General features: G+C 41.1%; 2 protein-coding genes and 1 long non-coding RNA gene across 5 annotated transcripts; all 3 read right to left on the bottom strand.

Annotated features, from left to right (window-relative positions):
• Nucleotides 1-18,385: 18,385 nt before the first annotated feature.
• On the bottom strand, nt 18,386-19,712 carry LOC141016750 (uncharacterized). 3 transcript variants are annotated; one of them, XR_012180613.1, is made up of 3 exons: nt 19,503-19,712; nt 19,275-19,426; nt 18,386-19,196 (listed from the first exon to the last, which is right to left on the bottom strand). It is a non-coding gene; the product is annotated as an uncharacterized lncRNA (long non-coding RNA). The 3 variants fall into 3 exon arrangements; XR_012180614.1 differs by having other exon boundaries at nt 18,386-19,043; nt 19,123-19,196; nt 19,275-19,712; XR_012180612.1 differs by having other exon boundaries at nt 19,275-19,712.
• Nucleotides 19,713-47,666: 27,954 nt separating this feature from the next.
• Nucleotides 47,667-206,172, bottom strand: ngef (neuronal guanine nucleotide exchange factor). The gene is made up of 15 exons (XM_073483788.1): nt 205,959-206,172; nt 181,651-181,756; nt 124,381-124,719; nt 123,901-123,965; nt 117,161-117,411; nt 103,467-103,627; nt 101,294-101,446; nt 80,633-80,762; nt 80,388-80,462; nt 79,455-79,544; nt 56,616-56,779; nt 56,111-56,269; nt 50,974-51,053; nt 50,780-50,884; nt 47,667-50,643 (listed from the first exon to the last, which is right to left on the bottom strand). Exons 1-15 carry the CDS (start codon nt 206,170-206,172, stop codon nt 50,384-50,386), a joined length of 2,352 nt encoding a protein of 783 aa, XP_073339889.1. The 3' UTR covers nt 47,667-50,383.
• LOC141010708 (uncharacterized) lies at nt 130,678-133,029 on the bottom strand. The gene is made up of 3 exons (XM_073483799.1): nt 131,353-133,029; nt 131,051-131,242; nt 130,678-130,960 (listed from the first exon to the last, which is right to left on the bottom strand). The coding sequence occupies exons 1-3, from the start codon at nt 132,219-132,221 to the stop codon at nt 130,753-130,755; spliced, it is 1,269 nt and encodes a 422-aa protein (XP_073339900.1). The 5' UTR covers nt 132,222-133,029; the 3' UTR covers nt 130,678-130,752.
• Nucleotides 206,173-219,469: the final 13,297 nt, after the last annotated feature.

A 219,469-nucleotide genomic window follows, 5' to 3' on the forward strand; every position in this document is an offset into this window, starting at 1 on the left:
CCACTGGTTTAATGGAAAAGGGACAATACAAGGTGGTACCATAAATAACTTTAACATAACAAATAATTACGAGACATTATTATATAAAATGAACAAGTCAATGTATTGTGACTTCACCTCCATTCAAAGTTTTAGGAGGCTTCATGGCCTTCTTCATAACTCCATAAAACTGGACCTTTGAATAGAAGGTTTTCCATCTGTTCTGCATCTCTGATATGTACTGGGAGTTGGTCGGTTGGATGATTCGCTGCAGCTCATCCAGCACCTGAAAAATAGATTCAGATAAAGAAAAAAAAACTGAAAAAAAGTACATTCTGATGACTTCTTCAAAAAAAAAAAACCAACAACATTACTTACATGATCCAGTTCTCTGAAACAAGGGTAAGCCTCTAGAATCTTTGTTGCTCTGTCTTGCTCCTTTAAAACATCAGAGGTGATGAAGCGTCTTCGAGACTCAAATTCCATGTTCAGCAAATGAGTTACCGCAGCTTTGTTTGGCTTTTTGGACTTGTACATTTCTTGGAGGGTCTTGTAGTGTCTTGCTTGGATTTTCTGGCTGTCCATGATGTCAACTGAACAAGCTGAAGACATTACAGGAACGTTATGGTGGAAAGGGGACATGAGATTTCCAAACTAACAAGTAAAACTGACAAATTAAATGTAATAAGATACATACATTCTTCATCACTGCTGTTCCGGTTCTGCGCTGGGGTGCTGGTTCTAGGTGACAGATCTACTGGGATGCCCATGGGACTAACAGGTGACCGTTCCAGAATAATGGTGGATGTACTGGAATCTCCATCATAGTCAGTAGTTGCAACGTCTGAACTGACTTCTTGTCGTGGTTTCTTGGAAGGAGGACCTTTGGCCTTCTTTGGACTTCTGACATTTGAGAGTCTCTTCATGAGCTTTTTGGCAACATGCTCCTGCGAGGCATACATAGTTAACATAAAAAAAAATGACAATAGGCTCAAACTTTCTTATATTCTAATTATATCTTTCGGCAATGTCTTGCTCCATTTGAACTTTCTGTCACGATTTAGCACTGTATGAACAGAAATCTCAGTATTAACATCATACCAGCAACAAGCAAAAGTGACAAAATCTACTCACCCACTCATTGTTTGATGACCTGTCTTTTATCATTGGATAGTAATCCACCAGTCGCTTTGCCATGGCATTCACCTCATGTTTGGTGGGGTATCTGGAGTCCTCTGTGGCTCTTGCGATGGAGATCATGTTAGTCATAGTGTTTCTTATGAGTCGGCAGAAGAGCTCCTTGGATAGGGTCACATTGTGCTCGGTCCCCAGCCGTTTCTGTTCAAAGTAGGAGCGTCGCACCTGTTCAAGCTCACTGTCTGTGAAGACTATGTATTCTGGGTTTGATGGTCACAAATTTAGAAGTATTGGCCTCCTCTTTTGTAAGGTCACCGCCTCCAGTGGGGGGTGATTGCTGAATTTCGGGAGCAGTATCCACCTAAAACACATTGACACAAACATTTATTGAGTAACTTTGTCATAGTATGTTCTTACTTGTTAGTTCAAGCATTATCATTTTGGGGATTAAAAAAGCACTTTTTTATTTTATATCCACTGTTGAAATGGACTCAAAGCAGAAATGTCTAAACTAATGACATATTTATGTATATGAACCAGATTTAAACTGTGATATTGGAAAAATGTTGTACTGTTAAACAGTTCTGTTGTACTGTGAAAGACAAACCTGACCTTTTCATCTTTATTTACAACAAGCCACATAGCCCGCCGCCTCAAGAAATTTTCAGGACCAGGAAAGAGGTCTTTGATGTCGTCTCGGGAAAGCGAGTGGAGTAAGTCTTCTCCAATATTAGCAGCTGGAATATAGAACAGTTACAGTCAGGGCCAAGAAACAAAGGTTATCATTGAATTCCCTCAGATTTTAACATAGCAGGTGAGGACATTTTGCCAACACCCCTTGTACAATAAGCACTGTTTGGACATTTTACAAATTTTTCCTATTTTTACTTCAAGAGCAGTGAGTGAATTTGACAGCATTTATAAATTGCCGGTACATACAGTCGTCCTCAAAATTATTCATACCCTTGCTAATTTTTGTGATTTTCTATTTTTGTGATGAAATGACTGCATTTTTTCAAGTTTGTTTATGAGTTATACGTGACCAACAAGTGAAAGAATGACAACAATACACAATTCAAGAAATTCTTCATTTCAGGGGTATTTTATTCAAGGATTCCCAAAAAATGCCAGGTTCAAAATTATTCATACCCTAGTCCAATGTCTTTCTTTAATAGTCAATAGCATAGCCTTTGTTTTTTATGACTGCTTTGAGACGATTCTTGTATGTGTCCACAAGCTTCCTGCATGTCTCCTGTGGGATGTTTGCCCATTCCTCCTTTGCGAAAGCCTCAAGCTGGGTCAGGTTGGTCGGTTTCCTAGCCATCACTCTGGTCTTCAAGTGATGCCACAAGTTCTCGATGGGATTCAGGTCAGGACTCTGACTTGGCCATTCTAGGACGTTGACATCATTGTCCTTGAACCATTTCTTCACTACCTTGGCAGTGTGTTTGGGATCATTGTCTTGCTGGTACGTCCAGTTGTGGCCAAGCTGTAGTTTCTCAGCAGATTCCTTCACGTTTTCATCAAGGATCCTGATGTAATCTTCCTTTTTCATTATTCCTTGGACCTTGACTAGGTTCCCTGTGCCACTGGAAGAGAAGCATCCCCATAGCATTATGCTTCCACCACCGTACTTGACTGTGGGCACAGTGTTCTTTGGTTTATATGCTTCGCCTTTCTTCCTCCAGACATATTGAGCATCCATATGGCCAAATAACTCCAACTTGGTCTCATCAGACCACAGGATGGTTGACCAAAAGCTGGGATCTTGCTTCAAATGACCTCTAGCAAAGGCCAGGCGAGCCTGCACATGTTTCCTCCTGAGCAGCGGCGTCTTCCGAGGCCTATGTCCATGGAGACCTCCTCTGTGCAAGACTCGCTCAATGGTGGACCGTGAGACCTTTGTCCCTGCCTGGTCAAGCGTTTCAATTAGGGCCTTGGTTGTGGTCTGGGGGTTGTTGTTGACCTCTCGGCATATTTTCCTGGCAAGTTTGGGAGACACCTTACGCTTCCTGCCACGCCCGCTGAGGTTTTCAACAGTATTGAATTTCTTGTACTTGTTAATTATGCTCTGGACGGTTGCCACAGGGACATCATACTGCTTTGAAATGGCCTTGTAACCCTTTCCTTCACTGTGGGCACGCACAAGACGTCGACGTAGGTCTTCACTGAGCTCCTTCTTCTTGACCATGATGACCAGAAATTGAGAATGATCAGAACACTTTTCCTCTATTTATACTTTTCTGGAAAGATGCTATTTTTTTTAAATCAGTGTTTAACATTTGTTCAACAATGTTAATGGTATTTATTCCATTGTAACATTTTGGAATAACCACAGGACAAAGATTTTTGTAGAGACATTGTCAGGGGTATGAATAATTTTGAACATGGCACTTTTTGGGAATCCATGAATAAAATACCCCTGAAATGAAGAATTTCTTGAATTGTGTATTGTTGTCATTCTTTCACTTGTTGGTCACGTATACCTCATAAACAAACTTGAAAAAATGCAGTCATTTCATCACAAAAATAGAAAATCACAAAAATTAGCAAGGGTATGAATAATTTTGAGGACGACTGTATATTGAAGCCATGCAAACTACAGTAAGAGTGACAATAGAGCCTTGCTAGATAAAATGCATTCACATTTCATGTCAGTTAATATTGTAAAGCTTGATAGACAATTGGCACCACAAATGGCACCTTTAAACAAATGCGTTAGCATACAGATTAAACTCAGGCGCCTTGTACTTATTGTGCGGGGGGAGGGGGGAGGGGGTTGCCAAGGTAACAAACACGGAGTCAGTGGCAAGACTTGAACCGGGGTCCTGTGCGCGCAAAAGAGCTCCAACGGCTCCGGCTCCTGCCTGGGCATGTGCACTGCTTAATCAATTAACCCTTAACATTTTACAACCAGGCGTTTTTTCAGCATTTACAGCCCCTAATATTAACAACATGGACCCAAAGCTTAATTAGACTTAACCTATTTCTAGATGGGAATCATAATGCAACACCAGCCGGTTTTTTTTATGTAGATTAGCTGCTAAACTTTAGCCCATTAGCAAATCCTCAAATCGTTAAGATAGGTAAACAACGCCAGCACAACATAAAAGTAACCCCTGTAGCATACCTCTGAGTGTGGCAATTGCAACCTCGTCCAGTTTGTCCATCTTTTGACTCTGATATCCACAATCGACGTTTGAGAATAATAAATTTCGAGCAGCAGCAGGTGACCTCCGGAATAGCCGCTGTGTAGGCCTAATTCAAATTGCAACGGACTCCAAGCTGAGAAAAAAAGAAAAAAGAAAAGCGCGACAGGGTGGATTGTTCCATCTTCCAAGAGGGAGCGGGGGTGGGCACTCAGCCTAAAGGAGTTTATTTTGCATTTATACAAATTATATTCATCTAAATAAGTTTATATTACTTTATAATTATTAAAATCGAGTCACACTCATGTGATAATTGATAAATGGCAAGTCGTTTCTGCCGTCATAAGACACTGAATTATGGTACGTACCTTTATCACGTGACGTATCACCAGGTCATGGTTCAGACGGTTCAGACAGAGCAGGGGCAAACGCAGGTCGGACTCCAGCTAGTTAACTCAGGCTAAAAACGGGGGAAATGATTTCTTGAAGGCATTGCTCCATTAGAAATAAAGTGTGTGTTAAAACAGTTAGTTCTTTTAGGTCAACTAGACTTGGATGTTCTCAATACTGCATTAACTGGATTTCCCTACTCTCCACTTGATGTCAAAGACAAACCAAGCCCTATAGCTTACAGCACATTAGCTTCAAGTGATAATAAATTGAAGCAATCCTCAGGCCAAATGATTGTTCTACTAAAGATATTGCCATTTCTTATTGATACAGCTAAAGATACTGAATACTACAAAATAATTCTTGAACTCATAGAAATTGTTAAAATTTTGTTTGCTCCTGTCATTGGTCTACAGACAATTAGCAAGTTGAAAAGACTAATTGAACAGCATTTAAAACATATGAAAAGTATTTTCCCTGATAACAACATTACCCCAAAAATGCATTATTTGATTCATGCTCCATCGCAGATAAAACTCCTGGGACCAATGGTCCGTCACATGTGCATGAGATTTGAATCAAAACATTGTTTTTTCAAACAGTGTGCCTCAAAACAAAATTTTCGAAACGTTTGCAAGTCTTTAATAAGGCATAATCAAATGTATGAATGTTGTCAAAATGTAAGTTATTCTGAACACCCAATTTTTTTTAACGAGTGTGCGTTGGGACCAACTTCAGAAATACGCAACATGTCGTATTTGAAAGAAAAAACAAGGGCTTTCCTTGGAACTGATGACATAGACAATGCAGTGTCTGTTAAATGGATTAATCTAAATGGTAATAAATATATACGGGAGAAGACATTACTTGTAACTGCTGTTAATTCCAATGATTTACCTGAGTTTGGACTTGTGAGCAATCTATGTAATTAACTCATCATTATATTGTTTTGAGTTGCAGCAGCATACTACTGTTCGCTATGATGGAAATTACATGGCATATACAATAGAGATTCCAAACATGGCACAAGCAACTGAACTCATAGCATCTGATAATCTGGTAGATTTCACTCCATATTATAGTTATACTCACAAGGATGTGACATATGTCCCTACAAAATATTATCTGGGAGATGTGCTTGGGCTACACAGAGCCTCATCTGATGGACTGTGAAAGGCGCACTGTTTAATGTGTTTGCCACAAACTGTGCTTCTTGACCGTCAATTTTGTTGTTTCATGATTCTTTCTTCTTCAGATGAACAATCAATTAGCAGTCAGATGCTGATGCTGCAGGATACTGCATGTTCTTTTGTGATTCAGGATGCAATTGAGTCAAGGGTCATATCATTTTGGCTATTTTTTCATTTTGTTTTGTTTATGGGCCATGCAGTTTTCATTCAGCATGGTTATTTGTATTATGTTGTGTGTTGTATAGACCAGTCTGCTGTCATCTTAATATGTTAGATATGAAGCAGCAGGTTCTGCCCTGCAATGAAAATAATAATAATAATAATAATAATAATAATAACAATAATAAACCTTTAATTGTCCTTGTTTCATGGCATTCTTAAATTGAGAAGTTGTGCAAATGGTCTTACTCTTAAAATAAGGCAAATAATCTTGTCACTGCACTGGGTTTTATTGTAAAACATTTTTATACTCTGTTTCTGGTTCATTCTAGCTCAAAATTAGCTGGTATATCTTAACAAGAAAAAGTAGGGCATACTTTCTTAAAATTAGATAATTTTTCTAATCAAACCATGCTTGACAAGATTAATATTCTTTTTGGGCAAAAAAATAAGACTTATTTTCTTGATAAAAGGCTTTTTTTACTTTCTTGAAATTCCTTTTTTGCAGTGCAAGCAGTTGATGTGGTCAGAGACTTGACAGCACTGTGTGAGAGTGGAGGATTTCATCTTACAAAATGGATGAGTAATAGCAGGACTGTTCTAGCCTCCATTCCTGAGTCAGAAAGAGCAAAAGAGGTTAAAGATTTGGACCTTGAACATGATGCATTACCTGACGGAAGAGTCCTTGGAGTGAACTGGTGTACAGAGTCAGATGTTTTCAAGGTCAGAATTAATGCAAAGAATACACCATAAACTAGACGTGGCATCCTGTCATTTGTAAGTGCTGTATATGACCTGTTAGGGTTTTTGTCACCTGTCATCCTTCCAGCTAAAATGATCCTGCAGGAGCTGTGTGGCAGGAAAGTCTCCTGGGATTAAGATATCCCTGCTGACCTGGCTCAAAAGTCACAAAAGTGGATTTTGGATCTTGCAAAACTTCATGGTTTCTCATTGGACAGATGTCTAAAACCAGCTGGTTTTGGAAAAGTCACATCTGCACAAATGCACCACTTTGCGGACGTGAGTGAGAAAGGTTATGGAGTTGTCACCTACCTTCTCATTAAAAACAAAAAGGGTTCAGTTCACTGTTCATTCATCATTGGTAAGTCCAGAGTGTCTCCATTAAAACAAACAACAATTCCGAGACTGGAATTGACAGCTGCTGCTGTCGCTGTAAAAATGGACAGGCTTATGACAAAAGAGCTGCAAATGCCACTGGAAGAATCCATGTTTTGGTCTGACAGTACCACTGTGTTGAGATATATTGCTAGTGAGAATTTTAGATTTAAAACCTTTGTAGCAAACAGAGTGTCACTTATCACAGACAACACTAAGCCAAGTCAGTGGATGTATGTGAACTCTGAGCTGAATCCAGCCGACCATGCATCCAGAGGCATGAATGCAGACACATTCATAAAGTGTCAGGACTGGACTGGTGGGCCAGATTTTTTGAAGAAAGATGAGAAACACTGGCCAGTTTCACCTGATATCAAAGAGATACAAAAAGATGTTGTTGAAGTTAAAGCTGCAGTGAGTGCGAATGCTACAAATGCATATGAGAATACACTTAACAAGCTCATTTGTCATTATTCAGAATGGCACAGATTAACAAGAGCAGTTTCCTGGATGATGAAGTTGAAACAACTGCTCCACAAACTGAGTGTACATGGCAAATTACTCACATTACAAGCAAGTGGGAGACTGAGTCATGAAAGGAAAACTGAGATTGTTGCAAACCAGATGCAAAAGTTCAAAACAACTATCAGTGGATCTTTGCTCACTACTGAAAATATTGCACTGGGAGAGATTGAAATTGTCAAACTGTATCAAATGCAAGGCTTATGTGATGAACTGATGACTCTTTAGAAAGGTGACAAGCTGAAGAGAAGAAGTCACATCATCAAGCTTGATCCTGTCGTGCAGGATCAAGAAAGATATCAGCAAAACCTGGTGAACAGAGAATGGCAAATCTGCCACAAGATCGCCTGATACCAGACAATCCTCCGTTCACTAGTGTAGGAATAGACTATTTCGGACCCTTTGAGGTCAAGTGTGGGAGGAGTATGGTCAAGAGGTATGGGGTCTTGTTCACATGTCTCACAGTCAGAGCAATTCATATAGAAGTTGCTAATTCTCTCGAAACTGATTCCTTTGGACGATTTATAGCCAGGAGAGGCCAGGTGTCTATAATGAGGTCAGATAATGGCACGAATCTGGTGGGTGCAGAGAAAGATATGCGTGAAGCAATCAAAGGCTGGAATCAGTCAAAAATCTCAAATATGCTCATGCAGAAAGGAATCACTTGGATATTCAACCCACCAGCAGGTTCACATTTTGGAGGCATCTGGGAGAGGCAGATTCGTTCTGTGAGGAGAATTCTTAACCAGATACTGAAACAGCAGCCTCTTGATGATGAACGTCTCCACACATTGTTCTGTGAAGTCGAGGCTATTGTAAATGGCAGACCTATAACAAGAGTGTCAAATGATCCACATGACATTGAGGCTCTCACAACTAACCATTTACTTCTTCTGAAAAGCCAACCAGTGCTGCCTCCTGGAGTGTTTCAGAAAGAGGACTTGTATGCCAGGAAGAGGTGGAAACAGGTACAATACCTGTCTGACATCTTCTGGAAACGCTGGACCAGGGTACCTGCCGCTTCTGCAGGAGAGGCAGAAGTGGACTGAAATCAGGAAAAATCTGAAGGGAGGACATGTCGTTCTTATAGTGGACGACGGTGCACCAAGAAGTTCACGGGTGATGGGAAAAGTTGAAAAGGCAGTTTCTGATGCAAAAGGTCTTGTTAGATGTGCTTTTGTGAAAACTAAAACTAGTGTTTTGGAAAGACCAATAGATAAGTTATGTTTATTGCTTGAAATGGATGAATAAGTTCTTATTCCGTGTGTGATACACTTGTGTTTAAAGCATGTGATTTATGCTCCACACTAAACTTGAGTGATTGTTGAATTAAGATAATGTTAGATAAATGTGTACTTGAAGTACTGTTTATGTGGAGAAATTTATATTGGTTCATGTAAACAATAAGAAACAAAAGTTCACTATATAGTCAGTGTTTCAGATTAAACGCTTTAATGTGTAGAAATGTAATTGTTATGCCCCAGCAGTAACAATTAGGGGCCGGAATGTAAGCGCCATTTATTATTGTTTAGTTATTTGCGAGTGCCAGTGGCACAACTTACCCCCAGGGGCAGAGCTTCGGGAGGGGCTGGGAGGGTCGGAGCGGGGACCTGGGGGAGTCGGGGGAGCCGGGCCCCTCCCCCGGCTCCGGGCTGGGGAGGGCGGGCCTCTCCCACGGCTTGGGCCCGGAGGAGCTCAGATCATGCAAACAGTTTTTTTCTAATCACCACTATCAAGAGAGCTGGACGTATGTGGGCTTATATAGGTTGCCCCAGTCAGGATGAGTCATGGTTGCTAAAAACTTTACAAGACTGACTTTAGTGATGTAGTAGGTGTAAAATATTGAATAAAATGTTGTGCTGTATGACTTTATTTTCACTCTCACATTTCACTTTACGATGTGCAAATTTACAAGTGGATCGCCGATATTGTCTCCAAGTGTATTTTGGGCAAAATTGTCATCAACCGTCCACCAACGTCATCAGTCACTTGTCAACAGAGTGCAAGCTAGGTGGAGCATTTTTACTACGAAGTTAACATGAGTGGCAGTTCATATAAACATAAAAGTGGAGCGGGCAAAGTGCAAAGAAAAGGAAAAAAGAGAGCAAGGAAAAGCCAAATTACAAAAACTGGACACATATTTTGTTCGTCCCCCTGGAGATGAACCCAACATTGTTGTTGGCAGCGATTCAGGCCCGCCAATACTGCCAGCACAGTCAGGGAGCCAGATTTACAGGTAGCAATTCTAACAATCACTACACTATACACATTGGGTCTCATTCATGAAACGTTAGTAAATTTGTGCGTAGATTTGCACATAAAAGCCTACGCTACTAAAAACCTACTCCGGATTCATGAACACCGCGGGAAACTCAGATCTGATCGTAAACACGTGTGTATGATCGTGAATGCCAATCCATCGTAAAGTGACAGCGCGCTCCCGGTAATCAGCTATTAGCATAAATCCCCGCCCATGAATTGCCAATGAACACCATATAAGGAGGTGTAGATGCATCCAGTCGACCTGTCAGTCATGGCGCAAACGAAGAAAGGGAGAGAAAGAAAAAAGAACTTTGCGGAAGCGGAGATAGAAATACTTTTGGGTGAAGTGGAATTAAGAAAAAAAAAAGTATTTTCATCTGTTAGCAGTGGTGTGACAGGGACAGGCAAAGCGAAGGCCTGGAGGGAGGTGACAGATGCCGTCAATATTGTCTCTGTAGTCCAAAGAACCATGTCCGAGGTGAAGCGTAAATGGTTTGACATGAAACTGGAGGCAAAGAAACGCATAACCTCACACAAAAGAAATATATCAGCCACAGGTGGAGGAGGCTCACAGTCGCAGCTATCAACTGCAGACGAGCGCATCGCGGGGATAACTGGGGAGACCTCTCTGTCAGGAATTATACCTGGCGGAGACAGCGACATGCCTCCACTGAAGCCTATATTTTTATTATCATCATTCAACATGTAGAAAGAACGTGTAATCTATTGAGTCGATTTACATAGATAATTCACAATCATGAACCTAATCTGGATCTTAAACCTGCCAATTGCCAACTACTTTAACTAAATGTGTTATATTTTTATCATATGTTTAGGCTATATCACGTGTTTCAAAGGCATCTGCGTATTGTGTACATAACAGAGCGCAATATGAATTTAAATTGTAATTTCCAATAGTGACAAGCATTATTTATGTGCATTCTTAAATTTACACAAGCACTACGCGTGGTCAGCAGCATGTGGAGATTTTGTTAGTAGCTACGAAAAGATCGGAGCTACTAAAATATTGATGAATGCGAGATGCACGTAAATTTCCGTCTGCGAACAGTTTACACACAAATTCGTTCTGCTCACGTTTCATGAATGAGACCCAATGTGTGAGTTAGTTGTAAACTGTTGATGGTTGTTATTGTAGTAGCCCAGCCGCCTAGCTTAAATCCCCTTCTTTCTCTCTCGGCTGTATAGCGGTGATGTTAGGGACTCAGCAGTTGCTAGCTGCTCCAGGGTAGAGCCAGACCTGGTACCTGACCAGCAGCCTCCCTCCTCACCCGCACTGGACACTGGAAATGAAAGCAGCAGGTCTCCTCATGCTACAGGTGACACGCAGACCGTGGATGATGAAAACCCTCCTCTGGAGTGTTTTCTGACTGATTGGGCCAATTTTGCTGAAAACATCCAGGACGCCAACATTAAAAGATATATCCTTAAGATGGGCCCATACAGACCCAAAGGTCCATTTCCCACTGATAACGACAATCGGTGTTTTTCGGAAAGTTATTACACCTCTACCACTAAAGTTGGGATGAAACTTCCCCGCAGCTGGATGTACTATTCCCCCAAATTAGACTGCTGTTACTGTGAGCCTTGCTGTCTTTTTGCCAACTGAAATGCCCCGTATTACAACAATGCATGGGTAAACGGAATAAGAGATTGGAAACATCTTTCTGCCAAAGTTGAGAAGCATGAATCCACGTAAATACATCTTGCTGCATGCATAGTCTACGAGCAGTGGAAACTCAACAACACAATAGACGAAATGGAGAGGAATGTACGAAATGCAGCCTTGTTTTGGAGACAGGTCGTGGAGTGCATTGTAAATGTAACTCTTACTCTGGCTTCATGCAACCTGGCATTCAGGGGGCACAGGGAAGTTCTAGGTCAGGGAAATGCTGGCAACTTTTTGTCAATAATCGAGTTATTAGCTCGCTACGACCCTGTTTTGAACGAGCTAATCAACCGACCAGAAGGGTCAGCGAAATACCTAAGTCACCAGATTCAAGATGAGATTATTTACATATTATCTCAACGCGTGAAAGCTGACATAATTAATGAAATAAATGAAGCCCCGTTTTATTCGATTATCATGGACACAACGCAAGATGTGTCAAAGATAGACCAGCTGAGCCAGGTGTACAGTTATGTAACTGTTGTTAAGAATGACATGGATATTGCAACAGATATACAGATCAATGAAGTGTTTTTGGGTTTTGAGGCGACTGTGGGCTCATCAGCATCAGAGCTTGAAAACCAAATCCTGGGCTCTATAGAGAAAAACGGAATAGATCTGACAAAATGCCGCGGACAGGGCTATGATGGGGCCGTGAATATGAGTGGTGCGTATTCAGATGATTCAAAGATGAGCGTGGTGAAGCAAGTGCGCTCAAGAATGCCATAAGCAAATTTTCTTTCATATTTTTAGTCAACATGCAAACCAAGATTCTTGAATGTATAAACGCTGCCTCACAGTTACTGCAAGCTAAGGACGCGGATATTCTGAAAGCATCTACTCTTCTGCAAAACGCCATCAGTGTTTTGATGGAGTTTAGGGAGCAATTTGATGAGGCTAAGTCTGCCACTCTTGCTCTAGCTACAAAATGGGGAAGTCAAACGCAGTTTGAAGCAACCAGGGCCAGAAAAGTTAGGCGTCACTTTGATGAACTTTCTGAAGACAGTCGCCTCACTGACGCAGAGAGCAACTTTCGGGTGAATGTTTTCAATGCTTGTCTTGATATTATCATCCAGCAACTGCCCCAAAGATTGACCAGTTTAAATAGAACTGTGAATATGTGGTGAGTAGGCCTATAGTACTTCATATTGAAATTGTGTTTGTACGTGAAAATGTGGGCCGCTGAGCCAGTTTTACTAAACTTTATAGCTATTGATATAGGCTAGTAGCCTACTGTGCTCTCATTAGTTGAAATACTTAAAGTGGGTGTCAAAATGATGTGGTCGCTATCCGTGGTGCTGAACTGCTTTGAATTTGTGTTGTTTTATTATTAGGGGCCATGTAGCCTAATGTTTTTGTTGTTCTCTTGGTTTGTTATACTTCATGTCCGTTTGATGGACTTCAAAATGACATAGTTGCTCTCCGTGGTGCTGAAGCTTGTAAGCCCCGCTGTTGCGGGCATGTGTATGTTGTAAAATGATGTTATGATGAGCTTTATTATTTGGGTTTAAAGGGCCCGGTCATGTGCCCTGCCCCCGGCCCGGCTCTGATTTGTTCCGCCGGTGCTTACCCCAACTTATGATTATTTACTATATATTACTTTATTGTATTTTATTGTTATTGTACATTGTATTCTTACATTTGATCACTAAATCTATGTGACATTTTTAATTTTAGACCAAAATCCATCATGCCACACAAATACAAACGGAAGACAGACAGGGTTTCTGGTTACTCCTCTTGAGGAGTTGGAAAGAGCAGTGAAAGAGGTGCAACAGAGGAAGACCATACGTCAGGTTGGAAAGGAGATGAAGATCTGTAGGATGAAAATAAAAAGATATATGGATAAGAAAAAAAAATAGGAGAAGTAACTAAACCAGGCTATGAAAGAACAGCGGTCGCCAAACAAGTCTTCAATGAGAACATGGAGAAAGAGCTAGCTGACCATGTCTTCTGATGTCGTAAACTATCTTTAAGTAAACCACCCACACCACAAAACTTGGTGGTACAGCCAGAAGGGAGCAGAAGTTCATATTTCCCTGCAGTATTGACAAGTAGGATGTTAAGTTGTAAGCCTAGTAGGCTGGATCTGTGAAGAGTAAGAGTCAATTAAGTGTTCATGTGATGGTATAGGCCTTGTTATAGAAAAGTGGCGTTTGATGTTGTTAAAACTATAAATAAATGTTAAATAAGTAATTTTGTATTGAATTTGTCTTGCTTTTATATAGAATTATCGTTTGTGAGATTAAAATGATCTGTTTTACTTCAATTATCAATGGCACAATTTACCCCAGTGTAAAGGGGGCAGGTTGTGCCACAAAAACACTTTTTTTTCTAAAGCTATATTTCTCAAACAGTTTATTTAAGATCCAAAGTGACTGTTCCCAAGGATGCACAACATCCTAAACTATATGTACATATTTTAGTTGGAGGCATTACTGTAATCCCCTTGATTTAAAGGCACTTTAAGTAAAAATTGGCACTACTTACCCCACTCTCCCCTACAGGCCAACGCCAACTCATTCAAGGATTAGTTGTCTATAAACACACTCTGTGGCATCACAACTGGGCACTATGAAGTTGAGCTGCTAATAGAAGTCACTACTGAAGCTAACAACGCTAACGTGATTAATGCTAATGACGCTAATATAGTTAGCGCAATAGTCGCGGCGCTAATGCTAATGTTGCTAAGCTAGCGGGAAAGCCGCGTAGCTATTTTTTTTTTTTTTTTTTACACACACAAACCGAAATCACACACTAGCATCTCAGTCAACTCACCAAGAATTTTTCTTTGGCTAATGGCAGCAGAATTGTGACCACCACAGGTCTTTTGGATGAGTAATGGATCGGTTATCTGGCTTTTACTAGCACGTAGCTGATGCCTTCACTGTCCAGACACACGTCCGTCTCTTTAGCTGCCCAGGTAGAAAAAGGACGTGAGGACATAATGAAAATTTCTTACCATACATTGGGCAAGTTCAAGTGTTTGGCTTTATTGACGTTACCCACGTCTATTAAAGTCAAATCTCAAGCTATATTATCACATTCCCAGAGTCTCAAATATGTATATATATAGAGAGAGAAATAAATGGATATATATGTTGTTTTATAATTTCTGTTCATAGTGTCAACAATAACCAGAGGTTATATTGTTTATCCATCAGTAGACCCTATCTTCTCATATTGGTCACCCATTTGGCTATAATAGGATTTTAGTAACTGGTGGTTACACACATTACACAGTACATACTAGAAATACACAGTAGAAGTACACAGAAAACAGTAGAAATACACTGTAGAAATACACAGCACAGAGTAGAAATACACAGTACACAGTACAATACACTGTAGAAATACACATCACACAGGAGTAATACATTAGAAATACACATCGCACATTAGAAATACACAGCACAGTACACATACACTTGAAATATAGAGCACACAGTAGAAATACACATCACACAACAGAAATAAACAGTAGAAATACACATCACAGCAGAAATACACAGTAGAAATACACATCACAGCAGAAATACACAGTAGAAATACACAGCACACAGCAGACATACACAGTAGAAATACACAGCACACAGCAGACATACACAGTAGAAATACACAGCACACAATAGAAATACACATCGCACAGCAGAAATACACAGTAGAAATACACAGCACACAGCAGAAATACACAGTAGAAATACACAGCACACAGCAGAAATACACAGTAGAAATACACAGCACACAATAGAAATACACAGTTGAAATGAACAGTAGAAAACACAGCACACAGTTGAAATACACAGTAGAAATACAAAGCACACAGTAGAAATACACAGTAAAAATGAACAGCACAGTACAGTACACATACACTTGAAATATAGAGCACACAGTAGAAATACACATCACACAGCAGAAATACACAGTAGAAATACACAGCACACAGCAGAAATACACAGTAGAAATACACAGCACACAATAGAAATACACAGTTGAAATGAACAGTAGAAAACACAGCACACAGTTGAAATACACAGTAGAAATACAAAGCACACAGTAGAAATACACAGTAAAAATGAACAGCACACAGTGGAAAAACACATTAGAAATACACAGTAGATATACACAGTAGAAATGAACACAAAGTAGAAATACACAGTAAAAATACACACAACACATCGTAGAAATACACAGTAGAAACACACAGTACACCGTAGAAATACACAGTAGAAACACACAGCACACCGTAGAAATACACAGTAGAAACACACAGTAGAAATACACAGCACACAGTAGAAGTACACATTAGAAACACGCAGCACACCGTAGAAATACACAGTAGAAATACACAGCACACAGTAGAAATACACATCAGAAATAGACATTAGAAATACACAACACACAGTAGAAATACACAGTTGAAATGAACAGTAGAAACGCACAGCACACAGTTGAAATACACAGCACACAGTTGAAATACACAGCACACAGTCGAAATACACAGTAGAAATACACAGCACACAGCAGAAATATACATCAGAAATACACATTAGAAATACAGTCGAAATACACAACACACAGGAATACACAATTGAAATGAACAGGAGAAACACACAGCACACAGTAGAAATACAAAGCACACAGTAGAAATGCACAGTAGAAATAAACAGCACACAGTGGAAACACAGTAGAAATACACAGTAGAAATGCACAGCAAACAGTAGAAATACACAGTAAAAATACACATCACAGTAGAAATACACAGTAGAAACACACAGCAAACCCTAGAAATACACAGTAGAAACACACAACACATAGTAGAAATACACAGTAGAAATACAGAGCACACACTCGAAATACACTGCAGAAATACACATCACAGTAGAAATACACTGTAGAAATACACTGTAGAAATACACATCACAGTAGAAATACACAGCACACTATAGAAATACAGAGCACACAATAGAAATGCACAATGGAAATACACATCACAGTGGAAATACACTGTAGAAATACACATCACAGTGGAAATACACTGTAGAAATACACCTCACACAGTAGAAATACACTGTAGAAATACACAGAACACAGTAGAAATAAACATGACAGTTGAAATACTCAGTAGAAGCACAGTAAAAATACAGTGGAAAACAAACAACACAAAGTAGAAATACACAACACACAGTAGAAATACACAGCATAAATACACAGTAGAAACACACAGTAGACATACAAATCACACAGTAGAAATACACAGCCCACAGTAGAAATACACAACACACAGTAGAAATACACTGTAGAAAAACACAGCAGACAGTAGAAATACACAGCAGAAATACACAGCACACAGTAGAAATACACAGTAGAAATAAACAGCACACAGTGGAAACACAGTAAAAATACACAGCACACAGAAGAAATACATAGTAGAAATACACAGTAGGGGCGCCGTTTGGCTCAGTTGGTGGAGCGGACGTCCCATGTGCAGAGGCTTTGTCCTCGCTGCAGCGGCCCTGTGTCCTGTCAATTCTTGAGCTGTTTTATCAATAAAGCCATACAAATGCCAAAAAAAATACTTAACGAAAAGAAAAAGAAACACACAGTAGAAATAAACAACACAAAGTAGAAATACACAGTAGAAACGCACAGCAGTCGAAATACACAGTAGAAATAAACAGCACACAGCAGAAACACACATCAGAAACACAGTAGAAATACGCATTAGAAATACATAGCACACAGTTGAAATACACAGTAGAAATACACAACACAGTAGAAATACACAATAGAAATACACAGCACACAGCAGAAATACACAGCAGAAAAACACATCAGAAACACAGTAGAAATACACATTAGAAATACACAACACACAATTGAAATACACAGTAGAAATACACAACACAGTAGAAATACACAGTAGAAATAAACAGCACAGAGTAGAAATACACTGTAGAAATACACAGTACATAGTAGAAATACACTGTAGAAATACACAGCACAGAGTAGAAATACACATCGCACAGTAGAAATACAGAGCACATAGTAGAAATATACAGTAGAAGTACACAGCACACAGTAGAAAAACAGTAGGAATAGACATCACACAGTCAAAATACACAGTCAAAATACACAGTCAAAATACACAGTCAAAATACACAGCAGAAACACACATCAGAGACACACAGTTGAAATACACAGTAGAAATACACAGTAGAAATAAACAGCACACAGCAGAAATACACAGCAGAAACACACATCAGAGACACACAGTAGAAATACACAAAAGAAATACACAGCACACAGTTGAAATACACAGTAGAAATACACAGTTGAAATGAACAGTAGAAATGCACAGCACACAGTCAAAATACACAGTCGAAATAAACAGCACACAGTAGAAACACACAGTAGAAACACACAGTAGAAATACACAGTACACAGCAAAATCGTGAGTGTTAATTCAACTCACACAGTGTTAAATTTAACATTTTGAAATAAAGGAATAGCTGAATGTGGCTATCCTCTCTTGACTGTTGCCGGTTTGGGGAAACGAACCCACCATAGATGATCGTTCAGAATCATGAGGAGTCAGTAGTTCAGGTTTAATTAAAGTTCTTTATTGATGCTTGTGATTGAAAGCATATGTGATGAGGTGGAGTGATGAGTAGTGGTGAGTGGTTGCCAACAACGCCACCTGGGGAGTTTCGCCCCAGGAAATAGTTACTGTTCTTTTATAAAAATGAAAAAGGTCACGCAGGCTCGAATCACCACAGGGGAGAGTTCAGGTATCGAAAAAATAAATATTTATTGTCACAATATTGTTTCTATAAAACTTCAATAGTTGCCAAAATATTTCACATTCACTAAAAGACTGGGCCAAAGAAAGGGGAATGGACAGGGCTGGGCCAGCCACGGCGACCCTAAACCAAACCAAGGGGAAGGAGAAACAAACCAAGAAAATAATATCACCCGTGGCACTGCACACACACGCAATGGAAACGTGAAGAAGCCACCACCAGGGATTGGGCCGCCGCGCTGGACTACAGCACCTGTCCACAGGGAGAAAGGGAAAATTAGGATGGCCGCAGTCTAGCTGACCTCACATACACCAAAAACAATTAATTATTTATAATACAAAACCAAATTAAACATAATAAGGTCTTCTTAAAATATTCAAATACAAATTAGAGGAAAACAATTAAACAATTATCAAACCCGCCCCCCCACAAAAAAAGAAAAAAAAAAGGAAAACAAGAAAAAAAGAAATAAATTGTTAAATGTCTCCGAGGTCACTATCGTCGGCAACAACACTCATTTAATCAAAACCATGTAATCGAGCCAAACAAAACAGCAGCAAACATCGTGGTGGCCGATGACCGAAACACACCAGGACGCAGGATAGTGTGCAGAACTAGGAGAGTGGGGGCCGCTGGTTACAGCGCCCCGCTGTAAAGCAAGAGAGAGACAGTGTCACAACTAGCGCAGTGACGTAAAACTGCAACAGCAGACAATTAGAGCAGCCTACCTCTGAGCCCTACTGCACCCAACACGCGCCCACCAGAACCGCTCGCTCCCTCCGGCTCACCGCCGCTCCGAGCACTGCAACGGAGCGGGAGGATGAAGCCCCAGGGCCAATAAAAGTAAAACACCAAACAATAACTAACACGGCATGCTTACCTTAGTGATATGACGGGGAGACTCGGGCATGCACGCCAGCCCGCTCACCGAACGCGCCGCACAGCAGAGGCAGAGAGGGGGAACAGCGACCAAACACACCTGTCCCAATCACACACACAGCGCCGCTCCACCAGCTCGCCGTTGCTCCAACACTGCAACGGAGCGAAAGGATGAGGTCTCAGGCCCAATAACAGCAAACACAAACCAGCAAATACGCAGAATTCCTACCTTAATGATACGACAGGAAGACACAAACAAGCACGCTGGCCAGCTCACCGGACGCACCGCACAGCAGGAGCAGAGAGGGAAAATGTCGACCAACACAGCTGTTTTAATCACCTAACAGTGCCGTCCCCCCATTAACCTGCGCCAGGCTGCCACAGCGCCATGCAGTGATCAGGGGGGAGATGACTCACCCGGTCACACATAATAGGTGTGTGGTTTCTATAAAGGATATAAACAAATAATGATTACCAAATTCAGGCTGGAAACTTCGACAGAAACTTCATAATTGTAAAAATATATTTCTCACTATAAACAAAGTGCTCGTTAGAAAACCACCGTGAATGCATCATAAGTGACAGTCAAACATAAATCATCAAACCCGTAGAGCACCCAGTGAACCAACATCCCAACATATGTGATCAAACAAACCCAACACCAGCTCCCATAATGTGTACAATCCTATAGCAAATATCACATCAAGAACACCAATTCATGACGTTACTCACATAGATAAGTACGCACACCGTGCTGAGGGACAAAAGGACTGGCTGTGTGGGAAAGTGACTATGACTATATAGGGGATGACAGGTGTGCTAATTAGGTGCACTGCAGGTTTCACTGGCCCATCCCGAGGAATGTACCATTGCTGTGGGGGAGTGTGATTATCTTTTGTACACACTTTTTCCGAGTTTATATAATTCTCACGGATTCTGAGTCAAAATTACACTTTGAACAGTGTTAATATTTTAACTCTATTAGTTTTAAATATTTGACACCCTTGGTGTTGTTTTATGACATCACATAAGTGCTCTTTCAACTAGAAATTGTTATTCCCTTTCACTGTGAGTGTTAACTTTTAACATACAGTGTTATTTGATGGCACATTAAAGTGTATTTTTATCCCCTAAAATCGTATTATCTCCTTTCACTCGTGTGTTAATTAACATTCATTGTTTTGTTTTACGATACATTAAAAGTGTAATTGTGTGTTTACTAGCCTAACATACACCAAATCTGAACATTCTTCAGTCACCTGGAAGGCTACAGAAAGTTAACATACAAAACACACACTCTTTACTGTTACATCATTAGTTCAAATGTGTTGACCAGCAACAGTGATCAAGTAATAAAATCATTCAAACAAACATTTTATCTTTTTTTTTATTCAAAAAATTACTTACTTCCCAGCACCATATGAATTAGCACAATTAGTCTGCTTTAACAACATCTTTGTCATTACTTTCAAATACTTTGTAAGCACGAAAATGTTCACTGAAATGGTCAACCACAAGCGTGTTCACAAGGAAGCAGATAACAGTGTCAACAACATTATTTTTTCTATTCTGCAAAACACAGTTCAATCTCACTGCAAATTATTAATCCTGTCCTGTATTCTGTCCCACTGATTGTAACCCAGTTAGTTGCATGGATGTCTTGCGATACAGATTCAACATGCAAAGCTCGAGCCAACACATCACTATAGTCCTCATTGTCCACATTAATAGATTTCATAGGTCCATACTTAATACATTTTGAATGTGATGTCTCCCAATGACATGCAATAGACATTTGATGTTTTTTTGCAAGAGATTTTGTGATGTGTTTGAAGTTTTTAAGAGTGTTTTTGAAAATCCTGTGTTTTGCCTCAAATCTCATTCTCCACATATGTATTAGTGGTCCAATTTTCGGATACAAGATGGATAGTGTATCATAAAGTGATGTTTCGGGATCAGGTTTCTATCGGGATACAGCTCTTTGAACAACTCATGGTGTTCCATTACCAAATGCTTAAGAAGTACAGTCATGCCAAGTGTAACAGATGGAGAAAATATAATGTTAATTATCTGCAGTAAAAGCAGCAGCAAAAACCAGTTTCGGTTTCCTTCTGGCACAATGTCACCAAAAAGCAGAGGAATGTTTCTGACAAGACAAAGAGCCTAAATGGAATTGAGCCCTATATTATTGCCACTACTGTCCAAGTTAATCCTTGCAGGTCGATTTTTGCGCTCCACATACCCATAGTCAAAGGCATAAATTCTAGACAACAGATTAGGTTTCGATAAAACATTTTCCAAGAGATATTCCAACAGTAACTTCAGCTCATACTGAGCCACCCCTTCAAGAATGTCATGCACAATGTCCAAAGAAAAGGGGGTCAAAAACAGATAGGGGTCATCCTCATTGTAAACATTCTGGGCATCATCTTTTTCTATCAAACGACAAAAATAACTCGACTGAAAGATTCTGTAAATCCCAGAATTGCGTGCATCCTAGATAGGGCTGGGGCGACGTGTCAACGCCATCGATCACGTCGATGCAAAAACTGTACGTCGATGCGTCGTCTGACCAAAACAAAAAATGGCAGCAGCGAGTAGCAGCAGCAGCAACGCCAGTGAGTCAGCTGACGCTGAACTCAGCGAATAAAGAACACGTATTTCGAAGGTATGGGACTATTTTACAGTAAAAGGGAGCAACTCTGTTTGTCAGCTTTGTAAAATGGAAACGATGTATCATAAAAGCACGACGGCTATGCACCAGCATCTCAAAAGGCGTCATCAAGGAGCAGCTTGTGCAGATGAAAAAACACTAAGTTTTCAACTTTTCTTTTCTTGTTTGCTTTGTTGTACGTATTATATTACGCAATGAGTCGTCACATTTTAATACCGTATTATAACATTAAACATCATAACGTACCCTGTCATTCATCCAAACACCCCCACGTACACATGCTCACTCACTCACTCTGAGTATTCTTAAGGGAAAAGTGGCAGAGTGTATGTTAAGAGCACCCTTTTTGCAGAAAGCAAAGTAAATGTTATATTTTGTTGGTTCAAGTAGGACACCACTGCTGCTGCTGTTTATATTTTATTTATTTATTGTTGATAACATTTTGATTCAGATTGTGTTTGTTTGCACTAGGGATGCAACGGTAGCGTTTTCCCACAGTTCGGTATGCATCACAGTTTTTGGGCCACGGTAATGGTACGGTTTCGATATCTTAATATAAAACTACTCACACTAGCAAAGGCAATATTGCATGTAAAAATAATTAAAAGCAGATAGTCAAACCACAAACCTTATTATAAAAATTTAACACTTATCTTAATTGCCTTCCATAAAAAACATATGCAGTATCCAATCAAGTTAAACAGCAAACATTATTGTAGTATTGTACTGTATTGTATTGTCTGCCTTTGTGTATTGAACGGTTCTATAAAATATTGAATATTGTTGCATCCCTAGTTTGCACAACAGTTTTATTTATTGAAAGACAGTATTTTATTTATTTTATTTTTTGTTAAATGCTACCTCTGGCATCAGATTGCAGTACTGTATTCATTACTTGAATTTTATTTTGGAATTTGGTAATTAAGAGCAATAAAAATGTATTGGAATGAAGAAATTTGTGTTTTTTCATTGAGATACATAAATTAGCATATTTAAATTGCTATATAGGTCAAATTATGGGGAAATAATCGCTAATCGAATCGAAATTGAATCGAAAAATTAATCGTTAGAATAATCGATGCATCGAAAAAACATTTGCTAGATTACAATCGATTACAAAAATAATTGTTTTGCCCAGCCCTAATCCTAGAACAACTGGATTTGTAAAGAATTATGGTGTTTAGAGAACAATGGATGTGTCTTAGAATAACTTCCATCACAAAAGTCTTCGTATCTGTCAGGTCTTGATATACAAGTTTCCCCAAGCAGTTTACAAATATCAACATTTCAGCACATTAATTTTATCGTTTCTAAAATTGGTATGTAAACAAATCCACTAGCAAGTTCTTCCAAATCACCAACAACTGATGAAACAACACTATTTGCTATGCCACTTCCTTCCTAGTTTAGCAATAATTGAAGCACAAATATTTTCTGTATTTTCTTTGTTCCTTTGACCTGATCCATTGTCCTCAAAACACTCGGACTCTGGGTTCTGCATGGCACTTGTTCCAGCAATTTCTGAGGTATCTTGGAGCATGTGGAAATTAGTATGAAATGACTCTGGCCTTGCTGCATCTCCACTTTGACAAGAATCCTTTTCATGAGAACAAATTAAATGTTTTTTGAAACCTGAATATGTTGAAAACTGGCGCCTACAACGATCTTGTGCACAAACTAAATTAAACCTGGTGCTAGGATAAAAACTGTGATCAAGTCTTAGATGAGAGATCAAGGACTGGCAGGGAACATGCACAGCTTGACAAATGAAACACTTAAACATTTAAGTACTTTAGTTGAAGACTAGCACAAAACTCACGAACTCTGGGAGACTCATTTGTTGTTATTACATCAATATTGAAAACTGTTATTTGCACGAAGGTGAAGAGCTGGCCCAGGTACTCATCCGTACGACAGGCTGAACACGTAGTGGGATTTAAACAGTTTGTCAAATGCACCCAACGAGCTAGTGGCTTGGTTGAGCTGTTTGTCCACAACAATGTAGAAAGTGTCAATCCTGTTCCTGGTTCGACCAACAGCAAGGATGTATGGTTGTCTACCATCTCTTCTCCGAAGGTGTTCATCCAAGCTGCAGCATGACTAAAAACAGAACGGTAACATCAACACCTTACACTATCAAGTTTTCAACTGCTCACTTGGGTCTGTACACCAGAAAAGTTGAGTTGTTAAACAAGCCATGACAAACTGGGTGTGTGTGTCTGTGTGTGTGTGTCTGTGTCCCAATTCAGGGGCTGCATCCTTTAAGGACGCGGCCTTTGCGGCCCACGAAGGCCGGGTCCTTCGGAGAGAACTTGAAGGCCACTTCCACCGTTGTTAAATGGGACGGTCTAGCCTTCGGAGTATTTCCTGGTTGCGTCACCAGATGTTCATGCATTAAAGTCTGTTTTGGTTCAAATCTATCAAACGTGTACATTTATTTGAGTGTGTACAATGTGTCAAATCTAAATTGAATTATCAACATTACAAAATAAACCTTAACCCATTGGTGAATAACAACTATATTTACCATAGCATTACCAGCATCACGTATTTTAACTGAAAGTTAAAATTTGGAGGTTTTATAGTCCCTTTAAGTTTAACATATCTGCCGTTGGATGTTCAAATGAGTAAAAAGAAGAAGAAGTCCTCGCTGTTGAGGAATTGTAGCCAACGTGAAGACGTTCAGTTTAGTCCTTTTGTTTGACTATGCCTTTCCAGGTCATTTTTAAATTGAGTTAATACATATAAAATACTGGCTAATTGGATTAAAAAAAAGACATGCATACCTTGTGAAAGTGCAACATTTTGTCCACTGCATCACTGGGGCTTATCTTGGTTCCTCTTCAGCTGTGGGTGGCAGGAGATGGAGAAGGAGCAGCAGAGAAGCCATGTCACTGTACCAGGCTATCAGGAGGATAATGAGGTGAAACAAGCCATAAGTATCAAGTTGGAATGCACAAAGTAACCAGCACTTGCTGTTAGGAATAAAAATCAATCATGGCGATTAACTTACTGGTGTCATCGTTCTCTGTCAGGTGTCTGGCCTCATTGATAACCTTGGGCCTGAAAGTTGTGTCCCACTTCTCAAGCATCTTGGAGGCTGTTTCAGCTCCAAACAGCAGAAGGAAGTCTTGATTCAGCTGTTGATCACATAAGCATATAACAGGGTTTCTGCAGGTTTGAACAAGTCAAATTTAAGACTTTTTAAGACCTTTTTGAACTAAATTTAAGACCTACACGAAGTACGAAACAGTAAGGAAAAATAAAGTCCCAGAATTACTTTCAAAAACAACTAAATTCATTGCCATTCACAGAGCAACTCAAACAATGAAGAATGGAGTGAGTGTGTGTCAAGGTTATTATAGTTTTTAAATTTCATTAGTTTTTAGTTTTAATTAATTGAAGAAGTGATTAATAGTTTTAGTTTAGTTTTTATCTAGGAATTTAACCTAATTCAGTTAAATCTAATAACCCACACTTTTAAAAAAAAAAAACTGCACACACTGTTATGTCCGGGCCTATAGGGATGATCGTTTTCTCTCTTTCTCTCTCTCTCTCTCATCCAGATTTCAAACCAGTTCTAATTAACCATTATACCAGGATCTCACCTTCTTGTTTTTAACAAATTGGGAAACAGTAAAAGAAGTTCTTATCACTGATTTTTTTGCATTTCTCTGGGATGAAATTTGGCTGAGAACAAGTTTGTGTGTTGAATGTGCCTTGTGTTCGGTGGAACCACAGCACCTCCTGACGGTGAGTCCTGGTACAATTGGACAGGCTGTGAAAGAAATCTTTTGTTTAATATGTTCATTTTCTTTTTTTAGTAAATGTCTCTGATATGTCTTTTTAAACAAGTATTAAACTAGAACTAGAAGAAATATGTATAAGTGATCAATTCTATCAATTCTACTGTATATTCAAGTGTGTTTTATGTTTTGATCCAGTTTTAATTCCTTTTGAATGTTCAGTGATTTTAATCATGTCATATTATTTCATTGTTAGACAACGTCCACCTATTTAGCCATAGTTAAGTTCTGGGAAAGGTGAAGCACGATCTCGAAACATTAAAAACGATAGTTTAAGTTGAATTAAGTTTCGTGAGTTTAGACTTATAATATCGTCTAAAGTGTGAACGCTAATTAAGAAATTAATAGTATAATCATAGACTTATGCCAGCAGTTTTTTTCGTACCCCATCGATTTGGCCAATTTTAAATGACGATTATGTTCTAATGAATATCAAAGTAAATTACTACTCACTTTTCACTGATGGTGACTTAACCAATATCTGATTTTTTAACAATTTATGGATAACAGAGAAATGTACCTACCTGCATCAGGAATTCTGTCACTTACTGTCAGGCATAAATCCGGACTGGTCTCTATCAGTTCAGAAAAGATGTCTTCCTCAACTACTTTGTTGGTTTCATCAAAAGCATCAAGTTCAGTAGCATCAGGAAGCCCACACTTGTATTTGACTGTAGGAAGATAATCATGAAAACAGATTAAAAAATACATGATGCTGATCTTAAGGTGCAGTAAGTGATTTGCATTTGTGAATGTAAGTGTTGAATAGCTCTACTTTCCGACAGCCGTCAGTGCTTTAGGGTGTTTGTCAGTAACATGGATCTCCCAGTATCTCTGCTCTGCAGTAAACAGAAAATAAGTTCCTACTAGTTCTCTCCAGATTTGCTGGAAAGAGGGTGTAGGATACCAGAAAATGTCTGACAATTTCTGACAAAACACTCTAAGCTAGCTGTCACAATGTAGACCACAATGCTAACACTTTTTGGGGGGATAGATGCAATTACTTACACCACCTTTAAACTGCACTTTAAGGATGCCTGATCAAACTTTTCTCTTTAAACATCTCTGAAAGTACATAATGCTTTCACTTGTGCAGTAACCGTAGCGTCAGAATGTTGCATTTTGGTCATTACCAACACAAGTGTGTACAATACAAAAAGCTTTTTTTTTGCAAATTGATACCCAAATTGAAAACCAAAAGTGCCATCCTAAATACATAAATCCTTGTCTTTATTTGGTGTGAGTAGGGATGTCCCGATCAGGTTTTTTTTACCCCGATCCCGATCTGAGTCATTTAATATTTAGTATCTGCCGATACCAAATCCCGATCCGATAATTAGCCCTAATATTTTCTTAGATAATACAGCTGCATTAAGAAAAAAATCACCTGCATTTCTGCTGTTCTTAAAAGCTGTTCTTAATAGCTTTTTTTATTTTGTTGAAACAAAGTAAATACTTTCATATGGCTCTTTCTTATTCTGCATATCCTATTGCAACATTGGTTTTCATTAGTTTTTTTTTATTTATTTTTTTTAACAAAAACAACCAAGTAAACAAAGTCAGTAACTAAACCCTGATCCTCTACCACAGAGGTGGGATGGTTATCCAGAGCGATGAATTCAATGACCTTCTCTGTAATATTTGTGGCCATGTCGCTGACTCGAGGATACTTATCTTTCCTTTTGAAAGTATCCACGAGTGTTTGTTGCTTCGGTGCCTTTGCCTGTATTGCTTGAGTGAACTCATGTTTTTGTTTATGTGCCATATCAAACTTGTAGTATTAAATGCAGCTCTTTTGTTACCAGCTCGCGAAACGGTCGTATTGCAGATGTTACGTGTTGCCGTTGGACTGCTTTCGCTTTCTAATTTGAAGTATTTCCACACTGCAGACATTTTATCCACAGGTTCTCCAGACTAACATTACGAGCACAACTGCATTCTGCCACAAATTGTGCTCCGTTGACCACAGCTGACATAAAAATAATCGGGCTTGGGTCCACGTTCAAAATTGCCATTCCCGATCAGTGAAAAAATGTCCATATCAGCCCCGATCCCGCAATCGGGATCGGGACATCCCTAGTTGTGAGGGCAACTATGAGATGGCTACTCACCTTGAGCGATGAAATCCAAAAAGGTGAACCCTGACAGTAATCGGATGTACTTCTTGGTATTCTGGTACTTCACCTTGAGCAACATTGCCACATCTTTAGACTGCACCTTGTAGAATAAGTGGAGAAATGTGGCTGTTAAACTTCATCAGGTGCAAGGAATTAATTTTTGAGACTAAGATGGAACCAATGTGGTCCCTGTAGGAAAGTGATGCAACAAACAGCACTCAAGCAGAAAAAACTGAGTCTCTTCTGTTGTGATAGACTACTCACGACGACGATAAGTTTCAAAAATAATTAACACTCTCCTGTTCATTTAGTACATATATGAAAATATTTCCAAACATGGCAATAGAACATTTTTAAATAAATGTGACTTATTCTTTCAAGAATTTTTTTTTTTTTTTTTTTTTTTAAAACACAAGTCAAATTCAATTTTCATTCAAAATGCAATATTCAGTTTTTACAGCAACATGACATACATTTTTTTTTTTCATAAGAAACTTATAAGTCAAAGGCTTTCCTTGGCTTAATCACACGGCCATATCTGGTACGATAAGGCCCAGAGTGATCTGGCTCGCTCACAGACACAGGTTGTTGCTGGTCATTTTCTGTGTCTCATCCAGCGTCGTTCTCACTGATCTCTGGCTGTTGTATGACAGGTGTGTGGTTGCTGATCAGATGACGTCGGTTGCGCCTGAAAGTCTGTCCATCGCCAGTTCTGATGTGGTAGCTACGTGGTGTTTCAGCTGGTTGGATGACTGTTGCTGGTTTCCATATGCCATTTCCTTGCTGGAAACGGATGGGTGCCCTGGTTTTGTAGATCTGCTGTAGTGCTCTTTTTGGCGCTGTTGGCAGTTCTCTCTCCTTGCTCGTACAGTGTCCTGGGGGGTTACCTGAGGTCGTAGTTGTAGAGTTGTGTTGGGCAGGATGGAGCGCAGCCTGCGACTCATCAGGATTTGAGCTGGTGATTTGAGTCCATCAACTGGAGTGTTTCTGTACTCCAGCAGGCTGAGGTACGGGTCTCTCTTGTCCTCCTTGGCCTTGGTGAAGATCCGCTTTGCAGTCTGAACTGTCTTTTCTGCAAGGCCGTTGCTCTGCGGATAATGTGGGCTTGAGGTGACATGCTGGAATCCCCACGAGTCTGCAAAGTGTTTAAACTCATGTGAGCGGTAGCATGGCCCGTTGTCACTAACCACTGTATTTTGGGATGCCTGCCTTGCAAATACTGCTTTCATTCTGTGAATGACAGCAGTGGTGGTGATGTGTTGCAGACGTTCCACCTCAAAGTACCTGCTGAGGTAGTCACAGATAACAATATAGTTCTCTGAGTTCCATGAAAATAGGTCTGTTCCTACAGTCTCCCACGGGTTCTCTGGGATCTCATGTAATAGCATGGGCTCCTTTGTGTTGGCACTGCGATGTGTTTGGCAGATGTCACATTGTTTAACCATTTCCTCTATCAGCTGACTCATGCCTGGCCAAAACACAACGTCCCGTGCTCTGTGCTTACTTTTCTCCACTCCAAAGTGTCCAGTGTGTATGCAGTGTAGCATATGAGGTCTGAGGCTGTGTGGAATGATTATCTTCTCACCTTTTAGAAGGATGCCATCAGCCTCAGTGATTTCATCACGGGGGTTCCAATATTCACTAACGTGTGCGTGACACTTTTTTCTTGTCTCCGGCCAGCCTGACCAGATGACCTGCTTGAGAGTGGACAGTTGCTCATCTTGAGCAGTTGCTGTTCTAATGTCGTTCATCCTGTCTGCGCTTACAGGTGCTGCACTGATCACTGTGTGTATCTGAGTCTCCATAGCTTCAGATAGTGAGCTGTCCTCATCATCTATGGACTTCCTGGACAATGTGTCGGCCACCGGGATTTCCTTGCCCGGCTTGTGGATGAGAGTGATGCTGTATTTCTGCAGTGCCAGTATCATGTGCTGTAAACGTGGTGGTGCAAGGGCTAGTGGTTTTCGGAGTATGGCCTCCAGTGGTTTGCGGTCTGACTCCACAGTAAAATTTCGCCCATAGAGGTACTCATGAAACCTCCTACACCCAAATAAGACTGCATACAGTTCCTTCTCTATTTGGGCGTAATTTGGCTCTGTCTTATTAAGCAGTTTTGATGCATATGTAACGCGCCTGCCATCCTGCATGATGGTTGCACCCATTTTTTGATGCATCTACTTGCAGTATCACTTCTTTTTCAGGATCAAAGTAGGCCAACACTGGCCCTGGCTCCGCTGTGATGTTCTCCTTCATCTGCTGAAATGCACTCTTGTGTGTGTTGTTCCACTTGAATTCTGTGTCCTTCTTTAGTAGCCGTCTTAGTGGTGCTGTTACCTCAGATAGATTGGGAGCAAACCTAGCTAGGTAAGCAGGGTCCGAAATTAACTTTTTGACTCACCAGCCAAGTGGACTGGTAGATGAAAAAATCCACAATAATAATAAATTGCCTTTTTGTGTTACATAACCATTCATTACCATACATTTCATTGAGATAAAGTATTATGTTGAATACAAACTTAAAGAAGAGGCCAGAGCAAAGTTGAAGTGTAATTATTTTTAATATATTGATGAATGTATTTGTCAACAGGCGTTAAAACAAGATCAACAAGAATTAAAGCAAGAAAATCATTCTATCCTATCTCAGTTGTTCTATGTCTGAAATTAGGCATGGCTCCTGAGAACGTTAAGCCCTAAACATAACATTGGATGCTTAATTATTTAATATACACCCTCCTCATCAGACTCCTCACTTTCAACCACAGTCATCACCCTCTTCTTTGCACAGTCCATGAAGTCTGGTCTCCTGCTCCTGACAGAGTCCTGATGCCACAACACCACGGCTTTTGTGGGATCATACTCACTGATCTCTGGAGAGGACAGCTGGACCATAAGGAGATCTGACGGTGTATCTGAGTGTAGGTTGGACCGCCAATCAGTTTTCACCTGTTTCATGGTATTAAAACCTCTTTCACATTCTGCTGTGGAGGCAGGAAAGGACAGGACCAGGTCAACCAGTGCCAGCAAATCAGGGCAGGAATGCTTATGGCTCCTGTTAACACTGAACCACGACATCTTCTGTAGGGACTGGGGCTCTTGGTACATCAGTGCCTTCAGGACAGTCCACTGGTCAGGGATCCTTTCAACATCGATTCCAGCGGTCTCAAGGACAGGCTTGAAGTGGTCCACCAGGAGTTCCAGTTCACGTTCACCAAAATCTAGATTAGAATAATTGTACACATTACATAGAAAAAACCTAATGCTGTTTTAATTCTCAAACTACCAAAATATGATCATGAACCTGAAACTAACCTGCCTCTGCATCTTCTGACTCTGGCCAGTTAGTGAAGCTGACCAGCTTAGTGGCACACAGGACCCCTACACTGGCATCCTGGAACCTGTCTGTCATACTCTCAACTAGCCTGGCAAGCATTTTCTCCTTTGAGCTGACAAGGATCTTGCTGTCACCAATGGTCAGTGAAATTCCCTGATAGCTGTTGCTGTTGGCAATTGTGGCTTTCATCATGGGCCCTTGTCTGATAATAAAATAATCATAATGATCATTATTTCAGAATTTATCTTTACAAAAAAACTCTCTCTCTCTCTCTATCTATCTATCTCTCTTTTTACACAGTCATTTCTCTTAATTCTCTTAAGGTAAGTATATTTTATGGCAGCTTAAATAAACATACCTGGTTTTGTACTTCTTAAGTACTGCCTGTGCTGAGGACAAGGATCTGTGGGCCTCTGCTATGGCCATTGTGGACCTCTGCAGACCAGCAGACAGGCTGCTCAGGTGTGTGAGTGTGTCATGCAGGAAGCCGCAGAAGTGGACAACAACAGCCTCCCTGGCAACACTGTAGTATTTCCTGGCCTTGGCCTGCTGGACACCTCGGACATTTTGGGCATCAGTATCTGAAATACATAAAGAACAAAGACATACAAATAGATTAATTGCTGCCCAAAAAAAACTATAGTTTTTATAGAGTACTTAGCATACAAATCTAGAGTCACTACCTGTTCCAGATGCTGGACAAGCCCCTGGTAACCGCGCAGGAAGTGGTCCAGGGCGCGCAATAGGTGTCCTACCCATCTGGTACCACCGATTCTGGTGGGTACCAGTGGTGTGTGCCCAAGAGCCTGGAAGCTGTTTACCAGGTTTGCCCTGTTCAGTGGACTGGTGTGGTAGAAGGCGTAGAGCCCACTGAGGAGGTCTTCTACTTTCTGGAACATCACATTAGACCGAATGGCATCAGAAAAAGTCAATTCAAGGCGGTGTGCCATACAATGGATGCCGATGATGTAGTCCCTGTCCCCCTTCAGCCGGCTGACCACACCATTCTTGGCTCCAGTCATCACAGCAGCTCCATCTGTTGCTACAGCGACCAACTTGCTTTCCCACTCATCACATACTCCCTTCATGATGGCACTGATGGCTTTGCTTATATGCACTGCATCTGCCTTCTTCACCGACTTGATGCCAACAAACTTCGAAGCAATTGTGCCCTCGTGGCAGAATCTGACATAAACTAATTCCTCCTCTTTCACAGAACTGTCTGTGGAGCCATCTGACATGATGGAAAGAAATTTGGCGTTTTTCAGATTCTCTCTGATGTTGTTCCTCTCCACCTCTGCAATGTGGTGCATGAACTCTTTGGCCTGCTTTTCATTTCTATATGTTGAGCCCACAGTGAGTCCTTTCTTTTCATCCAAACTGCAAAAGTAAAAAAAACAGGTTATTTCATTAAAAATTAACTTATGATCATGTTATTCAATATAGCTGTTACTTCTCTAATTTTCTGTATGTAACATTACTTTATACACAGCAGAAAATCAGTGAATGTTCTAAGTAAAATAATTGTAAAAGGTGGTCATTGATTATTGAATTTTCATTATGATACAAATGATACTTAAGTGGAAAATTTAAACGCTATTGTGGGATTGCATTTTCATTTTAAAACATTAAACAACTAACAGGTTACAAAAGACAGTGACACTAATTTCAGAGAAGCAAAGTTTTCACTTACTCGCACATCCACTCAAAGTCAGAGAGCGGTCTTGCCCTCTTTCCAATGGCATGTACATTACGAAACAGTATCTTCATCTTCGCGCTGGTCTGCTCCGACATTGACACAAGCGCCGTCACAGTGGGTGTCGAGAGGAGAGGCTCAGCTTGAGCCCGAGACACAGACATACAGGAATGGTGACACTTGCTACGCTCATGATCGCGGATGTTCTCCAGCTTCATCGTTCTGTTTCCGATAACAAACGAGTTGTGTCGGCTTTTTTCTTTGGCATACTGGCGACACACCGAACAGCTCATCACCAGAGCCTCAGCATCATACTGTAACCAGTCTCTGGGAACCCCTCGATCTCCAAACCTCCACGTTTCGCAAAACTTTCTCCTTGAATGTGTGTCTCCATCCTCTTTTTCGTCGCGTTCGTGTTTTCGTTTCAAAGGTCTCTTGACTCCGTCCAAATACCGCCACATACTTAAAATTACTACTAAAATTTGCTTACGGTAATTAGCAGCTGTCCGGCGTAAATTGATAATCACCCTCTTATTCCTACTCTGCCTCTGATTGGCTGGTGTTCGTTGCTGCCCAAAATGTCAGGGTCAGAGGCCCAATCAGAGACCAAATGTCGTCTTCAAGCTAGTTGTGGCATCCATGACGTCTTGAATGCTAGGTGGACTGGTACTAGCTTTGCCGCCTCACTCGCTAGCATCGTGGTCTGCTCTGAATTGTTCGGCACCCTCCGTCGCCGTTTTCTCACTTTTCTTCGGTTTATTCGGCATTGTTGTTGAGTTGGCTTTCCGCTTTGTAGCTTCGGATGCCTCAAACGCAAAGATATGGGACTCTATTTAGATAATTATTGATAAAATTGTTGGGGTTGAGTGGAGCTCTTCGAAAACCCGCTTACTCCATGCCTGCCGGAACCGGAAGTCCTCATCTAGTATGTTAACCTGCGACACTGGAATAACTGTTTGCAAAATCTTAAAGTTTTTCCACCGACCAATAACTCGTTCTACATGGATCCTCACGTGAGAAAGTTGTCTAGATGTGTCCACTTCCTGTGCAGAAAGCTGCTTCTTTCCTTTTGTGAAATGAGGGATACAAAGGGTTGCACCATAGGCTGCAGGCTCGTCTCTGATGAGAAATCCTCTGTCTGCTAAAACCTCATCCCTAGGCTCCAAAAGTTTGAGGAAACCTGACTCCTTAGTGATCTGCTTGTCTGAAACCTGTCCACCCCACCCAGGAGACAGAAATGAAATTGCACCAGCTAGAGTAATGCCGATCAAATATTTAATGGTGTTGTTGTGTTTATAGTTTGACCATGTCTGGGCCCTGGAAGTCAGATTACTGGGTCTAGCTATGAAAATTTCTGTGCAATCTATTATGCACCGGCATCTTTTAAAGTTGCGCTTGAATATTTTTGGCATATTTATAAGTATTGCACCCTTACTTGGCCATTTAATGAGTGGCTTGAGGACCAAGGCCATAGCAGGGACCCAGCTCTGCAAAATATTTGATATGGTGGTTTTTGATACCTGAAATCTGTAAGCCAAGTCAGTATTACATAGGCCCAACCTTAATTTCATAAATATAATCAATAGGTGGTCCTCTACTGTAAGTTTGTTGTGAATTCTTTCTACGCTGCCCATTATTTTTGTAATCAGCCACTCAAAGACCACAGAGGTCAGTCCTGTGAGAAAAATCAATTGTCCAATGTTGAACTTAACAGTGGTGTAGGAGAATGTAGATTTTTGCAGCTTCTCTTTCAGCTTTACATTTTCTGCTCATAGTGTGTCAAACTCCTGTCGCAGGTTGACATAGTCCTCCTGAAGTTGACTGTATCTCAGGTTCAGATCATCGTACTCTCTCTTTGGAACTGGGATTCAGCTTTAATATAGAACAGTGAAAAAATAGCATGTGCTGCATCCAATGCAAACAAGTTCACAATCCAGGGGTTCTCACACATTTTTACCAATGAATTTTCAAAACTTTTCCATGACAGAAGAGAAGATACATTATTGATCCCAGGGGGAGATTTTTCCTCTGCATTTGACCCATCCAGGGGCCAGTGTACACGTCACACACAGATCTACTTTGTGCTCTGTATTTCTACTGTGTGCTGTATATTTCTACTGTGTGATGTGTGTAACCCCCGTTTACTAAAACCCTATATGACACACACCTATATGTAGAAATACAGAACACACATTAGAAATACACATCACACAGTAGAAATGCACTGTAGAAATACACATCGCACAGCAGAAATACACTGTAGAAATACAGAGCACACAGCAGAAATACACAGTAGAAATACACATCACACAGTAGAAATACACTGTAGAAATACACAGTAGAAATACACAGTAGCAATACACAGCACAAAGTAGAAACACAGTTTTTGGAGGACTGTGCTGAGGTTCTGGTCATGTTTAGCAGAGGTGCTGCTGTAGACAATGATGTCATCCAGATAATTTTGGACACCAGGGAGGCCTTTGAGGATGTCAGCCATCATTTTCTGAAAAGCTGAAGGTGCAGATGCAAGGCCACAGGGAACCCTACAGAATATTCTGAAGAGACTATTGTATGTGATAAATGCTGTAATGTCTCTGCTATCTTCATGGAGAGGCAGCTGGTAGTATGCATTAGCCAGATCGATTGTAAAAAAAATCTTTGCGCATTGTATGTTTGCAAATAGTTCGTCCATACGAGGCAAGGGGTAGCAGTCTGTGATCACAGCTTTGTTTGGTTCACGGAGGTCTGTGCACTTCTGTATTCTGTTTTCCGGCCTGTGACCACAATAGGTGAAACCCAGGGTGATGCATCTATTCTTTCAATAATGCCAGCTTTCAGCAGGTGGTCCAATTCTTTTCACCTTATGCACAAAGTTCTGTGCACAGCCAATAGCAGGAGCAGCAGGCAGGCAGGAAGCAGGTGCAGAGTTTGTGGTCAACACAGGAGCAGGTGAAGCAGTAGGTGGCGATAGAACAGTATTGCCTTTAATGCAGATTTTTAAGGCAGCCATGAGATCTCTCCCCAGGAGTGGTGTGCCTTTATTCACTTTGAAGAACGTGGCTGAGGCTGTTAAATCCCCTCTACTCACTGTGGTATGTAGGCAGCCAAGCACAGGGATTCTTCTACGTGTGTAGGTCACTAGCTGACGAACAGGTGGGAGTAGTGGTGTGTCACTGAAGTACTGAGTGTAGATGTGGTGTGGCAAAATCGATACTGCAGAGCCTGTATCCACAACTAGAGTGTGGTCAGTTGCAAGGGAAGCAGGTGTATTAATTGTGCACTGCAGTGTGTCTGGTGCATGACAAGGGTCTCTTAAGTATAGCACTGGCTGCAGGGCACTGAGGAAAGTTAGCCATGTGTTTGTCAGAAACACATGTGAAGCAGCTCCGAGAGGATGTAGTGATGGCGGAGGGAGGCTTATTTGGACGGTTGTCCTATCTGTGTTTCTTTTTGGGGAACTGTGTACAAGGGTGTACAGCTTGCACTGGAGCACTTCCATCTGCTGCAATTGTTTTAGCTTGTCGAACAGCAGATTCCAGTTGTGTTGCGATTGTAACTGATTTGTCCAGTGTCAGATCTGATTTAAGCAAAAGTCTTCCCTATTGCTGGGGTTGGTCACATGTCAAATTAGCTGGTCACGGATCATTCCATCTGTCTTATCCTCAAATCCACATTTTGAAGCAAAATCACGCAATGCCGCCACATACTGTGCAATAGTTTCATGAGGTACTTGTGTTCGCTTTCTGAAGGCATGCCGTTCCACAACAACATTAACTTTGGGTGTAAAGTGTTTCTCCAAAGCGGCAACAGCAGAGGCAAAAGTGTCACATGTATCTGGCAATGAGTAGAAGATCCGTTGTCCCTCGGCTACGAGGCAATGGAGTAAAGTAGCGCTCTTGCGAGCTTCAGGCCAGGCATTTCCAGTTGCATTAATAACCAGCAAGTAGTTGTCGAACATCTGCTTCCACATGTTGAAAGGCATCTGCGGCTCTCCCGGCAAGGCAAAAACGTCGGCGGCGGAGGTACGTGTCCAGCCATGTTGAGTCAGAAACAGGGAAAAAGAACAAAACGTAGATCCACTCGTCGCCAAAATGTGGTGTTAACTCATCAATGATGAGACGCTGGAATCATGAACAAGTGCCGTTTACTTCAACAACTTATAATGTAACTTCTCAGTAGCTGCGCAGTATCATATCGTACATAGTAGTTGCCATCTTGTTGCACTCTGACCGCTCTATGTACAGTGTGTTAACTACGACCTGCCTTATACAACAGTGCCCCCTTGTGGTATAAAGTAGCAATAGTATATCTGGTGTATATGATAACAGAACACTACACCTGTTTTCAGTGAAATACAGCTTAATCTACTTCACAGTGCAAAAAGACGCTTCTCTCATTCCTGGGTTGTTTTTATTCAACTTCAAACATCTCTGGGAAGAAAACTTCCTTGAAAAAACTTTTTCGCTTCTCTTGGATTAATATTATGGCAAACATGGTTTCATACTGTTTACCCAACTTCAACCATTCCACAGTAGGAAGCTTACTTGAATAAACATTTTTCAGTGAAATACAGCTTAATCTTCTCACTGTGCAAAAAGAATCAGAATCAGAAATTCCTTTATTAGTCCCGCAAACGGGGAAATTTATGCGTCACAGCAGCCAAAGGACAGTTCAATATAACAATAAACAATAATAATAGTAGAAAATAAACAATATAATAAAAAGGTAAGAAGAAGGGCTAGAGCAGAAATAGAAATAGAATCATATATACATAATATGTACAAATATAAACAGTGTAATTATAAACAGTGTGGGCAGTGTATTGTTATTAATAAATAATAAATGAGCATGAAAATTGCCTAGTTAGTGAAAACCAAAATGAGAAATTAGTTATGTATACAGGTTTTATTTCAAAGTGCACAGTGAGGTCTACTGGGAGCAGTGCTGATTGTAGAGTCTGACAGTAGCAGGAAGGAAGGACCTGCCATACCTCTCCTTCACACACTTGGGGTGTATCAGTCTATCACTGAAGGAGCTGCCCAGTGCTGTGATAGTGTCCTGCAGGGGGTGGGACTCCTTCGCCAGCAGCGATGACAGCGTATCCATCATCCTGCTCTCTCCCACCAACTGCCATAGGTCAAGAGGATGGAGCTGGCCTTCTTGATAAGTTTATCAAGTCTCTTCCTATCTGCTGCCGAGATGCTGCTGCTCCAGCAGACTACTCCATAGAAAATGGCTGATGCCACCACAGAGTCATAGAAAGTCCTCAGGAATGCCCCCTGCACTCCAAAGGACCTGAGCTTCCTCAGCAGATGGAGTCTGCTCTGACCTTTCTTATAGGTTGATGCAGTGTGATCAGTCCAGTCCAGTTTATTGTTCAGGTTAAAAAGACGCTTATTTAACGGATAAGAGCTTGAATTTGCTATAAGTGAGTTTTGACCAAAAATGAATTAAAGAACAACTGAAACCGTGTTTGCCATAATATTTATCCAACTTCTGACTCAGATTCCTTGACCAATTCTTTTCAAGTTATACACATTCTGTATACATTTTAAAAGCACTTTCAGTGAATGCACCATCCAGCTCTTTTGATTATCTCTTTTCTGCTTTTCATTTAACTTATCAAAATTCAATTTGAACATATACTGAACCCCCTAGCCTTTTACAGGCTTAGGTGCTCATGGCTGAATTGCAGCAGTTTCTTTATGATCTTGTCAAACACAGTCATGGTTAAAGTAACTTCAGCACTTACCCGCTGTTTTTCTTTTGAGCATTAAATATTGTAGGCTTAAAAGACAGTTGTTAATGAGTAGTTTGTTCTTTGACAGAGAACGGAACAGAATGGAAGGTAGAAAAAATAACTTTTTACTAAACTAATATTCACAATATTATTATACAATATCAATCTGTTGTTGCGAGTACCATCTTCTTCGCAAACTCATGAGGCAGGGTCTGTTGTTGGCTCTAAGCTTGACACCCTGGAGGAGATGGCGGAGGACAGGATGCTGGCAAAACTGCTGGCAATCATGGACAATGTCTCTCACCCCCTCCACAAAAATCTGGACAAGCTTAAGAGCAGCTTCAGCACCAGACTCATTCAACCCCGCTGCCTAAAGGAACAGCACAGGAACTCACTCTTACCTGGTGCCATCAGACTTTATAATGCTCACTCTAAAACACACAAATAATGTGCTTGTATATATACACCTTGTATGGTGTTCGGGTCTGTGGGACCTGTTTTCATTTTTTATCAAAAGAAAAATGATACAATTATTATTTTTTTCAAACTCAGACTCATTGGCCTTGGCTCATTTTCTGTGAAGAACATATATCAGAACACATTTTCAATGACCACACACTGTACACCCCCCCTACACATTTACATTACATACAGGATGTTCGGTTCCACTGGACCCAGGGCGCGCGCCGGCGCGTGTGTGTGTGTGTTTGTGTGTGAGTGTGTTGTGTTTCTGCCCCTGCCATTCCGGCACAAGGTTGCAACACTGTTGCAAAATTCCAGCACCAACACTGTCTGCTCTCACATTCCCGCACATTTTACCCTCTGTCTTGCGGGAACCAATCTTTATTTAAAACGAGTAGCACTTCATAAATGTGATCTAACAAAGGTAAAGGGCAAATATTAACCATATATGCTGTTTATATTGCTTGTAATTGGGATGAAGTAAACATCTGTTGAGTATTTTAACATAAAATTGTTTGATTGTTGTTACATCCTCATAAATAATCCAAGGTCCACATGTGAATGGTGTTTCCAAAGGTTTTTTACTGAACCACTTGCAGTATACCACATGAACAACTCTCTGGCTAAGTGACATCTTTAGTCTACTTCTTCTGCATCATAACATGAACCTTGGCAACTCAAATGGTCTCAGTCCGCCCTCTACTGGACTCTTAGGTACTACAACATATCACCCAAGGACTAATGATGATCTCTGCAGGGAGTATCACTGTACCATGTCAATAGGTAAGTATACAAACATCAATTGATTATCTACGATACCACATCTCCTCCCCCTCAAGTTAACAACTTATACTTGTCAAACATCTGAATATCTCTTTTTTTTTTTCTTTTTTTTTTTTATATAACTGTCCTTTCCTTTATAACCTAACTGGGAAGGTACATCCTTCCCATGAGATCCAGAGCGCATTGTTGCTCTATTCCTGGGAAGATCTCACTCTATCTAACAAAGTCCTGGAGACGCACAGGTGAACATCTCTCTCTCTGTGAACGTTGCACCACTGGTGCAACTGGTGATTCTGGTTGAGCTGGAGTGTGTGGAGCAGGCTGCAGCTCTTGTGGCTCATCTGGCGGAGGTTGCGGTGTTGTTTCCATCATTGAAGGCAAGCAGCCCTCTAAGCCCGCTTCCTTGTCAGGCAGCAACTTCAGCTCTGTGTCAGGTCCACGGGGAACATTGTCCGTCAATCTGGCTCTAACCTGATCCACATGCCGCTTCACGGTTTGACCACTTCCGATAGTGACGGTGTACGACACTGGACCTGATGAGCTCGCAATAACAGCTGGGATCCACTTTGGACTGTAGGAGTAGTTCCTGATGAACACATTGTCCCCTGGTGCGAATCTTCTCAGTCTTTTCTTTGTGTCATGATTCTCTTTCTGTTTCAGTTGTTTTTGCTGCACTCTTGTTTCCACATTAGGCATGAGCAAGTCAAAAGCTGATCGAAGTCTCCGTGACATCATCAGTTCTGCAGGTGACAAGCCTGTTGTGGCATGCGTTGTGATTCGATAAATGAACAGAAATCTCGACAGTCTGGTTTGCAGAGTGTCCCCTTTTACCTTCTTCATCCCCTCCTTGAAAGTCTGCACCACCCTCTCTGCCAGACCGTTGGAGGATGGGTGGAAAGGTGCTGATCTGACATGATCAATGCCATTTTGTTTTTCTTAAATGTCTCAAAATCAGCACTTGTGAAACATGTTCCGTTGTCTGACATCAACATCTTCGGCAGACCGAACACACTGAAACTCTGTCACAGTTTCTCGATGGTGACTTGTGATGTAGCTGATTTCACCTGGTAAATGTCCATCCACTTGGAATGAGCATCCCCGATGAGCAGAAACATCTCACCAAGGAAAGGCCCTGCATAGCCCACGTGTATCCTGGACCACGGCGACTCTGGCCATTCCCAGGGGTGTAATGGTGCGGTGGGTGGTGACTTATGGTGTTTTTGACATTCTTCACACAACTGCACTTCCTTCCTTTTCAATGTTCTCATCCATACCTGGCCACCATACATATGACCTTGCCAGACCTTTCATCTTTGACATGCCCGTATGAGTCTGGTGCAGTAGCTTCAGTATTTTGTCTCTGCCTTTGGTGGGGATGACTACTCTGGTTTCCCAGAGCACACATCCATCCCTCACACTCATTTCCATCTTTCTTTGTTGATATGGCTTGAAACGAGCATCTGTTTGTGCAGGCCAGCCTTTTAAGGTGTACTCATGGACTTGGGACAAGATAACACCATTAGCTGTCCAGCGTTTGATTTGTGTGGTGTCAATTAGTGTGTCGTCCAGTACATCCATCATCAAGACTTGTTCGGTCATCTCCTTTTCAGGCGCTGTTTCTGGCACAGGCAATCTGCTGAGCGCATCTGCATTTGCATGGTGTTTGCCAGGCTTGTACACGATGTTGTACTCATAAGTAGGGATGTCCCGATACGACTTTTTCACTTCCGATACGATACCGATATTGTAGCCTTGAGTATTGGCCGATACCGATATCAATACGATACGATATAGGCACGAATCATACATATATTTATTCCTTATTTTGTTGTGTGGAATGTTAGAAAAGGCTTGATAAAGTGATGTTACTGTTACTGTTACTGATGTTGTAGTGATATAACAGAAAACAATAGTCAGCAACAGTAGGTATAGGAAAAACTGACCCATTTATTATTAACCAATTGGTTACATAAATTTTAACCTTCAACATAACAGTATTACCTCAACAAATCCAATAAAAACAAAATGTTATATTTAAAGTGCAAAATAACCACTGGTTACCAACATCATTATACAATTGAATAGAATAAATTAAATTTTAAAGTGCAAACAATTCAAGTTCACTCCAGTTATTTTTTTACTGTCAGCATATGTTGGAAACAACTGTGGGCAGGGACAAAAACAACAACAACAACACAATATTGTCCACTGTCCAACTGCTCTAAGTTAAGAGTTCACACAGCTCCAGTTTCACTGACTGACTGTGCCCAAAACAATGTAGTAATTACTCTTAGTCTTCACTGAAGAATAGAGTGTAAACACAATAAACATATCACTCTAATAACAAGAGCATAAAACAAATAATAATCAGTCAGTGCTGACTACCCTTACTACTCCTCCTCCTCCTCCACTTTCTGCAGTCCGAGCATAATGTGGAGATTTTTTTTTAAGAAGATAAGCATTTCAGCATGCTGTGCTGTCAGCCTGCTCCTGTGCTCCTCAATGATAATTGACGCTGTGCTGAAGAGCCTTTCACTCTCCACACTCGTGCAGGGAGCACAGAGGAATTTAGCTGCTGTTGCTGCCATGGTGGGGAGTCGAGCTTGGTTTAGGCTCCAGTAGTGTAATGGGTTGCTCTTCCGTTCAATCGGAGCCTCACAGAAGTAGCTCTCCATTTCACAGATTGCCCCTGTGGTGATCTGGTCAGACGGACCTGCTGCTGTGCTGCTCTCCTCCAGTATTTCGTCAAAGATGCTGCCAAGGCTGCTGCTTGCACCCGCCATCCGTGGAGTCTTGTCCACTGGCTCATCACTACACCTTGCTGCAGGCACACACGTTGTCGTTGTTGTGATCACGTGGGCTGTGCATGCTGGATCAGAGACGCTCTTCTTCCGCGGCCGGCACCAACGTTAATTAAGGGGCATTACCGCCACCTACTGTGTTGGAGTGTGATCAAACCAGAGTCACCTATTATAGAAGTGCTGGAGCGGTAAATGGACAGCTTATATCGGAGCGTTTATATCGGAGTTTTTAGATTCAGTCCGATAAAATCCGATATTCACTTTTTTGGCTGATATCGGACTGATTTCCGATATCAATATCGGATCGGGACATCCCTACTCATAAGCGCTCAATGTCACAGCCCATCTTTGCACTCTCAGTGAGCCCATCTGAGGTATCGGCTTCTTCATGTTGAAAAGAGAAATCAGTGGCTTATGGTCTGTATAAATAGTGAAAACTCGGCCGTACAAGTACTTGTGGAATTTCTTGAGGCCAAACATTACAGCTAAGCCTTCTTTGTCAAGCTGAGAGTACCTCTTTTCAGCAGGAGTGTACATGACATGAACCCCAGCGGTTTCTCACTGCCATCGTCCATCCTGTGTGACAGTACGGCTCCCACACCGTATGGTGACGCATCGCATGAGAGAAGTAACTCTCGGTCGGCTGAGTAGTGAATTAACACATCAGCTGAGTTCAGCAGCATCTTTGATTTCTGAAATGCTCCTTCTTGTTTCTTTTGCCATGACCAGTTTACATTCTGTCTTAAAAGTTCATGCAGGGGGGCCAACAGGGTTGCCAGGTTGGGGAGGAATTTGTTGTAATAATTTAACAAACCCAAGTATGCTTTGAGTTCTGTGATGTTCGTGGTAGCAGGAGCATCCATGATGGCTTTAACTTTCTTCTCCACCGGGTGGAGCCCCTGTGCATCCACTCTGTGCCCTAGTACTCCACTTCTTTTTGCATGAAGGCGCACTTGCTTCTTTTCAGCTGCAGACCAGCCTCCTCCAACCTGCTCAACACCTTGGCTAAGTTCTTCAGGTGGTCTGCCTCGTCCTCCCCGCTCACCAAGATGTCGTCTAAATACACAACCACCAAAGGTATCCCTTTCAAAAGGCCTTCCATCGTCCTCTGGAATATGGCTGGCGTAGACGCCACTCCAAAAGGCAGGCTGTTGTACGTGACTAGCCCTCGGTGCGTGTTCACTGTCATATACTTCTTGGATTCCTCATCCAGGAGTATTTGTTGGTAAGCGTGACTCATGTCTAGTTTAGAGAACTGCTTTCCTCCAGAAAGTGCTGTGAGTATTGGATACTGTTCCAGGGAAGCCACTGTATTTACCGGAAGTTTGTAGTCGCCGCACAGTCTTACAGTCCCTATAGGCTTCAGAATTGGCACCACCGGCGCCGCCCATTCAGCGTATTTCACTGGTGAGATGATGTTTTCTTTCAACAGTCAGTCGATTTCCTCATCTACTTTTGCTCGCATGGCAAATGGAACAGACCGTGGGCAGAAGAAACGTGGGGTGGCATCCTGTTTTACACGAATGGTAGCTTTGGTGCCTTTTAGTGTTCCCAACTCTTCTTTGAACACGTCCTCGTGCTTGTTTAACACTTGCTGTAGTGTGTTTTCTGTTGTCTTAACCTGGTGGATTTTTTTAGCTTTGCGTCTGTTTTTTATTTCTCTCCAGTCCACATATATGTCCTCCAGCCAGCCTCGTCCTAGCAAGCTGGGCCCGTCCCCTTTAACCACGATCAGGGGCAGTTTCTTTGTCTGCTGCTGGTATCGGACTCTGACACGTGTGGCACCAATCACCTTAACAGGATCCCCTGTATAAGTTTCCAGTTTAATTGTGATGGGCCTCAGACTAGGGAGTTGGTGTGTCTCCACGTCTCTTTAAATGTCTCTTCACTCATGACTGTTAGGCCACATCTAGTGTCAATTTCAAAGGTTACATCTTTCTCATTGAGTTTCAAGTCCACAGTGTAGGGGTCTACTTTTCGCAGGTCCCCTGCGCTCTGACGCCCTAATTTGTACAGTTGGCCCTGCTGCTCTTGTCTAGTCTTGATGCAGTTCAATGTGAAGGAGTCATGTTCAGAGCTATCACTTTTACTTTCATCTTCTGTTTCAAGTACTTTGAAAGAATTTCTTTTCATTTGCAAGTTCATGTTTTTTCTGGTTCAGTTTAGCTTTGCTTCTACAAGCTCTTGCTATATGTACAACTTTACCACAAGCATGACATTTATCTTGTTTGTACTTACAGTCTACTGCGGTGTGCCTGGTCCCTTTGCACCGGTAGCAGTCTCTGCTGTCTCCTTTAAAGGTGCGACGTTCCTGCTGTCCATTGTTGATGCTGAAACATTTTGCCAATGTACCGGTCTGCAGGTCCTGTGCATTTTTATTTACCGTCTCATGTGATACAGCGATTGACAGGGCTTTTTCAAAAGTGAGGTCTGTTTCTGATAGGAATCAGGAGTACAAGCTCTTGGAAGGACTTATCTTTCGGCTTGTCCGGGCTGAGCAGGTTGCGCATCAGGCTGTAGGTCGACGCTCCTACGACACCTATCAGTATAGCTTTTTGCCTGTCTGCATTGTCAATTTCATTGGCCGCAAAAAACTGCTCGAGTATTTCAGTATACTCATCCCAGGTCTGATTCTTGAGGTCAAACGCTGGTAGCATGCCAATTGTAGCCATACCTCTCTTCTTAGCCGGAGGCAAACCGCAGTCACTCGTTAGCTCCGAACCTGTGCCGGACTCCCTTGTGTTTTTTCTTTTTAAGTCCCTCCGACGGCTGTCCTCCCCCAGACTAGTCCTCGTCACCAAAAAGATGTTACATCCTCATAAATAATCCAAGGTCCACACGTGAACGGTGTTTCCAAAGGTTTTTTACTGAACCACTTGCAGCATACCACATGAACAACTCTCTGGCTAAGTGACATCTTTAGTCTACTTCTTCTGCATCATAACATGAACCTTGGCAACTTAAACGGTCTCAGTCCGCCCTCTGCTGGACTCTCAGGTACTACAACATAACACCCAAGGACTAATGATGATCTCTGCAGGGAGTATCACTGTACAATGTCAATAGGTAAGTATACAAACATCAACTGATTATCTACGATACCACAATTGTGTTGAATTAAAAACCCAAAAATGCAGTGGGTCCACCAGACCTACGAACACTGGCTGAATAATAAAAATATGAACACCACACAAGGGTTAAATTAACTATCTATCTATGTATCTATCTATCCATCTTATTATGACTGAAATGTGCTTTATTTGGAAGCAATTCGTGATGTGATTGACTTTAGCCTACTAATTGCATTAGTTGTGCACTATTAGATGAATCCCCTGTTTAACCGCTCCCCCGCACCAGTAGGGAGAGCTGAGGTCCAGAGGTGAACCTATCCTAGCAATTTTGTTAGTGTAGCTGAAAACTATTGTGCAATAACATTGGCCTGGAAAAAAACACATTTTCTTTATGATCTTGTAAAACAGTCATGGTTAAAGTAACTTCAGCACTTACCTGCTGTTTTTTTTTCAGATCCTTGTTTTTGACGCAAAATCTGTGATGGAAATTCTGTAGAGCGGGTGGGCTTGTGGTTATGAAGAAGATGCCAGGAGACTCGATGTCTTAAGAAGCAGCTTTATTGACAGTCTTGATCAAGGAGAATAAGAGCGACCAGTACAGTCTGCCAACCACTACCATTCTGACGAGCATTCCGATCAGTAGTATATTTAACCCGTCGCTGGATGCCCAGGTTTAAGAGTGACCTGGGTCAAACTATATGCTATATACGCTATCTTTGCATTCTGTACTCAGACAGAATTATCAGTCTAGCCTGAGATGTGCTTCTTAGTGAGGGACAAATGTATCCAAGGACTGATAGAGGGGTTTGTTTACTTCAGTCTTATCAAAGGCAGCTGCACTCAGCTGACAGACACAGAATAGAAGGTCACTAACTTCTTTCAGAGGCATATGCCAACAAATGTAACCCTGCTTGTATCTATGCTCAGATGGGATGTAGCTTGGAACGTTCCTGTCACCCTAAATCACTGTTACACAGCATGTTATCTCCCTGGTGGAGATAACATGCTGTGTAACAGTGATTTGCTGGCAGTGAATGCAGGATAATTAGACTAGTGCAGTTATCCTTTTAAGGGCTGGAAATAAAAACACTTGCCCAGATCTTTGCCCTCTTGAACTCCAATGCAGCCCAAAATTGAAGTCCAAAAGCGTCTGATTCACAGTTACTTCATGTAGCCTACCCCTGTGGCTCTGGGTCTGTTGCTCAGGCTCTTTGCTCAACATTGCCAAGTCTTTAGGCACACTCTGCTGTAAACCTGACAGATTTTTCTGTCATGTTTGTGTGTATATGAGATCACATGTCTGACTGTGCCTTACAATCAAACTAATAAAATAATGCCGGAATAGCATGCCCAATGTTGGAGATGTTCAAATCAGACCACTGTTCCAAAGAGTGCACACAGTTCAATATCAAACCACAAAATAATTATTGTTCACTGACACTGACAAGCAGAAGAGAGGAAGTTCTCTTTCTTACAGCTAAGTTGGCTTTTGTGTGCAGGGAGAAATGAACAGTTGTTACAACTGGAGTTTGTTGCTGTTTTTTTTGGTATTTGCAAGTTTGGTTCAGCTGAATTCTGTTGCTTTCCCCTAACTGTGATAAAATAGGGAATACTCCCCATATGTTGACACCCTCCATGTCACATAATGAAGCCATGTCTCCTTCAGTTGTTGCCCCACACTCTCATAACTCTTGTTTTAGTGCAGTCCCTCAGAATGTGAATGTAAATATTGCAGTTGGTGATGACCATTAACCTATGTGTGAAGCTTCCTGCTAGCATTTGTGACAGGCTGCATGTATGTTTGCTCTATCTCAAACACTGGAGTTAAGAGGGAAAAGAACAGCTTTGGTTATGAATTATGTGAGAGAAAATGATTAAAATAATTAAACAGTTAAATAATTAGCAAGTCGGGCACATTTGATATTTGCTTTTAATGAGCAATAATTTACATCTTTCAAAATGAAATGACAGTTGCTGAGAAATGAATGGTTTAAACATTGAATGTCTGCATTACTATACATCGTATTTAAAGATACACAGGCTTTACAATCGGGCTTACTCACAGTTGATCATAGTGTTGATACATTATGACATACTGCTATTTGGAATTAAATTGCTATTACATGATTTATCCCTTGTGTATGTGTGTATATGCATGTGTACTCCTTAAATTGCCAATTTTTAAGTGTCATTTCACACCAAATATATATTTTGAGCATTAAACATTGTACGCTTAAAAGACAGTTGTTAATGAGTAGTTTGTTCATTGACAGAGAACAGAACCTGTAGGCTTGAGTTCATGGCAGGTAGAAAAAAAGCTCTTTGTTTGGACTGTTGGACTGTGACAATTGTGGTTGTCCAGTATTTCCAAGAGTGCGCCTTTTGTCTGCCATTCAGTAAATGTAGATCTCATCATTCACTAGGAAAAAAAGGATCATCCGGAATCATCCGGAGGATCCTGATTTGAAGAAGTTTTAAAATGTGAAGTATTGATCCGAAATTATCTACTGACTTTTATTTTTCTTCTTTTTTTTTTTAGTGACGTAAGGACTGTTCAATGACTTATTGTTTTTCTGTATCAGAAATACAGTCTGGTCATTTTGAGTGTGATAAAAAAACTATTTTAGCTGGAATGACAGATTTTCAATGGAATATCTGCATAGGTGTACAGAGGACCATTTTCAGATTTTATCATATTAAAAGGCTAACTGGTCATTAGAAAAACCTTTAGCAATTTTGTTAGTGCAGCTGAAAACTGTTGTGCTGGTTAAAGAAGCAATAACATTGGCCTTCCTTGGGCTAGTTGAGTATCTGCAGCATCAACATAGCCTCACAATGGGCAGAAAATAACTTTCTTCTGAAAACTCCTTAGTCCATTCTTGTTCTGAGAAATGAATGCTTTTCCATTAGAGAAGTCTCCAAAAACCCGAAGATTTCAAAAGATAGTGTGTACTACTACCTTCAAAGAACACTGCAAACTGGCTCTCACCAGATTAGAAAGAAAAGTGGGAGGCCTTGGTGCACAACTGAGCAAGAGAACGAGTACATCAGCTATTGAGAAAGGGATGCCTCACAGTTCCTTAACCGGCAGCTTCAGTAATTGATACCTGTGAAACACCAGTCTCAACATCAACAGTGAAGAGCCAACTCCAGGATGCTGGCCTTCTAGGCAGAGTCGCAGAGAAAAAGCCATACCTAAGACTGGCTAATGAAAGGAAAAGATTAAGATGGGCAAAAGAACACAGACAGAGGAAGACTGGGAAAAAAGTGTTAGAGGTTGTTGGATCTTTGGATGTTAGGATCCCATAGAAGAACATTAGTGAGATGTAGAACAAATGAAAAGATGCTGGAGGAGTACCTGACTCCATCTGTCAAAATGCTGGAGGAAATACGATGGTCTGGGGGGCTTTAGTGCTGGAAAATTGGGAGTTTTCTACAGGGTTAAATGGATCATGAATCCGGAAGGCTATTACTCCATTTTGCAACACTCTGCCATACCCTGTGGATGGAGCCTTCCACAGTTGGAGCCACTTTATCCTACAACAGGATAGCACGGCTCCAAACCATGCAAGAACTCTTTAAGGAATAAGCAGTCAGCTGGCATTCTGTTTATAATAGAGTGGCCAATGGTTTCACCATTGAGCTGTTTTTAGAGATGCTTGACTGTATGGTATGTACGAAGTACCCATTGAGCCGATCCAACGAGTTACCTCAGGAAGCATGGAGTAAAAAAGTATAAATTTTACCTCAACAAATTAATAGCTAGAATGTTAAAGGTCTGCAGGCTGTGCGAGTTTGCCTGACTGTGTCTGTATTTTAAGGTGAATAAGGTCCATTTATCACTTGCTGATTTCTGTGCGACCACATCCCTAAACTTTTGTAGCCATTGTGAAAGAATGTCACTGCTGGACTTCATGGTTGTAACTGTAGCCAATCTGACTACTGCCGCTGCTTTCCATAATAGAACTACCTTTTTACAACTAGTATGAAAGTCTGGCTATAGTCAGAATTTAACACTCATAGGATATGTTTGGGGAGGAATATGACTTTATCTGACTGGGTTATTTAAACATCCATACACATTTTTTCAATAATCATTATTGACTGTCATAAAATAATATTTTGTGTATTTCACAGATCACCAATCACAGGTACTTGACTTGCTTGTGTTGTAGGTTTGAGGAATAGTAAGTGTTGAAAGTATTTTCAATATTTGCGATAAAACAAACACATTAAAAGTTTGACTTGCCCATACAGCTGAGGGAACTTTACACTACCTTTACAATAGCTTTTTTGGTTCTTGCCATGCACACAGCTCCTAACCGAACCAGAGATTTGCTGCATGCATTACACACAACAGTATGTGGGCCTACAAAACACCTTGAGCACATGTTTATATTAGACATGCAGCATTGGTTGTACAAGGTTATGAACTTATTTTAATAATTTGTCCCAGATTACTGAGACCAAAACTGGGAATTTCTAAAACCACCACATATCCATTCTGAGGTGAAAATCAAAGTGACAAGATATCATAGTATGGGAATTGAGTCATTCTACTGAGTTATTCTGATTATTTTGCTTAAAGTGCCTATGGCTCTGAATGGTTACATTCATCTTGTTTTTGACTCACTGCTTTTCTTCACTGCTCTCTCCCATTTGATCAATCCAATGACTGGAGAAGTTAGAGACCTTTGGGGTTCGTCTCCCTACCCTTAAACCAACCCTGGCCCCAGTTGGTGGGCCTCCTCCGCCTTCCTGTGTCTGCTGAATCCTAAAAGCCTCTCTCAGGTTCTGAACTCGGACCTCCTTGCTCTGAATGTCCTCTACTACTCGACTAGGGAACCAGCCCCTTTCGCCATCATGGAGTCTTTCGCCCATCATCCAGCCTGAAATACAGAAGCGACAGTAAGACCAGAGGTGAAATGAAGATGAAGGGAAAAAAAATACAAAGCAATATAAAAACTAAATGTCAGCTAGAAAAGAGATGTGTTTTTTCCCAAGGGGATATAGAAGCAGATTCACCATCATCTGTTCTCTCTAGTAGGTTCAAAACATCGGCCATCTCAATTGAGAGTTCATCTGGCTCCTGAGATGAGTATGACTGTATACACTGCACCTGTGGAGAGTCTGAAATAAATCACAGATAGTTTAAATTTATATCTCCATGTCTGCATATTGAGGGAAGGACTCAGTGTTGGTTTGATATTCTGTCTCACCTGGTTGGTGGGCACTAGTTGACATAAAACGTGTGCGCCGGTTAGGAGTGAGAGCACACATCCATCGCAGTTTATCACTCCTGTCCACAGGGATGCCATTGATTAGTAATCAGCTAAACATAAATTAATTGTTTGGTATGTTCATCATTCTTCCCTATTTAGATTAACAGGTTGTATTTTTGCTTGTTGTCTCCAATAGTATATTATGATTTGACAAATAAATCAGCAAATCGTGTGCATATGCACACGATTTGTATATCCAAGATAACACTGCCGCGCGAATGTGGTGACGACACGTTACCAAGCTCTGTTCATTCAATATATTCAACGTTTCATTCGATATATTCAACGTTTCATTCAATATATTCAAGAATTCATTCAATATATTCAAGGTTCATTCAATATATTCAAGGTTCATTCAATATAGTCAAGGTTCATTCCATATATTCAAGGACTCATTCAATATATTCAAGGTTCACTCCATATTTTCAAGGATTCATTCAATATATTCAAAGATTAATTTCCTGAACGGCATGCCATAATATATTTATATATATGTATATATGTATGTATATATGTATATGTGTATATTTATGTATATGTATGCTATGTGGCTGCTCCAATGGCAATGGTGCATGTTGACAGAATCCATCATTACCATGCCTCAAATTCATTTTCTATTTAAGCAGCCATGCGATGCATTTTGCATTTCGAGGGGAGGGGTGGCACAGTTCCCATTCCTTATTTGCATAAAGTTGAGGTCTCTTTGTCCAAATCTGGGGTGTCCATGATTTGCTACTCCTGAAAACTCATAAAAAACAATAAAGATGAGCCATTGCAGAGTTAATATGAAGAAAGCAATTGCATGGCTTATTTCTTGCCTTAAAAGTTTCCCCATCATCACCGTTTAAGTCTCCCAGAAGAACTATAGAGTCTCCAGGTGGAGCCTCTTGCAGAACACAACCCAAAGACTCCAAGAAAGCCGGCTAATCTGAGCTGCTGTTTGGTGCATACGCACAAACAACAGTCGGAGCTTTCCCCCAGTGACCTGCAATTGCTTTGAGGTGACCCTCTCATCCCTCGGCGAGAACTCCAACACGGCGGTGCCCAACCGGGGGCTTGTGAGTGTCCCCACACCCCCCTCTGACCCTTAGTCAGGTTCACTATATAATTTTGTGGGAATTTTTGGGGGATTTGCTAAACTATACATTTTTGGAAACGTTATTGTATAAGGAGTCAGTCAGTCAATTTTTAAAAATGGCTGCCGTAAAACTTTAATTTGTAATATCTCGGCTTCTGAATAAGCTGTTGTGTTGATTTTAACTGCTAAACCCACATTTTCAGGGTCAGGGAATCCAATGGTGCTAGTTACAAAGCTACAAAACTTTACCACATTAACCCATAGATGCATAAGTGGGTCAAAAATGACCTGGTGTGGTTGTTTTCTTGCAATATCATTGTAATGAAAAGTTGTTTGCATTTAATATTCCATGTTCCTCAAAAAACATGTTTTTTTTATCATCCCATTGAAATACATCCACATTATAGGTAAAAAAAACTACACATCACAAGCAGTTGATCAGATAACTCAGAGTTGTTTTTATTGAAGAGTTTTTTCTTTGAGTTTAAAATTAGCTAATGTAAAACTTGTCTTCTTTTGTCAGCTTCTCAAGTAAATGGATTAACTTGGACTTGTCATGGAATGGCAGAATTGTTCCATCAGGAGATGACACATAATGACACTGACACATACTATACAGTAATGTAGCGACCTGTTAGCAGCAGTCATAAATGTATATGTTGTTGAAATATAACATTCTGAGGTAAAAATTAAGATAATAGGCTACTTACTATACATGTACCAGATGCTCTGTAAAACAATGTTTTTGAAGGATGACACAGCTGATATAGTATGTTGTGTGTTCCACAACAACTATCCCAGTATATCAGAAGTCTGAGGAGCATAAGTCATATATGACACACACTATACAGTAATATTAGCTAGCTTAGTTAGCTGTAGTCATAAATGTATAAATATGTTGTTCAAATATATAACATATTTTCTGAGGTAAAATGAAGATAATACTTACTATACATGTGTTACATGCTCTGTAAAACAATGTTCTTAAGGGATGACACTTCTGATATAGCAAGTCTGAGGAAGAGCCATTGGCACGAAACATCACTGCAAATAAAATCTTTCAACAGGAACTACTTTGAGTGTGGATCACTCTCAGCACCCATTCTAGTAGGTTTGCAATGTGCATGTCTTTGTAATCATTCCCACAATAAATATTAAATGTTTTAATGAGTGATATAAAAAATGTTTATTTTTTGAAGAACAGCTGGAATATGAAATGATAACTTTTCATTACACAGATATTGCAAGAAAACAACCACACCGGGTCATTTTTTACCTACTCATGCATCGAAGGGTTAATATGGTAAAGTGTAACTAGCACCATTGGATTCCTTGACCCTTACAGTGTGGGTTTAGCAGTAAAAATCAACATTCCAGCTTATTCAGAAGTCGAGATATTACAATTTTAAATTTTACGGCGGCCATTTTTTAAACTTCAATATGGCCGCCATATAGACATCTGAGCAAATGCAAACATTGATTTTCTGACTCCTTATACAATAACCTTTCCAAAAATGTATAGTTTAGCAAATCCCCCCAAAAATCCCACAAAGGTTAAAATCTAAATATAATGAACCTGACTAACTGGGCAACTCTGAAAAAAGAGGGAGTCCAGCCACTCTCAAGGAGTTTGAATCCAGAGCTGCCACTGGGCGTAGAGGTGAGGCCAACTATATCTAGTTGGTACCACTCTACCTCCCAAATCACCTCCAGCTGACATTCCACGTAACAAAGGCCAGTCTTCGAAGCCAGGGGTCAGGACGCCCAGGTCCATGCCCTCACCTGCCGCCTGATACACAATTCACCCGACCCTATCTCTCTCCCCTGCGGGTGGTGAGCCCACAGGAGGGAGGCCCCATGTCGCCATTTCGGGCTGAACCTGACCGGGCCCCATGGGCCAGGGCCAGGGCCTGACCACCAGACACTCACCGGCGAGCTCCCCCTTGGGTCTGGCTCCACTGGTGTCCCTGTACCAGGCAAGGAACACTGTCCCCGTGTTCGCCGAATCAAAGGGTCTTTTTGAATTTGCCTTGGAAAACCCGACCAGGAGCTAATGCCTCCGACAACATAGCTCCCAGGATCACAGGGACACACAAACCCCTCCAACATGTTTTTTTTTTTATTTTGTAATACAAGAGATTGTTTCCAAATGAGCCGCCATGTTGGTTTGAAACATTACAAACAGGGTTTAAATTCCATTGTAGACAGCCCAGGAGTGGCGTTCCTCTAATCATGTGTAGTTTGTAGGGTTGTAGGAGGGTGTAGCCATACGTGGAAATTACAGAGGTGACAGGGTTGCCCAGACCCTAGCCGTTTTCATACTGGACAGCAAGCCGCCAATCTGGCTGTCCTTTTTGCGGCTAGGTCCGCGAATTTAGACAGGGCGCGGCATATTGGGGGTCTGTTTTGGTCCGCCAATATGACGCCTCGGAGGGTACACTTTTTGGCGCCTCCATTGCTATGTAAATCCAAGGCGTCGATGTGCCGGCAATTGCGTGACATGGGCGGAGGTGTCGATGAGGTGTGCACTGTTGTGCGACCCACAGCCGGGAGTTTTAAAAGCAGGAAACAGCTGATCACAGCTGTCAGTTCATCACTTCATCCGCGGACGTCAAGATGAGCAACTGGAAAGCTGCTGAGATCTGGGAGATGCTAACCATCACAGCCGAGAGAATCATTAACAACCAGATTACGGGGACTGTGAAAGATGGTATTTCGCTGTGAGAAAAAGCAGTTGTTTTACGTCACTGTTCACGCCCAACTTTGTGCTTCACGTCACGTCACATGTTTACACCTACCCCAGTGGCGGCTTTTTTGCAAAGGAGGAATATTACACCTCCGTTTCACATAGACAAGGCGGCAGATTGCAGACTTTACCTGGCTGCAAATGTGGCGCATTTTCTATCTAAAAGGGGCTACTGTATCACTGTAAACATAATTTTAAATGATATAGTTGTATGCATTAAAAACATTTGTGTTAAAGACCAGTGTGTTTTAAGTTTTTAAAGATTGGGTGCCCTCTTTATATGCCTCAGAGTAGTTTGTTTCACTATACCAACCCGCGTCTCCACATACATTAGCACTAGGAGTGTTTGTGGAGCAGAGTCTGGAAGTGTTTTGGTAATGCTTGGTGATAGCTAGTAAGTAGCTACTTTACAAAAGTTAACTTTAAACATAAAAAGGTGCATCTGACAATTTTATTTACGTTTACCATTCAATAGATTGAAACACATTTACAGTTGTAACCAGACTGCACTTTGTTTAGACCAATACGTCAAGGTGGAATCTGCACATGTAAGATAAGGAATATGATCTGTATCAGCCTCTGCCTTACTGCCCAGGAGACCATGAATGTTACAGCTTTGTAACTGTCTTTGTAGGGTGTTAGCAGACTAACTGTTGAGCACTAATCGAAGTTACACACAGTTACCAAGCAAAAGATTTCCTGTGATTTCACCTTTTTACACGTACCTATATACAGTATCTCCAGGGCATGTCTGTAAATTATAGCGCATATAGTACACAAAATCAAAACCTTGAAATCATAATGAAATGGTGTGATCTCATTTTAATATTGTTCTCTTACATTAGTTATCAAACCAAACAGCCACTTAAAAGTTCATGGTCAGCATTTAGAGTGACAAACCAAAAGAGAAGAAATATCAGCCACTGTCACACCTCCAAAAAAAGTCAAAAGTCAACTTCTCGAGCAAGTGTGGACTCTGCAGGCAAGCAAAAATGGAGCACTCCACTCCTGCTGAGTTTTGCATTACTTATCCACAGATAAGTACTCCCTCACAGCTGCGTGCTCGCAGGTCATATACATACATACATAATACATGTAGTGTCACAAAATACTGTGGTTAGGCAGTTTGCTTTTACAAACAATCCCATCCAGAGTTTCTCTCTCTTCATTTTTGTCTCATTACCCTTACCCATATCTCACAATACAAGCACTCAGTGGAATCCTAAGCTAATTAGGCTACAGATACTTACATACTGGAGGTCTTGAGCATGTAGCTGATTGGCCGCTCCTCTTGGTTCTCCAGCAGCTTAAGATTAAAGACACTGGCCAGTAGCTGGCCCTGGTCTTCAAGATCTTCAGTCCTCAACATGGCCCGTGTGCAAGAGTCAAGGACCTGGAACTTGTCCCCACTGATAACAAGTTGACTGAATTAATATTCCTTGGTTTCAGGTTTCAGTGTAACAAAAGCCTTTTTCTGTCCACAACCCTTTATATTGATGAGGGTAGGCTAGATCACTAGGCTAGCAGCACAAACTACATCCTCCACAGTGATCAAAATCTTAAATAAAAATCTTTTAAACAAAAACTAAACATTATAACTATGCTGAAGAAAGGAATTATGTCAGGAACTTCAAATTAAACAACATAGGATGTAACTAGGTTTACCTAATAAACTGGCAACTGAGCGTAAAGAGACAAAAAATCATGTGGTAAACTCAATGATTTCACAGTGAGAATTCCTTACCAAATGCTTACCTAGAACTGCGCTTAGTGACCAGCAGTAGATTGTTAAAAAGGAACAAGTAGAGGGGTTGGTAGAGCTTACGACTTCGCATGGTCCTAGTGCTCTTAGGTCCAGCCATTAGCTGCACTTCACCCTTCTTTAGCAACCAGCGTGAGTGGGAAATGATGGGCACAGACTACAGGGGTTAACAGAGAGTATAAAGTAAGGTTTACAGTAATTTTTCCAAATTTACAACACAAACTGTATTTTATTCCTTGGCTGGCAATTTTTACTGTTGACTTGGAAAACAGTTCAATCACAGAGAGCCAAATGTTACTGATCCCATTTTAGTTTGAAAACCATTTCATGTACGAGGATCTGCAATTGTCTGGTTCAAATGAAATAATATGCACAGCATGAGTTGCTCAGGATTGTATGACATGCAGCCAGTCTAGTATGATTGCCAAACGCCTGCCATCTTTAGATTCTCACATGAGAACAATGAGAATAAATACAACAAACCACCCTCTACCTGGATACATTTGACACTAATTTACCTCCTATGTCATCCCTAATAACACAGCACTTGATGGCTCCATCACCAAGGCTCTCTCCAAACTAGAAACCCTAGGTGTTGAACTAAAATGATGGTGGACAAAATATTAGGAAAATGGAAACCTGTGATTTTATCTGTCCTTACGGGATTCGTGGTAATTCTAGTTGTTTTTGCTGTGCTTGGTTGTTATATTATTACTTGTATCAGGAGCCTTATTGTTAGGGCAATCGACAAATCGGTCACATCTCAGATGATTTCCTTTGCTAGGGAATGGTACGGATGACTCACCTGACTCATTTCCGACACCTAACTAGATCCCCCCTTTTATAATGATGATTGTGATACTTGTATTGTGATTACATGTTTAGGGTTACACTCCAGTCCCCTAGCTTGCCATGGCACTCCAGGATGTCTATATCCTCCAAAAACAGCTGATTTCTGTTTATCAATTAATGATGTGTTTACTTAAAGGTGCATTTTGTAAGATCGACATAATTTTAGTTTCAAACATTTAAAAAATCAACTAACCCTATCAACAGAGTGTGATGAAGTAACAGATCTTGCATTATGTCCAAGATGCCTATGTACTGTATTGCAGAAAAATCCACTGCTAAGCAAAATACTAAAAAAACATGTGCACTTGTATGTTCTTAGCACTTAAATCATAGCACTTATGTACTTAAGGTATTCTTGATAAATAGCAGCTACTATGTTCAGATGAGGGCTGAAAATTGTGTCTATTTTATCAATGGTGATATTTTGTGGTTTCTTTCTTGTGACAAATGTACTTATTGTAAGTCGCTTTGGACAAAAGCTGCTAAATGCCCTAAATGTAAATGTAAATGTAATTTGCAGTAAACACAAAGATGCGGAAGCTCCATAAAAATGACTTTTTATCATCATCTCAAACAACAGCTCCTGAAAAGACACCACGTCCACAGCAGAGAAAAGAAGCAACATAAAAAGAAGCTAAACAGGAGTACATTTTGTTGGGACTTTCTGACACTGGAGACAGCTGTGGACGAGTTAAAAGATGAACTCACAACGTTTCTTCAGACCGTAAAGTAACATCTAATACTGTCTGTTTACTGAAACATATCTTTAGTTAGCTTATGACAACACAAACTGTAACAGTCGGGGTGATGTCACTGTTTTCTAAGTACTGTGGCATTGCTAAACCTGAGCTAAGTCAGTTGTAGTGTAAACGTACTGTATACACAAACGCTACACGTGAAGATAATAAGACAGCAGTCTTATTTTGACCGGCTATATTCTTGCTCTGCTGTCAGTTATTAGTTGCCTTTATTTATAACAGCTGAATGAAAATTGCGATTGTATGGACCCAGTAGTAGACTGAATATTGTCTTTCAATTCATTATATTGTAACAACATGGCATTACGGTTACGAGACTGTAACTTCACTATACATTTTTGAGGACAGTACAAGGTATAATCCACGTGTCTAATTGTGGCAATGACACTGTTAGATATTGCGTACAGCTAGTAAATCATGAACTTCTTGCTCCAGGAAAGAACAAGGAGCAGCTCCAGGCCGGTTTGACCAACGACCCACAAGTGGCCCTAACGACTCTGTAAGAACACAGAGTTTAAAAGCCAGCCAACTCCTCTCCAGTAAGTTAGAACTGAAAAAGCCTCTTGGATGAGAGGTGAAACGTCTTCAAGAAACTGAAACAAGTCCAGTTGCCTACAATACAGCACCTACATTTACCATGACCTGGATGACCTTCATAAACATGTATTATGAGTACTGACATCATCAGAGTAAAATAATGATTCTCCTGTCTGTCTGTAATATTAAAATTAAAGATCTTACTAATCATATCTTACATGTACAGAAGGCGTTACAAAAAAACATTAAAAACACTACAGTGTTCACAGGGTGTATATCTTAGCCTGATCATATCACACTGTCAGTGGACGTCTGTTTCTATACACTACATCAGCTGACATCTTTGACCATCATCCCATGACATATATTCTCCACACTAAGTTATTGCACATTCCATGATGAGGAGGTTTGCATAAAACTGTACAGCTTTGTGAGTCTAATACAGATACTTGCTATAGTATCTGTTATAGTATTTCCTTTTATTTTTATTGTAATTTTTGTGTTCTATATTAATGTTCTTGACTGTTGCAGTAATTAGCCTCATTTTTTTATGCACCAGACACCAAGGCAAATTCCTTCCTCTGAAAAAGGAGTGCCATTTTAGTGTCCACTATTGCACTGATTTTTTTGTAAATTTTGTAAACTTTGTAATAAATGGCAAAACGTCAAGGGCTTTTTGTGTTGACAATAACTAAAATGAAACATTCAAACCTGCTGGAAAGGTTTTTGTGCCAGCTTCGCTACAGCTTTGCTGTAGTTGTTTAGTATGCCTGCTTCCATGGACCTGTGTTTCTTACACCAATAGAATGAGTTTCTCTCAGAATTTAGTATCATTGTAAGTTTTATTTAGCACTTCACAATTGCTCAGTTGAATTCTTTTGTTACATAATAAGTACATAAATACAAACATAGTAGTAATTATTTTGGTCTTTACAATTTTAACAATGTGCAATAATGTATTTGCATAGAAACAAATGAATTATATATGATAAATGGCAAAAAGGGTTTGAAGAGAAAGGGGGGAATACTGCCCCCTATTTGTTTGATGCAGGTGGCTGGTAATTACAAATAGCTCCTTTAAACCATGAAGGACTGTATTCACTGATGTTATGATAAATTTGTATGTACTTTAATATGGCCATTTTATGGCCATTTAAAGGAACTTGGGGCAGGATTTGTGAAAAAATATGCATTTTAAGTTTTTTAATGCTAATGGGTGATGAAGCGTTCAAAACCAAAAAGAATGAGCCCACCCACGTATCTCTCCATTGCCTTGAACAGGCTGTGTGCTGCATAATGTACTGCAATTCGGTGTCCGAATTTCCCACGCAGTCCTGCAGACGTGATGTCCGATGACGCTGAATGCGCGTCCTTGGATACGGGAAGAAGACAAGCACGGTGGACCCAAACTAGTGTTTGGGTAGTAATGGATTCTGTTACGGCCAGCAAACGACCCACCACCACACAAAGTCCACTAAAAAGTCATACCAAGAAGAAAACGAAGGTTTTATCAGCGGCATGTCGTGAGTCAAAATGAAATTATGACCAAAGCCGGGCTGGCACCCGAATATACATCGGATATGCGTTCAGCTCATGGAGGCAGCTTCAACTTGATTCGGGACTGAAAACAGATGCTGACATGGCTCATTTCCTAGTAACCAGGTAAGAAAACATTACAGGTCATGTTTAGAGCTTGATTTGAAAATCATATGAGATCACCGAGGACTCGGAGTCACCTAACGTGCAAAGTAGCGTTAGCTGCAAACATGTAACTTAGTCCACCGCTATGTAACACTGCAGTTACCCTAACGGCCGCAACGGCCGTCGTGTCACTATTGAGTCTTATTTCTTGATACTGCTCCAAGTCCCTTTAAGTTAGTAATGTCCATTTTCGGCTTTTCTCTCTGAAATAAGGCAAGTTTTCCCCCTTATTATAGTTTAAGCTGTACTTCAGTGAGAGAAGCTTTTACAAGCAAGTTTCCTGCTAAGAAACCTGTAATGTATGGTAAATATGATGGCAAACATGGTTCAAATTGAGCTCCACTTCATATTTTGTGTCCAATTCACTTATGTCAATTTTGGGTTTCTCGTGTCGAAATAATGGTATTTTTTCCCCCTTATTTTACATGCAGCTGTATTTCAGTGAACAAAAGCTTTTTCAAGCAAGTTTCCTACCTTGAAACCTATAACGTATGGTAAATTCTGACTGGTTTTCTGACCCACCCCCCCAGACCCCCCCAATAAAGCAAAACTGCACATTTCAGAGTGGCCTTTTATTGTGGCCAGCCTAAGGCACACCTGTGCAATATTCATGCTGTCTAATCAGCATCTTGATATGAGATCAGGAACAGGTGGAGTGAGGAGGGAAGAGGAACAGGTGAGGAAACGAGTGGAAAAGCACTGGGAAGGAAAACACATAGGAGGAACTGAAAAGCAAGAAGAGACACACAAGGGTAAAACTTCAAAGTAAAACAGGAAACAGAAACAAAGAGACACAGAACCATGACAATGATGACAGTAAAATCCTGATCCTAGTTATTGAATTTGGTGTAGACAGCCCTGTACAGTCGCTTGTCCACAGATTGCAGCGCCGGAGGTTTGATTTACAAAACACATAGCACACTATTCTATCACTCTTCCATATGTTTTTAAAAATGTTTGAACTCCTTCAAACTTTGTGCTACAGAAACCATTCAAATATCAAAATGTTCAGTTCTTTAAGGACATTTATGCTATGCATTTTCTTGTTTCTACATTTTATGTATTTACTGAATTTTTTATTCAGTAGATTAGTCAGCCTTGCACACAATTATTACTGTTTTTGTCTGTATTTTCACGTCTCTACTGTACCTGCTATTCAAGCTCACCACAGAGGAATGTCACTAGAATGGCTTTAAAAAGAAAAGATAACAAAACACCCAATTTGTAGTGTTACAAAGGCTCTTGCTCTTAGTGTGACAATGCACCTTGTAGGGGCTGGAAGACCTGTTGGACGATGGCCCATTAAGTGGACAAAAAGGTCCACTGTAATGCTAATTAGGTGTTGTACTGTAAAATTAGCAGCAGATATTTGTGAGCACACCATTTAACAAAGTGCAGCTGGAGACCCGTGGGGCTACCCTCCGGCAACAATAATCCATATAACGAGCGTCAATTGTGCCCGAGAGGAAAAGATCCATAAAACTACACAAAAACTTTGTAATATTCCTCCATACTGCTCGTCCGCTGCAATCCAAGTGTCCTGAAGTGGCAACATCCAGAGTTTACTCGAAACAACGTCATTTAGTACATTTTTCTAGCCTAAACAGTCACTATGCTATATCTGCCTGGAGGCACACTCCACATTCATGCGAGTCTCCCTCACAGCGTTTGCACTACGGAAGCCGCGCCAGACAAGATCAATGAGACTCGCGATAGATACACACCGGTATTTACATCCAGCTGCAAGTGTCAAAGTTTCAAATCACTAGTGCAGGCAGATCCCTCTTGTGTTTGTGTGTCGCTCGGTCATTCAAAGCAGCTCCAGCTGCACTTTGAGGAATAAGAAACTACACTGGACTTATCATCAGCATGTGGGTGAGTCGATAATGACAGTCGATATTCCTTTAAGGACACGTGTGAGCTCTGAGTTTCAGAGTCGTTAGGGCCACTTGTGGGTCGTTGGTGAAACCGGCCTTCATGTGTGTTGCTGAGGTTAGGTGAGCCCAGGTGTGAATGGTTGTTAAGCTGTCTGGGGAGAGAACTCAGTACAGCATTGTAGGTGGGTGAAGTACAGTCTACAGCTACTCAATGAAAGAGTGCGACAGATTAATTTCACCATCGATGCACTCACTTCTAAGACTGACCAGACATTCAAGGAACTAACATCACTACTACCAAGCAATGTCCTGGAAAACATCTCCAAGTTTGTTGAGAAGGCACAAGCATCACAACACACTAAAGGTTAGGAACAGCAGACACGAAAATTCCAAACTTTACAGGCACGTCAGAGCAACTCACAAAGAACAGAAGGTCTCACCTGGAGAAATAAGGACATTAACAACACAGCACATCCGTACATACAAGAGAAGTGGGTGAAAAACTTGTCCAACGGAGAGCACACCCAACCAGAGAAGAATGTCCTTGCCAAAGGACTGAACTTTGCAGTAGCTCCAGAGCAGATACCAGTAGTATATCTCCTCACAGCAACAGAGTCAGCCATCAGAACCAACAAACCGGCAGACACAGAGGCAGAACAGCTACGGTTGAAGGTATCAGCTGCTCTTGCTAATGCAAAAGCACCCCCCTCCAACCTCACTACTGAGGAAAGGAAGGCCCTGGCATCACTCAAAAGAGACCGAAACATCACCATCTTGCCGGCAGACAAAGGGAGATGCACTGTTGTGCTAAACACAGCAGACTACCACTCCAAAGTCATGGATCTGCTTAGTGATACTAACACCTATGAGACTCTGAGGTGAGATCCTACCAATAGCTACAAAAAGAAGGTTATAGAATATCTACAAAAACAGGAAAAGGACAAAGACACTGACAAGGAAGGAGCACCACTCAGACCCATCATCAGTAGCATTAACTCAGTTACATATAACATATCCAAGCACTTAACCAGTATCCTAGATCCTTTGGTCGGTAACACTCAAAGGAAACATTCTTGTACAGTGGGCTCCCTGGTCCAGTCGATTGACATAGGCCATGTGGACCTGGGAAAATTTTCCAGCAATGTTAGATTTTTTGAGAAACCTGTTTTTCGCCTCCATCGGCACATATTTCATCCAATCTTCACCAAATGTGGTAAATAGAATATTTAGATGAGCTGAAAAACAAATCTTGTGGACTTTTTGATATCACTTACCGTTTGTCCATAATGTCTTATCAAATGTTTGAGGGCGTGGCCTGATGCAATTGAAAGGCCATAACTCTTCAATGCTTAATCTGATTTTCACCAAGTCTGGGAATGTTGTACGTACAGCCACACTGCATCAGTCTGTAAAATTTCATACTGTTCTACCCCAAGGGGTAGCTACATTCACATAATGTGATATTCCTGTAATTCTGTTGCCTTTAAGAAGATGGAACTTGGTGCACAAGTTCTCCATGACCATGTGCATGTTGGTACCATGCTGTTGTTGGTACAGCATGGTACCAACACTGCCACCTTGTGGCCATTTAAAAATGCAGCCATATCTCTTTAAATCATGATTCACTCAGAACCTATTTTGGGTTGTACCATCAGACATCAGTTGCCAACATTGCTGTATAATGTGATCAATTCTACCCCAACGGGACATTACAGTAACAATGTGAAACAACATGATACTCCTGCAATTCTGTTGCCCTTAAGAAGATGACACTTGTTACAGTTCTCCATGAGCATGTGCATGACAAATTAAAGTGTGGTACAGCACCACCTTGTAGTCATTAAAAATCTAGGTATATCTTTTTAACTTGTGAATGAGTATTAGTGGTATTGGTGGTAGCAGTAGTAAAATATTTTGTGTTCTTAGTAAACAATTTAATCTTAATTTTTTTATTTAAAAAAGAAAAAGAAAATGTAGAAACAAGAAAATGCATAGCATAAATGTCCTTAAAGAACTGAACATTTTGATATTTGAATGGTTTCTGTGACACAAAGTTTGAAGGAGTTTAAACGTTTTTAAAAACATATGGAAGAGTGATGGAATAGTGTGCTATGTGTTTTGCAAATTGTTTTTCTGAAAATACATTCCAGAAAAACAATTTGATTCACCAGTAGAAAATCAGCAAACATTTCTGCAGCAATCCCACAATAACAGAATAACAGTGTTTGCTGCCCACAGTCCCACAATAAGAAATAATGCAACATCATAAACTGCAGCAATCCCACAATTAATAGTTAGAAGAATAAAAGACAGCTAGCTAGCGGCTAGCTAACACCCAGTGATGATACGGTTCATACACAATTGCTTTTTTTGGTCAAATCACATAGGCATAAAAAAAGAGGGGGGCACGACACCTCCACGCACATTCCTTCAAAGTTGAAAAATTTAGGAGCTCTTTTCAAAAGTATATTCAAGCACTTTCCAAGCAATTTCAAAGTGAATTTCCAAGCTTTTTCAGCACCTCAAAGTTTTGGCAAATTGCATATTATATACAGACAAAGTAACCTGACTGAACCTTAAATACCTAACCGTAACCTTAAAGGGGACATATTATGCAAAACTCACTTTTTCCTTGCTTTAGTATGTATATTTGCGTATCCGGAGTGCCTACCCACCCCTTAAGCATGATTTTTTGACAACTAAGTCAATATTTAGTATCTGCCGGAGTCAGGGATTGGGTCTCTAAACGAGCCGTTTGGATTTCGACCGGATTGTGACGTCACAATCCGGTCTTTTGCATATTCCAGTCCTGGCGCTGGCTATCTCCTCCCACACTACGCCAGCTACCTGGACGAGGATCCGCCATTTTCTCGTTCTCGCTTAACTTGTACGCGACAGCCTGACCGCTACCATGTACAACCCGAAAGCCGAGCACTGCTGCTCTGTCGTCGGATGCACGGATCCTCCTGTTTCGCTACATCGCCTCCCTACCAAAGAGGATATCAGAGCTAAGTGGCTACATTTTATTTATCAGGGAAACGTCCCAGCTTCAGTGAGTAAAAGCGTTACGTCTGTGCCAGTCACTTCACGCCGGACTGCTTCAGCAACCAGGGTCAGGACTGGAAGCTGGACTGGCAACAAGATTGTCCCTTAAAAGATGGATCCATACCCACTGTCAATGATGGAACTGTAAATATTTAAAAAACAGTGTAGTTTGTGTTACTTTGGCCGTTTAGCACATGAGCTAACGCTAACGCTAACGCTAACGCTAACCGTCGATGTAAATATGAGGCTGAACTAACGTGAAGTTATCAACGTTGGGCTTACTGGCCGTAGTATTCACGATAATGTTAATGTTACCAAACGTTAATTTGTCATATCAGCACTCTTTTAAAACATGACAGTGAATTGAGAAAATGAATTAGGATATTGAGATTTTATCGCTTCTAACCGGCCGGTGAATCACTGCTCGGCTGTGAACAAGCAGTGGAGAGGGGTGAAATGTCTCGGTTGTTAGCGGACGGTGAGCTGCTGTTCCTCCGTGAACACGCAGAGGAGACAGGGTGAAATGTCTCGGTTGTTAGCGGACGGTGTTAGAATAAAATGTCTTTGTATTTGTAATCTGTATACTGTGACCTGTCAGTTGTTTTATAAACTCATCACTGTAGTTTCTATAGATCCATAGAGCAGAAGGCCACCTCTGATTATCAGTTGATTGAAACAGGATCCGTAGGACAGAGGGCTACTTTGATTATCAGCTGGTTGAAAACAGAGGGACAAGATATCGTCAGGGTCAAAAGTCAAACCCCCTAAAGTTCAGTATGCAGTTAGTCATGTGAGGCATACTGTAAGATAGAGGTCTCAGATCGCTGAGTTGGTACAATTGAATATTGAAGGAGGAGTCTAGGGTTTAGGTTTTCCTCCCCTTTAGGATGCTGGCTGAAGACGGTTGGAGCAGCTAAGTGCCAAGAGGCTGGGACCAGCCTGTGCACCAACAAGGGAGAGCCAAGTTTAAACCAGGGCCGCTCCCCAACAGTTTTTGGACCAATTAGATAGGAACATATACTATATAACTTTGTGTAAATTCTAAGTAAGGCACTCTCTTTTGGGAAGTTGGTTGCAGCTAACTGCTTGCAGACTGCGATTGGCTGAATAAAAGGGGTCCATGTACATGTAACATTTTGGTGTCCTGATGCTAAAATAAATACTTGTACTAAGGAACAATTCGGCTATAGAGTTCTTCTATGCAAATCAACGAACGCGCTGACAAAATTGGTGACCCCGACGTGATTTGTTTGGAGGAGAAAATTTGGAGGGTTCAAGTCTGAAGATTTTCAGCAGGACCTGTCCTGGACCCCGGACCCCTTGCCACTCACGAGACCGGTCAACATTAAAAGGTAAGCAGACGCCTGTTGTTCTATGAACCAAAGTTCTGTATATTGGCATACTACTAAATTTTGTGAGTGATGAGGAGGTAAGGAGGTTCAAGACGTAAAAATTATTTTGAATATAAAAGTGTTGGAAGTGCACATTGCAAAATTGATTTATGAAAGCATTGGGAGATCAAAATTCTGATACTATAGTGTGTGAAAGGCCTGAGAATGATGAAGATATAAGAGAAGTGTGAACGTGAAACTGCCCTCACAGACAATAGGTTGTGGAGTAAGATAGTCGAAAAGGGGACTTATTGACTCGTCTGCCTTTCTATATGTGTTTAGTTTAGGTGGGACACATTAAGGAGACGTTTAGTTTGGAAAGCGTAAAAAGGTCTCCATAAGTCCAGGACAAGCTAAAACTGAACCAGAACATTAGAACCAGATCCTGCTCTTGAAGCATATAACTGAGTATCTGTGAGAAGGGCATGATCGTGTGATTGTGGTATTAGTATCCACTCGGGGTTGACGTGGTCTGTTGTATCAATGTTAAATATTAGGTTTTAAGTACTCAAACTGTGAGACGTTGCAGAAGAGAGTCTGCAGTGTTGCTGGTGTGAGCTGATACGTGTGTGCCTTGTATTCGCCCAATTTGGGTCATTTTATTCTGGTGTTAACTAAAAAGTTCGAGGGAGGTCCGAGCAGGTAGAGCCTGTTGCTGGGTAAGAGAACCTAACCGTTCCGCCCCGTGTAGGCGAGCCCTGTGCTGAGAAGAGGGTCAATTGCGACTCCGCCCCGCAAAGAGGGCTTTTCTTTTCTTTTAAAGAAAATTAAGCTGTAATGGAGATGCATTACACAATACAAGGCCACAAAATTAAAATTCTAAATTTGTAAGTTTTTGCTCGGGGAAGTCTCTGTAAATGCCTGGGTGTTACTAGAATTAACAGACCGTTGAGTGATAAGTAACACTGCAGAGTTGAGACTCCGTGCACGTTGGCAGAAATAAAATAAAGTATTGAAAGCATGCAAAATTCTTAGTGTGATACCAGTGAGGTGAACTGAGCGAAAGTCGTGGTGAATTGCCTAAAATTAGGATAGACTGACCACTTGAAAAAAAAAAAAAAAAAAGGGTTTTAGTAATAGTAGTAAAGAAACAAGAATTGAATGTGTTGGTTACATTGACATGAGTGACTGGGAAGAGGTGTCTTACATGGTCAGCCGTTACCAAAAATTTGTCTTATGAGGAAGCTGAGATTGCAATAGAAGTTGAAGGAGAATTATCCCTTACTTATTTGAATGTACTGTGAGTTTAAGACAGGCTTATAAGATTAGGAAACAGACAAGAGAAGCTGATTCTGAAGTAGGAAATTGTTACTGTCCAAAGTGCTCTGCAGGGTGTGTTAACTGTTGTAAATTGGGGTTTAACATGAATTTGAGGGAACTAAAAGAGCTGGTGCTTGGGAAAATGGAAGAAAACACATTGGAGAAGAACAGAATCAAAGCAAGAAGGGGAGCAGAGAAATTATGGACTGAATGGGTGGATCAAGGTCTCCTCGCCAATGACCCAGAGGCACCTATCCCCACTGCTTCAATCATTATGAGCATTAACACGACAGCTGCAGCGGCTAAAAGGGGAGCCACATCAAAGTGGGAAAAGACAGGACAGAAAAGCTGGGGACCAGCTTATGGGAGAATGATAAGAGCAAGAGATAGAGATGTTCTGACTAAGGCAATGTGCGTGATAATGTTGTCAGTAGGAAAATACCAGGAGAAACAGAAGATCAGGAAGCCTGAGAAGCAGCTGAAGGATGAAGCCCCTGTTCAGCCAACGGCGCCCTCTGTGGAACAACATGCATCAATCTATCCTTCTTTACCTAAGGCCCCACCTCCATATGCCCTTCCCAGAGGAGAGAAATGCCATATTCAGGCTCCATTAATCAATGTAAATGGAGGTATTTTAGATCTGGACCTGCCATCAAATCCAAATGACATTCAACTTAAACAGGAGATGGCTTCATTAGCAGGCGCCGTGTCCCGGCTGATGAAGACGGCTCAGCAAAGAGTAGATATTCTGGAAAATACAGTGACTGATCTGTCACAGCGGCAACAGGGAGAGGTGAGCCAGAACCCGCACACTCACACTAACAGCTCCAGATCAATATCATCAGTTATGTCACAGGCATCACGTGCTAGCTCCCGAAATAATGAAGGATCTAGGAAAACCAGGGCCTCGACCAGCGGACGTGGCATCCCCTCAATTGGAGAGCCACTGACCGCAATGGCAACCCCACACGGAGAGACTGGAGGGGCATCAGAAAGTGATGAGGAACCAGGCCCACGACAACCTTGGCAGCTCGATAGGGACCCTGATGGGTGGGTCCAACAACTAGGATCTGATCACTGTCAGGAATGGGAAGGCAAACTGGTTGGACGCTTTAAAGGAGTGTTGCATACATCTACTCCAGTCCATAGAGAAGAAGACGAAGAAGACGAAGAAGATGAAGAGGAAGAAGAGGTCCTGACACCTCATGAACCAGTTCGGCCTTCCCAAAGGGTCACTAGGTCCCAAACTGCGAAGCAAGCAGCCTTATCTCTGCCATTAAGGGTGGCCCCTGGAGGAGCACCTGCCTATGTGCCCTTTGCTCATCGAGACATGGAGGGTCTGCTCTCCAAGTTGCCCCCATTAGCTGGAGGAGCGTCTGAGTGGATAACAACGTTAGAAAATCAAACCATGGGAGAAGCTTTCTGCGCTGGAGACATGAGAGCCTTGCTGGGAAAACTGGAAGGAAAAGAAGTGACCAAAAGATTGCTAAAACAAGCTGGAGTGAACTCAGTGACGGGAGATGATGTGCCCCTGAACCGATTTAGGAACACGTTGTGGGAAGTTCTACGTAGAACTTATCCAACGGAGAGAAATGTAACTGAAGTGGGAGATATAAAAGTAAAAGATGGAGAAGGAATGTTAGAGTATTTGAAGAGAGCAGCAAACTTGTGGGCTAAACATACGGGACTTCGACATGACTCCAGCACTGCAACCCTGGCTCTCTGGAGAGTACAGTGTGTTAAGGGACTTCCAGCCTCCGTACAGAGTGCCCTATCAGAAGTGGTAGGATTGGCAAAGATGTCTGACTCTATGTGGAAAGAGCACCTGGACCACCACTATCGCAGACACACCAGTAAACAGGAACAAGAGGCTGAAGAAATTAAATCACTCTCTAAGAGGCTGCTGAAGCATCAAGTTACCTCAAAAGATGATGAAGTCCTCCATCTTGCTACATAGCAAGCCAGTGAACGTACAACAAATGCTGGCCTTCCTGGGACTCACTGGATACAGCAGAAACCATGTGCCAGGATATGTGGAGCTTACACAACCATTGAGAGAAATGGTGGCTGAAGTAGGAAATAGAAAACTTACAGCATCTCTAACATGGACACCAGCTGCAGAAGAAGCATTCATCCTCACAAAACAAGCATTGGCTAATGCAGCAGCCCTATCAACACCTGACTATACCAAAACATTCTATCTTGATGTTTCTGGAAAAGCAGGGGTGGTGAGTGCAGTGCTTTTTCAGAAAAAGGAGGGAGAAAGAAGAGTGTTGATGTATCACAGCTCGAAACTTGACAATATGGAAATAGGACAAGCTGGATGTACAAGACACCTAGCTGCTTTAGCAAAAGCCATCACAAAAACAAGTCATCTGGTAATGTGTTATGAACTCAAAGTAAATACTGACCATGGGGTTCCTAAAACCATCAGATCCGATAATGGTTCACATTTCAGCAACAAAGAGTTGGCTGAAGTGGAGAAAGCATTAGGGATTACACACAGGTTTGGAGCAGTATATCACCCTGCATCACAAGGGCTGGTTGAGAGAGCAAACCAGACACTGAAAAGAAAAATTAGTAAAATTTGCCATGGAACGAAGTTGACATGGTTGGATGCACTTCCTCTGGCTCTCATGTCAATGAGAACCTCACCAGGTGCTAAAACACATCTGACACCTCATGAGTTGCTGACAGGCAGGCCAATGCCAGGCCCACCCCGAGAGGGAGGTCATATGCCCTCTCTGGATGTTTGGCAGGTAAATTGTGATGAATATATGACTGCACTGACTAACTTGACTCGAGTTTTGTCTAAACAGGTGCAGTTGGCCGAGCCCGAAGCAACCACCCCGGAGACTCCAGGGATACAGGTAGGAGACTGGGTGCGTGTGAAAGTCCAAAAGAGAAAGTGGCTTGATCCCAGGTGGACTGGACCCTATGAAGTCACTGAAGTGACCTCTCATGCTGTCCAGGTAAAAGGTAAAGCTGGAGCAAATTGGCACCACCTGACACATTGTGCACCTGCTCCTCCACCCTCTCGTACTTCCGCAGAGGTTAGAACTGATTTGAATAATAGTGGTGAAGGCTCCAAAGAAGTAGAAAACTAATTTGGCACCAACAAAAGAGTAAAAAGCCTGACCACAATTATGTTAGAGAATCACTCTTGGCACTCTTTCCGCCTTCCAGGCTTTTGTGGCCTGCGAGGTTCATTATGCTCTATGCTAATAATATCACTTATAATAGTGCTTCCCATAATATGGTGGGAGGGCCAACAGTTGAAAACAAATACTACTGAAACTGTTCTGTCTCGCCCAAAAAGGTCTCTCAGAGTCGCTACCCCTCTCCTCCACATTCAGTTCACTGAAGGTGTGGATGAGACTGTGAAATTCGACCTCTGTACGGTAGTACACTGTAAGGCTCAGGAAGCTAGCCACCAATCGTCAGATAAGTATGTGTGTATAATTGTAGGAACTTGTGAGACGTTCAAGGATATATGGGGACAACAACATAATCCGTGGGGTTGTAGTTGTGAACAGTGGAAGTGGGTAGCAGCCAATACTGGGCCTATAGATTGGGGCTATACAGGAGCGGGGGAATTAAAGAACCGCCTGGCCCTTGTTAAAGGAAGCCAACAGTCAAATTGTAATAAAAATAAATGCAACCCTCTGTACCTGACCCTGAAAACCCCAAAAGTTAGGGATACAGGAATATATGTTTTAGGAAGCTACGAGCCCGGCGATTACCCTTTAGGTCGATTTAGAATCACAGTTAAGAAGAACATTAGTATTGAACAGAACCACATGTCTGTTTCACTACTTACTGAAGCTCCCCCGACTGATACATATTTAGGACCATCCATTACATACCTCACCAATGTTACATATGAAAGTAAGCTTGCTATTGAAACTGGCTATGATGATAAAAATATGTGGCTTGAATGGGTTCGTTATACTGCCACAAGTACAAATAGAAGTGATTGTGTTGCATGTGCTAAAGCTAGACCCGTGTTAGGGACAGCTCCCTTCCGTCTGTCTAATCGAACTGACCCCAAGGGCTTAAATTGTACTATTAACCTGTTCAGTTCTGCTTCCATCCCCATAGAACAAACATGCAAGACCGTGGCGTTGATTTATCCATCTGTGTTTAGGGCTGATGTTCCTCCATCCATAGTTGTTTATCCTGGTAATTACACCTGTTTCACTAGGTCCGGAGGAGGGATTAAAGTGAGTATGTTGTCTAATAAATACTGCCAAGAGATTATAAATATCACATCTGACACTGATGGGTACTTAGCTTCCTCCTTCCTCAATCAGAATGTGTCCAGAGCTGATCTCTGGTGGCTCTGTGGTGACAGTAAGCTCCGCTCATACCTCCCCTCTTTTTGGGAAGGTACTTGTACCTTAACTCAACTGCTAATGCCATTCCGGATTCTGTCCCTAGGGGCTGACGGCTTGACTAAGCAGTTACCGCAGTATCACCATCTGCACCGGAGTAAGAGGTCTATATCTTCTCAACCTGGAGGCTCCTTTGACCCCAATATTTATATAGATGTAATTGGATGTCCCCAGGGGTGTACCAGATGAGTATAAGGCTTGAAACCAAGTTGCTGCAGGGTTTGAGTCTTTATTTTTCTGGGTGACAACAAACAAAAATGTTGATTGGATTAATTACATCTATTATAACCAACAGAGATTTGTCAACTACACCAGAGATGCTGTCAAAGGTATTGCAGAGCAATTAGGTCCAACTTCTCTGATGGCATGGCAGAATAGGATGGCTCTTGATATGTTATTGGCAGAAAAAGGAGGGGTATGTAAAATGTTTGGAGACTTCTGTTGCACCTATATCCCTAATAACACAGCGCCCGATGGAAGTATTACAAAGGCTCTTGCAGGACTCACCTCACTGGCCAATGAGCTGGCTGAGAATTCTGGTATTGATGATCCCTTTGGAGGTTGGTTTGACAGACAGTTCGGAAGGTATAAGACTATTATTGTATCATTATTTATTTCAATAGGGTGTTTTTAAGCTATATTAGTTATTTGTGGGTGTTGTTGTATTCCCTGTCTCAGAACGTTGATAAATCGATTAATTATAACTGCTCTCTCCAAAGAAAAAGACCCTCCACCGTACCAGATGCCTCTTTTAGCTGAGGAAGGAAAGTCAGATGAGGATGAGGATCAAACTCAGGGAGAGGTAGACTTACAGGTACCAATCTGGCTGGACCTAGATGAGGAGGAAGACGAGGATGAGCTAGCGTGGAGTGAGGGGGAGAGAGACAGTGCAGTTTAAGAGTATTTTGTCTTAATGAGAAAGTTACAAGGATGCAGGCCACAGCGGTTGGCCTGAACATAGGAGAGGATATAGATATCTAAACTGTGAAACGTTCCTGAAAATGTGATTTACACCTAGAAGGTGTAAAAGGAGGGATTTGTTAGAATAAAATGTCTTTGTATTTGTAATCTGTATACTGTGACCTGTCAGTTGTTTTATAAACTCATCACTGTAGTTTCTATAGATCCATAGAGCAGAAGGCCACCTCTGATTATCAGTTGATTGAAACAGGATCCGTAGGACAGAGGGCTACTTTGATTATCAGCTGGTTGAAAACAGAGGGACAAGATATCGTCAGGGTCAAAAGTCAAACCCCCTAAAGTTCAGTATGCAGTTAGTCATGTGAGGCATACTGTAAGATAGAGGTCTCAGATCGCTGAGTTGGTACAATTGAATATTGAAGGAGGAGTCTAGGGTTTAGGTTTTCCTCCCCTTTAGGATGCTGGCTGAAGACGGTTGGAGCAGCTAAGTGCCAAGAGGCTGGGACCAGCCTGTGCACCAACAAGGGAGAGCCAAGTTTAAACCAGGGCCGCTCCCCAACAGTTTTTGGACCAATTAGATAGGAACATATACTATATAACTTTGTGTAAATTCTAAGTAAGGCACTCTCTTTTGGGAAGTTGGTTGCAGCTAACTGCTTGCAGACTGCGATTGGCTGAATAAAAGGGGTCCATGTACATGTAACATTTTGGTGTCCTGATGCTAAAATAAATACTTGTACTAAGGAACAATTCGGCTATAGAGTTCTTCTATGCAAATCAACGAACGCGCTGACAACGGTGAGCTGCTGTTCCTCCGTGAACACGCAGAGGAGACGGGGTGAAATGTCTCGGTTGTTAGCGGACGGTGAGCTACTGTTCCGCCGTGAACACGCAGAGGAGAAGGGGTGAAATGTCTTGGTTGTTCGCGGACGGTGAGCTACTGTTCCGCCATGAACACGCAGAGGAGGCGGGGTGAAATGTCTCAGTTGTTAGCGGACGGTGAGCTACGTTAATTCATTAGCATGTTGTGCTAAAGGACAGTGACCTGCACGTTACCTGCAGTAAAGCAATCACTACTTTGTTTTGGAGCCGGAGACAGGGGTTACCTGCTACATGTCTGCTGTGCTACTATCGGTTATATGCAGGCATGGACACAGAAAAGTTGCTTCGCAAATGTGTATAGCTCGTTGCCATGGTCACGCCATGCAGTCCTCACGTCTTCCGCCCGGCAGGAAGAGGTGGGCGGCGCACGCAGTAGCTCATTAGCATTAAAGGGAAAGGCACTCAAACCGGCCGCTTAAAACAGGGCTGTGAAACTGGCGTGTAAACACCCCTGCTGTGCTCAATCCTTCGGTTTTTTCGACCAAAGCATGTTACTATCATTCCATTTAGACATCAAGGAACCATGTCAACAAGCAGAAATGAGCATAATATGTCACCTTTAAAATAAACAATCAAATAAGAAATGTATTTAAAAAATCATGAATTTGCTATTTCAACTAGTTTCAACTGCAATTTTATCCAACATGTTTTCTTAGCCATTGCCATTTCTGTGCCATTGCATTAGGACAAATGAAATACCTTGATACTGTGATGTGCCGTTTACTCACTGTCACCTCACTGTCGTACCTGTAGTCTCTTGCCACACAGCTTAAACGGCACATCACAGTATCAAGGTATTTCATTTGTCCTAATGCAATGCAGGATTGCACAACAAATGAAAGTTGCAGTCCTTTGTGCTACACACGTAGAATATACAATATATACAGACAGCTAGATTTATAATAGAATGGGATAATATATTGGGCAGCTGTAGCTCAGAAGGTAAAGCGTGTCGGCTAGTAATCAGAAGGACACTGGTTTGAATCCCCGGCTCCACCCGCTGCACGTCAAAGTGTCCTCGAGCAAGATACTGAATGCCAAATTTTTCCTGATGAGCAGCTAGCACCAGTGTGTGAATGGGTGAATGTGACAAGTGTTGTAAAGCGCTTTTAGCCGTCAAAAATCCAGTCCATTTATATATAATGTATTCACCAGTTGAGTGCAATAGTTTGATCTGTGATGTTATAGTGGAGCTAGGTCGCTGTAGAGATGTGTGCACAACAGTCTTGGCCTGCCTGATTCCCATCATGTCCATTCCATTTGTCTACTACTGGAAATTAGCCAGCCTTAAGTCGAAGCTGGTTTAGTATGGCTCTCATCCCGTCTCTCCACCACCCACAGCAGCCTTTGGCCTGGCTGTTGTTGTGGTCGGAACATGCTGTGGACAGTAATCATCTGAATGAAATTTCAACAGTTGCTCTAGTTCAATCAATTTTGGGTGGAAATGTTTTTCATCACACCTAACAGTTAACTGTGTGAATGGTTTCTATGTCTGTCAAGAATCAGAAGGATCCTTAAGAGGGTCTGGGCATGCACACAAATTAGTAGCACATTTATTTTCTTAGTTATAAATGCAATGCATGAATGGACTTGCATTTTTATAGCATTTTTCCAGTCTACTGACTGCTCAAAGCACTTTAGTTACTTTCACTCATTCACACACTTTCAAGGATTCAAGGATACTTCGACATGCAGCCAGGGGAGCTGGAACCAGCGACCTTCCGATTGCTTGACAACCTGCTCTACCTCCTGACCTACAGCTGCCCTAAGTCATTTACTGCAGGACTCAAGCAATACTGTATATGGTATGGATGGAAACCTTTTCACAACGAGCGATATAATTATAATAATTCAGGCCTAACATCAGCCTAGGCCAATCGCCACATTCACTCCTTTACACAAACACTCACTGCATTGTGTTATATTATTTTTAAGATTACTATTCATGCAAGGAAAATATATTTTAGTTTGAGTTTAAAAATAACATTCAAACACACACAAAAAAAACACATGTCTCAGAGTTAGTCAAATGCACTTCAAGAATTAAAGCAATAAATAATCAAATATATCCTTATTGTTTTCAACTGGCATTTCCTTCAGAGCTCTGACTGTACATGAATTTACCATCAAGATACTATGGTAGCTGATGCTTCCATCTGACAGAGAGAGAATAGGCTGTCCGGGTTATTTTCCACATTATTTCCATGTGTATGCATCTTCTGCATGATTAAGTTTTTACATCACAAAATAAACTTGGGAAATTTAGTTGTGATATGACGTGCTGAGGGCAGCCCTCTGATGATTTTTTTTTCCTTTTTCTTTTTTTTTTGGTGCTTGTGAACCTATCTCTTATTTTACATCTTTTAGCAGCACTTTGATTCGTGGCTTTTCTCCTTTTGATGTGCTCTTTCCTAGTGCTTTTTTTTGTCTCTTTCTCTCGTTCCCCCATGAAAAAAAATCGACATCACAGGAGAGCTGTGATGTCGATTTTCTTGCCACAAAACACCCATGCACACTCCACACACTGACTCAAGGTTGTGTTGATGTGAATGTGAATGTGAATGTGAATGTGAATGTGAATGTGAATGTGCATGTGCATGCGACCACTCCCATGTGATGACGGGAAGAGATCATACATCAATCATAGGGCAGCGTGGCAGAATTGAAAGATGTCTTTGATCATGAACTCAGCTCACTTCCACCATCACTCATTAACAAATTTGGTTGCTTGAGAAAAGGCTGTAAAGGATGTACTTGTACAGAAATTGGGGGTGTGTGATAAAAATGCTCCACTTCCCAATTTTGTTCAAGTTGATGCAATTCAGCTGCTCTACCACATTGTCTGGTCTGAGGCAGGTAAGATCAGGGACATTGCCTCCAGCAAAATGCACACCTCACCAAAGCCTATACTGCAGCTTGAGCTGATGAGACCCTCGTCATCTTTGGCATACAATGATGAGCCCAGATGAAGAGCACTTCAAACAAGACTATCATGCCTTCTGTGCACATATGACCTCACCACCAATAGGATCCTGCTTGTGAACCACATGGACTGTATCGTCAAGCAAGGCTGACGTCACCATTATTAGTTACATGCTATAAGCAGCTAGAGCAGGGGCAACCACATTGCATATCGTGAGTGATAAAACTGACAAATTTGTCCTGTTATTGTACTGGGCTTGGAAGGCCAATCAACAGTGCAATTGGAAAAGTGGGATGGCACCATCCTGGACATCAGGGCATTGAGTGACAAATGTCAGGGTCTCCTGGGGATGCATGCACTGTCAGGATGTGACACCGTCTCCTACCCTTGTGGAAAGGGAAAATTGTAATCTAAAAGTATCTCAGAAAAGTACCATACCTGGTCTCAATACAGTGCTTGGAAAAACTGATTTGACCTAAAAGATACTGGAACTGAGTTCTTCCTTGCACTGTATGGGCAGAAGAAGGCCAAATCCATAATAAACGCTAGCTACAAGATCTACAGTCAGAGGAAAAAGCAGCTGAACCTAAAAATGCTTCCTCCAACTGATGATGCTACACATGCAGTGTGATCATCTCCAGGTTATGTTGTGGAAGGCTGCAGATCCTGGACTGCCACCTGCAGAGGCCAGAGACATCACTAAATTTGGGTGGGAGGTTGCTGAAGGATGGGCTGTCATGCCCACTGTTTAAACCCATGAGGCGGCTCCAGTTAATTTCTTTGATGTCACCAGCTGCAGCTGCAGCACATTTTAGGCCTGTAGCCAAAAAAACTGCAGCTGTCATTCTGCAAGTCTTAGTTGTACTGATAATTACAAGTGTCAAGAAGATTAAGTCCGCTGCTGCAACTCATTCAAAACACATGAAGACAAGGAAGAAGAGGAGGCTGAAAGGAATAAGGAGAGAAATAATGAAGAGAGTGAAAGCAATTGAGTGCTCACAACCAATTGCGCTGTGGTTGTTAATTGGAATTTATTGCTGTTTCCTGTATGCAGGGATTTTATTTGCCAACTATCAAATTATGTAAATGGTAAATCTACACGTTTACCTTTCAAATGTGCTAACTTTTAAAAATATTTTTGAATTTTCATTTTTTTTCATTAAATATGGTGTTGTAAAAAATGATTATGCTAATGAGGACATGGCAATGGGGCTAGAAATCTTTTCTTATATTTTACTGTATGCAGTATGCAGTTTGTTACCATTAACATAAACTTATACTGAGAAGTCTTGGACAATGTTTGATTTTCTTCTTTATTTTACCAGAGATGAGCTAATTATTCTAATTACACTAGTTGAGTTTCATCCACTAAAACCTATAGATGACATTTCAATCATAAAAGTTCAGAGGAAACACCCTTTCTGGGTCCAAGAAATTTCTAGTAAACTATAATTGGTACATACCAGCCAGATTTTTTGGCTAGTGTCATGTTAACAGTAAACAGCTGTTTTCTCGAGTTAATTTTACCATTAACACAAGAACATTTTTTTTTTGCTTTTTGAGATTACTAGGTAATACACTTGTGAACAACAGATTACTGCAACAATTATTTTGGCTTCCATATATAAAACCCTATTATACAGTAGTTCTGAATGCAAATACCACAAAAATATGATATGATCATGCTCTACTTCCCATCTTCAACTTTTCATTGGAAAAATATGTAAAGTCAGCTGCCTTTTTTTGACAGTTCAGCAGACAAATCTTCATCAATTCTTCCTGCGAAATGACTTTTTTGTTCACTCATGAGACAGACCAGTGAACAAGTCAACTCGAGACCTATTGTCCAATCGAAATGTAGACAGCACCCTCTGTTTATCAAGCTAAATAGCAATGCAGATTCACTATAGTTGTAAGCCTCAAGATTCATTAAGATGCTGCCTCTCATTGATTTTTTGGGGATTGCTTTATTATTGATTATTATTAATTATTAATTCATTATTATTGTTTTGAGGACTTGGCGGGCCAGATTGGGTTGGTCCGCAGGCCAGAACCAGTTCCTGGGCTGTATTTTGCCCATGTGTGCCTTAATCCATAACACTATAATAACATTGTGAGATTTTCCTGACCCTCTTCCCTAATTTTTTTTTATAGCCACATCAGCAAGTCTTTCTATTATGAAATATACCTCAAAAGTGTGCTACCTCAAAAATATTATGGACACAATGCCCCAATTTCTGTAATATGCCATCATGAAAGCGTAAAATGCGAGATGAAAAGACTTTGTTTACCTTGGTTTTAAACTCCAGGGTTTTCTCAATGCAGATAAGCTCCTCTGTGCGACTCATTTTTCGCACCCCCTCGTTACACTCTTTTACAATCTAAGGAAGACATAAAAATGGCATCAGTCCATAACCTCAGAACATCATATTATTTTCTCTTCTTTTTAAATGTTGCTTGCGTAGATACAAGCTTCATGGATACCATACAGAGAGCTGATTACTCAACGATAGAAAACAAAACAACAAACAACAAAGCAAATATGATATTATGATCAGCTACTCTTTTGTTACTATTTTTTTTTTCTATTAATTTCTGAGTGGAAGGATGTCCTGACTGAGTCTTCATACAAGAGAAAGGTCAATCCTGTTTGTTATAAACTCTCCTCAACAGTGTGCTCTGCATGAGCACATAAGTTTATTAAGTTTATTTATTTCTTCACAAAAACATTTAAAAAAGGAAGTTTAACTAGGACACCAAATTCGTATCAAATCTGTACCTAAAAGGGGCAGGGAGCTTTTGTTCGTACAGTGCTTTGCAAAACAAAGTTACAAAGTGTTTATATATAAGATCAAACTAAGAAAATGATGTATTGATGCAAATAAGAACAAGCAATTAAAAAACAAAAAGTAATAACCCCCCCAACAACAATAAAAATACAGAGATACATCCTCATAATAACAGAATAACAACTATGTTGACAATGGGATGTGTGCTACAGTTAATAAAAGCCTTTTGTGAAAAAATGCGTTTTGAGGAGTGATTCTATAGGTGCTGCTACAGGCCTCAGATCCTCAGGGATGGAGAACCAGGGCTGAAGGACCTTGACTGCAAAAGCCCAGTCACCACATTGGTCTAATCCTCATCATTTCAATACCAGCCTTACAACTGCCTTACTGCCTGTTTTAGCCCAACCTGGGCATAGCCCCCTGACTGATGCTCACCTGTTCCAGTTGCTGGTGTGCTTTTATAGCATTTGCTTCCCTCTCTGAGTTTTCCTCTGCTTTTTTCAGGATATTCTGTCAAATGAAGAAATTAAGTCAAGTTAAAATAACAAAAAGCCTTGTTATTACATTAGCAATAAATCCCCATTCATCACTGCAACTTATTCTAAGTATATCAAACACTGTTGCATCTTGCCATGTACATTATCCATTTGTGTCAATTTAGTTTTAGTTGGCACACTCACTTGTACTAGCAGCTTGAGCCTTGTGATTCTCTGGAAAGGAAGGATTAGGAATGAGGTGAAGGACAAGCCCCTGACACGCGGATGGTTCTCCAGTACAGCCATGGCCTCTCGAAATGCCTGATTTCCCTCTCTGCATAGTCATGTTGAGACAAAACAATGCTTAGTTTATTATGACTGTCTCTCTCTGTCTCTCTGTCTCTCTCTCTCTCATTCAATGCAGTGATGACACAGAAAAAGAAAAAACACTGACCTAACTTCATTAGGTTTCTGCTGGTCATACATGGTTACAGATCACAGTGTCTGGGTTGGGGGCTCTAGAGTTTCATTTTATTAAGGTTACAATTAAAGAGGTCATATTATGCAAATTTTATTGCAATTATTTATCTTATCTTTTATTTGGGGGACCTAATAGAATAGGTTTACAAACTAATTTTCAAAAAACAAATTTTTCTCATGTGGTGCATTGCTGCAGCATCCCTTTTCACACTGTGTCTTGAACAATCAGTTTTAGCTACGGAGTGAGACATCTGACCTCCGTTCAATCTTCGTTGAAAGTTGCACATGTGCATTACTTAATGGGCAGGATGTATCCAATCAGAGGCAGAGTAGGGTGGGTCATGCCGAACAAGGTAGTGTGGTCCAAAATAACACCACTACAGCTGGTAACCATGGCTGCTACAGCTGCACGTTCGTGCCCGAGTCTGATACCGAAACACAGGCAGAACAAATCAAACCACCTTCGCAACCAAGACTGGACTTATATAACACCTGTTAGACGCACATAAGTTACAGAAGAAAAGGCTTGACTTCAAACAAGGCATTTCAGGCAGCGCAGGAGCAGTGGTTTCCGTTGAAGAGAGTAATTTCCTTTGGCATGGACTTGGCGTGGCAAGAATCCCAAAAGCATAATATGACCTCTTTAAGTTCACTCAACTAGAAAATGCATTTCCTGCTGAAAATGCAGTATGAATGCTGACATTCTGAGAGGGGAAATTCTGGCCTTTTCATGGCTTTTGTTGTGATGAGCCAAGAAAGAGTGATAGGAAATAGGAAGAGAGCGAGAGTGGGGATGACATGCAGCCAAGAACCACAGGGTGGATTCAAAGCCTGGGCCACTGTGTAAAGAACATATTGTTTGTATGGTTCACACAATCTACCAATTGAGCTACTGGGACAATTCTAAGTGTGGAATATTTCAACATCTGATGTCTGTCAAACTAGCACAGAGATTTTGACAGTTTCATCGTTTTTCCGGCAATTGACTTGTCACCAGTACTCTAACTACTTGATGAGGGACAACCCTGGCACAAGTTGAGGTATTACATCTATAAAGCAAAGAGATTCTGATTGTTCATCATATTTGAAAAACATTCAGACACTAATACACGTGTGATCAATCATCCAAACATCCATCCATCTGTATGTATGTATGTATGAAATTTGGAAATAAGTAAAAAAAAAAAAAAATCATTGAAGGGTAAGGAATTGAACCCCTGATCATGGGATCATGAACCATTTGCTTTACCCCCCACAGATCAGTAGTTTAACATTGTAGTTGCAGTCACCTTGAATTTACCCTCCCCACCAAAAGCCTGTCAGCTGAATTCCAGCCTTTTCTCTGTCAATTTCCAGCCACTTGGAGTCCCCATGATGGTGCCACCCTCACAAAAACATATACAGGATATATACCCTGTAAACCTAAACCTTATTCTTCTACTCTGGACCAATAAACACTCCCGCTGATGAATGACGTACTACAGGTTGTTCGGGGCTTGACTTTATGTTTAGAAACAGGAAACAGTAACCATTGTACTACAGCTAAACAGTCCACTACACAATATTTATGACATTTTAGGAGAGAAATAGATAATGAACAGAATCATGGTTCAGATTTGCTCATCACTGCCTTGTTCTATAGTTTGGTCAGATTTTTTTGTTTCCATTTTCACAGTACATAAACAATATGGCAGGGACTCCTGGTTCATGATCTTTCTCTGTTGTAGCTAACTTGTACACTAAAATGTGTTTTTTACTGCACCTCAGACAAGAAATGGGCAGTGTAGCAACCAAATCTTGGTTTGTATTTTATCAGCAATGTTGTGACAGTTTTTATTAGGGAGCACGCACAGTGACTCTCCCTCTCAAGATCTGTCTCTGCTCTTTGTGTCTGTGAGCACAGGCTTTCGTAATGTGGAACAACAATCTGCAGTTGATAAAACAGCCCTACAGTTGCCAGATGACCAGATGATTAACTTTTACTGACATTAAAGTGGGGGGCTCTGGGTGCAGGTAACATGGAGAGAAGTTTTTTTTTTTTGTTTTTTTTTTAATTGTTTTTCTACCAATAAACAAACATACACAAGACAGGACCAAAGAAAAACAAAAACAAGCTGGGAATAACAACATAAAAAACCAAAAACCCGAACAGAAAGATCAGTTCCAGGTAAATGTGACAGGTACATTATACAGCACGGGGTGAAATACAATGGGAGCTTGAAAAAGAAATATATATATATAAATATATATATAAATAACACAGTTGTTTTTTTTTTGTTGTTGTTGTTTTGTTTTTTTAATACAAATGCTCTGGTCATTATAGCAGAAAGATTTACATTAATATAATCAAGGAATGGTTTCCATATTCTTTCAAAGGCATTCGTTTTGTAGTGCAGGAGACAGGTCAGAAAGTCCAGAGGTATATATTCCATTATTGTCCTGTGCCATCCCACAACTGAGGGGGCTTTATCTGAGATCCAGTGCTGAAGAATATTTTTCTTGGCACAAAATGTCATAACAGTTTTTTCTAATATATATGTTACACGGCCACTGGGAAGACCCAGAAGGAGGGAAACCGGGTCGAGTTCAAGCTCCTTCTTCAGAACCTTTCGTATTTCAAATAAGACATCACTCCAAAACTTTTGTATTTTAACACAGGACCAGAAACAGTGAGTAAGATCACCAATTCCTGTCTTACATTTAAGACAAAATGGAGAGACATCCTTTCTGTATTTGGAGAGACGGTTTGGGGCAACATGTGCTCTATGCAGTATCTTAAGTTGCATCACTCTTGTCCGATTACAAACTGTTATTTTCCTTGCATTATCCCAGATGTCATCCCACATCTCCTCAGTTATGACAACACCCAACTCCCTCTCCCAGATCACTCCCAGCGCCCGATCACCGAGATTTGAGCAATCTCTCAGACCGGCATAAAAGGTTCTAATGGAAGCATCCCCCTTAGAGAGAAGCACTTGTTTCTCTATCTGTGTGACATTTACATCAGCAAACAGCGATGTATCTTTTAAAATAAAATCTCTGACCTGAAAATAATGAAAAAGATCATTTCTTGATATGCCATATTTTTCCATAACTTGATTGAAAGTCATGAGGGTAGGACCATCAAAAAGATCACCCAAGGAAGAAATTCCCTTAGCTGTCCAGCATTTGAAAGCCGTGTCCAAGGTCCCTGGGAGAAAGTCAGGGTTATCAGTAATCGGGGTGAAAACCGATGTAAGCCCTGATCTGCCTTCCATATGCTGTGTGATCCTCCATGCTCTAATAGTATTAATTGTAACAGGGTTCCTGCAAAGCTTTTTAATACATTTCAGTTTATCAATAAAAAGTAGATTTTTAAGAGGACAGTTGGATAGGGACTTCTCGATATCAAGCCATATTGAGGAAGCATCGTTTTCAATCCAATCAGCTACATATCTTAGATAGGCACTCAATTGATATCTTTTAATATCTGGGAGATCCAGCCCACCCATAGCACTTGGTAACTGTAACACCAACATCCTGATCCGTGGTCTTCGCTTACACCAGATAAAAGAACTAAACCAACCATTCAGTTTTTTCACTATTTTATGATTGAATAAGATGGGAATCATTTGTATTGGATAGAGCAAACGTGGAAGGATATTCATTTTCAGAAGTGAGATTCGGCCCAGCCATGATATGGGAAGATTGTTCCATCTCTCCATATCTTGTTTGATTTTATCTAATAGTGGGTTAAAGTTGGCTTGAAACATCTGATTAAATTTTGGTGTAATATATATACCCAAATATATGAAACCTGCAGGGGACCACTTGAATGGTAAAGGATTAGGGTTATTTGGCGGTTGTCGCAAATTACCCAGAGGCATCGCCTCTGATTTGGAGAAATTAACTTTGTATCCAGAAAAGGCAGCAAACCGGGCAAAAATCTGAATAAGAGGAGGGACTGATACAGAGGGGTTTGACATGAACAACAACACATCATCTGCATATAATGTGATTTTATGTGCTTTTTCGCCCACATCCAATCCAGCCATTAAAGGGTCTCGTCTGATAGCTTCCGCTAGAGGTTCAATTGCCACTGCAAACAAAAGTGGTGATAAAGGACAGCCCTGTCTGCTACCCCTCTGGACCATAAAATTTGGTCCATTGGTTATGACTGCAGCCATTGGTTGGGTATACAGGACCTTCACCCATCTAACAAAGCTATCACCTAAGCCAAACCGTTCAAGTGTAAAAAATAAATAAGACCATTTGACGCGGTCAAAAGCTTTTTCCACATCTAGGGAAATCACAAGCCCATCCACTGACTGCTGTTCAGATAGTTGAATAATATTTAGCAATCTTCTAATGTTGTTGTAGGAATTACGGCCCTTAATAAAGCCAGTTTGATCCTCCTTCACTATAATTGGTAGAAGGCCTTCTAAGCGTCTTGCTAAGACTTTGGAAAGACTTTTTAAATCTACATTCAGCAGCGAGATCGGCCTATACGAGGCGCAATCCTCAGGGCATTTCCCTTTTTTAAGAATCAGAGAAATATTGGCTTCTCTTAATGATGGTGGGAGGGTGCCACATTCAAAGGAGTGGTTGAACATATTCATCATGGGCTTTAATAAAAGACTTTCCTTATAGAACTCGCTACCGAGACCATCACTGCCTGGTGCTTTGCCTGTTCGAAGGAGTTGAATGGCCTCATGCAGTTCAGCCGCTGAGATCAGGGCATTTAATTTAGATTCCTGATCTTGTGATATAGTTGGGAGATCAAGTTCGGAGAAGAAAGCTTCCATTAATGTTTTGGCATTGCTAGCTTGCTCCGACTGATATAATTTTGTATATAAATTTCTAAAAGTGTCATTAATTAGTTTAGAATCAGAAGAGCAAGTCCCTGACCCATCTAAAATTGACTCAATAATTTGAGAGGCCCTTCGTTTTTTTGTTAAATTGGATTAATATCTTCCTGGTTTGTCCCCATGTTCAAATAACCTTTGTTTTGCATATCCTAATTTTTCCCCGCCTTCTTTGTTAACAAGGAGTCTAATGTAGAGCGAATAGCAGTTATTTCCTTCAGTTTAGCTGCTGTAGGTTTCTTGACATATTCCCTCTCTGATATACTTAACCTTTTTTCTAATAAAGCTTGTTGTTCCATATTTTTACGTCTTTTGGTAGCAGTATAGGATATGATTAACCCCCTGGCATAGGCCTTGGAGGTCTCCCAAAGCAGAGATGAATTGTTAGCAGAAGGGGAGTTAGTGGAGAGGAAATGCCTAAATTCTGTAGTGAAATATGATGTGAATTTGTGATCTTTTAGAATTGTGTCCATTCTCCAGCTTGGGGGTTTTTTGGAAAGTTTTTTTTAAATGTAATGTTCATATACACTGCCGCATGGTCTGATATTATAATGTTTCCAATTGAACAGGAGACAACAGATTCTATAAACTGTTTGGGGGCAAAAAAGTAATCAATTCTTGTGTAACAATTGTAAGGATTAGAAAAAAAAGGTGAATTCTTTATCTGCAGGGTGAAGTGTCCTCCAAATGTCCACATATCCAAAGTCCTCACAGAGACCAATGATTTGTTTTGACTGTTTTGATAGGGGTGAGGCACCTAAAGGAAACCTGTCCATCAAAGGATTCATAAGACAATTAAAGTCACCTCCTACAAAAGTTCTATCCACCGCAAGATCAGATAACTTGGCAAATGTCTCCATCAAAAAATTAAGGGGATGGCATGGAGGACAGTAAACATTTAAGAGAGCAAAATCCTCCCCATGTAAGGAGGCTGAAATAAGTACAAACCGTCCATATTTATCTTTGATACATTTTGACACTTTAACTGGTACATTTTTCCTAATGAGTATTGCCACCCCTCTGCTTTTGGTGGTGAAAGATGAGAAATAGACTTGATCAAAACCGCACTGCTGCAACTTTAAATGCTCCTCATCATTCAGGTGTGTTTCTTGCAACATAGTGATGTCAATCTTTTCCTTTTTTAAAGATAGCAATATTTTTTGCTATCTTTTAGAATTGAGGTGTCCATTCTCCAGCTTGGGGTTTTTTTGGAAAGTTTTTTAAATGTAATGTTCACATACACTGCCGCATGGTCTGATATTATAATGTTTCCAATTGAACAGGAGACAACAGATTCTATAAACTGTTTGGGGGCAAAAAAGTAATCAATTCTTGTGTAACAATTGTGAGGATTAGAAAAAAGGTGAATTCTTTATCTGCAGGGTGAAGTGTCCTCCAAATGTCCACATATCCAAAGTCCTCACAGAGACCAATGATTTGTTTTGACTGTTTTGATAGGGGTGAGGCACCTAAAGGAAACCTGTCCATCAAAGGATTCATAAGACAATTAAAGTCACCTCCTACAAAAGTTCTATCCACCGCAAGATCAGATAACTTGGCAAATGTCTCCATCAAAAAATTAAGGGGATGGCATGGAGGACAGTAAACATTTAAGAGAGCAAAATCCTCCCCATGTAAGGAGGCTGAAATAAGTACAAACCATCCATATTTATCTTTGATACATTTTGACACTTTAACTGGTAAATTTTTCCTAATGAGTATTGCCACCCCTCTGCTTTTGGTGGTGAAAGATGAGAAATAGACTTGATCAAAACCGCACTGCTGCGACTTTAAATGCTCCTCATCATTCAGGTGTGTTTCTTGCAACATAGCGATGTCAATCTTTTCCTTTTTTAAAGATAGCAATATTTTTTTCCTTTTGATGGGCGAGTGGCTTCCCCTAATATTCCAAGTGCACAGTCTCAATGTGTCACAGGTCATAACATTTTTTACTGAAAAGATTTAAGCTCCCAAATGTATTGAAATCTCTATGTTGATTCTGTACCTGATTGTAACCCAGCTGAGAAACAAAAAACAGACAACACACATTACAAATAACAGATGTGCCAACAGCACTGTTGGAGGAACCTTCCCCACGCAATAACCAGGGGATTACCATAACCTTCTTCATAACTGGACACTAACTTGACTAACTTCTCTTACAGCTCCAGATCAGATTACACCACCAGAATGATAATGATATCCACCCTTAAACAAGGATGAACAGACCAATAAAACAGAGAAGAAAAAAAAAAAAAAAGGTCTCCATGCCCCCACAAAAAACAAATTAAAATACTCTCAGTATTATTGGTTTACATATCATGTTATCAGCCACCCAAAAACAAAGGCTAGTAGGGCAAAGGTTGACATTTGAAATTGCTCAGTTTAGCTTTATGAGTCAGCATCATTATTCAAATAGATATATGATCTGCCCATAAACAAACTTAGTTCAAAACAACGTTTTCATCCAGATAGTTAACCTGCCCATAAACATAAACAGATCGGCTGGTGACTCACGTGTAGTTCACCTGAGAGTGTCAACAAAAGCCATGGCTTTAGCAGGGGAGTCGGAGCTCCTGGCTTCCCCACCGTGGATTATTTTCAGAGTAGCCGGGTAGAGCATCATGTATTTAGCTCCAATGTACCGCAGCCGCTTCTTGACATCATCAAACCCTTTTCGTTTGCGCAGAACCGCGGCTGACAGAACCTGAAAAAACATGATGCTCGACTCCTGGTACCTCACGGTCCCGCTGCGCCTTGCGGCGTCCAACACCCTCTGTTTGTCAGCGAAGTTGTGAAACCTGATTTGGACGGGTCGAGGTCGCTGGTTGGGCCCCGGCTTTGGAGCTAGTGTGTGGTGAGCTCTTTCAATTTTCACCCGGCCGGCTTTCGTCTCCAGCCCGAGCAGGCTGGGTATCCAGCCCTCGAAAAACTTTGTTGGGTTACTACCCTCCACGTCTTCAGGTAAGTCAATAACCCGTACGTTTTTTCTCCTGCCTCTGTTCTCGAGATCATCGAGGCGCAGCATGCAACGTGCGCTTGTTATGTAGTGAAGAAGACATGGCGGAGGGAGGACGTGATAGTAGCGACCCTCAAGGCATTTTTCCGCCTTCAAAGAGAACCAAATCTGAAGTCTGGGCGTATTTTGGTTATTATAAGAATGCTCAGGGACAGCTGGTCGAGGATGGCTGCCCTATCTGCAGGAGCTGCAAGAAGAAAGTTGTTGCGAGGGGCGGCAACACATCCAATTTACTTACTTATTTGCGCAACCATCGCCCTCAACTGTTAAGTGAATGCAAGGTAAATTAACCTTAAGCTCAGGTGAATGATGTGTGTATGTCGAGTTTTCTCTGTCTAATGTGCTGTCACTAATGCAAACTGACCAGATAGTGGTATAACTGAACGAAGTTGATCCGTGATTTGGCACGTTATCTGAACTGCTTATTAATTGTAGATTTCACTTTTTAAAGTCGACCTAATAATTCCCCAAATATTGATGCAGAGCTGCAGGGAAGAGGATTTGAGACAAACACGTACTGGGTGGACTGAGTTAATGAATGCAAACTGACTGAGATGACTGACTTTCATCTCAGCTCCGTTCACCGGAGCAACGTCTACCTGTGGCTCAGCAGCCATTTGACCAGTCAGATTGACCGAGTCCATTGACAACAGACGAGCAAGCAGACAGAGACAGACAGCCAATATATATTTAAGTAATATCAGAAATATATAATACTTGTGGATTATTTGTAGAATAGACTATATATAAAGAATAATATAAAATGGTGAATATAACAAGTGTCTAGATAGAGATAAGAGCCAAAATAAAGCGTTCATAATTAATTTCACAATAATCCTTTTTGTTTTGATCTAAAAAATTATCCAACCTGTTTCTCACAAAAGTGATATGATCTAGATTGTGAGTTTTGTGATCTGTTGGTTGCACCCTTAGTATTAAGTAACAATGACAGTAATAATTAATAATGACATTTTCTATTAATTTTTTTCACAGAGAGGGTCTGCTGGCCAATCGAGTGCTACTGCCAGTACATCTCATTCTACCTCTGTAACACAGACATTAAAGGACACATTTCAAAAACAGGCTGCTTATACCCTAACCCTTTTAATATATAATAAATCTATTTAAATATAAATCTTGGTGAAATTATTTCAATTTATCAGTGTATCAGTGTTTTTTCAACATTTTGAAGACATTTTAAAAATACCGCGGTATACCGATAACCGTGATAATTTTGGTCACTATTACTGTGGTGTGAAATTTTCATACCGTTACATCCCTATTGCTACCTATAGGTGAAAGACCTCACATTTGACTGCTGTGTTGGCAACTGGTGTCTGATGGCTCAACCCAAAATAGGTGCTAGGTGAATCATTTTCTGAAGAGGTATCGCTGCATTTTTAAATGGCCAAAAGTTGGCGCTGTGCACATGTTCATAGAGAACTTGTGTGTCAAGTTTCATCTTTTTAAAGGCAACAGAATTGCAGAAAATCATGTTTTGTTGTTACTGCTGTGCCCCCCAGGGGTAGATTTGTATGATATTTTACACACTCGTGCAGGTGCCTCAACGTACGACATTCCAAATTTGGTTCTAATCAGTTGAAGTGCATCAGGCCGCCCTCACTAGTTTGATAACCAATAACAGATAAACTGTAAGCGAAATCAATAAAAGAATACACAAGTTTAGCGAAATCAATAAAAGAATACACAAGTTTTGTTTGGGCTCATCTAAATATAGTACATACCAATATAGGTGAAAATTGGATGAATTATGTACCAATAGAGCCAAAATAATCTAAAAAAAAATCAATTTACGAATTTATCAAAGTTGATTTGCCTATATCAACTGACTCAGTCTCATCCAGGGAACTGATGAAGAAATGTCTTGTGATAAACAAGTGACATCTACGAACTTCCACCTCTGTACTGGTGTGAATCATGGTCTTGTAACCAAATCTTAGGGCCTTCAACCTTCTGGTTCATGCAAACCATGTGTCACTTCCCTTTCTTGCCCCCTCCTAATCTGACTCCTTGATCCTGTCATCCTGTATGTCTGAATGCAAATGCCCCATCCTGTCTTTTGCATTTACATTTAGGGCATTTAGCAGACACTTTTGTCCAAAGCGACTTACAGTAATTCATACATACATTCATACACTGATGGAGGTGGTGGTGCCGACCAGCACATCAGGAGCAGTTTGGGGTTTAGTATCTCGGCCAAGGACGCTTCGACATGCAGACCAGGGGAATCAAACCAGCGACCTTCTGATAACAAGACACTGGCTCTACCCCCAGCCCCACAACAACAACTGCTTCTTGTTGATTTCCTTAGTCTGATCAAGTAGATGTCCCTTCCTGCCTTTGTCTCCCTTTTGCTTGGTTCCTTTTATTTAGCATTACCTGCCTTACTGTATACCAATGCTTGTATTTTATTTGCTCAGGGTCAGTTCACAGAAACAGACTGCTTCGTCTGTCAGTTCACCAGCTTGCCAACAGACTTCAGTAAAGCTCACACCACTACAGCAAATCCTGAACTGGATTTTTCTTCTACAGAACCCACTGTAAAGGAATGTTATTAGCCAAAACAGTATGGAGAAGAAGTGCTTCGCTGTCCGCAATCCCACAACAAGAAAAATTGTATTTCCTCCAAAAATACAGTGTGAATGCTGACAGCTGAAGTGATTTTAGGAAATAGAGGAGGAGGAGGAGGAGGAGTAGAAGGAGGAGGAAGAGGAGGATGATGAGTAGAGGTGCTAGTTGTGAAGGAATTTTCCTTCTTAGTTAGTGACCTTGTTCTATTCTGTGTTAGGTTAATTCTGTACTTATAGTGACCAACACCATATTTGGATTTGACCCTTAAGACAATGACCTAAGGCATTGTCCAGTATGTGGCCCTGATCTACATACAGCAGGAGAGCCTGCATAGTTTATACTGTGTCTCTCAGCTCAGTGCAGCTGTCCTTGATAAGACTGAAGCAAGGTTTCTGTGAAAACCAAGGTTGGGGTAAGATAGAGAGACAGTTGTGCAGCAACTTGTATCTCACTAAAGGAGTCTATCAGTCCTTGGATACAATTGTCTCCTTACTAAGCAGCACATCTCAGGTTAGATTGATTATTCTGTCTATGTACAGAATGCATCTGCATCAATCCAAAGATAGAGTATAGCATATGGTTTGACCAAGTTCACTCTTAAGTAAGAAAGTTTGTAAAACACGCAAAGTCGGCAGTTGTTTTGCACTGCATTTTACATCAACAGGCACTGTGCAGCAAATGCTTGAAATTTGAATATTTCATGTCTGTTGTCCTGAAATGTACATCAGGTCCAGGAATTTACAGCACCGCCACTTCTGATGTGGAGAATGTCCTAAGTGTGTTGTAGATAGAACTTATTGACTTGCATTGCAACAGTGAGCTAAAAACTAAATTCAGAGGGAAAAGCAGACATGACTGGATAATTTCTGAGAGAACTCCCTCTATCCTCCCCAGAGCGCTCCAAAGTGGTGAGTCGGGTAATGTGCCTTTTTGGAAGCACGTATCTGTGTAAGAAACTGTTCTCGACTATGAACTTTAATTAATGCAAGTACAGGTCCAGACTTACTGATGCCCATCTTGAAGCTGTACATAAGGTTTCAACTGTGACTTCCATCACTGCAAATGTGGCTCAGCTGTGTGAGCAGAGGTGCTGCCAAGTGTCTGGCAGGAAATAACGTACAAATCTATTCAGGGATTTCATTTGTTAGTTCAGTGCAAGGTTTAAATAAGTTATTTAATAGGGAAAAAAGATTTGCACTAACATTTAAAAACTGTTTTAAAAAAAAACAATGGATAGAAACTGTTGTTACAGACACAAAATTTTCAGAAATATTGCACTTTCTTGTGGTAATGGTAGAAGTGTGAAGTGGCCATCCTATGAGATAACAATACTAGCAGTGGCCCCCAGCTCATTTGAGTTTGTGGCCCCTGGTCTAAGGCTTGAAACTGCTGTCATAGAGAAATAGGGAGAGAGTTTAAAAAAGGTCCACTTAAAGAAAGCAGGAAAATGGCTGCTATTTTTACTGCTATTGCGTATATTTTTACATCATGAGTGAGAGGACAAGTAGCCCTAAGCCTATTTTATCGTTGTAGAGTCTTCCAGAAATGTAGGCTCAAAATTAATATTGGGTTTATGAGGGAGTCAGCTGGAGTACTTGTCACTTGAAAGCCTCCACAGCCAAAAGTGTAAGTCCTATTGCTGAGAAATCCCCATTAGCTGAAAGAATAGACAATTTTAAATTTTTTTGTGTTTAATTTCTATATTAGAAGTGAAAATGATGGAACAAAAAGTTCAAAAAAATAACTGAAAAAATCAAGAAGGCAGAAGAGCTGCAGTGTGCAGCATCACAGGTGCTCTGACTCACCTGAACACCGATTCCTCCCCACTTAACCACCACAAAACTATCACATTAATGATACCCAGACTGGGGAGGTTGCAGACAAGACAAAGACAAGCTTTTAACACCTCAAACTGATTTACAATAGAGGCCTGGTGAGATTATCAGGGCCAAAAGGACAAGTAACACTCCCACAGGATGGAGATGGGGTCTGTTCTATAGTTTGGGAGCAATCAGTCTCCATCTTCAATTGGTATTGACTGGTTGCATCAATGGCTTTGGGTGACATCAAAAGGACTGCAAAATAATACTACAGTATGAAATTCCCTCTCCTGTAGTGGACCTAACACACACGGAATCCTGAAAAGCCCCTGCCCGGCAGATAACACACAGGATCAGAAATCTGCATGCATACCAAGTTGACTGGACATCAAATGCTTCTACTTTTGCAGCACACGTTGAAGTCATTATAAATTGTAACTGTTTTAGTCATTTGCCATCTTGTTCATCACATTCAGTCAAAATTCTTATTCATGGTAAAGAAGTGACAATACTGCCATCTACTGATCATGTGTGGTTAATTGTTTCTATTTTAATATGTATTGAGATTGAGTTACAAGGCAATACCTTATTACAATTAGCAAAGAAAAAAACTTTTACTGTAACAGTGATGAACAGTGAATGAGGGTTAGGGTTAAGTTTCTGCCTGATAAATTGCCTAAAAAGCAGAAACCACTAATTAATTTATTTGTTCCTTTTCTTTTACACTGTGAGTATAACATATTGATATTCTAATATTTTAATGGACCTGGTGGATGGCATATATGTGATTGTAGCATGTAAAACCTGTTTTAATTATTTAAAGTTTCGAAGTTACAGTCTCAAACAAAGAAAGGACAGGAAAAGTCCTGATTGGTTGAACGACCGTAAACACACCCTGAATCCTCCATAGAAATGTAGGTTTTGCTCTCTTCTTATCTTGCTCTTATTGTATTCACTACTCTTAGCTTTTACTTGTTTATTCCATACTATCTTATGTTTGTTCGTCGCTCACGTTCATATATTTCTTTGCTCTTTTTACTTTTGTGTGTGAGTTTTTATTCTTATTTTTGTAGCCAAGCAGTGGCGAGGCTAGCCCTTTTTTGGGGGGGCTCAAGCCCATCCAAAACTTGCCTTAGCCCATCCTATCGTTTAGTCCTCAAATTTTTCACAAACCTGTTTTGTTTGCTGTGGAGGAAAATGGTAACAGGTTCAAATGGGCCAGTAAAATCAAGCACAACCTCCCTGCATGAATCTCTTGCCTCTGATTGGTGGGTGGGCGCCTCCTGTTTTACAAAACAAAAAATGCAGCCCGAGCACACCAAACGTGGTTCCTAGAGGCAGCGCGGAATCAGACAACTTACGGTGCAGCTACCATACGAAATCGACAGTGTGTTGAACACAAATGACCAGGTAATGCTTCATTATAGATCCTTGACATAATCTGTCAGATGTCTATTAAATGGCAGTTGACCACAAGTAGATTTTTTTGCCTCTTCTTGAATTGCGTTACGTTTAAGTTTGCAGAATAGGCTTGTAATGATGCGTAGCATGATAAGCTAGGGTGCTAGGAGCTAGCACTAGCTATTCCATTGCAAAGAGTTAACTTGTTGCCCAGTGGCAAGATATGCAAGATATGAAATGTTACTGTGAAGCTATATCTTATGCCAAGTTAGAAAGTCTATCAGTAAGTAAATGTGGCACAAAATAAGCTATAGCCTAGTCTCTAGTCAGGTTGGTGAAGCATCGTGGCAATAGGAGTAGCAGCTATAGTGCTAGTAGACTTAACATAGTGCTAGCGTTTGAATGACATGAATCTTCTTTTTTTTTACACTACATAAGCCTGCTTTTCATACTGGCTGTTGATAGAAAGAGGATACAGGTCGCTATACTGTAGGATAGTGCTACCATCTTAAACACTGGAATATTAAACCCTTTGCAAATGTCTGCTTTTCCATAGATGGACATACATTCTTTTTTTAAAAGAAAACAGCCAGGCGCAGGTGAGAGAATGTAAATCCATGCCATTGAGTAGTATCGCAACAAAGTATTTAATAGATGAATACATGTTAATGAGTTAGCATTTATTTCTTTGTTGTATAGTTGTTATACTGTATTACTTTGTCTTTTTGGTGGACAGTACAAAGAGAGGGAGATGAGGATAGAGAGAGAGAAAAGGAGAGAGAGCAAGATGAAACAGGTGAGAACATGAACAGGTAGTCAAGAAGACCATAACAATAAGCATCTTTTTGGCCACATTAATTGCATTTGCCCATATTTATTTACTCAATCTTTTAAAACTGCTCTGTCCCACTGCACATTGACAGGTTATAATGTAGGCCTACATTTGCTGTATTTACCTCAGAAATTGGCCCACTGGGCTTGTTTGCTTTATGTATTATTTTAAAGGTTTATAACTACTTCCTTACAAAACGTTTGTATGTATGTAAAGAGTGAGAGAGGAGGATGGAGAGAGGACACAGAGAGTGCAAGACCTGGAAGAAGCAGGTGAGAAAAGGGCATTGATTGTTATAGGGGCAAACCACCTCACTAATTACATATAAAAAGAAAGTACATTATATTTAGAGTAATTTCATGGATGACTTTTTAATCTCCCTTTAAATATTTATATATTTTTTCTGAAAATGTAAGTTTATACAAACAATATTACAATATCAATAAAACAATTTGTTTTGAAGTTCATATTTTACTTTGTCTTCAAATTTTTACCATCCATTTTCCATTTTTACCATGTGTATTTTACATTGAAAACCAATGTGTTTCAGTACTGTGTAAATATAATACAGAAATACTGTACTGTCCATGGCATGGAGGAAGGTGGTTCATGTCTCAATGCATATTAAATCCCATTTAGAGGGCATAGGCTTTTAAAAATAGCCCAAAATAGGCTATAGTTCAAGATGATCTTTTATCCCTTAATAGGCCAAAAAAGCTGAGACACAATGTTATGCACAGACAGCTGTGGTCAATTGAGCCTTCTCTTCAGTTTACATTAACTAATTTTTTGGAGAAAAGTTGATCATTGTTTATCCTTAATCATTACTGTTATCATAGGTTTAGGAAGATATTAGACTCTCATCCGGTGAAATGACTGATTTAGTGGGGGGAATGTATGTCAGTGGAACATGTACATAGATCATGGTTGGATAATCAAAGATTCTTGCTTTCATGAAAAATCTTAGCCTTTTCTAAGAAATGTAAAAACTGGATTAAATTCGGTAGCCTCATAATTCGTCGTCAAGAGCGGATGTCAGCTGCTTCCTGGGGGCTGACCCCCACCAAAGGTTAGATCCTAGAATCGCCCCAGTAGCAAAGTTTTTATGCCAACTGATCCTATTATAACTTTATTACAAGTTTTATACACCTTCCCTTTTTTTCCTGAAGACTTCAGTTTTTTGTCATTTAAACAGCGGCAAGTCTTTCTAAGGTATCAGCAAAACCAATAACTATAAAATAGCATTTGAGCAATCCTACACAACCACCACTAAGCTGCTTCTAGTGGAAAAGTCTGCTGGCAGAAGTCTTTGCTGGGAAGAAGTTTCAAACCACTGCATCCAGTGATGTGGATTCCAACCAAGCTCATCTCCTGCATGGCCTTCGCAGCCCAAAGTAGGCACGAACCATCTTCTTTAACTGCTCATGACTGGGTTGATGTCGATATAATATAATAACATATTAATTTTGCTAGTAATTCAACCTCCAACTTTTGCATCCTCATTCAATATTAGTTACTAGAATCCTTATTGAACAGATTATTTCTTCCACCATTCCCCATTCATCATTCCAATTCATTATCATCATCTTGATTGTTTGTATAAGTTAAATGTTCATGTTCACAATCATTTAATTTAAGTCATTAGTTAGTATTTAGTCAATTAATAAATATTTTTCATTTAGACCCAGTTGTTGTTCTGTGTATTCCTTTGGAATGGAGAATGGGGATCAATTTAATCAAGAAGTCATATCTTTGGATAATTGACTGACAACTTGATGAATTATTGATTTGATTCGTTTTCCTCTGATGGTGCCCCCAATTGAGGCCAAGTTCACTGAAATTCAACTACACATCATGTTTTATCATCATAGAAGGCACAACATCTCAGCTGAGCGAGCACACACACATTGAGAGCCTATGGCGGCAAGACTGAAACAGGCACGGCACTTTTCCCCGCAGGTGCTTGTGGGCTCTCAGTAATATAAGCTACAAATGGTGAAAGAAAACAAGGACATGAAAAAAACTAGGCAGCATAAGAGACAATCTGTTTGTTTTTTCTCAGAACAAACACATGATGATAACCCAGAACAGCTGATTAAGGACTTTATGACCACTCACTTCAAAATCTCCCTGGACACAGTTAAGGATATTACATTCCACAATGTACACTGCGCTGGGCCCAAAAACCCAGCAAAAAATACCCATGTCCCATTGTGGCAACATTCGACCATTACAAACAAAAGCAGTACAGTGTCACGGCAGACATCTGAAAGGCACAGACTACATCCCTTAACAACCAGAGCCCCCGAGAAATCTTGGACAGACCAAAAGACAACTCCCAATCAGAAAACATGCAGGAAGGAAAAAAAGTTGAGTTGTTGAGTTGAGTAGGTTGTTCACTGATGATAAACAATGAACCCCCTGGCTATTCTAGTACTCCACAACATACTCTCTTTCTATTCTGCTTCTAGGCCTCCTTAACCCTCTATAATCATTCAGCAATGCTGACTTGTAATTCATAAAATTGCACTTTAGGCACCTTAGCAGAAGTTGAAGTTTACATATCTGTATTTGATGTTTTCTCACATGCACAAACACACAGAGGCACATGCACATGTGCCCATACATACTCATATGAAGTTAAACCAAACACAAAAAAAATAGACACTCACATCTTGTTATCATGAACTCACTTAAATATGTAAGTTGAAACATTTATTTGCAGATATGTATGACTCCTACAAGAAACTCATACATTCACATCTGACCATCATAAATTAAGAGCCCCTCAATTTAATTAAATCTTCTCTGTCTTCTCAAGTCTTTTAAAGTCTTCTAGCCTTCTAAAATTTTGTTCAACTCAGTCGAGCTCTGTGTGTGCAGCAGTATTAAATATCGTGCTGTAATCTGCCTTGTGTGTACAATATTTTTTGTTTTATCTAATTTTTATTCTACTTTTACCGAAATGTTTGACAATATACTTGAGACCAGCAGAATGAGTTATTTTTATCAATTTCTTTCAGAATTTCAATATTCACACTTGAATTGTGAAGATTGTGAGTTTTTGTTTAAGAGCATGGCCACAGCCGTGTGGCGAAGGTCAATGATTCAACTTGAAACAGGACTCCCATATACATGGTTCAATCTGCGCTAAACTTTTCATGCCTCAACACATTAATATGCCAAAATTTGATTACAGTCAACAGCAAACGAGTGGCAACAGGAAATAACGTTCTCAAAATTTCATGTTTGAACAGAGTCCCAGCCAAAACACTTCTACATGCTAAATAGGAGGTATAGTCATTGCACCACCTACTGCAACAGTAGTAGAAATAGGACAATCATTATTCAGTTACATAAAAGTTTAATGGTGCGGTCTATCCTTGACATTCTTAAAAATAATGTGTAATTAGTCTTTTCTCACTGGTACCACATAGTGGAGAAAGTTACATTGATGATGATGATGATGATGATGTTGTTTAATCTACAGCAACACATCATATTCTGCTACTTGACAGGAAAAAGGAAAGTAACATGGCAAATGTGACTAAAAGAGTGAGACAGGAAGGAAAGAGTGAAATGAACTAAACAAAAGGGTACCAAGAGTAAGGGTACCAAGAAAGGGAGGAGCTTAAGCTGTAAGCTTTTATTATTTAGAATTTATTATTATTATCTTCACATCTTTGAACTGTTACTGGTTGCTACCATTACATTAGTGGATACAACTGGGCACCTGATAACTTTATGAGGTTAGGAAATGTATTCAATAAAGAACAGCAAAAAGCACCAACCCCCTTAAGTAATTGTTGGTGATTAATTGTGTTACATATGTGTTTTTAGCCCCCCAAAAAATCTAAATATAATGGGCCTGTGCCAAAAAGATATTATAAATTGTTCATCAAATTATTGTACTTTTATCTTTTTAATAACCTAAAATATGTAACCTGGATTCATTTACAAATATACCCATAATTGCTCTCATGCTAGTTTATCCGGATAAAAGCGACAAACCACCTGTTCAAAGGAACCAGAATACAGGAAATTACATCAACTGCTGTTAAAAATGTTCTCACCAACATTGGATTGTCTCACCCACATTTTGCTTCCTACAGCCATGGAACATACCATTGTATTTTATGATATATCTTCAAGCATTAAAGTTAGAGCTAAAAATGACAACAGGCAAAAATATGTTTGCAGAATTTCCCATGTCCGCAATGCAAACCAGCTGCCAGCTGTCTACCTGAAACTGACAGATGTTGTTTGCGCAACGTCACAGTGATTTGATCTAATGAGGTTCAAATTATATACAAACCAAGAACAAAAGTAGAAACAACAAGGCATAGGTTGCTATGGAAATGCATGGAAGATGGCCCTTGCATAAAACTGGGCTGTCTACGCAGTAGAAAGGAAGAAAACATTTTAGGAGAGAAATGGTGATTCGATAGGTTCATATTTGATCATGGCTGCTTTTTTTTTTTTTTTTTTTTTTTTACAGTTGGACAATATGGTGGTCACTTCCAGGCGATCAGACTATACCCTTTGTTTATATCTATTGTTGATAGAACTCGCCAGATGACACATTTTGTGTAAATTGGCAGATTTTTGCTGGCAAAAGAGTGGGGGGGTCCGAACGCAGGCAAAATGGAGAGAAGTTCACCATTGTTCATTTGCAAATACTGCTAACATAGTAGCAATACAAAGCTGTTTAGAAATCGGCAAAGTTCCCAAATAAGATTGTTAACAGCTTGTGCATTACATACACCAAATTGATTCAGCATCCTTGTGAATAATAAAACAGACTGTATATCGTTGTGTGTACCCTAAGTACATCAGAGAGAGAAGCAGAGAGATATGTTGTTGAAGGTTACACATCCGGCTCAAAGCTACAGCTGTAACATGCATGTTGGTATTGTCTTAACATACTACTATTTACTCATGTCAATCCCACATCGAAGGTAATGAAAAACTGTTCCTTATTTTGACAATTATTTCTCTTTGAGGAAAGATTGCCAAACTGTATAATAAACTGCATCTGGACCAAAAAATTAAGATAATAAAGTGGACAAACCAAACAAACAAACAAACTCCCAAATATAACTGACATTTAACATTGTAGTTCAGCCACTGATGTGATTGTAAGTGACAAGATATTCGGCTTGGAACTCCCAACACCTTTATGAGTGTGATCAGACTGCTAAAGCAAACTTTTTGAAAGACTTTGCATAATATAATCTACATCTACACAACAGACAATTGAATATGAAACATGGACTTTGTGCTGCATCTCCGAATGTTTGTTGATAAACTAGTCACTGGCATGCAATTTTCAGAACACATTTTATATTTAATTTTGAAACTACCAACAGGTCTCAGAGGTCCCCAGAGGTAGGATTTTCTACCATTGGAGGTACCTGCTCTCTGGAACGTGTGGGTATGTCACATTCTCACTCAGGCATGTGGTATGCATTATATTCATAGTTAACCACACCTTACTGTCACATGTCATGATCAACAAACCTGTTCTCTACTGGAAAGAGACAGGCTGACAATGTCCACAGGCATAAAAACAGCATTGTGTTAGAGATGACGCCTATTATTTTTTGTTCACAATTCCTCTCTCTCCAAGCATGTAATTATCATCAGTAATAAAGCAGGCCACAAAACTGTTCTGAGCAGAGACAATGTATTATTTACTGATTTTTAAAAGACAAAAATTATGTCCAATATCCAAAATGACTGTTTATTTGATACATTTTGATACATTTTCTTTCTTCAACAAGAAATAGCTGCTTGAGTCATACACCACTCCACACACTTCACCAGTGTATGAAGAAATCCACATTATGACAGATGTATTAAGAAATAGGTACTCACAAAATGCGTCTGTAGTTTTTCTCCTGGTACACCTGGTTAATGACATATTTGATGAAGACATTGAAGTGTTCCACAGCGTGGTAGTGGACAATGTCACACACATCAGAAATCAAAATAGACTTCTCAATTCGGTGCTCAAGATCCATCAGGAACCTAAAAATATGAAGAGACTATTACTATTTTCCTGCTTTATGTGTTGCAGGCATCAAATTGATAATGAGCATTTATTTACATAAAAACAATACATTTACGAGTTTGAACCATAAATATATAAATATAAAGATTTGAAATCATAGGCTAATCCAACTTCTGTGAATTGTATCTGGTAACTCATGATGTGACATAATATGGCCCCTGCATGCCTGCATGCACTCTCTACAATGTCTGGGCCTGCTCCTGATGAGTTGGCAGATGGTGTCCTGGGGGATCTTTTCCCAGACTGGATGAGGGCATCAGTGAACTCCTGGACAGTCTGTGGCAGTCAGATGCACCGATACATAATGTCTCGTCGGTGCTGAATTGGATTTAGGTCACGGTTACGAGAGGGCCAGTCAATGGCATCTATGCCTTCGCCATCTAGAAACTGCCAACACACTCTGGCCACATGAGGCCAGCCATTGTCCTGCACCAGGAGGAACCCCAGGGCCACTGTACCAAAGAAGGTCTGACATCTGCTCTTAGGATTTCATCCTGGTACCTACCAGCAGTCAGGGTACCGCTGGCTATGACATGAAGGTCTGTGCGACCCTCCAAGGATAGGCCTCCCCAGACCATCACTGACCCACTGCCAAACCAGTCATGCTGGATGATTTTACATGCAGCATAACGTTCCCCTTGGCATCTCCATACTCTTTCACTCTCCTCTATCACAGCGGTGGATAGGAGGTTGTGTGGCTCGGGTACCACTTGGCGATGCCTAGGCCTACTCAGTCATGTCCTGGATTGACACACTTTACATATACTATAATTTGTATCAGATTGTCTGTCAATGCAACTTGTAAACTGTGATTTTGTTGCTCTTTTCTGTACATGCGACATTTATTGCATGTCTGTCCGTCCTGGAAGAGGGATCCCTCCTCTGTGGCTCTTCCTGAGGTTTCTTCCATCTTCTTCCCTCCCATTTTTTTTTTCCTCAACATGACAAGTTTTTCCTCACTCGAATCGAGGGTCTAAGGACAGAAGATGTTGTTTACTTCACGGATTGTAAAGCCCATTGAGGCAATGTGATTGTGATTTTGGGCTATATTAATAAAACTGATTTGATTTCATGCCTGTCATATGTGCTCAGTGTGAACCTGCTGTCATCTGTGAAGAGAACGTGGGGCACCAATGGCGTACCTGCTAATTGTGGTGTTCTCTAGTGTATGCCAATCGAGCTGCAGGTGTGTGCTGTGAGAACAGGTCCCACTAGAGGACGTCCCGCCCACATGCAAGCCTCATGGAGTCTGTTTCTGACAGTTTGGTCAGAAACGTGCACACAAGTAGCCTGCTGGAGGTCATTTTGTAGGGCTCTGGCAGTGCTCCTCCTGTTCCTCCTCACACAAAGGAGCAGATACTGGTCCTGCTGCTGGGTTGATGCCTTCGAGGGCCCTGTCCAGCTTTCCTTGTGTTACGACCGCTCTCCTGGTATCTCCTCCGTGCTCTTGAGACTGTGCTTGGAGGCACAGCAAACCTTCTTGTGACAGCACATATCGATGTGCCATCCCAGAGAAGCTGGACTACCAGATCATATATGTATATATGTACATATATACATATATATGTATATTTATACATACCACATGTTGGGCTTTGGTCTACATACAGGCCCCTCTATTGTTAGAACCATGTTGTTAGATATGCTAATTCTGATTGATGTCAGCACCATTTTTAGAACAACTTGTGACCATGGCAACAAAAGACTGGAACAGTTGTTTGAATGCTCAGAAAACACCTGTTTGGAACATCCAGCCCGGACACTGGGTCATTAGCAACAGGTGATGGGGGAAAGGTTCATTCATTTGTGAAACACATGATTGTACAATGCATATTACTTCATGGGATAGGTAAACACAGTTTGTTTGCAAAATACTGAATTCTGTTTTTATTTTTTACGTTTTCCATAATGTCTTAACGTTGATGGAATTAGAGTTGTATAATGAACTGATTTGTGTTAATCAAGACCTTGTCCTACCTTTCACTGGCTTTCATGACTTCCTCGATGTTGGAGAACAGAAAATGCATGTCCGATTGGCTCAGAGTGTTGATTAAAACAGGGTTACGCAGGAAGTGAGTCTCTAAAATTTCCAAACTCTTGTAGTAGGATGCTTCGGAGGTAACAAGCTCAAACATGGCCTAGAAAGAAAAGCAAATCATGAGGCCACATTAATACTGCACATCCCTACACCATGTGAGCAGAGGATATGATGAAATTTTGATGAAGTTTGATGTCTTGCTGGTGAGGTGTCTGTGTCACTACACATTCTGAGCTATGATTTAATTGTGACATGTTACTTCTGGTTGTGGGGGTTAAGGAAGGTGTCAGATGGCGAGGACATCTGTTAGGTGATCTCAGAGTAATTAGTCAGTTCTATGTGTGTTTTGGAGGGCAGCTGGAGGACAAGATAATAAACTGAGTTTAACTGTTATGCCAAATGGTCGGAGCCGGCTCAACTATACATTTCCCTATAAGGACAGAGAGACAGTCAGGTCAGTTTTAGGGCGCAAGTCCCAAAGAAGGACATCACCAGAGTAGGCAATCATAGAAGAGGAGATATTCCATAGGAGTCGGAGGCTGGTCAACTCCTCTTTCGCCTATTGGATAGAGGAACCCTCAATCTACCAAAGTCACCAATTAGAAGAAGTAGGTAGGTGCGGGCGAAAGTACTTCAAAAAGACCTGCGCAGACAGAGAAGGTTAGGTGGGTACTTGTAGATTTCCTAGATCGGAGAGGATTTCTGGTAGAGCAGAGGGCAAAGCTTTAGGCAGAACTTTGTCAGATATTGGGAACAGCGGTTGTGGCCGCACTGGTTCGGACGCAGGCTTGAAATCTGTTTCGATAAAGATTGCTCTATCCATTTCACCTAGCCTCGCCTCCGCAGATTCTTTTATCATCAAACTACACACCGACACCGTTTGATGAAGACAGCCCAGAAACAACACTGGCATAGCCGTCAAAGGCGCATACAGTATAAAGCCTTTTAATTGCAACTGACTTCTTTCTGTACTGGTTTTGTTAGATCTTAGTGCTGGATTTGACACCATTGACTATCACATCCTCTTACAAAGACTGGAACATTGGCATTAAAGAGGCTGCATTGCATTGAGCAGTTTCTACAGGTTAACAGTAAATTCTCGATGCATACAAAATTTGGTTCCACAAGATCCGGTGCTTGGACCAATACTAATTACTCTATATAGTATATATTCATAGTGCGCATGCGCCACCGTGCATGCAGCCTGTTGCGGTCGCTCCTGTTTGTTTTTATACTTTACTACTTTTTAGCTTCTTATTTAATATATTGTTTTGACTTTTTTGTATTAGCTCTTACTTAAACCATGCCCTCTCCAAACATGCTGGTGGAGAGAGTTTTGGCCTTTCTTTTTGCTGTGAAAGTACTTCCTTCACTCAGCCGAGCCATTGTTGCACAGCAACTACACAGCTGCATTGTTTACATGAGGGATCAGCTGTTCGCTATTCAATTCAATTCAATTCAATTCAAAAACTTTATTTGTCCCTGGGGGGCAATTCAAGGCAAGGCACGTGGAGCAGTTATACACAACACAACACTTAACAGATATATAACACAACACAGAACAGTCAGCTAGTTTAAAAATAAAACATAAAAATATGTAAAAAAATAAATAAATAAAAAATAAAATAAAAATAAGATTACAATAGAGAAATATAAAGCTATAAATCGAATAAAAAGAATAAAAAGAGCTATGAAGCCGGACGGCATGGCGTCCAGATCAGCAGACACCCCCGAAGAGATCTGGAGAAGGACACACAGAGGCTGCAGGGGAGGAATAAAGCAGCGGAATCCAAGAGCAAGGTAGAGACAACGGAGACTTATGGACAAGAGGAGTTATAAGCCGTGTCTTCCTTCTCTCATCATGGGCAATGTGAGATCGCTGGCTAATAAGATGGAGGAGCTAACGGCGCTAGCCAGGAGTCAGAGGGAGACCCGGGAGTGTAGTTTAATGTGCTTTATGGAGGCATGGCTGCATGAGGACATTCCTGACGACAACGTTTCCATCGAGGGCTATGAGACTGTTCGGGCTGACAGGGACTGACATTGTTCTGTTTGCCATTGGACTCCGACCATATTATCTGCCTCGAGAGTTTTCACATGTTGTTGTGGTGACTATTTACATTCCTCCCTCTGCCAACCCGACGTCGGCATGTAACGTCATCCACTCCGCCATAGCCCGGTTACAGACTCAACACCCGAGTGCATTCATTGCTATCTCGGGTGACTTCAACCACGTCACCATGGATACAGCACTGCTCAACTTCACACAGTATGTGAGCTGTCCTACCAGTGAGGAGAGGACCCTGGACTTGCTGTATGCTAACATGAAGGATGCATTATTCTAGTAGAATGTACATTTCTTTGTTCCGTTTTTGTTGTTCTTGCTTATATATAGTTTGCTGTATTATTATTGTTGTTGATTATTATTTTTTATTTTTATTTGTTTCTGCATATTTCTGGACTTCGAATGGGAGCAGCTGCAATGCAAGCAATTTCCCCTCGGGGATCAATAAAGTATTTCTGATTATGCTTCTTTAAGGAAATACTATTTGGAAACAACTTTCACTGTTACGCAAATGATACATAATTAAATTCTATCAAGCAAGATGACACTAATCAGTTGACTAAATTACAGGCATGTCTAAAGGACATATAAACCTGGATGAACTGTAATTTACTGCTAATAAAATGGATACAAAAATATGTTATTTTGCTGGGCCTATAACATTTTAGAAACACATCAGCAGAGCACATACCTCCTTCAAGGTCCAACAGTCCCCTTTAATTCAATCAAACGTAGTCCAATATCAAACTTGATAGCCCTGTATCAGTCTAAATCTCAAACCACTCACAACTGCTTAACCATAATTTAAGTGCACAAGAACTAGGATCCGCAGCAAATTATATTCATTCATAGATACAAGCCACCCAAAAATACATGCCATCTTTCATCAAGATCCATGCATTATTCCCCAAGAAATTAATGATAATGTTGGAAAACATGAAAGTGACAAATAATTCCTGGATCTGTCCCATTATCCAAAAGTTTATGGAGTCTAATCTGGGCCAAGACCCATCCTCCATCCACGTTTTGTAGAAATCCATTCAGTAATTTATGTGTAATCCTGCTGACAAAACTACTAACCAAACAACCAGCCAACAAACAAACAAACAAACAGAAAGGGACAAAGCAATATAACCTAGGGTGACCATATTTTGATTACCAAAAACCAGGACACTCGGCCCAGCAACGAGATATGATACTCAAAATTTATTCAAAGATGCCTTAAAATTAACATACATTTAAACTTTAAATGTATGTTGTATGAATGTATGTATGAGTGTTGTGAAAAGTTAGCCCTCTTTTCCCCCAACTCGCCTGACATTCCCTGCACCATTTAAACGGACTACTGTCTATTACACGCCCACACACACACTTACACGCACACACACACACGGAGCTTCGGGCGTTTGCAATTACACGCGGTGCCGGCAACCGCGGCGTAATTCATTCATGCGCAATCACTATTTTACACAATCTTTCAGTTACTCACCAAACTTCTGCCAACATCATAGCGGACGACGCGGTACCCGTCGATTCGTCTCCATAACTCATTCCATTCCGTTTGTCCATACATTGTGCACGCAAACACCAACATTACAGTGATAACTTTCACTTTCACTTCCTGGTCCCGCATCACTGTGCTTCCCCAATGAACACGAGCCCCCGACTAAGACGAATTTATTCCCGGTTTGGGACAGGGGAAAGGGTTGATTTGAGCGGGGGAAGCTATGGGTGCATAGACTATAATGAAATGTAAATATTATTTAATTATATTCATTAATAATAATAATAATAATAATAATAATTAATATATTAATATTATTATTAGTAGTATTGGAGCAGCTGTGTGTGATGGGTAAAATATCAGCTGAATGTCTGTACCCAAAAAAATACCCAGTCACGTTGGTTTCTTCCAATTAGAGGAACTGAAGGGCTATTTAAAGCCAGGGTTTTCTGCCTCAGAGTGGGGGAGTCTGGAGAGAGCAACTTGCTGAGAGGTTGTATTGAGTCAGAGAATTGTGCTAGTGCCTTTAAAGTTGAGGAACTGGTGGGTTCATTTTTTTGTTTGTTTGTTTGTTTGTTTTGTTTTTGAAGTTTTCTTTTGTTGCCATTGGGCTGGAACACCTATTTTTTTGCACTGTAAATAAATCTGCACTTTTCACCCTCATCCACGTTTGCCGTTGCTGTGTTTTCACCTCATCACCACCAAACCTCAGTGTGTCTTGTCGCCACCATCCTGTGTGGACGTGGGCTGCAAAGTCCATTCTTCACAAGTGTAGTTACAACACTCACCTTGCACACTTTTTTTTACGTTTTTCGGTGTCCATGTGGGCTTTGAGATCCCTGGCACCCCCATTGGACACCGAAACATATGTACCGGGTTTGCACACGGTGCACGAAGCCTCCCACTTGTCCCGACCTGGACGGTAAGTGGGGAATTTCTTTTGTAGCTCTTAGTTACATGTGCATTTACGCTTCGGCATGATGATGCAGGCAAGAGTGCTATGGCTGTCTGCTCGCTCGTTGTGAGTGTAAATGTAGCAGCCTCTCAGGGATTACGTCACATGCAGCGTCAATTTAATGGCCCAATGAAAAACAATGAAAATTAAAGCTGCAAGCTTTTTCGGGGCGTGCTGCTGTCGCTACATGCTGCTGTTGTGGCTTGTTCATGCAATAACTTCCGTTGAGAAATGAAAAGGAAAGGCAGTCAAGGTGTTCTTTAGTAATTTGGCAATAAAAGCGCCACCTATTGGCCGATTTGCACAGAATTTTGCAGAAACTGTCATCGGGCCATGGAACACAATTAACGAAAGGTTTGTGGTGATGGGACTGTATTTGGCAAAGATATGCAAGACTGTCTGTTTGACCACAAAGTGCAGGAAATTGTTGTTGTATATTTTGGCCATTGTTTGGACTATCACAATGATTTTAATAACTTTTTGTTGGGACGGTCCAGAGATGCTGTGTGCAAAGTTTGGTGCAAATCGGAGAAATTGCCTTGGAGGAGTTGGAAAAAGTAGGTTTGCAACATTTTGCGAGTGTAGTGTCTGAGTGTTTCTTATACCTCCTGAGCTCTGAGTGATAGGACAGGATGGGACAGGACCAGATGCTTCCCTTTAAGTATATGTGGGAAGGGGACAAGGTAGAGGTCTCATGTCCAGGAGAACAACATATTAGTCCTGTAGTGTGCGTCAGAGAATAGCTAAAGGAAGAGGCCCACACTTAGGACTGACCAGTTCAGAGGTTCAAGATTGATTCGATGTATACATTTTCATCTAAGTATAGAGAGACTAGCAGGTCAACTTTAGATAACATCAATATAGTCACATACACACCTTCACGTACACATATTCCATTGAGAGATATTCTCTAGAGGTGTTATGCAGACCTATTCTTTTCCCACAGGATAGAGGGGCTCTCAGTGTCCCAAAAGTAAACAATTAGAGGAAACAGGCGGGCATGAGCAAATGAACTCTAAAAAGGACCTGCACACTAGAGAACGGGGGTGATTTTGGTTGATCTCCTGAGACTGAGGGTCGGAGAGGAGTTCTGATAGAGCAGAGGGCAAAGCATTTTGGGCATCACTTTGCCGAGATTTGAGAATACCAGGGAGTGGCCACACTCTGGTTCGGACGCTGGCTTGAGATCTGTTTCAATAAAGATTGCTCTGTCAAATACACCCAGCCTTGCCTCCGTAGAATCTTTTATCAACATACTACACGCCGACACCTTTTGAGGACGACAGCCCATACACTTCACGAGCTAGCGAAAAAAAACGGTAGGCGGAAATGGGCGTCGTCTATATCAGGAGAATCAGCAGCATTCACTGAACGCAGTGATATAAGGTTTTTGAATGTGCGACAAAGTATGTGGGAGTTATAAGCCAAAACGCACTTTCCTTGATTGTAGCGCCACCTAGTGGTGTAAATTCACAACGACAACAGATTATAAAATTTTTCGCCAGGTGTGACGTATATTCCAAGTTTGGTGAGTTTTGGGGTATGTTCAGGCAGTGAAAAGTGCGATCATTTGCGACAAAGAAAAACAAATAACTATAAAAAAAAATCACTACAAAAACAATAGGGTCCTTGCAGTTTCACTGCTCGGGCCCTAATAAATAAATAATTATCACTACAAAAACAATAGGGACCTCGCAGGTTTCCTGCTCGGGCCCTAACCAGGACATTTCACCACTTTATAAAAAACTCCCGGGACGGCCAGGACAGGACGTGAAAACAGGACATGTCCTGGGAAAACAGGACGTTTGGTCACCCTAATATAACCTCCGTGGCAGAGGTAATGATATAGCTGCATTACTCTGTAGTGGTATTACTCTGGTGCATTGGGGCATTTGAGAGCTTTAATATGCTCAAAAATCTCAGTCCCCTATACATGGGCAGCCCCAAACTTCATACATCATGTAAGAACACTTTACATGGCAATATTCAGTTATAATCATAGTGTCTCCTCATGGGTGCAGGAAATGTCTTATTCTAAACAGTGATGTACTCCTCCTAGCCAGACGACCTGATCCGAGTCAAAAATGGTGAGTTAATAATTCACGACTAACATGGTGAGTTAACACAAGCTTCGCCACATCCCTGTAGCCTGTAGCCTCTGGTGTGCCTCAGGAGAATATGAAGAAGTGGAGCCTGCTAGAGGGAAACACCGCAAAGAAGTTGGAACAGCCTCAGCAAATTATTCAGTAAAAACAATGATGCAGAGGCTCCAGAAAAACAACTTTTATCATCAGCTCAAACAACAGCGCCTGAAAGACACGACGTCTGTGGCAGAGAAAAGAAGCAATGTAAAAAGAAGCTAAACAGGAGTACTTATTTTTGGGGCTTTCGAACACTGGAGACAGCTGTGAACGAGTAAAGATCTGAACTCGCAACGTTTCTTTAGACCACAAAGTAACATCTAACGTCTGTTTACTGAAACATATCTTTAGTTAACTAAGGACAACACAAACTGTAACAGTCAGGGTGATGTGACTGTTTTCCAGGTACTGTGGCGGTGCTAAAGCTGAGCTAAGTCAGCTTTAATGTAATCATAAGATAGAAGTCTTAGTTTGACCGGCTGTATTCTTGCTCTGCTTTCAGTTGCCTTTATTTATAACAGCTGACTGTAAGTTGCGATTGTATGGACCCAGTAGTAGTCTAAATACTGTCATTCAATTCTGAATACTGTAACAACTTGGCATTACGGTTATGAGACTGTTATGTAACTTTGATATTCATTTTTGAGGACAGTACAAGGTTTATTACATGTGTCTCACTGTAGCAGTGACACTGAGATATTGTATACAGTCAGTAAATCATGAACTTCTTGCTCCAGGAAAGAACAAGGAGCAGCTCTGGCTTCTACTCCCATGAAGAAATGACCAGTCCTGCAGAGCTGGAAGATCCTGCTGTATCAAGTATTGGACCGAGTGAAAGCGACAAGTAAGTCTAAAGTGGCTGAAGATCTCTGAAGATGGTTGTATTTTGTAAACTTTGTGTTATAATATATATAGTGTACAATATGTATACAATATCTTAGCTGGATCACATCACTGTTCACACTGTATAATAAACACAGTACAGACATGTTCTAATAAAAACAATGTGTCTAAACTAAACTAACTGCCCTGACACACCTTTGTCTTTTTAGGAGCAGAAATCCAGTCCAGCCACCCCTAGCGATGAATTACCACCCTGCCCTTTATTCTCATCTGCAGCTGGTCTCATCAACAAGTCCGCCCAGTGGACTTCTGTCTATACATTACATCAGCTGACATCTTTGACCATCATCCCATATCTCTATACTGTAAACTTTTGCACATCCCATGAAGAGGTTTGCACAAAACTGTACACCTTTGTGAGTCTAAAACATACGCTTGCTATAGTATTTTTTATTGTAATTTTTGTATTCTATATTTATGTTCTTGACTGTTGCAGTAATTAGCCATAATTTATTATGCACCAGACACCAAGGAACATTTCTTCCTCTCAAAAAAGAGTGGCATTTTAGTGTCCACTATTGCACTGATATTTTTGTAAATTTTGTAAATTTTGTAATAAATGGTAAAACATGAAAGGCTGCTTGTGTTGACAATAATTAAAATGAAACATTCAAACCTGCTGGAAAGGCTTGGAACTAAACCTTGAGAAAGGCGGAAATACTGTCCGTATTCATTTGAAGCAGGTGGCTGTTAATTACAAATAGGTCCTTTAAAGAACTCCTAGAGCTTTAACCTGATTGACTTCTAAATTTCAATGGCCAATCTTAACACTTTTGCAATGAAAAGTCTTTGTTTAACAGTGTGGCCGTGGCGGAATGGCGAATATCGATCATTTGCCATGACACAAAGTTGCTGTAACCCAGCTCAAATCTGAACAAAACTTCCCATGTTTAGGGGTTAGGGGTCTGACAATCTTTATTTAATTTACATAAAAGTCATGGTGCAGTCTATCCTTGCCATCCTTAAACGTAATGTGTAATTTTCTCTAGTACCAATGCAAGAAATTATTATACTTTCTATGCCAAAGTAAATCACATTTTGAGGGGCTAAACATGCTTTAAAACTCATAAAACTTTGCACAAAATTCAAACATGGTGGAAAGTTTAGTATTTTATGGGTTTCAGTGATGGGCAGGGCACCCTGAACAAATGTACATGTCAATATTCAGTTATAATCACAGCATCCCCCACTGACAGAAGGAAATTTCCCACCTGACGGTTCAGGCGGGGCATTGCCACTGAGCGATCATGTGAAATGGCACGGTGTGACATACAATGTTTGATGTTCCCTTTCTTGTTCAGTCAGCGATTCAGCTAGCTCCCACAGTCATACAATAAAAATCCTGCGATATTTAAATACCAAAAGAGGTCTGATGGTACCATCATAACGCTGAGATCTGTGGGTTTTTTATGCATTTCCCCCTGATTTCTACCTGTAAATTTAAAAATGTATCTGCTGACTGTTTATAATCATATGGATGCTGTTTTATTGTGTTGTGATTGAGATCCTGACCCACCATGCATCGTGGAAAGTGACAAAGTTTTTTGCTCGAAAAAATCACGTCACATAATCACCACCAGTCAACTGTGGGAGCCGCCTGGTTCTCGCTGCTGAGTACAGACCAGCTACCACATTACTGTTGTTTGGTCTTGTAGCATTGTTTTGAGGGTTGCAGTGTGTAACACTTCTTTTATTTGATGAGTGAAGGATCTGTTTTCAGACTGTGAACAACATTAGATGATCACAGCCCTGTCCCTGGCTGCTGTTTTACCTTTTCACACAGATGTTATCTCGCCTCTGTAACGTTCACACAGATGATGAGGCGGAAAATCAGCGCAAGATTCCGGCCTTGAAAAAGCAGTGTGAATGGGGCTATTGATTGCTAAGCATCTAACAACACTGCTGGGATTGTGGAAGCAATAAAAAAAGGACTGGAGACGTGTGGACTTCCCGATTGTTGCCCAGAGTTACAATGATGGTCAAGTTTCTGGAATGTAACAGCGCATGAAAAAGACCCACCCATATGCAACGTACATACACTGCTTAGCACACAGATGCAATCTGGTGCTTGTGGAGTGTTGTACTGTCAACCGCAGTGAAAACAATCCTGAACGTCATCAGTAAATTGTACTCTGTATTTGCAGAGCCTTCAAACCATCATTGGTTCATTGAAATCCAGAAATCAGATAATATGAAACAAAGTGAAATAGCGCAGCACAGTGAGACAAGATGGCCGTGCAAGTGGCAATCTGAGAATGCAGTTAAAACTCACTACTCTGCAATCACAGGGTGCCGAAGAGAAATAAGTAACAGAAGACAAGTGGTCTGTGGAGGCCAGAGGTCTTTATGACCATATGACCAGGATTTAATTCATTACATGTCTCATTGTGTTTGAAGAAATACTGTGTGTGCTTCAGAAAGAAGGCAGATATGTGGAGTGATGTGCTGACATCAGTGAAACAATTATGCCAGGACAACAACATGCTTTGACCTGGGGATGTAGAAGACCATTAGTACCCTTGCACCCAAAAGAAAACGGACCACAAACCACCCCACTATCCTTGGCAGTTTCCTGATTACAACTACTTTGGGTCAAAGAGAAACTGGCCCACAATTATCACAGAGTGAGACACCTGGATTTCAACAGCACCTGTACCTCCCCGATACCCTCATCAACAAACTGGAAAGACGATTCATGGGAGAGTCTATGCTGGCATGTGCTGCAGTGTTCAGATGTGACAAAAATGGAATTTAACTTATCATTCAGAAAAACGCACAACTGCTGAAAATACACCCTCTCCTTGTTGGAGCAGAGATGGACATTCTTAAAACGTCTGCTGCCACACCTGTTTCACCTGAGCATTTTCAGAAAGCTGTTAAAATGAACCGCTATAGAAATCCACCTCTGAGAGAACTTTTTCTGCAATGAGGAGAATTTGGAATTGGCTGCGGTCATCGATGGGAGAAATAAGGTTTTCATCACTGACAGTTCTTCACATTGAGGACGACATAACAGCAAAGCTATCAACTGAGAAAATAGTGGACATATAGGAGAGCAAAAAAGGCATTTACTCCTACACTAGGTAAGACACTGGTCATATAGGCTATTTTACAAGCCTACTTTAACAACAGGCAACACTGTTGCTGAACATGTTCTAATTGTGAGTGTGTGCACACGATAAATTTAATACGTGTGAGTATAAGTGTCAGTTTTCAAATACACACACAATTAGTTAATGTGTACACCTATACTAAAAAAATTAAAATGGTACAGGGAAATGAAAGCTGAACAACTTTATGGTTGCCAGTGAACTTCAGTTGTGTGCGCTCATGTGTTAAAGACAGATAGCCTATCCTACGCAAGCCTATGTGTGATATAGTACAAGGTGGTCAGAAAGAAAATGTATGTCCTGTTGTCTGACAGTATGGCAAGCTTGGCTCTACTGTCTTCTGTTATTTTATGCATAAAAAGGCACGCAATGGTTGAACTGAGTGTACTCATGTCAGCTTGCCCCCCTAGCGCAAATGTCAAAATCTGCCTATGACAATGACGTTCTCCTCCATTGTATATAGTCGAATCTGGCCAAAACTTCACATGTTGTATTAGAGTCCCAGCTTGAAGACATTGAGATGCCAATATTCTGTTACAGTCATAGTGCCACCTGGTGGCAACAGGAAATTTAATTTTTTTTTTCTTCTTTTAGCAGCCGCTGCAGCTAGTTTGACCTACATATATGAAATTTGGTACACGTGTATCGCACTTACAACATAGTCTCTTGGTACCATGACCTAAACCCAACAGGAAGTCAGCCATTTTGAATTTAGTGCTAATTTTTTGGCAATGTGGATGTGTTGTACTTTAACAATCTCCTCCTACAGCTTTAAGCCCATTTACTTGAAATTTCATCAGGGCAATCTTAACATCTTTACGATGAAAAGCATTAAATGCTTGAGTTTTCGCTGAATGGTGCCGCAGTTTCACTTTAAAACATTAAGTGCATGTAACTCCATTATACATGGTCGAATCTTCCCCAAACTTTACTCTTTTGATAAGGGTCCCAGCCACATTAACATCTCAAATGTAGTTAGCAGTCGTAGTGCAACCTTGTGGCAACAGGTAATAACATGTTTGTTTGTTTTTTACTTCCATTTACTCCTGCTAGTAGGTTGACCTAATTCACCTCAAATTTAGTCAGAGAATCCTGAAGGCCTTCATGATGGTATATGGTGAAGATTCTGAGTGCTCATTGGACACTGATATAGTAGCAAGAATTTTTTCCCAATGAAAGAGGAAATTCTTAGAACTTCTTTGTAAATGGTCCAATCTTTCCAAAATGTTACATGTTTAATCAGAGTCCCACCCAAAACACTTCTACATGTCAATTAGGAGGTATAGTCATTGTGCAACCTGCTGGCAACAGGAAATATACCTTGTCTGACTATCATTATTTAATTTACATGAAATTTTCATGGTACGGTTTATGCTTCAAATCAAGGATGTTCAGTTAAACATCGTTCATCACTGCTTGCAGTTTTAACTATATTTAATTTCATATATTTCCATTTCACCAAAATGTTGTCATTGTACTCCAAAATATTTTTTTCACTATTATTATTTTCCAAACTCAGAATGCATTTTTCAGGGGCTAAAGGTGATGGAAAACTCATGAAACCTTGCAAAGTCGTCACCGTTCATGAAAATTTAAATTTTCAAAAGTTTTTCAAAACCAAAGCCTCCACTGTACTAGTTCAAACTGTCCCAAACTTTACATGTTTGATAACTGCCTCGGCCAGCGCCACCTATTAGCAACAGGAATGGAGATGTTTTATACTTTGGTGTACTTTGTCCCCGGTTTGCCCACATTGACCTCAACTTTGATCACAAAAGCCTGAAGACCTTGATGATGCATTGTACCAAAAGCTGTGCGTTTTTGTTGAATGACTTGGGCATGGCAGCATGGCAATTTTGAGATCACCATGAAACAGGAAGTTGTTGTTTCTCACACATACTTTATCCAATCTGCCCCAAACTTTACGTGCTTGATAAGAGTAATGTCCCAAAGACATCTACATGCTATTTTTTTGGCATAGTTTTAGTGCCACCTGACGGCAAAGTTACAGGTCATATACTCTTACCAGTAACTTCAAGCAGATTAACCAGCAACACCTGAAATTTGATCAATAAAGGCTCAAGACTTAATGATGCTTAAATCCTTTGTGGGTTTTTATCAAAGAGCACTGGCATGGCGACTATTTGCCATGAAACAAGAAGTTGTTGCTGAGGGGCAATGCTTGAAAACTTACAAATGGATCCTTTAATCCCATCCATCTCAAACTTGGTCGGCCTATACAATACACCTTACCGATGAAACATTATGAAAAGGTTGTGCATAAGTTGAACAGTATGGATGTGGCAATGAGTCAAATTATGTCATTTTGCCAACAAACAGGAAGTTGTTCTAACTTGCGTGTACATGGTTCAGCCTTCCCCAAATGTCATATGCTTGATCAGAATCAAGGCCTGATGAATTTCAGAATTAGGTTTGGCAAAAGAGCATGATAGCACCCCTTGGTTTAATTCTTGTGAAATTTGAAAAGTTTTTTATCGTCTCTGTCTGCCTTCATTTACTGTCATTTTAATGGTTGGGGGAGGAGCCTTGACGTTGCCTTTAATATTACACTAACATTATTCTACACCCTAGCCTGCAAAGGATAACCAATTCTGCCGTTTGTCACAGTTTATGACCTCAGTCATCTTGTCTGCAGCCAGGTCCTCCTCCCATTTATTGCAGGGTTGTTTTATTAGTCTGGCAAGGTTTGCCAGTGCAAATCAACTGGCTGGCAGTTGAGTGTATTACAGTGTATCACATTGTGTTTTAAAATTAAACATCTGTGTTGCCAGTCGACTCGTAATATTTTATGTTTTTCTCCTGTCTGGTGTAGCTTAGATGACAATGAACGGTGAAACCTATCAGGTAATGCTTACTTCTTGAATGCAATATTCTATCACTAATGTTTATATACTGTATATCCAAATCACATTTCACCCTCACAAAACCACTTACCTCTTGCATTATGATTTCTTTCTGCGGTAACTGGGTGAGCAGGCCACTGGCCTGCACAGCTTCCAGATTCTGCCACAAGCTCAGTGAGCGAGCACTGTTCCTCAGTTGCAGCTGTAACACTGGCGGGGACATGACTCTGGTCCCTGACAACACTGTCCCTGCTGTGACCACAGGTGAAAGGGTTTCACGTTGCCGCCGTAGCTCGATCTCCTGCAGCTTGGAGGTGTCTCGATATTCCTGGTATAGGAAGGCTGTGGCGGTCACACACACACACAAACTGATGATATCATAACACAAGTTTTCTAAGTGTCCATTTAAAAGGTGAGATAGATAGATAGATAGATAGATAGATAGATAGATAGATAGATAGATAGACAGATAGATAGATAGATAGATAGATAGATAGATAGATAGATAGATAGATAGATAGATAGATAGACTGCTCAAAAGGGAACACTTTAATCACACATCAGATCCTGATGAACCAATTATTCAAGCTGAAAATCTTTACTGATTGTATAATTTGTTGAGAACAAAATGACGTAACAACAATCAACGGAAACCAAAATCATCAACCCATTAAGGGCTGGATTCAAAAGTAAAAATTTGAAATCACAGGCTCATCTGACTTGCATAAATTTAATCAAAACCAACTAATGTGACTCAGTAGTGTGTATGTCCCCCTGTGTGCCTGTGTGCACTCCCTCCTGTGAGCTCCTGGACAGTCTGTAGCGGTATTTGGTGGGGTCTGATTCACAGATACATAACATCCCATAGGTGCTCAATCAGATTTAGGTCAGGGAAACGAGAGGGCCAGTAAATGACCAGGAACTTCCTGCACACTCTGGCCACATGAGGCCAGGCATTGTCCTGCACCAGGAGGAACCAAGGGCCCACTGCACCAGTGTACGGTCTAACAATTAGAGGGATTTCATCCCGGTACAGCAGTCAGGGTACCGTTGACTATGACATGGAGGTCTGTGCAAACCTCCAAGGATGTGCCTCCCTTCCTTTTTTTGGCAAATACCAATCAAGCTGCATGGTGCTGGGCTGTGAGCAAAGGTCCCACTAGAGGACGTCGGGCCCTCATGCCACCTTCATGGAGTCTGTTTCTGACAGTTTGGTCAGGAAACATGCACACCAGTAGCCTTCTACAGGTCATTTTGTAGGGGCTCTGGCAGTGCTCCTCCTGTTCCTCCTCGCACGAAGGAGTAAATACCGGCACTGCTGCTGGATTGATGCCCTTCTATGTCCCTGTCCAGCTCTCCTCTTGTAACGGCCAGGCTCAAGACTCACTTGAGACTCTGCTGGAAGACACAGCAAACCCATTGTGACCACACATATGGATGTGCCATCCTGGAGGAGCTGGACTACCTGTGCAACCTGATTGGGCTACTGCCTCTACCAGTAGTGACAAGGACACTAGCAGAACACAAAACTAGAGAAGAACCAGTCAGGAAGGATACGGCAATTGTCTGTGGCCACCACATGCAAAAACATTCCCTATCTGGGGCTTGTCTTGCTTTTGGCCTCTCCATTGCACCTGTTGTCACTTTCATTTGCACCAGTTGGGACCTCACCACATGGTGCTAACATTAGAGGGGCCTACATGTAAACCAAAACCTACCATGCGGCCTCCAAGCACAAACAAAGCCTCAAAACAATGCGAAAAGTGTGCCAAACCCAGTGTCCTGTAAGTGGCACCTAGTTGCTACATTTTGCCAGGTTTGAAACTCCCCTTTCCCATTGACTGGAAGTGCACCTGAACGCACCTCCAGTTCTGGCGCAACAGCCTGATGCACAGAGATGCCACAACTCACGACAGACCCATCATAACACGTTGCTGAAAGCAGTAGTTTTAAACGCCAACGCCATTCATCCACGCCCAGGAAACGAGCTGGATTACCAAGGCTGACAGATAGGCTTGGGCGATTGGACGAATATATCGCCAATCGGCGAGTCCATCAAGGTTGGTTTCATTTTTGGCGATTTTTTGGGGCGAATTTTGTCATTTTATTTTGCTTAATTAATGGTCTGCCTCCACAGAATCCAACATGGTACATATAGTTCATAATTACTGTGATGAAGCACCCGCTCCCTCACTGTTTGTTTAACCCTTTTTTCTTTGTGCAAGAAGGTTGACATACTCCCACACAGTTTTCTGTTTTCTTTATTTAAATTATGTTCCAAAACATTCCTGAGAAATACAAAGGATTGTACTCAACATTATAGTTGGAGAAGGGAAGAAGTTTATTCCTCAAATTATATAAAAAAAAAACATGCTATAATCAAGACAATAACCTGCAAGAGTTTGGGTCCTTTGTGGAGGCCATCTTGTGCTGATGAGGAAAGAGGAGGCGCGCCTCAAGAGAAGCCCTTTTATATGGTGTATGAGTAGGCGTATGCTCATGTCTGATTGGATAGTGGATGTGTGAAGAAATTTCAGATAATTGAGATAAAATACTAAGTGATGTACATTTGATTTATTTGTTTTGAATATACAGTAATTCTCTTAACATGTGCAAGAATAAGTTAGATCTTGCTGGTAGGTGTAAAGTTTAGAAAACTATGTATATTTGTTATTTCACCTTGACAACTCTCCTTTTTAGAGATCTGCCCTGATAGGCCAGTTTGAACTGGAAAGGCGGACTCACCTGCTATATATGTGAGTCAAAGGGGAGAGAGCTGGTTGTTTTTTTTTCCCTTTAAGAGAAGCACCAGAGCGGTGTGAAGGAGGTTTTCTTTGTAATATGTTTGTTTGAGACTGTTAATAAAAGTCTGACAATTTTTCCTTCAAAACTCCCTGCCAGCGTGATGTTTTATCTTCCACCAGGCTATCCTGCACCTCACCTCACAACAATTACTATGTAGAGCAAAATTCAAAGTGTGCGCATATTGGAACTGGCAGCTTCACACATGATTTCCGACGAGTCTTTCACAAAATGGCGGAGCTGAAAGTAACGTTAATTCATAAACCATATTTGAGAATTACATCAAAAAAAGATGTGCAGTTGTGCACCCCGATCGTTATAATAGGACAGGTATGTTATCCTGATCTCCCACCTGTTTGCTCATTTAGAGGCTGTGAGCGAATGTGTCCTTCTGCAGCCTCGCCCCCTGCGCCCACAAAGCACGCTAAACTTTTTTGCTGCATTCATGTGGTGTCAGAAGATTCGAGTTGCTGAGTTGTTTTTCTGACATGAGGTGTCGTTCATGTGAATTATCCCATTCTGAAAGTCATTTTTAGATTTTTTCCGACATCACTTGAATGCAACATCCCCCCTCTTTTTTTTTTCTCCGCCACACACACAACTGCCGAATATATCGGCAACCACCAGTTGATGGGCTGACGGTGGCCAGTTGGAAATTTTTTACATATCGCCCAACCCTACTGACAGACACACACTAACTGCCATGAGAGTGGTCACAAGTGAGACTTATTAAGCGTCTGGACAGATACTAGAGATTTATAGCATGTATCGTATGCTTTTAAGCTACATTGTTTGTGAGTTTGTGGACTGCTGAGTCCGATTTGTTGCTGTTTGTGCTTGCTGTTTGCTTTTCTATGTGCTCATCAGGAGCTGATTTGAGCCTTTGCAATTTGTGGACATAAGTGTTAGCTTTGCCGTCATGTGATTGACGATAAGTCGCATTTCTATCAGGGAACAAGGACCAGCGGAAGGTGATTCGAGCCTGAGGTGGTTCACCTGCTAGGGCTGTCAAAGTTAACGCGATAGCAACAAATTAAGGCAAGTAACGCTGTTTTAATTTTTTGACACGTGATCAACATACATACAATATGGCCTTAGCCCGGAAATCAGGAAGCGATGCAGCAGTAATGTTGTGGATGGCAAGCAGAAACAAACCTCCTTAAGCAAAAATGGATAAAGGGGTCTTCTTAATGGCAAGATCAGCTTTAAAGCCCTGCCAGATGGTTCTCTTGACAAGAACAAATGTATTTGTATTTACTCTTGATGTGAATTGAGTTGCCACCGGAGTATGTCGAGTCTCAAATACCACTTGCTGGCCAAGCACACAGCTGATACAGAGAGCCCTCGTCCTTGTAAAAGGCAGACCACACAGGATAATTTGCAATGGAGACACCTGGACAACTCTACATGAAACAAAAAAAATTTCAACAGTGATAGCTAAATGGGTGGCTACAGCTTGCAGGCCGATTAACATTGTTTAGTTAACCTTTAGTTAACTGGACCAACACCAGTTTGCCTATCGACCGAACAGGTCAACAGAGGATGCTGTCAACACAGCAGTCCACACAGCCCTTACACACCTGGATCAGCCCAACACGTATGTAAGAGTGCTGTTTGTGGACTTCAGCTCAGCATTCAACACGGTCATCCCCCACAAACTAATCCACAGACTAAGCAACCTGGGCTTAGGCAGTTCACTGTGCACATGGATACTGGACTTTCTCAGCGACAGACCACAACACGTCAGGATGGGAGGCCGCACATCACCCACTCTCATCCTGAACACTGGCACACCGCAGGGGTGTGTCCTCAGCCCCCTCCTCTACTCCCTCTTCACCCATGACTGCTCCCCCACCCATCCCACCAACACCATTGTTAAATTTGCTGATGAAACGACCATAGCAGGCCTGATAACAAATAACAACGAGTCAGCCTACAGGGAGGAGATTCAGCATCTGACAGAATGGTGTTCGGACAATAACCTGGACTTAAACACCTCGAAAACCAAGGAATTCTCTCTGCCCTCTACATGCACGGGGAGAAGGTAGAGAGGGTAGAGAGCTTTAAGTTCCTTGGGGTTCACATCTTGGCTGACCTCACCTGGACCACGCACATCTCTCATCAGGTGGGGAAGGTCCAACAGAGACTCTACTTCCTCAGGAAGCTAAAGCACGCTCACCTCCCTCACCACCTGCTGACCAACTTCTATCGGTCAGCGATAGAAAGCCTCCTGACCTACTGCTGCACGGTGTGGTTCTCCAGCTGCACAACACAGGACAGGAAGGACCTGCAGCAGTGCGTGTCATCGGGACGACACCCCCCCCCCCTCACAGACATTTACACTGGCCGACTCCAAAAGAAGGCCAGCTGTATTGTTAAGGACCCCACTCACATCAGACATTACCTGTTCTCCCCCCTGCCCTCTGGGAAGAGATATAGATCTATCAGATCTAAAACAAACAGACTGAAGAACAGTTTCTTCCCACAAGCAGTGAAATGCACCCCCCCCCCACCCCTCACTCTCTAAAAACTGAAGTACAATAACCCCTCCACTACCACCTCATTTAAATAATTACCTGTGTAAATATCCACTTGAACCTTGTGTTATTTATCTTGTTGTATATATTTTAATACTATTTGTATCTATTAATTTTATACTTGTTTATATTTTATATTGATTTGTCAACCAAAGAGCTGCCATCTATGTTTCATTGTTTTTGAAACAATGACAATAAATTTTTAAAAAAAATCTACATCTAATCTAATCTATTCTATTACAAGTGTAAAGTTGGACACTACATTGTGTTATTATTACTAAGGAATGTTACATTCAGGTCATTATGCCCCTCTGTTGTTGCTTGTTGGGCTTGAGTTTGCCATGTAATGCTTTCAGCATATTTTCTGAGCAGGTACTGCATGCTTTGGGGTTATTCCTGGAGAATATTCTGGACAGTATTTGTCATTGTTCTGGATTGTTGCACTAATAATAAATATACATGCATTAAGCAAGCATATTTGTCCACTCCCAATCGTGATTCAATATTTTAATCAATTGACAGCCATAATATATATACATATATACATACATACACTCTCTCTCTCTCTCTCTCTCTCATGTGTGTATATATATATATATATATATACATATATATACATATGTGATATATATGTGATAGTGCAGTTGGGTGAGAAGTAATATTTTTTTTTCATATTTATAATTCAGCTTTCAGTCCAACAATGCAAAGTTTTTAAATGTCAGTGCTCTCGCTATTTTTCACTGTAGACACTAATGCTAATGTACAGCTACAACAAACCATGAGCTAATTGAGCTAGTTGTAAGCTGGTTAGTAGTATATATCCATATTTGAGAAATTATAGTCGGCTGTTTGAGTGAATCAGGACAGACGCTTTTTTACTCATATTCACTAATCAGCAATAGCAGCCCAGAGCTAAGAACCAAACTGGAAATGGAATAAATGAAAAAGGTGTGAGCTGCTTAAGATCAATGATGTTACTAGCCTTGCATCTGAGGTAGAAGAGAATACATTTGATAATAAACATATATGCAACAAGTAATTGACTGGTTTACTTTTGCTGATCAGAACTGATGTCTTCTTTCTCAGAATGTTGGCTATGTTTACATCCAGAAGGATGGGTGACTTTGAACAACAGGTGCTTGTTGCATAATCTCCCTCATATACTGCAGAATGCTTTGGTGGGTGTAGAACTAGACTGAGAATTACATAACAATGAGTGAAACACACATGCACACACAGCTAAAGAAATGCAAAGAGAGATAAAACAGTACCTGTACAGTGCAAACCACAGACAATATTGTTGCATTTTTATAAGTTTTTCTGCTTTCTGTTAAGTTTTTTGTTTACCATATTAATTTATGGTAATAATTTATGGTTAATAAATTGTTCTTAATGACTATGTGTTACCAACGAGCCGTCCTATTCATATAATATATTCACAAGTAAGAGATGCTTTTGTAGCAAAAGCACCGTTTGACAAGTTTTTTCTCACCAATGTTTTTGATGATGTTGAGGCTGTGAGAGATTTTCTTTGAGCTATTTTCATTGCTCAGCAACCTGGAAAGTAAAAGGAAATTTTTGTTTAGGTGGGTGAATATATACATTTCTTTGCTTCATTGAATTAACATTCAAAAATTATACAGCAAAAATGATGACTTCTCCATGCTGCCCTTTCATCAAAATCAGAGTGAACCCAAGCAGGGAAATTACTCTTTGCAGTATTTGATGGAAACATAAAAACATCACACTTACTCTTTAAGCACAGAATGTGTACCTCTTAAATCATTCTAATTACACCATCACCTTCTCATAATTTACAGTGCCCACAATCAAATGTACTAAAATCATTAATCATTGATATTTACCTGTTTTACATCGACCATTTACTTTTAGCAGAAACCAAAGTTTAAGCTTTATAAAACAATAATGTTTTTTAATTTATATCCTTTACTTCTCTGTAATTTGGTCTGACCTGAGGTTGACATTATCCTGGTCTTCTCCACCAGAACTGGGCTGTTGTGAGCTCATGGTTTTCCCTCTGGCCTCCTGTACAGTGCAAGCTGCAGCCGTTTGCTCAGACAACATTTTAATGTCGCCAGTATGAATGCTGTGAGTGCGGTAAGGGATCATGTCAGCTGAAAAATCTCTATGCTGGCTGTTGGAGGCAGCGGATATGTCCACACTCCTCCCTCCTCCCACTTCTCTTGTCCTATCCGCAGCATCACTGTTGAACAGAGCATGTCTGCTGCTGGTCTCACCATTGCTTGGCAACACCGTTCTGGAATGATGGAGCTGTGGTGAAAGCTGAGGGCTACATTTGAAAGCAAAAAAAAACAAAACATTTTATAATAACATCTATATCAACTATCTTCATCTTTACCTTGGAACTGAAATTCTTCAATTGCTGAAAGGCATTTTGCAGTGTGATTTTTACAGATGTACATTTATTTCTTTAAAGTTAATAGCATTCTATGCTTTTGTTCAGCAATAGCCTTCATTTGACATGCTGTTTGCTTTTACTATTCTAATTGTGTCGACATAACAAATGCATCTTTTATAGTCCTCAGAGTCCCACAATTTAGGGTGAACCTTTAAACGTGAACATCAGACCTAAACTGTTCACAGCAACACCTGGGAAGGATCCAGGTCATCGACCAGGACATTCACAACCAATAAGATTACAATCTTTGAACACAGACTGTATGCCCAGTACAGTATACTGTATCTGATAACCAGTTACCGCATGAACAAAGTTCCGCAGTGAGTTGACATAGTTACTATTAAGCCAGCTCTATTTGCTGATTGAAGACCATGATAGGTAGTTTATTGAATTTTGAGCTTAGATTTTTTTTTTTGTTAAATTATTTTTTTTCCTCAAGGTGAAGAATAACTTCCATGGTCACCTGTACATTGTATAAACAGGCATTTAGGTTTTCATGTACCACTTTTTAGAAAATATGCCTTGACTTTTGTTAATGTGAGAAGTGTATATAATGTAGATCAGTGGTTCTTAACACCTGTAGCAGTGTCTTACGGTGGCCGGGAGGTGCAAACCAAGATTACAAAATGTGAAACACTTTTACAAAGCTTGAGACAAATTTACATTTTAGAAAACATTTTTACATATCATAAAACAAAATTACATTACCATAACACATTTACAAGTCCCGAAACAAATTTACATTTCAGAAAACAAATAAACAAGACACGAAACACTTTTACAAACGGCAAAACAAATTTACAAGCGGCGAAACACTTTTACAAGTCCCGAAACAAATTTACATTTCAGAAAACAAATTAACAAGACACGAAACACTTTTACAAACGGCAAAACAAATTTACAAGCGGCAAAACACTTTTACAAGTCCCAAAACAAATTTACAAATATCAACCATCAACCGGAAAGGGAATGTGCCAACTCCGGGGCTGAACCGGAAGTGATAACGGGGAACAGCCAATACGAGTTTTCCGATAGAATTCATGGACAGCCTAGATGGACAGCCATCCAGTGATGTTTTTTTGTGGCAAACACATGAGCTGCTTAACGCGGTTTTGTTTTTCGTGTGGTCGGTCTCTCTCGTTTTTAAATGACATGGACCAGACGGACAGACCAGACTCACAGGGGACATCTCAACAGCCGGATAGTGCTAAACAAAGTAAGTGCAGCATAACGCTAGCTATCTGAAGTATGTGAATGAACGTGAATAGCGCTATTGGTTAGCGGCTGCTAACTTTCTTTTTTTAAACGGAGCTTTGTTCATTTCAGCAAAAAACCCTTGCCCATCATATAAGCAGTTCCTGGAGTACAGAAGCTCCAAGTCAAAAGAGCGCCAGTCTTTTAACTACGGGCCGAGAGGAAAACATCGGGCTAAAGAACGCAAACATGTCCAAGTAGGTTGTAACTGTCTTGGTTTATCAATACCCAACTGCCTGACTCGAGGTGACTCAGAAATGGATCTGTATCATGTTAGATTTCTTGTACAGATTGAATTCAGTTAAAAAGAAAAAATAATATCTTTGATGCAGGCATATGTGCGTAGATTTTAGAGTATATAGCGCTCCAGGCAGGATAACAGCAGCTCTTGTGCAAGACGAGATGCTGTGCTAAAACAACTGGGCATAACGGTGTAACGATTTGGAGTGTAGTTTATAGTCATATCTGGCTCACTATGAAACTGTGGTGGCACAAATTAGACCATGGAGGAACACCACATTCTCCAGAATTAATGGGAAACACTGATGTATGTATAATCTTTTATATTACCTATGTTTAATACCTGAAAATAACCCTATCTTTCCCATTTTTTTAGATAAACATTGGATTGATGGTGCCAAATAGAACTGGTGGAACGGATTTAAAACCTCTAAGAGGGAAAACACTCCCGTTATTTGTTACACAGAGGTAGAAGCACCTGATGAACTGAAACAAGCTGTCCAGAAAATGAGAACATTTAACAAGGACATGCAAGAAGGACCGTATGTCCTTTTGTATCCTGACTGCTCAGAGGTGGTCCATGTGCCTGGGTCAGAAAGGCCATTCAAATTGTCTGAATATAAAAAGGAACTAGGGAGGCCATATTGCAGGATCACCTTTTTCATTTGCCTAGAAACACATTTTAAAGGAGGTTAGTGCATCTCATGATTCAGTATTATTATATTTTAGATACTCTACTGAAGAATACATCTACAGTATCTACATGATCTACTGAATTTTTTTGTTTTTACAGCAGCGGATGGTACCTCAGACTCTGATTCTGAAATAGTCATTGCATCAACGAACACAGCTGAATTCAATCGAGCTGACACTGTGACACCAATTATTTATTTATTTTTTCTATCAGTTTATGTATGAATATATTTATTGATTTATGTATGACAACACTGACAACATTTCACCACTGATATATACTGCACTGCGAATGATTTGGTTCTTACCAAGATAAAAAAAAACTTAGATTTAGAAGTGTTAGATAATTTATCTTGTTTTAAGAGTTAATTTCCTATTTTAAGCATTCAACTTTACACTATTATCTTAAATCAAGAAATCTTGTCAAGTGAAATTAGCTTGCTGCATGGACAGATAATTTCACTTGTTTTGAGTACCTTTTTCCTCAGATTTAGTGTTTTTATCCTGTTTTTAGACACCCCCTTTTTGCAGTGAATGAATTTATCAACAATTTGTAATAGCTTCCATAACTGTTGCCTTACCATATGTATATGGTAAGGCAACAGTTATGGAAGCTATTACAAATTGTTGATAAATTCATGTGTTTCCTCTCAGGTTTTTGAACCACAAAACCAAAGTACTCCCAAACACAAACCTGAATATGAAAGGTCAGTACATTTTGGCATCTAGCATTTGTCAGGGAGTTAAACAGATTTAATGAGAGGTCCTTTCTAGTGGTAATCAACCAATAGGAATCTTGGCTGTACAGTATATGTTAACATTCTTAGATGACTATTGTAGACCTGAAGGACAGTAATAATTAATGTAATAATTTTATCATTTTTATCATGTTTCAGAGATGCACCAGGACATTCAGCAACAATTCAGCCTGGACAGGTAATAGGGCAGACTATGGCAGCCTGACGTTTCTTACTTTCAGTGTTGTTGTTTCAGACATTTTAATCTGTTTTTCAGATAGTAATATCTGATGCCGAGGATATGGATCACCCTGAAACAAACCCAGCCAAGACTTCTTGCTACCGGTAAGTAAAAATGATAGTGACTCATGTAGTTTCAGTTTAATTAATCTGGAAGAAATTTGTGTTTTGTAAGATGTTTTAACATGGAAATTGTAATTCCCAACAGTAAATACACGGACCTGTATGCACCAGGTGTTGAGGAGGAGGACGAGGAGCTGGTTGCAGTTAGTGTGGAGAATTTCCAACATACAGCAGTGTAAAATGAACTTCTGACTATGGCATTCCAGTTTTTTTTTATTGTGCAATAGTGCTGGTATCTAGAATATTCATTAATTAGATCACTTTTTTTGTCATTTCAGGGAGGAGATGAACATTACACTACCTGACATTGTGGCAAACCTGTCGCTTCCTATTGATCACAAAAGGGTCAGCAGGTTCAACATCTCAAGGGCTAATGTTTGGGATGGAGCAGTCCGAGGTTTCAAGCGTACAACATATTCTGAAACCTCTGACATGCTGGTCAGATTTACTGATGATGCTGGTGTTTTTGAGGAGGGAATCGACACAGGTGGTCCACGACGAGAATTCTTAACTCTGCTAATGCAACACCTGAAAGACCGGCCCATTTTTAATGGACCAGAAGGACATCGGTTCTTGGTCTACAATGCAAACGGTATGCATAGGGTTAGATGTGTACTATACTAATGGCTGGTTAATGATAATTAATATATCACATGGCATATGCTTTTTTCCTCAATATCCTAAAGTATATAATGTATGTTTTAATTTTGCAATATGAATTCATTCACAGCTGTTAGGGAGGATGAATACTTCCTTGCAGGAAAGATGATCGCAGTGTCAGTTGTACATGGAGGTCCAGGACCCCATTTCCTGTCAGAAGATCTTGTACATTATCTTGCTGGCCAGCCTTCATTCAAAGCAACACTTAATTCAATAACTGATGAAGAAATAGGGAAAGCTTTGCGAGAGGTGAGAATAGCATAAAGCTACAGTGTTGTCGGACGGAGTTTTACATAGTTCCTGTAGTGTTTTAGGACAATTTTTACTTTCTATATTTCATACACAGAATTGACTTCATTTATTACTTTTTGATAGGATAGGGTTACACCATGCTATGTATGTCACTGGATGAAGTATGCAAGTATATACAGTACATACAGTTATTTACTGGGGTGTCGATGCTTCTTTTTATGTCTTTCAGATTGAAAATGCTGCTTCATTGGATGCTCTGCAAGAATGTATCATGAGACACAGCACAATGTTACAGACAGCAGGCTGTCTGAGACGCGTGGCTTCTGTGGAAGAAAAGAAAGAAATCGTGGCAGACTACCTCCGATGGTATATTATTGACCGCAACTCATCTGTAATTGACAGGTAAGATCATATTTTTAATGATAAGATTTTCTTCCTATGAAATTTTTGTTTGAAATGCCTCATGGCATGTATATTTGTTATCAGTTAGTCACTGATAGACAGTCACAACTGATAGCCTATGTGATGTCTGTCTCTTCATTCCGTGCCTTGTGCCAAGTACTCATACAACCCTGCCCTCTGCGTCATTCCTCCATGTGACTGTGTTTCTGTGTAATTCGTGCATTTTGTAACACTTACCTTGCCATGTGCAAATCATAAGAACTTTTTTTAAGTAACACACAGGGGTGTTTTTTGTTGTAGTTTTTGGGAAGAGAACCTCTAACAGTTTTCTTTCGATAATTTAAATGCAGTTGGCATTACACAGCAGTGAAACAGTGTTTGTGTTCACTTTTCACTAGATTCAAAGATGGTCTTTCAGCCCTTCAGTTTCTTACTGCACTACAGCAACACCCTGCCTTGCTGACCCCTGTTCTGTGCCACTCTGAAAAGCGACTCACTGGCTTTGAACTTGAGAGACTCTTCCAACCTGACCTCAGCCCTTCAGGGAGTAACAGGAGACAAAAATAAATTCAAACTGTGGCCTACTGGGCAGACTATCTCCTTGACTGTGAAGGTTTGTATGTTTTTTTTGTAACTACTTGTAAAACCCATTACACATTACAATGGTATATTTGAACTTTTTTTTTCTTTGTAGAAGGTGAGGCTGCTGTGTCTGTGGAGGATGTTTTGATGTTTGCAACTGGGCTGACTTCACTTCCCCCTTCTGGCTTGGAACCATTGCCACAAATAGAGTTCCTGGATGACTCTCCATTCCCAATGGCAAATACATGTTCAAACCTGTTGAAATTACCACTCCTAGATTCATACAGTGTGTTTAAGTCACAAATGGACTTTGGAATTCAAAATAGTCCAGGGTTTGGCTGTTTTTAAGCCATATGACTGGATGATCCCTGGAGCTCGGACTCTAAAAATGTTGTTTGTTCTTTGTTGCTGTTGTCATTGGTGCACCTAAATGTGCAGTTGCTTTTGTTAAAGAGGTTTTTATAATGTTATGGTATGAGAGCTTGTGTTCTCAGACAATTGTTTTAGATCCACGATTCTCAAACTGTGGTCGGTTTATGAATCATGAAAAAACAAGAGAAATCGAGATTTTGTTCTTTATAATACAAAAATGTAATAAATACTTGTTACTTTGCTTCATATTTTATTCATATATTTCCCACTTTGAAATAATGAAGCTGTGTGGGACAAATCCAGACACTTTGTGTACATGTTTCACTATTACAATAAACCTCTCTTCCATTCATAGCTGAGCAATTTCTTTTAGTTTTAGATACAGTTCAGTTGCAGACTGCCAGTACTCTGGCTTCTGTAAATGATTGCTCTCCATGGCTAAGTCCAAGTACTCCTGCATGTTTGTGTCCCCACATGGAGCTCTTGTCAGGCGAGCCTCAGGAAAGGCATTCAGTTCAGCAAGTTCAATTTTAAATCCACAGTCTCTGGAACCAAACCTATGTTAAACAGAAGAAATAATTACATTTACTTAAATTTAAGATAGAAGGAAAACAAATACAAACATCAATCTATCACCAAAGTATTACCTGTGTGGTAAGTAGTAGAGCTCATTGGGCACTCCTCCTGGACATGATGCTGTTCTGGAGGGGCGAATCCTGTGACTGTTCCACAATCTCACATCACCAAAGCAAAATCTCAGTAGACACTGATGCTCATGACTCCCATTGAAGTATCCAGCATCTTTAAGGTCTGCAAATAGCTCCATCCAGAACTGAGCCCTATAGAAATAGATAAAATAATAAGTTATAGTTTTAAGCATATTATGTTTGATTGAATGAATTAAATCGAAGGTTACACATAATTAAATGACTTAATGAAGACTACTTACCTTCCCTTTCTGAATATGGACCACCAGGACTCAATCCTCTGGTTGTTTGTGGATGAGCCATACATGTGGCTGGACGCTCCAGAGTAGTGGTCATTGTGGTGGTGGCGTAGGGTGCACTGAATTGCGGCCATGGTCCCGTTTTCCGTCCCGCAGTCAGTCCTCAGTCTCATGGGAATGACACCGAGGTTTCGCACACATGACAAAAAATAGTGAGCGATCACACTTGGGTCATTATTTGTTGATCCACATGCAAGCCACAGCACTTTACGTGAAAATCCATCGATACAGCCTGAAAGAGCCAAACCGAATGGCTTAAGTTTATCATAACCATCCGCGTGACACATATAGTTCGGTCCCATGGAGTGGTATGTTCTTCTGATAAACCTTCTGCGTGCTCTCCTCTCGCACCCTTGATGATTGAGCTCCCGGAGCAAATTCATCACTTGATCCCTCCTCACTCGCAGGTTGTACTTTTGTTTAAGTACCTGCCACATCGTGCGGTAGCCAAACAGTTGTCCAGGTCCACGAAGTTCCAGTCGGATGGCCCTGGTTATGGCGTTTGTAGAGGAGTAATCCTTTCTGTGATATAACCCGGCTTCATTCAGTTTGGTTTTCAGAGACCTCAAGCTGATGTGAACACCGTGTAAAGTGGACATCATATCCACGATGACAGCGTACGAGTGTCCCTCATTAAAATACTGTATGCACTGCTGCAGCATATCTGGTCCGTCCGTGTGGTCCATGCCCCATAAAAACTCTAAAGACCGACCACACGAAAAACAATCTACGTTAAACGGCTCAAACGTTGTCCACAAAACGGGCAAAACATCACTGGATGGCTGTCCATCTAGGCTGTCCATGAACTCCATCGGAAAACTCGTATTGGCTGTTCCCCGTTATCACTTCCGGTTCAACCCCGGAGTTGGCACATTCCCTTTCCGGTTGATGGTTGATATTTGTAAATTTGTTTTGGGACTTGTAAAAGTGTTTCGCCGCTTGTAAATTTGTTTTGCCGTTTGTAAAAGTGTTTCGTGTCTTGTTAATTTGTTTTCTGAAATGTAAATTTGTTTCGGGACTTGTAAATGTGTTATGGTAATGTAATTTTGTTTTATGATATGTAAAAATGTTTTCTAAAATGTAAATTTGTCTCAAGCTTTGTAAAAGTGTTTCACATTTTGTAATCTTGGTTTGCACCTCCCGGCCACCGTAGTGTCTGAATGTTTGTAAGTATGTTGTACATGTTGAACCTTTCTCTGTTGTAAATGTTAAATGGCTTCAGCTGTGCCATGATTGTTCCTAGTCAGGTCCTTTGAGCAAGGTCACAAGTTAACCACAGAAAAAAATACTGTAAGAATCTCTATGTCTATGTCTTAAAATTAGGGGTGTCACGATTCTCCAAATCCTCAATTCGATTAAATTTTCGATTCTAAGGTCATGGTTCGATTCGATTCTCGATTTTTACATTTTTTTTTTTTTTGCAATGTAATATCTGAACTTTGTTCGCATTGTACCACACTACATTGTCAAATGTAAAACATTTATTAACAACATAATGTAACAATAACTTATATCTTCAGTCAATTGGAAACTTAAACAAAATATCCTGCCATTTAGTTACTCTTTTGTAACTGCTGTCTTCTTCACAGAAGATGACATTCAAGTTCACAACAAAACAAACAAAAAAATAAAACAGCCATGTCCATAGTCTTCTCTGAACAATTAAGTGTCAAACAGTTGAACATATACAAGGTGCGTAAGGTGTGAGTGGGCAAGCAAGAGTGAGAGAGCGTGCGTACGTGCAGACAGTTAATGAATGGGAGGGGAAGGAGAAGCAAAAGGAGTAGCAGTAGTAGCGACAGCAATAATGTGTACAATATAGTTCAGTTCAGTTCAGTTCAGTTCACTTTATTAGTACCCGTAGGTAGATTTGTTGTGCAGTGTCGGGAGAGAGAGAGGGCATCTCACAAACATTGATGACAGGACAAGTTAACACAGTACGGGACAGACAAGACATGAGTAGAGCCGTTCACTAAAAGAACATAAGATAAAATACAATGCAATACAAGGGACAATAAATATATTTTAAAAAACGTACCAAATAAATTGGTCAGAATAAATAAATAAATAAAATAAACCTCAAGGTGCATTAGGACTGATTGAAGAGGGAAACAGCAGCAGGGACAAAGCTGTTCCTGTAGCGTGTGGTCCTGGATCTTGAGACTGTGAATCTTCGTCCAGATGGCAGGAGCTGGAATTCACACGCAAGTGGATGGGAGACGTCGTTGGGGATGGAGCTGGCCAGTCGCCGCAACTGATTGGTATACAGCGACTCCAAGCTCAGCTGTGTCTCTCCAATCAGCCGACCAGACCATTTAATGATCTGGTTAAGTGAGTTCCTTTCTCTTAAAGGAAAGGAACTCACTCACTTAGGCTGCAGTTTGGCTGTGAATAAAGGCGACGGCTCCTCAAGATACAGCAAAGCTCCTGGGTATTATTTCCCGACCAGCTTAACACATGAAAGGGGGTTCACCCCGAAGGTAAACATAAACTTCGGCCCTGGAGAAAATCATCTCCCCTGCTTCCCGACCACGGCCCGGGAGCCGAACAGGAATGGTGTAACACCATGCTATCGTTTGACTGGCTGCAGCTAATAGCTACTGGCTTAGCTAGTAGCTAAGTTAGAGGAGGTTGACTTGCAGCACTTTAACACGTGTTTTTTCCCCTTGGCAAGCCGACCGGACGTGACATGGGGGAAAGGCAGCATCGACAATTCCATTTTTTAATTCGAAGTTCGAGATTGTGACTTAATTTTTAACCCTTACTTAAAATACACCTCATGTTCGGATTGCTCCAGTGGCTCAATTAGTAGAGCATGTGCCTCATGCACAGAGACGGTGTCCTCGCCAGAGGCCCAGGGTTGAATCCACCATGTGGCTCTTTGCTGCATCTCATCCCCACTCACTCTCACCCTATTTCCTTCCACTTTGTCTTGTCTTATCATAATAAAGCCATGGAACAGCCAAAAATAATCTTAGAACATATTCCACATCCCTCATACACTACGACTTTTATTTAACTTTTGTACATAAAAACTGACATACACATTAACATTGCTGTCTGGCTCAGTGGCCAAGAGGTTTGAGCACAGAAGTCAGGTCCATGCACTGGACTACAAGATCACTGGTTTGAATCTTGACTTTTGGTAAGGCAATTTCAGCATTCACCCTGCATTTTCAGCATGAGATGCATTTTCTAGTTATTCTAATCTTAATTAAAGCTGCAAGCAGCGATGAACGGGCCCTCGCAGTCCACGCGGGTCGGGGCGTGCTGCTGGCGGGGCGTGCTCCTTACCCGGACACATTGCCCCGTTATTGTGCGCGCATGTCTTAACTGATAGGCAAAAACGGTTTTGTGTTGATAATAGCGCCACCTGCTGGTGATTTTTGGTGTGTGAGTTACAGATGCCAGTGTATACCACCCCAATCAGTTTCATGTCCATAAGTGTTATGGTGTGGGCACAGTGCCAATGATAAAATGAAACTGCCACCAGAGCGCCACCTAGTGTTAGATCGGTAAGATCTTGGTCAGTTATCCTCAGGAGGCCATTGGCAATGAGTGTACCAAGTTTAGTGTTAATCCGACCAACCAACGTTGAGATATAAAATAGTTCAATTTAAACAGCGCCACCTAGGGGTCATCAGCCGACATTTAGCACAGAGCCTAAGGGGCTCATGTGGAATTAGTATCCTGAGTTTCATGTCATTTGGACACACCAATGTGGAGATATGCAACACTTCCTGTTTTGACTGTAATCTACAGGAAGTTGTTATTTAATAACTTGAGTATTCTTTGGAATATCAAAATTCTTTTAATAACTTTTTGTCAGAAGGGTCCACAGATGCTGCGTGCAAAGTTTTGTGCAAATTGGTGAAATTGCCTGGGAGGAGTTCGAAAAAGTAGGTTTGCGACATTTGGCGCATTTGCAAATTGAGTTCTGGCGAGAAAGTGGGCGTGGCCTACATCACACAGTCCAGCTGAATTCAGGGAGCACGTAGATATAAGGTTTAACAATGTGCACCATATTATGTGGGAGTTATTAGGCAAAAACTGTTTGTGTTGATGATAGCGCCACCTGCTGGTCATTTTTGGTGCGTTAGTTACAGGGGCCGGTCTATACCACCCCTGTCAATTTCATATCCATAAGTGTTATGGTGTGGGCACAGTGCCAAATATAAAAAGAAACTGCCACCAAAGCGCCACCTAGTGTCAGATCGGTAACACCTTTGTCAGCTGTCTTCAGGAGGCCATTGGCAATGAGTGTACCAAGTTTTGTGTTAATCCGACCAACCGATGTCGAGATACAAAATAGTTCAATTTAAAGAGCGCCACCTAGTGGTCATCAACCAAAATTTAGCACAGAGCCTTAGGGCCTCATGAGGAAGTAGGATCCTGAGTTTGACATCATTTGGACAAACCAATGTAAAGATATGCAACACTTCCTGTTTGGAACGAAATCTGCAGGAAGTTGTTATTTAATAACTTGAGTATTTCTTGGAATATCAAAATTCTTTTGATAACTTTTTGTCAGAAGGGTCCACAGATGCTGCGTGCAAAGTTTGGTGCAAATTGGTGAAATTGCCTGGGAGGAGTTCGAAAAAGTAGGTTTGCGACATTTCGCGAGCTAGTGAAAAAAAACGCCAGGCAGAAATGGGCGTGGCCTATATCAGGAGATTCAGCACAATTCACTGAACGCGAGGATATCAGGTTTTTGAATGTACGACAAAGTGTGTGGGAGTTATTAGCCAAAACGCACTTTCCTTGATAATAGCGCCACCTAGTGGTGCACGTTCACAACAACAACAGATTATAAAATTTTTCGCCAAGCCTAATGACTTTGCCAAATAAAATCGAGTTTTCATTCACATTCAGGCAGTGAAAAATGCGATCATTTTGGACGAAGGAATAAAATAATAATTAAAGCTGCAAGCAGCGATGAACGGGCCCTCGCAGTCCACGCGGGTCGGGGCGTGCTGCTGTCGGGGCATGCTGCCGTCGTTACATGCTGCTGTTCGGGCATGCTGCTGTCGAGGCTTGTTCATGCAACAACTTCTGTAGAGGAACAAAACTGAAGGCAGTGAAGCTGTCATTTCGTCATTTAGCAATAAAAGCGCCACCTATTGGTCGATTTGCACGAAATTTTGTAGAAATGCTCATCGTGCCATGGAACACAATTGCCAAAAGTTTTGTGTTCATCGGACTGTATTTCATCAAGATACACAAGAATGTCTGTTTGACCACAATGCGCAGGAAATTGTTGTTGTATATTTTGGCCGTTCTGTGGACTAGCACATTTCTTTTAATAACTTTTTGTCAAAAGGGTCCAGAGATGCTGCGTGCAAAGTTTGGTGCAAATTTGAAAAATTGCCTGGGAGGAGTTCGAAAAAGTAGGTTTGCGACATTTGGCGAATTTGCAAATGGAAATTCAGTGCGAACGTGGGCGTGGCCTACATCACACGGTTCGGCTGTATTCAGGGAACATATAGATATAATGTTAACAATGTCTGACAAATTATGTGGGAGTTATTAGTCAAAAACTGCTTTGTGTTGATAATAGCGCCACCTGTTGGTCATTTTTGGTGTGTGAGTTACAGGGGCAAGTCTATACCACCCCTATGAATTTCATATCCATAAGTGTTATGGTGTGGGCACAGTGCCAAATCTAAAAAGAAACTGCCACCAGAGCGCCACCTAGTGTCAGATCGGTAACCCCTTTGTCAGCTATCCTCAGGAGGGCATTGGCAATGAGTGTACCAAGTTTTGTGCTAATCCGACCAACCGATGTTGAGATATAAATTACTTCAATTTAAAGAGCGCCACCTAGTGGTCATCGGCTAATATTTTGCACAGAGCCTTAGGGGCTCATGTGGAAGTAGTGTCCTGAGTTTCACGTCATTCGGACAAACCAATGTGGAGATATGCAACACTTCCTGTTTGGAACGAAATCTGCAGGAAGTAGTTATTTAATAACTTGAGTATTGTTTGGCGTATCAAAATTCTTTTAATAACTTTTTGTCAGAAGGGTCCACAGATGCTGTGTGCAAAGTTTGGTGCAAATCGGTGAAATTGCCCGGGAGGAGTTTGAAAAAGTAGGTTTTCGACATTTCACGAGCTAGCGAAAAAAAACGGTAGGCGGAAATGGGCGTGGCCTAAGTCAGGAGATTCAGCACCATTCACTGAACGCGTGGATATAAGGTTTTTGAAGGTGCGACAAAGTATGTGGGAGTTATTAGCCAAAACACACTTTCCTTGATTATAGCGCCACCTAGTGGTGAAAGTTCACAACGACAGCAGATTATAAAATTTTTCGCCAGGCCTAATGTGTTTGCCAAATAAAATCGCGTTTTCATACACGTTCAGGCAGTGAAAAATGCGATCATTTTGGCAGAAAAAAAAAAATAATAATAATTAAAGCTGCAAGCAGCAATGAACGGGCCCTCGCAGTCCACGCGGGTCGGGGCGTGCTGCTGTCGGGCGTGCTGCTGTCGGGGCATGCTGCTGTCGGGGCATGCTGCTGTCGTGACATGCTGCTGTCGGGGCTTGTTCATGCAACAACTTCCATGGAGGAAATGAAAGTGAAGGCAGTGAAGCTGTCATTTCGTCATTTAGCAATAAAAGCGCCACCTATTGGTCGATTTGCACGAAATTTTGTAGAAATGCTCATCGTGCCATGGAACACAATTGCCAAAAGTTTTGTGTTCATCGGACTGTATTTCATCAAGATACACAAGAATGTCTGTTTGACCACAATGCGCAGGAAATTGTTGTTGTATATTTTGGGCCTTCTGCGGACTAGCACATTTCTTTTAATAACTTTTTGTCAGGAGGGTCCACAGATGCTGCGTGCAAAGTTTGGTGCAAATTGGAAAAATTGCCTGGGAGGAGTTCGAAAAAGTACGTTTGCGACATTTGGCGAATTTGCAAATGGAAATTCAGTGCGAACGTGGGCGTGGCCTACTCACACGGTTCGGCTGTATTCAGGGAACATATAGACATAATGTTTAACAATGTGCACCATATTATGTGGGAGTAATTAGCAAAAAACGTTTTTTCTTGATAATAGCGCCACCTGCTGGTCATTTTTGGTGTGTGAGTTACAGGGGCTGGTCTATACCACCCCTATGAATTTCATATCCATAAGTGTTATGGTGTGGGCACAGTGCCAATTATAAAATGAAACTGCCACCAGAGCGCCACCTAGTGTCAGATCGGTAACCCCTTTGTCAGCTGTCCTCAGGAGGGCAGTGGCAATGAGTGTACCAAGTTTTGTGTTAATCCGACCCACCAATGTGGAGATATAAAATACTTCAATTTAAAGAGCGCCACCTATTGGTCATCCACCAAAATTTAGCACAGAGCCTTATGGGCTCATGGGGAAGTAGTATCCTGAGTTTCATGTCATTTGGACACACTAATGTGGAGATATGCAACACTTCCTGTTGTGACCCGAATCCACAGGAAGTTGTTATTTAATAACTTGAGTATTCTTTGGCGTATCAAAATTCTTTTAATAACTTTTTGTCAGAAGGGTCCACAGATGCTGTGTGCAAAGTTTCGTGCAAATTGGTGAAATAGCCTGGGAGGAGTTCGAAAAAGTAGGTTTTCCACATTTCGCGAGCTAGCGAAAAAAAACGGTAGGCGGAAATGGGCGTGGCCTATATCAGGAGATTCAGCACAATTCACTGAACGCGTGGATGTAAGGTTTTTGAATGTGCGACAAAGTATGTGGGACTTATTAGCCAAAACGCACTTTCCTTGATTATAGCGCCACCTAGTGGTGGAAATTCACCAGAGCAACAGATTATAAAATTTTTCGCCAAGCCTAATGACTTTGCCAAATAAAATCGCGTTTTCATTCACATTCAGGCAGTGAAAAATGCAATCATTTGGGACAAAGAAAAATAAAAAAAATAATAATAATTAAAGCTGCAAGCAGCGATGAACGGGCCCTCGCAGTCCACGCGGGTCGGGGCGTGCTGCCGTCGGGGCGTGCTCCTTACCCGGACCCAATGCCCCGTTATTGTGCGCGCATGTCTTAACTGATAGCCGTCGTTACATGCTGCTGTTGTTACATGCTGCTGTCGGGGCTTGTTCATGCAACAACTTCCGTTGAGGAATCAAAAGTGAAGGCAGTCAAGCTGTTATGTAGTCATTTAGCAATAAAAGCGCCCCCTATTGGCCGATTTGCACCAAATTTGTCAGAAATCGTCATGTGGTCATGGAACACAACTGGGAAAAGTTTTGTGTTAATCGGACTGTGTTTCATCAAGATACACAAGAATGTCTGTTTGACCACAATGTGCAGGAAATTGTTGTTTTATATTTTGGGCGTTCTGTGGACTAGCACATTTCTTTTAATAACTTTTTGTCAGGAGGGTCCACATATGCTGCGTGCAAAGTTTGGTGCAAATCGGAGAAATTGCCTGGGAGGAGTTCGAAAAAGTAGGTCTGCAATATTTGGCGAATTTGCGAATGGAAATTCAGTGCGAACGTGGGCGTGGCCTACATCACACGGTTCGGCTGTATTCAGGGAACATATAGATATAATGTTTAACAATGTGCACCATATTATGTGGGAGTAATTAGCAAAAAACGTTTTTTCTTGATAATAGCGCCACCTGCTGGTGATTTTTGGTGTGTGAGTTACAGATGCCAGTCTATACCACCCCTATGAATTTCATATCCATAAGTGTTATGGTGTGGGCACAGTGCCAAATCTAAAAAGAAACTGCCACCAGAGCGCCACCTAGTGTCAGACCGGTAACCCCTTTGTCAGCTATCCTCAGGATGGCATTGGCAATGAGTGTACCAAGTTTTGTGTTAATCTGACCAACCGATGTTGAGATATAAAATACTTCAATTTAAAGAGCGCCACCTAGTGGTCATCCACCAAAATTTTGCACAGAGCCTAAGGGGCTCATGTGGAAGTAGTATCCTGAGTTTCACGTCATTTGGACACACCAATGTGGAGATATGCAACACTTCCTGTTGTGACCCGAATCCACAGGAAGTTGTTATTTAATAACTTGAGTATTCTTTGGTGTATCAAAATTCTTTTAATAACTTTTTGTCAGAAGGGTCCCCAGATGCTGTGTGCAAAGTTTCGTGCAAATCGGTGAAATTGCCTGGGAGGAGTTCGAAAAAGTAGGTTTGCGACATTTCGCGAGCTAGCGAAAAAAAACGGTAGGCGGAAATGGGCGTGGCCTATATCAGGAGATTCAGCAAGATTCACTGAACGCGTGGATGTAAGGTTTTTGAATGTGGGACAAAGTATGTGGGAGTTATTAGCCAAAAAGCACTTTCCTTGATTGTAGCGCCACCTAGTGGTGAAAATTCACAACGACAACAGATTATAAAAATTTTCGCCAGGCCTAATGTGTTTGCCAAATAAAATCGCGTTTTCATACATGTTCAGGCAGTGAAAAATGCGATCATTTTGGCCTAAAAATAATAATAATAATTAAAGCTGCAAGCAGCGATGAACGGGCCCTCGCAGTCCACGCACGTCGGGGCGTGCTGCTGTCGTGACATGCTGCTGTCGTTACATGCTGCTGTCGGGGCTTGTTCATGCAACAACTTCCATAGAGGAATCAAAACTGAAGGCAGTGAAGCTGTCATTTCGTCATTTAGCAATAAAAGCGCCACCTATTGGTCGATTTGCACGAAATTTTGTAGAAATGCTCATCGTGCCATGGAACACAATTGCCAAAAGTTTTGTGTTCATCGGACTGTGTTTCATCAAGATACACAAGAATGTCTGTTTGACCACAGTGTGCAGGAAATTGTTGTTTTATATTTTGGGCGTTCTGTGGACTAGCACATTTCTTTTAATAACTTTTTGTCAGGAGGGTCCACATATGCTGCGTGCAAAGTTTGGTGCAAATCGGAGAAATTGCCTGGGAGGAGTTCGAAAAAGTAGGTCTGCAATATTTGGCGAATTTGCGAATGGAAATTCAGTGCGAACGTGGGCGTGGCCTACATCACACGGTTCGGCTGTATTCAGGGAACATATAGATATAATGTTTAACAATGTGCACCATATTATGTGGGAGTAATTAGCAAAAAACGTTTTTTCTTGATAATAGCGCCACCTGCTGGTCATTTTTGGTGTGTGAGTTACAGGGGCCAGTCTGTACCACCCCTATGAATTTCATATCCATAAGTGTTATGGTGTGGGCACAGTGCCAAATATAAAATGAAACTGCCACCACAGCGCCACCTAGTGTCAGATCGGTAACCCCTTTGTCAGCTTTCCTCAGGAGGCCATTGGCAATCAGTGTACCAAGTTTTGTGTTAATCAGACCAACCAATGTCGAGATATAAAATACTTCAATTTAAATAGCGCCACCTAGTGGTCATGGGCCAAGATTTTGCACAGAGCCTTAGCGGCTCATGGGGAAGTACTATCCTGAGTTTCACGTCATTTGGACACACCAATGTGGAGATATGCAACACTTCCTGTTGTGACCCGAATCCACAGGAAGTTGTTATTTAATAACTTGAGTATTCTTTGGCGTATCAAAATTCTTTTAATAACTTTTTGTCAGAAGGGTCCCCAGATGCTGTGTGCAAAGTTTGGTGAAAATCGGTGAAATTGCCTGGGAGGAGTTCAAAAAAGTAGGTTTGCGACATTTTGCGAGCTAGCGAAAAAAAACGGTAGGCGGAAATGGGCGTGGCCTATATCAGGAGATTCAGCAGGATTCACTGAACGCGTGAATATAAGGTTTTTGAATGTGTGACAAAGTATGTGGGAGTTATTAGCCAAAACGCACTTTCCTTGATTATAGCGCCACCTAGTGGTGAAAATTCACCATGACAACAGATTATAAAATTTTTCGCCAGGTCTGATCTATATTCCAAGTTTGATGCGTTTTGGGGTATGTTCAGGCAGTGAAAAATGCGATCATTTGGGACGAAGGAAAACTAAAAATAATTAAAGCTGCAAGCAGCGATGAACGGGCCCTCGCAGTCCACGCGGGTCGGGGCGTGCTGCTGTCGGGGCGTGCTCCTTTCCCGGACCCATTGCCCCGTTATTGTGCGCGCATGTCTTAACTGGTGAAAGTTCACAATGACAACAGATTATAAAATTTTTCGCCAGGTCTGATCTATATTCCAAGACAGGGGGAATATTAATTGTGTGTCTCTGTTGGCCCAGTTGATCTCGGTTGCTACGGCGATGGTTGTCGGAACTCCCTAGCAATGGCCTGTGACCACAGCTGCTGTCTGTGACAGAGCTGATCTGAGAGTGACTTTTGGCTCAGAAGTAGGACTTCAAACTACTGCTATATCTTCAAAACCAAACATGATATCGGCAAAATTTCTTCACCGTCAAGCCAGAAAGGCCTTAAAGAACACAGCCATAATTTTTTGTGGTCCTAGCTTCTAAAATGTGGTAATAGGAGCGAGTTCAAAACAGGTGCAGTTTGGAAAATCCTGGAAAATCCTCCTCCCGATTAACATTGGAGTAAATGGAGCAGTTGAGAGCTACTCTTGTCGGTTAGGGGCAGATAAATCAAAAACCGTAAATCCTACTGATAAAGAAGACACATTGGGAGAAAGAAGACAAGTGTGGCTACAACTCTGTGAAAAAATCACATTTCTACTGTGTAATTTGTGGCTGGGGTCGTCAGAGAAAGAGAGAATTTCTGAGAGTTTTTTTGAGTCTCCCACACTCTGGCAGTTGGTTCTGCACGAACATTCCGCAATACACAATCATTGAAAAAACTAAAATTCTTTAAAATTCACTCAGCATCATTAAAGGGTCACAGTTCAAAAACGAAACATTGTGGGAAAAAAGTTCAAATACGAATTAAATAGACAAGACCCGTGCCTACATTTTAAAGTTTGAATGGTGTTTCTAGGTGAACGTAGGCCAGAGCAGGAGATGTTTGAAAAACGTCGAAGAAATGCTCATCGTGCCATGGAACATTTTTGGTGTGTGAGTTACAGGGGCCAGTCTATACCACGCCTATGAATTTCATGTCCATAAGTGTTATGGTGTGGGCACAGTGCCAAATATAAAAAGAAACTGCCACCAGAGCGCCATCTAGTGTCAGATCGGTAACCCCTTTGTCAGCTATCCTCAGGAGGGCATTGGCAATGAGTGTACCAAGTTTTGTGTTAATTCGACCCACCGATGTGGAGATATAAAATACTTCAATTTAAAGAGCGCCACCTAGTGGTCATCCACCAAAATTTTGCACAGAGCCTTATGGGCTCATGGGGAAGTAGTATCCTGAGTTTCATGTCATTTGGACACACCAATGTGGATATATGCAACACTTCCTGTTTGGAACGAAATCTGCAGGAAGTTGTTATGTAATAACTTGAGTATTACTTGAAATTCCAAAATTCTTTTAATAACTTTTTGTCAGAAGGGTCCACAGATGTTGTGTGCAAAGTTTCATGCAAATCGGTGAAATTTCCTGGGAGGAGTTCTAAAAAGTAGGTTTTCGACATTTTGCGAATTTGCGGAAAAAAAACCTGGGGCGGAAATGGGCGTGGCCTATATCAGAAGACTCAGCAGAATTCACTGAATGCGTGGATGTAAGGTTTTTGAATGTGCGACAAAGTATATGGGAGTTATTAGCCAAAACGCACTGTCCTTGATTATAGCGCCACCTAGTGGTGAAAATTCACAACGACAACAGATTATAAAATTTTTCGCCAGGTCTGATCTATATTCCAAGTTTGGTGAGTTTTGGGGTATGTTGCGGCCGCCAAATATGCGATCCTTTGTGAGGAAGAAGGAGAATAATAATAATTAAAGCTGCAAGCAGCGATGAACGGGCCCTCGCAGTCCACGCGCGTCGGGGCGTGCTGCTGTCGTGACATGCTGCTGTCGGGGCATGCTGCTGTCGTTACATGCTGCTGTCGGGGCATGCTGCTGTCGAGGCTTGTTCATGCAACAACTTCCATAGAGGAATCTAAACTGAAGGCAGTGAAGCTGTCATTTCGTCATTTAGCAATAACAGCGCCACCTATTGGTCGATTTGCACGAAATTTTGTAGAAATGCTCATCGTGCCATGGAACACAATTGCCAAAAGTTTTGTGTTCATCAGACTGTATTTCATCAAGATACACAAGAATGTCTTTTTGACCACAATGCGCAGGAAATTGTTGTTGTATATTTTGGGCGATCTGTGGACTAGCACATTTCTTTTAATAACTTTTTGTCAGGAGGGTCCACAGATGCTGCGTGCAAAGTTTGGTGTAAATTCGAAAAATTGCCTGGGAGGAGTTCGAAAAAGTAGGTTTGCGACATTTGGCGAATTTGCAAATGGAAATTCAGTGCGAACGTGGGCGTGGCCTACATCACACGGTTCAGCTGTATTCAGGGAACACGTAGATATAATGTTTAACAATGTGCACCATATTATGTGGGAGTAATTAGCAAAAAACGTTTTTTCTTGATAATAGCGCCACCTGCTGGTCATTTTTGGTGTGTGAGTTACAGGGGCCAGTCTTTACCACCCCTATGAATTTCATATCCATAAGTGTTATGGTGTGGGCACAGTGCCAAATATAAAATGAAACTGCCACCAGAGTGCCACCTAGTGTCAGATCGGTAACCCCTTTGTCAGCTGTCCTCAGGAGGGCAGTGGCAATGAGTGTACCAAGTTTTGTGTTAATCCCACCAACCGATGTGGAGATATAAAATACTTCATTTTAAATAGCGCCACCTAGTGGTCATGGGCGAAGATTTTGCACACAGCCTTAGGGGCTCATGGGGAAGTGGTATCCTGAGTTTCACGTCATTCGGACACAGCAATGTGGAGATATGCAACACTTCCTGTTTTGACCCGAATCCACAGGAAGTTGTTATTTAATAACTTGAGTATTGTTTGGAATATCAAAACTCTTTTAATAACTTTTTGTCAGGAGGGTCCACAGATGCTGTATGCAAAGTTTGGTGCAAATTGGTGAAATTGCCTGGGAGGAGTTCGAAAAAGTAGGTTTGCAACATTTCGCGAGCTAGCAAAAAAAAACGGTAGGCGGAAATGGGCGTGGCCTATATCAGGAGATTCAGCACAATTCACTGAACGTGTGGATATAAGGTTTTTGAATGTGCGACAAAGTATGTGGGAGTTATTAGCCAAAACACACTTTCCTTGATTATAGCGCCACCTAGTGGTGAAAATTCACAACGACAACAGATTATAAAATTTTTCGCCAGGTCTGATCTATATTCCAAGTTTGATGAGTTTTGGGGTATGTTCAGGCAGTGAAAAATGCGATCATTTTGGCAGAAGAAAAATAACAAAAAATAAATAATAATAATAATAATCATTCGAAAAACAATAGGGTCCTCGCAGTTTCACTGCTCGGGCCCTAATTAAAGCTGCAAGCAGCGATGAACGGGCCCTCGCAGTCCACGCGGGTCGGGGCGTGCTGCTGTCGGGACGTGCTGCCGTCGGGGCATGCTGCTGTCGTTACATGGTGCTGTCGGGGCATGCTGCTGTCGAGGCTTGTTCATGCAACAACTTCCATAGAGGAATCAAAACTGAAGGCAGTGAAGCTGTCATTTCGTCATTTAGCAATAAAAGCGCCACCTATTGGTCGATTTGCACGAAATTTAGTAGAAATGCTCATCGTGCCATGGAACACAAGTGCCAAAAGTTTTGTGTTCATCGGACTGTATTTCATCAAGATACACAAGAATGTCTGTTTGACCACAATGCGCAGGAAATTGTTGTTTTATATTTTGGCCGTTCTGTGGACTAGCACATTTCTTTTAATAACTTTTTGTCAGGAAGGACCAGGGATGCTGCGTGCAAAGTTTGGTGCAAATTGGAGAAAGTGCCTGGGAGGAGTTCGAAAAAGTAGGTTTGCGACATTTGGCGAATTTGCGAATGGAAATTCAGTACGAACGTGGGCGTGGCCTACATCACACGGTTCGGCTGTATTCAGGGAACATATAGATATAATGTTTAACAATGTCCACCATATTATGTGGGAGTAATTAGCAAAAAACGTTTTTTCTTGATAATAGCGCCACCTGCTGGTCATTTTTGGTGTGTGAGTTACAGGGGCCAGTCTATATCACCCCTATGAATTTCATATCCATAAGTGTTATGGTGTGGGCACAGTGCCAAATATAAAATGAAACTGCCACCAGAGCGCCACCTAGTGTCAGATCGGTAACCCCTTTGTCAGCTGTCCTCAGGAGGCCATTGGCAATGAGTGTACCAAGTTTTGTGTTAATCCAACCAACCAATGTCGAGATATAAAATACTTCAATATAAATAGCGCCACCTAGTGGTCATGGGCCAAGATTTTGCACAGAGCCTTAGGGGCTCATGTGGAAGGAGTATCCTGAGGTTCACATCATTTGGACACACCAATGTTGAGATATGCAACACTTCCTGTTGTGACCCGAATCCACAGGAAGTTGTTATTTAATAACTTGAGTATTCTTTGGCGTATTAAAATTCTTTTAATAACTTTTTGTCAGGAGGGACCACAGATGCGGTGTGCAAAGTTTCGTGCAAATCGGTGAAATTGCCTGGGAGGAGTTCGAAAAAGTAGGTTTTCGACATTTTGCGAGCTAGCGAAAAAAAACGGTAGGCGGAAATGGGCGTGGCCTACATCAGGAGATTCAGCACAATTCACTGAACGCGTGGATATAAGGTTTTTGAATGTGCGATAAAGTATGTGGGAGTTATTAGCCAAAACACACTTTCCTTGATTATAGCGCCGCCTAGTGGTGAAAGTTCACAACGACAACAGATTATAAAATTTTTCGCCAGGTCTGATCTATATTCCAAGTTTGGTGAGTTTTGGGGTATGTTCAGGCAGTGAAAAATGCGATCATTTTGGCAGGAAAAAAAAAAAAAAAACAAATAATAATAATCACTACAAAAACAATAGGGTCCTCGCAGTTTCACTGCTCGGGCCCTAATTAAAGCTGCAAGCAGCGATGAACGGGCCCTCGCAGTCCACGCGGGTCGGGGCGTGCTGCTGTCGGGACATGCTGCTGTCGGGGCATGCTGCTGTCGTGACATGCTGCTGTCGGGGCTTGTTCATGCAACAACTTCCATAGAGGAATCAAAACTGAAGGCAGTGAAGCTGTCATTTCGTCATGTAGCAATAAAAGCGCCACCTATTGGTCGATTTGCACGAAATTTTGTAGAAATGCTCATCATGCCATGGAACACAATTGCCAAAAGTTTTGTGTTGATCGGACTGTATTTCATCAAGATACACAAGAATGTCTGTTTGACCACAATGCGCAGGAAATTGTTGTTTTATATTTTGGCCGTTCTGTGGACTAGCACATTTCTTTTAATAACTTTTTGTCAGGAGTGTCCAGAGATGCTGCGTGCAAAGTTTGGTGCAAATTGGAAAAATTGCCTGGGAGGAGTTCGAAAAAGTAGGTTTGCGACATTTGGCGAATTTGCAAATGGAAATTCAGTGCGAACGTGGGCGTGGTCTACATCACACTGTTCGGCTGTATTCAGGGAACATATAGAGATAATGTTTAACAATGTGCACCGTATTATGTGGGAGTAATTAGCAAAAAACGTTTTTTCTTGATAATAGCGCCACCTGCTGGTCGTTTTTGGTGTGTGAGTTACAGGGGCCAGTCTGTACCACCCCTATGAATTTCATATCCATAAGTGTTATGGTGTGGGCACAGTGCCAAATATAAAATGAAACTGCCACCAGAGCGCCACCTAGTGTCAGATCGGTGACCCCTTTGTCAGCTGTCCTCAGGAGGGCAGTGGCAATGAGTGTACCAAGTTTTGTCTTCATCCGACCAACCGATGTTGAGATATAAAATACTTCAATTTAAATAGCGCCACCTAGTGGTCATCGACCAAGATTTTGCACAGAGCCTTAGGGGCTCATGGGGAAGTAGTATCTTGAGTTTTACGTCATTCGGACACACCAATGTGGAGATGTGCAACACTTCCTGTTGTGACCCAAATCCACAGGAAGTTGTTATTTGATAACTTGAGTATTCTTTGGCATATCAATATTCTTTTAATAACTTTTTGTCAGAAGGGTCCACAGATGCTGTGTGCAAGGTTTGGTGCAAATCGGTGAAATTGCCTGGGAGGAGTTCGAAAAAGTAGGTTTTCGACATTTCGCGAGCTAGCGAAAAAAAACGGTAGGCGGAAATGGGCGTGGCCTATATCAGGAGATTCAGCACAGTTCACTGAACGCGTGGATGTAAGGTTTTTGAATGTGCGACAAAGTATGTGGACGTTATTAGCCAAAACACACTTGCCTTGATTGTAGCGCCACCTAGTGGTGAAAATTCAGAATGACAACAGATTATAAAATTTTTCACCAGGTCTGATCTATATTCCAAGTTTGATGAGTTTTGGGGTATGTTCAGGCAGTGAAAAATGCGATCATTTCGTCAGAAGAAAAAAAATAACAAAAAATAATAACCATTAGAAAAACAATAGGGTCCTCGCAGTTTCACTGCTCGGGCCCTAATAAGAATCACGAGAAAAACAATAGGGACCTCGCAGGTTCCCTGCTCGGGCCCTAATTAAAGCTGCAAGCAGCGATGAACGGGCCCTCGCAGTCCACGCGCGTCGGGGTCTGCAGCTGTCGGGGCATGCTGCTTACCCAGTCCCATTGTCCCATTATTGTGCTCGCATGTTTTAACTGACTGTGTTTGGGTAGGCTGCTCCTGCACGTAGTATATAATGTATGCTGAAGTTGGAACATCTCCCTGCAATCTACATGAAGAACAAATAATGAGACAACTACACTGCGTGACACTGCAGACCCTTAAAGACAGGTTTGTATCCATGAGGAAGGCAGCACTGCCGTCTGTTGGAGAAAGCTTGAATTAGCAATCAAAAGTGAAGGCAGTCAAGATGTTCTTTAGTCATTTAGCAATAAAAGCGCCACCTATTGGTGGATATGCACCAAATTTGGAACAAACCCTCATGTGGGCATGGAAGACAAATCAAAAAAGTTTTGTGTTAATCAGACTGTATTTCATCAAGATATGCAGGACTGTGTGGTTTACCACAACGTGCAGGAAATTGTTGTTTTATATTTTGGTCGTTCTTTAGACTATGACAATTCTTTTAATAACTTTTTGTCAGGAGAGTCCACAGATGCTGTGTGCAAAGTTTGGTCCAAATTGGAAAAATTGCCTGGGAGGAGTTCGAAAAAGTAGGTTTGCGACATTTGGCGAATTTGCGAATGGAAGTTCAGTGCGAACGTGGGCGTGGCCTACATCACAGGGTTCGGCTGTATTCAGGGAACATATAGATATAATGTTTCACAATGTGCACCATATTATGTGGGAGTAATTTGCAAAAAACATTTTTTCTTGATAATAGCGCCACCTGCTGGTCATTTTTGGTGTGTGAGTTACAGGGGCCAGTCTATACCACCCCTATGAATTTCATATCCATAAGTGTTATGGTGTGGGCACAGTGCCAAATATAAAAAGAAACTGCCACCAGAGCGCCACCTAGTGTCAGATCGGTAACCCCTTTGTCAGCTGTCCTCAGGAGGGCATTGGCAATGAGTGTACCAAGTTTTTTGTTAATCCGACCAACCGATGTTGAGATATAAAATACTTCAATTTAAATAGCGCCACCTAGTGGTCATGGGCCAAGATTTTGCACACAGACTTAGGGGCTCATGGGGAAGTAGTGTCCTGAGTTTCACGTCATTTGGACACACCAATGTGGAGATATGCAACACTTCCTGTTGTGACCCGATTCCACAGGAAGTTGTTATTTAATAACTTGAGTATTCTTTGGTGTATCAAAATTCTTTTAATAACTTTTTGTCAGAAGGGTCCACAGATGCTGTGTGCAAAGTTTCGTGCAAATCGGTGAAATTGCCTGGGAGGAGTTCGAAAAAGTAGGTTTGCGACATTTCGCGCGCTAGCGAAAAAAAACGGTAGGCGGAAATGGGCGTGGCCTATATCAGGAGATTCAGCAAGATTCACTGAACGCGTGGATATAAGGATTTTGAATGTGCGATAAAGTATGTGGGAGTTATTAGCCAAAACACACTTTCCTTGATTATAGCGCCACCTAGTGCTGAAAATTCACAACGACAAGAGATTATAAAATTTTTCGCCAGGTCTGATCTATATTCCAAGTTTGATGAGTTTTGGGGTATGTTCAGGCAGTGAAAAATGCGATCATTTTGGCCTAAAAATAATAATAATAATAAGAATCACGAGAAAAACAATAGGGACCTCGCAGGTTCCCTGCTCGGGCCCTAATTAAAGCTGCAAGCAGCGATGAACGGGCCCTCGCAGTCCACGCGGGTCGGGGCGTGCTGCTGTCGGGGCGTGCTCCTTACCCGGACCCATTGCCCCGTTATTGTGCGCGCATGTCTTAACTGATAGCCAAAAACGGTTTTGTGTTGATAATAGCGCCACCTGCTGGTGGTTTTTGGTGTGTGAGTTACAGATGCCAGTCTATACCACCCCAATCAGTTTCATATCCATAAGTGTTATGGTGTGGGCACAGTGCCACTTATGAAATGAAACTGCCACCAGAGCGCCACCTATTGTGAGATCGGTAACACCTTCGTCAGCTGTCCTCAGGAGGCCATTGGCAATGAGTGTACCAAGTTTTGTGTTAATCCGACCAACCAATGTCGAGATATAAAATACTTCAATTTAAATAGCGCCACCTAGTGGTCATGGGCCAAGATTTTGCACAGAGCCTTAGAGGCTCATGGGGAAGTAGTATCCTGAGATTCACATCATTTGGACACACCAATGTGGAGATATGCAACACTTCCTGTTTTGACTCGAATCCACAGGAAGTTGTTATTTAATAACTTGAGTATTCTTTGGCATATCAAAATTCTTTTAATAACTTTTTGTCCAAAGGGTCCACAGATGCTGTGTGCAAAGTTTTGTGCAAATTGGTGAAATTGCCTGGGAGGAGTTCGAAAAAGTAGGTTTGCGACATTTCGCGAGCTAGCGAAAAAAAACGCCAGCGCAAATGGGCGTGGCCTCTATCAGGAGATTCAGCAGAATTCACAGAACGCGTGGATATAAGGTTTTTGAATGTGCGACAAAGTATATGGGAGTTATTAGCCAAAACACACTTTCCTTGATTGTAGCGCCACCTAGTGGTGAAAATTCTGAACGACAACAGATTATAAAATTTTTCGCCAGGTCTGATCTATATTCCAAGTTTGGTGACTTTTGGGGTATGTTCAGGCAGTGAAAAATGCGATCATTACGGACAAAGGAAAATAATAATAATAATAATAATAATAATAATAATAATAATAATAATCATTACAATTACAATAGGGTCCTCGCAGTTTCACTGCTCGGGCCCTAATAATAATAATCATTCGAAAAACAATAGGGTCCTCGCAGGTTCCCTGCTCGGGCCCTAATAATCATTCGAAAAACAATAGGGTCCTCGCAGTTTCACTGCTCGGGCCCTAATAATAATCATTACAATTACAATAGGTCCTTGCAGTTTCACTGCTCGGGCCCTAATTAAAGCTGCAAGCAGCGATGAACGGGCCCTCGCAGGCCACGCGGGTCGGGCCGTGCTGCTGTCGGGGCGTGCTCCTTACCCGGACCCATTGCCCCGTTATTGTGCGCGCATGTCTTAACTGATAGCCAAAAAGTGGTTTTGTGTTGATAATAGCGCCACCTGCTGGTGATATTTGGTGTGTGAGTTACAGATGCCAGTCTATACCGGCCCAATCAGTTTCATATCCATAAGTGTTATGGTGTGGGCACAGTGCCAATTATAAAATGAAACTGCCACCAGAGCGCCACCTAGTGTCAGATCGGTAACACCTTCGTCAGCTGTCCTCAGGAGGCCATTGGCAATCAGTGTACCAAGTTTCGTGTTAATCTGACCAACCGATGTCGAGATATAAAATACTTCAATTTAAATAGCGCCACCTAGTGGTCATGGGCCAAGATTTTGCACAGAGTCTTAGGGGCTCATGGGGAAGTAGTATACAGAGTTTCATGTCATTTGGACACACCAATGTGGAGATATGCAACACTTCCTCTTTTGACTCGAGTCCACAGGAAGTTCTTATTTAATAACTTGAGTGTTCTTTGGCGTATCAAAATTCTTTTAAGAACTTTTTGTCAGAAGGGTCCACTGATGCTGTGTGCAAAGTTTGGTGAAAATCGGTGAAATTGCCTGGGAGGAGTTCGAAAAAGTAGGTTTGCGACATTTCGCGAGCTAGCGAAAAAAAACGCTAGGCGCAAATGGGCGTGGCCTATATCAGGAGATTCAGCAAGATTCACTGAACGCGTGGATATAAGGTTTTTGAATGTGCGACAAAGTATATGGGAGTTATTAGGCAAAAACAGTTTGTGTTGATGATAGCGCCACCTGCTGGTCATTTTTGGTGTGTGAGTTACAGGGGCCGGTCTATACCACCCCTGTCAATTTGATATCCATAAGTGTTATGGTGTGGGCACAGTGCCAAATATAAAAAGAAACTGCCACCAAAGCGCCACCTAGTGTCAGATCGGTCACCCCTTTGTCAGCTATCCTCAGGAGGGCAGTGGCAATGAGTGTACCAAGTTTTGTGTTAATCTGACCAACCGATGTCGAGATATAAAATAGTTCAATTTAAAGAGCGCCACCTAGTGGTCATCAACCAAAATTTAGCACAGAGCCTTAGGACCTCATGAGGAAGTAGGATCCTGAGTTTGACGTCATTTGGACAAACCAATGTGGAGATATGCAACACTTCCTGTTTTGACTGTAATCTACAGGAAGTTGTTATTTAATAACTTGAGTATTCTTTGGAATATCAAAATTCTTTTAATAACTTTTTGTCAGGAGGGTCCACAGATGCTGTGTGCAAAGTTTGGTGCAAATTGGTGAAATTGCCTGGGAGGAGTTCGAAAATGTAGGTTTGCGACATTTCGCGAGCTAGCGAAAAAACACGATAGGCAAAAATGGGCCTGCCCTATATCAGGAGATTCAGCACAATTCACTGAACGCGTGGATATAAGGTTTTTGAAGGTGCGACAAAGTATGTGGGAGTTATTAGCCAAAACGTACTTTCCTTGATAATAGCGCCACCTAGTGGTGCACGTTCACAACAACAACAGATTATAAAATTTTTCGCCAAGCCTAATGACTTTGCCAAATAAAATCGACTTTTCATTCACATTCAGGCAGTGAAAAATGCGATCATTTTGGACGAAGGAATAAAATAATAATAATAATAATAATTAAAGCTGCAAGCAGCGATGAACGGGCCCTCGCAGTCCACGCGCGTCGGGGCGTGCTACCGTCGTTACATGCTGCCGTCGTTACATGCTGCTGTCGTTACGTGCTGCTGTCGGGGCTTGTTCATGCATCAACTTCCGTTGAGGAATCACAAGTGAAGGCAGTCAAGCTGTTATTTAGTCATTTAGCAATAAAAGCGCCCCCTATTGGCCGATTTGCACCAAATTTGTCAGAAATCGTCATGTGGCCATGGAACCCAACTGGGAAAAGTTTTGTGTTAATCGGACTTATTTCATCAAGATACACAAGAATATCTGTTTGATTGCAATGTGCAGGAAATTGTTGTTTTATATTTTGGGCGTTGTGTGGACTAGCACATTTCTTTTAATAACTTTTTGTCAGGAGAGTCCACAGATGCTGCGTGCAAAGTTTGGTGCAAATCGGAAAAATTGCCTGGGAGGAGTTCGAAAAAGTAGGTTTGCGACATTTAGCGAATTTGCGAATGGAAATTCAGTGCGAACGTGGGCGTGGCCTACATCACACGGTTCGGCTGTATTCAGGGAAAATATAGATATAATGTTTAACAATGTGCACCATATTACGTGGGAGTAATTAGCAAAAAACGTTTTTTCTTTATAATAGCGCCACCTGCTGGTGATTTTTGGTGTGTGAGTTACAGGGGCCAGTCTATACCACCCCTATGAATTTCATGTCCATAAGTGTTATGGTGTGGGCACAGTGCCAAATATAAAATGAAACTGCCACCAGAGCGCCACCTAGTGTCAGATCGGTAACACCTTCGTCAGTTGTCCTCAGGAGGCCATTGGCAATCAGTGTACCAAGTTTTGTGTTAATCCGACCAACCAATGTGGAGATATAAAATACTTCAATTTAAATAGCGCCACCTAGTGGTCATGGGCCAAGATTTTGCACAGAGCCTTAGGGGCTCATGGGGAAGTAGTGTCCTGAGTTTCATGTCATTTGGACACACCAATGTGGAGCTGTGCAACACTTCCTGTTTTGACCCAAATCTACAGGAAGTTGTTCTTTAATAACTTGAGTATTGTTTGGAATAGCAAAATTCTTTTAATAACTTTTTGTCAGGAGGGTCCACAGATGCTGTGTGCAAAGTTTGGTGCAAATTGGTGAAATTGCCTGGGAGGAGTTCGAAAAAGTAGGTTTGCGACATTTCGCGCGCTAGCGAAAAAAAACGGTAGGCGGAAATGGGCGTGGCCTATATCAGGAGATTCAGCAAGATTCACTGAAAGCGTGGATATAAAGTTTTTGAATGTGCGACAAAGTATGTGGGAGTTATTAGCCAAAACGCACTTTCCTTGATTATAGCGCCACCTAGTGCTGAAAATTCACAACGACAACAGATTATAAAATTTTTCGCCAGGTCTGATCTATATTCCAAGTTTGATGAGTTTTGGGGTATGTTCAGGCAGTGAAAAATGCGATCATTTGGGAACAAGAAAAATAATAATAAGAATCACGAGAAAAACAATAGGGACCTCGCAGTTTCACTGCTCGGGCCCTAATAATTAAAGCTGCAAGCAGCGATGAACGGGCCCTCGCAGTCCACGCGCGTCAGGGCGTGCTGCCGTCGGGTCATGCTGTTGTCGTTACATGCTGCTGTCGAGGCTTGTTCATGCAACAACTTCCATAGAGGAAACAGAACTGAAGGCAGTGAAGCTGCTGTTTCGTCATTTAGCAATAAAAGCGCCACCTATTGGTCGATTTGCACGAAATTTTGTAGAAATGCTCATCTTGCCATGGAACACAACTGGGAAACGTTTTGTGTTAATCGGACTGTATTTCATCAAGATACACAAGAATGTCTGTTTGACGACAGTGTGCAGGAAATTGTTGTTTTATATTTTGGGCGTTCTGTGGACTAGCACATTTCTTTTAATAACTTTTTGTCAGGAGGGTCCACAGGTGCTGCGTGCAAAGTTTGGTGCAAATTGGAAAAATTGCCTGGGAGGAGTTCGAAAAAGTAGGTTTGCGACATTTGGCGAATTTGCGAATGGAAATTCAGTGCGAATGTGGGCGTAGCCTACATCACACGGTTCGGCTGTGTTCAGGGAACATATAGATATAATGTTTAACGATGTGCACCATATTATGTGGGAGTAATTAGCAAAAAACGTTTTTTCTTGATAATAGCGCCACCTGCTGGTGATTTTTGGTGTGTGAGTTACAGATGCCAGTCTATACCACCCCAATCAGTTTCATGTCCATAAGTGTTATGGTGTGGGCACAGTGCCAATTATAAAATGAAACTGCCACCAGAGCGCCACCTAGTGTCAGATCGGTAACCCCTTTGTCAGCTATCCTCAGGAGGGCATTGGCAATGAGTGTACCAAGTTTTGTGTTCATCCGACCAACCAATGTTGAGATATAAAATACTTCAATTTAAATAGCGCCACCTAGTGGTCGTCGGCCAAAATTTCGCACAAAGCCTTTGGGGCTCATGCGCAAGTAGTATCCTGAGTTTCACGTCATTTGGACGCACCAATGTGGAGATATGCAACACTTCCTGTTGTGACCCGATTCCACAGGAAGTTGTTATTTAATAACTTGAGTATTCTTTGGAATATCAAAATTCTTTTAATAACTTTTTGTCAGAAGGGTCCACAGATGCTGTGTGCAAAGTTTGGGGCAAATCGGTGAAATTGCCTGGGAGGAGTTCGAAAAAGTAGGTTTTTGACATTTCGCGAGCTAACGAAAAAAAACGATAGGCGGAAATGGGCGTGGCCTATATCAGGAGATTCAGCACAATTCACTGAACGTGTGGATATAAGGTTTTTGAATGTGCGACAAAGTATGTGGGAGTTATTAGCCAAAACGCACTTTCCTTGATTGTAGCGCCACCTAGTGGTGAAAATTCACAACGACAACAGATTATAAAATTTTTCGCCAGGTCTGATCTATATTCCAAGTTTGATGAGTTTTGGGGTATGTTCAGGCAGTGAAAAATGCGATCATTTGGGAAGAAGAAAAATAACAAAAAATTAAAGCTGCAAGCAGCGATGAACGGGCCCTCGCAGTCCACGCGGGTCGGGGCGTGCTGCTGTCGGGGCGTGCTCCTTACCCGGACCCATTGCCCCGTTATTGTGCGCGCATGTCTTAACTGATAGCCAAAAACGGTTTTGTGTTGATAATAGCGCCACCTGCTGGTGGTTTTTGGTGTGTGAGTTACAGATGCCAGTCTATACCACCCCAATCAGTTTCATATCCATAAGTGTTATGGTGTGGGCACAGTGCCACTTATGAAATGAAACTGCCACCAGAGCGCCACCTATTGTGAGATCGGTAACACCTTCGTCAGCTGTCCTCAGGAGGCCATTGGCAATGAGTGTACCAAGTTTTGTGTTAATCCGACCAACCAATGTCGAGATATAAAATACTTCAATTTAAATAGCGCCACCTAGTGGTCATGGGCCAAGATTTTGCACAGAGCCTTAGAGGCTCATGGGGAAGTAGTATCCTGAGATTCACATCATTTGGACACACCAATGTGGAGATATGCAACACTTCCTGTTTTGACTCGAATCCACAGGAAGTTGTTATTTAATAACTTGAGTATTCTTTGGCATATCAAAATTCTTTTAATAACTTTTTGTCCAAAGGGTCCACAGATGCTGTGTGCAAAGTTTTGTGCAAATTGGTGAAATTGCCTGGGAGGAGTTCGAAAAAGTAGGTTTGCGACATTTCGCGAGCTAGCGAAAAAAAACGCCAGCGCAAATGGGCGTGGCCTCTATCAGGAGATTCAGCAGAATTCACAGAACGCGTGGATATAAGGTTTTTGAATGTGCGACAAAGTATATGGGAGTTATTAGCCAAAACACACTTTCCTTGATTGTAGCGCCACCTAGTGGTGAAAATTCTGAACGACAACAGATTATAAAATTTTTCGCCAGGTCTGATCTATATTCCAAGTTTGGTGACTTTTGGGGTATGTTCAGGCAGTGAAAAATGCGATCATTACGGACAAAGGAAAATAATAATAATAATAATAATAATAATAATAATAATAATAATAATCATTACAATTACAATAGGGTCCTCGCAGTTTCACTGCTCGGGCCCTAATAAATAATCATTCGAAAAACAATAGGGACCTCGCAGGTTCCCTGCTCGGGCCCTAATAATCATTCGAAAAACAATAGGGACCTCGCAGGTTCCCTGCTCGGGCCCTAATTAAAGCTGCAAGCAGCGATGAACGGGCCCTCGCAGGCCACGCGGGTCGGGCCGTGCTGCTGTCGGGGCGTGCTCCTTACCCGGACCCATTGCCCCGTTATTGTGCGGGCATGTCTTAATTGATAGCCCAAAAGTGGTTTTGTGTTGATAATAGCGCCACCTGCTGGTGATATTTGGTGTGTGAGTTACAGGGGCTGGTCTATACCACCCCAATCAGTTTCATATCCATAAGTGTTATGGTGTGGGCACAGTGCCAATTATAAAATGAAACTGCCACCAGAGCGCCACCTAGTGTCAGATCGGTAACACCTTCGTCAGCTTTCCAGGAGGCCATTGGCAATCAGTGTACCAAGTTTCGTGTTAATCTGACCAACCGATGTCGAGATATAAAATACTTCAATTTAAACAGCGCCACCTAGTGGTCATGGGCCAAGATTTTGCACAGAGCCTTAGGGGCTCATGGGGAAGTAGTGTCCTGAGTTTCACGTCATTTGGACACACCAATGTGGAGATATGCAACACTTCCTGTTTTGACCCGAATCCACAGGAAGTTGTTATTTAATAACTTGAGTATTCTTTGGCGTATCAAAATTCTTTTAATAACTTTTTGCCAGAAGGGTCCACTGATGCTGTGTGCAAAGTTTGGTGAAAATCGGTGAAATTGCCTGGGAGGAGTTCGAAAAAGTAGGTTTGCGACATTTCGTGAGCTAGCGAAAAAAAACGCTAGGCGCAAATGGGCGTGGCCTATATCAGGAGATTCAGCAACATTCACTGAACGCGTGGATATAAGGTTTTTGAATGTGCGACAAAGTATGTGGGAGTTATTAGGCAAAAACGGTTTGTGTTGATGATAGCGCCACCTGCTGGTCATTTTTGGTGTGTGAGTTACAGGGGCCGGTCTATACCATCCCTATGAATTTCATATCCATAAGTGTTATGGTGTGGGCACAGTGCCAAATCTAAAATGAAACTGCCACCAGAGCGCCACCTAGTGTCATATCGGTAACCCCTTTGTCACCTGTCCTCAGGAGGCCATTGGCAATGAGTGTACCAAGTTTTGTGTTAATCCGACCAACCGATGTCGAGATATTAAATACTTCAATTTAAAGAGCGCCACCTAGTGGTCATCGGCCAAAATTTAGCACAGAGCCTTAGAGCATCATGAGGAAGTAGGATCCTGAGTTTGACGTCATTTGGACAAACCAATGTGGAGATATGCAACACTTCCTGTTTGGAACGAAATCTGCAGGAAGTTGTTATTTAATAACTTGAGTATTTTTTGGAATATCAAAATTCTTTTAATAACTTTTTGTCAGGAGGGTCCCCTGATGCTGTGTTCAAAGTTTGGAGCAAATTGGTGAAATTGCCTGGGAGGAGTTCGAAAAAGTAGGTTTGCGACATTTGCGAGCTAGTGAAAAAAAATGATAGGCAAAAATGGGCCTGGCCTATATCAGGAGATTCAGCAAGATTCACTGAACGCGTGGATACAACGTTTTTGAATGTGCGACAAAGTATGTGGGAGTTATTAGCCAAAACGCACTTTCCTTATTACAGCGCCACCTAGCGGTGAAAATCCACAACGACAACAGATTATAAAATTTTTCGCCAGGTTTGATATATATTCCAAGTTTGGTGACTTTTGGGGTATGTTCAGGCAGTGAAAAATGCGATCATTTTGGCCGAAAAATAATAATAATAATAATTAAAGCTGCAAGCAGCGATGAACGGGCCCTCGCAGTCCACGCGGGTCGGGGCGTGCTGCCGTCGGGGCATGCTGCTGTCGTGACATGCTGCTGTCCGGGCATGCTGCTGTCGAGGCTTGTTCATGCAACAAGTTCTGTAGAGGAAACAAAACTGAAGGCAGTGAAGCTGCTGTTTCGTCATTTCGCAATAAAAGCGCCACCTATTGGTCGATTTGCACGAAATTTAGTAGAAATGCTCATCGTGCCATGGAACACAACTGGGAAAAGTTTTGTGTTCATCGGACTGTATTTCATCAAGATACACAAGAATGTCTGTTTGACCACAATGCGCAGGAAATTGTTGTTTTATATTTTGGGCGTTCTGTGGACTAGCACATTTCTTTTAATAACTCTTTGTCAGGAGGGTCCACAGATGCTGCGTGCAAAGTTTGGTGTAAATCGGAGAAATTGCCTGGGAGGAGTTCGAAAAAGTAGGTTTGCGACATTTCGCGAAATTGCGAATGGAAATTCAGTGCGAACGTGGGCGTGGCCCACATCACACAATTCAGCTGAATTCAGGGAAGAGGTAGATATAAGGTTTAACAATGTGTGACAAATTATGTGGGAGTTATTAGCCAAGAACTGCTTTGTGTTGATAATAGCGCCACCTGCTGGTCATTTTTGGTGTGTGAGTTACAGGGGCCACTCTATACCACCCCTATGAATTTCATGTCCATAAGTGTTATGGTGTGGGCACAGTGCCAAATATAAAAAGAAACTGCTACCAAAGCGCCACCTAGTGTCAGATCGGTAACCCCTTTGTCAGCTATCCTCAGGAGGGCATTGGGAATTAGTGTACCAAGTTTTGTGTTAATCCGACCAACCGATGTTGAGATATAAAATACTTCAATTTAAAGAGCGCCACCTAGTGGTCATCAACCAAAATTTAGCACAGAGCCTTAGGGCCTCATGAGGAAGTAGGATCCTGAGGTTGACATCATTTGGACAAACCAATGTGGAGATATGCAACACTTCCTGTTTGGAACGAAATCTGCAGGAAGTTGTTATTTAATAACTGGAGTATTTTTTGGAATATCAAAATTCTTTTAATAACTTTTTGTCAGGAGGGTCCACAGATGCTGTGTGCAAAGTTTGGTGCAAATCGGTGAAATTGCCTGGGAGGAGTTCGAAAAAGTAGGTTTGCGACATTTCATGAATTTGCGCAAAAAAAACCGTATGCGGAAATGGGCGTGGCCTATATCAGGAGATTCAGCACAATTCACTGAACGCGTGGATATAAGGTTTTTGAATGTGCGACAAAGTATGTGGGAGTTATTAGCCAAAACGCACTTTCCTTGATTATGGCGCCACCTAGTGGTGAAAATTCACAATGACAACAGATTATAAAATTTTTCGCCAGGTCTGATCTATATTCCAAGTTTGGTGAGTTTTGGGGTATGTTCAGGCAGTGAAAAATGCGATCATTTGGGAAAAATAAAAATAATTAAAGCTGCAAGCAGCGATGAACGGGCCCTCGCAGTCCACGCGCGTCGGGGCGTGCTGCTGTCGGGGCGCGCTGCTGTCGGGGCATGCTGCTGTCGTGACATGCTGCTGTCGGGGCTTCTACTTGCAACAACTTCAATTGAGGAAATGAAAGTGAAGGCAGTCAAGCTCTCATTTCGTCATTTAGCAATAAAAGCGCCACCTATTGGTGGATATGCACCGAATTTGGCACAAACCTTCATGTGGGCATGGAAGACAAATCAAAAAAGTTTTGTGTTAATCGGACTGTATTTCATCAAGATATGCAAGACTGTGTGGTTTACCACAACGTGCAGGAAACTGTTGTTTTATATTTTGGTCGTTCTTTAGGCTATCACAATTCTTTTAATAACTTTTTGTCAGGAGAGTCCACAGATGCTGTGTGCAAAGTTTGGTGCAAATTGGAAAAATTGCCTGGGAGGAGTTCGAAAAAGTAGGTTTGCGACATTTGGCGAATTTGCGAATGGAAATTCAGTGCGAACGTGGGCGTGGCCTACATCACACGGTTCGGCTGTATTCAGGGAACATATAGATATAATTTTTAACGATGTGCACCATATTATGTGGGAGTAATTAGCAAAAAACGTTTTTTCTTGATAATAGCGCCACCTGCTGGTCATTTTTGGTGTGTGAGTTACAGGGGCCAGTCTATACCACCCCTATGAATTTCATATCCATAAGTGTTATGGTGTGGGCACAGTGCCAAATATAAAATGAAACTGCCACCAGAGCGCCACCTAGTGTCAGATCGGTAACCCCTTTGTCAGCTATCCTCAGGAGGGCAGTGGCAATGAGTGTACCAAGTTTTGTGTTAATCCCACCAACCGATGTGGAGATATAAAATACTTCATTTTAAATAGCGCCACCTAGTGGTCATGGGCCAAGATTTTGCACAGAGCCTTAGGTGCTCATGGGGAAGTAGTATCCTGAGTTTCACGTCATTTGGACAAACCAATGTGGAGATATGCAACACTTCCTGTTGTGACCCGAATCCACAGGAAGTTGTTATTTAATAACTTGAGTATTCTTTGGCGTATTAAAATTCTTTTAATAACTTTTTGTCAGGAGGGTCCACAGATGCTGTGTGCAAAGTTTGGTACAAATTGGTGAAATTGCCTGGGAGGAGTTCGAAAAAGTAGGTTTGTGACATTTCGCGCGCTAGCGAAAAAAAACGGTAGGCGGAAATGGGCGTGGCCTATATCAGGAGATTCAGCAAGATTCACTGAACGCGTGGATATAAGGTTTTTGAATGTGCGACAAAGTATGTGGGAGTTATTAGGCAAAACACACTTTCCTTGATTATAGCGCCACCTAGTGGTGAAAGTTCACAATGACAACAGATTATAAAATTTTTCGCCAGGTCTGATCTATATTCCAAGTTTGGTGAGTTTTGGGGTATGTTCAGGCAGTGAAAAATGCGATCATTTCGTCAGAAAAAAAATAATAATAATAAAAATAATCACTAGAAAAACAATAGGGACCTCGCAGGTTTCCTGCTCGGGCCCTAATTAAAGCTGCAAGCAGCGATGAACGGGCCCTCGCAGTCCACGCGGGTCGGGGCGTGCTGCTGTCGGGGCGTGCTCCTTACCCGGACCCATTGCCCCGTTATTGTGCGCGCATGTCTTAACTGATAGCCAAAAACGGTTTTGTGTTGATAATAGCGCCACCTGCTGGTGGTTTTTGGTGTGTGAGTTACAGATGCCAGTCTATACCACCCCAATCAGTTTCATATCCATAAGTGTTATGGTGTGGGCACAGTGCCACTTATGAAATGAAACTGCCACCAGAGCGCCACCTATTGTGAGATCGGTAACACCTTCGTCAGCTGTCCTCAGGAGGCCATTGGCAATGAGTGTACCAAGTTTTGTGTTAATCCGACCAACCAATGTCGAGATATAAAATACTTCAATTTAAATAGCGCCACCTAGTGGTCATGGGCCAAGATTTTGCACAGAGCCTTAGAGGCTCATGGGGAAGTAGTATCCTGAGATTCACATCATTTGGACACACCAATGTGGAGATATGCAACACTTCCTGTTTTGACTCGAATCCACAGGAAGTTGTTATTTAATAACTTGAGTATTCTTTGGCATATCAAAATTCTTTTAATAACTTTTTGTCCAAAGGGTCCACAGATGCTGTGTGCAAAGTTTTGTGCAAATTGGTGAAATTGCCTGGGAGGAGTTCGAAAAAGTAGGTTTGCGACATTTCGCGAGCTAGCGAAAAAAAACGCCAGCGCAAATGGGCGTGGCCTCTATCAGGAGATTCAGCAGAATTCACAGAACGCGTGGATATAAGGTTTTTGAATGTGCGACAAAGTATATGGGAGTTATTAGCCAAAACACACTTTCCTTGATTGTAGCGCCACCTAGTGGTGAAAATTCTGAACGACAACAGATTATAAAATTTTTCGCCAGGTCTGATCTATATTCCAAGTTTGGTGACTTTTGGGGTATGTTCAGGCAGTGAAAAATGCGATCATTACGGACAAAGGAAAATAATAATAATAATAATAATAATAATAATAATAATAATAATAATCATTACAATTACAATAGGGTCCTCGCAGTTTCACTGCTCGGGCCCTAATAATAATAATCATTCGAAAAACAATAGGGTCCTCACAGGTTCCCTGCTCGGGCCCTAATAATAATCATTACAATTACAATAGGGTCCTCGCAGTTTCACTGCTCGGGCCCTAATAATAATAATCACTACAAAAACAATAGGGTCCTCGCAGTTTCACTGCTCGGGCCCTAATTAAAGCTGCAAGCAGCGATGAACGGGCCCTCGCAGTCCACGCGGGTCGGGGCGTGCTGCCGTCGTGACATGCTGCCGTCGGGGCATGCTGCTGTCGTTACATGCTGCTGTCGGGGCATGCTGCTGTCGAGGCTTGTTCATGCAACAACTTCCATAGAGGAATCAAAACTGAAGGCAGTGAAGCTGTCATTTCGTCATTTAGCAATAAAAGCGCCACCTATTGGTCGATTTGCACGAAATTTTGTAGAAATGCTCATCGTGCCATGGAACACAATTGCCAAAAGTTTTGTGTTCATCGGACTGCATTACATCAAGATACACAAGAATGTCTGTTTGACCACAATGCGCAGGAAATTGTTGTTTTATATTTTGGTCGTTCTTTAGGCCATCACAATTCTTTTAATAACTTTTTGTCAGGAGAGTCCACAGATGCTGTGTGCAAAGTTTGGTGCAAATTGGAAAAATTGTCTGGGAGGAGTTCGAAAAAGTAGGTTTGCGACATTTGGCGAATTTGCGAATGGAAATTCAGTGCGAACGTGGGCGTGGCCTACATCACACGGTTTGGCTGTATTCAGGGAACATATAGATATAATGTTTAACAATGTGCACCATATTATGTGGGAGTAATTAGCAAAAAACGTTTTTTCTTGATAATAGCGCCACCTGCTGGTGATTTTTGGTGTGTGAGTAACAGGGGCCAGTGTATACCACCCCAATCAGTTTCATATCCATAAGTGTTATGGTGTGGGCACAGTGGCAAATCTAAAATGAAACTGCCACCAGAGCGCCACCTAGTGTCAGATCGGTAACCCCTTTGTCAGCTATCCTCAGGAGGGCAGTGGCAATGAGTGTACCAAGTTTTGTGTTAATCCCACCAATCGATGTGGAGATATAAAATACTTCATTTTAAATAGCGCCACCTAGTGGTCATGGGCCAAGATTTTGCACACAGCCTTAGGGGCTCATGAGGAAGTAGTATCCTGAGTTTCACGTCATTTGGACACACCAATGTGGAGATATGCAACACTTCCTGTTGTGACCCGAATCCACAGGAAGTTGTTATTTAATAACTTGAGTATTCTTTGGCGTATTAAAATTCTTTTAATAACTTTTTGTCAGGAGCATCCACAGATGCTGTGTGCAAAGTTTGGTGAAAATCGGTGAAATTGCCTGGGAGGAGTTCGAAAAAGTTGGTTTGCGACATTTTGCGAGCTAGCGAAAAAAAACGGTAGGCGGAAATGGGCGTGGCCTATATCAGGAGATTCAGCAGGATTCACTGAACGCGTGGATATAAGGTTTTTGAACGTGCGACAAAGTATGTGGGAGTTATTAGGCAAAACACACTTTCCTTGATAGTAGCGCCACCTAGTGGTGAAAATTCAAAACGACAACAGATTATAAAATTTTTCGCCAGGTCTGATCTATATTCCAAGTTTGGTGAGTTTTGGGGTATGTTCAGGCAGTGAAAAATGCGATCATTTCGTCAGAAAAAAAATAATAATAATAATAAAAATAATCACGAGAAAAACAATAGGGACCTCGCAGGTTTCCCTGCTCGGGCCCTAATAATCATTCGAAATACAATAGGGACCTCGCAGGTTTCCTGCTCGGGCCCTAATTAAAGCTGCAAGCAGCGATTAACGGGCCCTCGCAGTCCACGCGCGTCAGGGCGTGCTGCCGTCGGGTCATGCTGCTGTCGTTACATGCTGCTGTCGAGGCTTGTTCATGCAACAACTTCCATAGAGGAAACAGAACTGAAGGCAGTGAAGCTGCTGTTTCGTCATTTAGCAATAAAAGCGCCACCTACTGGTCGATTTGCACGAAATTTTGTAGAAATGCTCATCTTGCCATGGAACACAACTGGGAAACGTTTTGTGTTAATCGGACTGTATTTCATCAAGATACACAAGAATGTCTGTTTGACGACAGTGTGCAGGAAATTGTTGTTTTATATTTTGGGCGTTCTGTGGACTAGCACATTTCTTTTAATAACTTTTTGTCAGGAGGGTCCACAGGTGCTGCGTGCAAAGTTTGGTGCAAATTGGAAAAATTGAGGAGTTCGAAAAAGTAGGTTTGCGACATTTGGCGAATTTGCGAATGGAAATTCAGTGCGAATGTGGGCGTAGCCTACATCACACGGTTCGGCTGTGTTCAGGGAACATATAGATATAATGTTTAACGATGTGCACCATATTATGTGGGAGTAATTAGCAAAAAACGTTTTTTCTTGATAATAGCGCCACCTGCTGGTGATTTTTGGTGTGTGAGTTACAGATGCCAGTCTATACCACCCCAATCAGTTTCATGTCCATAAGTGTTATGGTGTGGGCACAGTGCCAATTATAAAATGAAACTGCCACCAGAGCGCCACCTAGTGTCAGATCGGTAACCCCTTTGTCAGCTATCCTCAGGAGGGCATTGGCAATGAGTGTACCAAGTTTTGTGTTCATCCGACCAACCAATGTTGAGATATAAAATACTTCAATTTAAATAGCGCCACCTAGTGGTCGTCGGCCAAAATTTCGCACAAAGCCTTTGGGGCTCATGCGCAAGTAGTATCCTGAGTTTCACGTCATTTGGACGCACCAATGTGGAGATATGCAACACTTCCTGTTGTGACCCGATTCCACAGGAAGTTGTTATTTAATAACTTGAGTATTCTTTGGAATATCAAAATTCTTTTAATAACTTTTTGTCAGAAGGGTCCACAGATGCTGTGTGCAAAGTTTGGGGCAAATCGGTGAAATTGCCTGGGAGGAGTTCGAAAAAGTAGGTTTTTGACATTTCGCGAGCTAACGAAAAAAAACGGTAGGCGGAAATGGGCGTGGCCTATATCAGGAGATTCAGCACAATTCACTGAACGTGTGGATATAAGGTTTTTGAATGTGCGACAAAGTATGTGGGAGTTATTAGCCAAAAAGCACTTTCCTTGATTGTAGCGCCACCTAGTGGTGAAAATTCACAACGACAACAGATTATAAAATTTTTCGCCAGGTCTGATCTATATTCCAAGTTTGATGAGTTTTGGGGTATGTTCAGGCAGTGAAAAATGCGATCATTTGGGAAGAAGAAAAATAACAAAAAATAAATTAAAGCTGCAAGCAGCGATGAACGGGCCCTCGCAGTCCACGCGCGTCGGGGCGTGCTGCTGTCGGGGCATGCTGTTGTCGGGCGTGCTGCTGTCGGGGCGCGCTGCTGTCGGGGCATGCTGCTGTCGTGACATGCTGCTGTCGGGGCTTCTACTTGCAACAACTTCCATTGAGGAAATGAAAGTGAAGGCAGTCAAGCTGTCATTTCGTCATTTAGCAATAAAAGCGCCACCTATTGGTGGATATGCACCGAATTTGGCACAAACCTTCATGTGGGGATGGAAGACAAATCAAAAAAGTTTTGTGTTAATCGGACTGTATTTCATCAAGATATGCAAGACTGTGTGGTTTACCACAACGTGCAGGAAATTGTTGTTTTATATTTTGGTCGTTCTTTAGGCTATCACAATTCTTTTAATAACTTTTTGTCAGGAGAGTCTACAGATGCTGTGTGCAAAGTTTCGTGCAAATTGGAAAAATTGCCTGGGAGGATTTCGAAAAAGTAGGTTTGCGACATTTGGCGAATTTGCGAATGGAAATTCAGTGCGAACGTGGGCGTGGCCTACATCACACGGTTCGGCTGTATTCAGGGAACATATAGACATAATGTTTAACAACGTGCACCATATTATGTGGGAGTAATTAGCAAAAAACCTTTTTTCTTGGTAATAGCGCCACCTGCTGGTCATTTTTGGTGTGTGAGTTACAGGGGCCAGTCTATACCACCCCAATCAGTTTCATATCCATAAGTGTTATGGTGTGGGCACAGTGCCAAATATAAAATGAAACTGCCACCAGAGCGCCACCTAGTGTCAGATCGGTAACCCCTTTGTCAGCTATCCTCAGGAGGGCAGTGGCAATGAGTGTACCAAGTTTTGTGTTAATCCCACCAACCGATGTGGAGATATAAAATACTTCATTTTAAATAGCGCCACCTAGTGGTCATGGGCGAAGATTTTGCACACAGCCTTAGGGGCTCATGGGGAAGTGGTATCCTGAGTTTCACGTCATTTGGACACACCAATGTGGAGATATGCAACACTTCCTGTTGTGACCCGAATCCACAGGAAGTTGTTATTTAATAACTTGAGTATTCTTTGGCGTATTAAAATTCTTTTAATAACTTTTTGTCCGAAGGGTCCACCGATGCTGTGTGCAAAGTTTCGTGCAAATCGGTGAAATTGCCTGGGAGGAGTTCGAAAAAGTAGGTTTGCGACATTTTGCGAGCTAGCGAAAAAAAACGGTAGGCGGAAATGGGCGTGGCCTATATCAAAAGATTCAGCACAATTCACTGAACGTGTGGATATGAGGTTTTTGAATGTGCGACAAAGTATGTGGGAGTTATTAGCCAAAAAGCACTTTCCTTGATTGTAGCGCCACCTAGTGGTGAAAATTCACAACGACAACAGATTATAAAATTTTTCGCCAGGTGTGACATATATTCCAAGTTTGGTGAGTTTTGGGGTATGTTCAGGCAGTGAAAAATGCGATCATTTGGGACAAAGAAAAAAAAAAATAATAATCACTCGAAAAACAATAGGGACCTCGCAGGTTTCCTGCTCGGGCCCTAATAATCATTCGAAAAACAATAGGGACCTCGCAGGTTCCCTGCTCGGGCCCTAATAATAATCATTCGAAAAACAATAGGGTCCTCGCAGGTTCCCTGCTCGGGCCCTAATAATCATTACAATTACAATAGGGTCCTCGCAGTTTCACTGCTCGGGCCCTAATAATCACTACGATTACAATAGGGACCTCGCAGGTTTCCTGCTCGGGCCCTAATTAAAGCTGCAAGCAGCGATGAACGGGCCCTCGCAGTCCACGCGGGTCGGGGCGTGCTGCCGTCGGGGCGTGCTCCTTACCCGGACCCAATGCCCCGTTATTGTGCACGCATGTCTTAACTGATAGCCGTCGTTACATGCTGCTGTTGTTACATGCTGCTGTTGGGGCTTGTTCATGCAACAACTTCCATAGAGGAATCAAAACTGATGGCAGTCCAGTTGTCATTTCGTCATTTAGCAATAAAAGCGCCACCTATTGGTCGATTTGCACGAAATTTTGTAGAAATGCTCATCGTGTCATGGAACACAATTGCCAAAAGTTTTGTGTTCATCGGACTGTATTTCATCAAGATACACAAGAATGTCTGTTTGACTACAATGCGCAGGAAATTGTTGTTTTATATTTTGGGCGTTGTGTGGACTATCACAATTTTTTTAATAACTTTTTGTCAGGAGAGTCCACAGATGCTGTGTGCAAAGTTTGGTGCAAATGGGACAAATTGCCTGGGAGGAGTTCGAAAAAGTAGGTTTGCGACATTTGGCGAATTTGCGAATGGAAATTCAGTGCGAACGTGGGCGAGGCCTACATCACACGGTTCGGCTGTATTCAGGGAACATATAGATATAATGTTTAACAATGTGCACTATATTATGTGGGAGTAATTAGCAAAAAACGTTTTTTCTTGATAATAGCGCCACCTATTGGTCGATTTGCACGAAATTTTGTAGAAATGCTCATCGTGCCATGGAACACAAATGCCAAAAGTTTTTTCTTAATCGGACTGTTTTTCATCAAGATACACAAGAATGTCTGTTTGACCACAATGCGCAGGAAATTGTTGTTTTATATTTTGGCCGTTCTGTGGACTAGCACATTTCTTTTAATAACTTTTTGTCAGAAGGGTCCACAGATGCTGTGTGCAAAGTTTTGTGCAAATCGGTGAAATTGCCTGGGAGGAGTTCGAAAAAGTAGGTTTGCGACATTTGGCAAATTTGCGAATGGAAATTCAGTGCGAACGTGGGCGTGGCCTACATCACACGGTTCGGCTGTGTTCAGGGAACATATAGATATAATGTTTAACGATGTGCACCATATTATGTGGGAGTAATTAGCAAAAAATGTTTTTTCTTGATAATAGCGCCACCTGCTGGTCATTTTTGGTGTGTGAGTTACAGGGGCCAGTCTATACCACCCCTATGAATTTCATATCCATAAGTGTTATGGTGTGGGCACAGTGCCAAATATAAAATGAAACTGCCACCAGAGCGCCACCTAGTGTCAGATCGGTAACCCCTTTGTCAGGTATCCTCAGGAGGGCAGTGGCAATGAGTGTACCAAGTTTTGTGTTCATCCGACCAACCGATGTTGAGATATAAAATACTTCAATTTAAAGAGCGCCACCTAGTGGTCGTCGACCAAAATTTTGCACAGAGCCTAAGGGGCTCATGTGGAAGTAGTATCCAGAGTTTCATGTCATTTGGACACACCAATGTGGAGATATGCAACACTTCCTGTTGTGACCCGAATCCACAGGAAGTTGTTATTTAATAACTTGAGTAATCTTTGGCATATCAATATTCTTTTAATAACTTTTTGTCAGAAGGGTCCACAGATTCTGTCTGCAAAGTTTGGAGCAAATCGGTGAAATTGCCTGGGAGGAGTTCGAAAAAGTAGGTTTGCCACATTTCGCGCGCTAGCGAAAAAAAACGGTAGGCGGAAATGGGCGTGGCCTATATCAGGAGATTCAGCAACATTCACTGAACGCGTGGATATAAGGTTTATGAATGTGCGACAAAGTATGTGGGAGTTATTAGCCAAAACGCACTTTCCTTGATTGTAGCGCCACCTAGTGGTGAAGATTCACAACGACAACATATTATCAAATTTTTCGCCAAGCCTAATGACTTTGCCAAATAAAATCGCGTTTTCATTCACATTCAGGTAGTGAAAAATGCGATCATTTCGGCATTAATAAAATAATAATAATCACTACAAAAACAATAGGGACCTCGCAGGTTTCCCTGCTCGGGCCCTAATAATCATTACAATTACAATAGGGTCCTTGCAGTTTCACTGCTCGGGCCCTAATTACAATTACAATAGGGTCCTTGCAGTTTCACTGCTCGGGCCCTAATAATAATAATAATCATTCGAAAAACAATAGGGACCTCGCAGGTTCCCTGCTCGGGCCCTAATAATCATTCGAAAAACAATAGGGACCTCGCAGGTTCCCTGCTCGGGCCCTAATTATTAGTGTCCTAAATATTATTGTTTAACTTTTTAAAGATTATGCCATCAACTCTCTATTAACTACTGAGACGACACACACACACCAAGACAGAAAGAAAATTAGGAATTAGGCCATTAGGATTCCTCTATTTCATTCAGCAGAGCCAAAGGTAGACAGAGTCATATACTGTTTCAGGCTGGGCACACTGGATGCGTGTGCAGCGCTGCTGCGTGACGTTATCCCCGCTTTTCATTTCGGTGTCCATGTTAACAGGTTAAACTGTTCACACTGGATGCCTGAGGCGTGCTACTCACGGGCGTGTCAAGTGTCACTGCTGAATCTAGAGATTGGGAGTCTCGCCTATTTCTACCACATGTTCTCTGCAAAAATTGACCTGAAAACGACCTGGAGATAGTCATATGGATATCATACCAGTATTTTATTACAGTTTTAACGTCTGTATCTGTAGAATATGTCACAGACATGAAGAGAATACACACAAAATGTGAGGGGCAGTTTTGTGCACTCTCTTTTACTTTCACTTTCTCTCCCTGGCTCCCTCTCGTTCCCCCTCTGGCTTTCTCACTCTTTCAGCGGGGTAAAGGAAAATTACATCATCATATTTATCGATAATTTTCAAAGGCCGACTTGATGTAAACAGATAGGGCAGGCAAGAGCCGCCCTGCAGCAGGAACGCAGTTGACAGTCAGCCTATGTGAACACAAACACGTGAGTGAGCCAAAGCAGCTCGGTAATTCAGCTGCCACGCATTACACAGGCATCCAGTGCGCCCACCCTTTTGGGCTCCGAAAATCCTCTCCTCGGGAAGCAAAGGTGCAGGGAAGCAAACTCAGAGTTTATCCAAAGCAGTCCTCTCCTCACAAAGCAGAAGTCTAGCGGGTAACACTCACAGTCTGGTTGGAATGGTCCCCTCATCACGAAGCAGAAGCCCAGCAGGCAAAACTCACAGTCCAGCCAAAACAGTCCTCTCATCACAAAGCAGAAGTCAAGCAAGCAGGCACACTCACAGTTCAACTGTGGAAATCCTTGGACATCACAGAAGATAACCACGTAGCAACCACAGCAAAATGTCATTGGCGGCTCTGTCATTGGACCTCAAGTTCACTTTAGCTTCACCTTAACGTTATTGAAACACAAACACACACACACGGGAAAAGTGCGGTAGCTCAATGACTACAGTTTCTTCTGACTATTCAAACATAAAATAGACCTACACAAGGCTAATGCTGCTACCAATCAACATGTTTTTTCTGCTGCTGTCTTCCCTCGCCTTTTCGTCTCCCCCCACCTCCCAATCATCACAGGTAGACTGATCTGACCACCTCTGCTGACCAATCAAATTCCCTAAACAAACCACAGCAATCTTGTGTGTCTACTCTGTCAACACTTTACTAGTTCCTTTCATTAGCCTCTTCACCACTATGTCACAGACAACCCTGCACATAGGTGAACATCCAGGGAATGGACATCGAGATGGTGACATCTTACAAGTACCTGGGAGTTCACCTGAACAATAAACTGGACTGGACGGATCACACTGCAGCAACCTATAAGAAAGGTCAGAGCAGACTCCATCTGCTGAAGAAGCTCAAGTCCTTTGGAGTGCAGGGGGCACTCCTGAGGACTTTCTATGACTCTGTGGTGGCATCAGCCATTTTCTATGGAGTTGTCTGCTGGAGTAGCAGCATCTTGGCAGCAGATAGGAAGAGACTTGATAAACTTATCAAGAAGGCCAGCTCCATCCTGGGATGCCCTCTTGACCCAGTGCAGGTGGTGGGAGAGAGCAGGATGATGGATAAGTTGTCAGCGCTGCTGGTGAAGGAGTCCCACCCACTGCAGGACACTATCACAGCACTGGGCAGCTCCTTCAGTGATAGACTGATGCACCCCAAGTGTGTGAACGAGAGGTATCGCAGGTCAAAGTGTGTAAAGGAGAGGTATTGCAGGTCCAAGTGTGTGAAGGAAAGGTATCGCTGGTCCAAGTGTGTGAAGGAGAGGTATCGCAGGTCCTTCCTTCCTGCTGCTGTCAGACTCTACAACCAGCACTGCTCCCAGTAGACCTCACTGTGCACTGTGCAATAACAAGGGAAAACATAACTCATTTCTCATTTTGGTTTGCACTAACTGGGCAATTTTCATACTCATATTTATTATTTATTAATAACAATACACTGCCCACACTGTTTATAATTACACTGTTTATATCTGTACATATTATGTATATACGATTCTATTTCTATTTCTGCTCTAGCTCTTCTTACTTTTTTAGTATATTGTTTATTTTTTACTACTATTATTATTGTTTACTGTTATATTGAACTGTCCTTTGGCTACTGTGATGCACAAATTTCCCCGTTTGTGGGACTAATAAAGGAAGTTCTGATTCTGATTTAACATTGCATTATTTGTTTTATAAATGAAATATCTTAAGTATCGCTCATATAATCACTTTTGCCCCTTATTAAATATTATTTAGGATACTTATTTTCACTTTGGCTTCTTGTGTTTTGATTATCCTCATTTTTCGACATTATATTAATTTAACCCCTTATTTGACACCTTCCCCCTTCTAGAAAGTTTTGATGTGCCCATCAGACCCAAATATTTATATAACCTGAACTTGTTGAGACTGAATAGGGGGGCTGAAAATGAAACAATTCTTCACTCTCCTTGAGTGCTCAACTCAAAGTTCATCCTCTTCAGCCACATCTGCATCTTGAGTATCAACGGTCTCAACACTTAGATTGACTCTAGCCAGATTCTGGCACATTACATTTACATTTAGACATTTAGGCACATCTTGAACTCCATCTGGGACATGAATTTGTTGTCTGGCAAAAGATCTTTCTACTTGACTGTAGGTGGTCCTGGGGGGGTCAACTACCTTATAGTCAGACTCTGAAAAGGATGAGCATCTTCACTGACAGTCGTGTCAGGCTTCAGCCCTTCTCCGTGCTCTAGTCACAGGCCTGTGGCTGCTCTGGCTCATCATGATGTGATGGCAGTCTGACTAGGGCGCAATTGATTATGGTGCACTGTTTTCACAGCTCCTGTTCCGATATCAGGTTTCACTTGATAGACCAGCAGGGCATCTTTCCAACAAGAAAGTATGACACTGACCTCCTTTTATCTCTCAACCTGTGACGCCGAAGTTTCTCAAAAGCACTCTGTCTCCTTCCTCCAAAACTTGTTCTCTCACAAGCTTGTGTTGGGAATTGATGGTAGGGCAGGTGTGGTTATTAGAAATCAATAATTATTAAAATAATTATTAAAATTAATAAAATAAAAATTAATACAATTAATTTTCAAATTGTTAAAAACGGGGCACCACCCTGAAATCAGGGACCAATAACCAGACCAAAATTAGTCTCAAAGAAGGGTTCACTTTAAATATAAATATTTGTAAAATATTTACAATTACAGGAACTGTGAAGGAAATTAATCCGAGCACTGACCATCACAACCAGTGAATGCCACAAAACATATGCACAAAATAATCACAGAAAACTGCTATGTACAATATAATAGACTTTATTATTGTTAGCAACTTGATTAAATCAATGATACCTTCAATAAACAAAAAAACATTACTCAACCAAAGCAGCTAAACTATGAAACTAAACTAAGACAAACTCAAGCACAAATAACAAACAAGCATGGGTGTGTGTGTGTGTGTGTGTGTGTGTATGTGTGTGTGTGTGTGTCGGAGAGACAAAGAAAGAGGAGCCAAGATGGCGGTTGTAGTCAAAGAAACAAGATGGCCGAGAGCCAAAATGGCGGTCACGCTCTCTTGGAGGGTGACGTCACGGAGTGTTCCGTTGAAAGGAATACAAAAATGGCCTAACAGGAAATGGGGAACTCACGTTCGTTTGACTACAAAAAGGCAGAAACGTGACTTTGAGAAGTCAGGCATGGATACGAATTCAAAAATGACAATAAATTTGCTGAATCATATGTCTAGAATTCCAAAAATGGTGGACGTGAATACGTCACCTAAGGCTAGTCAAATGAACAAACGCACAAGATTTGAACAGCAACGGTTATACCACCGTTGGCCTCGTGTGCACTTTGATTGTACACGAGATGAATTTGTAGGGAAAGTGACCTACTGTTCCACAAAAGGTGGACGTGCTACCACGAGGCGTCCGTCTCTGAAATCATAAAAGGGAGATATCACGAGACACATATATTTTATGTTATAGCGAGGTCATCAACCATAAGTCTCCAACAGTTCACCCATAAGATTACGTGTGTGCGCGCGTAACGCCTAATGTGTGTGTACATGTGGGTTAGTTAAGAGAGAGAAAGAGAGAGGAAGACAAAGGGCTAACGCCCTTAGCGGCGGCTAAGCTAACACTCCCGCTCCACGGCGTGGAGGGGCTCAAATCAGCTCGTGATGAGCGAAAAGGGAGAGCAAACAACGTTTTACAACGTAAAACAAACAGCAATAAAAAGAGGAACACGACGGTCCACAAAACTCACAAAGCTCATAGAAGATCTCGGCTACAGTTGAGATTCTTTGGTCTTTTGCTGGGAAAGCTTGGGCATATCTGGTGAAATGGTCAATTACAACAAGGATATTAGCAAATCCCTGGGAATCAGACAGAAAGTCAATACACACAAGATCAAGGGGCTCTTTGCTGGTGATCTGATTTAAAGGTGCAGCTCTTTGGGACTTACCTGTGATACAGCTGCCACAGTTTTTCATATACTATTCAATCTCAGCACCCATCTTAGGCCAGTAAATTTTCCATATGAGTTCAGATGTCTTTTCTACTCCCAGTGCCCTGATTTATCACAGAGGGACTGGAGAACCATGGGGACATACTCTGCTTGTAAGACGAGCTGAAATATGTCAGTGCCAGGTGGTCTCTCTGTTACTCTAACTTGTTTATTTCTCTCTGAAGTAGTGTTACTCTGGTATCCTCTCCCTTGACTGAGTGAAACTAGTGGCTGTCTTTAACCGCTTTCTTTAACCGCTTTCTTTACTGGAGCAATGACTGAGTCGTTGTTTTTAGCTTTGACAGGGTCTTTCTGGCTAATCTGGGTCAGACAACCGAAGTCCAGATGTGTGGGAAAGGCATAACATTCAGGGATGGCTTCAGGGGAAATCTCTAAGGGGAACTCTCCAGCTGGCTTTCCACACCTGACCTGCTTACAGAGGGCTTTGACACCTTTAGGGGGCATGTTTTGCCACTCAGTCTCATTAGTTGGAAGTGGGCAACAGTGAATCCACATCAATGTTGCTGCTTCCTGGTCGATACTGGAGGGTGAAAATTGTAGGTTGAGAGGGCAGCAAGCCAACAGTGACCAGTTGCGTTGAGCTTGGCTGTGGAGAGGATATACATAAGATGGTTATCTGTCCTCACTGGAAACAGTGCTCCATACAGATGTTCATGAAATGTATTGATATTGAGTGCCAGGGATTCACACTGGTGCACCTGGTAGTCCCTCTCAGAAGAACTGAGCTTTTGGCTTGCAAAGGCAACTGGTCTCAACCCCTCAGAGTGCTCTAGGTTTAGCACAGTCCCCAAACCATGAAGACTGTCATCTATGTGCAGCACATACGGCTTGGATAGGTCATCAATGCGCCAGTTCTGGCATTAACTGGCGCATTGGTGAGGCACTGAATGATCTTTTGGAAGACATTAGAACAAGACTGGTCCCACTTGTCTACAAAGGGCTCATGTACTTTGTGGTATGTCTTGTCCGGTATCATTGTCGCTCTGTTAATAACAATAATAACAATAATAACAAAAATAATGATAATAATAATAATAATAAACATATTTTATACAGCGCTTTTCAAGGTACTCAAAGCCACTTTACAGGGTAAAATGGTTGTGGAGGGCTTTGTGAGTGAGGAGGAGGATTTTGAAAAAAAATGTGGGACAGGGAGCCAGTGGAGTTTCTGGAGCACAGGGGTGATGTGGTGACGGGTGCAGGTGTGGGTGAGCAGGCTAGCAGCAGAGTTCTGGATGTATTGCAGTTTATTTAAGAGTTTGGATGGTGTGCCGTAGAGGATGCTGTTGCAATAGTCAATTCTGGATGAAGGCGTGGATCAGGGTTTTTGCAGCAGAGAAGGAGAGTGATAGGCGGAGATGAGCTATGTTTTTGAGGTGGAAGAAGGCAGTTATGGTGATTTGATTAATGTGTTGTTGAAAGGAGAGGTTGTTGTCAAAGATGACTCCGAAGTTGCGACTGTGTGGGGAGGGAGACAGAGTGGAGTTGTCAGTAGTAAGGCAGAAGTTGTGAGCGGTTTTGATAAGGGATGGGCCGATGATGAGCATATCCGATTTGTCACAGCTCAGTTAGAGGAAGTTAGATTGCACCAAGGATTTTATTTCAGTGATGCAGTTGGTGAGTGTGGAGTTGGATTTGGTGGAGATGTAGAGTTGGACGTCGTCAGTGTAACAGTGGAAGCGGAGACCATGACGGCATATGATGTTGCCAAGGGGAAGCATGTTGAGGATGAAGTGCCTCTTCTTCTTCTGCTGGGTTGGGAGGTAACGCATGGCCAGCTCTGTGAGAGGTTGAACTATGATGGAGTAGTTCTTTATAAAGTGACAGCAGTACCCACAGAACCCTAAGAAGGACTGCAAGGAGAGGAGATTTGTGGGCTCCTTCCAGTGGGCTACCGCTCCAACTTTGGCAAGGTCTGTGGTGATTCCATCCTCTGACAAAATTTGCCCCAGATATAAGTCACTTGTGGCCGGCAGAACTGGCATTTGTCTATTGACAACTTCAGACCAGTCTCCTCGAGTCTGCGACAAGAGTCTTGGTTTGTACTCTTCCAGAGTTTTCCCAAAGAGGATCAGGTCATCCAAGTTCATTATTACCTCAAGCATGTGCATGTCTCTGACCGCCTTCTTCAGAAGTCTTTGAAAAGTTGCCAGAGCCCCCTTGATCCCCTGTAACATCCTTTCAAAATGATAAAATCCCAGTGAACAGATGAAGGCGGTTTTCTCTTTATCCTCTTCTGCCATTGGGATCTGATAGTAACCACTGCGCAAATCCAACACCAAAAACCACTTGCTTCCAGCCAAGCACACCAATGCATCATCAATCCGTGGCACTGTGTACTGGTCAGGGATTGTTCTCTGGTTCAGTGTTTGGTAAGCCAAACACATGCAGTTTTCAAGATTTCTTTAGTGCCAGGACGATGGGTGAAGCATAGGGGCTTCTTGACTCTTATCACCCCTGCTGCCAGAAGTCCCTGAAGGTGGCGTCGGAGTCCATCCAGGTCAGCAGGCAATACACGACGAGACCTTTCTCTGAATGGGGTACTGCCATTTAGCCGTATATGTGCCACTCCCTCGGCTAATCCAACATCCCATTCATCAGTTGAGAATATGTTGGACCTCTCATAGAGTTTCTGTTGCAATCATTGTTTCCACTCACTTGAAATGGGGGAGTCTCCAAAATCAAACAGTGACACATCATCTTCAGGGGTGTCTCTGACTTTAAGCTGGGGATCTCAGTCGCCATATCAGCTGCATGCCTTTTGCCTTTTGATGTGCAGGTTCGGTTGGGGCTTACCTGCTGCAGAAAGGTAGGTGGATTGTCCCTTCACTCTCTCAACCTTAGACTTATGAGCATCATATCGGATTTGGGGGCCCCTTTTATGAGCTGATCCAGGTGTGCTTTGTCAATGGAGGCAGGTTGCAAGCCTCCTTTTGGGACCACTTTGTTCAGTACTCTCTCCACCCTTGTCAGAAACTCAGAAAGTTTCTCACCTGAGTGTTGGCAGAGCATTCTGAAGATAAAGTAGAGCTCTTCGCCTGTTTCTGGTGTTGCTAAGAGTGTTCTCAACCACATCAATGTATTCTGCAGGAGTTGCATCAGGTGTGTTTGAATGTTGCTGTTTGTAATTTATTCTCTATCAAATGTTCTATTTAAATTTTGGTACTACTACTTTTGCTGTCTGGGTCAGAAACAAATATTAACACAAACTATCCCAGCGGTGCCTCCATTTTATGTAGCACCCTATCACTCTCACTGTCTCTCAAGATGTGGGAAATTACTTTGACAAGACTGATTTACCCATGTAGGAACTTAAATTACTCTGCTAACCACAAGAAATAAACTGTTCAACCAAACTGTATGCACTTACTATATTATAATTAACTGACCCCAGACAATGTTTTAAAAGTGAAAAGTTTACTGAAAGTTTTTGCAAAAACACAAATATTTGACCCTTTACAATGAACATTAAAGGTATGGTCTACGATCTGAGAAAGATTTGAAAAAAGCATCCCCACCCCACACACACCCCTCCCCTCTGGGCTCCTAAATCCCTCCCCTCCGAGCTCGTATCACTCTCCCCTCGGAGCCTCCCGCGACACACAGACAGACAGACAGACAGGTTATGTTTTGATATTTTGCAAGACGAAACGGCCGTCAAAGCCCTCGGGTGCACAGTACCAAAAGAGAAGAAAAGAGGAGGAGAAGAAGAAGTCCCAATGTAAAGGTAACATTATGTCATCTTTTTTTAAATGCTGTTTTGTGTGAAGACGTTTCATTTGTATTAGCTTGCTAGCTAGGCTGAAATAAAGCAACGCTGGCTCAACACACTAGACAATGACTAGCTACTAATAAAAAAAAAATGAATAGCTACTAAGAAGGATAAAATAATCATGAATCAAAGTAGAGGCCAACACGTCCGGATGCGCCACCGGTGCAGGTTGTACTCTGTGTTGTTTATTGTGAAATGGTAGTGAATCTTTTATTATAAGGTAATTATAAATGTTATGTTGAACACACCACTTATGCAAATAACTGCTGCAAGCTGCAACAGTTGTTTGTCCTATTCTGTCTGCTATAGTTTTTTTGTTTTTTTTCTGCTTGTACAGTAATAAGTGAATCTACTCTATATCTGTCTAGATGCGCTCAAAAAATATTTCCAGACGCCTCTAACAGCTGCTGGAGAGGGGCCTTCTGATGCAACATCCATACCACTCTCTGAAGCATGTAAGTTTAGCCAATTGTTTGTGGTCTCTTACGCACTGCTATGTTGTTGTTGTTGTTGTTGTGACTGAATGGTACAAGCTTGTTAGCAATTACAGTAAATTTAGGTTTTAGGCAAAAATAAAATAAAGTTTATTTGTACAGTACCTACTTTATATCAAACCTTATTAATTCATTTATTAAACGAAGTAGAATGACACAACAAACTTAACAGTATGGATGTATTCTATGTTTGAATACAGCTACAAGTCAGGTGTCATGCAGCAGCAGCGCTACTACATCAACCACACCACCCACCTCTGAAAGTCAGCTTGAAGCAGGTGAGTTATGTAATTGCATGTTACAGCTGCAGTCACATTACTGAACAATACTATGGTTATTCATAATTTATTCTTCAGATGTGTTTATTGCCTGATGTGCTGTTATTTGTAAATCACTGTGTGACCTTACTGAAGGATTAATATCTATATTTGCATGTGTGTTTGATTTGCTTGCAGGTGAAGGAACAAGCACAGCATGCACTGTTCAACAGCCTGAGAGCTGGCCCTGACTACTACTACTACTTCTGCTATACTTCAATTACTACTGCTGCTGCTACTTGTACTACTTCTACTACTACTACTTCTATTACTACTACATGAGGGTTCTTCAACAGTGCATAGTGCAATCACTTCAGCTGCCAGCATTTTTTTTTTTTTTTTATATTACATTTTATATTGTTATGTTAATATGTCTAGGTTGTTCTTTTAATTTCACTGTGTTGTCATTCTTCTATGTGTGTAATGCTACTGCTACACCTTAATTTCCCAGCTTGGGATCAATAAAGTATATCTATTCTATTCTATTCTATTCTATTCACACTGTATTTTCGCAGTAACATACAAATCTTCTAGTCTACTTTTATTTCTTTCCTAACCCTTCTTTGGTGTGCTACTAGTCCTACAGGCTGGTTCCAAAGCTAAAATGTTAAAAAACACGTTTTAGGAGTTGTATGGTATTTCTTCTTGTGCTGAACCTGTGATGCTTGTTTTTTAGGATTTTTTACATGAATGGGTTCCTATGGGAGCAGAGACTCAACTTTGATTCAAATTTATGGTAATTTTGGAGGATGTACTTTATAGTGCTATTAAATTGTTTAGTGTTAAAATGATGTGCTTCTGTTATTTGGTCCACCCTATATCAATGAGGGCAGGGAAAATAACACAAACACCTCTGCATAATGCAATACAGTTTAACAGCACCATAAACTAAATCTTCTACAATAAAAGTTGAATAAACAACTCTCTAAAATAAAAAAAGGGAACATCATGATGGTAGGGTGTCTTCATATTGACTGTATTAGACAACATCAATTTCAGCTTCCTAAAAAACAGGCAATGGTAGTCTTCTACTGGCGTCCAATGGGCAGCTCTGCTTGGGCAGCTGGTTGCTCTTTGTTTGGTATGGCAAGTTAAGTTCTTATACGGTTAGTCCTTCTGTACTATTACAGTGTTGGTTCGTGAACTTCTAGCATACTGCTTCCCATGATCACAGTCTTCGGAGCAGAACTACAACAATACTACATCAGGAGACTAAATTTTCAATGACAATAAATTAACCGTCAGAGACAATGGATAGGCTTATGTGTGTATTATGTCTCCCATAATATCATAAGCCATTTAGAGTACCAAATTAAAAGAATGAACATGGTGTGTGGCAATGTTTAAACAAGCACATACAGTGATTGTTTGTTTTCTGGGTGTGTTTGTGTTCAACTTTAGGGTTGGGCAGTGAAAGCATGCAGACTCACTGTTTAGCTCCCGACAGTAAAGGTGATTTGTGGGGTACGGGAGAACTCAAGTAGGAGACGCCTGCTGTGCTGGATGGACTTTGGTCCAAACTAGGCCTGGTTGAATCTGGAAAGAGAGAAAGAGGAATAGAGAGAAACGATCACTTGAATTGTTATATTCAGGGGTGAAGTGCTGTTTGTTTAGTACCAAAGCGCATATAAGACATGCATACAGTGCATGTGCATGCACACGGTTACATTATGGCTCATTTTGAAGGTCAAGTAAGTACTGTTCCTACAGTGACAAGTAAGGGTGTCACGATTTCGAAAATCGAAATCGACCGAAATTAAGTCACAATCTTTATTATGATAGGACAAGACAGAGTGGAAGGAAATAGGGTGAGAGTGAGTGGGGATGAGATGCAGCAAAGAGCCACACGGTGGATTCAAACTCTGGGCCTCTGGCGAGGACACCGTCTCTGTGCATCAGGCACATGCTCTACTAATTGAGCCACTGGAGCAATCCAAACATGAGGTGTATTTTAAGTAAGGGTGTCACGATTTCGATGACCGAAATTAAGTCACAATCTCGAACTTCGAATTAAAAAATGGAATCGTCGATGCTGCCACCCCCCCATATCACGTACGGTCGGCTTGCAAAGGGGAAAACACACACACGTTTTGAAGTGCTGCGAGTCAACCTCCTCTAACTTAGCTACTAGCTAAGCCAGTAGCTATTAGCTACAGCCAGTCAAAGATAGCATGGTGTTACACCATTAGTGTTCGGCTTCCGGACCGTGGTCGGGAAGCACAGGGGAGATGATTTCCTCCAGGGCCGAAGTTTATGTTTACCTTCGGAGTGAACCCCCTTTCACGTGTTAAGGTGGTCAGGAAAAAATACCCAGGAGCTTTGCTGTATCTTGAGGAGCCGTCGCCTTTATTCACAGCCAAACTGCAGCCTATATTGTACAATTTATTGCTGTCCCTACTACTGCTACTCCTTTCGCTTCTCCTTCCTCTCCCATTCATTAACTGTCCGCACGTACGCACGCTCCCTCACTCTCACTCGCCCACTCACACCTTACGCACCTTGTACATGTTCAACTGTTTGTTAAGACACTTAATTGTTCAGAGAAGACTATGGACATGGCTGTTTTATTTTTTGTTTGTTTTGTTGTGAACTTCAACAAAACAACTTCTTCTGTGAAGAAGACTGCAGTTACAAAAGAGAAAATAAATGGCAGGTTATTTTGTTTAAGTTTCCAATTGACTGAAGATATGTTATTGTTACATTATGTTGTCAATAAATGTTTTAAATTTGACAATGTAGTGTGGTACATTGCTAACAAAGGTCAGATATTATATTGCAAAAAAAATAAATGTAAAAATCGAGAATCGAATCGAATCGAACCGAACCGAACCGTGACCTTAGAATCGAAAATTTAATCGAATCGAGGATTTGGAGAATCGTGACACCCCTAGTGACAAGCTTAAATACGTTAGCCAATTGACCACATGATTAAATGTTAGACTGACTTCATCATGTTGAGAATATAATGCAGTAATCAGCCAAAACATTTGTTTTGAATGACTACATTTACTTACCTATGCTGAGCATGAACCTACATTTGAAATATCCATTCTGAGGATAGGTTGCAGTGGCATATATCAAACTCACCTAATAGGCTAGGCCTATTTGAAAACATAGTAAGTAGATTCATTTATGAGACAGGAGACATTGAGAGAACTGTAGTGGTGCTGTAAATGAATATTTCTACTACCAATAGTAGAAGTATCAGTGGTGGGAGACAGTCACATATTTGCAAGTCTCAAACAAGTCTCAAGTCTTCAGCTTCAAGTCTCAAGCAAGTCTCAAGTTACTGTGGAAAGAGTCAAGCAAGCCAAGTCGAGTCCCTGCTATAAGTAAAGCAAGTCAAGTCAAGGCATTGTTCAGGTAAAGCATGTCACAAGTCAAGTCATACAAAAGTTTGGATGATTCTGATGATACATCTGTCACCGTGGTTTTTGAGCTATAGTTTTGCAGTAAACACACCGATCTCTTCAGCCTCTCTCCCGGTCTTCTGCTGCTCCTCCCACTGCTTGGGGTCACTCATCCTCTAGAGGTGCTCTTTGCTGCTAGAGTGTCTCTGGGCTTGACTGCCAGTGGGCTTTCCTACCACTGCTCCGCTGCCCAGCCTATCCCCACCTAACAAGCCTAGAGACACTACAGCTGCGACTGCAACTATGGCTCACAATCTGCTGTGTAAGCTCAACCACTCGCTTAGTTTGTCTTTTCAAACCAACCGCAGGAAAGACACAAGCACAAGCACTGGCATAATGTGTCAGTTACGCTAACTGAAATTTTGTGGCCCTTGGAGTCTACTGGACAAGAAGTTAGCGCCACCTACAGGTGAATGACATCAAATTTAACCGCAGCAATTGCAACTGGTGTCTGGTGGTAGCAGCCAAAATTTGTGCAAATTGAATCATGTGTTACAGAGATATAGCATAATTTTATTAATGGCCACATGGTGGTACTGTTAGAACAATGCTTGAGTATGTTGCACACATACTAATGGACAACTTGTATACCTGGGGGTAAAATTGTATGAAATTTTACACATTTGTGCAGTGTGGCTGTACGTACAAGATTACCAAATTTGGTCAGAAATCTGATTTAGCATGGAAGAGTAACACTGCATCGGGCCATGCCTTTAAAAGTTTGACAATCAATTACAGACAAATGGTAAGTGATATCAAAACAACAAATGAATAAGTTTACATTGAAAAATTCAAATTTAGTGAAGATTGGATAAAATATTTGCCACTGGAGGCAAGAAAGGCATTTTCCAAAAAAGTGAAAATTGCCAAAATCAGGATCAAATTCTAGTAGCTCAGCTACATCCAGGGGAATCCACCGTGCAATAAAGTTTCTTCTATGCCAAACGGTTCATGAGTTATTAGCCAAAAAGTAAAATGCGTAATAACTGATCACATATGCTGAGCATATACCCATAGGGAACCTGTTTGCCAAATATATTTGGAGCACTTATAGTTCATGACATATTCATGAATTCATGCGACTCCCATAGACAGCCATTCAAAAAAAGTATCATAGTAAAAAGATCCATACTTCTCATTTACTATCACAAAGATTACCAAGCAAAGGAATAGCCACTATGAGACAAATTTTCTTGGCATATGAAAATTTGCACGATGTGTCTATCTGCAAAACTGTAGGAGAAGCAGTCCTAAAAACTTACTGAAGAAGAACAAGAGCTAGAAAATTGTATTTCCTGCAAAAATACAGTGTGAATGCTGACAGATAAAGTAATTCTGAAAGAAATGCTCAATATGCAGAAATGTGAGATGAATTGCCTGAAATATCATAAAACCAAAATGCATTGCATTACACTGCTGTATAACAACATTAGCTTAAAAGGAACTTGGGGCAGGATTTGTGGAAAAATAAACATGCATTTTAAGTTTTTTAATGCTAATGGGTGATGAAGCTTTCCAAACCAAAAAGAATGAGCCCACCCACGTATCTCTCCATTGCCTTGAACAGGCTGTGTGCTGCATAATGTACTGCAAGACAAGCACGGTGGACCCAAACTAGTGTTTGGGTAGTAATGAATTCTGCTACGGCCAGCAAACGACCCACCACCACACAAAGTCCACTAAAAAGTCATACTAAGAAGAAAACAAAGGTTTTATCAGCGACATGTTGTGAGTCGAAACGAAATTACGACCAAAGCCGGGCTGGCACCTGAATAAACATCGGATACACGTTCGACTCATGGAGGCAGCTTCAACTTGAATTGGGACTGAAAACAGATGCTGACATGGCTCATTTCCTAGTAACCAGGTAAGAAAACATTACAGGTCATGTTTAGAGCTTGATTTGAAAATCATATGAGATCGCCGAGGACTCGGAGTGACCTAACGTGCAAAGTAGCTTTAGCTGCAAACATGTAGGGGAGAGTGGGGTAATTTGTGCCAAGGGGCAAGTAGTGCCACCCCAGTTATCTAGAAAACCATAGAAGAAGTTGGTCACATGACCACATATTTTTGATCAAGGTTTTTTGATTGCTGTGTTTGAACAATTATAGACAACTTTGAAAACAGTTCACACATGTTTTAGTGCTTTAGTAAGCTACACCACGAGTCTATACAGTTAACATGATGCTAGCTCAAAACAGCTGGGGGATACATTTTTTTCAAAATGGTGGGCTTGGGGTGATTTGTGCCAAAGGGCCTGGGTTAAGTTGTACCAGTGGCACAACTTACCCCAACTTATGATTATTTACTATATATTACTTTATTGTATTTTATTGTTATTGTACATTGTATTCTTACATTTGATCACTAAAACTATGTGACATTCTTAATTTTAGACCATGCCACGCAAATACAAACAGAAGACAGGTGGGTTATACAGGGTAAACTATCTTTAAGTAAACCACCCACACCACAAAACCTGGTGGTATAGCCAGAAGCCTTGTTATAGAAAAGTGGCCTTTAATGTTGTTAAAACTTTAAATAAACGTTAAATAAGTAATTTTGTATCGAATTTGTCTTGCTTTTATATAGCATTATTGTTTGTGAGATTAAAAAGATCTGTTTTACTTCAATTATCAACGGCACAATTTACCCCAGTGTATTCTCTTTAATGGCAAAACTTACCCCGCACCGGGGGCAAGTTGTGTCACAAAACCACTTTTTTTTCTAAAGCTATATTTCTCAAACAGTTTATTTAAGATCCAAAGTGATTGTTCTCAGGGATGCCCAACATCCTAAACTATATGTACATATTTTAGTTGGAGGCATTACTGTAATCCCCTTGCTTTAAAGGCAGGTAAAAATTGACACTACTTACCCCACTCTCCCCTAACTTAGTCCACCGCTGTGTACCACTGAATAGTTACAGACTGCGCATTTTCCACGGTCTTTTAGTCTGAAACCGAATAGTTAGAAATATGTCCCTTTTATACGGGACCGAAAGCCCAACCTGTTATCCGGGAGATGACGTTATCAGCTGGATGTAGCCACAGGCTAACGGTTTGTTTGTGTCTGTGTAGTAACATTAGCCGCTTACACACAGCAATCCCGTATCAGAGACGATATTTTTGTCCCCCAATAATAGGCCGTCTTTGCTTTCGCCTGTGCCTTTCAGACCGCATCAACCGTAACGGTAAATCGCCGCGCTTGTGTATCGCTACACACGAAGCAGCCGGGAGTGTGTAGGGGATAAGGCATCAGCTGCACTGCTGTGAACAGTTCATGCGCGCTCCCGCGCCGGCTTGGTTGATGGCTGCAGTTACCCTAACGGCCGCAACGGCCGTCGTGTCACTATTGAGTCTTATTTCTTGATCCTGCCCCAAGTTCCTAAGAGAAAAAGTTTGGAGGTAACTGAAGTAGGCTACTGTCAAAGCTGGAGGTTTAAATGAGGCACCGGAAAGGCTCAATACTGTAATAAAGAAAAGAAGAACAAGTTAAAAAATGCTAAATATATTAAAAAGCATAAAAGGAAGAAAAAATGTATAGTAGTAGCAGAAATATCACAAAAGAGATGAACATTGAAAATGAAGGGAGGAAGGCAAGGGGGAGCAGGAAGGAAGAAGACTGGAGTACAGTGAGCAAGGAAAGACCCAAAAGGAAAGAGAGAGGATATAATTCTCCAGATAGTGAGAATAACCCGCAGGCCAAAGCAATGAGACCAGACAAAAAAAGTAACGACGGGTTTAAAGTTCTAATCAAAGTGAAGGGAGGTGTTGGGTTTTCTGCTGCTAGTCCCCTTAAATTGACAAATGAATTTAAAAAAGAGATAGGTGATGTAATGCATGCCTCTATTCTGCAAAATGGGATGATTTTTTATCATATACAAGTCTGCAAAGCAACAAGACAAGGTGCTTAAGATAAAAAATGTGATGGGTAAGCGAGTTGAGGTGTTCAAGCCATGGTTAAGTTCAGAGGTTAAAGGAGTTGTATATAATATATCATTGGAAGTGTCTGAGCAAGAGTTGTTATCTTGTCTAAAGGGGGGCAATGTTATAGCTGCAAAGCGCATGGGAAGGGGTGAGAATGGAAGAGGAACCACACCTGTCCTTCTTACCTTTTAAAGATGATGTGGTTCCTAAGAGAATCATGTTGGGATACATGAGTTACCCAGTGAGAGAGTATGAAAGACCTCCTCTGAGATGCTTTAAGTGCCAGAGATATGGTCATGTGGCAGCTGTGTGTAGAGGAAAGCAAAGATGCAGACGATGTAGCAAGGATCATGATGGAAAAGAGTGTAATGAACCTGTGAAATGTTGTAACTGTGGGGGTGATCATCCAGCTTCCTACAGGGGATGTCAAAACTATGTCAAAGCAGAAAATGTTGAAAGAATAAAGAAGGAAAACAAAATATCTTATGCAGTGGCAGCCAGAAGGGTGGAGGATAACAGTGTGGTCAGTCAAAGCCAAAGCGCGGCTGTTGCAAGAGAGCTAGTAAATGGAAACACATGATTCAGTTTTGATAAGCAAGAAGGGGCTACTGGCATTCATGGTTCAAACAATGTGGAGGGTTAAAATGGTGGCAAACAAAAAATCAGATGTGGCACGAGAAATTGCTTCTGCTCCAGAAAGACTTCTAGGTTTCAAGGGAATAAATCCAAAGGAAATATGGGAGGTTACCTACTCTCAGAACAGTGCAGATCAAAGTTCAAATGGAAGTCAACATCTAGGCTTAGATGATAATGACAAAGAAGAAATGGGAAGTACATATGGGGACTATGATGGTGATTAGTGTCCTCTGCATTATGTTTTACATAATGCAATGGAATGCGGGAAGTCTAATTGGAAATGGACAAGAATTTAAACATGTTAGATGGGCTTGAAGGGAAACCAGAAATAATTTGCATTGAGGAAACTTGGTTGAAACCGAGACTTAATTTTAAAATACCGGGACATAAATGTGAAAGGAAAGACAGAGAGAATACAACGGGAGGGGGGTGTGCAACTTTTATTAGAAATGGAATTCAGTATAGAAGAATAGAAATGAATACAGTGTTAGAATGTGTCATCACAGAAGTATGGACTGACAGGGAAAATCACCATTGTCAATTTGTATAACTCTTGCATTAATTTAGAAGATAATCATTTTCAGGAAATTGTGGATCAGATAAGTGTACCAGTGGTGTGGATTGGGGATTTTAATGCTTACAATGAGCTGTGGGGAAGCAAGAAGAGAAATAGAAATGGGAAAATTGTAGAAGATTTTATTGACAAAAAAAAGCTAGTTGTGTTAAATGATGGTCGTCCTACATGGTTTAGAACAAGTCGGGCAGTCTCTTCCTCCATAGATATTACAATTGCATCAGCAGAGTTGGCATCAGTTAGTAGGTGGGAGACAATGGATCTGTATACAGTGGGAAGTGATCATGTTCCAATCATTTGTAAATTTGGCAGATGTTTAATTGAAGAACCAGTCAATCTGTCCTTGAGGCTCAATTATAAAAGGGCTAATTGGATCAAGTTTGAGGATGATGTGAATATGGGTTTATCAATAATATATAGTGAGAAAGGGGTAGATGAGTGGAATAGTTCTTTAACCAAGGTAATGAGGTAATGAGGTCAGCTGGACCGAAGAATGTAACTTTGCAGTCTGAGCTAGAAACAGGGCCTATAAAAGGTTAAGAAAACATCTATTAGAGAGCTATGCAATTGAGTATAAGAGACTTAGAGCTAAGGCTAGACGTGTCATCGAGGAGGCAAAGTTGGAGAAATTTTTGTTGTAAAATAGGACCAGATACACCCATAAAAAACATTTGGAGTTTTGTACATAGAATGACAGGGGTTTTTCAGCAGACAGCAATCCCTGTCCTTCACTGTGACGGAGCTGAAGCTGTAAATAACAAAGAAAAAGCAAATATGTTAGTTAAACAATTCCATAAAGTACACAGCTCTAACAATGTAAGTGATGTAAATAGGAGGAGACGATGTGAAGTATTAGGAAAGCAACTGGATAAACTGCAAATTAATAGTGATAATTCTGATTATATCAATTTATTTTTCTCACTAGGAGAGTTACAAAAAGCTTCAAATCAGGTAAAAGATACCTCTCCAGGTAGGGATGGATTGGGGTATCAATTATTTAAACATTCTGGAGAACTGATGGGGGGGTGGGGTGGAGTGCTTGCACTAATTAATAATGTGTGAAAGTGGATGAATGGAGAATGGAAACATGCGGTAATTATTCCAATTGTGAAACCTGGAAAGCAATCAGATAACCCTAGTTCCTATAGACCAATTGCCTTGACCTCTGTCTTATGCAAAATTATGGAACGTATGATAACGGATAGACTTGGGGATAAGCTGGAGAAAAGTGTTTTTTTGTGACTCATCAGAGTGGTTTTAGGCAGGGACGGTCAACAATGGATGCTGTTTTAAGTTTAGACATGGACAAAAAGAAAGCTATTGCAAATAAGGAAGCAGTTGTAGCAGTCTTTCTGGATACTGAAAAAGCATATGACATGCTTTGGAGGGAAGGGTTATTAATTGCACTTTATGACGCTGGAATCAGAGGGAGAATGTTTAACTGGATCAAGAATTTTTTATGTAACCGGACAATTCAAGTGAGGATTGGAAATGAACTATCAGATGAGCTTGAGGTGGAGAATGGAACCCCTCAAGGAAGCATGATAAGTCCAGTTCTTTTTAATATTCTAGTTAATGGCATGTTTTAGTAGAGTGGGGAAAGGATTTGGATTTTCATTATTTGCAGATGATGGGGCTATCTGGAAGTCAGGGAGGAACCTCCCCTACCTGTTTAATCAAATTCAAGGTGCTTTAGAGAAAGTGACTGAGTGGGCTTATGATTGGGGTTTTAAAATTTCTACTGATAAAACTAAATATTTGGTGTTTGGAAATAAGAAAAGTATGCCATCACAGCAAATACAATTGTACAATAACAATCTTGAAAAAGTCAAGTATTTTAAATTTCTAGGAATGTGGTTGGACGAAAGGATGAAAGGGAAAAAACATATTGAAATGGTTTCGTTAAAGTGTGCGAAAATAATTAATGTCCTTAGGTGTGTAGCTGGATCTGACTGGGGGGCTGATAGAGAATCAATGATGAAGATTTACAGATTAATGATAAGATCAGCTATCGATTATGGATGTATGGTTTATGGATCAGCAGCTTCTTCAGTGATCAGTAAACTTGACAGAGTCCAAGCAAAAGCCATAAGAGTGTGCTGTGGAGCATTCAGTACAACTCCAATATCAGCGTTATTAATAGAAATGGGGGAGATGCCGTTAGAAATCAGGAGACATAAACTTGGTTTAGATATTTAATAAAGCTCAAAGGACAAAATGAAATGTTACCAACAAAAAACCTTCTGAGTGAACACTGGGAATTTATGGGAATATCAAAAAAGACTAAAACTAATTTTGCAGAAAAATTAAAATCTGTGGCGCAGGAAATTGGAATTGTGGGTATTAGTGTATGTCCTCCAGTATGTCGTCCAGTTGTTTCATCATGGTTGTTCCAGATCCCATTGTTGACCTAAAGTTGTTGAATAAAAGCAAATCAAGGATGTCAGAGGTTGTAGTAAAAGAGGTAAAGTCTGGCAGCAATTAAAATGGGGAGACCACCTACAAATTTATACAGATGGGTCAAAGGATCACGAAAGTGGGAAAGTGGCAGTTGGTATTACACTAAGATGGATACTTATCGTTCATTTATCGTTATCGAGGTGAGTTGCTCAATATATCGTGATATTGATATGAGGCCATATCGCCCAGCCCTACACCAGAGTACACAGAAAGAATAAACAGGTCTCCAAAAGAGAAGTGGCAAAAATCTTGGGAGAAGGACGGAAGGGTAGGGTGTACTTTTCAGTGCAGGAAAGTGTAAGTAAAGACAAGTGCACTTTTAGATGTAGTAGAAAAGACTCTGTAGTAATCTCAAGATTGGCTCTGATCGGTAAGCATCCTGATGGCAAATGTGTGTGGAGATAGTGAGACAGTAAAACATGTACTACTCCAGTGCAAAATATACTCCAGTCAAAGAAGGACTCTCTTCAGGAAACTTGGAGCAGATGGCGAAACTGTTTTTAATATGCGCACACTTCTAAATCTGGATTCTTGGGTTAAAACAAAGAAATTGGTGGACTATCTTCATAAAACAGGATTGTACAAAAGGATTTGATGTAGGTCTTAATAACAAACAGTAGGGGCAGCAATACACCATAGCTGTGTCCAGTCTGCCTAACTAAAGAAGAAGAAGAAGCAGAAGACAAAAGAGGAGGAGATGCAGGGGAGGGGAGAAAAAGTAGGAAGTAAGGAAGAATTTGCTTAAAGGCGAAAAAATATGAAAACTGTAAGTCCTATTGCTGAAGTAGCATTAGTAGTAGTAGAAGTAAACGTAGCAGTAGTATGTAGTAACAGTAGCAGCACTAGTAGTAGCTGTGTCAGCATTCACAGTAATAAATTCCAGAAGAACAATAGTGTGAATGCTGACTCAGCAAACACACTAATACACTGCTGTGTCAGCATTCACACTTTTAAGTAAGAATAAGAAAGAAAAACACAACATAGCACTGCCGCAATCCTATCTATCAGAAGGACGCACACTTTAACTTTCTCCAACTGTGTGGAAATCAGATGTTTTCACCTCACAGATTATGGTGCATCTTCTGGATGCATTGATATTGGGTCTTTTTGTATTTTAATGCCTCAGAGATACACAATGCACAACTTCCACCACTCGACTTCCTTTTACAATGTTCATTGTACAAGTCGGATAAAGAAACAAGCTGCGTTACACGTCTTACGACAACGAAATAGGAAATACTCCCAAAAAGGGATGTTTCATTACACAACGTAAACAATGTAGATTCATTATACTTCATGCACGGACCCGTTTTAGGTCACTTCCGTTGTGGGTCACTTCCGCTGTAGTTCACTTCCGTTGTAGTTCACTTCCGTTGTGGCTTTTGTATTTGCGTTGTGGCTTTTGTATTTGTGTTGTGGCTTTTGTATTTGTGTTGTGACTTTTGTATTTGTGTTGTGGCTTTTGTATTTGTGTTGTGGCTTTTGTATTTGTGTTGTGGCTTTTGTATTTGTGTTGTGGCTTTTGTATTTGTGTTGTGACTTTTGTATTTGTGTTGTGGCTTTTGTATTTGTATTTGACACCTCTGGGCCACCGTATATACACCGATCAGCCACAACATTAAAACCACTGACAGGTGACATGAATAACATTGATCATCTCATCACAATGCGATGTTCTGCTGGGAAACCTTGGATGCTGGCATTCATGTGAACGCACCACCCATCCAAACACTGTTGTGGACCAAGTACACCCCCCCCACAACAACACTACCCGATGGCAGTGGCCCCCCAGCAGGACAATGGGCCCTGACACACCGTAAACACTGCTCAGGAACAGCTCGAGCAACACAATAAAGGGCCCAAGGTGTTGACCGGGCCTCCAAATTCCCCAGATCCCAATCTGATCAAGCATCTGTAAGACGTGCTGGAGCAGGTCTGATCCATGGAGGCCCCACCCCCCAACATACAGGACCCAGAGGATCCACTATAAAACGCCCACAGGACACCCTCAGAGGTCTTAAGTCCATGTCTTGACAGATCAGAGCTGTTTTGGCTGCACAAGAGGAACCTTCACAATATTAGGCAGGTGGTCATAATGTTATGCCTGATCGGTGTTGTTATGTCCCCTGGGAGATCTAGGGACTGTGGGGAGTAACACATTACAAAATAAAACAACTCCCAAATCAAGCTTCAGGTTTTATTACCACAAAGAAAGATTTCCTCTACAAACACACAAAGTGATAAAGCAAACTGAAAACTATCTTCCCTTTAAAAAAGCTGGGAAGCCGGTGGCACTACACAATAGGTTTCTTCCAACAGAAAAACACAGAAAAAGACCCAGTATGCTCTCGCTTCAGAAAACATACACGCAGCATGGACGCTGCTGGATGAGCCACTGGCACCCGCATCGACACTGCTCTTGTCTCCATGAAACACACATCATGGACACTGCTGGATGACCCACTTGCCCCAGCCACAACTCTGGCCCAAGCTTACATCTTTTCCCTGATTAGTAACTAGAGACAGCCATGCACAATCACCTGCTCCAGCAGCGGGGGGGCAGCACCTAGAGGACACAGAAGCACAGAAAAGAGCAGCCACACCCACACACAACCACTGACGGCTCTCAGGCCCTAACACCCCTTCCCATAAGAACAAACCACTGTTTGATAATATGAGGAAGGAATTTACATCACCCTATAATTAATTACACCAGTGCCTAGTTAAATTTCACAAAAAAAAAAACAACTAAACACTGCCACCATGTCAACCATCACCATAAAGTTGTAATCATCTCACCCAGAGAGAGCGCGTCAGCAACCATGTTGTCAGATCCCCTCTTATGTTTGATTTCAATGTTGAAACCTTGTACGAGCAGGGCCCAACGCATCAACCACTGGTTGGCGTACACAGATACTGGTGATTGACTCGAACCCACATACACCTCAAGGTGCTGCAGGGCGAGCAGCACGACCAGTGTCTCCTTCTCAATGGTCGAGCTGCTGTTTACGCTTCCACATCACGCAAGCAATTAAGTGACCCGACTCTCGGCAGAAGAAACAGACATTCTCACCTCTAAGACCCGATGAAGAATCAGCTAGATGTGTGATCTGCCCTTCCCCTGTTCTCTGATAAGGCTCATGGTGGGAGGAATCACGCTTGACAAAAACACTTTTGTGAGTTAACACAAACTCATCCACAAAAATAGCGGCTTGCTGGAGAGTGGTTACCTGTTTTTCATTTAGATAAACCACAGTACGCTCTAACACACAGTTTTTAAACTCCTCCACTAACATCAGCTCACGCACAAAAGCCAAGTCATCTGCCTTACAGGCTGAACACCATCTGTCAAAGAGGATACTTTTCTCCCTGGCAAAGTCAGCACGAGTCTGGTTTATAGATTTCCTGAGGCCTCAGAAACGCTGTCTATAAGTCTCCAGCACTAGCTCATATGCTCTTAATATAGTGCCTTTAACCTTTTCATAGACCAGACCATCTTCCACAGACAGAAGAACAAGCCTCTTGAGCCTTACCAGCTAACTTACACTGCAAGAGAAGAGCCCATGCATCTTTCGGCCAGTGCAAAGCCACAGCAATGCACTCAAATGCACCAAAATAAGACTCAACCTCAGACTCACGGAAAACAGGCACAAGAGAAATGTGCCTACTTGCATCAAAAGTGCCGGCGGAATCCGACGAGAGCCGTGCACCAGCAGAAACTACGTCAGGTGGATCGGCATTTACCTGCAGTTCTAACTGATGAATCTTAATAGCTGTATCCAACTCCAATCTTCTAAATTCTAATTCCCTTCGTAACTGAAATTCCCGCGCTCTTCATTTTCTAACTGAAAACGAGCTAAACTGACTTTTACACGAGCATCTAACTTCAAACCAGGAGATGACTCCACTGAAATGGGATCAAACTGTGGCAACTTAAATGGCTTTTCCATATCCCCATTACCCCTTACCTTAATGATTGGCGTAACCACCTGCTGTCCGATCGCCTCCCCCACCGGAGAGTAAGAGCGGCCCACGTCCCCACCAAGGGCCGACACCGCTGTCATAGCCCCGGCCGCCAAGCCCGGAGAATCAACAGCTACTGGTAATTCAAAAACACCCAAACCAACCAAGCCACTAAGAAGGGTGGCTTTCATTTCTTTTTAAGCCAGGGAGCTGGATACAGAAATGCCATAATGCTTCGCTATATCCACCAAATCACATTTCCTACACACCTCAAACTGACTGATTGTAGGATTGTCCACAAACACATCCAAATCAAAAGCTGCAATACTCACTGAGAGACAACCAACACAACACACCACAGCTTTATGCTACGTGACCAGCAAACACAGTCAGTTAGGGGCAAGCTAAGCTACTATTACCGGTAATGCTACAGTTACCTTTAAACCTAATCAACAATTCCGAAGACTAAGAGCAAACCTACCAGTGGCAAAACAAAGCAAGTCCTTATGCCAGGTGCCACACACACAGAGAGATAAATAACACGTCCAACCAACAACAACAACTCCTCAGATCCTGCCTCACCCAATCTGAGCGACTTGAAAGGCAAAAACATCAGCAGCCAGAGCCCTGAAATGCCTACCCCCACTGGAGAATTATATCCCCGCCCAGGATTTTTAAACCCAGCTGGACACTCCTATCTTACCTGAGGAAGCTGTTCACACACAAGGCTAGACAACGGACACTAAGAAAACAGTACTCACCAAGGTAATAAACCAAATAAATTTACCGGTTCAAAAGTATCCCAGACAAGCCCCCAAAATTGTTACGGCCCCTGGGAGGTCTAGGGACTGTGGGGAGTAACACGTTACAAAATAAAACAACTCCCAAATCAAGCTTCAGGTTTTATTACCACAAACAAAGATTTCCTCTACAAACACACAAAGTGATAATGCAAACTGAAAACTAACTTCCCTTTAAAAAAACTGGGAAGCCGGTGGCACTACACAACAGGTTTCTACCAACAGAAAAAGACCCAGTATGCCCTCACTTCAGATAACACACACACAGCATGGACACTGCTGGATGACCCACTGGCCCCAGCCACAACTCCCAGCTTAAATCTTGCCCTGATTAGTAACTGGAGACAGCCAGCGGGGGAGTGCAGCACCTGGAGGACATAGAAGCACAGAAGAGAGCAGCCAAACCCACGCACAACCACTGATGGCTCTCAGGCCGTAACAGGTGTAGATACATATAGTAAGATAAGACCAGTTAACAGCGGGAATGAGTCTGTCACAAAACCAGCATCCAATTTGTTGATTTTTTTCATCAAGCCACTTGTGTCTGCCTTCTTACATTCAAGACAACACACGTGTTAAATAAAATCAAGTGCTTATCATTATACACAAGCAAAGTCATGAACAGCACATTCATTGCACGAGCGAGATTCTCAGAAGCTCGCAAGAGTGGAGTGAGCTATCAATGGCTGTGGAATCGGTTCTGTACTGTTTCTGGTTCAATGAACACCGGTCTGTCTGTTGAAATGGCTGGCCTCGATCAACTAATACGTAGATATCTATTTATTCGTCCCCTCAAAATACATTTTCTTTAAAGAATGTTAAGCATTATAAACATTACAGTTTTTAGTGATGTTTTTTCTGTAGTTCATTGCAGAAGAGCTAGTTAGCGTTTGTTATTGTTAGCTAGACGTCTAGCAATAGCTAAGATAAAGTAAGCTTGTTTAACCTCAACGTGAGTTAATGTTAATATCTGTCGTGTTTAAAACTTGAATGTACCATGTGTGTCTAATATCACAAACAATAAAGCAACCGTGACTCTAACCAATGTTAGCTGACTTTAATTTAACGTTACTGTAGTGTCTTAGCATGTTGTGGGGAGTAGTGAGCAGTTACATAAATTTGTTTAAGTTGTATTTGTATGACTGGGAAATTTTAGCATAGTTACAGAGGTTAATTAAAAAGGTGAAACATTATTATCTGCTTGGTGTTTTTGGTGTTACTATCTAAAAAGAAGTCCTGCAGTTAATAGAATAAGTCCCTGAGAAAGCTCCAGTTCACATCTCCTCAGGACATACCAAGACACCAAGTCAGACACAAGTCCCAATGCCAGCTACAGGTAAATGTTGTTGTAAAATGTTAAACCTCAAGACATAAACTACACATCACCACCAGAATGCTTTCTGGACAGGCAGAAGACTGAAGTTTCCACTTAGTTTATTTGTAGAGTGGCCACTGCACTTTACCTCTAACTCCAAACAGTACTATTCTTACCCGCATTTAATGGTGGTGAAATACCTGTCATTTTGACGAGTTTGAACCTTAACCTTTTGTGTTTTATGTCAGTCTGTCTGCAACAAATGTCTATTCTGTACCATTGCTTGCATTTGTGGTCACAGTGTTAGACAGAGCTGTCTCTGTGTCAGTTCATCAGTCTGTCTGCCTCTATACAGAATGTGTAACAACTCCAGCATTAAACAGGAACGGTCACAGAGATTACAAGCAAGAGCTTGCACCAGATAGCCTTATGAGTCCTGAACAGGTGCTGGCAGGAGTAAGTGTCACAGTTTCAATCAGAATATATTTAAATTGTTCCATTTATGTTGCCTGAATATTAAAATGAGGTAAATGTTAGAGGAAAGTGGGGGTTAAACAATCTGTGATTCTAAGATGTTTCTATGTTTACAGCAAATTTCAATGGAACCACATAAGGGCATAGATGTAAGGGACTAAGGATTTGAAACAACCTTACAACATCTGGAAGATATTACCTGTGAAGGACAGCACATCTCCTCCAGGAAGATGCACACAAACATTGCATAGTAGCACATATAGTTTCAGTAACATATAGTGCATCAGTATTTCCACTTCCTTCAGTCACTGTAGCTTTTAATGCCCTAAATGTTCAGTCACATGGTACAGCCCTACGCTTGCCTAATATATTATTATTTGTCAGCAGTAATTCTGGCACTCAACAGCAGCACTGCACTGACAATTAGTGCATGTGCCTTGAAATTAATATGATTTAATTTAAAAACTGTAATTCATGTGAAAGTGGCATTGGGCTTCATAGTGTTGCCATAGCCTATATTCATTTACAGGGCTCTAGACTAACTTTTTCCCAGGTAGCACTGGTGCTACCTAGCTTTTCATTTGGTAGCACAAAAATAAATTAGGTAGCACACCTTATTTTTCTTTGTTGTGTGACATTAATAAAACGTATCATGCCGGTGATAGTTTTTATTTCTATACCATAGTTTTGCCTTGATATGACGTAAGGATTGACAATGACCCAAGCTTGACATTTGTAAAATGTTTTAATCACAACTGATTAAACATGAACAGCTGATTACTGCATGAGCAGTAGACAAAAGGTCTTCTTATAAAGAAAAATAAAATCAAATGAATTTGAATTTGAATGGAGAGAGAGCGGGAAATACACGAGCGACTTATGTGGGAAATTATTAACACGTTACCGTAAAATATCAAATAATATCCCAGGCTATGAAGTTAATCTCCATAGCTCGGGCTATTATTTATCTCATTCACAAAACTAGGCGTGTATTTGAATCCAGGGTATTTGGGACAGGCGATTAATAGGCTACTTCCTCGCAAAAAAACTTGTCCAGCAATACTATTGAAATAGGTCTACATTCTACAACGTAGTTTTATTTATTTATGTTATTTTATTAAAGTATGGCTTTGCATTGTTAAAACATCATGCGAAAACACACGCAAGGGAATTTCGTCTTTACACACCATACGCAGATACCCGGTAGTTGCCCGAATTAAGGGTTCAGCTTCGGGACAAAAAAAAAATATTTCTTTCTATTTGAGGCAAAAGTCATGAACAAAAACGTGTTGAAAATGCGCTGACATTACAAAGTAAACGAAACAATTGTAAGATAATCCACAAGACAAATCACAAGTTTTAAATCAGTCATCACTTTGGACTGATTGACTGACTTACCGGTAGAAGAGGAATCGGCGCATTGTCTACCTTTGGAGTTGGCGGAGTTGTTCAGAAGTGACACCGAGGAAGAAGATTTCGTTGGCTTTAGTGATTATGAGTGACACTGATTGTTTGGTTGTAGCATGTTATATATGCTATATTTAGTCGAATGACTCTACCGTAATATGTTACGTTAACATAGCCTACCAGGCACGTTCTCAGTTCGTTGTTTATGCGTCATATAACGCAGGCTACACTTATTCAGCCTGTTGTTCTCTATTCTATTTTTATTTTAAATTGCCTTTCGTGACATGCGCATGCTGTTATTACTATTCTGTGGAAGCGCATCGTTCGTTTTTCCCGGCAGAAATGTACGTTGTTTAAAGCCCCCAACAGTGCGCTGATGGTCATGAAAATAGAGCCCGAAATGTCTATCCTTGGTGTTGGATATTATCAAATAAATTTCCCCAAAAAATTTGATGCGACTTATACTCCAGTGCGACTTAGCCTATACATGTTTTTTTTTTCGTTCTTTATTATGCATTTTTGGCTGGTGCAAATACGGTATATATTATATTCATTATCAACCACACGTCCGCACGGTCACGGCTGAGGAGGGTAGTGAAAGGGGGGTCCTCTCCAAGTCGCACCGGTGCGACCTGTTTGAAAATTAACTCGCACATTTTGAAATTAGGTCGCATGTGCGACCTATTAGGTCGCACTCTAGAGCCCTGATTTAGATTTTCTCAAGATTTAAGACTTTACAGTACGTGCACTTTATGATACCTTGAGCAAAAAAAAAAGTGAAAAGTGTTACAGTTTGGGCAAACCAGGAATTTTTAACCTATGGACACAGAGTTGCTCATAGCAGCTCGGCTCTGTGTGTGAGATCTGTAATTTACACGATGCCAATATTCTACATAAGAAACTGTGCCTAAGTTAACGTGTTAATTGGGACCAATTTGATGTTTTCTCCCATGATACAATTTCTGATAGTGCTCTGTTCATAAAACAGTTCAAAATCTGTGTCCCCTCCCTGCGTATAAGTCATTTTACTATGTGCACATTTAAACATAAATATAGAAATCTTCATACACCAATGTATTTTGCTCTTTTGCTATTTTTAATTATGTTACACAGAAATACTTCACTTGTGTGTGGATCCTTTTTTTCTTTGTTTCTTTACAAATCAAAACTAACCTGTTAAACTACATTGGTACCATGGATGTATGGTACATTTGTGTTCATGACTGATTTAGCTATTTTCTGTTTATTTCAGTTAAAGTGAAGACTGTTGTAGGCTGGCTAGCAGACATTAAGAGCTTTCGCTTTTGGGCTGGAGGGGTACTGAAGTCTGTGAGAGACTACACAAGAACTGAAGGTCAGTGAGGCTTGGAAGATGAGACACACAACATATCTCATTCTAAAAGTGAGCTTTTGTTAGCTTTCTATGTTGGCTCCTTTATACCAACTGTCTTCTTTGTTCTCCAGCTCTTCAAAATTTTAATATTTTCTATATGGACTATGTGAAATTAGTGCACTCTCAACATTAGTTGAGTTTACTTTTGATTGTTAGCATGTTTTACAGAACTGGAACACACTTCACAGAGGCTAACAGTCAATTATCATTTTGCTGATGAATACATGGAAGCTTTAGGGCTGCTGAAATTTAATGTCTGTAGGAGGCTGTATTGTCTGTTGCATCAAACCACCAAATATAGCAGCAATAAGAGCGAAACAAAAGAATTGTCTAATAATAAAGTGTTGCTTGTACTGTATATGATGAACAACCATCTAACATTCTGACCATTGTTTCTTTTTCTGTCTTTTGTTACAGATGGTGCTTATTGAAAATGTGTTATTTGTATTCCACAGGCTGACTGTGGGTAACTGTGACATCACTATTGGAAAAATTATGCATCTGCTGGTTTTGGAAAAAAAACAGTATTGTGGTGGTTGTCAGATGTGGGAGATATGTCATTTAAATTGAAGATGAATTAACTGTAACCTGCATCTGGTTTTGAGAGATACTGTATACATACAGTTATTCTAATTTAGTTAAACCTGGGGACCAGGCTAGATTTTGAAAGTATCCAGCCAGTAAACCCGCCCCCTGCACTCAGGCCTCTTAGAGTCCGAGTCCTCACGAGCGGTGGGATGAAGGGTGTTTCAATCCATCGTTTTCATCACAACATCTAACTACAAGTAACTCCTCCTGTCTCATTCACCTGTAAGTGAACACCTAATATTATCATATTGAACATAAACAACAAACACAGCCATTGCTAGCACTGATAGCTGTCAAGCTAGCTTTGTTGGCATTCAGACATTGGTATTTTGATGTTGTAACTTATTGCTGGTTAGCTAGCAACAGCTGGCTATGGTAAAGTTAGATATGGCAAGGCTAAAACATCAAGATTAGTGGTGGGCCTGCTACATGTTTTTTTTGTAACCCTCATTGATTCATAGACGAACGTGAATATTGTATTGGACTCGCGATGATTTGCATGTTAGAGCTTCCACGATGAGAGCATCATTGACTGATGATGAAGACACACCAGAGCGAAGCACATCATGACATCAGAGAGGACAACGGGTGGGCAACTAGGTTTTGAACTACATGCTGTCTATTTAACTGTCTATTCTGTAATCTACAAGAGTGAATAATACAAATCCTTTGACCTTTACAAGCTGTTGACATATTAATTTGGCTGGCGTTATTAAGTGATTTATTAATCAGAGTTAGTACTAATTTATGAGACTAAATCACTGAATTTGTTATCTTTCCCATTATATTATTAATTATTTTAAAGCAATAATTATTAATTATTACTGATAGACAAATTAAAGTTAAATTCAATATAAATGTTGAGCAATGTCGCAACAACAAGAATACTTAGGGTCCTCACACTGGTTGGTAGGGATGGGCGATATATATCGTTGGCGATAATATCGTCATTTTTTTTTTTGACGATGTGCAAATTTCCATTATCGAGTACTCGATAAACTCCTCACATCCACTTAATACACGGTGCAGCAGCGCTCTCTACAGCATGGCAGGCTTCGCCCCACCCCTCGACCTCTTGCCTTCGACCTCTGAACCCCGCAACGTCTCATAACAACAACAACAATGGCGGACTACGCGCTTGTGTTCGTGTTTCTTGCAACTTACTCGCCTTGTAGTCGAGTGTGAGTCGCAGCATCAGTTCGACCTCATTATCGGTCCACACAAATGATTCTGGTTTCCTTGCACTAGCCATTTTCGTCTTCTTCTTGTTGGGTTCGGTTTCTCCGTCTACTGTCTGTTTGTTTACAGCGCGCAAGCTTTTTGTGCTCGCGCCGTCTCTTCTTCTCCGTTTTTGGTGAATTTCAAGCGCCACCTATAGGCCTGGAATATGAACTACAGCGTTTTCAGTCGTTTTCAGTGGATCGGTCTGGACACAAATATTCTTGAATTTTAAAGGATATCGACTGATTATCGTTATCGCCAAAATCCCCCAAAATATCGAGATATTATTTTTTGCCCATATCACCCACCCCTACTGGTTGGTGCTCGGGCCCTAAATAATTATACAGCAGCCATATCATAAGAGTTGTGCAAGGCTCTCACCGAAATAAAGAATGACTGGTCAGAAATTAAATTTTTGGGCATTAATGCATTCAAGCCTATTCTAGTAGCAACCAAAAACAAAATTGTGAACCTGAAAATGAGCATGATATGTCTCATTTAATAAGAACACATCCATAGCTACATAAAATTCAGATACTGTAGATACAATACTCCATGTATTTAGTTATATGCTGATACCATTATTTAATTTTTTTACCAAACCAGATAAGTCAGTATCTCTTTTGCGCAAAATATTACAATAATCACCAGCTGCGACAGTGTCCGCTGGTAACGATTTCACTTTGTGAATCTGTGTATGTGTGCTTCATCATGGGTTTGGTCTCATTTTGTAAGGCAGTAATCACTACTGAGTAGTCATGGGTCAGAATGTCAACATTTTGATGGGCCTCGCAGCTGGTGTGATCTAATTGTAAGACAGACTGGAATGTTAAGTTTTAAGGCAGTGTGCCTTTAAATCTTTTAGTGAGTGTAAAAGTATCAAATTATTGTTTTATCCAAGTTTTAATATCTTTTCCAATGTTGTTATTCCAAAATCCTATTTTGTACTTCATAGACTGATTAAGGTCAAGGATTAAACTGAAGTTCTTTCAGCGTCTACAGTACCAAAACATAGAGGAAATTTTCTATAACACAAGCAGTTTGGATGTTGAGAGATTTGGCCCTGGTGCCATCACATGCCTGAAAGGGTATAGAAGACGATATCTGCTTGGCCACAATTCCTTCTATTAATCCATATGATTCATAATGCACCAGTGACTCAACATATTTGCCAGACTTGGTTAACTATCAGAACCAAACGCTCTCTCAGGTGAGCCACCAGGGAGCAAGAAATTAGACATTTTTGGGCTGAGGCTACCATGCAAGATGCCACCTGCTCATCAGGAGCATACCATGAGAATGTTGATATGGCAAACAGACTATGAAGTTGGTATTATGTTTATTTTGTAGATGTATTTTGTATGCTTTTTACACACATATACATACATACATACATACATACATACATACAGATAGATAGATAGATAGATAGATAGATAGATAGATAGATAGATAGATAGATAGATTTCTGACTAAAGGAATAAAAATTATCAAAGAATGGACAAATTTGGATTTTATGACCACTTCAAAGGTATGAAGTCACCACGTTTTTCTGTCTCTTTTGTTGACCATGGCAGCAAATTTGAATTAATTATTTGTCTGTTCTTCTGGTTTCTGTTCAATTAACTGAACGACTGAATTGTGGAGAATCTAACTGATCTAACCATCTATAGCTTGACCATACTGACAAACATTTATATCGTTATTTCTTTAAGCGAGCTTTGCCAGCAACCTGATGGGTCTTTGGGGTGGTTACATGTTACCAGACTTAGTAACTGCAATAATATTACTGCAAATCCTATTAGAAACGCATTACATTACTGCTTAAAGTAATTTATTACTGTTACATACATACTATATAAGTACATATATATATGTATATATATGTAGAGAGAGAGAGAGAGAGAAATGGTAGTTGCATGTAACATGGTTTAAGTTCATTCTTCTGCGGTGGCTACATTGTACAGTAATCCGTAACACATTTATCAGACCAGACATGCCAGTGCAAATAACATATGATCATATCCCTGATAAAATGCAAAGGACAAAGTTACGAGTCTAGCCTGTGCGAATTATAAAAGCTTGATCGTTGATAATGGTGAAGTTAATCAATAATCATTCACTTCATCCACGGAACACACATTACTGGTTTTAGTTTCCTTTATATTTCAGGTCGTCAATAATCAGGTAATTGGATTTTCTGACATTTTTCAAAAGGCCTTAACGTTTTATGACCTAATTTTGTAAGACTGTGCAGTTACGTAATAAAAAATCACTTTGATCCCTCCTTTTGAAGTCAGGGCAAAGTCTAAGCTCAAACAATTCCTATGGTGTGGCTCTATGAATTACTGCATTCCAACAGAGAAGTATTTTTATCCTTAGCCAATGTGCAGGATAAAAACTCAACATGCGATAACTAATTATCACTTAGTTATCATCACTGTAATTCCATCATTGAGTTTCTGCGATTGTACCTATTATAGATGGTTGATTACTTGATCAAGTACAAAGCAGGTTGGCAAATAAAACTCCCTCACAGAACAACTCTGCAAATCATTTCATACATTAAAACCAGGATATCTGGTATATAATTTCCATATGAACATAAAAACAAGCATTTTTTTAATCCTGAGGTCAGAAAGTGACCTGTGGAAAGTACAGGTATTACTCACTAGACGATTGTGCTGCTCAAACATAACTAGTTTCTCAGGTTGTATTCATTAAGATTTCTATTTAGGGATAGGACTACCAAGCCTTTGTTCCGCTTTCAGTAACAACTGTACCAACTGTCAATGGGACAACAATATTGAGCAACAAACTGAGTTTCAGACAGAATGAGATTCACAAACAATGTTGATTTTAAATGTAAGAAAGCCAGTAAGAGACAGTTTTTAGCTTAAAAAATGAAAGGTTTTGGGGTCAGTCTACAAAAAAGTGACCTGATAGAGAACTCCCTTGCTTTTAATATCTCTGTTTAGTGTGGGCACTTGAGTTTAGTAAATAGAAACAAGATGACTAGGATTTCTAAGACAGCAGGCTGCCAAAAGAATTAACTAGATGATCTTTACAGCACAGCTGTACACAGGAAAGCCCTGTCAATCATCAATGACAAATCATATCCCCTTTACCCATAAGTCTGGGCTGCCTCAGGGCAACACTACAAAATACTAACCCTAACACAGCAAAGAAAAACATCTATAACGGTTGTTTTATCCCAAATGCAATAAATGTGCTTAACACTTTACAATAAACTTAAATATCTTGTGTACCAGAAGTATGAATGCACTGACTCTTGTAAATTGTGAGATCTTTGTTCTGTTAATGTGATGTTCTTATATCTTCCTGGGTGAGACCAAAGACAATTTTCTTGCTTCGGCTGGACAATAAAGTTTATCATATTTTATTATATAATACCTACAAAACTTCCATTACCAAAGCAGAAGCAGAACGGAATACCAGAAAAGTCAACTTAAATGTAAATTGTGAAAACTGAGCACAGGTTTGCCAAATTTCAGATACAATAGAAATACAACATTAAATGGCAAGCACATATCTGATGTTCTCTTACTTCCAGACTGCTCAGATGATACCAGCCTCTTCTTCCTCATTGACCGGTAAAAGCGGGAGTTCCTGCGGATAGGCTCTCTGCTGAAACCAACTTTTGGGTCATCTTCATCATCGTCCTCATCATGGCTGGGTTGAACCACGGCTGCTAGTTGCTTCTCTGGGTTTTCCTGTGACTTCTGACCCCACTTGCCTCTGAACAGGGCAGTCATAGACATTGTTAATGATTCCTTTTCCTCTCTTGAAAAACAAGTGAGTTAGAAAAATTCTGTTTGACTTTGACACTGGAAGAAATATTTATAATTATCCAAAATCCAAGAGAATATCCATGCCTAGAAATTGAATGTTCTAGTGACAAAAGTAATCCAAAATGAGTACAGTAGAAACAACAACTCCTGGACCCTATCTCCCTCCTATCAGAGAGACTGCAGTATTGTTAGCTACGTAGGCAGCCTTTGGAACCAGGAAAGCCACTTTGCTTATTTCAGCCTAAGCTGTTATTATTGCATTTATGACTCTCTCTCCTGCTCTTTGTCCCTCCTCCGTTTGGCTCCCTCCCTCCATCCCTCTCTCTAACACCACCCTGTTACGTGCTGACATTCCTGAACTCAACCTGGCCTTACCACCCTCCCTGTCTGTCTGCTTTAAAGCTCTCTCTGTTGTGAAACCTGAAAAGCCACCTGTTGACTACTACCTGCACACTTCCTTCTGCTTTGGCTCAGATGTTCTCACGCTTGGGCCTACTTATTTAGCTAAAGGTTAAATTATTCATGTTAAAGTAGAAAACAAATAACAAAAATACAGCATGTATTTTGCAGGTGGTACTTACTTCCTTATGTAGGAGGTAAATGTAAAATGTTCCTTATGTATGAAAGTAATAATAACAACAATAATAATACATTAGACTTAAATAGCGCTCTGCTATTTAACACCGGCATTTTTCGACATGTGGGAGATAAAATGTTGATGACACTGGATGGATTACTGTCCTCAGAAAGGCCTTCATCATCTGATGAAAATTCCAGCCAAGTCATATTTCTATAAACTTAATCATGTGTGTAGGATTGGGTAGGGACGCTAGGGACATGTCCCCACCAATATCCAGGTATTGGTACACAAACGGTTATCAGATCATGGGGAGGGGAGGAGGAGAGGAGAAACAGCCTAGTGCTGAGATTGTTAAGTCGCTCAGTTCTCCGCTGTCATCGTGCATTTACAAGCTTCAATGTTTTATTTATCATCTGAATATTGTGGCAAAATCTAAATATTTTGAAAGCCAAGACTTTGTTAATTTAAATGAATCTTTGCTCAGAACCACAATAGCACAAGTCAGACCGAACAACGTGTGTGCATATCCACCAGGACAAACTGGACAATATTGATGTGAAACAAATATGACAACAGTTAATTTCTGTAACAGACAGGTGTAGGCATGCGTTTGGCTCCTTCAAATAGAGAAAGGCAGTGCACCCTGAGCTGTCTGTTTAGGGTGTGGATAGTATTTTTTTTATGTTTAAGCCTAGATGTAAATACAGATATACAGTACATTGGTATGGAAAGGCAACAGTACCTGCCTTAAAATGACTCCTTCAAGGTTCCACACTTCCATTCAGCTGGCAAATTTGACTGAAGAATTAGGGCCCCGTACAATTGTACTATGAAGTCTCTGTTGAAAACTAAAACTGCCTACTTGATGGTCATTGTATAACGGAGCCCTGGAGGTGACATGGATGTGTTTTGTTTTTTTAACTCGCGCTCGCGAGATAGTAAATCGCACGCTCGAGATGCACTGGCGCTCTGGCAAGCCAACAATGATGAGACGCTGGAATCATGAACAAGTGCCGTTTACTTCAAATAACAACAACGTATGTTGTAACATAGTTGTCAGTAGCAGCGTAATATCGTATCGTACATAGAAGTCGCCATCTTGTTGCACTCTGACCTCTCGACGTACAGCGTGTTAACTACGACCTACCATACAACAGTGCCCCCTTGTGGTATAAAGTAGCAATAGTATATCTGTTGTATAAAATAACAGAACACAACAAACGCGTTAAGTGCCACTGTGAAAGCCGAGAGAATGTGGTCTGTGTGAGAATGTCGTGGAAAACTGAAGGTATTTTAGTAAATGTAGGTTTTCTGTCACAACATTGACATGGATATGATAATATATGCACCTGCATCCATTGTTAATTGTTTGTCCTGATTTTACCCGTTCATGTCACGGATTTTCTCAAATAAATAAATATAACATATATATAAATATAAATAAAAAACTTCTATTGAATTCATGGGACCTTGCAAAATTGCAGCAGACACTGGAGCTGACGGAAGGCTAAGTGGCTGGTGGCCAGCAGACACTGGAGCTGACCGCAGGCTAAGTGGCTGGTGGCCAGCAGACACTGGAGCTGACGGTAGGCTAGTTGGCTGGTGGCCAGCAGACACTGGAGCTGACGGGAGACTAAGTGGCTGGTGGCTAGCGGACACTGGAGCTGACAGGAGGCCAAGTGGCTGGTGGCTAGCAGACACTGGAGCTAACAGGAGGCCAGCAGGCCGAGAGCTGGGTGGACAGAGCTGAGGCGTAGCAAGCTCCCTGCCAAGTCCAGTATGGGAATCACTGAAGTCAAATTCATCTAACAAAGCCTCTTCTAGCTTAGGCACTCTGGACAAGAGTTCTGCTGCGCCTGGAGCTTCCCGCAACCAAGGCTTAAAGACCAACTACAGCAATGGCCTTCAGCATCTCTACAATGTCTGTGTTATTCCTTAGACGTAAAAACAGATTGTCCCACATTTCCTGTGTGCTGGTGTCTTGCTGGGTCCATTTTGGTCAGTTCATTCTGTTAAAATATTTTGAGGACCCAAATGCAAAAACACCAGGAGGAGGCAGGATAGAGAACAAAAAACAAGCTTTTAATTATAAACGGAAATCCAGAAAATAACAGCAACCAAAAAACACGAAATGCAAGTACCAAAAATGTACAACCAAAAGGAAAGTACAAATCAGAAAAAACACAAACATATCACAGGGAGACACTGGAACAGGCTTAGGTGAAACACAGGGATAACACAGGATGAACTGACAAAGATAGCATGGAGCACACAGGCTTAAATACAAACAAAACTAACGAGGGGATGAGGTGCAGGTGGAGAGAGGCGGAGAAACACAGGTGAAGGAAATGCTAATGAGGGAGAAGCAGAGCAGGTGTGGAGGGAAAGCAGACTGGTGGAATACATGCACACACACAATGAAACCAAAATGACAGGACTGTGACAGTATTCATTGCAATAGTTGTTGCAGTAATCACATTTATAATCCCATGAATTTAGTAGAAGTTTCAACATGATCTTTTTCAAGAAAATCCATGACATGTGCTGGGAGGCCCTAGGTGAGCTGGCTTTGAATGACACACGAACACCTCTAGTAAATGATTACTTGACAAATTAGTTAACTATTAATTGACTGTTATTTAATGGTTACTGCTATATTAAATCATGTTAATGAATGTACCCTTATTGTACAGTTTTACCAATGTTTGGGTACGTACAAATGAGGAAACATTCGCAAGGCAGAAAAAATCCTGAATTATGAAAACCTTGGAATTGTCCGGACATTTATCAGCATCATATCCCGCCCACTACAGGCCCACATGTAGTCATATATAGCATGCATCCATCATGCAGCATTACGCACGTGTCAGTGCAGTATTTATATGTTTACAGCAATCAGACTGACAGTCGTTGTGTTCACTGCAGCCATTTAAACATTAAAAACTATAACAAATAACTGTATGTAACTGTGTGTACTTGGTGATATATGCATAGTATTATTTAAATTTATTGACACTCTGTTCCACAAGTTCTTTAAACAATAAGTACATCCAAAAATGAAAATTTAGTCATCATCTACTCTACTCCATGCTGATGGAAAAAAAAATTTCTGGAGCTTCACAGTAACAACAATGTTGCAGCATTCTCCTAAACAACTAAAGCAGCTGGGGACTTGTTTTACAACGTTAAAAAAACAACTGCTCATTATGTCTCAGGGAACCAGGACATAGCATGCTATGACTCTGCACTCTTCCTACTCCCAAGAAAGGCCAGTAGCACAATTAGAATCAAGGTTCAAATGTAGCAGTTTATTTGACTTTGGAAGCGAGCAGTGCCCAAAACAACAAACAAATGTGCTAAACAATAAATCAGAAAAATTGGAGCTGGTTTAAGTCAATCAAAGGCCTATAATGAAGAAGTTATATAATGATCCAACTGCACCAGAAAGGCTGTCTCAAAGCAGAAATGCTGACTTGCACGAGCAAATAAAGAGAATCCTCACCAGCTCACCAATGTAGTCTCCTCCACTTCCTGTCTCCTCCCACTGTCTCACCCAGCAGTGGCTCCAAAGCCTTCGTGTATCAAACTTTTTTGCAGACAGGAAATGTAGGCCTACAGGAAATTAGGTACATGTGGATGTTGTAAATTGTGTGATTATTACCAAAATGTTTCAGTGACACCTCATTTGTCACTATTTCATTGATCAGTAATGAGATATAACTGTTCTTTTTATTTGATTGCAAATGAGAATTACATTTACAGTATTTTAATTCTTCATTAAAAGTATATATTATGAATTGATATGTCTGGCTTAATAATCTGTCAGATAAAGCAGCTGACCAAAAGAAGGCCATCAGTTACAAAGGCAGAGGAAGGTGCCCCAAGGACACCAGGTGGACAGACATGGAATTCCAGGCCTACAAACAGTACAAAAGAGACATAAACATGCAAAGTTAAAGAAGGGGGTCCACTTCCAGTATCTCAACTCATAATTTAGTATGCATTATTATTAAGTCTGTGAGGCTGTACAAACATATACTATGCCAAAATATAAAGTATTACTTTGCTGTCAATTGTAGGTCTAAGCAGGGTATAAATATATACAGTTTATATTGCATACGATGTCCATAATAGACACACATTTACAACCTCTGTATACAAAGTAAATCATTAGATACAATGTTGTTCTTTGCACTTGTAAACTCTGGCACTACTTTAAGAGCACAGTAGCAACATGAGTATACTTTTTTTTCAGTAAAAATGTATTCTGTATGTTGAAACCGTGTTTGAATGTGAAACTGAACATTCCCTCAATGTGTGACATGTGGTACCGACACCATAGGCACTAATTTGCTGCTATAACATCCAGACTCTTGGGTTTCTGGCTTTCCATGGCTACATGGATTTACTATTCAAGAGCATCCAGAGTGAGATCCAACACTGATGTTGAGTGTTAAGGTCTGGCTCACTGTCAGCGTTCCAGTTCATCCTAAATGTATTGGATGGGGATGAGTTCAGAACTTGACTGGCCCACACAACCTGGGAAAATAATTTCTTTATTGGAACGGTTTAGTAAACCTTTAAGAAGTCACTTAACCACTGAATGTCAAACAAAGACACACTTTACAGAGCCTGCCACATTTTCCATGTTTAATAGTTAATTAATGAAAAAACACTGAAATGATTTTGTTGTGACATACAGACCATAATTTGGCACAAATCCCCCACAATTCACTCCAGTTAGCAAAGTCACAGAGACACTTCCATCATGAACAGGCGAACTGTGAGCCAGTGAAGACAATGAGGAGCCTGGAGATCAGAAACATTCACACAGACCAAGGACGTCGGAACCATCTTTGCCTCTCAGAAACTGTTGCTAAAGCTAACTAATAACAGAGAGGAATACATCTCTCCTGATCTAAGGGAGTGATTCCGGAGATTTGGCTGAGATAGACAGTGTTGAGTTTCCTCTGTGGGAGTCAGCATTGACAGTCCACAATAATGTTTTATTGTTTTCTTTTATTTAGACAAACCCAAATAAAAGGCACATAAAACATTGCACACGTTTTCATAATTATTCTCAATGGACATACATTTTAAAAAATGCAGGAATGTTTTACCTTTCTGCTAATCAGAAAGCGTAGCCTTCCTATATACAAAAATTATATACCATTGTTAATGTTCTAATACAAAAAGACTTATAAAAGGTTTTTTTCCCTTGCATGTCTGTCATAACTAACATGTCCTCTGAACTAGTTTGTACAAAGATATACATTCATTTGCCTTCACATCTGCCAAATTCATCATACAAACTTCACAGATAAAATAAAAAAATAAAAAATATTCTGCAAATCATTATTTGGCCAAATAAATGGTTTGTTTTTCACATTAGGTTGGAGTCAAATTAAAAAATGCAACCAAATGGTTAATTATCACTGATACATTTACATGACGTTGACTTAATTGAAAATATCATTTAATGTTTCCATACTGGTCCTGAAGTAGTAGATGACAAATTCACAATCATTTGGTGAAAAAAAAAAAAAATCTAATCACAAAGTAGTTTGGCTGCCAGACCTGTGTGGGGCCCTCAGCCATCTGAACTGATAAAAGTTTCCTTCACAAAACTATTCCATCATACAGCACATTTAGACTGGGAAGAATTATCCTCTGGAAAAGTCTTGCAAAGTATTTCAGGCACACTTGTTTTCGGCCACTGGAGAAGGACAAACGACAACACATACTTCTGTTCATCCTAATTTTTTTTGTGTTTTGTATTAATAAAGAGACTAGCCTTCTAATAAATGCTGTTGAACTCAAACCTACACTGGACAAGTTCAGCCATCCACATGCAACATTGGAAAATAAAAAACAAAGATGGGAAATTAGTAATTTTCTTAGATCATAATGCTATTCCATGTTAGAGCATTACCTTTGGTGGACAGCGTTGGCATTCATACAATGAAATAGCATACTGGCCAAACATCTGAGCTTATCCCCATAAGGATGATTTGTTGGTAAAGACACAGAGAGAGAGAGGGCTGTAATTTGAAGTCAGGAGGGAGTTTTGATAAAAGACTTTTTAACCCACCTACAGGTATGGCCTTCCAGGACACAGACACTTTTATCATTACACATGTTCAGGTGTTATTCCATACAACCTTCTTTCTTTGAAGTATACTGAGATGTTTGCAGTCAGTGACCCAAACATAAATATGATTGTGGAGCTCTGGCTCTTATAACGACATACAGTGACAAACCTTTAGCCCTTCTGTGATGAAACTGAATTTTACTGAAACTGTATTCAACATAATCTTAAACTCATTTAAAGGATTGACATATACCTGGTCCTCTGTGGGTTCATGCATGATCGGAGACCTCTCTATAGACATCTCTGGCATCAAGGTGTCCATCTACAGAAGCCTATTTATGTCAGCAATTTCCACAATGTCATGTCATGTACAGTTAAAGTCAGGAGTTTGCATACACCTCAGCCAAGTATGTTCAAACTTGTTTTTTCACAAATCCTGACAAAAAAATTCTAGTAAGCATTCCCTGTCATTTAAGATCATTACTTTAAGAGTGTGAAATGTGAGAATAATAGTAGAGAAAATGATCAATCAGCTTGTATTTCTTTCATCGCATTCCTAGTGGGTCAGAAGTTTACATACACTTGGTGTTTAAAGGCATTGCCTTTTAAGTGTTTAATATGGTCAAAACAAGCCTTCCACAAGATTCTGGAATATTGGCCTGAATATGGCTGTTTGTAGGCCTCCTCCCTTTCACATGCTTTTTCAGGTCCTCCCACAATTTTTTTTTACAGTCCTTTAAAGTAGCTGTAATTAAACCACTTAAAAAGCCGACACTTGATCCAGAGGTTTTAGTCAACTATAGACCCATGTCTAACATTCCCAAAGACTGGTACAACTGGTATTAAAGGAACTGCATTGAGCTGGTTTAAGTCCTATTTATCAGATTGATATCAGTTTGTACAAGTAACAATGGATCCTCATTGCATACCAAAGTTACTCACGGAGTGCCACAAGGTTCTCTACTCAGACCAGTTCTATTCACTTTATATATATACTTCCTTTAGGGAATATCATTAGAAAACACTCCATTAATTTTCATTGTTATGCAGATGATATACAATTATACTTCTTCATTAAGCCAGATGACACTTATCAGTTAGCTAAACTTCAGGCACATATTATGGACTTAAAAACCTGGATTACCTCCAATTTTCTGCTACTGAACTCAGACAAAACACAAGTTATTGTGGATCCTAAACATCTTAGAGACACATTATCTAATGTCTAGCTACTCTAGATGGCATTACTCTGGCCTCCAGCACCACTGTAATGAATCTGGGAGTTATCTTTGACCAGGATCTGTCTTTTAACTCCCACATGAAACAAATTTCAAGGCCTACCTTCTTCCACCTATGGAACATTGCAAAAATCAGGAACATCCTGTCACAAAAGGATGCAGAGAGATTAGTCCACACTTTTGTTACCTCAGGGCTGGATTATTGTAGTTCCCTTTTATCAGGCTGCTCCAACAAGTCTCTAAAGACTCTCCAGCTGATGCAGAATGCTGCTGCATGTGTACTGACAAGAACTCATATTAGAGAACATATTTCTCCGATAACAGCCTCTCTGCACTGGCTTCCTGTAAAATCCAGAATAGAATTTTAAATGCCCAGCTCACATACAAAGCCCTTAATAGCCAGGCACCAGCATATCTTAAAGAATTTATAGTACCCTATTACCCCACTCGAACACTGCACTCCCAGGATGCAGGGTTACTTGTGGTTCCTAGAGGCTTCAAAAGTAGAATGGGAGGCAGAACATTTAGCTATCAAGCTCCTCTCCTGTCAAACCATCTTCTAGTATTGGTTTGGGAGGCAGACACCCTCTCTACATTTAAGAGGATGCTTAAAACTTTCCTTTTGATAAAGCTTATAGTTAGGGCCTGCACAGGCTCTTAGCTATGGTGCCATAAGTATAGACTGCTGGGGGATTTCCTACGATGCACTGAGCTCCTCTCTCTTTCTCTCTATCTGTACACATTCATGTCTCATTAATACATGTTACTGACTTGGCTTCTTTCCCAGAGTCTCTGTGCTCTCTCGTCTCGCAGGTTCCCATGGATGGTGGTCCTGCTGCTGTGGTCCTGCTTGAGTCCTACTATCATAAGCATTATTATTATTATTATTATACTTTTAGTATTATTAATATTCATATCTCAATTAGTAAAGCTGTTATTACTATTGTGGTTGCTCTACCTAACCCATCTAGGCAGATGAGTCTAGCTCTGCTCCGATGTTTCTGCCTGTTAAAAGGCAGTTTTCTAACCGCCATCACCAAGTGCTTGCTCATGGGGGGAATGTTAAGTCACCGTAAATACATTTATCAAGGAGTATGGTCTAGTTCTGTTCAATTCGGAAGGTGTCATGAGATGACTATTGTTGTGAACTGGCGCTATACAAATAAAGACTGACTGATTGATTAAAATCTTCTGTTAGATTTAGGTCCAGGTCTTTGTGATGCCACTTCAATACCTTGACTTTGTTATCATTTAACCATTTTGCCACAACTTTGAGGGACCCACTTGTGACCAAGCTTTAACCACCAAAGTACATTCATCTCTAGGAGACAGGACTGGTATCCTTTCTGAGGGGTATGATGGCTACCTTGGTGTTTACACTTGCATATAATTATTTGTACAGATGAACATGATGAAAGAGTTCTAAGTGCTGTATCATATGCAACTGTATGTGTTTCAGTTTCTTGAAGACGTTTCACCTCTCATTCAAGAGGCTTTTTCAGTTCTAACCAACTGAAGGGGAGTTGCAGGCTTTTAAACTCTGTGTGGGAGTGTCCTTACAGAGTCGTTAAGGACACATGTGAGCTCTGAGTTTCAGAGTCGTTAGAGCCACTTGTGGGTCGTTGATCCAACCGGCCTTCATGTGGGTTGCTAGGGCTAGATGAGCCCAGGTGTGAAAGGTTGTGAAGCTGTCTGGCGAGGGAACACCCCAGTTGTAGGTGGGTGATAAGTAATGTTGTAGGCCACCTCCTCTGTTCAAAGATGGTCATTCCAGTTTGACATAGATGGATTCTTTTACTCCTCTTTCAAACCATCTGTCTTCTCTGGCCAAGACATTTACATTGTTGTCCTCAAAGAAATGTTGTTTTTCCTTCAGATGTAAGTGGAGAGCAGAGTCTTGACCTGAGGAGTTGGCCCTCCTGTGTTGTGCAATTAGTTTATGGAGAGGTTGTTTTGTCTCCCCAATGTACAAATCTGTGCATTCCTGTCTGCATTGAACACGTTAACTACATTACTCTGTTTATGCCTGGGTGTTTTGTCCTTAGGATGGACAAGTTTCTGCCTCAGTGTGTTGGTAGGATTAAAGTGAAATGGGATATGATGTTTATTGAAGATTCTCCTGAGTTTCTCAGATGTTCCTGCAACATAGGGAATGACGACATTTTTACGTTTTCCTGTCTCCTCCTCTCTGTCTGCTCTCGATCTTTTAGCGGTTTTGACAAAGGTCCAGTTGGGTAGCCACAGGTTTTAAGTGCTCCCCTGATGTGCTTCTGTTCCTTCTCCTTCCCCTCTGTCTTTGTGGGCACAGTCTCAGCCAAATGGTTTAGGGTTCTGATGACCACCAGCTTGTGCTCCAGTGGGTGATGACAGTCAAACAGCAAGTATTTATCTGTGTGTGTAGGTTTTCTGTACACCTCAATGCTGAAGCATCGGTCTTCTTCAATGTGTACTGCACAGTCCAAGAGGGGCTGTCTCCTCTGACCTCTTCCCGAGTTAACTTGATGTTATTGTGCACAACATTTATATGTTCTGTTAAGGCTTCCACTTCCCTTGTTCTGATTTTGACCCAGGTGTCGTCCAGTTAGTTACAACTGAAGAAGCCTCTTGGATGAGAGGTGAAATGTCTTCAAGAAACTGAAACATGTCCAGTTGCCTATGATACAGCACAAAGAATTACCATGGCCTGGATGACTGGATGAAAATTCTTGTGTCATGCACATTGATGCTATGGCAACTGTGGCGCACACAGATACTTTAAATTTCATTGTTGTTATTTAGTGTATTAAGGGTTATTTTTTCTGCTATATTGCAGAAACATGTAGTACCTATGGCAGGAACACATTCATCAGCATTGGAGAAGAAAGTGTTGGTTGTGGATTAAGAGCAGCAGATTTTGAGACAATCACTGCCTACATCTTTATAGAGACCTGTCTCCACTATAACATCCCGGATCAAGCTGTTGTTCTCAATGAACAGACTGTGTTCCGAGCCGATAGAGTGTGGGACAACAGCAGGACAATAATTTTAAAATATGTAATTTCTTGACAAGACATCTGTGGAGTGGTTAACAAAAATGAGTTTTAATAATTGTGTTTGTCAACTTCTGATTTCAACTGTACTTTTGCAACATAAAAATTATGTATTAAATACTCTGTTCTTGGGTGCAACAGGAATCAGGATCCATCAAGCCCTGATCAAGAGCCAGGATTCAGTGGACCAGACAGCTTTTTTCCAGTCAACAGGACTGGCAGGAATGCACCACATTTGGTGTCCTGATTCTTCTCTTAGTTCCACAACTAATACCAAAGAAAGTTGTAGGCACAATGACAACAGTGGTGCTTTTTGCAATGGGCTGACTCATCCAATATCTTTTAAAGGTGCAGTGTATATGATTTAGGGGGATTTATGAGGATCTACTGGTATAAATGGAACACAATATTCATGGTTTCACTAGTGTATAACCACCTGAAACTAAGAATTGTTGTTTTCATTACTTTAGAAATTAGTCTTTTATATCTACAGAGGGAGGGGGGTCTGCCATGCACCGCCATTTTTCTACAGCAGCCCAGAATGGATAAACCAAACCCTGACTCTTGAGAGGGCCTTTCCCCTTTTTTGGCTCCATCGTAAGAGAGAGCAAAATGAATCAAGGGGTGTTCATTTGGTTCGGTTAGTTCAGTTGTTCCAAAGAAACATGTATACAAATTCAACACAAGTTGAAGTGTGGGGTTGTAACTTTTGCAGGCAAGGTCAACATGGTTCCAAGGTTTCAACCCTAATGTTGCCTAGCAACATGAATAATGCTAGCCCCACCCACTGACATTGTGTTCTTTCAGGTACACCTGAGCTTTGCGAGGAAAATTACGCCTCCTTTGTGATCACAAAAAAAAAACAATAAAATAACTAAAAATAACACTTTGGGCTATGCAAGTGAGATTTATAGAAAAGGAAATGGCTGGAGTTTGAGTCTCTTTATCATATTTTAAAATAACTACAAATTTTTCCTGCTGACAAATATGATCTGTGTATTTACAGCATGATATAGACAAATCACATCACTCATTTGTTTCCAATAACTTCTGTGTAGAAATCCCTGCATCAGCTCACATTCAATTTAATTGTTCTTTGAAAGATAATCTTTATAAAGTGTATACATCTCATTCATCTAAAATCTCTGTTTGATGCTTTTATATCTCATCAATAAGACTTTTGCTTATCTTAGGTTGGAGACCTAATTTACCTGTTGGGCCACAGACTAAAGGAAATGACCCAATTCAACAACTTTGCCTTTTTCACATCTCTCCACAATGCAAATATATGACAAGTTTTCTACCCAGAAGTAATTGTTGTTTTTACCACAATGTCACAGTGATTTTGGTCTACTGTTAGAACTCTGTTGTTTTCCATAAATTAATACAAAACTAAACAAAAGCAGTACTGCTGCGCTGGGCGACGCGTTCATTAAATGGGAATAACATAATCAGCGTTTATTCTGAAAGAATTCTGTCCAATTCTGTGAATGTTTTCAATGGTTTTTGGACAACAATAGTATTGTATTGGCAGCATGTGCTATTATAACACATACTGGTTAGTAGGATAAGTTGTTGGTTTTTAGGCTTTTTATGGGATTTGTTGACAATAAAAAGAAAGTGACACCAGCCTTGTCCTTTAATTAGTCTCTGCTCATTGCTCTGTCCTCTCCTGGATGGATGGCCACATCAGAGGACCTGTGGTAAACAGAGAAAGGTTCCCACTGCTACAGGTTAAAGGATAATAAAAGTGTTTCATATTTACAAAGACTTGATCTGTGTGTAAATTGTTAAACAAAGTCTTTTCTCTGTAACCTTTGTGAGATTCCAGACAATTAGTGGATCATTTACCTGCTTCAGTATACAATCTCACCAACTTTACATACCACCAAAGTCAACTGTTGGACTGCTTTTTGCAGCGCAGTCATGAGCTCTTGGTGGGACCTTTCCAATGGCAATCTGGCCACGCCAATTTGTGTTTCCATTACCACTTTGAGTGAAACTAGTTGTGCTGAGTCACATCCAAGAGGGCCAATCCACAAAGTGGGGCTAAAGCATGCCCAGCGTGTCTCCAAGTAAACTGCACTGAACTCTCGCAACCATGAAACCCCCCTTCTCAAACAAGCCTGTGAGACTCAATTTATGCCTGTGCAGGAAACCAGAGAGAAAGACATTTTTAAAAGTCTTTATGTTCAGCTCCCAGTAGTGTTATTGCTTCTAGCTGAATCTGAAGTTTCATTTTCATTATTAGCTGTTTTCAGGAGTTGCCAACATTTCCTGATTTTGTTGTTTCATAAAAAGCTTTTACACAGCAAAATAATGGGGGATT

The sequence above is a fragment of the Pagrus major genome, chromosome 2 (genome assembly GCF_040436345.1).
Source record: "Pagrus major chromosome 2, Pma_NU_1.0".
Lineage (NCBI taxonomy): Eukaryota > Metazoa > Chordata > Actinopteri > Spariformes > Sparidae > Pagrus > Pagrus major.

What these genes read in the sequence shown, in the direction of transcription:
- LOC141010708 (XM_073483799.1), bottom strand. Translation starts at nt 132,221, where the DNA reads ATGGAGTTCATGGACAGCCTAGATGGACAGCCATCCAGTGATGTTTTG. An exon ending in TCCATATTCAGAAAGGGAAG is followed by an intron (nt 131,243 to 131,352) that starts GTAAGTAGTCTT and finishes CTATTTCTATAG; the next exon opens with GGCTCAGTTCTGGATGGAGC. An exon ending in CTCTACTACTTACCACACAG is followed by an intron (nt 130,961 to 131,050) that starts GTAATACTTTGG and finishes TGTTTAACATAG; the next exon opens with GTTTGGTTCCAGAGACTGTG.
- ngef (XM_073483788.1), bottom strand. Translation starts at nt 206,172, where the DNA reads ATGTCTATGACTGCCCTGTTCAGAGGCAAGTGGGGTCAGAAGTCACAG. An exon ending in CAGGATAATGTCAACCTCAG is followed by an intron (nt 123,966 to 124,380) that starts GTCAGACCAAAT and finishes TTTACTTTCCAG; the next exon opens with GTTGCTGAGCAATGAAAATA. An exon ending in GTCACTAAGCGCAGTTCTAG is followed by an intron (nt 56,270 to 56,615) that starts GTAAGCATTTGG and finishes ACTTGTTATCAG; the next exon opens with TGGGGACAAGTTCCAGGTCC.